Genomic DNA, 288358 nt, shown 5'->3' with positions numbered 1-288358 from the left:
CCTGTTCTCTGGTTACTAAACTCCCCTCTACTATCCCCTGGGTCACAGGACTCCAAAAGGGATGCAGTAGGAGCCAAAGATAGCAGAATTAAAGATTTCACTGTCTATTATTCAATGTGTCTTGAACTGTATGTTTCGGTAGAACCAGTAACAGTCATAAAAGTAGTAACAGCAACCCATGCTTATTGAGAACTTACCATGTGAATGGCATGACATTTAAAATATAATTCCAGACACTGATTGCTTCAGGATTACATTAAATATGTGTTTATTCTATGAGGGGTTGGGGAATGTGGGCTGGTTTGATATAATTCTAGACTGCATTTTGTAGTGGGACTTGGAAACCAAATTAAATTGTCCAGAGTTATTTTGAGGGCAATAGATAGTCACTGGGGAAATTTTGACAAGTAAGTGACTAGATAGAAGGTGATTATGTCATAACATTGTTTCTTCTCAAGGAAACATAGGCAGAGCTAGCTCTTACTCTGTGAAAAGTGTCACACTCGGGACTGTGATTTCAGAGGTAAATGTTAAACATCAGCCTTGAACCCAAGGGATCTTTCTAACTACTTGACACCCACTGCCCAAACTGAACAGGAAAGGGCACAACTCACATGGGGGATGGTCACTGGAGTGTGTCCCATAGCAAGATAGTGGAAAGTTCAGATCTCTCAAAACTGAAGCCAGCCCATTCTCATTTCTGGTATACCACACACAGTCTACTCTCTCAGCTCTAGCCAGTTGCTGCAGGAGAAACAGGCAGACAGTCTAGAAAACTTCCAAATCTGTCTCCTCTGGCAGAATAGTCATACAATGTCACAGCATGTATTCTGCTGTACCTGATGTAGCTGAGCTTTGCTAGCCAGTAGTAACAGAAGGGGGTCTATTGCTGACAAATGTGAAAGGTTGCCATGCCCTGAAACCTCCCCTGTCTGAGCTCTGGGATCCTGTCATGTCTTTGCTACTTAATTACTTTATAATTTGGAGCAAGTTACTGTATATCCCTAAACCTCCTGAAGGCTGAAGTCTCCTCACCTCTATAGTGGAATGATAACAATACTCGCTTCATTTGGATATTGAGGATATCAATGGAAATTTAGAGGTGCTGTTTGGAAGCTCCTATATAGTGCCTTGTACATAGGAAGAATCCAGATCCTATTAATTGTTTTCCTCTTCAACTACTATCTTGATTCTCTTCTTCCACTTCAAGTCTTCTCAGTCCCTATACCCGACCCACACCACCGATTCCTGACTTCTGATTACTTTTGCCTTCAACTAAAATGAAATAGATTAATTGACTGCAAATGTGTAAGATCCACTTTAAAACATAAATAATAATTTCAGTTTGTTTAAAGCTGTCAGAGCTAGCTCATTGACTACAGAATTTCTAGAACATGTGACCATATGAATACATTCAATCGAATCTAAAATTATGCCCCTCCCTCTTGGGATGAACAACATCATAATCCATTCCCACAGAAATTACTCAGAATTTATTTTAGAAATTCCATAGTTCAATGTTTCACCGCTCTTTTAAAAAAAATTTTAAAATATTTTGGCCAACCCAATATTTCCTTTTGGATTTTGTTGTTGTTGTTCAAGTATAGTTTTCTGCCTCCCCTCCTCCAATCCTCCCCACCACCCTAGCCCTCCCTACCACCCCAGGCCTCCCCACCTCCTTCCCCTGTTTCCACCCTCCCTTGTTATTGTCCATGTTTCCTTTATAATTGTTCCTGTAAGCCCTTCACCTCCCCCCCTATAATCCTCTTACCTCCCGCCTCTGGTCACTGTCAACCTGTTCTCAATATCAGTGTCTTTGGTTATATTTTGCTTGCTTGTTTATTCTGTTGATTAGGTTCCTGTTAAAGGTGAGACCATATGGTATTTGTTTTTCACCGCCTGGCTTATTTCACTTAGCATAATGCTCTCCAGTTCCATCCATGCTGTTGCAAAGGGTAGGAGCTTCTTTCTTTCTGCTGCATAGAATTCCATTGTGTAAATGTACCATAGTTTTGTGATCTATTCATTTACTGGTGGGCACCTAGGTTGCTTCCAACACTTGTCTATTGTAAACTGTGCTGCTATGAACATTGGGGTGCATAGGTTCTTTTGGATTGGTGTTTCAGCGTTCTTAATATTATTTATTTTATTTTTTATTATTGTTAAATTACAGTTGTTCTCCTTCCCCCCATTATTCTCCCCTGCCCTGCCCACCACCTTCCACATTCAATCTTTTAATGTATAAATATTTTTCTTCTACTTTTGACTTGATATTTTTTTTCTCCACCCCAGTCTGGAGGTTAACGATGGGATTCTACTGTAGTTACATGTTTGGAGACATTAGTGGGTGTAGGGTGGTGTCACTGTGAAAACTGGCTTTCTATTGCACTTTACATTTCACAAGCATTGAAATTATTGGGTGTTTAAGCAACAGCCTCATTGGACAAAGAGAGGAATCGTTCTGTCAATAAAGGAAGTTCAATAGGTATTTTGGGCTTGAAGTTCCATTAATTCTCTCAATTTTCCTATTCTTATTTTGTTATTCATTTGAGAGGAAGAGAAAGAGAGAGAGAGAGAGAGAGAGAGAGAGAGAGAGAGAGAGAGATTTGTTGTTCCACTTACTTATGCATTCATTGGTTGATTCTTGATTCTTGAATGTGTCCTGACTGGAGACTGAATCACAACTTTGGTGCATTGGGACAATGCTCCAACCAACTGACCTACTCAACCAGGCCCTCAATTTTCCCATTCTTAAGTTATCTCTTTTTTGTTTCAATGACTAACTTTGATAAAAGTGACCAGCTGATACTGGGAAATCAGTTAATTCTGAAATTTGGTAACTCACAGGATCAAGTCCTGAGTATACAGTGTCCAGCAGAAGTAAGGCTTGCTTGAGTGTGGTTCATAAGGTAATAATATGGGTATAATAATTTATGGTTTTAATTTGAACATTTCACCAAAAATGCCATATGGTGTGTTTGAGTGTGATATTGTTATGTTACAGAATTACATGCTTATGATTTTGTAAAAAAAAAAGGGGGGGGTGTTATTTGTGCCAGACCCTGCATATTTGGCTAATTTAGCCCTCTATTTGCATTAAATAAGAAATTCTATCTGCATGTTGACTCTCTTCAGTATATACTTTGAGCACATAAGCCAGGAATTTAGGGTTTTGGTCATGTCATTATTTCCCTTAACCATTCTTATGCCATCAGAAGCTTTCAACTCATGGCAAAAACTCTGAATTTTAACCATCAGATTTCTTTCTATGGCAGCAATGAGGTTCTCCAAAGCCATGCCTTCAAAGGCTTTATATTTTAAAGAACCACTTAGTTAGTTGTTTCATAATTTCATTTAATTTTATGGGTTTTGTTACCTCATTTCATATTCCCCTTCTAGAATATAATTTGGGTTTTCCATGACCTTTACCCCTAATATACTAGATAATCAACTTCAAAGTTTCATAATTTTCTTAAATTTTATTGCATGGAACCTAATTACTCATATCAATGTCTGTATGAAGCAGATTTCATAGCTCTAAACAAAAGTAACTGCCATTGGATATCCTTAACAAAAAACAATACATGTGTTGGTGGATATAACTCTACACATAATGGACAGGAATGCCAGAGAATATTCCTCATTTTGCACGGAAGGAGATGTGGAGACAGCGCTGTAAATCTACTCTTGTTCTGGGAAATTGTTTAATGATTTAAGTGAATGTCCACTGGAAGCAACACAATTGTAAAATAGGTAATAAAAATACACAAGGAGAAAATACATGTGTATACCTCTGTAAATAAGAATAAAGTATGGAGCTATTTGTGTTCCATGTGAATGTTCACCAAACAACAACATCATCAAAGTAAAAGTTTAACAATCAGTTGGATAAGATGATGCATTCTGTATATATCAGTGGGAATTCCCCAGAAAAAATACCCACCTTCCTTTAATGCAGACATATCAAAGTCATTTTCACCAGGGGCCACATCAGCTTCGTGGTTGCCTTCAAAGGGCTGAATGTAATTTTAAGACTGTATAAATGTAACTACTCCTTAGCTAGGGGCAAGGAGCTTGGCACTGCTGCCAGGTAGAAACAAGGTACTAGGCCAGATAAAACAAGGTAGAAGGCTGGATTTGGCCTGCAGGCCTTGTGTTTGCCACCTGTGATTTAATGTGTTCTTGAAAGAGTGTCCATGCCAGTTGGAATGGAGGTTACGCACAGACTCAGAGAAATGGACCTTTATTTAACATGCCTGATTTGACTACAGCTACATTGGACACCAACAAAATATGGAAATATGGCATCATTTCTCAGGAGTCTAGAGAGCTACCTGGTTTTAGCATCATTACTGTGGACTGCTTCTATAATGGAAGGCCCATTTTTTCTCACAGTAATGCACACAGACTTTAAATATAACTTCACCTTCCTTTCCTGAAATAATTTTGCTAAAACTACCATGCAATAACTTATAAACCATCATATCTATAACCAGACCATTCTACATAGCATCCTTTCTGATCAAAAAATTATCTCATACTAACATACAGCAATAGGCTGATATTCATGAAATTCATAGCTCTGGCCACTGACCATGTGTCCCACCATGATGAAGCAACTGGCCTAATGGAAAATTCAGTGGCTTCTAGATGACCCAGTTAAAGAGCCAGCTAGAAGACACCATCTAATGGGGCAGGACAATGACCTCTCTGATGTGATATGTTCTCTAAATTGGCATCCAAGATATGGTTGTTTCTCCAATAGCCTTGACTCACAGGTTCAGGAACCAAGAAGTAAAAGTGTGTGTGGATACTTTCATTATTCCCCTACTAATCCACCAGCACAATGCTTGCATCCTGTTCCAATGAACTTGGATCTCCTGTTTCAAATGACTTAATTTTCAAATGACTGAATGCTTCCACCATGGGAACTAACAATGGTTCCATTGAACTTGTAGTTGAGATTACCATTTAGCCATTTTGGGTTACTCATGCCATTTAATCAATAGGAAAAGAAGGAGATCAGAATATTAACTGACCTGGTAGATTCTGATTATCAAGAGAAAATTTCATTGCTGCACAAAATGGGGTTTGTAATGCAAGAGTTTCCTAGGGATACCTCGCAGTACACCCATGTCCTGTGGCTAAACTCAATGGAAAATGATAGAACTTGATACAAACAGGATTTGTAATGATCCAGAACTTCCAGGAATGAAGAATTGGGCCACTCCACCAAGCCAAGAATCTTGACCAGCTAAGTGGCTTGCTCAGGACAATGGGAATATGGAATGATTAGTGGAAGAAGATAGTTGTAGATACCAGTTATGACCACCAGACCAGTTGCGAAACATAGGACTGAAAGTCATCTGTATTTCTTCCTTATTTTTATATCAATATATATTAATTTATGTCAACCACTTTCACTTACCTCCCTTTCCCCCATTCCTTCCTATTTATATAAGGTGTGTTAATTATGTTTAACTTTAATTTCAGTGTACATGTTAAAGGATATGAAAGGGAACTCAGTAAAAATGAACATTACTTAAATAGATAAGGGACCATTGGTTTTCTTTTATGAAGAAGGTTAGCACATTTTCATTGTATATAAGATTGTTGAATTGCATAATGAAAAGTGGAAGTAAGACTTTGTTCTTTTCTTTACTTGGAAGTGTGTATGGGTGTCAAGTTGACAAGGGCTGGACTATGGAAGTTCTGTAACATGTCAACTTGGCTAATAAAAACTATTTTTCCCATAATCCTTTGCATGTTTCCAGTTAGAGTTGGCCTACATAAATTTTGCCTAAGGTTTGGGAAAGCAGAAATGAAACAGTAGCTTTGTTTTACTCTTGAAAAGATGATGCAGGTCAGAAGCCCTGTTGTGGATCACACATTTTTCTGTTCACCTGCTGTTTCCCCTTGTTGGCAGAGGCAGTACCCAGTCTCACAGCTCTAGGTACCAAGGTCATATTCTTCCAGCTTCTCTAATTTCTGGACTAGGTTCAAAAGTAACTTTGTAACAAGAATTCAACTTCTCTTACAAGTCATTCATGGCATCAAATTTTTAGACTTGATGATAAACAAAGTCCACAATGCATTCCAATGCAAAAAAGGAAAGCTACAGTTTTCATTTTCAAGTTGCCACTTTCCCCACATTTCCCCAGTTCATAGTCATTATTACTCCTGACCAAGTGTCCTATGATTTAACGATCAGCACCAGAAGCCAAAGGAACAGCTGAAGCAAGATTGTTTTTACCAGTTTCCGCAATAGTATAAAGTCAAATCTCTATTATAAACCCATTCTTCTGAGGAAAAAGACTCAAGGACCCTCTGAGAGTATAAGGACATTTTAAGCAGGCAAAGTGGAAACTGTCCTATCTAGACAGGGGTCATTTGAAACCCACCTTAAGTCACTCCTCCTTTCTTGAGAAAATCCCACTTATTTTGACCCTTACTGATTCTTTCAGCTACACAGTCTGTAGTCAATATATTACATGTAAAGAAAGATAATTTAGTTATAGATTAATTTCACATTCAGCCTGTTTCCCCCAGACAAACTTTTTGCTCCTTATTTCCTGGGACTGTAGCACCTCTTTCTCAGTCCCTGGCAATATTTTCATTTTGTGTTGTTTCCAGCTTTATTGGGCAATAATTGACAAATAAAATTATACATATTTAAGTTATACAAATATACAAGATGATTATTTTCTATAGGAATACCTTGTTTAATGATCATCACAATCAAGTTAATTAATATTTGGTTGATGGCTTTTAATAATGTAAAAATTCTTAGCACGATGATACAAGAAAATGATGTACTGGTACTTGAGCAACTGAAAGATGTAAAAATTAAATTTTCATGGGTTGAGTAACCAATGAGCTTCAACATTGAATTTATCTTTAAGTCAAATGAATACCTTTTGAACAAAGTTCTAATGAAAACATACTGCATGCTATCAGACTCCAATAATTCTGATCCCTCCTTCTCCAAAAGGCCAGAAATAATCAGCAGCATGGGATGAGAGATCTAGTGGAAAGAAGGGAACAATGTCACTGTGAAAACTAGCAGGCCTCAGAAGTGTGAGGTCTGTGAAAGTGGTGTATCAGCCACTAGGAAGGTGCCCAGCTATTCTTTCTTCACCTAATTCAATCTTCCTGCAGATACAGTGTTGGATGTTACCACTGATTATAAACTGGGCTATTTTTTTCCATGAAGTTCAGATCCAAAACTCTGTATTATTCTTCACTAATGAAGTGAGTGAATATAAGTGTGAAGAGTCTGCTGAACAGGTCCAAGAAGCTGTAGGTGAGGAGGAAAGCAATAATGAAGAACCAGAAGGTCCTGAAAAGGATCTGGACCCAACAGAGGGAAGCCTGGAAAACCCAGGTATTTGCATGTAGCTTTGAGTATCCTGACATACACCTGCTATGTTGTCCTTTATTTTTTTTGCCACAAACTAAATTATAAAAAATTGGTTAAAATCTAGTTGAAAACAACTTAATGTTGATAATACTTGTATGTCAGATAATATGGAATGCAGCATGTTGTGAAATATACTTCATTCATAGTTACAGGTCCCCTGAGCTATAGCTTTAAGTCTCACATTAAGTGGAAGATTCATCAGACCTGGTAGCAGAGACAATTATTTGCCTGAAACACAGTTATCAGGACAAGCTGCTAAAGACATGTGCCCTGAGAGAAGATGGCAGACAAATGGAAGCTGAGTCCACTTTCTCTTGCCCCCAACTGGGATACTCAAGTGCTGTCAACAAAGAAACTGAGCATTCAAAGGAATCTTAGCTCATATGAAGTTCGTAAGGCAAGGAAAACAGAAGATGCACTTCACAGTGGGTGGTAAGGATATTTTAAGGGTTGTAGGGGAAATATCCTGCATGTCGCACCTGCAACCACAGAGAGCCTAGTCAGAAATGGCAGCTTTGTGGCTCCCTCCACTCCCAGGGCAGAGAACACCCAGACCCAGGCCAGGAGTGACTTGGATATACAAAGTTGGGGAGATCCAGTCCACACACACACAGTGCAAGAAGCACACCATAACTGCAGCAGCAAACACCATCTGGGAGAGTGCCAGAGAGAAAGAGAGGAATTCCATCTGCACCTGGGACAGGTAGAAGCAGACCATGGCCAGCCATGAATTTGAGAAACATTTGGCTTTTTTGGAGAGGTAGTGTGTGTGTGAAAAAGTGGACAGTGACTCAGTACAGCAGTGGGTGTGCCCAGAGAGACTTTTTAAAAGGGGAGCTGAAGTATGCTGAGCAAGGACCATGTGCACAGCTGACCTGACATCAAAGGGAAAAGATTGAAAGTGCAGTTTGATCCCACCAACTACAGCTGGGCAGAGAGATCAGAAAGGTGCAGAGCAAGGGAATTTCTTGGCCCCATCCAGCACAGCTTGCAGACTGGAGACTGCAGAGTGTGAAGTGTGGGACTGCGTCTGCTGTGAGGGCAGTGGGCTGGGAATTAGATGGGCAAGAGTTGACCACCTGAGATTATTTACAGCCAGGCAGAGCTCCCTTCCTCAGCTGGCAGACATTAAACCTCCAGGAAAGAAAGGACGTACCCAGCCTCTACCTCCTGCAGGATTGCAAGCATCACCAATGGGAAAGCTCTGCAAAACAGTCAGGATAGGCTCAAGAATCCCCTGCAGGGTGCATACCTGCAAGAGAAAGACAGAAAGAGAAACACCAAAAAGACCCATTTTAAACTTCTCTCAGGGAGACAAAACGCACTGATTCTTAATACCCTACTCCAATGCCAGCAAGGCAGGGAGATCAGAAACTGGTGCAGCAACAGGGAATTAGTGACCAAGCCTCAGCTCACACACAGAGCTGTCATCAGCACTAAGCAGGAAGGAGCTGACCCTTTTATACAAACTGGTCCCTGCCTTAAAGTGGACAGTTAGATCATCAGAAACTATACATTATTGAAAATAAGCTGAGGCATACAAAGATGGGTGGTGCAGGGGCAGGGAGAATATAACCACAATTTTCCCAGATAACTGAACAGTGCCTCCCAGGGGAGAGCTAGGGGCCCCACACTCCTGCTTGCAATAGAAGCCTCATCTAGAGGCAGGTGAAGGTAGTACAGGTGGTCCAAAGCCAGAGGCAGTGACCAGAGGGAAAAGGGGAGGAAATTTCAGGGGAGAATGTGAAGGGTTTACAGGAACAAATATAAAGGACACATGGACAAAAACTAGGGGGGGTGGAAATGGCAGGGAAGTAGGGAGGGATGGGTGGGTGGGCTGGAATTGGGGTAAAGGACAGAAAAATGTACTTGAACAATGATTAAAATATTTTTTAAAAAAAGCCAGAGGCAAATCCAGAAAGAGAAAATATAAGGCAAACACCAAACTTTGATGAGACAAATTCCACCTTATTCTTCTTCAGAATTTGCATTATTTTTCTTTTTCTTTCTATTGCATAGCCTTTTAATATTTCTTCTTTTGCTCCAATTTTATTTCACTTAATTCACTATTCTCTGTCTTGTATTTTCTATTCTTTTTATTTATATTTTTATATATTTTAAAACTTATCTTTATTTCAAATCTCACATGGTACTCTTCCCTTGCCTTACTCCACTTTGCCTTCTTCCTATCCTTTCTTATTTTTATTGTAAATTTTATTTTCCCCATGTTACATCTTGTTACTATACCTTACTCTTATTATTCTTCCTCCCTCTGTCCTCTCAAAATCATTCTTCATTCCTTCAGTCAGCTCACATTCTTTTTCCTGTTCTTATAATATTTTTATTTTCTTGCCACTTTTATAAATTGTGCCTTGTTTGGTGTGGATATTGCAATTATTGCTGTTCTTCAATTGTATTCGTATTTGTTCACTATTTTTTTAATTTCAAATCTCATATGTCACTTTCCCCATATCTTACTCCATTTGCCTTCTTCTTGCCCTTGCTTTTTTTGAGTTTGGAATTATATTATCTCCCTTTCTTAGCCTCTATTCTATTCCTGACTCTTATTTCTCCTCCCTCAATTCTCTCAAAATAATTTTATTTCACTGTAGAGCAGGGGTGTCAATTTCATTTTCACTGAGGGCCACATCCACCTTGCAGTTGCCGTCAAAGTTCTGGATGTAATTTCAGAACAGTATAAATATAACTACTCCTTAACTAGGGGCAAGTGAGGGAAACTTCGGACAACAAATTTCCCCAGGCCTCCGCAGATGAGAAGAAAGAGTCATCCCAGACATAAACTTGTTGCTCCAGTGGGAAAAAGGGTGGTGGTTCCCTCTAGTAGAGATTGCCCTGAGCCCTTCTCTGGCATGGCTTTTATTAGGGTTGGGAAGGCGAGGGGGATACAGCACACATGCATAGCTTATCAATCAATGTCCAACAAGGCTATAGTCATAAAAAACCTAACACTATCTATAGATAACAATTGAAGAAACACAGAAATCTTTTCAGGTTGGGGTCTTCAAGAGATGCTGATGCCAGATGACTATAAAGGTGTATATCATGAAGTAGGGAGTTTCACTCTTTATGCCTTGAACTCAGACATCTGGGTTATAATGACAGAGCTTATCGCTGAGTGGAGCCAGCTTCAAAGAACAAAAATGTACATTTCAGGCCTGATTCCCAAGGAACCCTCAGTGTTAGAATCGAATCATGCCTGCCACCTGCTTTATGACCTGATTTTCCAGGGAGACTTACCAGCCCCTTGCAGAGCTTGCTCTTGCAGAGCTACAGTCTCTGAAACCACACAGGGTGGTCCCCAACAGGCAAGGGGCTTGGCACTACCAACAAGTAGAAATAAGGTGACAGGCCAGATAAAACAAGATGGAGGGCCAGATTCAGCCTGCGGGCCTTGTGTGTGCCACCTGTACTGTAGACATTTTATATTCTCTTTTCTCTTTAATATAAAATTCTTATTCTCTTTCCACCTTTATTAATCTATGCTGAGCTGTTGTTGTTATTAACCCTGTTGTGGTTTTTCTGCAATTTTGCTCCCTTTGGTTCACTATATTTTTAATTTTATTTCAAACCTTATATTATACTCTTCCCTTTACTTACTCCAGTTTACCATTGCCTCTCCCTATTTCACTTATGTTTCAAATTTTATTTTCTCCCTTTCTTCACCTTGTTTCTATTCTCTACATATTATTTTGTCATCCCCCTTCCTTCTCAAAATAATTTTCTCTCCTTTAGTCACCTCATATTTTTCCCTATCTTATAATATCCTTAATCTCTTTCCACCTTTTAAAATTTTTGCTCAATTTCTGTTGATGTTGATGAACTGCTAAGGAGGGATCTTTGCTATTGTCAGTTTGGTTTTTGAAGTAGTATTGCTTTCTTAACCAACCCCTGTATAAGAGCATACAAGACATGGCAAGGGTTGTGACTGCCAGTAAGCCAGCCAGAGGTGACAAATCACCAGTAAAGAAGCCATCAATAATTGAAGCCCAAGTACAACAAGAGAGACCACATACACTGAATAAAGGGCAACCTTAGAGACCCATATAAGAAGGTAAAATAGACAGCACCACTCTACCCAAAGAGCTCATACTACAGAAATCCACCCCATGAAGAGAAGTAGGCAAATCAGAGCAACCTGAGATACAGAAACAAATAAAAAGAGTCACCTAAATTGGGGAGACAATGAAATAACACCCAAATAAATAGGCAAATAAGGATCCTCAGAAAAAGAGCTAAATGAAATTGAGGCAAACAATCTACCAGAGACAGAGTTCAAAATAATGATTATAAGGGTGCTCAAGGAACTCAGGGAGAACACCAAGAAACTTTTTAGGAGCTAACAGGAACTTAGTGGGGACTACAGTGTCATGAAAAAGGACATAGAAACTTTGATTAAGAATCAGGAAGAAATGAAGAATACAATCTCTGAAATGAAAAATATAACATAAAGAATTAAAAGCAGGATTAAGACTTTACAAGGGGGGGGGAGATGGCGGCTTTACTCTAGGCAGCATTTTTCTCGGCTTAAGTGAAGAGGAGGGAAACTTGCGGATCGGTGGAGAAATAGAGCAGGTGAACTGGGTTGCCGGGTCGCTTCTGAAAGCAGGACATCAAAAATTATTGTGATCACGTAAGAACCAGACGAGTAGGGGGAAGCTGTGAACACCAGGATACACAAAGGAGATTGCACCACTGAATCTCACAAATATCCTAGCACAGAAAATCACACCATAATTACAAGGAATCAGAACAGATCAAATTAACAAATAAGAAGAAAAAAGAAGAAACCCACGAACAATGAGAAAACAAAGAAACAACCCCCAACTGAAAGGAAATGAGGAAGCCTCAGGAAAAATGCTAAATGAAGCAGAGGCAACTCAACTATCAGATAGTGAGTTCAAAACAATGATTACCAGGAATTTCAATGAACTCACATTGAGTTTTCAGAAATTAGAGGGAAACTACATCAATCTCACTGAAAACTATATAAACATGCAAAAGGAAATAGAAACTCTCAACAAAGGTCAAGAGGAAATGAAGAATACAATTTCTGAACTGAAGAACACAGTAGAAGGAATGAGAAGCAGGATTGATGAAGCAGAATATCGGATTAACGAGCTAGAGGACAAAGTAGAAAACAACATCCAAAAAGACCAAGAAAAGGAAAAGAGGCTCAGAAAGAATGAAGAGGGATTAAGAGAAATGCAAGACAATATGAAACGTAATAATATCCATATAATAGGGATACCAGAAGGAGAAGGAGAAGAGCAAGGGATCGAAAACCTAGTTGAACAAGTAATGAAGGAGAACTTCCCTAATTTGATGAGAGAAAAAGTCACACAAATCCAGGAAACACAGAGAGTCCCAATCAAGAGGAACCCAAAGAGACCCACTGAAGACACATCATAATTAAAATGGCAAAATTTCAAGACAAAGAGAGAATCTTAAAGGCAGCAAGGGAGAAAAAGGAAGTAACATACAATGGAGACCCAATAAGCCTAACAGCTGACTTCTCAATGGAAACATTTCAAGCCAAAAGAGAATGGCAAGAAATACTCCAGGTAATGAGAACCAGAGGTCTGCAACCAAGGCTGCTATATCCTGCAAGGCTCTCAATCAAGATAGGCCAAATAAGAAGCTTCCCAGACAAAAGAAGTCTAAAAGAATACACCTCGACCAAACCAGCTCTGCAAGAGATCCTAAAGGGACTGCTTTAAGGAAGGGAAGGAAGAGAGAGAGAGAGAGAGAGAGAGACGTACATAAAAGAAAATGAATAAGTACCTATCAATAATAACCTTAAATGTAAATGGATTAAATGCTCCAATCAAAAGACATATAATAGCTGAATTGATAAGAAAAAATGACCCACATATCTGCTGTCTACAACAGACCCACCTCAGGATAAAAGACCTGCACAGGCTGAAAATGAAGGGCTGGAAACAAATCTGCCAAGCAAATGGACAGGAAAAAAAAGCCGGGGTAGCAATACTCATATCAGACAAAATAGACTTCCAAAAAAGGTCCATAAAGAGAGACCCAGAAGGTCACTTCATAATACTCAAGGGAAGAATCCATCAAGAAGACATAAATATTGTAAATATATATGCACCCAACATAGGAGCACCCAAATACATAAAGAAAATCTTAGAGCACTTCAAGAAAGATATGGACAGCAACACAATTATTGTGGGGGATTTTAACACCCCACTATCAAAAATGGACAGATCTTCTAAACAAAATATCAACAAAGATATTGTGGCATTGAACAATACCCTTGAGGAAATGGACTTTACTGATATATACAGAGCCCTCCATCCAAAAGAAGCTAAATATACATTCTTTTCAAATGTACACGGAACATTCTCAAAGATAGACCACATGATAGGACACAAAACAAGCCTCAAGAATTTCCAGAAAATTGAAGTCATACCAAGCATTTTCTCAGACCACAAGGGACTGAAGCTAGAAACCAACCCTAAGGAAAAAAAACAAAAACACTCAAAATCATGGACATTAAATAGCATGCTATTAAACAATGAATGGGTCAAGAATGACATTAGGGAAGAAATCAACAGGTATCTGGAAACAAATGAAAACAAACTCACAACAACCCAAAACTTATGGGACACAGATAAGGCAGTCCCGAAACGGAAGTTCATAGCTATACAGGCCCACCTAAAAAGGTTAGAAACATTCCAAACAAACAACCTAACCCTACGTCTACAAGAACTTGAGGAACAACAACAAAGGCAGCCCAGAGCAAGCAGAAGGAAGGAAATAACCAAGATCAGAGCAGAATTAAATGACATAGAGACTAAAAGCACAATTCTAAGGATCAATGAATCCAAGAGCTGGTTCTTCGAAAAGATAAACAAAATCGACAAACCATTAAGCAGACTCATCAAGAAAAAAACAGAGAAGACCCAAATAAACACAATCAGAAATGAAAGAGGAGAGATTACAACAGATACCACAGAAATACAGAGGATTGTAAGAAATTACTACAAAGAACTGTATGCCAAGAAATTTGAAAACCTAGGTGAAATGGACAAATGTCTAGAAAAAAATATAATCTTCCAAAACTCAATGAAAAAGAAGCAGAAAGCCTGAACAGACCAATAACAGCTGATGAAATTGAAGCAGTAATCAAAAAACTCCCAACACACAAAAGCCCTGGACCAGATGGTTTCACAGGAGAATTCTACAAAGCATTTAAGGAAGAGCTAACCCCTACCCTTCACAGACTATTCCAAAAAATCTAAAAAGATGGGAGTCTCCCAAACTCTTTTTATGAGACCAATATTATCCTAATTCCAAAACCAGATAAAGACACAACAAAGAAAGAAAACTTCAGGCCAATATCACTGATGAACATAGACGCTAAAATCCTCAACAAAATACTGGTAAACCACATCCAACAATACATTAAAAAGATCATACACCATGACCAAGTGGGATTCATTCCAGGGATGCAAGGATGGTTCAATATTCGCAAGTCAGTTAATGTAATACATCACATAAACAAAAGCAAAGACAAAAACCACATGATTATATCAATTGATGCAGAAAAAGCATTTGACAAGGTACAACACCCATTCATGATGAAAACACTTGCCAAAATGGGAATAGAGGGAACATTCCTAAACATAATAAAGGCCATATACGAGAGACCTACAGCCAGCATCATACTCAATGGGCAAAAATTAAAATCTTTTCCACTAACATCAGGAACAAGGCAAGGCTGTCCACTTTCACCACTTCTGTTCAATATAGTACTGGAAGTTTTAGCCACAGCAATCAGAGAAGAAAAAGAAATAAAAGGCATCCAAATCGGAAAGGAGGAAACAAAACTGTCACTGTTGGCAGATGACATGATAGTGTACATAGAAAATCTTGTAGACTCTACCAAAAAAACTGCTTGACCTAATAAATGAATTTGCCAAAACAGCGGGATACAAAGTCAATATCCAGAAATCAAAGGCATTTCTGTACACCAACAATGAAACAGCAGAAGCAGAGATCAAGGAAAAAAATTCCATTTGAAATAGCAAAAAGAAAAATAAAATATCTAGGAATAAACCTAACCAAAGAGGTAAAAGACCTGTATTCAGAAAACTACATAACACTGAGGAAAGAGATCAAGGAAGACACAAACAAATGGAAACATATACCGTGTTCATGGATTGGAAGAATTAATATCATCAAAATGTCTATACTACCCAAAGCAATTTACACATTCAATGCAATTCCTATTAAAGTACCAATGGCATATTTCACAGACATAGAACAAACACTTCAAAAATTTATATGGAATCATAAACAACCCCGAATAGCTGCTGCAATTTTGAGAAAGAAGAGTAAAGTAGGAGGGATCACAATAACCGACACTAAACTATACTACAAGGCCACTGTAATCAAAACAGCCTGGTACTGGCATAAAAACAGGCACATAGACCAATGGAACAGAACAGAGAGCCCAGAAATAAGCCCAAGTCTCTATGATCAATTAATATTTGACAAAGGAGGCAGCAACATAAAATGTAGTAAAAATAGCCTCTTCAACAAATGGTGTTGGGGGAACTGGACAGCCACATGCAAAAAAAAATGAAACTTGAGCACCAACTTACACCATATAAAAAATAAATTCAAGGTGGATAAAAGACTTAATATAAATGGTGACACCATTAAAGTCCTAGAGGAGAACGTAGGTAGGAAAATCTCAGATATTTCACGAAGAAACTCTTTTAATGACTTGTCCCCTAGAGCAAGGGACATAAAGGAAAGAATAAACAAATGGGACCTCATCAAAATTAAAAGCTTCTGCACAGCCAAAGAAAACAGTACCAAAATTAAAAGAGAACCAACTGTATGGGAAAACATATTTGCCAATGATACCTCAGACAAGGTTTTAATCTCCAAAATATATAAAGAACTTACAAGACTGTACTCTAAGAAGACAAGGAATTCAATTAAAAAGTGGGCAAAGGACTTGAACAGACACTTCTCCAAGGAGGACATACAGAAAATCCAAAGACACATGAAACGATGTTCAATATCGCTAGCTATCAGAGAGATGCAAATTAAAACCACAATGAGATACCACTTCACACCAGACAGAATGGCCATCATAAACAAAGCAACAAACAACAAGTGTTGGAGAGGTTGTGGAGAAAAGGAAACCCTAGTGCACTGCTGGTGGGACTGCAGACTGGTACAACCACTATGGAAAGCAGTATGGAACTTCCTCAGAAAACTCAAAATGGATCTGCCTTTTGACCCTGCAATTCCACTGCTGGGACTCTATCCTAAGAATACTAAAACACCAATTCAAAAGAACCTATGCATCCCAGTGTTCATAGCAGCACAATTTACAATAGCTAGATGCTGGAAACAACCAAGATGCCCATCAGTAAATGAATGGATCAAAAAACTATGGTACATTTACACAATGGAATTCTATGCAGCAGAAAGAAAGAAGGAGCTCCTACCCTTTGCAACAGCATGGATGGAGCTGGAAAACATTATGCTAAGAGAAACAAGCCAGGCAGTGAAAGACAAATACCATATGATCTCACCTTTAACATGAACCTAAATAACAAAACAAAGAAACAAACAAAATGTAACCAAAGACACTGAAATAGAGGACAGGCTGACAGTGACCACAGGGGAGAGTAGAGGGAATTTAAGGGGACAGTGGGAAGGGTTCACAGGAACAAACTTAAAGGACACATGGTCATAAACTAAGGGGAGGGTGGTAATGGGAGGGAAGTGGGGAGGGGTGGGAAGGGGGAATGGATTGGGAGTAAAAAGGAGAAAACTGTATTTGAACAATGACTAAAAAAATTTTTAAAAATAAAGGAATGAATCAATATTCAAAAAAAAAAAAAAGAATTAAAAGCAGGCTACATGAAGCAAGGACCTAATCAATGAGCTACAAGACCAGGTAGAAATAAATATGCAGTCAAAGCAACAAAATGAAAAAAGAGTAAAAATGAATGAGGATATTTCGAGAGGGAGGGAAGATGGAGGAGGAGTGAATGGAAGTCACACTGACCTCCTCCCTGGGAAAATCTGTAATTACAACTCAATTGTGGAGAAGCTACCCAGAACAAACAACTGAGCAATAGCCAGAGAGAAGCAGCATAACTTCAGACAGACAGAAGGACCACATTTGGCACAACGTGTCTGGTTAGGAATACAGTAGAGACTCAAGAGGGCAGACTGGGTGCCCACAGGTGGCAGCACCACAGGAATAATTAAATGGCTGGTTGGGCCACCCTGAGAAGAGTGAGGTCTAAATTCTAAGCATGGAATCCCTGCCTAGAGCACTAGAGCCAAAAAAAGTACACAGATAACAACCAAGAGCAAAAAGCAGCAGGGTTATTCTCTACCAGAGATGGGTGGGTGGAGATGCAAAGAGCTGTTTAAAGGGCCAACACACAAATTTTTATTTGTAGACACTCACCCAGGCCTCTGACAAAGTCAGAGTGGCTGAAGATGCCTGAGGAGAGATGGGATGGAAGCTTTGAGGAGAGACCTGAGTGAGTAGACACTGGGATCCCAGTTTTGAGTTATCCCACAACTGTAGCAGCCTTTGTCTTCAGGCAGACCCATCCCCTCTCATCAGCAGTAGCCTGAGGGGAACAATAGCTAGGACTCCAGGAGGGTGACTGTCCTGGCCCTTTGGTGCTTAAATCTGACTGTTCAGTGTAGAATGACTAGATTAACAACTAAGAAGACAGCCAGAGACAGCAGATCCCTGGCGAAGGGTGGACTAGAGAGACTTGAGGAGAGACTGGAGATAGAGCCCTTAGGGAGAGAGCTCAGAGAGTAGCTTCTGGGATCCCAGTTCTGAGCCAACCCCTGGATGACAGCAGCCTTTGTCCTCAGACAGGCCACATCCCTGCAAGCAGCAGAAGCCTGAGGGGGAAAAAATAACCTCCATCCCAGGAGGGATACAAGCCAGCCCTACAGTGCTTAAACTCGAGTGTTGACTGCAGAGTTACCAGATTAAAAATTGAAGGGGGCAGCCATGGACAGATCCCTGGAAGTATCCAACAGGATGCCTAAGGTCAGACAGGGTCATCTGACATCACCAGAGGCAGATCCAGAAAGAAAAAAAAAGTGGTAAATATAAGAGGTTGTCAAGACAAAAGCCACTGTGGTCTTCTCCATGATCTGTGATATTTTCTTTCCTGCATAGCTTTTTCACATTCATTTCTTGTCCAGCAAGTTTGTATATATTAACACACTAGATTTTACACTATAGTGTATTTCATTCACATATTTTCCCCTCCCTCCTCTTAACCCATTTCACCTTCCTCTTTCCTCCCATTACTTTCATTTCAAATTTTGTTTTCTCTCTAGCTACAACTTGTTTCTATTCCACATTCTTACTATTTCTCCCCATCCAGACACACAAAACCAATTTTCTTTTCAAGGATCATTTCACATCCTTTTGCCCTGCTCTTAAAATCTGTGTTCTGTCTTCACTTTTAACAATCTTTGCTAGTTGGTTGTGGGTAGAATAGTTGTTGTTGTATTATTTTCTCAATTTTATCTCTACAGCTTCAGTAATTCTGTTTTTCATATATCAAATTTAACTGGTCCCCTCATATACACTTTTTTTGTCTCGAATTTTAATTTTGCCATCTTAGCCTGTTTTTTCTTTTCTTTTTTGTCTTTCTTCTATTTCTCTTTCATTCTGCCCTTTACTTTTTCTTTGTTCTACTTTTTTCTTTTCCCTTACATCCCAAATTTTATTTTTTTCCTCTCTTAGCCTGGTTTTTATTCCTCACTCTTAGTATTCCCTCACCCTTTATCATTTCAAAATCACTTCCCATTCCTCCAAGCATCTCTTAGACTTTTTTGTTTCTTTTTCCCTCTTATTCCCACGCCAACAAGGTCATTTTAGCTTGTTTGCTGTTGATAGTACTGTGGTGGATCTTTCTTTCCAATTTGCCTCCTATATTTTTATTAAGTATTTTCTATATTGCCTTCCTTTTTCTTTTTCTCTCTCACTTTATTTTATTTTATAATATTTAATTTCTATTTAAACCAAATATTATATACTTCCCTTCTTATACTCCATTCCACATTTTTCATTAACTTTTGTACTCATGAGGTAAATTTTACCTTCTCTCTTTCCATTCCTCCAACTCTCAGCCCCTTTTCATGTTCCTCCCTCTACCCTATCAAAATCATTTTCTTTCAGTAGGTTATCTCGTATCCACTCTCCTTTCTTATAATAGTCTTAATCTGATTACTCCTTTATTAACTGGTTCATTTGCTGTTGATAGTGGGATTATGGGGGGATTATTTTTGTGGATGTGTTTGTTTCCTGGGTTTTGTGACTTTGTTCTGGAAGCACCTACACAACAGCACATAAGATGTGGTGGGTGGAGTAAGCCTCAGTCAACCAGATGCAGGGAAATACCAAACAAAGAAAGACCCAACAAAACCCAAAACCCAATTACATCCAGAGAACCAGCATAAAAGGCAAGAAGGGCATCCCAAGAGCATCAAGTTCATGAGGTCAATGAGACTGCTCCATTGAATATCACAGATCCTGCTAACATAGAAGTTCACACCACAAAGTCAGGATGTCAAAACAGATCAATTTAAAAAGCAGAAGCAAGCAAGAAGAGTCCCACAAATAAAGGGAAGACAAAGAAACAATCTTCAATCAAAAGGAAAGGTGGAATTCTCAGAAAGAATGCTAAGTGAAATAGAGGCAAGTCAACTATCAGATATGAAGTTCAAATCAGTGGTTATAAGGAAGCTCAATTAGCTCAGTGCAAATTACCAAAAACTACAGAAAAACTATGAGTAACTTAATATAAACAAGAAAATGAAATGAGAAACTATCAACAAGGGTCGAGGGGAATGAAGGATAAAATTTTTGAATTGAAGAACATAATAGAAGGAATAAAAAGGAGCCTCAATGAAGCAAAGGATCAAATCAGTGAGCTAGAAGACAAAGTAGAAAACAATTCCCAGAAAGAACAGGAAAACAAAAACAAACTCAAAGAGAACAAAGAGAGATTAAGAGAAATTCACGACAACAGAAAATGTAGTAAAAACCATATAATGGGGGTACCAGAAGGAGAAGAGAAGCAAGAAATAGAAAACCTGTTTGAAAAAGTAATGAGGGAAAATTTCCATAATTTGATGAGAGAAAAAGCCACAGAAGTCCAGGAGGCAGAGAGGTTCTTAATCAAGAGGAACCCCAAAAGTCCTATGATTAAGACACATTATAATTAAAATGGAAAATTTTAATGACAAAGAGACAATCTTAAATCTTAATGGCAGCAAGGGAGAAACAGGAAGTAACATACAAGGGAGCCCTGATAAGGCCAGCAGTTGACTTCTTAACAGAAACATTACAAGCCAGAAAACAATGGCAAGAAATATTCCGAGTGATGAAAGGCAAAGGCATGCAACTGAGATTAATCTAACAAGTCTCTCAACTAAAATGGAAGGCAAAATAATGAGCTCCCCAGACAAAAGAAGATGAAAAGAATACAGCCGAACCAAACCAGCATTGCCAGATATGCTAAAATGACCACTTTAAGAAGAGAAAGAAAAACAGTGAGAAAGGAACAAAGGTACAAAGGGAGCAAAGTGGCAATGAATAAGTACCTATCAATAATAACCTTAAAAGTAAATGGATTAAATGCTCCAACCAAACTGCATTTAAAAAGGCAATGCATAAGAAAACATGACACACACATATGCTGCATACAAAAGACCCACCTTAGAACAAAAGACCTACACACACTAAAAGTGAAGGGCTAGAAACAAATATTCCAAGCAAATGGACAGGAAAAGAAACCTGAGGTAGCAATATTTATATCTGACAAAATAGTCTTCAAAACAAATGCCATAAAAAAGACCTAGAAGGACACTTTATAATACTCAAGGAAGAACACACTAAGAAGACATAAACATAATAAACTTATATGAACCCAACACAGGATCACCCAAACACATAAGGAAAATCTAGGAGGACTTCAAGAAAAATATAGACAGCAACACACTTATACTAGGGGATTGTAACACTCCACTGTTAACAATGGATAGGTTTTCCAAACAAAATATCATCAAGGATATCATGGAACTGAATAACATTTTAGATCAATGAGACTTAACTGATATATATGGAAACTTTCACCTCAAAGAAGCAAAATGCACATTCTTTTCAAATACACATGGAACAGTTTCAAGAATAGAACATCTGATAGGACACAATACAAAATTCAAGAAAATAAAAATTATATCAAGCATTCTCATGGCCCATAGGGGTGTGAAACCAAAAACCAACCTCAAGGAAAAAACTAAAAAATATTCAAGCTCATGGAGATTGAAGAGCATGCTATTAAACAATGAATGGGTTAAGAATGAAAACAAGGAAGAAATCAAAATGATACTTGAATTTGAATGAAAATTAACACAAAACAGTCCAAAACTTACAAAACACAACAAAGGCAGTCCAGAGAGGGAAATTTGTAGCAAGACGGGTTAACCTGAAAAAGATACAAATATTTGAAACAAACAACCTAACCTAACATCAACAAGAACTAGAGGAAAACAATAAACAAAGCCATGAGTGAGTAGCAGGAAAAAATAACCAAGGACAGAGGAGAAATAAATGACATAGACACTAAAAGGACAATTGAAAAGATGAATAAATCCAGGAGCTGGTTCCTTGAAAAGATAAGTAAAATCAATAAACCTTTAAGCAGATGCATTGACTAAAAAAAGAGGAATGCCCCAAATAAATAAAATCAGAAATGAAAGAGGAGAGATTACAACTGATACCACAGAAATACAAAGGATTATAAGAAATTACTACAAAGAATTATATGCCAAAAAATTTGAAAACCTGGGTGAAATGGACAAATTTCTAGAAAAATATAATCTTCCAAAACTGAATGAAGAAGCAGGAAGCCTGAAGAGACAAATAACAGCAAACAAAATTGAAGCAGTAATCAAAAACCCCTAACACACAAATCCCTGGACCAGATGGTTTCACAGGTGAATTTTACAAAACATTTAAGGAAGAGCTAACCCCTATCCTTCACACACTATTCCAAAAAATCCAAGAAGATGGAAGACTCACAGACTATTTTTATGAGGCCAGCCTCATCCTAATCCCAATACCAGATAAAGACACAACAAAGAAAGAAAACTTCAGGCCAATATTGCTGATGAATATTGATGCTAAAATCCTCAACAAAATATTAGCAAACCACATCCAGCAATACATTAAAAAGATCATATACCATGTTCAAGTGGGATTCATCCCAGGGATACAAGGATGGTACAATATTTGCAAATCAAAAAACATAATACATCACATAAACAACAGCAAAGACAAAAATCATATGATCATATCAATAGATGTGGAAAAAGTATTTGATAAGGTACAGCACCCATTTATGATAAAAACACTCAGCAAAGTGGGAAGAGAGGGAGCCTTCCTCAACATAATAAAGGCCATATAGGAGAGACCTACAGGCAACATCATACTCAATGAGCTAAAACTAAAAATGATTCCTCTAAGATCAGGAACAAGACAATGGTTTCCACTTTCACCACTTCTATTCAACATGGTATTGGAATTCCTAGCCACAACAATCAGAAAAGAAAAACAAACAAAATTCTCCAAATTGGGAAGGAAGAAGCAAAACTCTCACTGGATGCAGATGGCATGATAGTGTACATCAAAAAATGTTATAGATCCCACCCAAAAAACTATTTGACCTAATAAATGTGTTGGGAAAACAGCAGGATATGAAGTCAATATTCAGAAATCAAAGGCATTTTTGTACACCAACAATGAAACATCAGAAACAGAAATCAGGGAAAAAATCCCATTTGATACAGCAAAAAGAAAAATAAAGTACCTAGGAATAAACCTAACCAAGGAGTTAAAAGACATGTACTCAGAAGCCTATGCTACACTGAAGAAAGAAATTAAAGAAGGCACAGGTGCATAGAACCATATACTATGTTCATGGACTGGAAGAATTAACATCATCAAAAAGTCCATACTACCCAAAGCAATTTACAGCTTCATCACAATGCCCATTAAAATAGTAATGAATTACACAGATGTAGAACAAACATTATAAAAATTATATGGAATCATAAATGACTCCAAATAGCTTCAGCAAATTTGAGAAAGAAGAACAAAATAGGAAATATAACAATACCTGATATCAAACTATATTACAAGGCCATAATCAAAACAGTCTGGTACTGGTATAAAAACAGACACATAGATCATTGAAACAGAATAGAGAGCTCAGAAATAAACTCTAGTCTCTATGGTCAATCAATACTCAACAAAGTAGGCAGAAGCATACAATGCAGTAAAAATAGCCTCTTCAACAAATGTTGTTCAGAGATCTGGACAGCTACATGAAAAAAAAATTAAACTTGATCTTGCTTTTGATCAAGTACCTTTGTAATAGGTACTGGGCTACCTTCCTTTTTAGGGCAGTAGTTTAAAGTAGGAATTAGTTTAACATTTCATATATGAGAAAATAGAGGCTTAGAGAGAGGATACATGATTTCCAAAATGTTACAAAGGAAATAAGTCTAAGAACCAGAGTAGAAATTAATTTTAGGCTGCATTCATACTGCTTCAGCCTAGATAGTAAAGAATGAGCAAGATTTGCAGAAAGTGAAAAGGGAATGTTGTTGCTATTTTTCTTGCAACTCTAGATGACTCTGTTTTAGAGATTTTACTAAAAATAAAACAAATGATTCCTCAAGGATACAGGACTTCATCTAATTGAAAGCTGATGCTGCCACTTGTTCATTTAGGGATTCTCACTGATGAAGAAGCAAATCCTTGGGCTTTGAGCACAGTGAATCATATTATGGAGTTCTTGCCACACAATATAGGCTAGGATAAATGTGGGTGAAACTCAGGTGATCTCTTAGTACACTTTCTAATACCACAATGAGCAGTTTGAAAGTTAATTAAAAAAAAAAAAAGATGTTATAGCCCTGGCTGGTATAGCCAGGCTGTAAACCAAAGGGTTGCTGGTTCAATTCCCAGTCAGGGCACATGCCTGAGTTTTGGCCAGGTTCCCAGTGGGGGCCACATGAGAGGCAAACATACATTGATGTTTCTCTCCCTCTTTTTCTCCATCCCTCCTTCTCTCTCTAAAAATAAATAAATAAAATCTTTAAAAAAGGGTGTTACCCTAAGTGGCATATGGAGAACTGCAAGAATGTGTGCCTCCACTGAAGCAAACCTGAAGCATTCCAAACCTGTCAGAATAAAAAAAAAGTGTAACTCTTGATTCTAATAAAAAACTTAACATAGACAGGGGAGAGAAGATGGTGGTGAGGTAGGTAGGAGTAGAGCCCAGTTCTCCCTATGCCCACTGAAACACCTAGCCAATCTTCTGAGGAACAGAGTGAACAACCAATGGAATCCCAGCTTATATGAAATTTGGAGGCCAAAAATTGCAGATGACATTGAAAAACAGATGGTGAGGAGATTGCGCTGGGATGGTGAGGTCCCTGGGATCTGCACGGGGACCAGGGCTGCTGTGGCCCTGGGGTGGTGCCTGCCACAGGATATGGGGATGAGAGTTAAATCACCATTCCCTCCCCTACCACAGAAGGGAGGGCAGCCTAGCACAGGGAGAGCAGCCTGGCACCAGGAGGGACCTGGATGCTGGAAGTTGCTGAGGGAAATAGAGATGAAGTTGGAGACACACAGAGGTGGTATACATCCATTTGGACTGTGGATGCCAGCACCAGAGAAATTGGGGTACTGGACGACACCAGAAGAAGACAGGAGTTGGGCCTTGTCAGACTCTGACACGGATAGTCTCTGGACTGGTTGGAAATTTGGGCTGTGCAAAAAGCCATGCGCTTGTTAAGAACTGCAGGCAGCTGCTTTGTAAGGAACTCTCTGCAGCAGCCAGCATGCCTTAAGGGTGATTTCAGCCACACATACCGAAAGTGAGTGGCTGAACAGAACTGTGCACCCTGCTTGTCTCTCACTGTGTGCCCAGAGACAGAAGCTGAGAAGAACCATGAGTCCTGCTTGTCTTAGGCTCCATGGGAATATTTACTTGCACTGTGAGAAGGTGAGTGGCTGATTTGAGCCTGACAGCTCACAGAGGACCTGGGTTGGAGGCCAGGAAACTCTGAATATTGAGACCCAGACCTGGTCCTCATCCTCTCAAAACCATAGGAAGGGAGAAAAGTGAAGTCCAGCCCCCCTCTTCCTGTGGTAACCAGGAAGACCAGCACAACTTGTTTAACAGGTTTAAAGTCAGCAGGAGGCTTCTTAGAATTTTTTTCTTTTTGTATCCTCTCCCTTTTTCCCCACCTTTTTTTCCTACCCCCAAGTGAGACAATAAGACATGGACTTATGAAGTGTCCATCTCTGGACAAGTGGATGGACAAGTGGATGGACACTTCATTCAATCTAGAGATTGAGTGAGGGAGCACAAGGCTAACCCCCCAAAACTGAGAAACTGAGATAAATGTCACTTTGCTATCCCATAGAGGTGGCTTTTTATTGTTTATATGTATTATTATTATCTTTTCATTATTTTTACCACTTTTATTTTATTAGAATTTTTAAAAATTTTTCTTCTTTATGTCTAGCTTTTCTCATTTTATTTCTCTGTTTAATTGCATTGTTTGACTGGTTTTCCTCAATCTCTCTTTATTGTATTTTAATTTTCCTCCTTTCATTTCACCCATGTTCCAATAACACACAACTCTTTTTTTTTAAAGATTTTATTTATTTTTATTTTTAGAGAGGGAAGGGAGGAAGATAGAGAGAGAGAGAAACATCAATGTGCGGTTGCTGGGGGTTATGGCCTGCAACCCAGGAATGTACCCTGGCTGGGAATCGAACCTGGGACACTTTGGTTCCCAGCCCGCACTCAAAAATAACACACAACTCTTGATCAGGCACGTTCTATTTTGTTTATCCAAATGCTATGTTTTATGTCACATTATTGTTCCAGTACTATTGTAAATAATTGTTGTTCCATACAATTGTACATACTACACAGCAACCCTCCATGATCTTAACCCACTTCACTTCAATCCTGAGAAGTATTATTGTTGTGGTTAACTCTATTATTTGTCATACTACATCTACTTTCTATCCTTTATTCTCATTATATCTCATCATCTAACCTTACACAAGTGCTCTGTTTTCTGGATTCAGCTTACAATCAACCTCTGTGCTAACAAGCCTTATCTTATAAGACTCTTTTTTATAAAAAGTGGCTAGTTGGGGGAAATATCACAGTTAATGCTATACTTATACAAAGAATCTCCTATCTCTTCTCTACTTGCTGGTACTTTAAATCCCATAAAGTACTCTCCTGTTGTCTTAATCCATATTGCCTACCCCCTGCCACTGATCACATACAAGAATAGGTGGGAACTGCGAACATCAGTATAGTTGCTGGAGGAGAGAAGCCCTCAACAAAGGAACCACCAAAAGGTAAAAATTCAAGTACAACAAGAGAGCCCACATAAACAGAAGAAAGGGAAAGCCTAGAGCATCAAAACAAGAAGATCAAAGAGACCACACCACTGAACCCCATAGAATTCCTACCATTGGAGTTCACCCAACAAAGACAGCTAGTAGAGTGAAACATAAGGAAACACAGAAACAAACAAAAAGAGTCACCTAAAATGGGGAGACAAAAAAAGAACATGCAATCTAAGGGAATGGAAGACTCCCCATTAAAGAGCTAAACAAAATGGGGGTAACCAAATGATCAGATATAGAATTTAAAATAATGGTTATAAAGATGCTCAAGGAACCCACAGAAAACTACAAGGAACTGAGTGAGAACTACATCAGCATGAAAAAGGAAATACAAACTATAAACAAAAACCAGGAAGAAATGAACAATAAAACCACAGAAATAAAAAAAAAAAAACATTATAAGGAGCTACAAGCAGGCTGGATGAAGCAGAGAACCAAATCAGAAAGTTGGAGGATGAGGTAAAAAAAACATGCAGATGGAGAAAGAAAAGGAAAAGAGACTCAGAAAAAATAAAGAGATGGTAAGGGAGCTGCAAGACAACACAATAAGTAATAATATCTGTATAATAGGGATAGAAGAAGAAGAAGAAAGAAGAAAGAAGAAGAAGGAGGAGGAGGAGGAGGAGAGATAGAAAATCTGTTTGAAAAAAGTAATGATGGAAGTTGTCTTTCATTGCCTGGCTTATTTCACTTATGATCTCACCATTAATAGCAACCTAATCAACAAAATGAACAACCAAGCAAAGTATAGCCAAAGACATTGAAATTGAGAACAGGCTGACAGCGATCAGAGGGGAGAAGGGGGAGGATAATGGGAGAAAGGAGTGAAGGGTTTTCAGGAATAATTATAAAGGACATATGAACAAAAAAGGGAAGTGGAAACAGGAGCTAGGAGGGGAGGGCTGGCGTGTTGTGCTGGGGTAGCAGGAAAAGGCAGAAAAGTATACTTGAACAACAATAAAATTTTTTTAAAGGAATAATGGAAAATTTTCAAGTTTTATGAGAGAAAACATCACACAAATCCAGGAAACACAGAGAGTCCCAATCAAGAGGAACCCAAAGAGTTCCACTTCAAGACACATCATAATTAAAATGGCAAAATTCCAAGACCAAGTGAGAATCTTAAAGGCAGTAACAGAGAAACAGGAAATAACATACAAAGGAGCCCCACTAAGACTAGCAGCTGACTTCTCAATGGAAACGCTCCAAGCCAGAAGAGAATGACAAGAAATATTCCAAGTAATGAGAACCAGAAGGCTGCAACCAAGGCTACTTAACCAGCAGGGCTGCCAATTGAGATGGAAGGCCAAATAAGGAGCTTCCAGACAAAAGAAGTATAAAAGAATACATGTCCACCAAACCAACTCTGCAACAGATGCTAAAGGGACTACTTCAGGGAAAAGAAGGAAAAGAGTGAGAGAGAAAGGAAAACAGTTATGAAAAAAAGGCAAAGAATAAGTACCTATGAATAACAACATTAAATGTAAGTGGATTAAATGTCCCAATCAAAAGACAGAATAGCTGAATGGATAAGAAAGCATGATGCACACATATGCTGCCTACAAGAGACCCATCTCAAAACAAAAGACCTCCACAGAATGAAAGTGAAGGGCTAGAAAAAAAATTTTCCAAGCAAACGGACAGGAAAAAAGCCAGGGTAGCAATACTCACAGAAGGCAAAATAGATTTCAGAAACAGGGCCATAAAAAGAGACCCAGAAAGTCACTTCATAACAGTTAAGGGAAGAACCCATCAGGAAGACATAAACATTGTAAATATATATGCATCTGACATAGAAGCGCACACACACACACACACACACACACAAAGAAAAATTTAGAGGACTTAAAGAAAGATATTGACAGCAACACAATTATAATACGGAATTTCAGCACCTGCCTGTAAAAAAGGGATAGATCTTCCAAACAAAATATCAACAAAGATATTGTGACATTGAACAACATCCTAGATCAAATGAACTTAACTGATATATAGAGAGCCTTTAATCACAAAGAAGCAAAATACACATTCTTTTCAATTGCATATGGAACGTATTCAAAGATAGACCACATAGTAGGACACGAAACAAGTCTCAACAAATTCAAGAAAATTGAAATTATATCAAGCATTTTCTCTGACCACCAGGGACTGAAACTACAAGCCAACATCAAGGAAAAAAAAAACATAAACACTCAAACTTATGGAGATTGAACAACATGCTATTAAACAATGATTGGGTAAAGAATGAGATCAAGGAAGAAATGAAAAAATTTCTGGAAACAAGTGAAAATTAACTTGCAACAACACAAAACTTATGGGACACAGAAAAGGCAGTCATGAGATGGAAGTTCATAGTGATACAGACCTACTTAAAAAAATAGAAATATTTCAAATAAACAACCTAACTGTACATTTACAAGAATTCAAAGAACAACAACAAAGACAGCCCAGAGCAAGTAGATCAAAGAAAATAACCAAGATCAGAGCAGGATTAAACAACATAGAGATTAAAAGAACAATTCTAAGGGTCAATAAATTCATGAGCTGGTTCTTTGAAAAGATAAATAAAATCAACAAGCCTTTAAGCAGCCTCATCAAAAGAGAGAGGGCCCAAATAAACATAATCAGAAGTGAAAGAGGAGAGACTACAACTAACACCACAAAAATACAAAAGATTGTAAGAAATCACTATGAAAATCTATATTCCCAGAAACTTGTAAACCAAGGTGAAATGGGCAAATTTCTAGAAAAATATAGTCTTCCAAAACTCAATGAAGAAGAAGCAGAAAGCCTGAACAGAGCAATAACAGCAGACAAAATGAAAGCATTAATCAAAAACTCCCAACACTCAAAAGCTCTGGACTGGACAGTTTCACAGGAGAATTCTACAAAGCATTTAAGGAAGAACTAATCCCTATCCTTGACAGACTACTCCAAAAAATCCAAGAAGATAGAATAGTTCCAAACTCTTTTTATGAATCCAGCATCATCCTACTCCCAAAACCAGACAAAGACACAATAAAGAAAGAAAACTTCAGGCCAATATTCCTGATGAACATAGATGCTAAAATCTTCAACATAATATTGGCAAATTGCATTCAACAATGTGTTTACAAGATCATCCACCATGAAAAAGTGGGATTCATCCCAGGGACACAAGGATGGGACAATATTTACAAATCAATAAATGTAATACACCACATAAACAAAAGCAAGGATAAAAATCACATGATCATATCAATGGATATGGAAAGAAAAATAAGGAATTAATCTAACCAAGGATGTAAAAGACCTGTACTCAGAAAACTACACAATTATGAAGAAAGAAATTAAGGAAGACACAAATAAATAAAAACATATACTGTGTTCATGGATTGCAAGAACTAACATCATCAAAATGTCCATACTACCCAAAGTAATTTATACATCAACAGAATCCCTCTTAAGGTACCAATGACACATTTCACAGATATAGAGCAAACATTTCAAAAAATTATATGGAACCATAAACAACCCCAAATAGCTGCAGCAATTTTGTAAAAGAACAGGGTAAAGTAGGAGGGATCACAATACCTGATATCAAACTGTATTACAAGGCCACTGTAATCAAAATAGTCTGATACTGTCATAAGAACAGACACATAGACCAGTGAAAGTTAGAGATCCCAGAAATTAACCCAAGTCCCTATGGTCAATTAATATGCAACAAAGGGGGCAGCAATATAAAATGGAGTAAAAATAGCCACTTCAACAATTGGTGTTGGGAGGTCCGGACAGCTACACGCAAAAAAATGAAACACGATCACCAACTTACACCATACACAAAAATAAATTCAAAGTGGATAAAATACTTAAATATAAGTCGTGACACAATTAATGTCCTAGAGGAAAACATTGGCAGGAAAATCGCAGACATTCCATGCAGCAACATCTTCACAGATATGTCCTCTAGAGCAAGGGGCATAAAGGAAAGAATAAACAGATGGGATCTCATTCATATAAAAGGGTTCTGTATCACTAAAAAAACCCCAGCATTTTGAAAAATGAAAAGGGAATTAATCATATGGGAAAACATATTTGCCAATGATATCTTGGACAAGGGTTTGATTTCCAAAATACATCAAGAACTCACAGAACTCCACTCTAAGAAGACAAGCAACCCAATTAAAAATAGGCAAAGGACTTGAACAAACACTTCTTCAAGGACAAACATAGGGTCCAGAGACATGAAAAGATGCTCAGTATGGCTAGTCATCAGACAGATACAAATTAAAGCCACAATGAGACACCGCTTCACACCAGTGAGAATGGCTATCATAAACAGAGACAACAAGAGTTTGAGAGGTTGTGGAGAAAAGGGAACCCTAGTGCACTGCTGGTGGGAATGCAGACTGGTGCATCAACTGTGGAAAACAGTATGGAACGTCCTCAGAAAACTAAAAATGGAACTGTCTTTTAACTCAGGAATCCCACTGCTGGGATTATATCCTAACAACCCTGAAACACCAATCCAAAAGAACCTATGAAACCCAGTGTTCATAGCAGCACAATTTACAACAGCCAAGTGTTGGAAGCAACCTTAGTGCCCATCAGTAAATGAATGAATCAAAATACTCTGGTACATTTACACCAGAAAGAAAGAAGGAGCTCCTACCTTTTGTAACAGTATGGATGGAACTGGAGAGCATTATGCTAAGTGAAATAAGCCAGGCAGTGAAAGACAAATACCATATAGTCTCACCTTTAACAGGAACCTAATCAACAAAACAAACAAGCAAACAAAATATAACCAAAGACACTGATATTGAAAACAGGCTGACAGTGACCAGAGGGGAGTGGTGAGAGGATTATAGGGGGGAAAGGTGAAGGGCTTACAGGAACAATTATAAGGGAAACATGGACAATAACAAGGGGGGTGGACACAGGGGAGGGGGTGTAGGGTAGGCTGGGGAGGTACAGAGGGGTGGGGTGAAAAGGCAAAAACCTGTACTTGAACAACAAGAAAAACTATTTAAAAAAAATCTTCACATAACCATCTCTGGCTGGTGTGGCTGACTGGATTGAGTGCTGGCCTGAAAACCAAAGGTCTACTGGTTTGATTCCTTGTCAGGGCACATGCTTGGGTTGTGGGCCAGGTCCCCAGTAGGGGATGTGTGAGGTTCAAACATACATTGATGTTTCTTTCCCTGTGTTTCTCCCTCCCTTCCCCTCTCTCTAAAAACAAAAACAGCCAAGCAAGCAAATATAACCAGAGACACTGAAATAAACCACAAAGTGACAGTAACCAGAGGGGTGGGGTAGAGGGATAATGGGGAAAAATAAGGAAAGGTCTGTCAAGGAACTTGTATGAAGGACACATGGACAACGCCAAAGGGGGTAGGTTTGAGAGTTAGAGGTGGGGATGGGTGTGGCGGAGGAAATAGAGACAACTGTACTTGAACAACAATAAAAATTATAAAATAAAAAGAAATGAATAAATAAATATAAAATTTAAAAAGAAAAAATCAGTAAAAAATAAATAAATCTTTTAAAAAACTTAAAACAACTATAAAGTTGCCTAATATGGAAATTGGTTTTAAATTTTAGGAAGAGAATATTGTGTCATCCACGTTTCACAGCTTTCCTGTGTTCCTGGTGCAGCTTGCTTGTACCAGGGGGACATATGGACCTTTTACTCAAATAATACTACCTGTTCACTTTGACCTTTCTGGTAGTTACCTGAAATATCAACTCAGAGACTTGCCTTTTTTACCCCCTTGGGACTCTCTCAAGACTAGAGCAGCCTCCCTGACAGCATTAGCCAACAGCATTTAAGATCATTTACTGTGCAGTTACCTGAGGCAAGGGACTGTACACACAGTATTTTGTTGTTGCTGTTGTTTTTACTGAGTTGGATGAGTTCTTTATATGTTTTGGGAACTAACCCCTTACCCAATATATGGTTTGCAAATATTTTCTTCCATTCCATAGCAAGTCTTCTTATTTTCTTATGATCTCTTTTGCTATGCCAGTACCATACTCTTGATTATTATAGCTTGGCAGAATAGTATGAAATCAGAAAATATAATGGCTCCTGAATGTTCTATTTTTCTCAAAAAAGTTTTGGCTTTTGGGGGACTTTTCTGAATCCAAACAAAATTTATGAGTTGACCATTGGAATTTTTATAGAAATTGCATTGAATCTATACATGGCTTTGAATAGTGTGGATACTTTAATAATATTAATTCTTTTGATCCATGAACACAGGATATCTTTCCACTTACTTTTGTTTTCTTCAATTTGTTTCATTAATATCTTGTCGTTTTCTGTGACAGATCTTTCATTTTTTGCTTAAATTTATTCCTAAGTGTTTCATTGGTTATGCTACTATTCTGAATAAGACTTCTTTTTCAGATATTTTGTTGTTAGCATAAATAAAAGCAACTAATTTTTAAAGTGTATTTTATTATGTGATTAAAGTTGTCCCATTTTTTTCTTCCCTTTATTCCCCTCTACTCTGCACTCTCCCTCCCACCACGACTCCCTTCCCACTTAGTTCATGCCCACGGGTTGTACATATAAGTTATTTGGCTTCTACATTTTCCATACTATTCTTAACCTCCCCTATTTTGTGCCTACCACTTATATATGCTTCTTATTCCTTGTATATTTCCCCCATTCTTCCCCTCCCCCTCTCTGGTGATAACCCTCCATGCAATCTCCATTTCTGTGATTCTGTTACTGTTCTAGTTGTTTGCTTAGTGTGTTTTTGTTTTTTAGGTTTAGTTGATGATTTTGAGTTCATTGTCATTTTAATGTTCATAGTTTTTATCTTCTTTTTTCTTATATAAGTCCTTTAACATTCCATATAATAAGGGCTTGCTGATGATGAACTCCTTTAACTTGACCTTATCTGGGAAGCCCTTTATCTGCCCTCCCATTCTAAATGATAGCTTTGCTGGATAGAGCAATCTTGGATGTAGGTCCTTGCCTTTCATGACTTTGAATATTTATTTTCAGCCCCTTCTTGCCTGCAAGGTTTCTTTGGAGAAATCAGATGATAGTCTTGTGGGAACTCCTTTATAACTATCTCTTTTCCTCTTGCTGCCTTTAAGATTCTCTTCTTCTCTTTAGTCTTGGGTAATTCAATTATGATGTACCTTAGTGTGTGCCTCCTTGGGCCCCAATTCTTTGGAACTCTCTGAGCTTCCTGAACTTCCTGGAAGTCTATTTCCATTGCCAGATTGAGGAAGTTCCCCTTCATTATGTTTTCAAATAAGTTTTCAATTTCTTTCTCTTCCTCTTGTCCTTCCAGAACCCTTATGGTTTTGATGTTGGAATGTTTAAAGTTGTCCTAAAGGTTCCTAAGGTTCTATTTTTGGAGTTTTGATCTGCTCTTTGATTTAGGTCGTATTTCTTTAACTCAGCACACCTGTTATGTTGTAAGCACCGGAGCCTTAGGTATTTTCCAGGGCTCACTTTACTGCATTATAGTACTATATGTTGGGGAGGGTGCTAGAAGGAACAATGACAATTGCTCGGCTTTCAGTTGGCTTTCAGTCACTTCCCCTGCTACCCACAAGCCAGTTGGGCCACTCTGGTGCTGAGCCCCACGTGGGTGGGTTTGTGTACATTCTGGGACTCTGTGGGTCTCTCCAATGAACTCTCCTGTGATCCTGGGAGTTACTTCTGCCACCAAAACCACCACAGCTTTTTACAGCCAGAGATTTTGAGGCTTTATTTTCCCATGCTGGAACCCTGAGTTACATGGTCTATCTTGCTCCCCATTTGTTCCTCCCAGTTTATCTGCATGTAAATATTGGACTGCCCCATCTGCCAACCACCGCCTTGCCCACACAGTCCTCCAGCCACTGCCTTGCCATGTGTCCTCTCTGCCCCAGCTGCCCATCTCTGCCCCTTCTACCAATCTGAATGAACATTTCTTCTTTAACTACTTGTTTGTCAGACTGCAATACAGTTTTGTTTTCTGACAGTTCTGGTTATTTTTTGTTTTTAAACTTGTTGTCCTTCTTCTGGTTATGTGAGGAGGCAAAGCAACAGCTGATTTTTGTATGCTGATTTTATTATATCCTACAAGTTTACTGAAGTTATTGATTAGTTTTACTCTTTTATGTCAGAGTCTAGAATTTTCTGTATATAAAATCATATCATCTGCAAAGAATAATTTTACATATTTCTTTACTACTTGGATGCTTCTTATTTCTTTTTTGTTATTTATATTTTAGAGATAGGGGAAGGGAAGGAGAAAGAGAGAGATAGAAACATCAGTATGTGGTTGCCTCTCATGCACCCTGTTCTGGGGACCTGACAAGGAACCCAGGCATATGCCCTGACTGGGAATCGAAGCAGTAATGCTTTGGTTCACAGGCCAGCACTCAATCCACTGGGCCATAGCAGCCAGGGCTCTTTATCTTGCATGTTTTCTCTACCTAGGACTTCCAATAATATGCAGAATTAGTGTTATGAGAGTGGGGATCCTTGGCTTGTTGTGGAGAATGCTGCATGTGCACTTGATAAAAATATGTGCTGCTGCCACTTAATGGAATGTTCTATACCCTGTCTAGTAGGTCCATTATTCTAAAGTATAATTCAAGTCTAACATTCTTTGTTTATTTTCTGTCTGAATAATATATCAAATGTTGAAAATGTGTTACTAAAGTCCTGCTATTATTGTACTTTTGTCTATTTGTCCCTTCATATCTGTTACTATTTGCTTACTATATTTAGGTGCTGTGATGTCAGTGCATATTTATTTATTTATATTTATTTATTTTAAGATTTTATTTATTTATTTATTTATTTTTAGAGAAGGAAGGGAAGGAGGGAGGGAAGGAGGGGGGGAGAGAGAGAGAGAGAGAGAGAGACATCAATGTGCGGTTGCTGGGGGTCATGGCCTGAAACCCAGGCATGTACCCTGATGGGGAATCGAACCTGCAACACTTTGGTTCACAGCCCATGCGCAATCCACTGAGCTACACCAGCCAGGGGGTGCATATGTATTTATGACTGTTATAATTTTTGGCTGAGTTGACCCCTTCAACATTATGTAATTACCTACTTTATTTCTTGGTAACATTTTGGGCATAAAGTCTATTTTGTCTGATAATAGTATAGATACCCCTACATTTTTTGGTCTCCACTCACATGGGTTATCATTTTACATCTCTTCATTTTAAATCTATGTGTGCCCGTAAAGTTTAAGTGAGTTTCTTGCATGCATAACATAGTTGTATCTTGTTTATATTCATCCTGTCACTAAATAACTTTTCTGAAAAATTAAATCCACTTTCATTTAGAGTACTTCCTGATATGTAAGGACTTACTAATGTTGTATTATTGTTTTCTGGTTGTTTTTGTATTTCTATTCATGTTTTATTTCTGTCTTCCTGTTTAACATTGTAAATTGGTAGTTTTCCATGTTGGTATGCCCCGATTCCCTTCTGTGTAACTTTAGTGAAGCTATTAGAGGTTTTTGCTTTGTGGTTAACATAAGGCTTAAAAAAGACACCTTATATTTATAACAATCTATTTTAAGATGATAACAACTTCAATCACATAAATCTTCCTGGCTACAGCCTGGGTTTTATTTTTTTTTATTTTCTTTTTATATTTTTTATTTTGTTTTTTAAATTATTTTTTGTTGTTGTTCAATTATACTTTCTCAGCATTTTCTCCCAACTAATCCCCCAAACCCAGCCAAACCCACCTCCCTCCCTTGTTTCCACCCTCCCCCTTGGTTTTGTCCATGTGTCCTTTATAGTCTTCCTGAAAACCCTTCTCCCAACTCTCCCCTCCCCCTGCCCCTCTGGCTATTGTTACATTGTTCTTAATTTGAATGACTCTGGTTATATTTGTTGGCTTTTTTTCTTTTGTTGAATATGTTACAGTTAAAGGTGACATCATAAGATATTTGTACCTCACCACCTTGCTTATTTTACTCAGCATAATGCTTTCCAGTTCCATCCATGCTGTCGCAAAGTAAAGGAGCTCCTTCTTTTGCTCTGCTGGATAGTATTCCAATGTGTAAATGTATCATAGTTTTTTGATCCACTCATTTCCTGATGGGCACTTAGGTTGCCTCTAGCACTTGGCTGTTGTAAATTCTGCTTCTGTGAACACTGGGGTGCATAAGTTCTTTTCAGTTGGTGTTTCAGGGCCCTTATGGCATAATCCCAGCAGTGGAATTGCTGGGTCAAGAGGCAGTTCCATTTTGAGTTTTCTGAGGAAATTCCATACTGTTTCCACAGTCATTGCACCAGTCTGCATTCTCACTAACAGTGCACTAGGGTTCTCTTTTCTCCACATCCTCTCCAACACTTGTTTGTTGACTTGTTTATGATGACCATTCTCAATGGTGTGAAGTAATATCTCATTGTGGTTTTAATTTGCATCTCTCTGATGGCTAGTGATGCTGAGAATCTTTTCATATGTCTCTGGGACCTCTAAATGTCCTCCTTAGAGAAGTGTCTTTTCAAGTCCTTTGTCAATTTTTAATTGTTTTTTTTTTTTTTGTCTTCCTGGAGTGGAGTCATGTGAGTTCTTCATATATTTTGGAGATCAAACCCTTCTCTGAGGTATCACTGGTAAATATGTTTTCCCTTGCAGTTGGTTCTATTTTCATTTTAATGCTGTATTCTTTAGCAATGCAGAAGGTTTTTAATTTGATGAGATCCGATTTGTTTATTCTTTCTTTTATGTCTCTTGCTTTAGGGGACATATCAGAGAAGATGTTGCTGTGTGGAAAGTTTGAGATTTTCCTGTCTGTGTTTTCCTGTAGACTATTATGGTGTCACAACATTTCAGAAATTTATATGGAACCATAAACAAACCTGAATAGCTGCAGCAGTTTTGAGAAAAAAGAACAAAGCAAGAGGGATCACAATAGCTGATACAAAATGGTATTACAAGGCCAATGCAATCAAAACAGCCTGGTACTGGCATACAAACAGGCGCATAGTCCAATGGAACAGAATGGAGAACCCAGGAAGAAACCCAAGTCTCTATGGTCAATTAATATTTGACAAGAGGGGAGGAAGCATAAAATGGAGTAAAAATAGCCACTTCAAAAAATTGTGTTGGGAGATCTGGACAACTACATAGGAAAAAAATGAAACTCAGTAGTAGTTGGGGGGGGGCTAAGATGGTGTTGGTGTAGGAAGGAGCAGACTCGGCTTCCCTCTACTCAGGGGAGAATATCCTGACTGATCTATGGAGTAGAAAAGCAAGCAACCAACATACTTCAGCATTTGTGATAATAGGGGACCAAGGATTGTGACTGAACTGAAAAACTGGACCCTAACAAGAGTGTTGCAACAAGGTAGGGTCCCAGGGACCAGCGTGTGGTCCAGGGGCTGCAGCCCCAGGCCCAGGACCCACTACTGGGTTTGCCACAGAGTCCTTGGGAGAGAGGCAGGACAACTGCTCCCTCCCCAGCCAAACAATATCTGAGCTGCACTTGGAGGATTCCAGGTGCTAGCAAATACACAAGGGCTGTGAGCACCTTTGGAGGCTGTGGACACCAGAGGGGCTGGGTTGCGCAGCAGGCCCTGACCCCCACAGTCACCGGTCTGGCTGGAGAGTTGGGCTGCAGGAGAAGCCAGTCCATTGTGCAGAGAGGCAGGCTTGAACAGGAGGAATTTCTCAAGAGGAAGGAGTGAATAGACAGACACTGTTTGGGGAATTCTCCTAAAGTGATCAGTTGCTCCAGCCTCCCTGCCACCCAGCCCTGGGGGCACTGGCGCCTGGACACACATGCAGGGAGAGCATCCCTGCACCCCAGTCCACAGCAGTAACCCTGGGAAAGACCTGATTCCCACACCCAGGGTACAAGGCTGAGAAGCCTCCTTAGCTTCGCAGACAGTGAGGGAGCAAGTGCCAGCTCCACTGGCCAAGGAAGAAAAGCCATACCAATCACCCCTCAGCCTGCCACAGCCAGCAAGAGCAGAAAAACCGGTTTCGCCACTTTAAAACCAAGAGACTTTTTAATTTGATTTTTTTAACAATTTTTAATTTTGTAATTTTTATTGTTTTTATTCTCTTTGGATTTCTTTTTCCTCTCTTTCCTGATTTCTTGTTTTATTCCTTCCTCCTTCCTGTCCTCCAATTTTATCTCTCCTTCCATCCTTCGTCTGCCTTTTCTATTTTTACTTTTTAAATTTTTTTCTAAATGCCTACAGGTGACACAAAATCCTGGATCTGTGAAAAGACCAAAGTTGAACCCAAAGAAGGGGCATCACAACAGCAAGGACACTGAGACAAATTTCACTCTGCTATTACAGAGAACCTGCAAGTTATTGCATATTTGTATTATTATTATTTTTTCCACTATTCCTACATCTTTTTAAATAATATTTTTGTATCCCTCTTCTTTTTGTATACTCTGTTTTGCTGGGCTGGATATATTGTATGACCTGACAGCTTTCCCCTGATATCTCTTTCCATACTGTATTGCTAATCTACTGGCCTTTAACTCACATGTGTCCCATTAGCACACTACTTGAGGTTCTGTACTCCCTATTCTTGTTACCTAGATCTCATAGATTCTGTCATATGATTGTTGCCATAATATTATTGTAAATAACTGCTGTTCCATGCCATTGTAATTACTTCACAACACCCCCCGCCCCAGATCTTAGCCCATTTCAAAGTTTCCTGAACTCTATTACTGTAGTGGTTAACTCTATTCTCTCACACACTACACCTATTTACTATCCTTTACTCTCTCTCACCTTACCCTAGAATCTGACTTCCCACAACCTCCCTGTTTTATATATCCAACTCACAATCCTTCCTTCCCCAACAAGAGTCTTATCTTCTTTCCATCCTTTCTAAAACCAGCTAGCTGGGTGGAAGATCATGGTTAAAACTACACATAGTCAAAGGATCTCCTATCTCTTCCTTACTTGCTGCTACTGGAAATATCATCGAATTCTCTGTTGTTGTCTTAAACCATTTTGCCTTCCCCTCCAACTGATGACAAAAAAGAATAGGTGCAGGCGGTGAACACCAGGATACCCACTGGAAGAGGAAACCCAACAACAAAGGAGCCGCTAACAGATAACAACAGAAGAAGGTGAAGGAGGGAGTGGTAACCACACAAACCTCAATCCAGGACCTATCTGGAAATACAACTAAACAGCAGAGACAGTACCCTATACAAACAACTGAACAAGAACAAGAGAGAATTCTTCAAACATTATACACATGGAAGAACCTGCTTCAACACAACCTGCCCTCACCAGCACAACAAAATACAGGAGGTGGTGGACAGAATGACCGTCATTTAACCAGTTGGTGGGAAGGAACCACGAAAGAAAGACCCAACAACAATCAAAACTCAAAGGCAAACACAAAGCCAACTTAAATGACAGCCCAAGACCAGTGAGCGTGGGAGATCAAGGAAACTGCACCACTGAAACTCACTGCTATCCTACTAAAGAAGTTCACACGACAAACCCAGGGAGCCAGAACAGATCAATTTAAGAAGCTGAGGCTAACAAGAAGAGTCTCACAAACAATGGGAAGACAAAGAAACAATCCCCAAATGAAAAAAGGAGGAAGCCCCAGAAAAAATGCTAAATGAAATAGAGGCAATTCAACTATCAGATATTGAGTTCAAAGCAATGATTGTTAGGAAGCTCAAGGAGCTCACAATGAGTTACCAGAGACTACAGGGAAACTACAATGAACTCACTGAAAACTATATCACCATGAAAAAGGAAATAGAAACTCTTAACAAGGGCCAAGAGGAAATGAAGAATACAATTTCTGAAATGAAGAACACAGTAGAAAGAATGAAAAGCAGAATCGATGAAGCAGAAGATCAGATCAGCGAGCTAGAGGACACCATAGAAGAAAACACCCAGAAAGAGCAAAAAAGAAAAAGAGGCTCAGAAAGAATGAAGAGGGATTAAGAGAAATGCAAGACAATATGAAATGTAATAATATCCGTATAATAGGGATACCAGAAGGAAAAGAAGAACAGCAAGGGAAAGAAACCTATTTGAAAAAGTAATGATGGAAAACTTCCCTAATTTGATGAGAGAAAAAGTCACACAAATCCAGGAAACACAGAGAGTCCCAATGTAGAGGAACCCAAAGAGGCCCACCTCAAGGCACATCATAATTAAAATGGCAAAATTTCAAGACAAAGAGAGAATCTTAAAGACAGCAAGGGAGAAACAGGAAGTAAGATACAAGGGAGCCCCAATAAGGCTAACAGCTGACTTCTCAATGGAAACACTCAAAGCCACAAGAGAATGGTAAGAAATAATCCAAGTAATGAGAACCAACAGTCTGCATCCAAGGCTACTTTACCCAGCAAGGCTCTCAATCAAGATAGAAGGCCAAATAAGAAGCTTCTCAGAAAAAAGAAGTCTAAAAGAATACACCTCTACTAAACAAGCTCTGCAAGAGATGCTAAAGGGACTGCTTTAAGGAAAGAAAGGAAAACAGAGAGAGAGGAACACATGTACATAAAAGGCAATAAATAAGTACCTATCAATAATAACCTCCAATGCAAATGGATTAAATGTTCCAATCAAAACTCATAGAATAGCTGATTGGATAAGAAAACATGACCCACACATATGCTGCCTACTGGAGACCCACCTCAGGATAAAAGACCTGCATAGGCTAAAAGTGAAGTGCTGGAAACAAATTTTCCAAGCAAATGGACAGGAAAAAAATCCGGGGTAGCAATACTCATATCTGACAAAATACAATTCCAAAAAAGGCCCATAAAGAGAGACGGAGAAGGCCATTTCATAATAGTCAAGGGAAGAATCCACCAAGAAGAAATAAATATTGTAAATATATATGAACTCAATATAGGAGCTCCCAAATACATAAAGAACATCTTGGAAGACTTCAAGAAAGATATTGACAGCAACACAATTTGGGGGGGAAGATTTTAACACCCCACTATCAAAAATGGACAGATCTTCCAAACAAAATATCAACAAAGATATTGTGGCATTGAACAATACCCTAGATGAAATGGGCTTTACTGATATATACAGAACCCTCCATCCCAAAGAAGCTAAATATACATCCTTTTCAAATGTACATAAAACATTTTCAAAGCTAGACCACATGATAGGACACAAAACAAGCCTCAACAATTTCAAAAAAAATTGGAATCATACCAAGTATTTTCTCCGATCACAAGTGACTGAAGCTAGAAACCAACCCCAAGGAAAAAACCCTAAACACTCAAAATCATGGAGATTCAATAGCATGCTATTAAACAATGAATGGGTCAAGAATCATATTATGGAAGAAATCAAAAGGTTTCTGGAAACAAATGAAAACGAACTCACAACAACCCAAAACTTATGGGACACAGCAAAGGCAGTCCTGAGAGGGAAGTTCATAGCGATACAGGCCCACCTAAAAAAGTTAGAAACATCTCAGACAACGTCACCCTACATCTACAAGAACTATAGGAACAACAACAAAGACAGCCTAGAGCAAGCAGAAGGAAGGAAATAACCGAGATCAGAGCAGAATTCAACAACATAGAGACTAAAAGCACAATTCTAAGGGTCAGTGAATCCAAGTCCTGGTTCTTTGAAAAGATAAACCAAATCGACAAGCCTTTAAGCAGATTCATCAAGAAAAAAAGTGAGAAAACCCAAATAAACACAATCAGAATTGAAAGAGGAGGGATTACAACAGATACCACAGAAATACAAAGGATTGTAAGAAATTACGATGAAGAACTGTATGCCAAGAAATTGGAAAACCTAGATGAAATGGACAAATTTCTAGAAAAATATAATCTTCCAAAACTCAATAGAAAAGAAGCAGAAAGCTTGAACAAACCAATAACAGCAAAAGAAATTGAAGCAGTAATCAGAAAACTCCCAACACACAAAAGCCCTGGACCAGATGGTTTTATAGGAGAACTCTACAAAGCATTTAAGGAAGAGCTAACCCCTATCCTTCACAGACTATTTCAAAAAATCCCAAAACATGGAAGACTTCCAAACTCTCTTTATGAAGCCAACATCATCCTAATTCTAAAACCAGATAAAGACACAGCAAGGAAAGAAAACTTCAGGCCAATATCGCTGATGAACATTGACACTAAAATCCTCAACAAAATACTGGTAAACAGCATCCAACGGTACATTAAAAAGATCATACACCATGACAAAGTGGGGTTCATTCCAGGGATGCAAGGATGGTTCAATATTCGCAAATCAGTAAATGTAATACATCACATAAACAAAAGCAAAGACAAAAACCACATGATCATATCAATAGATGCAGAAAAAGCATTTGATAAAGCACAGCACCCATTCATGATAAAAACACTCAGCAAAGTGGGAATAGAGGGAGCATTCCTCAACATAATAAAGGCCATATATGAGAGACCTACAGCCAACATCATACTCAATGGGCAAAAATTAAAATCTTTTCCACTAAGATCAGGAACAAGACAAGGCTGTACACTTTCACCACTTCTATTCAATATCGTATTGGAAGTTTTAGCCACACCAATTAGACAAGAAAAAGAAATAACAGGCATCCAAATCGGAAAGGAACAAACAAAATTGTCACTCTTTGCAGATGACATGATAGTGTACATAGAAAATCCTATAGACTCCACCAAAAATATGCTTGACCTAATAAATGAATTTGGCAAAACAGCGGGATACAAAGTCAATATCCAGAAATCAAAGGCATTTCAGTACACCAACAATGAAACAGCAGAAGCAGAAATCCCGAAAAAAAAATCCCATTTGAAATACCAAAATAAATAAATAAATAAATAAAATACCTAGGAATAAACCTAACCAAATAGGTAAAAGACCTGTATTCAGAAAACTACATAACACTGAGGAAAGAAATCAAGGAAGACACAAACAAATGGAAACATATACCGTGTTCATGGATTGGAAGAATTAATGTCATCACAATGTCCATACTACCCAAAGCAATTTACACATTCAATGCCATTCCTACTAAAGTACCAATGGCTTATTTCACAGACATAGAACAAATACTTCAAAAATTTATATGGAATCGTAAATGACCCTGAATAGCTGCGGCAATTTTGAGAAAGAAGAGTAAAGTAGGAGGGATCACAATACCTGACACTAAACTATACTGCAAGGCCATTGTAATCAAAACAGCCTGTTACTGGCATAAAAACAGGCACACGGACCAATGGAACAGAACAGAGAGCCCAGAAATAATCCCAAGTCTCTACGGTCAATTAATATTTGACAAAGGAAGCAGCAACATAAAATGGAATAAAAATAGCCTCTTCAACAAACGGTATTGGGACAACTGGACAGCTACGTGCAAAAATATGAAACTTGAGCACCAACTTACACCTTATACAAAAATAAATTCAATGTGGATAAAAGACTTAAATATAAACTGTGACACCATTGAAGTCCTAGAAGAGAATGTAGGTAGGAAAATCTCAGATATTTCATGCAGAAACTTTTTTATTGACATGTCTCCCAGAGCAAGGGACATAAAGGAAAGAATAAACAAATGGGGCCTCTTCAAAATAAAAAGCTTTTGCACAGCTAAAGAAAACAGTATAACAATAAAAAGAGAACCAACTGTATGGGAAAACATATTTGCCAATGATACCTCACACAAGGGTTCAATCTCCAAAGTATATAAAGAACTTACATGACTCCACTCTAAGAAGTCAAGAAACCCAATTAAAAAATGGGCAAAGGACTTGAACAGACACTTCACAAGGAGGACATACAGAAGATCCAAAGACACATGAAATAATGTTCAATATGACTAGCTATCAGGGAGATGCAAATTAAAAACACATAGATACCACTTCACACCAGTGAGAATGGCCTTCATAAACAAAGCAACAAGCAAGTGTGGAGAGGTTGTGGAGAAAATGGGACCCTAGTGCATTGTTTGTGGGATTGCAGACTGGTACAACCACTATGGAAAGCAGTAGGGAACTTCTTCAGAAACCTAAAAATGTATCTGCCTTTTGACCCTGCAATTCCACTGCTGGGACTATATCCTAAGAACACTAAAACACCAATCCAAAAGAACCTTTGCACCCCAATGTTCATAGCAGCACAATTTACAATAGCCAAGTGCTGGAAGCAACCTAGGTGCCTATCAGTAAACGAATGAATCAAAAAACTATGGTACACTTACACAATGGAATTCTATGCAGCAGAAAGAAAGAAGGAGCTCCTACCCTTTGCAACAGCATCGGTGGTGCTGGAGAGCATTATGCTAAGTGAAAGAAGCCAAGCAGTGAAAGACAAATACCACATGATCTCACCTTTAACAGGAACCTAAATAACAAAACAAACAAACAACAAAATATAACCAAAGACAATGAAATGTAGGACAGACTGACAATGACCAGAGGGGTAAGAAGAGGGAGTTTTAGGGGAGAATGGGGTTTACAGGAACAAATTTAAAGTACACATGGACAAAAACTAGGGGAAGGGTGGTAATGAGAGGGAAGTGGGGAGGTTTGGGTGCATGGGCTTGAATGGGAGTAAAAGGGAGAAAACTGTACTTGAACAATTATTAAAATAAAATAAAATAAAAATTTTAAAAAAAGAAAAAAATTGAAACTCGATCACCAACTTACACCATACACAAAAATAAATTCAAAGTGGATAAAAGATTTAAATATTTATTTATTCATTCAGTTTTATTTTATAATTTTTAATTGTTTTTCAAGTACAGTTTTCTCCTTTTCCCCCACACCACACCAGCCCTCCCCACCTTTCTACCCCATTTCCATGCCCCTCTTGTTTTCCATACATCCTTTGTAATTGTTCCTGTAAACCCTTCACCGTTTTCCCCCTTTATCCCCTCCCCTCTCCCTTCTAATCACTGTCAGCCTGTTCTCAATTTCAATGCCTTTGCCGATACTTTGCTTGCTTGTTCATTTCTTGATTAGGTTCCTGTTATTGGTGAGATCATATGGTATTCACCTTTCATCACCTGGCTTATTTCACCTAGCATAATGCTCTCCAATTCCATCCATGCTATTGCAAAGGGTAGGATCTCCTTTTTTCTTTCTGCTGCATAGCATTCCATTGTGCAAATGGTTTCAGGGTTGGTAGAATATAATTCCAGCAGTGGAATTCCTTAGTCAAAAGTCAGTTCCATTTTTAGTTTTCTGAGGAAATTCCACACTGTTTTCCAGTCTCTGCACCAGTCTTTATTCCCACCAAGAGGGTACTATTGTTCCCTTTCCTCCATATCCTCCCCAACACTTGTTTGTTGATTTGTTTATAATGGCCTTTCTCATTGGTGTGAAGTCACATCTCATTGTGGTTTTAATTTGCATCTCTCTTATGGTTAGTGATGCTGAGCATATTTTCCTAAGTCTTTGGGCCCTATATATGTCCTCCTTGGAGAAGTGTCTGTTCAAGTCCTTTGCCCATTTTTTAATTTGGTTGTTTGTCTTCGTAGAGTGGAGTCATGTGAGTTCTTCATATATTTTGTAGATCAAACCATTTTCTGAGGTATCATTGGAAAATAGTTTTCCCATACAGTTGGTTTTCTTTTCATTTTAATGCTGTTTTCTTTAGCCATGCAGAAGCTTTTTAATTTGATGAGATACCACTTGTTAATTTTTCCCTTTATGTCCCTTCCTCTAGGGGACATATTAGTGAAAATAATGCTGTGTGGAATATCTGAGATTTTCCTGCCTATGTTCACCTGTAAGGCTTTTATGGTGCCATGGCTTACATTTACATCTTTTACACACCTTAAATTTATTTTGTGTACGGTGTAAGCTGGTAGTCTAATTTCATTTTTTGCATGTAGTTGTCCAGATGTCCCAACACCATTTGTCGAAGAGGCTATTTTTACTCAATTTTATGCTTCTGCTTCCATTGTCAAGTATTAATTACCATGGAGACTTGAGTTTATTTCTGGGCTCTCTATTTTGTTCCACTGGTCTATATGTCTCTTCTTAAAAAAAAAAACAACTAATTTTCAGATTCTGTGTTTTTAAGATTTTTAAAATTCATTTTCAGAGAGGGAAGGGAGGGAGAAAGAGAGAGAAACATCAATGTGCAGTTGCTGGAGGTCATGGCCTGCAACCCAGGCATGTACCCTGACTGGGAATCGAACCTGCAACACTTTGGTTCACAGCCCATGCTCAATCCACTGAGCTACACCAGCCAGGGATTATACGTCTCTTCTTATACCAGTACTAGGGTGTTTTGAATACAGTGGCCCTGTAATATAATTTGACATCAAGTATTGTGATCCTTCCTACAATGTTCTTCTTTCTCAAAACTGCTGCAGCTACTCAGGATCATTTATGGTCCCATATAAATTTTTGAAATGTTTGTTCTATATCTGTGAAATATGTTGTTGGTACTTTAATAGGGATTGCCTTGAATCTATGAGTTTCTTAGGTTAGTATGGACCTTTTAATAATGTCAATTCTCCAATCCATGAACATGGTATATGCTGCCATTTGTTTGTGTCTTCCTTAATTTCTTTCTTTAGTGTTGTGTAGTTTTCTGATTACAGGTCTTTTACCTTTTTGGTTAGGTTTATTGCTAGGTACTTTATTTTTCTTGTTGCTATATCAAATGGGATTTATTTTCCTGATTTCTGTTTGTGATATTTCTTTGTTGGTGTACAAAGTAGCTTTCAATTTTTGAATATTGACTTTGTACCCCACTGTGTTGCTAAATTCACTTATTAGGTCAGGTAGGTTTGGGGCGGAGTCTATAGCATGTTCTATGTATACTATCAGGTCATGTGCAAACAATGAGAATTTTGCTTCTTTCTTTCCAATTTTGATGCCTTTTATATCTTTTTCTTGTCTGATTGCTGTGGCCAGGACACCCAATACTTCGTTGAATAGAAGTGATGAAAGTGGACATTCTTGTCTTGTTCCTGATCATAGTGGGAAAGCTTTATTTTTTGCGCATTGATTATGATGTTGACTGTAGGTCTCTCATACATTCCCTATAGTATGTCGAGCTATGCTCCCTCTATTCCCACTTTGCTGAGTGTTTTTTATCGTAAATGGGTGCTGTAACTTATTAAATGCTTTTTTTGCATCTATTGATATGATCATGTGATTTTTTTGTCTTTCCTTTTGTGTATGTGATGTGTTGTGTTTATTGATTTGTGAATATTGGCCCTTCTTTGCATACCTGGGATGAATCCCACTTGATCATGGAGTATGATCTTTTTAGTGAATTCCTGGATGCAGTTTCCCAATATTTTGCTGAGGATTTTGACATCCATGTTCATCAGCTATATTGGCCTATAATATTCTTTCTTTATTGTGTCTTTATCTGGTTTGGGGATTAGGATGATGCTAGCTTCATAAAAAGAGTTTAGGAGTCTTCTATCTTCTGGGATTTTTTTTTTCAAATAGTCTGTGAAGAATAGGGGTTAGCTTTTTCTCAAATGTTTTGTAAAATTCTGTGAAATCATGTGGTCCAGGGATTTTCTGTTCTGGGAGTTTTTGATTACTGCTTCAATTTCATCAGCTGTTATTGGTCTGTTCAGCCTTTCTGCTTCTTCTTCACTGAGTTTTGGAAGATTATATCTTTCTAGAAATTTGTCCATTTCACGTAGGTTTTAAAATTTCTTGCCATAAAGTTCTTTGTAGAGGATTTGTCTTACAATCCTTTGTATTTCTGTGGTATCTGTTGTAATCTCTCTTCTTTCATTCTGATTGTGTTTATTTGGGACATCACCATTTTTTTTCTTGAAGAGTCTGCTTAAGGGGTTGTCAATTTTGTTTATCTTTTCAAAGAATCAGCCCCTGGATTTATTGATCCTTAGAATTGTGCTTTTAGTCTCTATGTCATTTAATTCTGCTTTGAGATGGTTATTTCCTTCCTTTTACTTGATGTGAGCTATCTTTGCTGTTCCTCCATTTCTTGCAGTTCTAAAATTAGGTTGTTTATTTGAAATGTTTCTATCTTTTTAGGTAGGCCTGTATTGCTATGAACTTCCCTCTCAGGACTGCCTTCACTATGTCCCATAAGTTTTGGATTGTTTTTTGTTCATTTTCATTTGTTTCCAAAAACTTTTTGTTTTCTTCCTTGATCCCATTCTTAAAACTTTCATTCTTTAATACCATGCTATTCAATCTCTCTTTTTGTTTTATATTTTATTTATTTTATTTCGTTTCTTTTAAGAGAGAAGAAGAGAGCCTGAAAGAGGAAAAAAAAATCAATCTGTGGTTCCCTCTTGTGCTCCCCCTACTAGAGACCTGTTCTGCAACCCAGGCATGTGCTCTGACTAGGATTCCATCTGGTGACCCTGTGTTTCCCATGCTGGTTCTCAATCCACTGAGGCACACCATCCTGGGCAGAAAGTATGACAGCAGTGGGATCTGATATTCACTCTCAATGAATTTGAGTGCTTTTGAGCTTTTTCGTTTAGGTTGGTTTTGTAGTTTCAGTCCCTGGTGGTCAGAGAAAATGCTTGATATGAAAAGAAGGTGGATTTTACGTCTTTGGCATGAAAGGTTCTACATACATCAGTGAAGTTCATTTGATCTAGGACATTTTTCAATGACACAATATCTTTGTTGATATTTTGTTTGGAAGATCTATCCATTTTTGACAAGTGGCATGTTACATCTTTCATGAAGTCCTCCAAGGTTTTCCTTATGTATTTGGATGCTCCTATGTTGGGTGCATATATGTTTATAATGTTTATGTCTTTTTTTTAAAGATTTTATTTATTTATTTTTAGGAGGGAAGGGAGGGGGAGAGAAAGAGAGAGAGAGAGAGAGAGAGAGATAGAGAGAGAGAGGGAGGGAGAGAGAGAGAGAGAGAAACATCAATGTGTGGTTGCTGGGGGTTATGGCCTGCAACCCAGGAATGTACCCTGGCTGGGAATCGAACCTGGGACACTTTGGTTCCCAGCCCACACTCAATCCACTGAGCTACGCCAGCCAGGTGTTTATGTCTTCTTGATGGATTCTTCCCTTGAGAGTTATGAAGTATCCTATGGGCCTCTTTTTCTGGCCCTTGTTTTGAAGTCTATTTTGTTCGTTATGAGTATTGCTACCCCAGCTTTTCTTTCCTGTCCCTTTGTTTAGATATTTTTTCCAAATCTTCATTTTCAGTCTGTGTAGATTTTTTCTCCTGAGGTGGGTCTATTGTAGGCAGCATATGTGTGGGTCATGTTTTCCTATCCATTCAGCTACTCTATGTCATTTTATTGGGGCATTTAATCCATTAACATTTAAGGTAATTGTTGATAGGTATTTATTCATTTACCCCCTTTGTGCCTCTGTTCCTTTCTCTCTCACTCTTTTCCTTTCTCTTCTTATAATAATGCCTCTATTATATCTTGCAGTGCTGGTTTGGTGGAGATGTATTCTTTCAGCTTCTTTTGTCTGGGGAAACTCCCTATTTTGCCTTCCACTGTAATTGAGAGCCTCACTGGGTAAAGTAATCAGGTTTCCAGGCCTATGTTTTTCATTACTTGGAATATCTCTTGCCATTCTCTCCTCTGTTGGGGTGTTCCTGTTGAGAAATCAGCTGCTAGACTTATCAGAGCCCCTTTGTATGTTACTTCTTGTTTCTCCCTTGCTGCTTTTAAAATTATCTCTTTGTCTTTAATACTTGGCATTTTAATCATGTGTCTTGGAGCAGGCCTCATTGGGTTCATCTTGACTGGAACCCTCTTTGCTTCCTGAACTTACATGGTTTTTCCCTCTCCAGGTTTGGAAAGTTTTCTGTCATTATTTTTCCAAACATGGTTTCTGTGCCTTGTTCTTTTTCTTCTCCTTCCGATATTCCTGTGATTCAATTTGTTGTGTTTCATGTTATCTTGGAGTTTCCTTAAGCCATCTTCATATTTTTTGGGTCTTTTTTCATGGAGGTTCTCTACCTGGGTATTTCTTCCCAACTTGTCTTTCAGCTCATGAATTTGGTCCCCTGCTTCATCCAGCCTGCTTGTAATTTCTTCTAGTGTCTTTTTTATTTCCAAAATTTTGTTTTTCATTTCTTCTTGTTTTTGTTTATAGTTTCTATTTCCTTTTTCATACTGTTGTAGTTCTCACTCAGTTCCTTGTAGTTGTCTGTGAGTTCCTTGAGCAACCTCATAACCATTCTTTTGAATTCTGTATCTTGTAGTTTGCTTACCTCTATTTCATTTAGCTCTTTTAGTGGGGATTCATCCATTTCTTGTGATTTCAGGCTTTTTCTTTCTCTCCCCATTTTAGGTGACTCTTTTTGTTTGTTTCTGTGATTCCGGGTGTTCCACTTTACTAGCTGTCTTTGTAGGGTGAACTTCTATGGTAGGAATTCTGTGGGGTTCAGTGGTGTGGTCTCTTTGATCTCCTTGTCTGGATGTTCTAGGTTTGCCCTTTCTTCTGTTTGTGTGGGCTCTTTTCATTGTACTTGGGTTTTTACTTGTTGGTGGTTCCTTTGTTGGTGGGTTCTCTCCTCCAGCAGCTATTCTGATGTTTGCAGCTCCCACCTATTCTTGTATGTGATTCATGGCAGGGGGTAGGCAAAATGAATTAAGACAGTGGGAGAGTATTCTATGGGATTTAAAGTATGAACAAGTAGAGAAGGAGATCCTTTGCATAAGTACAGCATTAACTATAATATTCCACCCAACTTCCCACTTCTTATAAAGGTGAAAAAGAGATAAGACTCTTGTGGAGGGGAGAAAAATTGTGAGCTGTATCCAGAAAACAGCTCTTGTGCAAGGTTAGATGAGGAAATACAGTGGGAGTGAAGTATAGAAGGTATGAATTGTGTGCAAGAGAATAGTTAACCACAGCAGTAATAAATCTCAGGAATATAGTGAATTGGTTTAAGATCAAGGAGGGACGCTGTGTAGTATTTACAATTATATGGAATATCAATTATTTACAATAGTACTGGAACAACAATAATATGACAAGAAATAATGTGATTTGGATAAGAAGAATAGAAAGTACATGATCAAGAGTATTGTGTTATTGGAACATGAGTGAAGTGAAAGAAGGAAAATTCAAACACAATATGAAAGAGAGAATAAGGAAAACTGTCCAAACAATGAAATTAAACAAAGAAATAGAATGAAAACTAGACAGAAAGAAGAGAAATTAAAATATGCTAATAAAATAAAATAAGTAAAAATAATGAAAATAATAATACATATAAACAATAAAATGCAAGTTCTATAGGATAGCAAAGTGAAATTTGTCTGTTTCTCAGTTGTTGGGGTTAGCCTTGTGCTCCCTCTTTGGACCTGTCTCTGGACCTTTCACAGGTCCACATCATATTGTCTCACTTGGGGGAGGCAAAAAAGAAAAAGAAAAGAGAAAAAGCCTCCTGTTGGCTTTAACTCAGCGAGTTCTACTGGTCCTTCTAGATACCACAGGATGAGGGGGGCTTGGCTTTGCTTTTCTCCCTTTATATGGTTTTGTGAGGATGGGGCCATGTCTGGGCTGCATATTCACAGTTGCCTAGCCTCCAGTCCAGGTCCTCCATGAGCTGCCGGACCTCCAGTTTCCATCTGCGCAAGGCCAGTGCCTTTAATCCACCAGTTGTGCTGAGATCCGTGCATTGTGCTCCTTGCTCTTTGCAAGCCCACCGTGGCCAGAGCCCACCACAGGGCAAGTGCCAGTCAGCTGGCAGGCAAGCAGTGCAAATTAGCTGCCGGGCTAGTGGGGTGAGACAGTCACTGTGCCAGAGTTCCTTAAACAGCAACTGAGAGATTTTTCTTTTAGTAAAATCCTCTTGTTTAAGCCTGCCATTATTAACAAGCTCCCAGGTTTTCTAACCAGACCAGAGACTCTCTGGGTCAGGGTCCCCTACAACCCAACTCTTCTCCCTTCTCTGGGTGTCACCTGGCTCCCCAATTTCCCTGGTAATGACCTACCCGGTGTCCGCAATCCAGCATGTGAACACAGACTCTGTGTGTCTCCCACTTCATCTTTATTCCCACCAGTGACTTCAAGCATCCAAGTCCCTCTTGGTGCCACCCTGTCCTCCATGCTTTTGAAGGGGAAGGAGCTGGTGATCTGACTCTCCTCTGAGTATCATGTGGCAGGCACCAGGCCGGACCGTGGCAGCCTTGGTCCCTGCACAGATCACAGGGACCTCCCCATCCCAACGCCATCTCCTTACCATCTGTTTTTCAATGTACTCTACAATGTTTGGCATCCAAACTTCATATAAGCTTAGATTCCATTGGCTGTTCACTCTTTTCCTCAGAAGATCAGCTACGTGTTCCAGCTGGGCACCAGGAGAAGTGGCCTTTGCTCCCACCTACCTCACTGCCATCTTCGTTATTTGCTTATTTTTAGAGAGAAGGAGGAGAAAGAGAGGGAGAGAAACATCAATGTGTGGTTGCCTCCCATGTGTCCTCTACTGGGGACCTGGCCTATAACCCAGGCATGTGCCCTGACTGGGAATCAAACCAATAACTCTTTGCTTCACACACCCACAGTCAATCCACTGAGCTACACCAGCCAGGGCCTTTTATGTTTTGCATTTCACAATTTACCTATTTTTATTTTTTATATTCATTAACAAATTATAATAGCTGTAGTTATTTTTATGCCCTTTCCTTTAAATTTTATACTATAGTTAAGTGCTTAACCCTCCATCATATTACAGAATTAGAGTTTTCTAAATCTGACTGTATATTACTTTTACCACTGTGTTATATATTTTCATGTTACTAATTAGTAAGTGGTTCCCTTTTTCATTTCAGCTTGTAGAACTTTTAGCATTCATTGAAAGGTAGATCTCATGGTGGTGAACTCCCTTATCTTTTCTTTGTTTGGGAAAGTCTTTATTCTTCTACATTTCTTAAAGGTTAACTTTGACAGATAGAGTATCATTGGTTACAAATATATTATATAGTTTTATTTCTACACTTTGAATATATCATTCCACTCTCTCCTAGCCTTTAAGGGTTTCCTAAAGATCTGTTGAATTCCTACTGGGTGTTTCCTTAAAGGTTACAACCTTTCTTACTAGTGTTGCTTTCAGTATTCTTCCTTTGCCTTTGATTTTTGACAGCTCCATTATAATGTATCTTCAAGGAGGTTGTTGTTTTGGATTAAAATAATATGGTGATATATTACCTTAATCAACTTGGACATCCAAGTCTCATCCCAGGTTTGAAAAGCTCTGAGTTATGATTTCATTTTTTTTATTGTTGCTCAGTTATAATTGCTCCACCTTTTCCCTATTGGTCACCCTTACTCCGACCCTCCACTCCCATAGTCATTCCTCCTCCCCTTGTCTGTGCCCATGAGTCCTCTAGTCATGTTCCTTTTCTTGACCCTCCCCCTTCTTTCCACCTTTATTCTCCCTCCCCCCTCCCTTCTGGTCACTGTCAGTTTATTCTTTTTTTCCAATTACTTGGTTGTATTGTGCCTGATTCTTTGTTTTGTTTATTAGTTTGCACTTATAGGTGAGATCATATGGTATTTGTCCCTCACTGCCTGGCTTATTTCACTTATCATAATGCTCTCCAGTTCCATCCATGCTGTCACAAAGGGTAGGAGCTCCTTCTTCCTCTATGCTGTATAGTATTCCATTGTGTAAATATACCATAGTTTTTTTATCTACTCATTTATTGATTATCACTTAGGCTATTTCCAGCACTTGGCTATTGTAAATAATGCTACTATGAATATTGGGGTGCATAGGTTCTTTTGAATTGGTGTTTCAGGATTCTTAGGGTATAGTCCCAGCAATAGGATCACTGGATCAAAAACCAGTTCCATCATTAGATTTTTTGAGGAAATTCCATACTGTTTCCCACAGTGGCTGCACCAGTCTGCATTCCCACCAACAGTATACAAAGTTTCCCTTTTCTCCACCACCTCACCAGCAGTTGTTGTTTATTGATTTGGTTATGATGGCCATTCTGACCAGTGTGATGTGGTGTCTAACTGTGGTTTTAATTTGCACCTCTCTAATGGCCAGTGATTCTGAGTATCTTTTCATATATCTCTGGGCCCTCTGTATGTCTTCCTTGGAAAAGTGTCTGTTCAGGTCCTTTGCCCATGTTTTAATTGGATTTCTTGCCTTCCAGGTGTGGAATCGTGTGAGTTCTATATATAATTTGGAGATCAAACCCTTGTCTGAGGTATCATTAGCAAATGTTTTTTTTATATATATGGTTGGCTCCCTTTTCTTTTTGCTGATGTTCTCTTTATCCATGCAGAAACTTTTTGGCTTGATGTAGTGCCATTTGTTTATTCTTTCCTATATATGCTTTGCCCTAGGGAATGTATCAGGGAAAATATTGCTGGGTGGAATATCTGAGATTTTGCTGCCTGTTTCCCTCTAGGACTTTTATGGTGTCATGACTTACATTTGAGTCTTTTATCCATCTTTAGTTCATTTTGGTGTAAGTTGTTTATTATTTCTTTTTTAAAGATTTTATTTATTTATTTTTAGAGGAAGGAGGAAGGAAGGAGAAAGAGACAGAGCAAAACATCAATGTGTGTTTGCTTCTCACATGCCCACAACCAGGGACCTTCCCTGCAACCTAGACATGTGCCCTTGACTGGTTATGGAACCAGTGACCCTTTGACTCACAGGCCAGCACTCAATCTATTGAGCCATGCCAGCCAGGTCTGGTTATGATTTCTTTAAATAGACTTTATTCTACAGTCTCTCTTTCTTCTCTATCTGGACCTCCAATCATTCTAATATAGTGTTCCAAAAATTACATAGGATCTCTTTACTCTTTCATTATTCTTCTTATTGTTGTTGTTGTTCTCCACTAACTGGATTATTTCAAACTTTCTATCCTATAACACGCTGGTTCTATATTCTGTTTGGTCTATTCTGCTATTGATGTTTCCTTCAGTGAACAACATGCGGGTTCCCCATGATACAGTGAAGCCACAATAAGTGAATCGTGACATAGCGAGGGATGACTGTATACTTCCCTGGTGAGTACCCATATAAAATTATATGTTGTTAAAATTACACAGGTTTAAAAGTGTGGAAAGTGTTTAAGAACATATTAAGTGTTTATAAGAGTATGGGGAAACATTAATAAGAGAGTGGGAAATGTTTATAGGAGTGTGGGAAGGGTTTATAAAGCCTTAATATATATAAATATATATAAATAAATATAACGGTGCTACTTCACAGATTTTCACCTATTGTGGGGGTCTCTGGAATGTAACTCCCATGACAGATGAGGGATCACTGTATTGCAGTTTTCATTAAATGCATTGAATTCTGCTCCAGAATTTGTTTTCTTCTTATTAATAATTTCTCTCTTTGTTAAATTTCTCACTTTGTTCATGTATTTTTCCTGATTTTATTTAATTGTCTTTCTGTGTTTTTTTATAGTCCATTGAGTCTCCTCAAAATAGATATTTTTAATTTTTATCTTATAATAGTAGATCTCCATGGCTTTGGGTTTTATTACTGGAAGACTAATATGATCTTTTAGTAATGTCATATTTCCTTAATTTTTCATATACTTTGGAGTTTTGTGTTTCTGGTTTCACATTTGAAGCAGCAGTCAACTCCTCTCATATTTATTAACTGTATTCAGCAGAGAAATACCTTTTTTTTCACTCCTTTTCTAGATTCTGAGGCTTTCTCATATCTTACATGCATATACTTACTTCATGCTTCTTGCTCCCTCTTGTGGAAGAATTCTTAAGTTTTAATGTTTTCTCAATTCTACAACACGTCAGACTGACTGCTGATAGCTTACCTTTTGTTTCCCATAAGTGGTGTTACAGTTCAAGTTTGTGGTTTTTGTCTTGGCTATAATCCATGGCTTCTTTTCTAAGCATAGTCCTTGTCTGCCAGAGCTTGTTCTTGTTATCACCTTGAGGACATGCATAACGATCTGACTTTAGAGTACTCATAGGCCAGGTGGGAGGATCCATCAATTAAGTTTGCCCGTGGCTCATGGGCAGGCTTCTTCCTGGAGTTCAGAATGCCCTCAAGAAAAAAAAAATGTCTTTTTAATGACCTTCAATATTTTTGCCTGCATCTTTTCTGATTTCCTCCCTCCCCTTAGTCATCTAGTTCCCACTTCAGTACTGTGGGTACTGAAGGAAAGAAATGAGTTTTCCCAGCATTGGTTGACAGGGAATGGAAGCTAGCACTCACCACTCTTTTACCCTCATGGGAAAGGCTGCCCCTGGCTAGTCCACCCCCACCTTGTGAGAAGAGCAATGTTGGCAAAGTTCCTCTTACCTTTTCCAATGCACTCAAACTGTTACTTTTGTGAGGATGGTTCTCCAACAGAGTGCTGAAACTTCTCTCTGGAAACCTGGGCTTCTATAAAGACTCCACTGGGATCTCCCCAAGTCAGTGGTCTCCAGGTGTTACCTGACAGTGTCCAAAAGAGGCTGAGGCCAATTCACAGGTTCCACTTTGTTCCAAAGCTCATTCTGTGGTCTGTCTTCATTATTATCCAGTGCACAAGAAGGCAATACTGTTCCTGGCTTCACTGGCATATGATGATAGATCCCACAGCTCCAGCAGAGGCATTTTTTAATTCAAGGTAGATGTCACATTATAGTTGTTAAAAGGGGGGACAAGAAAGAGACATGTGTTATGCCACTGTTGTTGTTGATATTATCTCCTCCCCATTCAACATTTTGTCCTAATTGGAAAGAAAAGAGTGAAACTATATCAATTTAAAGATAACATGCTATACAAGTTCTGGCATAAATAATGTACTTTTTATTACAAAATCTTTTATTACAAAATCATAAGCATGCAATTCTGTAACATAACACTATTGTACTCAAGTATAGCATATGACAACTTAGGTGAAATGTTCAAATTAAAACTATAAATTATTACACCCATATTATTACCCTACCAACCACACTCAAGCAGTTCTGCCAGACCCTGTATACAGAAAAACCTAAAGAAATTCTAAAATTTCTTAGAGTTAATAAACAAGTTTAGCAAACTTGTAGGATGGAAGATCAATATACAAAAATCACTTGCCTTTCTATACAGTAGCAATGAACAATCTGAAAATAACATTAAGAAAACAATTTCATGTGACTTTATAAAAAATAATATAATAATTAGGAATAATTTAAACCAAAGAAATATTGCACTATAAACTGAAAATTATAAAATATTGTTGAAAGAAATTAAAAAGTCTAAATAAATGGGAAGAGATACATGTTTACATATTGTAAAACTTAATACTGTTAAGATGCCAACACTCTCCAAATTGATCCATAGATTCAATGCAATTCCTATCAAAATTCCAACTGTTGTTTTTTGTTTTGCAGGAATGGGAAAGCTAATCCTAATATTCATATGGAATGGAAGAGATTCTAAACAGCCAAAACAATCTTGAAAAAGAAACACAAAATTGGAAAACTCAACGTTTTTTATTTTAAAACTTATGACAGTCCTGGCTGGTGTAGCTCAGTGAATTGAGCATGGGCTGCAAACCAAAGGGCTGCCGGTTCGATTCCCAGTCAGGGCACATACCTGAGTTGCAGGCCAGGTCCCTATTGGGGGCCATGTGAGAGGCAACCACACACTGATGTTTCTCTCCTCCTCTGTCTCCCTCCCGTCCCCTCTCTCTAAAAATAAATAAATAAATCTTTTTTAAAAAACTTACTACAAAGCTACAGTAATTAAGAGGGTATAGATAGTACTGACATAAAGTTAGACATATAGACTAATGGAATATAACTAACAGCTCAGCAATAAATCTGTACATTTATGGTCTATCCATTTTCAAATAGAGTTCCAAGAATATCAGTGATGTCACCGAGGGTGTCAATGAGGAAAGAATAATTGTTGAAATAAATGATGCTGTAACAATAAGTTAGCCCTGTGCAAAAGAACAAGTTTGGAGGCATACCTCATGCAATATATCAAAAGTAACTAAAAATGATAAAAAATCTAAATGCAAGAGCTAAAACTATAAAACTCTGAATCAAAGTAGGTGAATACCTTTATGACCTTGGGTTATGCAATGGATTTTTAGATATCATACCAAAAGCATAAGCAAGAAAAAATAGATCAATTAAAACTTCATCAAAATTAAAAATGATCATGCATCAAGAGACACTATTAAGAAAGCAAAAGACAACTCACAGAATGAGAGAAAACATGGGAAGACAATATATCTAATAAGTGTTAAGGGTAAAACTAACCTTATAAAATGAATAATCTCTTCTTTTCTACTGACTGAAAATATTGTATGAAATTTATGTCAATTGTTCTTTAACTATTTGTTAGAATTCTACAGTAAAACCACTGTGACTGGAAATTTCTTCTGAGACTTTCTAAAATTAAAAATTTAATTTATGTAATAATTATAGAGTTATTCAAATGAGAAATTTCATATTGATCAGCTGTGGTAGTTTGTGTTTTTCAAGGAAGTGTTCTATCTCATGTATGTCCCACATTTATGTGTGTAGTATTCTCTTATTATACTTTTAATACTTGAAGGATCTGTAGTTATATTTCCTATTTTATTGTGATATTATTAATTTGTTTCTTCTCTTCTTTTTCTTTGACAGTTTTGCTACAAGCTTGTAAGTTTTATCAATCTTTTCAAAGAACCAGATATTTGATGATTCATTTCATCTATTGTTTCTCTACTTTCAATTTCATTGATTCCAACTCTTTATTTTCTTTTTCCCTCTACTTAGGATTTGTTTTTCTTTTATATTTGCTTGTTACTTTAGTAGGAACTTAGATTATTGGTTTGATATTTTCCCTTTTATCATATATGCATTTTGTGTATAAATTTCCCTCTTCAGTGCTGTTTTGGCTGTGCCCAACAAGTTTTGACATGTAGTGATTACATTTCAATTTAGTTTTCTGAACTTTTATTTTTCTTAAAACTTGCTTCTCAACCCATTGGTTGTTTATTTATAAGTTCTATTTAGTTTCCAAGTATTTAAGATTTTCCTGTTATCATTTCTTTATTGATTTCTAGTTTGATTTTGTTGTGGTTGCAGGAAATTATTCTGTATGATTTCAATTCTTTTCATTTTGTTTAGGTTTATTTTATGGCCTAGAATACAGTCTGTCTTGATATATGTTCCATGGTCACTTGGAAACAATGGGTTTTCTACCATAATATTATTCAGTGGAGTGTTGTAATGTTTCCTTGATCTTATTATTGGGGGTGTTGTTGAGATTCTGCTGATTTTCTGTCTGGCTTTTTAATCAATTATTGAGAGATGGATATTGAAGTATTCAACCATAATAGTGGAGCTGTTTCTCCTGTTTTTGCTTTACATATTTCACAGTTTTATTGTTTAACATATATTCTTTTATGATTGCTATATCTTTTTCATGGATTTGCCCTTTTATTAGTATATAATGTTCCACTCTATGTCTGATAATTTATTTTTCTTCTAAAGTCTATTTTATATCACATCAATATAGCCACTTCTTTTTTCTTTTAATTCATTGTATTATTTTTTCCATCTTTTACATCTACCTGCCCATATCATATGTTAAGTAATTTCTTATACACAATATATATTTGAGTCATGTTTCTAATCCATTCATCCGATCTCTATTTTTAATTGGTGTACTTATATCATTTCTGGCCAGGAGAGATGAAAATTTTAGGCTCCTTACTTGGCCTTGTCTGACACCATTCCAGTGGGGGTGTTGAGATGTCTTGTTAATAACCTCAGAAGAGTGAAAGCCTAGGTGTTGTATTCTACTTTTTTCTAGCATGGGTGAGGGTAGGGCCACAATACTTTATGTGGCATTTGACTAAAGTAGAGAAGTTACTGTGTAATTCTTTTTCTTGCTAAGCTGCCACTTTCCTGGCGCTTTGGCCAGAAATAGCAGACTTTCATGGGAGCTTTTGTTTTTTGTTTGAACCTGTTGAAGTATTTGGATTTTTCACCATGCCTGGTGTATATAGGGTAAAAAAGAATACACCAATGTCATTCCTTGGGTCTTGAGGTCCCTGATTGATCTGCTTTTTCTCTACATTTCAGAGTCTTCTTATGTGTGTTTATATATAATTCCCAGGGTTTTCAGTTTACCTAGTGGAATGAATAGGAAAAATACATCTACTCTATCTTTCTAGAAGTTAACAGATAATCGAACACTCAGAAAGCAGCTGAATATATGAACCAGAAGTTCAAGGCAGAGTTTGGACAGGAGATATTAATGTGGGAGTCACCATAAGATATATGACACATACAGCATAATATTAGATGAGACCATTATATAGGGAGTTACCGTAAGTAGCAAACAGAAGACATCCACAGACTGAGCCCCGAGGTACTCTAATGTTTAAAAGTTGGGGATATGAAAAAGATCCAGCAACAGAGACTGAGAAAGATAATCAGAAATATAGGAGAAAACCTAAGAGACTATGGTTTCTAAGAAGTAGGTGAAGATAGCATTTCAGGAAGTAGAGTGTGGTCAATTGTGTCCATTGCTGTTAAAAATCAAGTCACCAGAATAATGAGAATGGAATATGGATTGTAGAAACAGATACAATTATATGAATGCCTGAGTGAATTATCAACTTAATTATTTTTATCAGGTATACATCCTCAAGATTATTATTAGTTACAATAATATAAAAAGCTATCCATCCAATCACTCTCTTGTATTTAAAGGATCTCTGACAAGAGTTTGTCCAGTCTTTACTTAAGCAACTAACAGTGGCAATTAGCTCACAACTTTATAAAGAAGTCATTTTCATTTCCAGAGAGGCTCTAATAACTCTTTGTACTATATACCCTTATACTTTAAATTCCTACTCATCATTCCTGTTCTTTTAAAAAATTTTTACTATTGTTCAATTACAGTTGTCCTCATTTTCCCCCATTACTCTCCCCTGCCATACCCACCCCACCTCTCATGTTCAATCCTCCCTGCCCCCATTGTCTTTGTCCATGGGTCCTTTATACATGTTCCTTGACTTGACCCTTCCCCTTCTTTCCCCCATTATCTCCCTTTCCCTTACCCCCTAGTTACTGTGAGTTTGTTCTTTATTTCCATGTCTCTGGTTCTATATTGCTCGCTTGTTTGTTGATCAGGTTCCAGTTATAGGTGAGATCGTATGGTATTTGTCTTTCACCATCTGGCCTATTTCACTTAGCATAATTCTCTCCAGTTCCATCCATGCTGTTGCAAAGGGCAGGAGCTCCTTCTTTCTTTCTGCTGCATAGTGTTCTGTGATGTAAATGTACCATAGTTTTTTTTAGAGATTTTATTTATTTATTTTTAGACAGAGGGAAAGGAGAGAGAAAGATAGGAGAGAAATATCAATGTGTTGTTGCCTCTTGTGTGCCCCCCACCAGGGACTGGGCCTGCAACCAAGGTATGTGCCCTGACTGGGAACATCAAACCAGTGACCCTTTGGTTCACAGGTCAGTGCTGAATCCACTGAGCCACACCAACAAGGGCTGTATCACAGTGTTTTGATCCACTTATTTACTGATGGGCATTTATGCTGTTTCCAGCACCTAGCTATTGTTAATTATGCTACTGTGTACATTGGAGTGCATAGGTTCTTTTGAATTTGTGTTTCAGGATTCTTAGAGTATAATGCAAGGAGTGGAACTGCTGGGTCAAAAGGCAATTACATTTTTAGTTTTCTGAGGAAATTCCATACTGTATATTTCTGTTTCTGTGGTCACACAATATAAAGAAATGCTGCTAAGTATTCAGAAGATACTTTTGATATTTGGAGGAAAACTTGCATTGCTTAACTTCTGCCCTTTTGGAGCCTTCCCAAAGGTGGCAGCTGCAAGGATGACATCCCCACAGGCAGACAGTACACAGTTTCAGGAGTACCATGCTTTGGTCCCCTCTCACCATTTCATCCCCAATTATACTCAGTAAAAAAAAAAAAAAAAAAAAAAAAGCCCTTCTAAGTTCAGGTGGTCACTGAGCAATGTTTCCCATTCCCACTTCTAAATAAATATATCTCTTCTCCTCTATGCCAGTTTTATCATTGGCTATCATTCATCTTCCCTATGCTTCATTTATCACCAAGCAGTTAGAAGTCACTACTCTGAACCTATTAGAGGCCTGATGTTTACAATTTCTTGTTTAGTTTACTTAGTCTACAAGTCCTTACCTCAAGTGCACAGTTGGAACAACCTATCCACTACTCAGGTGCCCAACCCCTAAATCTGATGGTGTCTCAAATACCATTGCATATTCTAACACCAGCTCATCATAATACCCTAACCAACTCACCTTGGGACGTAACAGCAGAAAAAGTAGCCAGCCCACTTAAAATAATGTTGCTACAAGGTCATTCATTCTAGTGGGCATGAGAATCATTTCATCCCAGTTACTAAGCCTTCCTTCCATACATGGAGGAGAGAATAGTCCAGAAACAAGTATAACAGGTACAGAGGTAAGGTCAAGACAACATAAATGGATAAAAGTCACTGGCTGGCTGATTTCCCACACATTCAGGGAAACTTTTCCAGAGGAATTATCAAAGTCACCCCTCTACCAATAAACCTTGAATGAGAAACAACTCACTTTGATTTCATTGAAGAGTCGACAACAATTTCTGTGATTGTATTTTGTTGCAGCATGATTGGAATGTTTTGTTATGTGGCATTTTTGTTGTTTGCATAACTAGTTCTAGGATATGGGAACAGCCAATAACATCTCAAGTAGTTCCACGCAGAGGGAAGAAATGTCCATATGCAATCAACGCCTTGCTCCTACTTTACCAGTCTTCTCCCATTATTAACGTTAAAAAATAAAGCCTTTCAACAACACATTATCAATTATGTACACTTTCCTGCTTTCCTGTGCCAGGAAACATTTACTTTTCAGTGTGTATTATTAATTTCTCAACTATATTTTAAATTCATGTACTTTTTCAGTTAGAATTCATATCTCAACAGTTAGAATTCATGTTCTACCTTCTATTTCAATCCCCATTTCTAGACCTGGTGGTCACTCATCTACCTCCAGCCCTATATGTTATTAAGCAGTTGTAATCCATAGCTCTCAGCCTATTAGGACAACTTGAAAAACAAATTGGCTACCTTATTTTTGTTTTACCAGGCAGCAGCCCCACCAAAACAGTGTAAACCTCAGAGCAGGACCTACATACACATTATCTTCACATTTCAGCTTTCCCAAAGCACTCAACATTCCTTTTTCCCTTACATTTCTGCTGCATGATCATATCCTAACATCAAATACATTTTTAGAGAATTTAGATTTTTTGGTAGCCAGTTTCTATATCATCAGACTTTGTGCTTCAAACACGGCCTTAGCACAGTTAGAGTTATCACTACTGTTATCATTGTATTTTTTGTTATAGCTAGCTATAGTTAAAATTATAGTTATGATTATGCTAGTTATAGTTATCTATAATTAGCTGAACTTAATATAGCTTGTAACTATAACTACAAGTTGTAGTTACAAACTTGTAGTGCATTCTAGCTATAGTTAATTCTAGTTATATGTAGTTACCATTGCTAACTATATACTTGTAAATACTTATGGCTACTAATTAGCTATGGACACCATTCATAAACACTAACTAGTAATGCTTATCAGACATAGCTACTAACAAGTTTTTTTGTTTTTTTTTTTACTGATTATGGCCCAAATTAGTTGCTGTTATTTATTGTGGCTACTAACTAGTTGTGACTACTGGATATGAATGGTGGTAGTTGTGTTTCCAGGTGATGACTGATTTAAGTTGTGGTTATTTGTAGTTTTTATAAGTATTTTTAAAAGGCATATTTGGTTATAGTTATATATAGAATATTAAAATTATAGTTATTTCACCTAGAATGTAATAAACTCACAGATTTATCTTCAGATCTTCCAAACCTTTAATGATCAATGCATACTGGACAATACTATTTTATTCAATCACAAACAGACAACTTTATTATTTGAAAAAAACCTACTGTCGAATGTCAACACAAAGTCAAATATTTTGGTATAGTGGAATATGGTTATTATTCTTAGGTATTTGTGATTATAGGTTGTGCCTACTAAGTCATGGTCACTTAAGACCACAACTAGCTGTGCTTATGGCTTCTAACTACGTGTGTTTGCTATGTATGGTTAGTTGTAATCATGATTAGTTATAATGATGAATGCTTATGGTTGTGGTTGATTAACTAGTTCAGATTGCTAATCATTGCCACCAAATAGTTGTAGCTATTGATTATGACTACTAACTTGTTCTGTGACTGTTTATGCCTACTAACTTGTTGTCATTGATAGTTGTGGGTGGTGAGAGTTTTGGATATTATTGATTTTTAGTTGTTATTTGGAATAGCTGTGGTTCTTTATTTTGTGCTTGATTATTATTCTTCATTAGTTTTGGCTACTAGTTTGACAACTAACTACTCACAGATGTTAGTTATAGTGACTACTAAATGTGTGTGGTTGTTATGTGGCTACTAACTAATTGTAGTTACTCAGTATGGTTAGTTTGTGATTCTGTATTGTTATAGTTTGTTGTGCTTGTGTTTGGTTATGATTCCTGACTATCTGTGGTTACAAATTATAACTATTAACCACTGTGGTTAGTAGTTGTGCCTGCTACTCAGTTGCAATTACAATCATAAATACTAACTATAGGCATACCTCATTTTATTGTAATTCATTTTATTGCACTTCATTTTATTGCACTTCCCACATATTGCATAGGATATGCATTTCTTCCTTTTTTTTTTTTTTACAAATTGAAGGTTTGTGGCAACCCTGAATTTAGCATATCTATCAGCGTCATTTTCACAAAAGCATTTACTCACTTTGTGTCTGTTTCACAATTTGGTAATTCTCACAATATTTCACTTTTTCATTATTGTATTGGTCATAGTGATCTGTGATATTACTGTTGTAATTGTTTGGAATCACCATGAACCACGCCCACATAAGATGGTAAACAATCAATAAACATTCGGTGTGTTCTGATTGCTCCACTGACTGGCCATTTCTCCATCTCTCTCCCTCTCCTTATGCTTCCCTGAGACACAACAATATTGAAATAAGTCCAACTAATAACTCTACAATGGCTTCTAAGTGTTCAGGTGAAAGGAAGAGTCACATGTCTCTCACTTTATATCAAAAGGCAGAAATTATTAAATACAGTGATGAAGGCATATTGAAAGCTGAGATAGGCTAAAAGCTAGGACTCCTGCGCCAATTAGCCAAACTATGAATGCAAAGGAGATGATCTTGATAGAAACTAAAAGTGCTACTCCAGTGAACACATGAATGATGAAAAAGCAAAACAGCTTTGTTGTGGATGTGGAGAAAGTATAAATGGTCTGATAAAAGATCACATTAGCTACAACATTCCCTTAAACCAAAGCCTAATCCAGAGCAAAGCCCTAACTCTTTTCAATTTTTTGAAGTTTGAGAAAGTTGAGGAAGCTACAGAACAAAAGTCTGAAGATATCAGAGGTTAGTTCATGAGGTTTAAGGAAAAAAGCTTTCTCCACAACATAAAAGTGCAATGTAAAGGAACAAGTGCTAAGGTAGAAGCTACAGCAAAGCAAGTTATCCAGAGATCTAGCTAATACAATTAACGAAAGTGGCTACACTAAACAACAAATTTCCATTGTATATAAAACAGCCTTAGACTGGAAAAAGATGCCATCTACAACTTTCATACCCAGAGAGAAGTCAATGCCTGGTTTCAAAGTTTCCAAAGACAAGCTGACTCTCTTGTTAGGGAGAAATGCACCTGGGGGCTGTAAATTGAAGCCAATGCTCACTTACCATCCTAAAAATCCTAGAGCCCTTAAGAATGATACTAAATCTACTCCGCCTCTGCTCTATAAATAGAAAAACACAGCCTGGATGATAGCATATCTGTTTACAACATGATTTACTGAATATTTAAGCCCACTGTTGAGACCTACTCTCAGACAAAATATTTCTTTCAAAACAGTATAGTTCAAGCATGTAGTAATCCAAGAGCTCTGATGGATATGTAAAATGAGATTGCTATTTTTATGCCTGTTAACACAACAGCCATTCTGTACCCCATGGGTCCAGAAGTAATTTCAACTTAACTTAAGAAACACATTTTAGTATTTGTCTTTCACCGACTGGCTTATTTCACTTAGTATAAAACTGGGGTGGGGGGCAGTGATGTGAGGAAAATGGAGACAACTGTACTTGAACAACAACTAAAACATACAATATAATACAATACAATAAAAAACTCTCCAAGCTAAAAAAGAAGAAACACATTTTGTAAAGCTATATCTGCCATATATGGTGATTCACCTGATGGATCTCCAAAAAATCAATTTAAAAACTTCTAAAAATTATTCACCATTCTAGATTCCATTAAGAACACTAGCCATCAGAGAGATGCAAATTAAAACCACAATGAGATATCACTTCACACCAGTGAGAATGGCCATCATAAACACTTCACACCAGTGAGAATGGCCATCATAAACAAATCAACAAACAAGTGCTGGTAAGGATGTGTAGAAAAGAGGACCCCAGTACACTGTTGGTACAGATGCAGACTGATACAGATACTGTGGACAACAGTATAGGATTTCCTCAGACAACTAAAAATGGACCTGCCTTTTGACCCAGCAATTCCACTACTGGGGTTATATCCTAAGAATCCTGAAACACCAATCCATAAGAGCCTATGCACCCCAATGTTTATAGCAGCACAATTTACAACAGCCAAGTGCTGGAAGCAACCTAAGTGCTCATCAGTAAATGAGTGGATCAAAAATCTATGGTCCATCTACACAATAAAATACTATGCAGCAGAAAGGAAAAAGGAGCTCGTAGAGCAGCAGCACAGATGGATCCAGAGAGCATTATGATAAGTGAAATAAGCCAAGTGGTGAAAGATAAATACCATATGATTTCACCTATAAGTGGAACCTAATCAACAAAACAAAGAAGCAAGCAAAATATAACCAGACACATTAAAATAAAGAACAAATTGACAGTAACCAGAAGGGATGGGGAAGGGGAATAATAGGGGAAAGAATGAGAAGGGTCATCAAGGAACATGTATAAAGGACCCATGGACAAAGCCAAAGAGCAGAAGGATTGAAGGTGGGAGGTGGGGGTGAGTGGGAGAGGAGAAAGTGGTGGTGGGAAAATGGAGACAACTGTACTTAAACAACAATAAAAAAAAAACTGATGCTGTGTTCTCAAAAAAAATAGAATATGCTATTTTGTTAGTATTCTTATATCAGCATTCTTAACCATGAACACTCACATATTTGTTCAGTTTTTTATATAAAAGTGATATAAATTAAGAGAACTAAACTTAGCCATTTGAACAGATTTCCTTTATTTTCATTGTTACAAAATAAAGATCTAGTAAATATCAGATATAGCAAATGAATTTATAGTTTTAATCATGCTCTAGAATATATTTATTCTCAAATGTTACTACAATATTACAAGTATTTACATGTATTTCTTCATTTCCTAATTTGTAAGACCACAACTATTTTACCATGTAATTAGATAAATTTTTTAAAAATTGAGTTAATAAAATTCCCCCCCCCAAAAAAAACTGATAGAGTTAAAAACAATTGATAGTTCTTGAAAATAGTTGAAGTCTTAAGACATTATAATCTTATTTTCAGGGATTCTTTTTAGTCTATAAGTTGGTTAGCAAGGTGAACAAAGAATATGCTATCTAAGCCCTATCATTGAGGCTTAAAGTCTACTCACGATTAACACATGTAAAATACTTGCATAAGCAAATTCAAACTAATACTCTACAGCTCTCTCTGGTGGAAGGAGTCAGAGTAATTCAGGGATCAATGTTAAAATGAGTTGATCAGTGATTGTGAAAAGCGTCATGGGGAAACAAAGCCTTTTTTTCTCTGTAAGAAATAACTGTTCACATTCTGTTTGTGTCCCATCAGAGAGACTCCTGCCATTTTCAACTGTGCAACAGTAGTGACTTCAGTTATGTGCAGCCCATTGTACTCTCTAAGGGAAAGATAAGTGTTAGATCCTTTATCTAAAGGAAAAGGTGTTACATCCTTGTTGCTCCAAGTGTGGTTAAGGGACTGGCAGCACTAGTATCATCTAGATGCTTAAGAGGGGAGGGTTGGGTGGGTGGGCTGGGATGGGAGCAAGTGGGAGAAAACTGTACTTGAAAAATGATTAAAATAAAATTAAAAAAAAGAAATTAACTGAATCTTAATTTGCATTTTAACAATTGTTCCAAGTGGTTCATATTTATTAAAGTTTGAGAAGCACTGTGTTAGATCCTCATCTTGGTATGTCCTCTCTGAAATGCACAAGTAATTTTGTGTTTTCATTTCCTCTTCTTTGAATAATATAGTTATAGTTTATTTATTTATTTTTACTGTTGTTCAAGTAAAATTGTCTTCATTTTCACCCCAGCACACCCATCCTCACCTCCCACCCTCAAACCTACCTCCTTTGGCTTTGCCCATGTGTCCTTATACATGTTCTTTGATGGCCTTTCCCTATTTTCCCCAATTATTCTTCTCCCACTCCCTTCTGGTTACTGTCAGTTTGTTCTTAATTTCAATGTCTCTCATTATATTTTGCTTGCTTGTTTTGTGGTTGTTGTTGTTGTTGATGATTAGGCTCTACTTATGGATTAGGATTACTATTACATGAGATCATAGGGTACTTGTCTTTCACTGCCTGGCTTATACTACAGTGACATATTTCTTGTGTACACAGTGAGAAGTTGTCAGAAATAACACTCAGGCACCTAAACTGCTTTACCGCACCACCACAAGTGAGAGTCGAGTGTTTATTACTGGTGAGCAATTTCTTTGTATATACTTTGGAAATGTAGTATATTTCTCCTTCATTAAAATTAACTTTCACATTACAACATTCAACCACAAGATAACTCTATTTTGACCTTCATTATCACTAAAAGAATGTTTTAACAGAAAATATTTAGCCTGTGAAATATATTGCTCTTAGATTATTTACTATTGAAGCAATGATTTTGTGATTCACTAAAGAATTAATTGTATTTATATCCTTTGACTAACTTTAATTCCTGCTTGCTGTAAGGTAGGTAATCATAAATTGGTTGATAGATTGAAGACTGTTAGGCCCCATATCATAATAGGGATTCAATTACAATATCTTTAAATACTAAGTAAAACAAAAATGTGCATCTAAATTTGGCCCTGGGATCCCACATTTTACCTATGTAGCAGGAAGAGTTTCACTGCTTGTCTACTATTTACACATTATTTTTCTCTATTCCTTTTGAAAATGGGGTAAAAACAATGAAGATAGTAGTTTCCTGATGAATGAGGGAGGAGGCAAGAATGGTGTGATTACTGGAATGTCACCATATTGGTTATTAGGAAATTTGTCAAAAGAAGAATCCTAGGAAGAGTGTAACATGTATCTATGTCAATAACTCATTTTATAAATACTAATAACATCAGACATAAACAGAACTTTTTTATATTGGAAAAATTTTACTTTTACAAATCTTTATAGGTCATTGTTTAATGTCTCTACTTGTTATTGGAGATTTTAACCTTTCATTGATAGTTACTGTGCATTAGATCCATGACATTAGGCTACATGATTTTATTTTCAGAGCTCTAGTGCAGTGCTTTGAACAACTCTTAAACAGATGCCATAGTAAAGCCTGCATATATTTCATTTAATATTAATTTATTTTCCTTACAAGCCACTTCACACACAATCTATTGAGGAAGCTAAAATAACTTTTGGTCCATTTTCTTAAAATGTCCCCACTTTTTTTAAGTTTATAATAATTTAGGTCATCTGAAGGTGAATGGCTTTTACTTTTTTTTTAGTCAAATCTCAGTTATAGAGTTCAATTTATTATTTATTTAATTTATATTTTTATTGTTGTTCAAGTACAGTTTTCTGCCTTTTCCTCCCAACCCTTAACACCACTCCAGTTCTCCCCACCTCCTTCCTCTGTTTCCACCCAATCTCGTTATTGTCCATGCATCCTTTATAATTGTTCCTGTAAACTCTTTGCCTTTTTCCCCCATTATCCCCTCCCCTCTCCCCCCTGGTCACTGTCAGACTGTTCTCAATTTCAGTGTCTTTGGCTACACTTTGCTTGCTTGTTCATTTTGTTGATTATGTTCTTGTTAAAGGTGAGATCATATGGTATTTGTCTTTCACTGCCTGGCTTATTTCACTTACCATAATGCTCTCCAGTTCCATCCATGCTGTTGCAATGAGTGGGAGCTCCTTCTTTCTTTCTGCTACATAGAAATACATTGTGTAAATGCACCATAGTTTTTTGATCCATTCATTTACTGATGGACACTCAGGTTGCTTCTAGCACTTGGCTGTTGTAAATTATGCTGCTATAAACATTGGGGTGCATAGGTTCCTTTCAGTTGGTGTTTCAGGGTTCTTAGTATATAATCATAACAATGGAATTGCTGGGTCAAAAGGCAGTTCCATTTTCAGATTTCTGAGGAAATTCCATACTGTTTTCCATAGTGGTTGGACCAGTCTGCAATCCCACCAACAGTGAAAGAGTGTTCCCTTTTCTCTACAACCTCTCCAACACTTGTTGTTTGTTGATTTGTTTATGAAGGCCATTCTCACCAGTGTGAAGTGATAGCTCACACATTGTGGTTTTAATTTGCACTGCTCTGATAGCTAGCGATACTGAGCATCTTTTCATATGTCTCAGGACCCTCTGTATGTCCTACTTGGAGAAGTGTCTATTCAAGTCCTTTGCTCATTTTTTAATTGGGTTACTTATCTTCTTACAGTGGAGTTGTGTGAGTTCTTGATGTATTTTGGAGAATAAACCCTTGTCTGAGTTATCATTGGCAAGTATGTTTTCCCATACAGTTCATTCTCTTTCCATTTTAATGATGTCTTCCTTAGCCATGCAGGAGCTTTTAAATTTCATGAGATCTCATTTGTTCATTCTTTCCTTTATGTCTTTTGCTCTAGGGGACGTATCAGTGAAAATATTGCTGGGTGGAATTTCTGAGATTTTCCTACTTATGTTCTCCTCTAGGGCTTTAATTTTTTCTCGACTTATATTTAAGTCTTTTATCCACCTTGAATTTACTTTTGTTTATGGTGTAAGGTGTATTGTGTATTGTGTAAGGGGGTGATCAAATTTAACTTTTTTGCATGTAGCTGTCCAGATCTCCATTTGGTGGTGAGGCTATTTTTGTTCCCTTTTATGGTTCTGCCACCTTTATTAAATATTAATTGACCTTAGAGACTTGGGTTTATTTCCAGGCTCTCTTTTCTTTTCCCTTGGTCCATTTGTCTGCTCTTATGCCATTACCAGGCTTTTTTTTTTTATCACAGTGTGCTTGTAATACAAGGTATCAGGTATGGTGATCCTACCTACTTTGTTTTTCTTTCTCAAAATTGCTGCAGCTGCCCCAGGCACATCACCCACCGGGTCTGCCACAGGATTCTTGGGAAAGAGCCAGTTCAAAGGCTTGCTCCCCTCCCAAACAAGGTTTGAGCAGCACCAGGAGGGATCTGGAAGTTTGAAGTCACTGGGGGCAGGGATATGAATGAAGTGACAAACACACAGGGGTGGTGTGCACCCAGCAAGAATGTGGAAACTGGTTGGGAAGAGTTGGGCAGTGATGGACCCTGACCTAGTCAGTCCCCAGTATGGTTGAAAAGTTGGGCTGTGCTCAAGGCCAAGTGCTTGTTTGGAGTGGCAGACTTGAATAAGAAAAAATTTTCAAAAAGAAACAGAGAAAAAAGAGGCAATCGGTGGCTCTTTGGGGAATTCTCCTGCAGCAGCCACCCCCACCTCCTTTGCCCATACCCCACCTCCTGCGCCCCTACCCCCACCCAGCCACAGTGGCTGTGCTCCTGCTGTGGTGGCAGAGGCCCCACACTCACACCCAAAGCCTTGGGGAAGGTATGTACTCAAACCTATGGCCCAGTGGCTGCCCATCATACCCCAGAACAGAACAGGCCTGACCCCACCACCCAGAGGCACCTTGCAACTGGCCTCTGCACCCTGGGCACTGTAGGGCCAAGTGGCTCTCTAAAATGAAGACAGAGACACCCCCAAAGAGAAGAGCTGCAGACCTCAGGGAGTCAGCAATCTCCAGAAAGACTTAACTCAGTGGTAGGGGGGTGGACAGAACTATCCTGAAAGGACTCTGGGAGTCCCTAGCATCTAGGACAGCAAAGAGCGAGAAGGTGGTGTGTGAGTTTCCCCTAACTGGTGCACCTCAATGACAGTGCAACTGGTGGACTGAAGGCATAAGCTGGGTGCAGAAAGGCACAGGGGGCCCAGCAGCAAACTGAGGAACTGGGCTAGAGGCTGGGCAACAGGAAAGAGTGTGGCTCAGGAAGGGAGAAAAGTGAAACCAATTCCCCCTCAGCCTGCTGTAGCCAGGAGGACCAGGAGAACTGGATTGGCTGATTTGAAGCCAGCAAGAGGCTCTTTTTCATTTATTTTTTAAATTTTCTTTTTCTTTTAATTCTCTTTCTTTCTTTCTTTCTTTCTTTCTTTCTTTCTTTCTTTCCTTCTTTTGTTTTTTATTCTTTCTTCCTTTCATCCTTTCCTTCCTTTTTAATTCCTTCTTCCTTCCTTCTTTTTTTTTCCTTTTTTTAAAATTCCCACAAGTGAGACAATGAAACCTGGAGCTGTGAAAGGACCCAAAGAGCAGTCATCCCAACAACTGAGACATTGAGATAAATTCCACTTTGCTACTCCTGAGAACTTGCAAGGTATTGTATATTAGTATTATTATTTTTTCATTATTCTTACACCTTTTATTTTACTAGTGTTTTTATATTTCTCTTCTTTCTGTTTAGTCTTTTTCACTTGCTGTGTTAAATTGCATTACTTGACTGGTTTCCCTTATTCTCTCTTTCATAGTGTATTTTTAATTTTCTGCCTTTCATTTCACTTGTGCTCCATCAGCACACTACTCTAGTTCCCATACTACCTATTCTTGTTATTCAGATCACATAGATTCTGTCATACGATTGTTGCTCCTGCACTATTGTAAATAATTGCTGTTCCATACAATTATAAATACTACACAACACCCCTCCTGGATCTTAGCTCACTTCACTGTTTCCTAAATTTTATTACTGTTGTGGTTAACTCTATTCTCTCACACACTACACCTATTTTCTATATTTTACTCTCACTTTACCTCATAACCTGACCTCTGACAAGCTCACTGTTTTCTAGATCAAACTCACAGTTCATCCCAGCCCCCAAAAGAGTCTTGTCTCCTTTCCACCCTTTCTAAAAAGTGGCTAGTTCAGTGAAATATCACACTTAACACTATACATATCCAGAGGATCACCTATGTGTTCTCCACAAATTGGTACTTTAAATACCATAGAATACATTCCCACTGTCTTAAACCATTTTGCCTTCCCCCTTCAACTGATCACAAAAAAGAGTAGGTGGGAGCTGTGAACACCAGCATACCTGCTGGAAGAGGAAACCCACCAACAAAGAAAACCACAACAGATAACAATGGAAGAAGGTAAAGGAGGGAGTGGAAACCACACTAACTTCAGTCCAGGACTGATTTGGAAATAGAATTAAATGGTGGAGAAATGACCCACAACAAACAACTGAACAAAAGTGAGAGAGAAGCCTCAAAACCTTGTAAACACAGAAGAATCAGCTTCAACACAACCTGTCTACACCTGTACAACAGAATACAAGACATGCTGGACAGAGTGACCCTCAGTTAACCAGCTGGAGGGAAGGACCCACCAAAGAAAGACCCAACAACAATAAAAACACAAAGACATACAGAGAGACAACACAAACAACAGCCCAACACCAGCAAGCTCAGGACATCAAGGAGACTGAACCGCTGAATCTCACACACCTTCTACCATAGAAGTTCACACCAGAAACCCAGGGAGACAGACAGATCAATTTAACAAGCAGAGGCTAACAAGAAGAGTCTCACAAGCAATGGGAAGATAAAGACACAATCCACAAATTAAAGTAAAAGAGGAGGCCTCAGAAAGAATGCTAAATGAAATAGAGGCAAGTGAACTATCAGATATTGAGTTCAAAGCTATGGTTATCAGGAAGTTCAATGAGCTCACAGAGAATTATCAGAAACTACAGGGTAACTACAATGAACTCACTGCAAACTATATCAACAAAGAAAAGGAAGTAGAAACTATCAACAAGGGCCAAGAGGAAATGAAGAATACAATATCTAAACTGAAGAACACAGTAGAAGGAATCAAAAGCAGGTTCAATGAAGCAGAGGATGAGACCAGTCAGCTAGAGGACAGGGTAGAAAAAAAAAACCCAGAAAGAGCAAGAAAAGGAAAACAGGCTCAAAAAGAATAAAGAGGGATTAAGATAAATGCAGGACAACATGAAACATAATAATATCCATATAATAGGGATACCAGAAGAAGGAGAAGAAGAGCAAGAAATAGAAAATCTGTTTTAAAAGTAATGATAGAAAATTTCCTTAATTTGATAAGAGAAAAAGTAACACAAATCCAGGACACACAGAGAATCCCTATCAAGAGAAACCCAAAGAGGCCCACTTCAAGATACATCATAATTAAAATGTCAAAATGCCAAGACAAAGGGAGAAACTTGAAGGAAGCAAGGGAAAACAGGAAGCAACATACAAAGGAGCCCCGATAAGGCTAGCAGCTGACTTCTCAACAGAAAAATTACAAGCTAGAAGGGATTAGCAAGAAATATTCCAAGTAATGAAAAAGAAGGGATTGCAACCGAGACTATTCTATCCAGTAAGGGTCTCAATTAAAATGGGAGACCAAATAAAGAAATTCCCAGACAAAAGAAGCCTCAAAGAATACACCTCCTCCAAACCAGCTCTGCAAGAGATGATAAAGGGTCTTGCAGAACAGAAAGAAAAACTCAGAGAGGAACATGAGTAGAAAAACATGGCATTAAATAAGTACCAATCATTAATAACCTTAAATGTAAGTGTATTAAATGCCCCAACCATAAGACATAGAACAGCTGAATGGGTAAGAATGCATGACCCACACATATGCTGCCTACAAAAGACCCACCTCAGAACAAATGATCTACACAGATTGAAAGTGATGTGCTGGAAATAAATATTCCAAGCAAATGGACAGGGGGGAAAGCTGGGGTAGCAACTCTCATATCACACAAAATAGACTTAAAAAAATGAGCGATAAAAAGAGACCCAGAAGGTCACCTCATAACAATCAAAGGAAGAATCCATCAAAAATACATAACATGGTAAATATATATGCACCCAACATAGGAGCATCCAAATACATAAAAAAAATATATATATCTTGGAGGACTTCATGAAAGATATTGACATCAATACAATCAAGGTAGGGGATTTTGACATGCCACTGTCAAAAATAGACAGCTCTTCCAAACAAAATATCAACAAAGATATTGTGGCATTGAGCAATGCCCTACATGAAATGAACTTAACTGATATATATTGAGCCTTTCATCCCACACAAGCAAAACACATATTCTTTTCAAATGCACATGGAACATTTTCAAAGATAGACCACCTGATAGGACACAAAACAAGCCTCAACAAATTCAAGAAAAATGAAATCATATCAAGCATTTTCTTTGACCACGAGGGACTGAAGCTAGAAAGCAACCACAAGGATAAAACCTGAAAACACTCAAACTCATGGAGATTCAATAGCATGCTATTAAACAATGAGTTGGTCAAGAATAAGATCAAGGAGGAAATCCAAAAATTTCTAGAAAAAAATTTAAATGAACTTACAACAATCCAAAACTTATGGGACACAGATAAGGCAGTCCTGAAAGGGAAGTTCATAGTGACACAGGCCTACCTAAAAAAATAGAAACATTTCAAATAAATAACCTAACCATACATTTACAAGAACTCATGAAACAACAACAAAGACAGCCCAGAGCAAGTAGAACAAAGGAAATAACCAAGATTAGAGCAGGTTTAAATGACATAGAAACTAAAAGCACAATTGTAAGGATCAATAAATCCAGGAGCTGATTCTTTGAAAAGATAAATAAAATCCACAGGACTTTAATCAGACTTATCAAGAAAAAAGAGAGAGGACCCAAGTAAACACAAACAGAAATGAAAGAAGAGAGATTACAACTGACACCACAGAAATGCAAAAGATCATAAGAAATTACTGTGAAGTTCTATATGCCAAGAAACTTGTAAACCAAGGTGAAATGGACAAATTTCTAGAAAAAATATATAATATTCCAAAACTCAATGATGAAGAAGCAGAAAGCCTGAACAGACCAGTAACAGCAGACAAAATTGATGCATTAATCAAAAAACTTCCAACACACAAAAGCACTGGACTGAATGGTTTACAGGAGATTTTGAAAAGCATTTAAGGAAGAGCTAACTCCATCCTTCAGAGATTATTCCAAAAAATTCAAGGAGAAGGAAGACTCCCAAACTCTTTTTATGAAGCCAGCATCATCATAATCCACAAACCACATAAAGACACAAAAAAAGAAAGAAAACTTCAGGCCGATATCGCTGATGAACATAGATGCTAAAATTCTCAACAAAATATTGGCAAACTGCATCCAACAATATATTAAAAAGATCATACACCACCACCAAGTGAGGTTCATCACAAGGATGCGAGGATAGTACAATATTTGCATATCAATAAGTATAATACATCACATGAAAAGAAGCAAATACAAAAATCACATGATCATATCAATAGATGCAGAAAAAGCATTTGATAATGAATGGCACCCATTTATTGTAAAAACACTCAGCAAAGTTGGAATAGAGGATGCATACCTCAATATAATAAAGGCCACATACAAGAGACCTACAGCTGACATCATACTCAATGGGCCAATCTAAAAGCTTTCCCAATAAAATCAGGAACAAGACAAGAATGTCTGCTTTGACCACTTCTATTCTACATAGTACTGGAAGTCCTAGACACAGCAATCAGACAAGAAGAAGAAATTAAAGGCATTCAAATTGGAAAGGAGGAAGCAACACTCTCATTGTTTGCAGATGACAGGGTAGTGTACATAGAAAACCTTATAGACTCCACCAAAAAAATTATTCAATCTAATACGTGGATTTGGCAAAATTGCAGGATACAAAGTCCATTTTCAAAAATCAAAGGGTATTTTTGTACACCAACAATGAAATATCAGAAACAGAAATAACGAATAAAATCCTGCTTACTATAGCAACAAGAAAAATAAATACCTAGAAATAAACCTAACCAAGGATGTAAAAGACCTGTACTCAGAAATCTACACAATACTGAAGAAAGAAATTAAGTAAGTAACAAATAAATGTAAGCACATACCATGTGCATGGGTTGGAAGAATTAACATCATCTAAATGTCTATACTATCCAAAGCAATTTATAGATTCAACAAAATCCCTATTAAAACACCAATGACATACTTCACAGGTATAGAACAAACACTTCAAAAATTTATAAGGAACCATAAACCATCCCAAATAGTTGCAGCAATTTTAAGAAAGAAGAACAAAGTAGGTGGGATCACCATACCTGACATGAAACTATATTACAAGACCATGGTATTCAAAACAGTCTGTTACTGGCATAAGAACAGACACATAGACCAATGGAACAGAACAGAGAGCACAGAAATAAACCCAAGTCTCTATGACCAATTAATATTCAACAAAGGGGATAGAAACATGAAATGGAATTAAAATAGCCTCTTCAACAAATGGTGTTGGGAGGTCTGGACACTTACATGCAAAAAATGAAACTCAACCATCAACTTACACTATACACAAAAATAAATTCAAGTTGGATAAAAGACTTAAATATAAATTGTGATGCCATAAAAGTCCTAGAGGAGAAGATAGGCAGAAAAATCTCAGATATTCTACACAGCAATATTTTTACCTATATGTCCCCTAGAGCAAGGGACATAAAGGAAAGAATAAACAAATGATATCTCATCAAAATAAAAAGCTCCTGCATGACTAAAGTAAACATTAGCAAAATGAAAAGGGAACAAACTGTATTGGAAAACATATTTGCCCAGGATATCTTGGACAAGGGTTTGATGTCCAAAATATATGAAGAACTCACATGACTCCACACCAAGACAAAAAATCCAATTAAAAAATGGGCAAAGGACCTGAACAGGCACTTCTCCAAGGAAGACATACAGAGGGCCCCGAGACATATGAAAAGATGCTCAGCATCACTACCCATCAGAGAGATGCAAATTAAAACCACAATGAGATACCACATCACACCAGTGAGAATGGCCATCATAATCAAATCAACAAACAATATGTGCTGGCAAGGTTGTGGAGAAAAAGGAACCCTAGTGGACTGTTGGTGGGAATGCGAATTGGTGCAGCCTCTGTGGAAAACAATATGGAATTTCCTCAAGAAACTAAAAATGTAATTGCATTTTGACCCAGCAATTCCACTGCTGTTTTTTTTCCCTAAAAATCCTGAAACACTAATTCAAAAGAACCTATGCACCCCAATGTTCATAGCAGCACAATTTACAAGTGTTGCAAGCGGCCTAGGTGCCCATGGGTAAATCAGTACATCAATAAACTATGGTACATTTATACAATGGAATACTACACAGCAAAAAGAAAGAAGGACGTCCTACCCTTGGTAACAACATGGATGGAAATGGAAAGTATTATGCTAAGTGAAGTAAGCCAAGCGGTGAAAGACAAATACTATATGATCTCACCTGTAAGTGGAACCTAATTAACAAAAGAAACTGGTGAGCAAAATATAGCCAGAGACATTAAAATGGACAACAAAGTGACAGTAACCAGAGGGGAAGGGAGAGGGAAATAATGTGGGAAAGAATGGAAAGGGACGTAAGTGAACATGAATGAGGAACCCATGGATGGAGAAGCCAAGAGGAGGTGAGATTGAGGGTGGGATGTGGGCATGGGTAGGCTGGGGGGAAGTTGCAGTGGAAAAATGGAGACAACTGTATTTGAACATCAATAAAAAATGGGGCAAAATCAAAAAGAAGTTAGCACTGAGAAATAAAATACAATAAATGAGATATTATAATTTCTTCATTTCATTCTATTGATAATATTTACTCCATAAAAAGAGAAGGTGAACAATACCATGGTTAGATAAATTTTTTAAAATCATTTTCAGTGTCTCCTAAGAAAAGCAGAAAGCACCATAAGAAAGATTTTTAAGTAATGGTTGTTGCCTGATAAGCATTTACTAATTAGAATTAATGACAAAAATATTGTGCATTTTTTATCATCATAAATTATTTCTAATTTGCTTATATTAGCAACTTCTCAAAATTATGTTCTTGTTCTTTTTTATAGTGTCTTCTGCTTTTCTCTATTGAAGGCACTGAAAATCATTCTTTCAGTTAACTTATAGAGCATTTCAATATATAATGTGAGATTACTTACATTGCCTTATTTGATTCTCAACATCCCTGTAAGGGAAATACAAGATATATATCTCAATTTTTAGAAGAGGAATCTGAGATTAAAAAAGGACAAAATATACAATTTATGCATGTGTATATGTATAATAAGTATTTTAAGTTTCTTTGCATGAAAGATCTTTTTAAGACAATAACATTAATTATAATTCTGTTATATTGATATGGGAGCGACATATAATAGAATCTATATGAATTATCTAAGCTCAATAAGTTAGTGAACAGGGCAAGGTTACAGCACAACTATAGCCTCTGACATAATTTGTATAATATTTTGTCACTACACATCATCTGTATCTTTATTTTCTCTCATTTTAGCCCTCTTAATCCTCTCTGTCCTCAGTTATCCTGCCATGCTTCCTTTTTCCTTTTTTTATTGTTGTTATGTACAGTTGTCTCCATTTTCCCCTACAATTCTTATCTTTTCATTTTTATCTCTTTTTCCAAGTTCCTCAGTTGATACATATAGACATTTTATACTCCACTTGTCATTTAGCAATTTTAAGATATTTAAGTCACACAAACAAGTGATTACATATTCCAGTAAAAATCTCCTAAGCCACATTACAAAATTCTGTACAATATAATGGTGCTATTAGAGCTAAGAGAGCTTTCTTCTAATTTATTTCAGATGAAAATACTTTTAATACCATGTATATAGAGAGCAGGCTGTCGGCTGTCCTGGCAATTTGGAGGACTGAGTGAGGGGTAGAGGGATTGAGCAAAAAAAAAGAAAAAATTCATGGACATGGAAATCAATGTGGTGATTTCTGAGGAAGAGAATATGAGTGGAGGTGGAGGAGGATGTAGGAGTAATAAATGGTGATGGCAGGAGACTTCACTTGGGGTGGTGAACACATAGTACAATATATGGGTGATGTACTATAAAATTGTGCACCTGAAACCTATATAATTTTGTTAACTAGTGTCAGCCCAATAAATTCAATAAAAAAGAAAAATTAAAATTAAAAACTATATACATGGTGTTTGATTAAAAATATATCTAATTAAGATTTTAGTTATTTACATTTCTCTCAGAATTAATGTTTTTAGTTTACTAATTTATAGAAATAATGTTTTCAAAAATTGAAAAATTAAAATTACAAATATAATTTTTATTTACAATAATCAAGTGCTAGAAGTAGTCTAGTTGCCTATCAGTAAATGAGTGGAGAAAAAAACTGTGGTACATCTACACAGTGGAATACTATGCAGCAGAAAGAAAGAACTCCTACCCTTTGCAACAGCATGGAAGGAAATGGAAAGTATTAAAGCTAAGTGAAATAAGCCAGGTGGTGAAAGACAATACCATATGATCTCACCTATAAGTGAAACCTAATGAACAAAACAAACACAAAAGCAAAATAGAACCAGATAAATGGAAATAAAGAACAAACTGACAGCGACCAGAGGAGACAGGGGAAGGGGGGAGGAGGGAATGAAGGTCTAGTCAAGTAACATGTATAAAGAACCCATGGTAATAAACAACAAGGTGAGGATTGACTTCAAAATCAGCCTTCAGTTCAGCCTTCTTTTTTCTTTCTATTTGGCCTCTCAACATTCTCAATATCCCCTACACCAACATTCCACATCCCTCCTTCCCCCCACCCCAGGTTAACCTATGCAGACAGTGTGGTTTGCATTCTTCCATATTGTAATGTCAGTACTTCAAAATTACAATTTTTTCCAAATATTTAAAATCAATTTACTATTCTACTAATGATGTATTAAAATGATCATTTCACTGGATATAATATTTTATTGTTATTACATATTTAATTGTTATTCTATTACAGGTGTCCCAGTTTTTCCCCTTTTGCCCTCCTCCACCCAGTCCAACCCCACTCCCACAGTCAATCCCCATCCTGTTGTACATGTCTATGGGTCATTCATACATGTTCATAGCCTAGTCCCTTCCCCTTCTTCCTACCCTTATCCCTTCTCTCCTCCCCTCTGGTCTCTGTCATTCTGTTCCATGTTTCTGTGCCTGTGGTTCTATTTTATTCATTAATTTATTTTGTTCATTAGGTTCCTCTTATAGGTAAGATCATATATTTGTCTTTCACTGACTGCCTTATTTCACTTAGCATAATACTCTCCAGTTCCATCCATGCTGTTGCAAAGGGTAGGGGCTCCTTCTTTCTTTCTGCTGCATAAGTATTCCATTGTGTAAATGTACCAGTTTGTGATCCACTCATTTACTGATGGGCACTTAGGCTGTTTCCAGCACTTGGCTATTTTAAATAAAGCAGCTATGAACATATAAGGGTGCATAAGTTCTTTTGAATCGGTGTTTCAGAATTCTCAGGGTATAATCCCAGCAGTGGAATTGCTGAGTCAAAAGGCAGTTCCATATTTAGTTTTCTGAGGAAATTCCAAACTGTTTCTACAGTGGCTGCAGCAGTCTGCATTCCCACCAGCAGTGCTCTAGGGTTCCCTTTTCTTTACATCCTCTCCAGCACTTCTTGCTCATTGATTTATTATTGATGGCCATTCTGACCAGTGTGAGGTGAAAACAATTTCTTTTTAGTTCATTAATAACTTGCTACTATAAAAGAACAATATCATGTGGCATTCTACAACATGAAATTTCTGTATTTTATGCTTTTAGTTTTGGAAATGCAATAGATAAATCTCATCACATAAATATGCCAAAAGCCCATACAATAGAAATCTTTCCTTATAAAAGCAGGCTTCACTTCAGCTGCAAAATAAAATGTTTCCCTTTCCCTCCATTCAGCACAGTTCAATAAATAGTTAGTGAGCAGATAATATGTATAGATATAAAAATGAATAAAATGAAGTCTATAGTTTTATTGAGCTTATAGCAGAATCAGGTGGAAAAGACAGACTCATAAACCTGTAAATTCAATACAGTGTGATGAATACCATGGTAGAAGTTTATTCATGGTGCTGTGAGAGCACACACAAGGAGCAGTAAGTCTTGACTAGCAATCAAGGATGTCTTCTTATAGCAAATAATGCCTGAGTTAAATTTTGAAGGATGATAGAAAGTTAACCAAGTAAAACAAAGTGGGTATAAGGTTGTTCCTGGCTGAAAGAAAAGCATGAAGGCTCGAAGAAGTATGAAGCTTATAAAAGCTGTGGAATGAGATTAGAGAGTTAAGACAGATAGTTTTCCAGAATATTTGAACAAAACAACCATGAAAATAGGCCACTGAAATAATTTTTAAAGTCCTATCATAGAAAATGAAATATATGTGTGTGTGTGTGTGTGTGTGTGCATGCGCGTGCCACATGTGTCTGTGTGTGTATATATATCTTAGTTGTTATTTAATAAAGTTGAATACTTCCTTTTGTGGAATACTTCTTAAAAGAATATCTATATCTATAGCACTATTTGAGTAGTTATATATGAATATTTGTTCATAAGTTGAGTGTATTTTCCTTACATTTAAAAATATATTTTATTGACTATGCTATTATAGTTGTCCTAGTTTTCCTCCTTGTCTCCCTCCATCTGGTACACCCCTCCAGCAATGTTAATACATGAACATTAGTTCATGTCCATGTGTCATGAATATAAGTTCTCTGACTTCTCCACTTTCTATATTATTCTTAGCATACACCTGTCTATTTTTTACCTACCAATTATGCTTCTTTTTATAAAATATTTTTTAAAAACGATTTTATTTATTTATTTTTAGAGAGAGGAAATAGATGAAGAAAGAGAAGGACAGAAACTTCAATGTGTAGTTGCCTTTCCATCACCCCCCAATGGGGACCTGGCCCACAACCCAGGCATGTGCCCTGACTGGAAATCGAACCAGCAACCCTTTGGTTCACAGGTCAACACTCAGTCCACTAAGCCACACCAGCCAGGGCCAATATACCTCTTAATCCATGCACCTTGTTCCCTATTCTTCTCCTCCCCTTTTCTGCCTCATAACCCTCCAAATGATCTCCATTTCTATGATTCTCTTCAAGTTCTGGTTGTTTGCTTAGTTTGTTATTTTTTTAGATTAAGTTGTTGATAGGTGTGAATGTGTTGCCATTTTAATGTTCATAATGTGAACTTCATTTTCTTAAATAAGTCCCAAACATTTCATGTAATAAGGGCTTGGTGATAATGAACGCTTTTAGTTTTACCTTGTCTGGGAAGCACATTATCTGCCCTTGCATTCTAAATGATAACTTTCCTGGATAGAGTAATCTAGATTGTAGGTCTTTGTTTTTCAACACTTTGAGTGCTTCTTGCCGATCCATTTCTGCCTGCAAAGTTTATTTATTTTTAGTGGTTTTCTTTTTAAAAATTTTCTTTTTTATTATTTTTTATTTTAATTGTTGTTCAAGTACAGTTTTCTGCCTTTTACCCCATCCCACCCCACCCCCTCAACCCTCCCCAAATCCCTCCCATTTCTGTCCCCCCTTGTTATTATCCCTGTATCCTTTATACTTGTTCCTGCAAACCCTTCCCATTTTTCCCTGAAATTCCTTCCCCTCTCCCCTCTGGTCACTGTCAGACTGTTCTCAATTTCAGTGCCTCGGGTTATATTTTGCTTGTTTGTTTGTTTTATTGATTAGGTTCCCATTAAAGGTGACATCATATGGTATTTGTCTTTCACGTCCTGGCTTATTTCACTTAGCATAATGCTTTCCAGTTCCATCCATGCTGTTGCAAAAGGTAGGAGCTCCTTCTTTCTTTCTGTTGCATAGAATTCTATTGTGTAAATATATCATAGTTTTTTGATCCACTCATTTACTAATGGGCAACTAGGTTGCTTCTGGCACTTGGTTATTGTAGATTGTGCTGCTATGAACATTCAGGTGCATAGATTCTGATCTCACCTTTAACAGGAACCCAATCAACAAAACAAACAAGCAAGCAAAATATAACCAAATACACTGAAGTTGAGAACAGGCTGATGGTGACCATAGGGGAAAGGGGAGGGGATTATGGGGAAAAAGGGTGAAGGGTTTGCAGGAACAATTATAAAGGACACATGGAAAATAACAAGAGGGATGAAAACAGAGGAGGGAGGTGGGGAGTGCTGGGGTGGTTGGGGAGTAGGGGGTAAAGGCAGAAAACTGTACTTGAACGACAATTACAAATGTTAGATAGATAAATAAATTCAAATCAAACTAAAAAAAAAGCAGGAGAGGCTTAGGAACCTCCAGGACAACTTGAAATGTTCCAACATCAAATCATAGATGTGTCAGAAGGAGAAGAGGAAATGCAAAACATTGAAAACTTATTTGAAAACATAATGAATGAAAGTTTCCCCAATCTGGCAAAGGAAATAGATTTCTAGGAAGTCCAGGAAGCTCAAAGACTCCCAAAGACATTGGACCCAAGGATGCACACATCAAGGCACATCATAATTACATTACCCAAGATTAAAGATAAGGAGAGAATCTTTTTTTAAAATTTTTATGAAATGGTTTGTTATTTTTTTTTATTTATTTATCTTTAGAGGGGAAGGAAAGGAGAGAGAGAAATATCAATGTATGCTTGCCTCTCATGCATCCACCACTGGGAACTGGCCCACAACCCAGGCATGTGCCCTGACTGGGAATTGAACCACAATCCTTTGGTTTGCAGGTCCTCACTCAATCCACTGAGCTACACCAGCCAGGGCAAGGAGAGAATCTTAAAAGCACCAAGAGGAAAGAAAACTGTTACCTACAAAGGAGATCCCATAAGACTAACAGCTGATTTCTCCAAAGAAAATTTGCAGGCCAGAAGGGGCTGGGAAGAAGTATTCAAAGTCATGAAAGGCAAGGACCTATATCCAAGATTACTCTATCCAGCAAAGCTATCATTTAGAATGGGAGGGCAGATAAAGTGCTTCCCAGAAAAGGCCAAGTCAAAGGAGGTCATCACTACAAAACCTTTATTATATGAAATGTTAAAGGTACTTATCTAAGAAAAAGAAGATAAAAAAAATGTGAACAGTAAAATGACAACAAACTCACAAGTATCAACAACCAAACCTAAAAAACAAAAGCAAAAACAAAACAAAACTAAGCAAACAACTAGAAGAGGAACAGATTCAAAGATTCACAGATTCACAGAAATAGAGATCACATGGAGGGTTATCAGTGGAGAGGGGGAGGGGGCACAATGGGGGACAGTGCCCTAACAACTCTCCATGTGATCTCTATTTCTGTGATTCTGTTCCTGTTCTAGCTGTTTGCTTAGCTTGTTTTTGTTTTTGTCTTTTTTTTTCTTTAGGTTTGGTTGTTGAACCTAAAATGACTCAACAACTGGGGAAAAGGTACAGGGAATTGGAAGCATAAATGGTAGGTACAAAATAGGCAGGGGAGGTTAAGAATAGTATGGGAAATATAGAAGCCAAAGAACTTACATGTATGATCCTTGGACATAAACTATGGTTGGGGAATGATGGCAGAGGGGTACAGGGCAGAAGGGAATAAAAGGGAGAAAAAATGGGACAGCTGTAATAGCATAATCAATAAAATATATTTAAAAATAGTAAAAGAAAAGACTTCCAAAAATAATATGTACAGTAAAATGACAACAAGATCTCAACTATCAACAACTGAACCTGGAAAAAGAAAAACAACAAAAACAAACTAAGCAAACAACTAGAACAGGAACAGAATCACAGAAATAGAGATCACATGGAGAGTTAGTAGCAGGGAGTGGGAGGAGGGTAATTGGGGAAAAGGTACAGGGAATAAGAAGCATAAATGGTAGGTACAAAATAGACAGGGGGAATTTAAGAATTGTACAGGAAATGGAGAAGTGGAAGAACTAATAGGTACGACTCATGGACATGACGTAAGTTAGGATAATGCTGGTAGGAGAGGGTGTGCAGGGTGGAGGTGAATAAAGAGGAGAAAAATGGGACATCTGCAATAGCATAATCAATAAAATATATTTGAACAAAATAATGTTCTCTTATAGTACAATTCTGAATGTAAGTGTTCATTGGACCTAAGCGGTATTCACATGGATCAGTGCAAATTCTCCTCTTCTCTCCTTTTAACTCAGGCAAGACAATTTGTCCTTTCACCTTTTAATTGTCTGACATTTTAATACCTCCACAGTATAGCACAGTAGCATTGTTTTTTCTTATGAATGCTGAGTTATTCAAGCGTTATGCAATGAAATCCTTGAGGAATGCTACAAGTATGTGTAATCCCAATAGTGAAACCATTCAACCAACTATTATTTAAGTTACTACATAATATAACAAACTTATTTATATATTACCAAAATTATTTACATATACCTATATAATGATGTGCCCATAATTACCTTTTTCACTTTCTGTTGTCATGTCCCTTTCCTAAGCATGTGGTAAAGTTTCTACCAGTTTTTTTTTAGCATATAAGGATATTACATTTAAAAGAGCATTTAACAAATGAGATATCATCAAAATAAAAAGCTTCTGCAAGGCTAAAGAAATCAGCATTAAAATGATAAAAGAACCAACTATATGGAAAAATGTAATTGCCAATGACACCTTGGACAAGGGTTTGATCTCCAAAATATATAAAGAACTCACACATCTTCATTCCAGGAAGACAAACAACACAATTAAAAAATGGGCAAAGAAAAAGAAGATAAAAAAAACATGTACAGTAAAATGATAGCAAACCCACAATTATTAACAACCATACCTAAAACAAAAACAGAAACAAACCAAGCAAACAGCTACAACAGGAATAGAACCACAGAAATGGAGATCACATGGAGGGTTAGCAACAAGGGAGTGGGAGAGGGAGAGAGGGGGAAAAATACAGAGAATAAGTAGCATAGATGGTAGGTAGAAAATAGACAGGGGGAGGGTAAGTATAGTATGGGAAATGTAGAAGCCAAAGAACTTGTAAATACGACACATGGACATGAACTGAAGGGGAGGAATGTGTGTGAGAGGGGGTGTGCAGGGTGGAGGGGAGTGAAGGCGGGAAAATGGGACAACTGTAATAGCATAATCCATAAAATATTTTAAAAAATAGACAAAGGGCTTGAACAGACACTTCTCCAAGGAGAGCATAGAGAGGACCCAGAGACATATTAAAAGATGTTCAGCATCACTAGCCATCAGAGAGATGCAAATTAAAATCTCACAATGAGATACCACTTTACACCAGTCAGAATGGCCATCATAAACAAACCAACAAACGAGTGTTGGGGGTGTGGAGAAAAGGGATCCCTGGTGCACTGTTGGTGGGAATGCAGACTGGTGCAGCCACTTTGGAAAATAGTTCGGAATTTCCTCAGAAAACTAAAAGTGGTTCTCACCTATACGTGGAACCTGATTAGCAAAACAAACAAGCAAGCAAAATATAACCAGAGACATTGAAATTAAGAACAAACTGACAGTAATCAGAGGGGAAGTGGGAGTGGATAATGGGGAGAAAAGGGGGGAAGGGTTTTCATGAACATCTATAAAGGACACATGGACAAAAACAAAGGGGGGGGTAGGATTGAGGGTGGGAGGTGGAGATGGCTGGGGTAGGGGTGTAGTGGAGGGGAAATGGAGACAACTGTACTTGAACAACAATAAAAAATATTTTTAAATAAATAAGAGCATTTAAGAAAGACTATTATCAGGGAATTTTTTGGTGAGTCTTTTTGTGCTGATGAAACTTGAGTGTCTGTTGTTTTTAAACAAGTTTTATCCTCCGTGCATGGGGGGGGGGCAGTAAATGCAGACAAGTGCACTTGAAAAACAATAAAATAATTATAAAGAAATAAATAAACAAATAAGCAAGTCTTATTAGCTGTGCCTGATGATTAGTAAATTTTGGCATTAATGTTTACTGCAAACTGAATTTGAATAGCCAGTTTTATGAGATGAGGTGTTTTATTTTCCCCTAGTCTATTTTAGAAATGATTATTAGTAAACTTACAGTATTATTTCCTACACTGCATCTCCTTAGACTTCCAGAAATATCAGATTCCTTAATTAGTGGCCTAATATGTACTTACATATTTGTGCTCTCATGTTATTGCTTTATACACTATCCATTCCATCATACTTCTGCTATATGTATATGTTATTATTGAAATAAAATATCAAGGCAAAATTCTCAGCTGCCTACTAGTTGCTAGTGCCAGTATTCTTCCAACTGTCACTAACATGGTCACATGAAAATATTTGGTACCACTCTGCCAAATTAGTTAATATTTGTGAGGAGGACAAAAATTGCTAGAAGGGAAAACTGATGTGATAATTAGAAGCAAGGTGATTTATTTTGTGTTTTTCATGACATAACATAATTAATAATATAGTGTCCATTTAGCTCTGTGCCAAGAACTTTGCCTGAACATTTTTATAAGTTATAGTTAACCCCAATAAGGTGAACATTATTATCCCCTATTTAAGTATGATTACACTGAAAGTCAGATTTACCAGAGCATGGGTAGCAGCTGGGATATGAAAACAGATCTTTTTTTTAAAAGACCTTTTATTTTTTTAATTTTTTAATTTTCTTTTTATTTTTTATTGTTATTCAAGTACCGTTGTCTCCATTTTCACCCCACCATGGCCCCCGCCCCTCCCATCCCCACCTCCCACCCCTGAAACCACCCAGCATGGCTTTGTCCAGATCTGATTTAAATTTTTTCATTCCTCCCATGATTCCAACATAAGATAAAAAAAGGTACAGAATAATGTAATGCAGTGACTTATAGTATATCATTGGTGTCATTTTTTAAACATTTTATGAACTAGTTTATTTTTATTGCCTTGAAAATATGGAGACTTACTTTGCTCCACTACAAAAATTAAAAATCAAATATAACTAAATATGGTTTTGAAGTGCCAGCCCATATCTTGATGTTATTGGTAGTATCTGCTTCATGTATTCACTGTTATCTGAAGAATTTACTATAGCATAATTTTGATGAATGTGTGAGATGCATTAGAAGGAAGAGAGAGAATATGAAGGACAGTGCTAATATTATAAGAAAAATCAGCCTATGTGATATTAAATGCAAGTAAATATTTAACTATTTTACAATACTTACCAACTGCTTTTTACTTTCAGGTGATCAGTAACTGAAGTGGATAGACTGTGTGTCATCTGTATCTTGGATATCTGTAATTTGGGTAACAACAAAGTAGAAGACTATTTGCATAAAATTTATAGACCAGATAATACTTCTTAAAAATTGACAAATGGAATTATTACAGTTTATTAAAGAAGGCATTGATTTAAAGATAATCTATCATTTTACTGGTAATGCCAATAACTGTTTTTCTGCAAGGATATTACATAAGCTCTAAAGTTATTAAGTGGTCTAATGTTTGTCTTACATTTGGAGCTAGCACACTGCAATTTAACTCATTACTGAACTAGTTATCAGAAAAAGTTTTTCACCTGGCTGGTGTGGCTCAGTAGGTTGGGTGCCGGCCTGCAAACCAAAGGGTCACCGGTTTGATTACCAGTCAGGGCACATGCCTGAGGCCCCCAGTGTGGGGTGCATGAGAGGCAACCACACACTGATGTTTCTCTTTCTCCCTTCATTCTCCTCTCTCTGAAAATAAATAAACAAAATCTTTAAAAAAGAAACATTTTTGCATATCAAGAATATTTACTCTATTTTGATATAACTATTATCTTGACTTGTAATAATTTATATTCACTGGCTTATTTGTGAAGTGTGTGTTTGTTCTAAAGCATCAGTACAAGGCATCTTGACTTAGAAGAGTAACTTTTCATGGACATTTAACATCCTGCCACTTCTATTCACCTATAATGGGATCTTACAAATTGCTAATTTGAAGATTAAATGTTTCCAAAATGGTCAGCCTGCATTTTCTAAAACCGAGGTGGTTTCTATCATTTTCAAAAGCACACAGTAATTGTTATGGTCTAGTTGCCCCAATCTTTAGTTTGGTCAGCTGTATAGTATGCATACCAAATTAAATTGTCTTAAGGTTTTTTTGTTCTACATTTAATATCTTTATCATTCTTTATTAATGTTTGAATACAGTTCTCTCCATTTTCCCACCACCATTTTCCCCAGTCCCACCTCCCACCCTCAATCCTATCCCACTTTGGCTTTGTCCATGGGTCCTTCATACATGTTCACTTACAACCCTTTCCCTTCTTTCTCATGTTATTTCCCTCCCCTCTTCCCTCTGGTTACTGTCAGTTTGTTCTTTATTTCAATGTCTCTGGATATATTTTGCTTGCTTGTTTGTTTTGTTAATTAGGTTCCACTTATAGGTGAGATCATATGGTATTTGTCTTTCACTGCCTGCTTTTCCACTCCCTACTGTGACTTCATATCCTTTGATTTCTAAATGTTTTACCCAGTCTGTGATCTTAAAACCGGAGGCTACAATATGTCTAGATTCTTGCTGTATTCATTTGTAATTAATTTTGGTACATGTAATGTGAGTTTTAAAACTGACTTTTTATCTCATGTTAACACTTTAAGTGTTCAAATTGAAAATATAAAACAGTAACTATAGGAATTTATTTTATTCTGGTTGTCTATTATACTTCATTTTAATTGTAAGTAGCCTTCCACATTTGCAAGGCCTTATGGTTGACATCTATGTGGTTAACATATATGTGCATCTATGACCATCACATGAGTTAAAAATTATTCTGTATCACGATGAATCTGATTATAGTTAAGCTACTAATTTGGGGGGTTTCCTTCTAGCCCTATGGTTCTGTGATTATGTAACAGGGTACAGCCAAGAGGGGAGCCTCAAATAGGGATCTGTAATAAGATCCAGAAGAGCCTGGAGATAATTGGCTCCACACCACAGGGCCACACCTGCCCAGAATCTGGCAGCTGTAGCCAATTGTGAGAGGAACTGGAAATGGGGCTTCAGAGGAAGATTGGCGCTGGGATTTAAACCCGGACGCAGCAGCCATTGGGGGCGAGAGTCATGCGCAGCCCTGCAAGAGAGAACCCCACCACTTTGGCAGAGTGAAGACTCCCTTGGCCCTGAGAGGAGAAGGAGAAGCACGCGGACTTGACGGAGTGTAGACTCCTGCAGCCCTGAGGAGAAAACCACGCGGCAGCCCTGAGGAGAGAACCACGCGGCCTGGCAGAGTGGGGCCCCCACAGCTTTAGAAGGGGGAACCACCACCTGGTTTTAGCAGAGATCCCGGTGACTCAGCCGAGGGTGCCGGGAACCCAGGGAGGTCTCCCAGTCGAGAGGGAGTACTAACTGAGAAGAACCAGAGGACTACCTAAGCCATGGACTTCTATTTCCTTCCCTGAGATACGGTACTCTGGACTGGGCAAAGGGGGAAGGAAGGAAGGACTGTGTGTTTGTGGGTGTTTTAAGGGACTTTGGGATTTTGGTGAAGACACTAGGTCACTCCTTTAAGTTTGTATATAGCATGAAATAAACGTTTCCTTTCCTTTTCACAAATCTCTGGCATTGAGAGACGTCTTTCCTCTGGCGGCGGACATAACGGACCTGGGCGCTTCTTTCAGTAATAGTATATCGTCCCGGGCCCCGCTTGTTTGTTCTGTAACAATTTCACATGAAATATATTTAAAATGTGTTGGCAGCTCATCAGCCTAAACATGGATGCTGCAGTTTGGTCCTAAATGTGTTAAGACTTTTCTTCTTTATAACTGTGTTTAAATGTTAATTAGAATTGTGAATCCATCTTGTTAAAATTTGAGTGTATTGTTAAAAAAAAATTAAACTGCAATAACTTTTTTGGTCACCTGTGTCCTTTTGAATGGATTTTATATCTTTCTTCCATATTTTTGGTCTATGAGAGACCTACATGTACTTGCTGAATGAACCAGTGTGATTCTTCAGTATGGGTGGAAAACTGTTTTGTCAAATAAAATGTAGGTTTTTGTATTTAGCTATGATAAACTTCATAAGGCAATTCAATTTTAGGGCCACATAAATGTTGGGTAAAGAAATAATACTTAAGTAGCTATTGACTAAAACCTCAGGCTGAGATTTCAAAACTACACATTTTTAAATTATATTTTATTGATTATGCTATTACAGCTGTCCTGATTTTTCCCCTTTGCCCCCTCTGCCCAGCATCCCCCACTCCCTCAAGCAACCCCCCACCATTGTTCATGCCCATGGGTCATGTGTATAATTTCTTTGGCTATTCTATTTCCTATACTGTACTATACATCCCCATGACTATTCTGAAACTACCTATTTGTACTTCTTAATCCCCTTACCTCTTCACCCATTCTCCCCTTCTCCCCTCCCATCTGGTAACCTTCTGGTAACTAACTTCTTTTCTCTTGCTTTTGAGAGTCTTTCTTTATCTTTAACCTTTGTCCTTTCACTAATGATGTGTCTTTTAGTGGGCCTCTTCATATCCATCATAATTGGAACTCTCTGTGCTTCCTGGACTTGCATGTCTATTTCCTTCACCTAATTAGGGAAGTTTCTTTCACTATTTTTTCAGATACATTTCCAATTTCTTGCTCTTTCTTTTCTCCTTCTGGCACACCTATGAGGTGAATGTTGGACCTCTTAAAGTTGCCCCAGAGGCTGTTTATACCATCCTCATTTCTTTGGATTGTTTGGATGAAACGGAGAATCAATTCAATGATTTGGAGCATAAGGAACCCAAAAAACAACCATGCATAACAAGAAGAAAAAACAATCCAAATCATTGAATTGATTCTCAATTTCATCCATTCTACTGTTGTTTCCCAGTAAATTATTTATTTCAATTAGTGTATCCTTCGTTTCTGACTGGGTCTTTTTCAAGCTGCTGATGTCCTCACTAAGTTCCCTAAGCATCCATATAAACAGTGTTTTGAATTTTGCATCTGATAGATTACTTAATTCCATTTTGTTTAGCTCTTTTTCTGGAGTTTTGATCTCTTCTTTCATTTGGGCCATGTTTCTTTATCTACTCATTTTGGCAGCCTCCCTGTGTTTGTTTCTGTGTATTAGGCAGAGCTGCTTTGACTCTCTGTCTTGGTAGTGTGGCCTAATGTAGTAGGTGTCCTGTAGAGTCCAGTAGCACAGCCTCCCCTATCACCCAAGCTGGGTAGTTGAGGTACACCCTTTGTGTGGGCTGAGTACATCCTCTTCTTATGGTTGAGCCTTGGTTGCTGTTGGCAGATCAATGGAAGGGATTTACGTAGGCCAGTCAGCTGTGACCACTTACCACCAACCTCCTCCCTCTATGAAGGATCAGCTGTGCTGGGACAGGGTGGTGGTGCTCTGACTTGGTCTGTAGCTATCTACTGGGTGCATTGGCCCTGGGGTTTCCCAGGTAGTATAGGCCAAGTTCAGTCCCCACCTGTATTTTGCCTGAGGCACTATGCCTGGGCTGTAAAACAATCTGAGATAGCTGCTACTTGTGCTGGGCTTGGAGATTCCCAGGTAAAGCCAAGCTGTGACTCTAATATGGCTGCTACTAGGGCTCACTATAGCCAGCTGTTGCTTGTTTGATAGGATTTAGGAGCCAAGACCAGCCATTCTTATGGAAAAGCTATTTGGGTGGGCCCATAAGTTGGGTCAGGTAGATTCTCCGGCGATCTCCAAGGTAGGTCACACATTGTTAGCCATGTTGATGGAGTCTCAGATATGGCATCAGCCTATGAGCTCTGTGGGGAGACGGCTCAGCAAAGAGACAATAGCTGTTGCTCACCCTGATGCCAGACACTTCAGTCTCCCCCTGCATACCACTGGTGCACTTCGAGCTGCCATCCTGGTGCTGGAGCTCAGAGGGAGTGAGTCTGAGTAGGTTAGTCTGTGTATGGGTTCCCCAAGAGGAACTGCTTGGGGCTCCAGCAGCCTCCTTCACATTCTCAATCCCACCTGTTTTCGCAGCCAGAAGTTATGGGAACTCATCTTCTTGGCCTGGAACCCTGGGCTTGGGGGACTGGTGTGGGGCTGGACCTCCTCACTCCCAAGATATCCCTCCTGAATTTTTATCCACATGGGTGTGTGGCCAGCCTGTTCCACATCCGCACCCCTCCAAGTCTGGATGTATGTGGTTTCTTTAATTCAGTAGTTGTCAGACTTCTATTCAACTTGATTTCTCACATTCCTGAGTGATGGTTATTCTGTATTTTAGTTGTAATTTTGATGTGGCTTTGTGAAGGGGTGAGCCATGTCTGCATACATTGCCATCTTGAGCAGAAGTTCCCAAAACTACACATTTTAATAGGTGTAATTTTCATTTTCATATTGAATGAGATATCTGAACATTTTTTAATTTAGAATTTTTAACAAAAATTACCTGACATTTTATTTTACATTTATAGTAATGTTTCTATGCAAATTTTGAGTTAAACATCTGTGTCCTTAGTTTGGGATGCTTCTAGATCACTACTGCAGCAGTACCAAACTACCCTCAGAAGACCTTAACTTCAAGTGACGATATGTGTTCATTAATTCCATAGCCAACACAAATTTATTACTGTGATGTCACCTTCATATAAACAAATCAATTAGTAAACTATGAAATATATAGTCTACCAGAAGACGACAGACTCTCACTGAAGTTTCTAATTTTAGATGGTACATAGATAAACACATTGAAATCCTTTGGTAAGCTATTAAAAGAAGAATCTTAGCACATGTTCGCTACACTATTTTTACTTCTTTGTTGGAAATACGGCTCATTCATTTTATTCACAATAAGAAGTGGGTTTTAAAAAAAATTTGAAATCCTTATTTGGTTACACTAATAATATTTGATGTTTTTAGTTAGAAACTATATGGTAACATAAACTATAGATTATAATCAATTCTATTATTCATAAGTTATTTACATGGTTTATAATTGAGTTGGTTTCTATCTCACTTTTCAGTTACATTTTTTTCTTCCTTTTTTTCTTTTTCAAGCATTGCTACCCAAGAATTTGCAGGTAAATTGATGAGGTTAAATATGTATTACTTGGTCCTGCTTTTTTCAGTAGCCAACTGATTTCAGTAAAGGAACTTAAGAAAAAGTGTTAAATTAATAAAACAGCATTTAGAAACTATCTTATGATTCTAGTTATCTAAAATTGCATTTGAATAAAGTCATATTATATTATATTTGTGCTAAGTATCCAAAAGATAATCATTAAATATAAACTTATTTCTTGGTCCAGGTCATGCTATTCACTGTATTCTCCATCATTTTTACATTGTTATGTTGATACCATTCTAGCTCTAAGGTTTTGTTTTCCTTTATACTTAAGAAATAAAAAGTAGATTTTCAAAAAGAAAAATACATAAAGCTAGCCTCAAATCTATCTCTAAATACTTGTGGAACTTTAAAAACAGCCACTTGAATTGCTTGGCCTTAATATCCTTATCTGTAAAATTTGCAAAATTATACTCCTACCCAGTTGCTATATAGCAGCAATTCTCACACATGGCTTCATATTAGTGTTACCTGTGTGGCAGGATGCTCTGTAACTGTAACATTTGCAAAATTTCACACAGGACTGTAGAAGCTGACCAGTCGTAACCAAAGCAACAGCCAGTTGCTCAAGGTCGTACACAGACTCCCATGATAAGCTCCTGTGCTCTGTAACTTCTGCAAATTCCTCCTGCGTTTTCTCTTTGTCTCCCATATAAGGTAGCTGGACCTAACTTCTGCATTCAGCTTCTGTAACCTTGCTTCACCACGTAGGTAGGAAGCCCGGGACTATTTAAACCCTGGGAGAGTGAGGATCGGTGCTCAGAGGATTTGGATGTTAACCACCCACTCTGGGCCCCCCGGGGAAATAAAGTTTGTGCTTCGTTATCTCCCCACGTGTGGGTGGATTTTCCACAACACCTGGAGAGATTTATTTTATTTTCATTTTTATTTTTTGTTATATATTTTTTCCTTTTTTAAATTACTTTACTGTTCTTCAAATAAAGTTGTCTGCATTTACCCCCCACCACAGCCATCTCTACCTCCTGCCTCAGCTTCCACCCCTGCCTTGGTTTTTTCCATGTGTCTTTTCTACTTGTTCCTGAGAACCCTTCCCCACTTTTCCCCATTATCCCCTCCCAACTCCCCTCTGGTTACTGTCAGAAGTGTTGTTTTTTTTAATTTTTAAAATTGTTGTTCAAGTACAGTTTTCTGCCTTTTCCCCCACCCCAGCAAAGGACCCCAACCCTCCCCAAGTACCTCCCCTGTTTCCACCCCCCCTGTTATTGCACATGTGAAATTTATAACTGTTTGTGCAACCCCATCACCCTTTTCCCCTGAAACTCCCTCCCCTCTCCCCTCTGGTCTCTGTCAGCCTGTTCTCAATTCCAGTGTCTTTGGTTATATTTTGCTTGTTTGTTTGTTTTATTTATTAGGTTCCTGTTAAAGGTGAGACCATATGGTATTTGTCTTTCATGTCCTGGCTTATGTTCTTAGAATAATGCTTTCCAGTCTCATCCATGCTGTTGCAAAGGGTAGGAGATCCTTCTTTCTTTCTGCTGCATACAATTCCATTGTGTACATGAACCATACTTTTTGATCCATTCATTTACTCATGGGCACTTAGGTTGCTTCCAGCACTTGGCTATTGTAAATTGTGCTGCTATGAACACTGGACTGCATAGCTCCTTTTGGATTGGTGTTTCAGGGTTCTTAGGATGTAATTCTAGCAGTGGAATTGCCAGATCAAAAGGCAGTTCCATTTTTAATTTTCTGAGGAAATTTCATACTGTTTTCCATAGTGATTGCACCAGTCTGCAATTCCACCAACAGTGCACTAAGGTTTCCTTTTCTCTACAACCTCTCCAACACTTGTTGTTTGTTGTTTTGTATATGATGGCCATTCTGACAGGTGTGAGGTGCTATCTCATTGTGGTTTTAATTTGCATCTCTCTGATAGCTAGTGATACTCAGCATCTTTTCATATGTCTCAGGACCCTCTGTATGTCCTACTTGGAGAAGTGTCTATTCAAGTCCTTTGCTCATTTTTTAATTGGGTTGCTTGTCTTCTTAGAGTGGAGTCATGTAAGTTCTTTATATATTTTGGAAATTAAACCCTTGTCTGAGGTATCATTGGCAAGTATGTTTTCCCATATAGGTGGTTCTCTTTTGGTTTTAATGCTGTTTTCTTTAGCCATGCAGAAGCTTTTTATTTTGATGAGATCCCATTTGTTTCTTCTTTCCTTTATGCCCCCTGCTCTATGGGACATATCAGCAAAATTATTGCTGCATAAAATATCTGAGATTTTCCTGCCTATGTTCTCCTCTAGGACTTTAATGGTGTCACAACTTATATTTAAGTCTTTTATCCAGGTTGAATTTATTTTTGTGTGTGGTGTAAGTTGGTGCTCGAGTTTCTTTTTTTTCTTTTTTTTTTTTTTTTTTGCATGTAGCTGTATAGCTCTCCCAACATCATTTGTTGCAGGGGCTATTTTTACTCAATTTTATGGTTCTGCCCGCTTTGTCTAAAATTAGTTGACCATAGATATGGCATTTTCTCTGGGCTCTTTGTTCTGTTCTACTGGTCTATCTATCTGTTATTATGCCAGTACCAGGCTATTTTGATTACAGTGGCCTTGGAATACATTTGGTATCAGGTATTGTGATCCCTCCTAATTTGCTCATCTTTCTCAAAATTGCTGCAGCTATTCTGGGTCATTTATGATTCCATATAAATTTTGAAGTTTTTTTTCTATATCTGTGAAATATGCCATTGGTACTTTAATAGGCATTGCGTTGAATCTATAAATTGCTTTGGGTAGTATGGACATTTTGATGACCTTAATTCTTCTGATGCATGAACACAGTGTGTGTTTCCATTTGTTTATGTTTTCCTTGATTTCTTTCTTCACTGTTGTGTACTTTTCTGAGTAGAGGACTTTTACCTCCTTGGTTAGGTTTATTCCTAGATATTTTGTTTTTCTTGTTGCTATATCAACAATGGGATTTCCCCCCGATTTCTGCTTCTCATGTTTTATTGTTGGTATACAAAAATGCCTTTAATTTCTGGATATTGACTTTGTATCCTGCTGTTTTGCCAAATTCATTTATTAGATCAAGCAGTTTTTTGGAGGAGTCTATAGGATTTTCTATGTACACTATCATGTCATCTGCAAACAATGGCAGTTTGCTTTCCTCATTTCCAATTTTGATGCCTTTTATTTCCTTTTCTTTTCTGATTGCTGTGGCTGTAACTTCCAATACTATGTTGAATAGAAGTGGTAAAAGTGGATAACCTTGTCTTGTTCCTGACCTTAATGAGAAAGATTTTAGTTTTTGCCCATTGAGTATGATGTTGGCTGTAGGTTGCTCATATATGGCCTTATTATGTTGAGGAAGGCTCCCTCTATTCCTTCCTACTCTGCTGAGTGTTTTTATCATAAATGGGTGTTGTACCTTATCAAATGTTTTTTTCTGCATCTATTGATATGATCATGTAATTTTTGTCTTTGCTTTTGTTTATGTGATGTATTATGTTTATTGATTCATGAATATTCTTCCATCCTTGCATCCCTGGGATGAATCCTACTTGGTCATAGTGTAGAATTTTTTAATGTATTGCTGGATGCAGTTTGCCAACATTTTGTTGAGGATTTTAGCATTTATGTTCATCAGTGATTTTTTCATCTGTAGTTTTCTTTCTTTGTTGTGTCTTTATGTGGTTGGGGGATTATGATGATGCTGGCTTCGTAAAAAGAGTTTGGAGTCCTCCATTATTTTGGATTTTTTGGAATACTCTGTGAAGTATAGGGCTTAGTTTTTCCTTAAATGCTTTGTAGAATTCCCCTTTGAAACCATCTGGTCCAGGGCTTTTGAGTGTCAGGAGTTTATTGAATACTGCTTCAATTTTGTCTGCTGTTATTAGTCTGTTCAGGCTTTGTGTTTCTTCTTCATTCAGTTTTGGAAATTTATATTTTTCTAGACATTTGTACATTTCACCTTGGTTTTTAAATTCCTTGGCATATAGTTCTTAGTAGTAATTTCTTACAATCCTTTGTATTTCTGTGGTGTCAGCTGTAATCTCTCCTCTTTCATTTCTGATTGTTGTGGAGGATACTTGCCAGCAGTATCCATCCCTGCTGCAGATGCTCATCAAAACATGAGAAAAACATACACAAGGACAACCGAGCCTTGTGGGGAAATAGGGACGAAACAGCCACTCTCTCTAGTGGAGAACGCCCTGGCCACCCTCTCTAAGGGAGAGCACCTTGTTCTCCTGCCCAAGCAGGCTTTTAGTAAACATATCAATACAGTTTGTGAATTACAAGTAGTTAGCTTTGAAAGGTGCTGGCAGAGCTCCTGCTGGGATCCTAAGCCAGAGATTTGGGGGTTTTATCATTTAAAAAGACTACAGGACTTAAAATTAGTTTCATTTCCTGCCTGTGCCTTCATATTCTAATTAAAGAGCATCCTCCAGCAAGCAGATCTCACAGGATTTTGCATATTGTATCTTTCAGGCCTGATTACCCCAGGGGTCCGCAGACTCTGGTCTGGACAGCACTACCCCTGCTATTTCCGCAGGCCTGAGTCAGGCAGAGGAGACAAAGGCAGCCAGGAGACTTGGATTTCTCAAGGACTCAGGCTTTGAAAAAGCCAAGGTGGTAAGGGTCAGTGTCGATCACCCCTTCATTTCCACAGACCCCTGAATTCTTCCCTTAGGGCATTCCCATGTGATCACATCTGTCATAGATTCATTCTCTTTCCTAGAGAATTGTTACCTGTCACTTACTGCCGATCATGCAAAGGGAGCCAGGCATGAGAAGAGGCAGTGTTCATGCCAGGGAAATAAGTTTTTGTCTCCTTGGTGTCTCCTGGTCCAGAGGTCTTTCACTCAGCCTAAGTCACGGGGGGTTACAGCTTCCTGAGACCAGGCAGGGCAGACCTCAACAGATTGTGTTGATTCGGGCCACCTCTCTCTTTTTCTTGATGAGTCTTCTTAAAGCTTTGTCAATTTTCTTTATCTTTTCAAAGAACCAGCTCCTGGATTCACTGATCCTTAGAATTGTGCCTTTAGTCTCTATGTCATTTTTTTCTGCTCCAATCTTGGTTATTTCCTTCCTTCTACTTGCTCTGGGTTGTTTTTGTTGTTTTTCTTCAAGTTCATGTAGGCATAAGGTTAGGTTTTTTTATTTGAAATGCTTCTATGTTTTTTAGGTAGGCCTGTATCGCTATGAACTTCCCCCTCAAGACTGCCTTCTCTGTGTCCCGTATTTTAGGTTGTTGTAAGTTCATTTTTGTTCATTTCCAGAAACCTTTTGATTTCTTCCCTAATCTCATTCTTGATCCATTCATTGTTTAATAGCTTGCTATTGAATCTCCATGAGTTTGAATGTTTTGTTATTGTTTTTTTCCTTGAGGTTGGTGTCTAGTTTGATTCCCTTGTGGTCAGAGAAAATGCTTGATATAATTTCATTTTTCTTCAATTTGTTGAGGCTTGTTCTGTGTCCCACCATTTGGTATATCTTTGAAAATGTTCCATGTACATTTAAAAAGAATGTGTATTTTGCTTATTTGTGATGAAAGTCTATATATATCAGTTAAGTCCATTTCATCTAGGGCATTGTTCAATACCACAATATCCTTATTGATAGTTTGGAAGTTCTGTCCATTTTTGACAGTAGCATGTTAAAATCCCCTACTATAATTGTGTTTCTGTCAATATCTTTCTTGAAGTCCTCCAAGATTTTCTTTATATATTTGGGTGCTCCTATGTTGGGTGCATATATATTTACAATGTTGATGTCTTCTTGATGGATTCTTCCCTTAAGTATTATGGAGTGACCTTCTGTGTCTCTCTGTATGACCCTTTTTTTGAAGTCTGTTTTGTCTGATATGAGTATTGCTACCCTGGCTTCTTTTTCCTATCCATTTGCTTGGAAAAATTTTTTCCAGCCTTTCACTTTCAGTTTGTATAGGTCTTTACTTCTGAGGTGGGTCTCTTGTAAGAAGCATGTCTCGGGCACTCTTTCTTATCCATTCAACTATTCTATGTATTTTGATTGGAGCATTCAATCCATTTACATTTAAAGTTATTACTGATAGGTACTTATTCATTGCCATATTTCATACCTGTGTTCCTCTCTCTATATATTTTCCTTCTTTTTCTTAAAGCAGTCTCTTTAGCATGTCTTGCAGAGCTGGTTTGGTGGAGGTGTATTCTTTTAGACTTCTTTTGTCTGGGAAGCTCTTATTTGGCCTTCCATCTTGATTGAGAGGCTTTCTGTGTACAGTAGCCTTGGTTGCAGGCCTCTGGTTCTCATTACTTGGAATATTTCTTGCCATTCTCTTCTGGCTTGTAATGTTTCCATTGAGAAGTCAACTGCTGAACTTATTGGGTCTCCCTTGTGTGTTACTTCCTGTTTCTCCCTTGCTGTCTTTAGGATTCTCTCTTTGTCTTGGCATTTTGCCATTTTAATTATGATGTGTCTTGAAGTGGGCCTCTTTGGGTTCCTCTTGATTGGGACTCTCTGTGTTTCCTGGATTTGTGTGACTTTTTCTCTCATCAAATTAGGGAAGTTTTCCATCATTACTTTTTCAAACAAATTTTTCTATCCCTTGCTCTTTTTCTTCTCTTTCAGGTATCCCTATTACATGGATATTATTATGTTTCATGTTGTCCTGCATTTCCCTTAATCCCTCTTTATTCTTTATGAGCCTCTTTTCCTTTTCTTCATCTTTCCGGGTGTTTTTTCTACCTTGTCCTCCAGCTCGCTGATCTGATCCTCTGCTTCATGAATCCAGCTTTTGATTCCTTCTACTGTGTTCTTTAGTTCAGTTATTGTATTCTTCATTTCCTCTTGGCCCTTGTTGATAGTTTCTACTTCCTTTTTCTTGTTGATATAGTTTTCAGTGAGTTCATTGTAGTTTCCCTGTAGTTTTTGGTGATTCACAATGATCCCATTGAGCTTCCTTATAACCATTGTTTTGAACTCAATATCTGATAGTTGACTTGCCTCCATTTCATTTAGCATTCTGAGGCCTCCTCTTTTCCTTTCTTTTGGGGATTGTTTCTTTGTCTTCCCATTGTTTGTGAGACTCTTCTTGTTAGCTTCTGCTTGTTAAATTGATCTGTTCTGACTCCCTGGGTTTCTTGTGTGTACTTCTATGATAGAATGCATATGAGATTCAGCAGTGCAGTCTCCTTGATGTCCTGAGCTTGCTGGTGTTGGGCTGTCATTTAGGTTGGCTCTCTGTTTGTCTTTGTGTTTTGATTGTTGTTGGGTCTTTCTTTGGTGGGTCCTTCCCTGCAGCTGGGCAATTGAAGATCACTCCATACACCACAACTTATATTCTGTTGTGCAGGTATGGACTGGTTGTGTTGAAGCTGGTTCTTCTGTGTGTACAAGGTTTTGAGGCTTCCCTCTCACTCTTGTTCAGTTGTTTGTTGTGGGTCATTTCTCCACCATTTACTTATATTTCCAAATCAGTCCTGGATTGAGGTTAGTGTGACTTCCACTCCCTGTCACCTTCTTCCATTGTTATCTGTTGGTGGACCTTTTTTGGTGGGTTTTGTCTTCTATCAGGTGCACTGGTGTTCACAGCTCCCACCTTGCAAGTTCTCTGGAGTAGCAAATTGAAATTTGTCTCACTGTCTCAGATATTGGGATGACCCCTCTTTGGGTCTAACTCTCGTCTTTTCACATCTCCAGGTTTTACTGTCTCACCTGTGGGAAAAGAAGAAAGGAAGGAAGGAAGGAAGGAAGGAAGGAAGGAAGGAAGGAAGGAAGGAAGGAAGGAAGGAAGGAGAAGTAAAAAAAGGGAGAGAAGGCGAGAAAGGAGGAAGGAATTTAAAAAGAAGAAGGAAGGAAGAAGGAATAAAAAGGAAAGGAAGGAATGAAGGAAGGAAGGATGGAAGGAAGGAATAAAAACAAAGAAGGAAAGAAGGAAGGAGGAATTTTTAGAAAAAGAAAATGAAAAAAAAAAAAGCCGTCTGCTGGCTTTAAACTGGTTAAGCATGTTCTGCTGGTCTTCCTGGCTGCATGAGGCTGAGGAGGGACTGGTTTCACTTTTCTCCCTTCCTCAGCTGTACTATTTTCTGTTGCCCAGCCTCTAGACGAGTTTCTCAGTTTGCTTTCAGGCCCTCAGTGGCCTTCTTCACCCAGACTACACCTTTGGTCCACTAGTTGCTCTGTCTTTGAGGGGCACCAATTGGTGAAAACTCACATACCACCTTCTTGCTCTTTGCTGTCCTAGATGCTAGGGACTCTCAGCGCCCCTTCAGGGTAGTTCAGCACCCTCACTGAGTCAAGTCTTTCCTGGGACTGCTGACTCCCTGAGCCCTGCAGCTCCCCTCTGCAGGACATTTCCACCTTCTTCCTAGAGAGCCATTTGGTTCTGCAGGGCTCTGGGTGCAGGGGCCATATGGGAGGTACTTTGTCCCAAGTGCTTGGTGCTTCAGGTGTGAGTGCCCTAGGGCAGTCACTAGTGCCCAAGGGCAGTCACTAGACTGTGGACTGGGTACGCACTGACTTGATGCTTTGGGTGTGAGTGCCTGTGGCAGCCAGGCTACTGGTCAGGTATGTGCCATCTGGGGGCCACAGGGGTAGTGGTGCAGGAGGTGGGTGGCTGCTGCAGAGAATTCCTCAAACAGCCACTGAGTGCCTCTTTTTTCTTTTTTTGTTTTTGAAGAATTCCCCCTGTTCAAGCCCCATGATCCAATCAAGAACCTGGCCTCTCACACAACCCAGCATGGCTCTCTCCCAAGAATCTTGCAGCAGACCTGGTGGGCACTGGGCCTATGGCTATAGCCACTCTGGTCCCCTCGCTGGTCCCAGGGACCTTGTTCTTAAGCACTCTCCTTACTGACAGACCTAGGTAGGCCTAGGAGGAATGGAAAATCACCAGGCAAGAAAAACTGTACCATGGAAAACTGTAGCCTAGGAAAATACCTGCCTGGGAAACTGCCTTCCAACCCTACCCAGGACAAACAGATGCCCAACTAAGATTAGGGTCTGGGGTTGGCCTATCCATCATAACAGGACGCAGCTTTAACTTGAGCCTGACAAGATATATCAAGAACAATGGTCAGCAAAAATGGCACCCAACAACCAGCTGTGGCCAATCAGACTCTGACATCCCAACCAGTCACCCTTGGAGGGTTTTTGCACTTAAAAACCCTGCCCTAAGAACAACTGAGTGAGTCTTAACCTCCCTTGGTTGGCTCCCAAACCTCCTTTGCTTGGCTCCACTTTCCCTCTTATTTCCTGCTAATAAACCCTGCTCCTTAGCTCACTGCCTCCATCTGGTTTCTTGAGCGACTCCAGCCTAACACTTACCATCTGATTTTTCAATGTCCTCTACAATTTTTGGTCTCCAATCTTCATATATGCTGGGATAATGCTGGCTGTTCACTCTGTTCCTCAGAAGACTGGCTAGGTGTTCCACCCATGCACAAGGGGAAGTGGACTCCACTCCAACCTATCTCAGCACCATCTTCCCTCCCTCCTCCAGATTGTTCTTAATTTCAATGTCACTGGTTATATTTTGCTTGCTTATTTGTTTTGTTGATGGGTTTCCACTTAAAGGTGAAATCACATGGTATTTGACCCTCACCACCAGCTTATTTCACTTAGCATGATGCTCTTGTTACCTAGAAAGCTTTAAAAATTACTATATACCTAGCATTATTCACAGTGGCTAAGACATGGAAAGAACCTAAGTGTCTCTCCATAGATGATCATATAAAGATGTGGTACATATATACACATCTATCTTAGATTCATTCTCTATCCAAGAAAATTGTTACCCGTCATTGACTGCCACTCAAGCATGAAAAGGAATGAGGCATATGAACAGGCAGCATTCATACCAGGAAAATAAATTTTGTCTCCTTCAGTGGCTCCTGGTCCAGAGGTCTTTCACTCAGTCTAAGTCATGAGGGGGTTACAGCTTCCGGAGACCAGGCAGGGCAGCCCACAACAAGATGTTTCCCCAAGTTTCTGATTTGGGGATGTGGCCTGGGCATCAAGATTGTTAACAGCTCCCCAAGTGAATCTAAAGTACAGACATGTTTTAAAAACACTGGTATATAATAACATTTCAAGCACTTGTTAAAATTTATTAAGACTGAACCTTTGCCCAATACTTTGAACTTACCTCTTTTAGTTTCATCTCCTCTCAGTGTAGCTTTATCATGAATTGTGCTTATGGGAAGGAAATAATAAAAATTTGTAGTTTCTAAACATTCAGATCTAGAAAATACCTGATAAATAAATTCTAATCCAACCTCTTTTTTTTGTGAAATAAAGAAAAATGAAAAAGTCCCACTGAGGTTTTTGTTTCCTGAGAATATAGTACTAACTGTTGTAGAATCAGCAATTGTACGAACTTTTGGTTTTTATGATACTTCAGAAATGTGCAGAATACCACCTAAATTACAAATAAACATAAAACATTTACAGATTGTAAGTTGAACAACAAAGAGGTTGAAATAAAATTACAGCAGCTAATCTGTCAAAATTAGAAGTAGAGCCCATACTATTCATAATGTATAATTTATCTGATCTAAAGTTTTTCAATTATAAACTACATAAGAATTACCTGAAGAGCTCATTTAAAATGAGAATTCCTAGATATTTCCCTCAGATTCTGATTCAGGATGACTGGGCATGGGACCCAGGAATTTTAACTTTCAATGCACTCCTAAGTGAATCTAATGTAGGTTCCACAGACAAAATTTAACAATGTTGAATAAGCACTAGACCACTCATTCTCCAGCAACTTGCCTTAAGAGTTAACAGAGAAGTTGTATTGATGGGTATGTATTGTTTCAGGGCCAATTTTACTAAACTGTAAATTATTTTTAAAATATAGAAAATTATTTTTTAATTATGATTCTCTTTCTCTCTCTGAAAGTCACTAAAGAAAACATAAAAGCACTTATATACAAGGTATATAATGCTGATTATCATATAAAGTCTTGCACTTCAAACTTCACAACAATTTAAAATTGTTTAATAGTCCTGGCTGGTGTGGCTCAGTGGATTGAGTGCCAGTCCGCAAACCTAAGGGTCACCCATTCAATTCCCAGTCTAGGGCACATGCCTAGGTTGAGTGCCAGGTTCCCAGTAGGGGGCACGAGAGGCAGCCTCACATTGATGTTTCTCTCCCTCTCTTTCACCTTCCCTTCCCCTCTATAAAAATAAATCTTTAAAAACTAAAATCTGCCTGGCTGGTATAGCTCAGTGGATTGAGTGCGGGCTGCGAACCAAAGTGTCGCAGGTTCGATTCCCAGTCAGGCCACATACCTGGGTTGCAGGCCACAGCCCCCAGCAACTGCACATTGATGTTTCTCTCTCTCTCTCTCTCTGTCTCCCTCCCTTCCCTCTCTAAAAAATAAATAAATAAATAAATAAATAAATAAAATCTTTAAAAAAAATCTATACTAAACTAAAAACTGTAAAAACTAATAACTATAAATCTTTAAAAACTTTAAAATGTATAAAATCTTTAAAAACTAAAATAAAATAGTTTAATAAAGTTTTTGTTAATACACAAGCATTGCCACAAAGTGTTATGGGAAAGTCATCATTTTTAAGGCACATAATGATTTAACTTATGTAAAAAATATAATGTGAAGATTTGAATGTTAATATTATTTAACAAAACTTCTAATGGATTTAGCAAACTCCTCTCTAATCAGTTTTTAAATTATTTCAGGAAGAGTTTCCTTTAGAAACAAATTAATAACTGATAGAAAGAGGTTAAATCAAATTTCTAGGACTTTGCATTTGAATACTGATGTTGAATTTATTACAGATGTCTATTAGCAATCATCAAACTAGAGATTTTCACAATAACGCTTCCATTTTCAGTTTGATAGTTTTTTGTCTAGTGCATACAGGCATTATTATGAGTTTTAACATTGATATGATAGTACTGATACCAAAATAATAAACTATTTGCATTTGCTCTTAAATTGACCATAAGCCAATACACAAGAGCTTTATACTTTTCAATTCAAGTCCATGAATAATTATTAAGTGATTACTATGTGTAAAGTGCCATTAATATCAAGCACTGTACTGGAGAGGATACACAGATGCATAATTGACAGCTATAATATGATAGAAAGGTTTATATTTACATTATGCTTCTGTTGGGGTTTATTCATCAGGTTCAAATGTACATTCTCTGAACTCCTTACCTCTACTGAGTGGTGTTAACTGCTGGTTCTCACCAGCAGGGTCCAGTGCAAAGTTAATATCTCAGATGCCTAAGAACATACAAGAAGTAGGAGGAAGAAATAGCCTCATTGATCACCTTCAACAGTATCTCATATTTTTCTATTTTTTGTTGTTCTGTCCCCTTGACTCTAGTAGTCTTCCTGATTCCAGACGGCCTTCCTTGCACTTCAGATTACCATTGTGCCCGCCCACTCTTTGACCTGGTGGTGTCTTTCTGCTTCTGTGACAGCATAATGTGTGTTTGTCTAGTTTGCTGACTCTTGACTCAATCAGACTCCTGATATCTTTGTTTGTCCTCTTCTCCATTTATATATTCCTTCACCAGCCCTTAGCACACACTAAAATCTCCCTATCCCAGTAACTTGCCCAGAGCAGTTGCCCCCATAGCAATGACCAAGCACTGTTAGTGTCCAGTGCACTCCTGGTTAAAAACAGAGCTTACAACAAAGGAAGCATTGAAATAAATAAATATATCTATACATTTGAAATAATGAGAATGTAAAATTCTAAATGTTAAAAATTAAATCTTGAACAATTTTGTTAGAGTATAACACATAGGACATAAATATTAATGGAATGCAGCAACTCCTAAGTATCGGTCAATGAACAAATATTTGAGTGCCTACCATGGGCAAGGCACTGTACTTGAAAGGATCTCTAGGCACTGAAATATGTTTACTTTTCAATGAATAAACAAGGTGCCACAAGATATTGCTTGGGGAGCCTCTTAATAACAATTAAAAATAAATAAATCAAAAATATGTAAAATCAATTCTACTAATGTCATAGCAATTAAAATTATGGATCTTAACTTACTCTTGCCTAAATTGGTTGATAGCATATTTCAACAGGGCTTGGAAATCCTGTTTGGTGTTTTAGATATTCTGAGAGAGGTAACTTTCAGACTTGTCATGTATATTGCCAAGAATTCAGTTCCTTGTTCCAATCCACTCCATATTTATGAAAGTGCATTAGCTGGGACAGTAGGGAAAAAGTGTCCGCACAGAAAGTCATCCAACCCTAATATGCAGACATGTATAAGGTTGATGGTATTGTTTATTACTAAGTTAGGTCTGGTTAAGGGTTACATGTGTGTATAGTTGGAGGAGGGGAAGGCCAAAGGGAATGTAGATAACTAAAGTGAAATAGAGCTGATGTATTCAGAGCTTGTGTTGCTTGAGGTGAGATCAGTTACCTGCTTGCAACTGAAATTTCAAACTTCTGCTTAGCAGGGACCTGAGTGGACAAATGGTGACTGACAGTTGGAAATATCAGCAGACATCTTAAATTATATGTGCAAATGAACAAGCAATGAACCAGGAGAATAAGTCCAGTTGTTTTCAGTTGCTTATATTTTTTACCTTTTTATTTAGAATCACAACATCTTTTCCAATGAACGCCTATGTAATTGTGAATTACTACAATGAAACCAGCAACTACACTACAACAGAGACATGTGAATGTGGTGTTTATGGATTAGCCTCACCAGTGGCTAATGCTATGGGGGTGGTGGGCATCCCTAAGAACAATAACCACCAAGCTTGTGACTACAACACTGAGTTTACTAATACTAAGAAGCCCTGGATTGCACTGATAGAAAGAGGTAATTGTACATTTTCAGAAAAAATTCAAACAGCAAGCAGAAGAAATGCTGATGCTGTTGTAATTTACAACAGTCCAGAGACTGGCAACCAGACGATACAGATGGCAAACTTTGGTAAGTAACAATACATAGATTTCCTCAAAAGAGTTAATGTCTTTGTTTATCTTAAAATGGTATTTCCATTTAAAATTACTCTAGGATCAGGCAATGAGGGTGTAAAACAATTTTACTTTAAATTTTATTGCCTGGCACTACTTGAAATTAATTTACTATCATTTGATATTTATAATCAATTTTGTTCAAGGACAAAAGAAATTTATGAAGTGTTTCCTGTTTTCTTTAATGATTTTCTTAGCTTATTAGTTTTCTTGTTGTGTCTTATATAATTTTGTTTTAATAATATGGGCTTTTACCTCTAAACATTAAAGAAAATACATATTTTTACTTCATTGTTAATCTGTACTTTTCATTTTGATTCATTTTCTCATGCAGAGGGGCTGTTTGTATTCATGTATTACTATAGTTGCATAATGAACTCATTATTATGATTAAACAATAGCATATTGTAAGTGTGTGACATGTTTACATAAATGAGAATTCAACTGTCTGCTGTATGCAGGTGAGACTTGAATCTATTTGTGGAAATAATACATATGAAAATACTATGTAAGAAACATTATACATTGCAAAGGATATGGCAGAAATAAAATAACATGTATAATTAACATCAAAAGTAAAGTATTCCCTTAGAAACACTTACTTATGACTTCTTAAGTAAATGTAATCATAAATTTATTAACTTTATAAGGGGATTTACTTCTCAGAATTACTATTTTTATTTTATTTTATTAAAAAAAGCCGCATTTCAAACACATGATTTTTTTTTTTTTTTACCACTGAACAAAAGTACACTTCTGACCCAAGTTTTCTATACTTCAGGTGGGTATGGGTATTTTTCCCCCATACTTGGTGCCTCTCCATAATGGTAATAATAACAAACAAGGTAAGAGTTGACAGAACACATCAGGATAATTGGTGTTACTACTGTCAAGTTTGGCCTTTGAAAAAAATAATGTACATTAAATTAAACAGGTGTCAGCATTATGAAAGAGAAAGTTAAATTTGCATTAAGAATAGTAGAGTAATTGGAACATTAAAGGTTGTACACATATAATAATGATAATTTAGTACTAATGTTTGAAAAACAAGCTGTTGTTTTCCTGGATATTGAAAAACCAGGTGAGTGAATCTTTCAGCAGTACAAAATTATTATAAATGTACAAAACTCTACTTGCTATCTTTTGTAGCATATCCTAGAAATTGCCAGAATTCAGACATTCAGACTTCATTTTTAAGAGCACTTCATAAGTATTCCCTATGTATTCTTATATTTTTATAAGAGTCTTTTATTTTTTATACTTTTTTTCAATTTTATTTATCTTTGGAGAGAGGGGAAGGGAGGGAGAAAGAAAGGGACAGAAACATCAATGTATGGTTGCCTCTCATGTGGCCCTCATGGGGGACCTAGCCTTCAACCCAGGCATGTGACCTGACTGGGAATCAAACCAGTGAACCTTTGGTTCACAGTCTGTGCTCAATCCACTGAGCTACACGAGCCAGGGCTATTTTTGTAGAAATAAATGAGGCAGTTTTGTGAAATGAAGCAGTTTTCTAATGAAAATGAGAAATTAATCTTGTTCTAAGGAAACTACTTGCTCTATGTTTCAATTTCTAGGTTCTGAATACTCTAGGTTCCCTTTTACATAGACAATCACATTCTACTTCTTCATTCCCTGGATATTTTTTAAAGTACAAAAAGTACAAAACTAAATGGTAGTCCTGTATTCTTTTTTTAAGTATATTTTATTGGTTACTCTATTACAGTTGTACCATTTTTTCTCCCTCTTATCACCCTCCACCCAGCACCCCCCTCTTTTCAGCATTCCCCCCTCTTTAGTTCATGTCCATGGGTTGTATATAAAAGTTATTTGGCACTCCATTTACCAAATATTGTTAACTTTCCCCTGTCTATTTTGTGCCTACCAATTATGCTTCCTATTCCTTGTATAGGGAATTCTCCTCCCACTACATCCCTGCTGATAACCCTCCATGTGATCTCCATTTCTGTGATTCTGTTCCTGTTCTAGTTGTTTGCTTAGTTTATTTTTGGTTCTGTTTTTGTTTTTTAGATTCAGTTGATGGTAGTTGTGAGTTTGTTGTCATTTTACTTTCACAAATTTAATCATCTTCTATTTCTTAGATAAGTCCCTTTAAAATTTCATATAATAAGGACTTGGTGGTGATGAACTCCTTTAACTTGACCTTATCTGGGTAGCACTGTATCCGCTCTTCCATTCTAAATGATAACTTTCCTGGATAGAGTAATCTTGGATGTAGATCATTATCTTTCATGACTTTGAATACTTCTTCCCAGCCCCTTCTTGCCTGCAAGGTTTCTTTTGAGAAATCAGCTGCTAGTCTTATGGGAACTCCTTTGCAGGTAACTGTCTCCTTTTCTCTTGATGCTTTTAACATTATCTCCTTATCTTTAATCTTGGGTAATTTAATTATGGTGTGTCTTCGTGTGTTCCTCCTTGGGTCCAATTTCTTTGGGACTCTCTGGGCTTCCTGGACTTGTATGTCTATTTCCCTTGCCAAATTGGGGAAGATTTCCTTCATTGTTTTTGCAAATAAATTTTCAATTTTTTGCTCTTCCTCTTCTCCTCTGGCACCCCTATGATTTGTATGTTGGAATGTTTAAAGTTGTACCAGAGGTTCCTACATCTCTCCTCAATTTTTTGAATTCTAGTTTCTTCATTATGTTCCAGTTGAATGTTTATTTCTTCCATTTGTTCCATATCATTGATTTGAGTCTTGGTTTCCTTCTCTTCCCTGTTGGTTCCCTACATATTTTCTCTGTATTTCACTTTGTATAGGTTTCACTTCTTCCTTCATTTTGCAACCATACTCAATCATTTCTGTAAGAATCCTGATTACCAGTGTTTTGAACTCTGTAGCTGATAGGTTGGCTATCTCTTTGTTGCTCACTTCTTTTCCTGGAATTTCGATCTGTTTTATTTGGGGGGCATGGGGGCTATATTTCTTTGTCTCAGCACACCTATTACATTTTAAGGGGCAGAGCCTTAAGTGTTCACCAGGGTGGGGCAACCCACTTTACTGCATTGTGGTGCTGCTTTTGTAGAGGGGTCAGAGAGGGAACAATGACTCTTGCCTGGCTCTCAACCTGCTTTCAGTCACGTCCCTCACTTCTCACAAGTGGATTGTGCCCTTTTGGGTGCTAATTCCAAAGTGGGTGGGTTTATGTATGTTCTAATATTTGATGGGTTTCTCTAATGGACTCTCCTGTGAGATTGGGAGTTTTTCCCACTGCCACAACTCCCACAGAATTTTACAGCCAGAGGTTTTGAGGCTTTAGTTTCCCGCACTGGAACCCTGATTTGCAGTCTGTCTTGCTCCTCAGTTGTTCCTCCTAGCTTATACACATGTGAATATGGATTATCCAGTTGCCAGCTGCTTCCTCGCCTACCTGGTCTGCCAGCCTCTACCTTGCAGTGCATCCTGTCTTCCCCAGTTACCCATCTCTTCCCCTACTATAAGTCTGGATAAATGTTTCATCTTTAACTTTTTGGTTGTAGAACTTGTATAGTTTGATTTTCTGGCAGTTCTGGTTGTTTTTTGTTTTTAAATTGGTTGTTATCCTTTTGGTTGTGTGAGGAAGCAAAGCACATCTACCTATTCCTCCATCTAGGCCAGAAGGCCTGTTTTAAAAACTTGCTTTGCAACATGCAGTAGGAGCCAACATCTAGTATAATGTAGGTACTCAGCCACTGAATTTAAAAGATTTACCAAAGGTCACTTACAAGTAAATCTTACCAAGAGGTGTACACACAGTCATTTGAATATACAGCTCTGAGTCATATTCTCTCTCATCTATATCTGAAAAGCTGGGTTCATTACCTGTTGCAGAAAAGAGAGAATGTATACCAAGGAAATTATAGGATATCTCAATAAGAGGGTGATATAAAGGATTTACAAGATTTAGGCTTGCTTTTCATGATTTTAAGGAAGCAGGCTATTTAACAGCCATCCCATTTTGTCCAAGACTGAGGGCTGGAATATGGGACTTTTAGTGCTAAAACTAGGAAATCCCTGAGAAAAGCAGACTGAATTGGTCACTCTAGCAGGCTTTGTTCTGGACTGGGATGCTGTCAGGACATGGGGATAATTCGGTGGTTGGATTTTTAAATAAACCTGATTTTAAGTGGGAAAGACTCACCCAAAGCTACAGCTATAATTGATAAAGAAGCAAAAGTCACTCATGTTAGCCAGGATTGCAGATATTTGGTAATTTTTGTGGCTTTGACACTGTTCATATTTTGACTGAGTTCAAACATAATGATGGAGTGGTCTTTTTTTTTTTTCCTCAGTCTATTTATTACAATTACAAAATGACCTTTTCTCATGTGGATGTTCTATGAGATTGTTTATGTTCAACAAGAAAACAGCAAGGCTGGATTGATAGTGATAAGCCAGGCCCCAGATGCCAGGGGCTGCATGTCTCTTTCTCACTGACAATGCATTAGCTGTACACCAGTGCCCTTACTGTTGTACAAATATATTCTCTCCCCCTACTTTATATTTCTGTGCTTTTCCCATCCCCTATATGCTGCTTTCAAAATCTCATAAAAGCCTAAGGAGTGCTTCTGCACCCCTTGCCTCTCATGGTTTCATGCTGTGGAGGCAGAATGTCCTTCCTCCAGTGCCCAGTCTATTTATAGCCTCCATATTAGCAGGATTGTTTTTGCTGAAGGGGAGAACTTACTGAGAAAAGCTCCCACTGAAAGGGAATGGTCTATAGCCTAGTACTTAGAGGTAAACCTTTAAATCAAAGTTTCCTAAATTGCAGTGTGTCTTGACTTGGCATTTGATGGGATTGGAAATAAAAGGATATGCTTATGGTATCCTTAAGTGATCATGTAACTTCACAATCCTTTCCAAATGATTCAGAAACTCCCATCCAGTTCTGTTCCAGATGTGCAAGAAAAGTTAGGACTCAGTTATTAAAACAGAAAATTCAGAACAAGTTTAGTACTTGCTTGCTCAGCAAACAGATTTTGAAAGTTAAATACTCTGTAAAATAGGTAAATTGCCTAAGAAATGCTTAACTTTGAATGTAGTTCATTTCAGCAAAATCAGTATTTTGGGAGAATGGTTCTTATGTTTTCACCATTTTAACTGTGTCCAGCAAAGTGAGATTTGTAGCATTTCAGAATCCCCAAAACTCAACAATTCCAGAGCAATTAAGTGCATGGAAAGGAAGGGTTTAATCAGGGGAGCAAACTTATGTATTTTAGAAAAAAATATTTTCCAGAAATGACAGGAGAAATTTAAAAGTAATATAAATAAAGTGAAAAGATAATAACTTCAATAAGGTTTAGACTCATATACATCTAAAGAACAGCTAAATTTAAAACACTGATCAATTATAATTCAAGTGGATCTCAAATATGTCTGGATTTACTCATCTCCAAGACTTCATCCTCAGACCTCTGGAAGAACTTCCTAACTGATCTTTCTGATTCTCTTGTCTTCTTCCAATATCACTCCCAACAGTGAAACCAAAGTGGCTTTTTACAAAAAAATAAGTCACACTCTGTTTAAAATACTGCAGTGGCTTCCCATGGCACTTAGAGTAAATGAAAATTATTTTCCATGTCTTTACCCCATCACGAATCACCTAGCTCCTGCCTACCACTTTGAACTCAGCTCCTTTCATCTACCCACACACTTACTGAGCACTAGCAATACTGGGTTCATTAAGTCCCTCAATTCCTCTAAACTCTTCCTACCCTTGACCTTGCAAGTACTTGATACTTTCCTCTTCTTCACTCCCACATATCATTAAACATAAAGTCCTGTTGGCTCCACCTCCTCTATTACTTTCATTGAAGCCCAGGTCAATATTGTCTCTCACCTGGATTACTGTAATAGCCTCCCAATGGGTGTCCCTTCTACTATTGCCAGTCTACAGTTTAGTCTACATAGCAGCTAGAGTGATCCCATGAAAAAAGTAATTTGATCCCCACTGGAATAAAATCCAGGCTTCATGCCATGTCCTACAAAGCCCTATATGAACAGACCTTATTCCATGCCCCTCTCATATTATTATGATTCAGTCCCCCTAGTCTTCTGTTTCTAAACCAATAGAGAAATATGAACAAGCTTCTGCACCTGCTCTTTCTTCTACCTAATTCACTCATTTCTTCTTCATATTTTCACCTAATGCTGCCTCCAAAAATATAATCATGTGCATTATGACCAATCTAGTTCAGGCTACTATCATCTCTTACAACAACTACTGCAAATGTCCAACCAGCACTTCCAGCCAAGATGGAAGCATAGGTGGACACACTGTGCCTATTCACACAACCAAAATTAAGGACAACAAAAATTTAGAAACAAAAAATCAACCAGAACAAACAGAAAACTGAACTTTACAGAAGTCCGACAATCATTCATCCAGACTGGTGAGAGGGGTGGGGTCAGCAGCTGTCAGAGAGGGGTCAAGGCAGGAAAAACTGGTGTCTGGCAGACCCCAGGTGCACAGGTAGCAGCTAGCAGACCCCGGAAGTGGGGAGGTAATGAGCAGACCCAGTGAGGCGTGCAAGGCTGCTGGCTGACTGCAGACATACATTCACACGCAGATAAACCAGGTGAAAACTGGGAGCAAGATAGACCACGCAACCCAGGGACCCAGTGCTGGGAAATAAAGCCTAAAAGCAATGATTGAAAACACCTGTGGGGGTTGAACTGCTGTGCTGGGAGAGACTGCCAGCCTCACAGGAGAGTTAGTTGGAGAGACCCACAGGATCCTAGAATATACAAAAGCCCACCCACCTGGGTACCAGCACCAGAAGGGCCCAATTTGCTTGTGGGAAGTGGCAGAGGGGACTGAAATCTGACAGAGAGTGGAGCAAGCGCCATTGTTCCCTCTCTGACCTCGCCCCCACATACAACATCAAAACCCAGCAACTGGGGTGCCCCGCCCTGGTGAACACCTAAGGCTCTGCCCCTCATACATAACAGGCATGACCAGAACAAAGAAAAAAAAGATGGCTCAAGTGGAAGAACAAATGAAAGCCTCAGAGTCAATACTTTTAAGTAACTGAGAGATAGCCAACCTATCAGATGCACAATTCAAAACACTGGTGATCAGGATGCTCATAGAATTGGTTTGTTTTGATCACAAATTAGATGAAAAAATGAAGGCTACAATAAGTGAAATGAAGAAAAATGCACAGGGAAAAAATAGTGATGCAAAGAAAACTGTGTCTCACATCAGTGGAGTGGACCAGAAGGAAGAAAAAAACATACAATCAGAAAAGAATGAAGAAATAAGAATTCAAAAAAATTAGGAGAGACTTAGTAACCTCCAGGACATCTTTAAACATTCCAACATCCAAATTTTAGGGGTACCAGAAGGGGAAGAGGAAGAGCAACAAGTGGAAAACTTATTTGAACAAACAATAGAGAACTTCCCCAATCTGGCAAAGGAAATAGACTTCCAGGAAGTCCAGGAAGCTCACAGAGTCCCAAAGAAGTTGGGCCCAAGGACAAACACACCAAGACACATCATAATTACATTACCCAAGATTAAAATGAAGGAGAGATCCTAGAAGCAGCAAGAGATAAGGAGACAGTAACCTACAAAGGAGTTCCCATCAGACTGTCAGCTGATTTCTCTATAGAGACCTTGAAGTCAAGAAGGGGCTGGAAAGAAGTATTCCAAGTCAGGAAAGGCAAGGACCTACATCCCAGATTGCTCTATCCAGCAAAGCTTTCATTTAGAATGGAAGGGCAGATAAAGTGCTTCCCAGATAAGGTCAAGTTAAAGGAGTTCCTCATCACTAAGCCCTTATTATATGAAATGTTAAAGGGACTTATCTAAGGAAAAGAAGATAAAAAATATGAACAGTAAAAAGACAGCAAACTCACAGTTATTAACAACCACATCTAAAACAAAAGCAAACTAAGCAAACAAATAGAACAGAAGTGGAACCGCAGAAACAGAGATCACATGGAGGGTTAGCAACAGGGGAGTGAGAGGAGGAGAGAGGGGGAAAAGGTACAGAGAACAATTAGCATAGACAGTAAGGAGAAAATGGACAGAGGGAGGGCAAGAATAGTATGGGAAATATAGAAACTAAAGAACTTATGACACATGGACATGAACTAAAGGGCAGGAATGTGGGTGGGAGGGGGTATGTAAGGTAGAGGGGAATGAAGGGGGAAATGGGACATCTGTAATAGCATAATCAATAAAATATATATTTTTTTTAAAAAAGTCCTCTAATTTTACCTCCTGCTTTCGCTTTTGATGCCTATCCAATATTTTCTCTTCATGGCAGCCAGAGTGGTGTTCTAAAAATATAGGTTATATCACATGATTCACCTACTCAAATCCCCCTGTGACTTTCTATTGTTCTTCAAATGAAATCTAAATTTTACCATGCCTTAAAGGGTTTATATGATATGGCCTCTGCTGGCCTTTGTAACCTAACAACACCAATCTCCCTCACCCTCATTATGCTTTGAACTTCAGATATTTTCTCCAACACCTGAAGCTTTTTCTTTCTGAGACCCCTTTTCCTTGCTTTTGTCCCCATTACCACTATCACACACAAATCCTCCAAATCACATTTTAAATGTCTCCTAAGTCTCCATCAACCACATTATTTCCTGTCAAAACCCCACATTATTTAAACTGCTCATTTCTGTTTAAATGTCTTATAAGGTATAATTATTTTGTTATTTTCTCATAATATGTCTCTCCCACTTTAGTGTAAATTCCAGGAGGGCAAACACTATCTCTGCATGCTTGCCATTGTATCCATTATATTGAGCATAGTGCATGATCTTCAGTAGTTGCTGAATAATGAAAAGTTTAAAAAACTAGAAAGCAATTTCTTCTTATATATGAAAAATTGGACAAGTTTAAATTAAGTAATTAGGTGAACACAGCAAACTATTGCATTTAAAATTGTTTTTATAATACTCTCTCCTTTAAAAACTCTAAAGATATAAAGTCCCCTTGTCTGCTCTTTTGCAGATAATACTTCAATGAACATAATTATGGCTGATAATTAAGGAAGCTATTGATATTAACCTTGCATCACTATTGATGTTGCTCTTGCATCTGACCAACCTGTTGAACTCCTACTAATTTTAATAGTTTGTCCATTGATTCTCTTGAATTTTCAAGATAAATGATCATTACTTTACATAGTTTTGCCTCTTTTTTTCATATTAATTGTGCCTCTTAATTCTTTCCAGTGATTTTATTCCATTGCCTTGGAATCCAGTAGTGGTAATAGTGTACATTATTGGGAATAGTGTACATCCTGATTTTACTAAAAAAAATGTTCCCACTGTTCTACATTAAGTGTGTTGTTTGATAGAAGTTTCTGAGAGGTAGTCCTTATCAAGTTTCAGGACTTCAGGAAGGCTTTTGAATCTTGTAACTATTACTTGTAAAGCTAGAATATAAATATATATGTATATATGTATATAAGCATGTTTGTAGATCAACATACAGGGTGTGACACAAATAACACCCCTTTTATTAAACAATCTTTTATTATAAAAATGATAAGCATGTAATTCTGTAACAATATCACACTCAAGTACACCATATGACATTTTAGATTAAATGTTCAAATTAAAACTATAAATTATTCCACCCATATTATTACCCTACCAACCACATTCAAGCAGGCATCACTTTTGCCAGACCCTGTATAAATACAGATACAGTCACCTGCAGCTTAACAGCAGGGATACTGTACATTCTGAGAAATGCAACCTTAGGAAATGTCATCATTGTGCAAATATCATAGAGTGTATTTATACAAACTTAGCTGTAGTAGTATATCCTACTACATACCTAGGCTATATAGTATAGACTGTTGTTATAAATGCAGTCATAGTTGACAGATATGTTATTATGTCCCACATGACTGTATATGCATAATTGTACCGTATGACGCAAATGGAAAAGCCAATGGTTTATTGTCAGGTTAGGAGAAATAATACAGTGAAATACAGAAACAATAATTTAAAAGAACAGTTTCCTTATCCTTTTTCAAATATAGTTTTATTGTTGCCCTGAACAAAAGAAGTAAATATATGTTCATTGCTTATACATATAACTTCAAGTTGAGTGCCAAGTTGTAAGATATAAACAAAATTTAAAAGCATCTTAAAAATTAGAAATATCAGTTATTAAAAAAGGTGAAGTGTCAGAATAAACAGTAAAGAATAATAAATGCAGAAAAAGATAAAAATAGAAAAACATGGGCAAAAAGACTTATAGGCAAAATATTTTTAATTTTATTTTTCAATTACAGTCTATATTCAATATTATTTTGTATTAGTTTCAGGTATACAGCATAGTTGTTAGAAAATCATATACTTTACAAAGCGTTCCCCCTGATATTTCCAGTACCCACATGGCACCATAACATAGTTATTACAATATTATCTATACACCCTATGTTATACTTTATATCCCTATAACTATCCATTTGTATTCCTTAATCCTTTTGCCTTTTTACTCAGTTCCCCAATCCCTCCTACCCTCTGGCAACCATCAATCAGTTCTCTGTGTCCATGAGTCTAATTCTGATTTGTTTGCTTAATTATATTGTTCTTTAGATTCCACATAAGTGAAATCATATACTATTTGTTTTTCACTGACTGACTTATTTCACTTAACATAATACAGGCCATGCCCATCTATGATATCACAAATGATAAGATTTCATTCTTTTTTTAAGCCAAGTAATATTCCATCATATATATGTACACCTTTTTTTAGTCACACATCTATTGATGGGCACTTGGATTGCTTCCACATCTTGCCTATTGTAAATAAAGCTGCAATTAGTATAGTGGTGCTTATATTCTTTTGAATTCATGTTTTTGATATTTTCAGAAAAATTGCCAAAAGTGAAATCACTGGGTCATAAAGCAGTTCCATTTTTAATTTTTTAAGGAATCTGCATACTATTTTCCATTAGACTGCACCAATCTGTATTCACACCAACAGTGCATGAGGGTTCCCTTCTTTTCTATTCTTCACCAACACTTGTTGCTGATTCTTTTAAGTACAGCCATCTTTATGTACTCTTTGGAGAAGTGTCTATACAGGTCTTCTGCCCATTTTTTAATTGGATTATTTGGGGGATTAGTGTTGAGTTGTATGAGTTCTTTATAAATTCTGGATATTAACACCTTATTGGACATATAATTGGTGAATATGCTCTCCCATTCAGTAGGTTGTCTTTCATTTTGTGGATTTTTTTTTTACTGTACACTTCTTTTTTAGTTTCATGTAGTCCCATTTGTTTAAATTTTCTGTTTCCCTTGCCTATCTTCCCTTGAGGAGATAAATTAGGAAAAATATTTATAAGCAAAATATTTGACAATCACATCATACCATGAGGTAAATAAAAAACAACACAGTCATTTAAAACACTGGTATGCTCATGAGATGTACTAACAATAACAGAACACATTAGGTCTGGAAAACACATTGGCTATACTCGAAATTTATGAAATTTTACAAACATCACAAGTTTTAATACAATGTGTCTTGCAATAATAGGATTTTGATAGTTCTCTCTCAAACTCTGACATAAATTTTCAAGTTCTCTTCTTGTCTCTTTCTCTTTACATTCAGGCACATACATAATTATATAAGCATATGTTTTTTATTAAAAAGTCAAAGATACAGTATCTCTGAATACTGGTCTCCAGAAAAAAAAATAGCACATTTACTTTGAACTTTGTAAAGTACATTTCATTGCCTTTTCTCTATCTTAAAATAAAGTAATGTTTTATAAGCATCAAAACACATGCTTTTTGTTCATTAACATGTTCTTTGCTTAACTTTTGGCCTCTTCCTCCCAAAATTTTACTGTTTTATATATTATTTTGTGATTTGCTGCCAGGACATTGATTTTCCCCAAAATTGCTGACAATTATTTATCAGGAAAGAATTATGCACATGTGTGTATGCATAAATACAGAAAAGTGTCTGAACAGGATTGTACAAAATAGATTTATTTCTCTTAAATACTCTCTCCCTTTCTTTATATAAAATATTGGTTTCAAGATCCTGTTATCTCAGCTAGCTCTCTTCCATCATGCAAGCCTATCTTCCCTAGGCAACAAGGAATTTAGGTAAATAAATTATATCCTTTTGCATCTATACTTTCAAGTCTCGCATCCTGCTCATTTAGGGAATTGTTAGCTATGCAGGGGCTATTTTGATAATGTATCTCAAGGTAGGTACTTTACTTGTTGCAACTGGAAACAACATGACTTAAGCAAACAAACCCAAATTCTAACAAGTGATACTATCAGGACCTTTGCCAGAAATATGGAATGATAAATTTAGAAAAATGGTATTTTAGAACATCCCTCATCACATCATACAAGTGATAGCCTATGCCACCTATGCTCAGAACCTGCCATGATCACATAAACATTTAGCAATATAATAATATTAGTTAAAACTTTTTAGGTTTCTAGAAGTATATCATATTTAATCCAAACTTTAATCATATGCATTCTCACTGTGACTTTCTAATGATGTCATCATGCAATGATAGTGGGCAAAAAAATAGTCTCTGACAATAATCAACACATTGACATCTCCTCAGTGGAAAGTACAGATAGAACAAAATGAAAACTTGTTTGCTAATTCACTTGCTTTCAATTTCTATTTTAAAATGACTGTCTCTTTGTTTCATTGTTCCTAATCATCAAAGCTCTCTTTTAAATTTTATTTTTCAGTTACACTTTGCTTTCATATTTTTTTGTATTAGATGTACAAATACATCTAATACAGCATAGTGCAAGGGTGTTAAACTCATTTTCACAGGGGGCAACATCAGCCTTGTGGTTACCTTCAAAGGGCCAAATGTAATTTCAGGACTGTATAAATGTAAGTACTCCTTAACAGTTAAGTGAGAGCTCAGCACTGCCACTGGGTAGAAACAAGGTGCCAAACCAGATAAAACAAGGTGTAAGGCTGGATTCAGCCCACGGACCTTTTGTTTGTCACCTGTTGCATAGTGGTTAGAGTAGACAATCACATACTTTACAAAATGATCCACCTTATATTTCTAGTACCCACCTGGCACTGTACACAGTTATTACAGTCTTGTTAACCCTATTCCCAGTGCTTTACTTTACATTTCCATGACTATATTGAAATTACCAATCTGTAATTCTTAATCCCTTCACTATTTTTACCCAGTATCCCCAACCCCTCTTCCCTTTGGTAAATATCAGTCTAATCAGAGGTCTTTATTTTCATTAAAATATATTTTCTTTATACTTTATGAAAGCAGTTGTTAGTAAGTAGTCTATTAGCTGTGTGCCAAGCATTCTTCTACATGTAATCATTTCAATAACTCCATGAGGTACATAATGTTAATATCCATACTTTATATATAAGGGAAATTAGGCATAGAAAAGTTGATTAACATCCCCATGGACATACAGTTAGTAGGCTGTGAAGCTAGAGCTTAAACCCTAATAACCTGACTCAAGAGTTCATGCTCTTAATCAGTACAAGATACTACCTCTATAGTGAGCATATACAATGCAAGGCACTGTCCAGAAATGGTTAGAAAAACATGATCATTGTCCTCAAGGAGGAAAATGTCATAGGGAAAACCAATATTTATAGAACTACTAGAAGACAGAATATGAAAAGCACTATCATGGAAGTGTTAAGGCTATTGAAGCTGAACAGATTTAAGAAATTCCAAGGTGTTGAAACAGTCATTGACATGAATGTAAAGTTATAAAATATGATAGCATAGAAGTAAATGCTCAACAATGGAAGTATAAAAGGGATATTCACAAGGTAGGCAGTCAGAAACTGGAGTATTAGAGATCCAAGATAGCAGCAGAATAGGTGGAACCTATGCTGAACTCCTAGCAGGACAAAATTGAAATTACAAATAAATTATAGAACAATAATTTAACCATCCCTGGCTGATATGGCTCAGTGGATTGCATGCTGGCCTGTAAACCAAAGGGTCACTAGTTCGATTCCTACTTAGGGCACATGCCTGGTTTATGGGCCAGGACCCCAATAAGGAATGCATGAGAGGCAACCACACATTGACCTCTCTCTCTCTCTCTCTCTCTCTCTCTCTCTCTCTCTCTCTCTCTCTCTCTCTTCCTTCTCCTTTCTCTAAAAATAAATAAAATCATTTTTAAAAATCCTGATTAACCAACTAAAGACTAGCTGAAGAGATGTCTTATAACAAAGGATTTAAAGGAGAAGCCACATCAGGACAGCTCCAAAAAGATTACTGAGGGTCAGTCACAGACAGCATCTTATACCAGCCCGCACCAGAGTCCCTCCCATGAGACCCAGAACCAACACAGCCGGTGTCCATCTTCAGACAATATCAGAGCAGGCTCCAATAAGCTTCCCATGAAGCATATATATAGGGAGATCTCAGCAGGTGCCAAATCATGCTGAAGTGAATTCTGCTTCATATGGTCAGCACCTGCATAGCAAACTCACATGTCATGGTTGGGGTTGAGCCACACAGTCAGCCAGACTAAGGGTGGCTCCCATGCATAAATGGGCCAATAAAAGTCAAGATGCAATTATAACAGGAGGGGCCACTGAATGCCCACAAGGAACATTCCTAGGATACTCAGCTATGATGATCAAGGAGACTCCATATGACACCTATTACACAAGGCCACCCCATGAATCCTGGGAGACATAACATATCTATCTAATACATAGAAACAAACACAAAGAGGCAGACAAAATGAGGAGACAAAGAAATACACCCCAGATGAAAGAAGGAGAAATTTCCAGAAATTTCACTTCCTCACACAACCAAAAGAAGGATAACAATGAATTTAAAAACAAAAACAACCAGAACTGCTAGAAAATTGGACTGTATGGAAGTGCAAAAACCAATGAGTTAAAGAAGAAACATTCATATAAACTAGTAGGAGGGGCAGAGACAGGCAGCCCCTCCTGTCTCTGCCCCTCAGAGATGATGTGAAGCCAATGGACTGGGCAGTCCCACATTTGCATGTGGATAAACTGGAAAGAACAACTGGGGAACGAGACAGACCATGAAACCCAGGGATCCAGTGCCAGCTACAGCCTCAGAAACTTTGGATGTAAAAACTGGTGGGGGGTTGCAGTGGTGGGAGAAACCCCCAATCTCACAGGAGAGACCACTGGAGAGGCCCATAGGATGCTAAAATGTACACAAATCCACTCATCCAGGAATCAGCACCACAAAGGCACAATTCACTTGTGGGTAGCAGGAAAAGTGACTGAAAGCAAGGTAAGAGCTGAGCAAGTGGCACTGTACCCTCTGTGACCCCTCCCCCACATACAGCATCACAATGCACCAAAATGCCTAAAACTCTGCCCCTTACAACCTAATAGGTGCACCGAGGCAAAGAAATATGGCTCAAATGAAAGAACAGAACAAAACTCCAGGAAAAGAACTAAGTGACAGGGAGATAGCTAATTTATCAGATGCAGAGTTCAAAACACTGGTAATCAGGATGCTCACAGAAATGAATGAGTACGGCCACAAAATAAAGAAGTGAAAGCTATAGAGAGTGAAATAAACAAAAATATACAGGAAACCAACAAGGAAAGTAAGGAAACTGGCACTTAAATCAACAATTCGGAACAGAAGAAAGAAATAAACATTCAACCAGAACAGAATGAACAAACAAAAATTCAAAACATAAGGAAAGGCACAGGAACCTCTGAGACAACTTTAAACATTCCATTATCCAAATCATAGGGGTGCTAGAAGGAGAAGAGGAAAAATAACAAATTGAAAAATTTGAACAAATAATGAAAGAAAACTTCCCCAATCTGGCAAAGCAAATAGACTTTCAGGAAGTCCAGGAAGCTCAGAGAGTCCCAAAAAAGTTGGAACCAAGGAGGAACTCACCAAGGCACATCATAATTATATTACCCAAGATTAAAGATAAGGAGAGAATGTTAAAAGCAGCAAGAGAAAAGGAGACACCTACAAAGGAGTTCCCATAAGACTATCAGATGATTTCTCAAAAGAAACCGTGCAGGCAAGAAGGGGCTGGGAAGAAGTATTCCAAGTCATGAAAGGCAAGGATCTACATCCAAGATTACTCTATCCAGGAAAGTTATCATTTAAAATGGAAGGGTAGATAAAGTACTTCCCAGATAAGGTCAAGTTAAAGGAGTGCATCACCACCAAGCCCTTATTATATGAAGTGTTAAAGGGACTTGCCTAAGAAATAGAAGATGATCAAATCTATGAAAGTAAAATGACAACAAACTCACAACTATCAACAACTGAATCTAAAAAAACAGAACAAAAAACAAACTAAGCAAATGACTAGAAGAAGAATATAATCACAGAAATAGAGATTACATGGAGGGTTATGAGCAGGGAGGTGGAAGGGGGAGAATGGGGGAAAAGTTACAGGGAATAAGAAGCATAAATGGCAGGTTCAAAATAGATAGGGGGAGTTTAAGAGTAGTATAAGAAATGGAGAGGCCAAACAACTTATATACATGACCCATGGACATGAACTAAGGGAGTGGGGAATGCTGGAGGGAGGTGGGGTGCAGGCCAGAAGGGGATGAAGGAGAGAAAAAAAATGAGACAACTATAATAGCATAATCAATAAAATATACTTTAAAAAGAAGCCATCATCAAAATGAAAAGACAATCCACTAAATGGGAGAATGTATCTACTGATACATCTGATTATGGGTTAATATAAAAAATTTATAAAGAACTTATAAAACTTAACACCAAAAAAACTAGCAATCCTATTAAAAATGCACAAAGGACCTGAATAGACACCTCCAAAGAGGACATACATATGGCCAGTAAACATATGAAAAATGCCCAATTTCACTAATAATCAGAGAAATACAAATTAAAATGACAACGAAGTGTTACCTTACACCTGTCAGAATGGCTATCATTAATAAATCAATAACATAAGTGTTGGCACACATGTGGAAAAAAGTGCACGGTTGGTGGCAATGCAGACTGGTGTAGCCACTATGGAAAGCAGTATGGAATTACCTCAACAAAATTAAAATGGAACTGCCTTATGATCATGCAACTACACTTCTGGGATATTATCCACAGAAACCCAAAACACTAGTTGTAAAGAATATATGCACCCCTATGTTCATTGTATTATTTGCTATAGCAAACAATTGGAAGTAACCCAAGTGTCCATCAGTAGATGAGTGGATAAGAAAGCTGTGGTACATTTACAAAATGGAACACTACTCAGCCATATAAAAAGATGGAACATTTACCGTTTGTGACAGCATGGAGAACACTATGCTAAGCAAAATAAGCCAGTAAGAGAAAGACAAATATCATATGATTTCATTCATGTTTGGAATCTAATGAACAAACTGAACTAACTAGCAAAATAGAGATGGACTCCTAGATACAGAGCAGGCTGACAGCTGTTGAAGGAGGTTGGGCAGGGTGTGGGGGTGGAAGAATTGAGCAAAAAGGAAAAAAAAGTGGAGTATTTTTGTTAACATTTCAGAAGTTGAGCAGATCAGGATGATGATAATCCAGAGTATGACCATCATAGTTAGGTGCCTAAAATGAAGTGGAGGCAAAAGATCCCTGAAGTTAAATCACATTGAGATCAGACTGTTGGATGATTAAAAAAAAAAACTTAGGTTGGGGAGGATGACTGTGATCAGAGGAAGTTGTGACAAAGTCTTCATATATGTGGAGGAATGACTAGGTGGTTGTCCATGATCAAACAGAGAGGAAAGGAATGCAGGGTGGTAAAAGCTATTGCCATGAGTCTCTTGACAACCATTAATCTCTAAGAAGCAAGAATATTTTATCACAAGGTTGAGGAAAAGCAGTCTTGAAACAACTATGTGGGTCCCCTTATAAATTTAAAATATGTGGGGTACAGAAAGTTTTCCTGCTTCTATTGAAAATAAATGAAGGATAAGTGGTGTCCTCAGAGGTAAGACAGGTCAGGAATGGAAAAGAAATATCATAACCCTTAGTATAACACTCAGTGAAGAGTAAATGATGGGATTTTACCAGTTAAGCATTATGTCATGTAACAGAAAGCTTTTTTTTTTCTTCCAGAAAGCTAGAAGACAGTGGAAAACATTTTTTTTTCTTCCAGAAAGCTAGAAGACAGTGGAAACTTTTGTGAATAGAGCAGTGGAAGAAGAAAGTAATAAGCAGTATGGAGAGGGGAACACAGAGGTGAATATTAACCAAATTAGCTTTCCTTTAGGGACATAACTGAAGATTGCATTTATGTGAGACCATGGAACAGTAATGTCAATGTTTCAAACTAAATTCTGGAATAAAATCGTCTCAGACAAATACTGAACTTCATTTATCAGTGTAGAAGCCTGGCAGTGTATTCAAAATATAAGGGGATTATTCACAAAATACTTTTTAAAACGATTTATTTATTTATTTATTTATTTATTTATTTATTTATTTATTTATTTTTAGGCAGAAGGGAAGGTAGGGAGAAAAAGGAGAGAAACGTCAGTGTGTGGTTGTCTCTCACGTGCCCCCTACTGGGGACCTGGCCCACAACCCAGGCATGTGCCTTGACTGAGAACTGAACCACCAACCCCTTGGATCATAGGTTGACGCTCAATCCACTGAACAACTCCAGTCAAGGCAAAAGATTCTTTTTTTAATCCTCACCCAAGGGCATGTTTTTATTGATTTTAGAGAGAGAAAGGGAGAGGGAGAGAGCGAGAGAGAGAGAGCGAGAAACATCGATGTGAGAGAGAAACATTGATCAGTTGCCTCCCATATGTGCCCCAACTTGAGATCAAATCTGCAACCTAGGTATTTGCCCTGACCTGGGACTGAATCTATAACTTTTTGGCATATGGGATGATGCTCCAATCATCTGAGCCACCCAGTCAGGGCAAGAGCAGGCAACCTTGAAGGAGCTGAGAAGGGCGAGTTGAATAGGGTAGTGATAAATATAGGAAAGAACTTAGATCAGAAGGGTCCGTGAGCTGTGATTGTAGATTACAAGGGTGAAGGAGGAGCATATAATCTTTGGGCAGGGAGGAGGAGTACAGGGGAGGATATTGGTGCTGAATTACCTCAATGTAAAATTAACTGGCCCCGAAGTTACATATACAACTGCTTTAAATTCCTAAATCAGGCAGAAGTCAAGGCTTGAGTTGAGTGTTACCTGTGTATCTGGTGGATGTTGCATAAAAATATGAAATTATAAACAAAGGTATATAACAAAAGTATTTTGGGCCATTTTAATAAAGTAAGTCTTATGAAAAATTATTAATTATGAGTAATGCTAAATACCTATGTGTGCATTAAGAAGATTCAGATTTTATTAAAAACTGGTAGAAACTTAGTCAAGGGCTTAGGATGTTAAAATTGAATACATTAGTCTAGTCAAGATGGAGGTGTAGGTAAACACAGCTCACTTCCTTGCACAACCATAACAAAAATTATAACTAAACTTCAAAATAACTATTACCCAGAATCATCAGAAAATCAAGCTGTATGGAAGTCTAACAGCCAAGGAATTAAATAAGTCACATTCATTCAGACAGGTAAGAGGGGTAGAGATGTGGAGACATGTAGACACAGAAACACAGAATGTGGGAAGGACAGTCCCACATCCACATGTGGTGGATAAAAATCATGAAGGATATCTCAAAAGTGAGGGATCCCAGCTGCACAGCAGACCACCCAGCCCAGGGTTCCAGTGCCAGAAAGATAAGCCCCCATAACTTATAGCTGTAAAACCAGTGGGGGTTGGGCTGGCAGAAGAAAACAGGATTCTCAGGCATCTCCTCTTAAAGAGCCCAGAACAGTCTGAAGACTTATGCATACTCACTCTGTCTTGGCTCCAGCAATGGGACAGAAGCTTGAAGGGCACCAGTAGCATAAAAGGAGAAAGTGAAGTGTCTGACATTGGGGTGAGTGTTGGGGGACAGCTTCCTCTTAGACAAAACTCCAGAGGCTAGATAGCCACCATTGTCCCTTTTCTGAGTCCTCTCTCACACAGAACCACAGACAAGCTACACCATCTCTGAGACTATATCAACCTACTTCATAGGGTTGCTCTGCCCTGACAATTACCTAAGCCTCCACCTCATCCAAATTATGAGTGTACTTTTCTACATTAGGCCACATTACTAAGACAGGAATCCAAGCAGCTCCACTTAATACATAGAAACAAACAATGGGAGGCTGCCAAAATCAGGAGACAAAGAAATATATCCAAAATGAAAGAACAGAACCAAACTCCAGAAAAAGAACTAAAGAAAATGGAGAGAAACACTCTTTCAGATGCAGAGTTCAAAACACTGGTTATTAGGATGCTCAAGGAATTCATTTGGGTACTTAACAGAATAAAACAGACCCAGGTGGAAATAAAGATTACACCAAGTGAAATAAAGAAAAATTTACAAGGAATTAAAAGTAGAGTGGATGAAACTGAGAATCAAATCAATGATATGGAACACAAGGAAGACAAAAATGTAATGAGAATAGCAAGAAGAAGAAAAAATCCAAAAAAATAAGGATAGGGTAAAGAGCCTCTGGGACAACTTCTAACGTCCCAACATTCAATTCATAGGGGTGCCAGAAGAAGAAGAGAAAGAGTGAGTAATTGAAAACTTATTTGAAAAAATAACGAAAGGAAACTTCCCTAATTTGGTGAAGGAAACAAACATACAAGTCCAGGAATCACAGAAAGTCCCAAGCAAGATGGACCCAAAGAGGACCACACCAAGACATATCATAATTAAAATGCCAAATCTTAAAGATAAAGGAAAGCATTATGCTAAGTGAAATAAACCAGACAGTGAAGGAGAAATACCATATGATCTCACCTATAAGTGGAACCTAATTGGCAAAACAGACAAGCAAGAAAAATACAACCACAGATATTGAAATAAAGAACAAACTGAGAGTAACCAGAGAGGAGTGGGGAGAGGAATAATAAGGAAAGGGCCATCAAGAAACATGTATAAAGGACACATGGACAAAGTCAAAGGGGGTAGGTTCGAAGGTAGGAGGCAGGGATGGGTGGGGTGGGAGTCTGGTGGGGTGAAAATGGTAACAACTGTACTTGAACAACAATAAAAAATAAAATATAAAGAGAGAATCTTAAAAGCAGCAAGAGAAAGAGAGTTACCTATAAAGGAGTTCCCATAAGACTGTCAGCTGATTTCTCAAAAGAAACTTTACAGGCAAGAAGGGGCTGACAAGAAATATTCAAATTGATAAAAAGCAAGGACCTACACCCAAGATTACTCTATCCAGCAAAGCTATGATTTAGAATTGGAGGGCAGATAAAGTACTTCCCAGACAAGGTAAAGCTAAAGGAGTTCATCATCACTAAGCCATTATTATATGAAATATTAAAAGGACTTATTTAAGAAAAAGATCAAAACTATGAACATTAAAATGGCAATGAATTCACAACAATTAACAATTGAATCTAAAAACCAAGCTAAGCAAATAAGAACAGAAACAGAATCATAGATGTGGAGGTCATTTAAATGGCTACCATTTGGGAGGGAGCAGGGGAAGGGGCAGATTGGAGGAAAGACGCAGAGATTAAGTACAAATTTGTAGTTACAGAATAGGCAGGGGGATATTAAGAACAGTATAAGCTATGGAGTAGCCAAAGAACTTATATGCACAACCCATGGACATGAACTGAGGGTGATTGCTGGAGGAAAGGGGGTACTGGGTGGAGGGGGGCAAAGGAGGAAAATTGGCACAACTTTAATAGAATAATCAATGAAATATATTTTTAAAAATTGCAATCATTAAATGCCTGGATGCCCTGCATTACAGAATTGAATTAAATCCAAATTCTATTTATTTGTATATATATTTAGCTTTTAAATGAAAATGTAAGTTGATTTCTTTTCCTCAAAACAGTCTTTTCAGCAGAGAAGGGGTTGGAGAAATGTAGGGTCAATTCAAATAGGATGTTTGAGATTATGTTAGCACTAAAAATGTCTACATGGACAAAATAACCATTTTTCAAAATAATTTAATTCCACTGATTATTTTTAGTAGTCTCATATAGGATATAACCAGCATCTAAATGCACAGTAACTTAGGTACAGTAAGACTAGTTACAGTTGGAGGCCACAGTGGTAAATTGTGAGAAATTTAGTACCATTTCAAACATACAGGCAAATGCTCCTAGAAAATTTATCAAAGAGCCATATTTACTAAGGGCTTTGTGGAGAATTCTTGAAACAGAACTCAGATGGAGAGAGGGATAATTTGGATTTTGGGTAAAGGAAGACATGTAATTTCTTTGACCATTTCACATGCATACTTTCTCTCCTGAAAACTGCAGCCCTTTGTCTCAACAAGGGAAGATTAAACAAGGTCCGAATAGAAACACTAGGGCTCTAACGTGTTGCATATTACCACATCCTACCTCACTCACCTGGGGTACAAGAGGTGAGTTAAACCCTAGAGGATAAAGCCCTGGAGTGCTATTCATTCTTGTTTACATATCTGTAGCCTGGGCTAAGAGAAGCTGTGCAGAAGCTGTGCAGAAGCTGGCTAGAAGATAAGCTCTTGGGAAGAGCAAGCTCTGGCTGACTATTGGGTTTTCTAACATGGGAACAAAAAAGGACATAAAAATGTGTTTTTTTTTTCATCTAAAAAGCAGGGTTTACTAATTCATTCAATAAATATTTACTGGTGGGGAGGGCTGGGGGTGGGCTGGGATGGGAGTAAAAGACAGAAAACTGCACTTGAACAACAATTAAAATTAAATTAAATTAAATTAAAAAAAATAAAAATGGTTAAGATGGTTAGATTTTTTAAAAAATAAAGAAATATTATGCCCTGGCTGGTGTAGCTCAGTGGATTGAGCGTGGGCTGGGAACCAAAGTGTCCCAGGTTCGATTCCCAGCCAGGGGGTACATGCCTGGGTTGCAGGCCATAAACCCTAGCAACCGCACATTGATGTTTCTCTCTCTCTCTCTCTCTCTCCCCCTCTCCCCCTCCCTCTCGCTCCCTCCCTCTCGCTCTCTCTCTCTCCCTCTCTCTCCCCCCCTTCCCTCTCTAAAAATAAATAAATAAAATATTTTAAAAAATAAATAAATAATTACTGATGGCCAACTATTTGTCCTCTCTTCCCAAGTTTTACATCTCATAGTTTTCTGAGACTTCAGGCATACAACATGGATTCTATGAAAAGTAGTGGTATTGTTACAGAATAAAGGGGGGCCTGTGGTGATACACTATTACTCAAAAGGAACTCCCCAGGTTTGCTTATGTCCACCACCGGAAGAAAGACATCTCTCAATTCCAGAGATTCCTGAAAAGGAAAGGAAATGTTTATTTAATGCTATCCAGACTTAAAGTAGTGACCTAATGTCTTCATCAAAATCCCAAAGTCCCTTAAAACACCCACAAACACACACAGTCCTTCCTTCCCCCTTTTCCCAGTCTGGGGTGCTGTATGTCAGGAAAAGAAATAGAAGTCCATGGCTCAGGCAGTCCCTGGTTCTTCCCAGTAACCCGTCTCAGCTGGTAGGCCTCCCTCGGTTCCCAGCACCATCAGCTGTGTCACGAGGATCTCTGCTAAAGCCGGGTGGTTGTTCCCCCTTCTAAAGCTGCGGGGGTCCCCACTCTGCCCTAGCCACATGGTTCTCTCTTACATGGCTGCAGCCAAGTGGCTCTCCTTTCTCCACTGCCCCAGCCACGTGGTTCCTCTCTGCACAATGGCCGAGGGAGTCCCCACTCTGGCAAAGCTGTGTGGTTCTCCCTGCCAGGGCCGCATGATCCTCTCCCCTCGATGGCTGCCGAGTCTGGGTTTTAAATCCCCATGCCAATCTTCCTCTGCAGCCCCATTTCCGACTCTGCCCACAATCAGTTACACCTGCCAGCACTCTCACATCCTTCCAGCTTTACTAGACTGCCATCCTGAGTCTGGGCAGGCATGGCCCCATGTCAGGGAGCCAAACTTCTCCAAGCTCCCACACAGGCACTGTAACTCAGGGGACCTGCCCCCCAGTTACTTCTTAGGGGGGAAGTCACTCCCATCACCCTGGCTCAGAGCATGGCCACAGCTATTTAACATATCTATGCAACCAGTTAAAGGTTATAGATATGTTAAATGACCATGCCAGAGGTTAGCTGAAAAGCTGTTGCTATGCAAAACAGCACTCAATGGCCCTGCTCCATTTGTCCCTTCCCCCAACCCACACCTGTGGTGGGAGGGTGAGGACATCGTAATATTTCCTGGACACCCTGAGTTCTGGGTCCCATTCCAAATCCCTATTTGGGGTTCCCCTCTTGGCTGCACCCTGTTACAGTATGTAGTAGTGATTTAGGTCATGGGCTTTGTGGGAAGATACACCTGGATTTGAATATCAGATTTACTATTTGTTTTCTAGCTATGTGATCTCGGGGACAAGTTATTTAACCTTTACAAATTCCAGTCTTCTCATCTCAGTCATCTCATCCATAAAGTGAGAATACTCCAGTAATAGTTTATACGGTGCTTATTGTAGCATCCAGCACACGGGAGAACCAATATCGGAGACTTTCAGGGATTCAAAGGTGTTATTTTATTGGCCAAGTTTAACCTGTGCAGGGGTGAACTCTCAAAGTGTCCAGCGACACAGTGCCCACAAGGAGCTGCAAACAAGAGCTGCCGCGAGCGCGTACAACTACATTCTTATATAGGGGCAGGCAAGCAAGCGTTATACAGAAGCAGACGTGGCAGTTAGCAATTCGCTTACAGAGACTGCACACGGGAATTTCAAACCAAGCATTTTTGCATAAGGCGGGAAGGCAGGCTGTTTGTTCATTAACCTAGTAATCTCCTGGCTCTAGCTAGCTAGTTTTCTATTTTCTCATTAAAAACTACAAAGCATTGCTTATCTAGCCTACTCAGGGGAGAGCATCTGCTAGACACAGGATGTTTGCTTAACTGTACTTTGTCTCTTTTATCATTTCCTTTTAGCTACAATGTGGTTCTTACCTATTAGAGGAAATTTAGTTCTTAATTTCCTTATTCCCAACACTTATAAGGATTAAATGAGATAACATGTAACAATACACTTAGCATGCTGCCTATTGTATAGTAGACACTCAAAAAATGGTAATAGGAAAAAGATGCTGATGAGGTCATCACCCTTCTTGGTTTATCCTTCCCCTTCTTCACCTGTCCATGTCTGTTTCTCACTTTTAAATCTTGGACATTTATTTCCTGTTACAAGTCTTTCTTGACTAATTGTTTACCCTGCTATCTCCTTTACTTGGACCTATTCAACAGTTATAAACATAGTTTAGGTTGTGTTAATTTGTGTGGGGTTTTTTTGCCTATTTTTTTGTATTTTTATGTATACATTTGTGTATTTTCTGGATTCCTGATTATCACTAATAGATTCATAGACTAAAGATTAAAAAAATATAAACCTTCCATGTACTTCAGGAATCCCTTCAAATAAAACCCTGTCTGATGACCATCCATTTACTACTTGTACACTTTCAGTGACAGAGAACTCATCACCTCACAAGGCAGTTCACTTCATTGCTGCACAGCTTCATTTTAGAAGGTTGTTTTTCAGACTACACCAAAATGTGCAAAACTTTCTTTCATTCATTGCTCCTAGTTGTGCTCTCTTAAACAATATAGGGCATCAGTTCACTACATGAAGTTGTCTTCTATTTAACTTAATACTATCCATTCAATTTTCAATCAGTGTTAACTTTTTTGCTTTTTACTAAAGGTAGAATTTGAATTTCAATGTTTCTTACCACTGAAATCTATGGGGGTTTTTCTATTAATCAGGAGAGGTCATTTCTTTTGCTTCTTTTTATTTATTTGTTTGTTTGTTTGTTTTTTAATTGTTGTTCAGTTGCAGTTGTGATGCAGACACCAGCCCACAGTGTCCGAGTCATTATGGATGAAATGAGACATTCACATGGATTACCAAGTCTGGTGGAGGAAAAGGGACAGCATGATTTTTCTCTCAAGGGGAGCAAAAGCCATGGCCTCTGCTATGACAGGCCTTTATTTCTCTTTTCTGCCCATTACATGAATGGTCCTTATTTACTATGCACAGGTTCACTTTAGGTGGTTGGTTACCTTTTACAGAAAACAAAGGAGCCAATGCTGCTAATCATATCACAGAAGAGGGATATTTGCAAATGAAAAGGCAAAAGTGGTTGAACTTGTTACACTCATCCTTGGAAGGTTTAGCAAGGATTTTAGGAAGTTACTTTGCAGTGAATGTCCTCAATTCAGGGTGAGGGAGTTGTTTAATAAGAGCAAGACTCAAAGCAGTCTAGGCACATTGCAGGCCTGATTCCCCATGGGAGAACCTATCCATGGGCATGGATCCTGTGCATCTCCCATTGGTAGCTGGGCCCATGCCTCCCAGAACAGTCTCCTACACAGCTGTCCCTATCTTGGGGAAGGATTGGGGAGCCAGTCACCTGTGTGATGTTATATGCTGGGTCCCAGGAATTTTCTGGCCCAACAATGTCCTCATGCTTATGATATATTATCTGAAATTTCATTCATCTTTAAAGCAGCATGGATTTGGGTTTTAAAAGCTATAGGGTCATTGAGCCTCTGTTTAAAAGGCACATGGTCCTAGTAAAGGTAGCATCTTAACTTTAACAACTGACACTATAACAGGATCTAATTTGTGATAGTGAGTTGAGTGCAAAATAGCAGATAGGATGAGGTGTGACCGGAAGCAGTACTTAACTGCTGGAGATTCAGGGACCTTGTTCCATTCCTCTCATTATACACAGCAAAGTGACTGACTAACACCAGGCTCTCATGGGTGAACAAATAAATTAATGTGTTTGAAGAGGAGAGAATATTCTCTCCCAAACAAATATTATCTACTTCACAATTTTGTCTATATCCATTAGAGTGTGGTAACACCAGAAATATTGGGGTCCCTCAGCTTAGTGACAGCCTTGCTGGCTATTAACAATGTTGTGTTGTTTTTAATCTCCATTTCCTCTCCCTAAAGCTATTTGGTGTCTCACCTTCAGCTGGCACTAGGGGACATGACTTCTTTGTTAGGCTGCTTCTATGTAAAGCTCTGGCAATAGGAATTGCCTGGATTGCCAGCTGTGATTGACACACTTACACAAAGTACTTACACCCACACAGGGTCATGGAGTGAAGGAACCAAACTCTAGCTCATATCTTGTTTCCCTGGACAATATTGTGAAATTAACATTGTTCTTCCACTTATTTATATAAACTGTTATAGATTTAGTGGTCTGTATCATATTGTATGATGTCAAGTAAAGTATAATTTAAAAAACCTCTTTAATTCTCACCAGTGTTTAATCTATGTTAAAAATGTGGGGTTGGACCTGGCTGGCATAGCTCAGTGGATTGAGCACGGGCTGTGAACCAAAGTGTTGCAGGTTTGATTCCCAGTCAGGGCACATGCCTGGGTTACAGGCCACGGCCCCCAGCAACTGCACATTGATGTTTTTCTCTCTCGCTCTAAAAAAATAAATAAATGAATGAATAAGTAAAAAATAAATAAAAAAAATGTAGGGTTGGCACTTAGAGGAGTGGAGGGATGATTAACTGCCTTCAGAGAACAGAAACTCTTTAAGCAGTACGCAACAGCAAATATTTTCCTGCAAACAATCTTTGCCTATTCATTAAAGGGTAACCAACAGTGCTTCTCTTTGGTGTGATTTTAGTAGCAAATAAATTTGTATTTTGTATTTTGTTAAGACTTTAAGAGGAAAGCCTATGTGACAGGAAATCTCTGAAATATGGAAAGGTAATTTAAAAAGTAATTGTTCAGATATATACGGTAATATAATTGAAGTTAATTAAACATAGAAATCTGTTTAAAAAACATTGTAAATGATTTTAGTTAATAGTCCAATTTCTTTTATGTAAATGAATATCTCCTAAGGGACTAGAAAAAAATGGTTTTCTTGTACAAGGTAACTGATCCCAGTGCAGAGCTTATATATACCACAAATTTCTTTTCTCATAGAATAAGTCCTGGCTTTTCTCTAAAATAATGAAATATTACAACATTCTACAATTCCAATTATAGAACTGACAAACTTCAAGTGAGTGGATTTAGTAAAGTTTTACTCCATTTGCAAAATAATTTCATAATGAAAGTAGAGTTCTATTTTCTTTATTCTGTATGTTTGGACTATACTTGTGACAATGAAAGATATCAAATCTCAAGGGATATCCACATTGTTCATTTGTGAAAAATTGTTTACCTGACTGGTGTGGCTCAGTGGACTAAGTGCAGGCTGTGAACCAAAGAGTCACCAGTTCAATTCCCAGTCAGGGCACATGCCTGGGTTGCGGGCCAGGTCTCCAGTAGGGGTCTTGTGAAAGGCAAATACACACTGGTGTTTCTCTTCCTCTCTTTCTCCCTCCCTTCCCCTCTCTCTAAAAATAAATAAATAAAATCTTTTAAAAAATTGTTTAAACCTTTGTCTCTCCTATTGATACCCCTCTGAAAACATGAAAAAAAAAAAAAAAAAAACAGATGTCCCAACCCATTAAATCCTCATTCTATGAATACTTAAAATGTTAGTAAAGCAGTAAATACTGATGAAACATGTCACCTTCAAGCAGCAATACTTTAGAAATCTTACATTTTAGGCTTTCATTTAACTGACCTGTACCCTTAACCTATAACTACATATTTTTTTTGCATTTTTGTTTCCCTTATTTTTTTATTTTAATCCTTGTTCAAGTACAGTTTTCTGTCCTTTACTCCCATCCCAGCCCACCCACCCTTCCCTCCCCACCTTGCTACCATATCCACCCCCCCCAGTTTTTGTCCATGTGTCCTTTATACTTGTTCCTGTAAACCCTTTTCATTCACCCCTGAAATTCTCCAACATTTTAAAAACATGAAGTCATGGTGTTTTGTGAGGTTTTATTTAATATTCACTGAGAATATTTTATGCTATAACTTGTTATGGAAATATTTTCATTTCATAAAACTAAGATCTTGGGAATAGTGATATATATATATATATATATATATATATATATATATATATATCTTCTCAAATCACATGCCCTATTTCCACTTCTTTAATAAATTATTTTATGACTATTCAATTACAGTTGTCTACATTTTCTCCCCACCACTCCCCCCACCCTAGCCAAACCCACCTCCCTACCTTTCTTCCACCCTCCCCCTTGGTTTTTCCCACGTGTCCTTTATAGTAGTTCCTGAAAACCCTTCCACCCACTATCCCCCCCTTCTCTGGCTATTGTTAAACCATTCTTAATTTCAATGTCTCTGGTTATATTTTGTTTGCATTTTTCTTTTGTTGATTATGTTCCAGTTAAAGGTGAGATCATATGGTATTTGCTTCTCATCGCCTGGCATATTTCACTTAGCATAATGCTCTCCAGTTCCATCCATGCTGTCACAAAGGGTAGAAGCTCCATCTTTCTCTCTTCTGCGTAGAATTCCACTGTGTAAATGTACCATAGATTTTTGACCCACTCATTTGCTGTTGGGTACTTTTAGGTTGCTTCCAGCACTTGGCTATTGTAAATTGTGCTGCTATGAACATTGGGGTGCATAATATTTTTTTGGATTGGAGTTTCAGGGCTCTTAGGGTATAATCCCAGCAGTGGAATTGCTGGGTCAAAAGGCAATTTCATTTGTAGTTTTCTGAGGAAATTCCATACTGTTTTCCACAGTGACTGCACCAGTCTGCATTCCCACCAACAGTGCACTAGGGTTCCCCTTTCTCCGCAACCTCTCCAACACTTGTTTGTTGATTTGTTTATGATGGTCATTCTCACCTGTGTGAGTTGGTATCTCATTGTGGTTTTATTTTACATCTGTCTGATGTCCAGTGATGCTGTGCAACTTTTCATATGTCTCTGGGCCCTCTGTATGTCCTCCTTGGAGAAGTATTGGTTCAAGACTTTTGCCCATTTTTTAATTGGGTTGCTTGTCTTCTTAGAGTGGAGTCACGTGGGTTCTTTATATATTTTGGAGATCAAACCTTTGTTCGAGGGATAAATGGAAAATATGTTTTCCCATATAGTTGGCTCTCTTTTCATTTTAATGCTGTTTTCTTTAGCCATGCAGAAGCTTTTTAATTTCATGAAGTTCCATTTGTTTATTCTTTCCTTTATATCCCTTGTTTTAGGGGACATATCAGTGGAGATGTTGCTGCATGGAATGTCTGAGGTTTTCCTGCCAATGTTTTCCTCTAGGACTTCTATGGTATCACAAGTTATATTTAAGTCTTTTATCCACCTTGAATTTATTTTTTTGTGTATGGTGTAAGTTGATGATCAAGTTTCATTTTTTGCACATGTGCTGTCCAGATCTCCCAACACCATTTTTTGAAGAGGCTATTTATGCTCCATTTTATGGTTCTGCTCCCTTTGTCAAATATGAATTGGCCGCAGAGACTTGGGTTTATTCTTGGGCTCTCTATTCTGTTCCATTGGTCTATGTGCCTGTCTGTATGACAGTACCAGGCTGTTTTGATTACAGTGGACTTGTAATACAGTTTCCTATCAGGTATTGTGATCTCTACTACTTTGTTCTTCTTTCTCAAAATTGCTGAGACTATTCAGGGTCATTTATGGTTTCATATAAATTTCTGAAATGTTTGTTCTGTATCTGTGAAATATGTCATTGGTACTTTAATAGGGATTGCATTGAATCTATAAATCACTTTGGATAGGATGGACATTTTGATGATGTTATTTCTTCCAATCCATGAGCATGGTATGTGCTTCCATTTATTTGTGTCTTCCTTAATTTCTTTCTTCAGTGTTGCATAGTTTTCTGAGTACAGGTGTTTTAACTCCTTCCTTAGGATTGTTCCTAGGTACTTTATTTTTCTTGTTGCTATATCAAATGGGATTTGTTTTTCTGACATCTGTTTCTGGCATTTCATTGTTGGTATACAAAAATGCCTTTGACTTCTGAGTATTGAGTTTGTATCCTGCTGTGTAGCCAAATTCATTTATTAGGTAGTTTTTTTGGTGGAGTCTATAGGATTTTCTATGTACACTATCATGTCATCTACAAACAATGACAGTTTTACTTCTTCCTTTCCAATTGGGATGGCACTTATTTCTTTTTCTTGTGTGATTGCTGTGGGTAGGACTTCCAGTACTATGTTGAATAGGAGTGGTGACAGTGGGCATCCTTGTCTTATTCCTGATCTTAGTGGAAAAGCTCTTAAGTTTTTGTCCATTGACTATGATGTTGGCTGTAAGTCTCTCATACATTCCCTATAGTATGTTGAGGTATGCTCCGTCTATTCACACTTGATTGAGTGTTTTTATTATAAATGGGTGCTGTTGCTCATCAAATGCTTTTTCCACATCTATTGATATGATCATGTGATTTTTGTCTTTCATTTTGTTTATGTGGTATACTGTGTTTATTGATTTGTGAATATTGTACCATCCTTGCATGCCTGAGAAGAATCCCACTTGATCACAGTGTATGATCTTTTTAACATATTGCTGAATGCAGTATGCCAATATTTTGTTGAGGATTTTAGCATCTATGTTCATCAGCGATATTGGTCTGAAGTTTTTTTTCTGTTATGTCTTTATCTGGTTTTAGGATCAGGATGATCCTGGCTTCATAAAAAGAGTTTGGAAGGCTTCCATCTTCTTGAATTTTTTGAATAATCTGTGGAGTATGAGAGTTAGCTCTCCCTTAAATGCTTTGTAAAATTCTCCTGCAAAACTGTCTGGTCCAGGACTTTTGCATGTTGGAAGCTTTTTGATTACTGTTTCTATTTCATTGGCTGTCATTTGTCTCTTCAGGATTCCTGCTTCTTCTTCATTGAGTTTTGGAAGATTATATTTTTCTAGAAATTTTTCCATTTCACCTAGGTTTTCAAATTTCTTGGCATATAGCTCTTCTTAGTAATTTCTTACAATCTTTGTATTTCTGTGGTGTCAGTTGTAATCTCTCCTCTTTCATTTCTGATTGTGTTTACTTGGGTCCTCTCTTTTTCATGATGAACCTACTTAAAGACTTGTTGATTTTGTTTATCTTTTCAAGGAACCAGCTCCTGGATTCATTGATCCTTAGAATTGTGCTTTTAGTCTCTATATCATTTAATTATGCTCTGATCTCAGTTATTTCCTTCCTGCTACTTGTTCTGGGCTATCTTTGTTGTTGTTCCATGAGTTCTTGTAGGCATAGGGTTAAGTTGTTTATTTGAAATGTTTCTGTCTTTTTTAGGTAGGCCTGTATCGCTATAAACTTCCCTTTCAAGACTGCCTTGTCTTTGTCCCATAAGTTTTGTATAGTTGTGAGTTCATTTTCATTTTTTTCTAGAAACTTTTGGATTTCCTCCTTGATCTCATCCTTGACCAACTCATTGTTTATTAGCATGCTATTAAATCTCCATGAGTTTGAGTGTTTTCAGGTTTTTATCCTGTGGTTGCTTTCTAGCTTCAATCCCTTCTGGTCACAGAAAATGCTTGATATGATTTCAATTTTCTTTAATTTGTTGAAGTTTGTTTTGTGTCTTATCAGGTGGTCTATCTTTGAAAATGTTCCATGTACATTTGAAAAGAATGTGCATTGTGCTTCTTTGGGATGAAAGGCTCTCTCTCTCTCTCTCTCTCTCTCTCTCTCTCTCTCTCTATATATATATATATATATATATATATATATATCCATATATATATCCAGTTAAATCCATTTCATCTATGGCATTGTTCAATACCACAATATCTTTGCTGATATTTTGTTTGAAAGATCTGTCCATTTTTGACAGTGGCATGTTAAAATCTCCTGCTATAATTGTGTTGCTGTCAATATCTTTCTTGAAGTCCTTCAATATTCTCTTTATGTATTTGGATGCTCCTATGTTTGGTGCATATATATTTACAATGTTTATATCTTGACAGATTCTTCCCTTGAGTATTATGTAGTGAACCTCTGCTTCTCTTTTTGTAGCTCTTTTTTTGAAGTCTATTTTGTCTGATATGAGTATTGCTACCCCGGCTTTTTTTTCCTGTCCATTTGCTTGGAATATTTGTTTTTTGCCCATCCCTTTCAGTCTGTGTAGGTCTTTCGTCCTGAGGTGAGTCTCTTGTAGGCAGCATATGTGTGGGTCATGCTTTCTTATCCACTCAGCTATTCTATGTCTTTTGATTGGAGCATTTAATCTATTTATGTTTAAGGTTATTATTCATAGGTACTTATTTATTGCCATTTTTGTACTTGTATTCCTCTCTCTTTCACTGTTTTTCTTTGTCTTCTTTAAGCAAACCCTTTAGCATCTCTTGAAGAGCTAGTTTGGAAGAGGTATATTCTTTGGGTCTTCTTTTGTCCAGGAAGCTCCTTACTTGGCCTTCCATTTTAATTGAGAACCTTGTTGGATAAAGCAGTCTTGGTTGCAGGCCTCTGGTTCTCATTACTTGGAGTATTTCTTGCCATTCCCTTCTGGCTTGGAGCATTTACATCGAGATGTCAGCTGCTAGTGTAATTGGGGCTCCTTTGTACATTACTTCCTGTTTTTCCCTTGCAGCCTTTACAATTCTCTCTTTATCTTGGAATTTTTCCATTTTAATTATGATGTATCTTGAAGTGGGCCTCTTTGGGTTCCTCTTGATTGGGACTCTCTCTGTTTCCTGGATTTCTATGACTTTCTCTCATCACATTAGGGAAGTTTTCCATCATTACTTTTCCTATTTCCACTTTAAAGAAAGAATATATTACTTAGATTATAGGGGTAATTCAAGACTTCTTTGTCTTCAGCCAAACAAAATGAGAAAAACAAAACAAAACAAAAAAAACACTTTCCTAAATTTTTTCAGATAAATGTAATCACTGTGTAGATTGTATTCTGATTTCTGAGAAGCTAAACAGAAAAGTACCACATTCTACTGAAATATAAAAAATAGATAATCCCAAATCCATTAGTAATGTGTTTGTTTACCTGTGCTTGAGTCAGGTTCACCCTTGGCTTTGACATACCACTAACATCCATAGAAAAGGAAAACAGTGAAGATTAATATACACTAAAGGCAAATGTATAATGCTCCAAGTGCTATTTTTGCACCTGTTAGGATCTATTTTGTTAGTAGTATAAGCAGTTAAGGACAACATTTAAGAAAACTCAGAAAACAATGATTTAATTTATGACATTGACTTAAATGAATCCAGAAGAATTTCAGTTTGATAAAATTAAAATCTTTTTTTTACTCCCAGGGTATGAAAAGCTGATCTTGGTGCCTTAGGAACAAATTTATAAAGAAAATAGCTAGCTATATTTTGGCTAGTTCTAGCTCTGAGTGCCATTTGGAGCTGTGCAGAATAGAAACAGTAGGCTCTCTAGATTCTTTCTAGTTTCATAATTTGCTTCTTCTGAAGCTATAAGAAAGAATATATGCTCAAATAAAATGTGGTTATGTGTGCAATTAGTACAAGTGAATTGTGTACAACCTCCTTTGTGAAAAAAGTTGTTGGGAAGACAATTACTGGCTGTTTTTAATTCATCACACAGGATGCTGAAAAATATTTTCAGCCAAGAAAAATATGTAAGTAATTTTGCTAAAGAAAACACTGAATCTAATTATCCATTCTTTTCCATAAGCAAAAATTATAGTAATATGTGCTGTAATATGTGCTGATTTATAGAGTTAGACCTCAGATAAAACCCTTGGGTTAGAAGCAGGGTCTGGAAATACATCTTTGCAGACCCTGCAAAAATCTTGAATTAAAATCCACCTGTGACATGGCTGGTTCAGCTGAGTGGATTGAGCACTGGCCTGCTAACCAAAGTGTTGCTGGTTTGATTCCCAGTCAGGGCACATTACTAGATTGGGGGAACAGGTCCTCAGTAGGGGGTGCCTGAGAGGCAACCACACATTTATGTTTCTCTCTCTTTCTACCTCCCTCCCGCTCTGTCTAAAAATAAATAAATAAAATCTTTTTAAAAAATCCACCTCTTCACACATATTTTCTTGTGGCAGAATTATTTAGTTGGCTTACATAATAATGTAATAATTTTATAATAATGGTAGAATAATTTAGTTGGTTTACACATTTATAGAGAGATTACCTGCCAATAATAGAATAAAATAATCTTATTCCATAAAATACAGGGGAGTTCCTAAGCACATAACAAGGTTTTAGTTTTGGGGGTCAAAATAGCATTTTAAATCTTCCTTTTAGTTTTGAAGCTAGCTAAATGAGATGGACTTATCCATGTCATAAAGACTTGTGAATTTGTATTTAGGGTTTATTCAACACATGTGATAGTTACAGGGGGATTTCTTTTCTCAACCCACTGTACAACTGGATAACACAGCATTTTTCTGTTCCAACCATATAAAATAAAGATCCAGCAGAGAGCATGTTGAGCAATTTCATGGCTAGTCAAAACATGTACTTCTCTCAGGCCTATTTAAAGAGTAACATACCATATTGGCATCTGAGGTAAAATATCCAGTGTCTTATGACACCATAAGGCAATCCTTTCAATTAAGAGAACACCAAGATACTCAGTTAGTCAAGGTCAGCCAAATAGATAAAAAAAAAAATCAATCTAATTGACTACTTTAAAACCAAGCACCTTGAAAATGTGAATACATTCCCAGAATGAATAAGACCAGTGAGTCTATAGATTCTTTTTAGTGTTTACATGTTCATGGGAATAATGTGATATACAGAATAGAAATATATTGCTATGCCATTAACTTAATTATCTGCACAAAGCCAGTTCACAGCAGTGTTTAAATATCAGGCTAACTTTCTTTGATCATTCACGATACTTCAGAGCCACAGCTTATGGGTCTTAAGAGAACACTAATTATAAAACATAAGATGAAAATGGGCTGAAAATGAATTTCAAAGCCCTAAAGCCAACCCAAAGTGTTTTTTGTATTATCTATGTCACTACATCCTATCTACTAGTATCTATGATGAGATAGATACTCAGACCCAATGCTTTTTTATGGAACAAATATACAATGACTGAGAAAACTAGACCTTCAATATAATAAGGTGTACCTAACCTTAAGTGTAAAATGAAATTCAATTCAAAAAAGAAAAAGGTTGATTTTGATATTTGAAGGAGAAAGCCAGGAATGCAACATTATTGTTTATATCTTAAGAAGGTAATTCTAATAAGAGAAACATCATCAGAGCTTTGGTAAATGACTATCACTTTAAGCATGAATACCTTCTATTCCTAAATACTTGACAAACTACAATCTTGGACTAGAAAGCAATTTGTTGTAAGACACAAGTTCCCTTACTTTTTCTTCACTTTTTTTCAGCCTCCATATCTAAAACTTTACTCAATTCAACTATTTACTTTTCCTTCACAGCACTTAAAATCTTATTCTTTCCTCCATTCATTTTACTAGTACTTTGCCCCAGTTACTATCATATGTGTTTATATGGCACTAAAATAAATAAAAGATACAACTGGAGCAAAGCAACTGAATACATCACTTTTAAACAACTGTTTTAGTATTATGTAGATAAGCCTGACTCTTGGCTATCTCCTAATACTATTCATCTATTTCTGTTATCCTCCAAAAATACTTAATGCACTTGAAACAATTTTTCATATTTACAAGTACCAGCCCTGCAATATATAATAATGAAAATCATAAAAATTTAGGATCTATAGCCTACATATTTAAAAGGGGATTCAAAGTATTCCCTTGGTTAAACCCAATAAAAATAAAACATTTATGGATAATAGATAATACATCTCAGGAGGGGGTTTTTACACTGGGGTACTTGGAGGCACACAGATGAGCCACACAGTATCTTTATGCAGATGAAATAGTCATGAAGTTATATGTGCATTAAACTGATTTTTTTTAAATAAAGTAAATCTCCTTTTTCACTCAGCCCCTAACAACCCTCCCCTCTGGTAATCCCCAGTTTGTTCTCTGTATCTGAGTCTGTTTCTGTTTTGTTTTGTTTTGTTTATTCATTTATTTTGTTCTGTAGTTCTACATATAAGTAAAATCATATGGTATTTGTCTTTCTTTGTCTATTTCACCTAGCATAATACCTTCTAAGTCCACCCATGCTGTCACAAATGGCAAGATTTTGTTCTCTTTATGACCAACTAATATTCCATTGTATATGTACATGTCTCATGTTCTTTATTCTCATGTATCAATGGATATCTATGTTGCTTCCATATTTAGTTATTGTAAATAATGCTGTAATGAACATAAAGGTGCTTATATCTTTTCAAATTAGTGTTGTTTTCTTTGGATAAATATCCAGAAGTACAATTGCTGAGTCTTACTGTAGTTCCTTCCTTTTTAAATTTTTTGAGGAAACTCTATACTGTTTTCCATAGTTGCTGTACCAACTTACAATTCCACCAACAGTGCATAAAGGTTCCCTTTACTCCAAATCCTCACCAACGTTTGTTATTTGTTAACTTTTTTAAAAAGATTTTATTTATTTATTTATTAATATATTTTATTGATTATGCTAATACAGTTGTCCCATTTTCCCCCCTTCATTCCCCTGCACCCTGCACACCCTCTCCCACCCACATTCCCACCCTTTAGTCCATGTCCATGTGTCATAAGTTCTTTAGCTTCTACACTTCCCATACTATTCTTGCCCTCCCCTGTCTATTTTATACCTACCATCTATGCTACTTATTCTGTGTACCTTTTCCCTCTCTCTCCTCCTCCCATTCCCCTGTTGCTAACCCTCCATGTGATCTCCATTTCTGTGGTTCTATTCCTCTTCTAGTTGTTTGCTTAGTTTGTTTTTGTTTTAGGTGTGGTTGTTAACTGTGAGTTTGCTGTCATTTTACTATACATATTTTTTTATCTTCTTTTCCTTAGATAAGTCCCTTTAACATTTCATATAATAAGGGCTTGGTGATGAGGAACTCCTTTAGCTTGACCTTATCTGGGAAGCACTTTATTTGCCCTTCCATTCTAAAGAAAAGTTTTGCTGGATAGAGCAATCTTGGATGTAGGTCCTTGCCTTTCCTGACTTGGAATACTTCTTTCCAGCCCCTTCTTGCCTGCAAGGTCTCTATGGAGAAATCAGCTGACAGTCTGATGGAAACCCCTCTGTAGGTAACTGTCACCTTATCTCTTGCTGCTTCTAGGATCTCTCCTTCATTTTAATCTTGGGTAATGTAATTATGATGTGTCTTGGTGTGTTTGTCCTTGGGCCCAACTTCTTTGGGACTCTGGGAGCATCCTGGACTTCCTGGAAGTCTATTTCCTTTGCCAGAATGGGGAAGTTCTCCTTTATTATTTGTTCAAATAAGTTTTCCACTTGTTGCTCTTCCTCTTCTCCTTCTGGTACTCCTATAATTCAGATGTTGGAATGTTTAAAGATGTCCTGGAGGTTCCTAAGCCTCTCCTCATTTTTTTGAATTCTTATTTCTTCATTCTTTTCTGATTGTATGTTTTTTCCTCCTTCTGGTCCACTCCACTGATATGAGACCCAGCTTTCATTCTATCACTATTGGTTCCCTATGCATTTTTTTTCATTTCACTTACTGTAGTCTTCATTTTTTCATCTAATTTGTGACCAAAATCAATCAATTCTGTGAGCATCCTGATCACCAGTGTTTTGAACTGTGCATCTGATAGATTGGCTATCTCTCGGTTACTTAAAAGTACTGATTCTGAGGCTTCCATTTGTTCTTCTGTTTGCCCCATCTTTTTTTTTTTATTTGGTCTGCTCATGTGTGTTAAGTATGAGGGGCGGAGCCTTAGGTGTTCACCACGGCAGGGCACCCCAGTTGCTAGGTTGTGACACTGTATGTCGGGGCAGGGTCAGAGAGGTAACAATGGTGCTTGTTCTGCCTTCCATGGGCCTCAGTCCCTTCCGTTGCTTCCCCCAGGTAAACTGGACCCCTCCGGTGTCAGTTCCTGTGTGGATGGGCTTGTGCACCCTGTGGGACTTTCCAACAACCTCTCCTGTGAGGTTGGGAGTCTCTCCCTGCACCTCAACCCCTACAGGTGTTTTCAGTCAGTTCCCAAAGGCTCTGTTTCCCAGTGCTGAGATCCTGGGTTGCATGCAGTGCCTTGCTTCACAATCGTGGCCTCACTGGGTCTGTTGGTTGCCACCCCTTGGCCAGGGTCTGCCAGCTGCCACTTGCATGCTCAGGGTCCACCCACTGTGGTCTTGTGTGCCCTGGATGCCGTACGCACCTGGTCCCAACACTCTCTGCTCTCTGCACCACCACCCAAGCCTGGTTGCCTGACTCTGTCCCTCCTACTGGTCTGGGTGAACTTGTCTATTTTGACTTCTTGGTTGTCTGACTTCCTTGCAGTTCAATTTTCTGTCAGTTCTGGTTGTTATTCTGCTTCTAAATTGTTGTCCCTATCTTGGTTGTGCGAGAAGGCACAGTATATCTACCCATGCCTCCATCTTGGCCAGAAGTCCTATTTATTTATTTTTTAGAGAGAGGGGGAGGGAAGGAGAAAGAGAGGGAGAGAAACATCAATGTGTGGTTGCCTCTTGCATGCCCCCTACTGGGGACCTTGCCCTCAACCAAGGCATGTGCCCTGACTGAGAATCAAACCAGCATACCTTTGGTTCACAGGCCTATGCTCAATCCACTGAGCTACACCAGCCAGGGCTATTTGTTGACTTTTTGATTATAGCTATTCTGACTGATGTGAAGCAATATCTCATGGTTCTGATTTGCATTTTCCTGATCATTAGCAATGTTGAGCATATTTTTACTTCTGTTGGCCAATTGTATGTATCCTTTGGAGAAATGTCTATTCACATCCTCTGCCCACTTGTTAAGCAGATTGTTGTTTTTTGATGTTGAGATGTATGAGTTCCGTATATATTTTGGACATTAACCCTTTATTGGATATATCATTTGCAAATTTCTTCTCCCATTCAGTAGGCTGTCTCTTTATTTTGTTGATTGTTTCCTTCACTGTGCAGAAGATTTTTAACTCAATTATAAAATAAATAAGCCATAGGGATGTAGTATACAGCACAGGGATATAGTCAATAATTTCTCAATGACTTTGCATAGTGACAGACAGTAACTAGAGTTATCATGATGATGCCATTGTGAGGTATATAAATGTCAAATCACTATGTTATACACCTGAATATAATATTGTATGCAAACTATACTTTAATAACTAAAGTGAGAATGGTGAAATAAATAGGATACAACAAAAATACATATGCACATACATACATACTTACATATAATGTACATCTGAATGGTAATACTGCAACTTTAGCCTTTCATTTTTCTCCTTTCAGTGTGGCACAACTAACTTTGATTAGAATATTAAAATTCCAGGAGTTCTACAATTACAAAATATATTAAGAAAACCTCATAATAACAAAGATGTGGGTAAAATATATCACCATGACACAGGATATTTCAAGATTATAATTATCTTCCTTTTTCTTTTGTGTGAATAAAAAACTTTTCCACTCAAGAATCTTTAAATTGCATTTATAATATTTTGGTATTCTTGAAATATCCTACTTTATATAGGGTGCAATGATTACAAGTCAAAACCATCAAATAGAATCATACATCCAGAAAATAATTTTCTGGCTAACTTATTTTGTATGTTTTGTATTAGAATATGTAAAAATCATCATTCCCTAATCAGTACTGCTTCAGGAAAAGTTTAAGAAAGATCTTTCATATTATGCTGATGAAGAAACCATTGGAATGTGGAAGAAATATTTATTTTTTTTACTTCTTTTTTAACTTTATTGAATGTATTGGGTGACACTGAGTAATAAAATTACACAAGTCTCAGGTGTACAATTCTATAATACATCATCCATACATTGCATAGTGTGTTCACCAGCCCAAGTTAAGCCTCTTTAATTATCATTTATCACCCCATTACCCTCAAACACTTCCCCTGACCCTTTTCCTTTATAGTAATCACCATACATTTTATTTATCTATGAGTTCTTCTTTCTTAATACCTTCATCTTTTTCACCCAGACCCCCAAACCCCCTCCCTTCTGACAGCTGTCAGTCAGTTCTCTGTAACTATAAGTCTATTTTGCTTGTTTATTTGTTCATTAGATTACACATGTGAGTGAAATCATATGGTACTTGTCTTTCTCTGACTGGCTTATTTCTCTTAGCATAATGCTCTCCAGGCCCATATATGCTGTCACAAAAGGTAAGATTTCCCTTTTTATGCCTGAATAATATTCCATTGTGTAAATGTACCACAGTTTTTTATCCATTCATCTACTGCTGGACACTTGGGTTGCTTCCAAATCTTGGGTATTGTACATAACCTTGCAACAAACATAGGGTTGCATATATTCTTTTGAATTAGTGATATGGGTTTCTTCAGATAAATTCCCGGTAGGGGGATTGCTGAGTCATAAGGCAGTTTCATTTTTAATTTTTGGAGGTATCACCATACTGGTTTCCGTACTGGCTGCACCAATCTGCATTCCCACCAATAGTGAACTAGGCTTCCCTTTTCTCCACATCCTCACCAACACTTGTTGTTTGTTGATTTATTCATGATAAAAATCTAGGAAAGTCTTTCATACCATGACTGATTAGAAACCATTGGAATGCAAAGAAAGAATTAAATAATACAATCTCTAGAATGCCAATAAATAAAGTAAATCTTATCCTAAATGTTCTAGAGCAATACTATCCAAGACAACAGTGTGGAGTAATACAAACTTCTATATCTGTGCTGTCAAATACATAGCAGCAAGTCACCTGTGGCTATTGAGCACTTGAAATGTGGCTAATGTGCCTAAAGAACTAAAGTTTTAATTGTATTTAATTTTAAATGGCCATATCAGGCTATTGGCTACCATACTGAATAGCATAGCAGTGAATAAATATTAATATCTGGTCACTGGATAAGCTTTGTAAGGTCCATACAACTCCTTGAAATTGTGCACAAAATTATGTGTTAATTCTGTACATAGTTGTCCTCAAATTTGCAGAAGTAATTCTTATTCCCAAAAAGTTATGAAGTAGTTGCCCCTGTTTGGGCTCCAAGTTTCCTGACAGCATGATTAAAACTAGAAACATGGCAATTTTTTTTTAGTTTTATGCCAAAAGAAAATATCCAAATTTTTCAGCAAAACAAACAAATACAGGGAGATCTAAGATGGCAGAGGAGTGAGTGGAAGTTACACTAACCTCCTGGGACAAATCTAGAATTACAATTAAATTGTGTAGAAATCACCTGGAACAAACAACTGAACAATAGCAAGAGAGAGATGTCTTATAAACAGGGACAGACAGAAGAATCAGCTTTAGTACAACCTGACTGGTAGGGAATGCAACAGAGATGCAAAAGGGCTGGCTGGGCACCCACAGACAGCAGCACCGGAGGGGTAATTAAGCAACTGGCTGCATCCCACTGAGAAGTGTGGGGTCTAAACCCTAAGCTGGGACCCCCCCACACACACAGCACCAGAGCCCAAAAAGTACACAGATAACATCAAACAGTGAAAAGGAGCAGGATTTCTCTCTGCCAGATATGAACAGCTAGAGACACAAGGAGCTGTTTAAAGGGCCAGCAATAAATTTTCAGTTGCAGACACTTACCCTGGCCTCAGGAAAAGGGAGGGGCAGAGTAGGCTAGAGATGCTTGAAGAGAGACTGGGGACTGAGGCTTTGGAGAGAGACCTGAGAGAGTGGCTGCCAGATCCCGATGCTGAGTCATCCCCCATAATGCAGCAGCCATCCTGCTCAGGCAGACAACTCTGCTCTGAGCATCAGCAGCCTGAGAGGAAACAATAGTCCTGAGCCCCAGGAGGGATTCTGCCATGCCCTGTGGTGCTTAAACCTGACTGCTGAGTGCAGAGTGACTAGATTAACAACTGACTGAGACAGCCACAGACAATAGATGCCTGGCAGTCTCGAACAGACTGCGTAAGGTCAGATAGGGCCACTGACATCACCAAAGATGGATGACATCACCAGAAAGAAAAATCAGTGCTAAATATTAGCTTCTACTGAGACAAAATCTACTCTGGTGTTCTCCATTATTTGTAATATGTTCTTTCCTGCATAGCTTTTTAACATTCATTTCTTGTCCTTCAAGTTTGTGCATATTAAGACACTAGATTTTTTACTATAGTTTATTTCTCTTCTTTCTCATATTAGTTTTAACCTCTTTACACTCTTATTAATACTAGTTCATTTGCTGTTGCTAGTGGAATTGAGGGGTGGGTGATATTTTTGAGGATGTGGGTTTGTTCCTAGGCTCTGTGGTTTTGTTCTGGCAGCCCCTGCACAACATCATATAAGATGTTCTGGGCAGAGTGACCCTCAGTCAATAGGATACAGGGGAGGACTCACCAAAGAAATACCCAACAACAATCAAAACTCAATTACATCCAGAGAGCCAACATAAAGGGCATAAAGGATATTCCAAAAGAATCAAGTTCAGGAGATTAAGGAGAGTGCACCACTGAATCTCACAGGTCTCTTACTATAGAAGTTCACACCACAAACTCAGGGAGTCAAAACAGATCAATTTAAGAAGCAAAGGCAAACAAGAAGAGCCTCACAAATAATGGGAAGACAAAGAAATAACCCCCAAACAAAAGGAAAAGAGGAATCCTCAGAAAGAATGCTAAATGAATACAGGCAAGTCAATAATTAGATGTTGACATCAAAACAATGGTTATTAGAAAGCTCAAAAAGCTCACTGAGAATTACCAAAACCTAGAGGGAAACTCCAAGGAATATACTGAGAATTTCATCAGCATGAAAAAGGACATAGAAAGTATCAGCAAGAACCAAGAAGAAATGAAGAATACAATTTGTGAATTGAAGAACACAGTAGCAGGAATCAAAACCAAGCTAGATGAAGCAAGTGAGTGGATTGAATCAGTGAGTAGGAGGACAAGGCAGAAAAAAAAAAAAACTCCCAGAAAAAACAATAAAAGGAAAAAAGACTCAAAAAGAACAAAGAAGGGTTAATGGAAATACAGGACAACATGAAACACAACAATATCTATAAAATACAGAAGCCAGAAGAAAAAGTGGAACAAGGGATAGAAGACCTGTTTGAAAAAGTAATGATGGGAAACTTCCTTAATGTGATGAGAGAAAAAGGCACCCCAGTCCATGAAGCACAGAGGACCCCAATGAAGAGGAACCCAAAAAGGCACATCATAATAAAAATGACAAAATTTGAAGATAAAGAGAGAATCTTAAAGACAGCAGGGGAGAAACAGGAAGTAACATACAAGGGAGCTCCGATAAGGCTAGCAGCTGACTTCTCAACAGAAATATTACAAGCCAGATGGGAATGGCAAAAAATATCCCAAGTAATGAAAAGCTAATGCCTGCAACCAAGATTACTCTACCCAGCAAGTCTCTCAATTAAAATGGAAGGCAAACTAAGGAGCTTCCTTGACAAAAGACAGCTAAAAGAATACTGCTTCCACCAAACCAGCATTGCAAGATATGCTAAAGAGACTACTTTAAGAAGATTAAAAAAAAGAGTGAGAGAGAGAGAAAGATACGCACAAATGGGTAAAATGGCAATGAATAGGTACCTATCAGTAATCCCTTTAAATGTAAATGGATTAAATGTTCCAATTAAAAACATAGGGTAGCTGTATGGATAAGAAAACATGACCCACAAATATGTTGCCTACAAGAGACCCAACTCAGAACAAAGGACCTACATAGACTGAAAATAAAGTGTTGGAAAAAGTATTCCAAGCAAAGGGACAGGAAAAACGAGCCAGGGAGCAATACTCATATCAGACAAAATAGAGTTCAAAACAAAGGCCATCAAAAGAAACCAAGAAGTAAGCCCTGGCTGGTGTAGCTCAGTGGATTGAGCGCAGGCTGGGAACCAAAGTGTCCCAGGTTCGATTCCCAGCCAGGGTACATTCCTGGGTTGCAGGCCATAACCCCCAGCAACAACATATTGATGTTTCTCTCTCTCTCTATCTCCCTCCCTTCCCTCTCTAAAAATAAATAAATAAAATATTAAAAAAAAGAAACCAAAAAGTACAATTCATAATACTCAAGGGGAGATTCCATCAGGAAGATGTAAACATTATAAACATATATGCACCCAACACAAGAGCATCCAAACATATAAGGAAAATCTTGGAGGATTTCAAGAAAGATAGAGATAGCAACACACCAATGGTAGGAGATTTTAATAATCCACTGGCAACAATGGATAAATCATCCAAAGGAAATATCAGCAAAGATAATCTAGCATTGAACAGCGCCATAGATCAAATTGATTGAACTGGCATATTAATAACCTTTCATCACAAAGACGCAAAATACACATTCTTACCAAATGCACAGAGAACATTTTCAAACATAGATCACATGATAGGACACAAAAGAAGCCTCAACAAAGTCTAGAAAATTGAAATCATATCAAACATTTTCTTGTACCAAAAGGGCTTCAAACAAGAAGCCAACCTCAAGGAAAAAAACTCAAAAACACTCAAATTCATGGAGACTGAATATCATGCTATTAAACAATGAATAGGTTAAGAATGAGATCAAGGAAGAAATAAAAAAATTCTGGAAAGAAATGAAAATGAACACACAACAGTCGAAAATGTATGGGACACAGGGAAGGGAGTCTTGAGAGAGAAGTTCATAGCAATACAAGCCTACTTAAAAAAGATAGAAATGCTTCAAAAATGCAACCTAACACCACATCTACAAGAACTGGAGGAACAACAACAAACAAAGCCCAGAGAAAGTAGTAGGAAGGAAATAATCAAGATCAGAGAAAAAGTTAATGGCATAGACACTAAAAAACAATTCAAAGGATCAATAAATCCAGGAGCCCATTCTTTCAAAACATAAACAAAACTAACAAGCTTTTCACCACACTCAAGAAAAAAAGGGAGAGGACCCAAATAAATAACCAGAAATTAAAGAGGCGAAATTACAACTGATACCACAGAAATACAAAGAAATTAAGAAATGTCTTTGTATTTCTTTGTAATTTCATGTAAGAAATTACTATGAACAAATACATGCTAAGAAAGTTAAAAACCTGGATGGAATGGACAAATTTGTAGAAACATATAATCCTCAAAAACTGAATCAATAAGAAGCAGAAAGAGTGAACAGACAGATAACAGCTAATGCAATAGAAATCATAATCAAAAGACTCCTGGCAAACAAAAGCCCGGGACCAGAAAGTTTCACAGGAGAATTTTATGAAACATTTAAGGAAGTGCTAAGCCATATCTTTCTCAAACTATTCCAAAAAATCCAAGAAGAGGGAAAACTCCCAAACTCTTTTTTATGAGGCCAGCATCATCCTAATCCCAAAAACAGATAAAGACACAACAAAGAAAGAAAACAACAGGTCAATATCACTGATGAACAAAGATGCTAAAATCCTCAACAAAATATTGGCAAACCACATTCAACAATACATTAAAAAGATCATACACCATAACCAACTGGGATTCATCCCAGGGATGCAAGGATGGTACAATATGTTCAAATTAATAAATGTAACACATCACATAAGCAAAAAGAAAGCAAAAATCACATGGTCATATCAGTAGATGAAGAAAAGGCATTTGATAAGAGACAGCACCCATTTATGATAAAAACACTCAGCAAAATGCAAGCAGAGGGAGCATACCTCACATAATAAAGGCCATATAGGAGAAACCTACAGCCACATTATACTCAATGGGAAAAAACTAATAGCTTTCCCACTACAATCAGGAACAAAACAAGGAGTTCTGCTTTCACCGCTTCAACATAGTATTGGAAGTCCTGGCCACAATGATCAGACAAGAAAAAAATAATAAAATCAGCCAAATTGAAAAGGAGTAAGCAAAACTGTCATTATTTGCAGATGATATAATAGTGTGCATAGAAAATTCTATGGACTTCACCAAAAAACTACTTGACCTAATAAGTGAATCTGGCAAAACAAAGGGATTCACAGTCAACATTCTGAAATTGAAGGCATTTTTGTACACCAACAATGAAATATGTGAAACAGAACTCAGGAAAAAAGCCCCATTTCTTATAGCAACAAGAACAATACAGGATCTAGGAATAAACCTGACCAAGCAATTAAAAAACCTGTACTCAGAAAACTATAAGACTGAAGAAAAAAATTAAGGAAGATAAAAATAATTGGAAGTATATATCGCATACATGGATTGGAAGAATTAACATCATCAAAATGTCTATATTACCCAAAGCAATTTATAGATTCAATACAATATCTATTAAAATACCAATGACATATTTCACAGATATAGAACAAACATTTCAAAAATTAATTGGAACCATAAATGATCCCAAATAGCTGCAGCAATTTTGAGAAAGAAGAACAAAGGAGGGATCACAATACCTGATATCAAACTGTATTACAAGGCCACTGTAATCAAAACAGCCTGGTACTGGCATAAGAACAGACACATAAAACAATGGAACAGAATAGAGAGCCCAGGAATAAACTCAAGTCTCTATGGTCAATTAATATTTGATAAAGAGGACAGCAGCATAGAATGGAATAAAAATAGTCTCTTCAACCAATGGTGTTGGGAGATCTTGACAGCGACATGCAAAAAAAATGAAACTCAATTACCAACTTACACCATACAGAAAATAAATTCAAGGTGAATAAAAGACTTAAATATAAGTTGTGACATCATAAAAGTCCTAGAGGAAAACATCAGCAGGAAAATCTCAGACACTCCACACAGCAATATCTTCACTGATATGTCCCCTAAAGCAAGGGGCATAAAGGAAGGAATAAACAAATGGGACCCCATCAAACTAAAAAGCTTCTGCATGGCTAAAGAAAACAGTATTAAAATAAAAAAAGAGAACCAACTATATGGGAAAACACATTTGCCAATGATAGCTCAGACAAGGTTTTGATCTACAAATTATATAAAGAACCCACATGTCTCCACACCGAGAAGACAAACAATCCAATTGAAAAGTGGGCAAAGGGCCCTGGCTGGTGTAGCTCAGTGGATTGAGCGTGGGCTGAGAACCAAAATGTCACCAGTTCGATTCCCAATCAGTGCACAACCCTGGCCCTGGCTTGTGTGCCAGGTCCCTAGTCAGGGGCACATGAGAGGGAACAACACATTGATGTTTCTATCCCTCTCCTTTTCTCTTTCCCTTACCATCTCTCTAAAAATATATAAATAAAGTATTTTTAAAAAATGGGAAAAGGACTTTAACAGACAGTTCTCCAAAGGAGGTCATACAGAGAGCCCAGAGACATGTGAAAAGATGCTCAGCATCACTAGCCATCACGCAGATGCAAATTAAAACCACTATGAGATACAAGTTCACACTGTTCAGAATCACTGTCATAACCAAATCAACAAACAAGTGCTGATGAGTCTGTGGAGAAAAGGGAACCCTAGGGCACTGTTGGTGGGAATGCAGACTGGTGCAGCTAATATAGAAAACTGTATGGAATTTCCACACACACAAAAAAAAGCCTAAAAATTTAACTGCCTTTTGACCCAGCAATTCCACTGCTCAGATTATACTCTGAGAATCTTGAAACACCCATTCAAAAGAACCTGTGTTCTCCAATGTTCATAGCAGCATTATTTAGAGTAGTCAAGTGCTAGAAACAGCCTAAGTACCCATCAGTAAATGAGTGGATCAAAAAACTATGGTACATTTACACAATGAAATTCTATGCAGCAGAAAGAAAGAAGGAGCTCCTGCCCTTTGCAACAGCATGGATGGAACTGGAGAGCATTATGCTAAGTGAAATAAGCCAGATGGTGAAAGACAAATACCATATGATCTCACCTTTAACAGGAATCTAATCAACAGAACAAACAAACAAGCAAAATAAAACTAAAGACACTGAAATTGAGAACAGGCTGACAGTGATCAGAGGAGAGAGGGCAGGGAGTTTCAGGGGGAAAGGGAAAGGGTTTGGAGGAACAAGCATAAAGGACACATGGAAAAAGAAAACAAGGGAGGGGGATGGAAATACAAGGGAGGTGGACAGGGCTGTGGCAGTGGGCTGGGATGGAAGTAGAAGGCAGAAAACTCTGCTTGAACAACAATTAAAATAAAAATTTTAAAAACTGTGGTACATTTACACAGTAGAATACTATGAAGCAGAAAGAAAGAAGGAGCTACTACCCTTTGCGACAGAATGGATGGAACTGGAAAGCATTATGCTAAGTGAAATAAGGCAGGAGGTAAAAGATGAATACCATATGATCTTACCTATAAGTGTAACCTAGTCAACAAAGAAACAAATGAGCAAAATAGAAATAGAAACATGGAAATAAGGAACAAACTGATAGTGACCAGAGAGGAAGGAGGAGAGGGTTAACAGGTGAAAGAATGGGTAGGGTCATGTCAAGGAACATGTATAAAGAACCCATGTACAAAGACAACAGGGGTGAGGATTGAATGCCTGAAGTGGGGGTGGGTAGGGCAGTGGAGAGTAGTGGGGGGGAAAATGGGTACATTGGTAATAGAACAACAATAAAATAATTAAAAATTTGAATCACACAGGTTAATTTCAAAAATAATTCATGCATGTGAATGTAATCTAGTTTCTCCATATTGTCACCATAATTTAATGCACTTTTTCTTTTTATCTTTCTTTTATTTTAGATTTTTAAAAAATTATTTCCTAAAGTTAAATTCAAGTAATGTATTATACATTTCTACAACCAACACATAGTCCCCTTTTTAAAGAAATTAATTTAAGATTTAAGTAGATTGATATACAATTGTAAGAAATAGAGATCCTATGTATCATCCACCCAGTTTCCCCCAATGGAATCAGCTTACATAAGTATAGTACAATATCACAACCAGGAGATTGACATAGATACAACCCACCCACCTTATTTAGATTTTATTAGTTTTACAAATTGCATATTCTGTGCAATTTTATCATATGTGTAGGTTCATGTGGTATCACCACAATCAAGATTCAGAAAAGTTCCATCACAACAGGTCTCCCTCACGTTGCCCATTTTTAGCAACACACATAATCCACCCCATACCCTCTCCTTAACCCTGGGAACCATTAATCTGTTATCCTTAACTCCTTAACCATTAGTATGTTCTCCATTACTATAATGTTTTCATTTCAAACTTGTTATATAAGTGGAATCATATTGTATATAACCTTTTGAACTGACTTCTTTTCTTTATTTAAAAAGAATTTTTTTTATTTTTGTTCCATTACAGTTGTCTCCATTTTCCCCCATTACTCTCCCCTTCCCTGCCCACCCCCCCACACTCCATCCTCCTCCTGCCCCCTTGTCCTTGTCCATGGGTCCTTTATACATGGAATGGCTTTTTCACTCAGCATAATTATCTGAATATTTATCCATATTTTGCATATATTAATAGTTTATTCTTTTTTATTTTTGAGTAGTATTCTGTGGTATAGAGATATTGGTTTGGCCAAAAAGTCCATTTAGTTTTTTCCATAAAATAAAAGATACATTTTTCATTATCACCAATAACTTTATTGATTTGGATATTTTTAATATGTAGTATAACATTGATTGTTCTCAATTTTTCGATTTGATCACTATCAACTTCAACTACACTACCCAACCATAGATCATCATCCACAGAGACAACTCCAGCATGCAACTTCACAAACCACTTTTGACACATTCATTCAGTCACTGCTCCTTCTCCATATGCTGCACAAATCTTTTTCTTTTGTGTTTCAACCTTTCTTGAGATAAGAAAGCATAATATGCTGAAAATATTACTTACTTTCTTCCATCTTCAATATTACAATGGCTGCACAAAAATTCACCAATTTTGATAAGTTTTTTAAATGCACATTGGTATGACACCTGTCACAATGTAATCTAACAAAATTGTTTCAAATGAAGTTAAAGACAACTAGGCACTCCTAGAGCCATGTTATTGGGGAAAAATGAATGAATAAACTTTTTGGCCAACCTAATATAACAGTTTGTTCAACCATTCACCTATTTAGGTTATGTCCAGTTTGGGCAATTATGAATGAAGCTGCTATGAACATTCATATACAAGTTTGAGTCAACATAAGTTTTCATTTATATGAGATAAAGGGCCATAACTGAAATTGATGACTCGTGTGGTAGTTGTGTGTTTAGTTTTATAAGAAACTGTCACTTATAGGTGAGATCATATGGTATTTGTCTTTTGCCACCTGGCTTATTTCACTTAGCATAATGCTCTCCAGTTCTGACAGTAACCAGAGGAGTGGTTGGAGGGGATAACGAGGAAAAGAAGGGAAAGGGTCTGGTCAAGGAACATGTATAAAGGACTCATGAACATGGACAACAGGGTGGAGATTGACTGTGGGATCAGGGTGGGGGTAAAAGGGGCAGTGGAGAGCAATGGGGAAAAATTGGTACTGGGACAATTGTAATTGAAAATCAATCAATCAATCAATCAATCAATCAATAAAACTGTCAGACTGATTTCCAGATTGGCTGTTCCATTTTACATTCCCATGAACAATATATGTGTATGTGTGATCTAGTTTCTTCACATTCTTGGCATAATTTGGCCTTATTTATCTCTTTCCTTTTTTCTTTTTCTTTTTTTAGCCATTCTGGTAGGTATGAAGTGATAGCACATTGCAGTTTTAATCTGCACTTCCTTAATGGTTAATAATGTTGAAGATCTTTTCATTTGCTTATTTTCCATCTGTATATCCTCTTTGGTGAAATATCTGTTTTTGTTCCAGAAAAAAAGGTGTTAAAAATAGGAATGTGTTACTTTTACATAGGAATTTGCATAGTATCAGTGGATAATTTGGTTTTAAGAAAAGAAAAAAAATGCTGTTCAAGTGGAATTTGTATTTCCTATTTGCTAAGACAGAAGCCCTGATATTAATTCTAATGCCAGTGAAGATATTTCTGTAGACAACTAGGAAAATAGGAATCAGGAACAATAGCTGACATTTTCATACCTTGACCATAGAGAAAATCATGAGAATACAAATGAATGGAGAAAAAAAGAGCCTTTGGTGGGTATTGGATTCAGGCATTTAATGAATACATTTTCTAGCAAGTACCAATAGTGCAGATATTTTATATCTTAAGTAAGATTTTGATATATGTAGATGGATGTCATTTGTTGCTTTGTTTGGGGGTAAATAACATTTGTATACTCACCCAGACAAAGAGCTCAGGCAGCTCCTTTCAGCTCAGGCAGGGTGGCAAAAATACCTACAGGCAGAACTATTATTCTACTTGTAAAGAGCTTGAATCAAAAACCTGCAATGGATGTCCACTGTCTAACAAATCAAGACCAAGTTCCTAAATATGTTATTTGAGGTCAAGAAAGCCCTAGTCTACCTTTGCTGTCCTGTATCCTATTATACCTCCTCTTGTGCTATAGCCAAACAATGTTCTCCAAATCTGCTCTTCTCTTTTCTGACTCAGAGCTTTTTTTCCTGCTATATGTCCTTTACTAAAATATCCTCCCTCACCATGTGAACTTATAAAAGCCCCACCTATTTCTCAAGGCCCTGCTCAAATGTTATTTTCTCCTTGAAATTTCACCTAATTCCTTGAGTTAGAGCAAACAGTCCTGCCTGTATTTTCATACTGGGCCTACCTTTCTGACCATTCTTTTGTTTAAATATCACACCAACGTATTAACATCGATGAAGCTCAAATGCATTGTGCTAAGGGAAAGAAGTCAGACACAAATAAATACACACTGAATGATTTCATTTGTATGACATTCTAGAAAAGGTAAAATCATAGGGACAAAGGACAGACAAGAGGTTGCCAGGGGTTAAGCATCAGGGGAAGGGTTTGCCTATAAAGGCACAGCACAAAGAATTTGAGGGTGGTAAAACTATTCTATATCTTGACTGTGGTAGTTGACTAGATGATGGTATATGTTTGTCAAAACTTATAGAACTGTACACTGAAAAGGATGAATTTTACTCTAGGGAAATTATACATTAAAAACAGTGAAAAATCCATACCCCTAGCCAGCAAATTATTCAGTCTGTCCTCCAGTTCTTGTCATCAATTTACTTGCTCATCAGACATACTCTAATCTGCCAAGCTAACAGCTCGGCCACAAAAAAACAAAAATACATGGTCCCTCTTCTCAAGGAATGCAGTCTCTGATAAAGCAGAAAGGTAAGTAAATAAATGCAACATAGTATGGAGATGCTATATATAACACAGGTATGTGTCAGATACAATGGAAGTGAAAAGGGAGCAGTGGTCAGATAAGCCTAGATAGTTGAAGGCCTAGCTTTCCAAATTTAGAAATTTATATTTAATTCAATAAGTAATTAAAAGTGACAATCATACCTATGCTTTAGAAAGTATAATATGACCATAATATGAAGAATAATTTGGAGCAGGGGAGAGGTTAAAAGCAAGGAAAATTATTAGAAGGCTATTTACAATAGTCTAAGAAAAACATTAATGTTACTTCTTTAGTAGAAGACAATTGAGATTACACTATGCTTTCAATTAAAGCTTGTATTGCTGATAATCTAAATGCATGTAGGCAGAAATAAAGAGATGGCCCACAAAATTTGTCCTGATACAAATTTCCCCAACAGTCTTAAATACTTAATGGAGGGACCTTGTTTTATTCATCTTTTTATCTTTCTCTATCATAGGACTGTATAGACATTAGATGTTCTAATAATGTTTATTATTCTAATGAGTAAATTAGATAATGGGTAAATTTTTAAAAATGAAAGAAATTTCAAAAGAAAAAAATACTATTCCTGTAGGCCCAATTATGCTTGTCACTTACAGTTTTATATGACAGACAACCCAGAGGGTCAAGGTTAGTAAAAATGTTTATTCCTAAATTTGTATACTGACCACACTCATCAGGTAGGATTAGTCTACCACATTTTCCCCCAGAAGGTCTGCTAGTTCTTTGCTTGTTCACTGCTACCTAACAACTTGCAGTGACAGGGAGTAAGATTTTATTTAAAAGAAAGGTGGATATCAGCAGTCATTATAAATCCACTTTCCAGTATATTACTTTTAAGGAATTAACAATTATCTCTGTCTTGGAACTTGAAAATGCTTAATATGAAGCATAACTGAAAGCACTAATATAAGATAGCTTTCTTCATGGAATGTGCGTGTTGAAAAGTTTTCATCCTTCCTTGAATCTAACAAAATAGAAGGTCCTAAAACCATCAGGGCACTGTGCCCTAAAAACTATGTAGGGCCCAAAACATATGGTCTCATCAGGGTTCTAAACACCTCAAACATCACCACTTATAAGAAAAATGAAGACATTTAATGAACTGCTGGGATAACTGAAGGTAAACTTCACAAGCATCTTCTTCAGACAAACAAGAGCTTCAGGATTTTAATTTCTGCCTTTTTTCCTCCTAAAAAGCAAACATTGCTGAGCCACCTCATTGCCTCTGGTGAAAGTCTTTGTGACTCCAGAGTTGACAGCCTCCAGAATATTAAACAGACATTAACTTCTGCTCTTGAATTAGTTTTCTTTTTTTATTGTTGTTCAATTATAGTTGTCCCAATTCCCCCCCTTACTCTCCCCTGCCATACCCACCTCCCCCACCTCCACCCTCAATCCCCCACCACATTGTCTTTGTCCATGGGTCCTTTATACATGTTCCTTGACTTGACCCTTCCCCTTCTTTCCCTCCATTATCCCCTCCCCCTTCCCTCTGGTTCCTGTCAGTTTGTTCCTTATTTCCATGTCTCTGGTTCTATTGTGCTCACTTGTTTGTTTTATTGATTAGGTTCCACCTACATGTGAGATCATATGGTATTTGTCTTTCACTGCCTGGCTGTTGAGGCTTGTTTTGTGTCCTATCATGTAGTCTATCTTTGAAAATGTTCCATGTGCATTTGAAAAGAATGTGTAGTTTGCTTCTTTGGAATGAAAGTCTCTCTACATATATCAGTTAAGTCCATCAGTTAAGTCCATTTATCTTGTGCAATGTCCTGAAATAGTTTTCTATGAAGAACATGAAATATACTGATGCTATCTCTACCCAAAATAACACAGAGAGAACTTAGGAATAAATGTGTACTTTCTGCCTGCTAACTGGAAGATAGTAGCCAAAGAAGAGTGATTTTATGGATTCCAGAGTGTACTGTAGTTCAAGGAACCTGAGCATTTTTCCTTTTGATGTTCCCATTAGTATTTTTCCTCATTAAAGTTCCTGTACTGCATGATTTGTAGTGAAATCAAACCAAATTATGGTAGCCATAAAATACCCTTTTGTTGAAGACCTGTTTGTCCGTTACCTGTTTCCTATGACCAGTATAAAGCAAAACAGTTACCAAATTCTTAATTACTGTGCTAATCATGAGTGGTAAGCTGGATGATTTTAGTTGTTTCAACTATGTGCTAGCACCTTGTCACTTACTGCCAGATGCTTATTTACTCCTAGTTATTGATCAATTTTGAGCTGTGACCAGCTGCAGCTAATCTTAATGCATATAGTTGGCAGCTGTGAATTTGTGACTTTGCCCCTTGGAATACAAAGGCTGCTTTTACTCACACTCAGGCAGACTTTAGCTTCTAAAGGACAAGCCTTGGCCTCAGTAGGTGATTGTGATTATGCACTACATTATAAGTAAGAATATTCTTAAATTGTTTTTCAGAAGCCCAAGTTTTGCTGGGAATTATCAAATTTGGTCCCTATTAAGAAAGAATCCCATTCTGTCTGTATGTTAAAATAAACTCACTGTTCATGTGCATTTTAAGAACTTAAGTCCTCCCTAATTTGGTAAACTGATCATATCCATGCCTGCCAGGCCCACTTTCTTCTTTAGCTCACTTGGCCTCGGCAGTGGCAAGATCATAGATATTTATTTTACATATACTGTTTCATTTGTTAAGCTTTAATCTGAGGATTAAGTGGTTCAAAATATATCTATATAATTTTTCATTACTATTATCTCTATATTGTAGTTGAGAAAGAAGAAAGAGAAATTTCCTCAGTGTCACATGACCAGTCAACAGCATATTTAAAAATAACAGAGACTGGAATGGGGGAGTTGTGTGGCTCTAGTCTACTGAGTAGTATGAATGGATTGGAAGTAAACCTCAGACATGCTCTTATCTGTAGGACACAATTCATAAAAACATTTTTCTCTTCTAGTTTCCCCAAGTTTTTAAAATAACATGCACATAAATTTATTGTGGTCAAAGATTTTATTGTTTTGAAATCATCTTACTAGAAACCTGAAAAGGAAGGAGAGGAGATAGCATGAGACCAGATGAGTTTCCCCAGTAGATTGCTCTGATAATGCAATGCAGGGTAAAAACCACTCATGTCCATTGTTCCCTGCAGCAGCTCCCCTGCCTAATTTTTCCCTGAAGACATTCCTGCCCCCATGCCCTGGGCCCTTGCCCACACTTATTCCCCAAACTCAAGAAAGCTGACTTGATCCCCTAGTACCAGTCAAGTCAACACAATTTAGCTCAAAATTTCTGTATTGTCCTCAATCAATACAAGTTCATTCTGTACCAGTTTTCATCAGTGGACATAAAATGTCCTTTCTGCACATAACACAGGTTTAGGCATTCCTCTCCACACTCTCATGTGAGCAAGTGTGTACAGCTGAAGATGCAGACACATATACATGATGATGAAGCATTGTACTAAAGAGTATACTCCCATAATCTTTGTTACCTACAGTTTCTGGGGCTGCTCAGCAGAAAGCAGAGCCCTTTAGTGAGGCGTTTATTAGTGTGTTAAAATGTGTTACTAGATGTGGCTGAAAAGCACCCATTCTTTCCACCTTGTAAGAAAGGTAGTACAACAAAGGGAAAATGACAGAATTTGGAGTCAAACATACTCCCATGTGAATTCCACCTCTGCCACTTACTAGCTGTGTGAACTTTGGCAAGATACTATACCTGTCTCTGCCTCATTTTCCTCATCTGAAAAATGGGAATTATTTTATAGTAGAATTGTATTACCCATTGTAAGAGTCAGATTATATAATTAATGCATGTGAAATGCTTGAATATGTTTCCTTCCTACCTCTGCTTTTGAAAGTAGTGTTGTGTTGAGTGGAAAGTTCTATAATGAGAAGAGTATAGTTTTGTACTAAGACATGGGGGTCAAATTCTAATTGTCATTTGGTTGCCTTGGGTTATCTCAGCAAGTTGCTTAATCTGAACCTCAGTTTCTTCTTCACTAAGATGTAGCATAATAATGTTTATGTCATAGGTATAAGGTACCTGGCCCAGAGTAGACTCTCAGTGTTATCTGTTAGTGTTATGGGTATGAAAAGATTCTTCTCAGTTTCATATATAGCACATCCACTGTTGTAAAGCTCCTCTCTGAAATTCTGCCTTTTGAGTGCATGAAAGCTTTTAAAAAAAATCCCCCTGTTTTCTAAGGGTTGTATACCTACTTGTGCAGACTGAGGCTTATTTGCATTTACAAGTGATATTATATTATTTGAAAGTATGCTACAGCATCACATTTGGATTTTCATTTTGTTTTCTTTGGCTGCTTTCTTTCTGTACACCCCCATAATTTTCTTCTTGGTGTTTGTAGAGCAGCTGCCTAGAGAGGACATTTATTGTCATCCCTTCTCCACACATTCTCTATACCTATTTTGTCGAGCTGTGTAGCCACAGCATTGCTCAGATGCCAGGACACTAGTTGTCCCAGATGGTGCTTTGCCATTTACTTAATTGTAGGAAGCTGGATGTGATGCCTCATTTCTAGCAGATATATTAAAGGCTGAACAGTATAGTCCATATCTGCACCTCTGCAGAAACTCAGTGTGACTGGAAACTTAATCGGCCACAATGGTGCCCTGCTGTTGCTTCTGCAGAATGCTGCTTTGTTTATTAGTTCATCATTGCTCAGGACAGCTTTCTGTTCAGTATTGCTGATACAAACATTTGTAAGGGCTAGCATTTTTTATAAGGTTTGAGGAATTCAAAAAGGCTCCTGTCTCAGCCCTGGCTGGCATAGCTCAGTGGATTGAGCGCGGGCTGGGAACCAAAGTGTCCCAGGTTCGATTCCCAGCCAGGGTACATTCCTGGGTTGCGGGCCATAACCCCCAGCAACCGCACATTGATGTTCCTCTCTCTCTCTCTCTCTCTCTCTCTCTCTCTCTCTCTCTCTCTCTCTCTCTCTCTCCCTCCCTCCCTCCCTCTCTCTCTCTCTCTCTCTCTCTCTCTCTCCCTCCCTCCCCTCTCTAAAAATAAATAAATAAAATCTTAAAAAAAAAAGGCTCCTGTCTCAAATACATCCCCCTCGCTGGTCACAGTGCCTGAAATGCATACAAGAAACATTTCACTTGAACTAACTTTTTTTGATATAAGGCAATGTTGAAGTACAAATGCCACTCTCCAAAGGGAAGATACTGAGTCACCATTCAGGTATTAATACTTACAATCAGAACTGCATTGAAATCCTCATTCTGTCACTAGCTATATGATCTTAGGTAACTTGTTAATTCTCTCTGGGCCAGTGTCCTCTTCTGAAAATTGGCATAATGATTGATGATTGTGAGAATCAAATGAGATGATGCATGTATAGCCCATAATTAATACTCAATGAGCAGTTCTTAGCCTTAAAGACAGAAGGACCCTGAGGGGATACATATAGTAAATTTAATTTGAGGTCCAGGAATCAGGTGAGGTCTGGTACAAGGAAACTGCTCAAGGAAAAGGCCCTGGTGGCTATAGCCAACAAATAGCACAGAAACATGGGTTGGAAGAGTCAGGCAGGAGGAAGAGGAAGGGCTGAAACAAAGTCAGACAATGCTTGTAAGAATTTTGCTACAAGAAAAGTGTAATACTACTCAAGATGTGATGCTTTGTGAGGTAGTAATCTCTGACACTGAATGTGTTCAAGCAGAGGTTGGGTGCTGGCTACATATCAGGAATATTATAGTCTACCCCAGGACTTCTCAAACTTATATATGTGTACAAATCACCTGGGAATCTTGTTAAAATGCAGATTCTGATTCAGCAGGTCTGATGAGGGACCCAAGATTCTTCTCTTTTTATAAGTTCCCTGAAGATGCTGCTGCTGTTTCCCATTAACAGACCTCATTCCTAGCCAGGCTCTGCAGCAGTTTGAAAAGAAATCACACCAAGACAGGTATATGGTTGGGGAAAGACAATTACCCAGACAAGTCTTCATAGAGTGGAAAGACTTTGATGCAGTCATGTTCTTAGCTTTGTAAGCTTTGAGATTTGATTTGTAGTACAACCAGAGGCAGGGTTCCTGAGGATTGACTCACACTTAAGTAAATTCACAGGACACCAACATATAAGCCAGAATGCTAATTGATTAATTTATAATGAGAAGTATAACTTTCAAGTTGACTAGATACTAGTGTTTACCCATCAGTGCATTATCTCCCCCTAGGCATATTTACATGAGGAGCTAAATGATAATAAGAAGATTGCTTGATGTGGATGGATTTGTAGCAAGGGGAATTCAAGGGATGATTTTAATGGTTCATGTCATCAAGCTATGATAGTCTGACACCTCCACCACCATGATTGAGCCAGACCTCCAGAATAGTCCTTGGAATGTTAGCTTTCTCATTAGTCTCTCTGTGTCCTGTTTGTCCTCATATAATTCAGAGGATCTATTTAGTGCTAGGTCTGATTATATTCATTTGTTCCACATACTTTAATATAAATCCACAATTTTAAAATCATTTCAAAGAAGTTTAAGATATAGAGAAAAATTGAAAAAATAGTACATTGAGCACTTACATACCCACCACCTGGATTTAATAATTATTATTTTGCCATATTTACTTTATGTATATGTGTGTGAATGTGAATGAATATGTATTGTGGCCACAATCATTAACATATTGTAGTTTTCTAAACTCTTCATGTTCTGGCACAACCTACTTGACCAGTGTTAGTTTCCTTGGCTCTCCTTTTGCAACTTATATCTCCACCATACTTGACTACTGAATGTGACATTTTCATGTAATTTACTATTTCCTATGTCTGCATATCCTTACTCTCTTTGCTTGATTAACTCTATTTGTCCTTAAAGACTCAGCCACACCTGTATAGCCATAGAATCCTATGCTTTTCTCAGTCATGACATTTACTACACTGTACCATTATTATCTGTTTACCTCTCTGATTTTCCTATTAAACTGTGAACGCATTGAGGGCAGGGACTGTTTGTCTCTGTATACTCATGCCTCTCCAGTGAACACTTGGTAGGTGTTCAGTAACCATAAAATCCAACTGCCTACCAAAGAGTTCTACCTAGCTACGTCATAGGTACCTAAAAATCAACATTTCAACATTAAAGTCATCTCTCCCTCCTACCTACTCTATACACTTATAAACTTCTTCCTGATCAACCGAGTGTCAACCAGTCTTCCAGGCCAAAAACCTCAGAGAAATCCTAACTCTTCTCTCTCTTTCATTCTCCAAACAAATTCTTTTGATTCTACTTCCAAAATACATTTCCAATTTGTCTATTTATCTTCATTCCCACTACCTGTCTAGTTCAAGCCACCTTCATCTCTCATCTGGAGCACTGCCAACAACTTTCTATCTTCTTCTCTTGTCCCCTGCAATCTGTTATCCACAGAGAAGCCATAATGATGTCCAAATTTCAAATCTGATTATATATTACTCCACTATTAAACCTTGATTCTATTATTGCTTGCTTCTGGATAAAGTCCAAATTCCCTAGCTTTTCCCAAAGGACTCTCAAGAAGTGCCCCCTGTGGACCTCTAGAACTTTATCTCTTGTGCTCTGGGTAGCATCCAACCATGCTGTGTTTATAGAGCCCATAGTGCTTGTTTTCCAGCATTTTCAGTTTCATGCCTTAACACTTTTCCTTGCACTTCTCTATGCCTAAAAAGGCTAACCTCTCAAACTTGGAACAGGCATAAACTCTGTAAAGCTTTTCCTTATTTCCCAAAGGCTAATCCTTTCAAGCTCAGCACAGATGTAATGTCTGTAAAGCTTTTCCTTATTTCCCAGCCCGGGTTGGATTCCTCTTCTCTACACCCACTACTGTCCTATGCATACCTCTATCAGAGCATTTATACTATATACATATAGCACTCTATACTGCAATCATCAGTTTGCTTGTTTGTTTCATCAAAGTTACTCTTGAGCTTTTGGAGAGCAGAGTTGATGTCTTACTTGATTTTTTTACTCCAATGCTTAGCCCATCGCTGGTATACAGATGTGCAATAAATATTTGAGAAAAGAATGAATGAAGTTAACAAATATCTCTCCAGATATAATTCTTGTAGATACTTTATAAAAGATCTCTTTTCTTTTGAACACATTGCTTCTCCATAGTACAATATGGTTGATTGTCATGCAGGTAACACTGAATTTTGAAAGCTCTTCATAACAAATTCAAACAATTTTTGGAATTGTACCATTTCTGAGAGGTGGTTGATCCTACCATTTTCTTTTCCCATAGCTAATTTTTATCTTAGAGGTTTAAATCATCAGTAGTTAGGAGTTCCATATTATTGGTCCCATACACCTGTCCCCTTGAGCTCTAAAGTCCCTTTCAATATCTAGGGTTCATGTTCCACAGAATTGCCCATTTATTTGAAATCTAGGTGCTTTTTGGTTATGATGTTAACTTTCCACTAGGTTTCTTTCAAGCTATAAAAGTATCAAGTGCAGAATTGTCCCATGTTTACTCTTTGGGAATAATATTGATTAAGTAAATGTCAGGCCAGGACTTAGGGGAGTGATTGGCTGATCAGGAATTTAACAAATGTTTGGCTGGATAAAGTAATTTATGTTTCTTTGAACTGAAAAAGTATCTAAAGCTGAATATTCTGAACATCATTGTCTCTGATTATTACCTCAAAGTAACAACTTGATTATTTCAAAAGTATCAGGCCCTGAACCTGCTTAATAATAGTATTTAAAGATAGAATTTTTACATTCTGCTTAACACTATTTTAAGTACTTCACATGTGTAACTCATTTAATCATTTGAAAAACTCTAAGAGGTAGGTAAGATGGGTACATTTTACAGATGATAAAGAAAGTGAGGCACAGAGAAGTGATTTCCCCAAGGTAAAAAATTATCTGACACCAGGTATATTAATTCATTTAATCCAATGTGTATTTATTGAGCACCTACTAAATGTAATAACCAACAGAGTGCATAAAAGTTGACGACTTAAAGTAAGGAGAAATCATAATGCAATGTGAGGGTGTGCCCCCCCCAAAACTGGAATAATTTCTGGAGGGCAGGTCCCTTGTAGTACAGACTTCCCACACTAGGTAAATGTTCTAGGAACCCATCTGTATCAGTGTAATAGATGGTGTTGTGAGAGGCTGTGTTCAGCTTTAGTGAATTTTTTTTGAATATTTACAGGAGTACCAGCCCACGTGGTGTTCAACATTCAGCAGTTTTTGACCAAAAAACAGCATGAGCTCTGTGCCTCACCATTTGTATACACCCCATCTTGCCCGAAATGATTTTTATTTTGTTTCCCTGGATGAAAAAAGTCCTCAAAGGGAAACATTTTGCTAATGTAAAAGAGTCGAAAGAAAAAACAGCAGAAGCACTAAAAGGCATCAAAACCAAGTTCAAAAGCTTTTTTGAGCAGTGAGAGAAAAACGTCTCAATAAGTGTACTCCATCAAATGGAGAGTACTTTGAAGGTGACTGAAGATTAAACATGTAAGACTAAATACACAATTTTTATAAATAAATTCTGGTGTTTTAAAGATTTTATTTATTTATTTTTAGAGAGAGGGGAAGGGAAGAAGAAAGAGGGAAAAAACATCAATGTGTGATCGTCTCCCACATGATCCCCACTGGGGACCTGGCCCACAACCCAGATATGTGCCCAGACTTGGAACAGAACAAGCAACCCCTTGGTTCACAGGCCGGCACTCAATCCACTGAGCCACACCAGCCAGGGCTAAATTCTGGTTTTGTGGGTGTCCTCCATCATAGTGCCATGAATAAATTGCCAAGATGAGTCACGCTTCTTTTAGATAGTGAGAAATGGCAAAAAGATGATAGTACCTAAGGTCATGAATTGTGCAGACATATCCGTTTGGATAAACTTAGTTCATAGAAGACAAAGAAAAAAGGCTTAAAGAAAATGTGCGAAAATGCAATTCTTTTGACATGTGCGAAAATGTAATTCTTTTTTGAGGACTAAGATTACTTTTTGAGGTGGACTCTGATGCAGTATATTTAGCATGGGGTAAGGGTAAGAAAGAAATACACGGGTATGACGCTTGTTTGGAGGAGGAAAGGAGAAGGGTTCATTTATTAAAAACAAAAAGTAAGTTGCTCTTCCTGCCCTGCCCCTCCCCGACTCAGAGACTCCATAAAGAGCTTGCCCCTAGCACCACCCACCTACTCAAATTCTTTTGACTACAACACAGACCCTCCGGATCTGTGCTTTTTAGTATTTACTTTCACTTTCTGGCACCGTAAGCCTGCAACGCACTTTAGGCAAATGTTAAGATACAAAAAATGTTTTTGAAATTCAAAACGGACTCTAATGTTACCAACGAACGAACTTTTTTTATGTTCACAGATTCTATAGTTCCTCACCTGTGCATTTTCCCTAAAACCACTGCACACACCTGGCCACAGCCTCAGATCCTACTCTAATGCCTGTCCATTCTGTTACCCTTTTAAGAGGCGGATCCCTTAGTTTCCTTCCCTCCTTCCCAGCCACCTCTACCCCCAGTTGGTTGGGCGGAGCTTCATGCCAAAGCTCCAGAGCCCGAAGCTGCCGCAGCCTCAGTGAAGGGTACTGGAGCAGCGAAGAGCTGCATCTGCGGGCAACGTTTTGTACCAAAGCTACGTGCTTCGGGGCTTGAACCTAGCTCGCTGCTGGCGCCAATCTCACCCCGCCTCCTCCCCACCTGGCGAGCCCCTAGTCCAGGCCGAGGTCTTGACTCGAGGAAGGAAGGCGCGTGTCATCGGCCTTAGAGAACCTCAGAGCGTGCGCCATGGGGCCACCGCCCTGGGCTGGGGTCTCCGATGGTTGTGGCTTTTCCCGATTGCTGATGTGGTGCTTCCTGCTGGCCCTGAGTCCTTGTACCCCCGGCTCCCGAGTAGCAGAAGCTGTGTGGACAGCATACCTCAACGTGTCCTGGCGGGCTCCGCACACCGGGGTGAACCGCACCGTGTGGGAGCTGAGCGAGGAGGGCGTGTACGGCCAGGATTCGCCGCTCCAGCCTGTGGCCGGGGTTTTGGTACCGCCCGACGGGCCGGGGGCGCTCAATGCTTGTAACCCGCAAACGAATTTCACGGTGCCCACGATCCCAGGGGACTGGGGAAGCACAGTGCAAGTCTCTTGGCTGGCCCTCATCCAGCGCGGAGGGGGCTGCACCTTCGCAGACAAGATCCATCTGGCTTATGAGAGAGGGGCATCTGGAGCCGTCATCTTTAACTTCCCTGGGACCCGCAATGAGGTCATCCCAATGTCTCACCCGGGTGAGTGCAGCTACTAAATTGTCCCCTTCCAAACCCCTTTCAAGGCCAGTTTCTCTTATTTTCCTCAGTGCTCTCCTCCTTCTATCCCCTTGTTCCAAAAGAAAATGAGTGCCCTTTCTGTTCCCACCAAGTGAAGCAGGATCTTTTCCTCCTGGAGATTAACCCTGAGCGTGGGGGAGGTTTGGGGGTTGGATGGAAAAATCCTTTAGAATTTGCCTCTGTGGTAAAAAAGTGTGGAGGCTGGCAACTCGAAAAAGAGTGTTGGGGAGCTTTGCGTCGCCTTTTCCTGATGTTTCACAAGGGTGGCTTGCATTTGATTAACTGGTGGTGGGCACTGGCTTTGGAATGACTTGGTAGAAGACTGTGTGGAAATCCTTTCCTCACTCTTTTCTGTTTAACAGCCTCAGGCCTGCAGCAGATTTTCCCCTCTGCTCTCCCTGTTATTCTCTCCATGTTTCCTAGCATCAGGTACAAGATTGTGTTACTGTGCCCTGTTAACTTCATTGCAGTTTATGTGGAAAATTCACTTAGCCCTTGGGCTCTTCTCCACCCAGGGATCTCAGGTTCCAAGTGATTGTTGGTATCTGTGCCTTCCTTTGCCTTTGAAAAATCTGATTTAGTGTTATTGCATGACAAAAGAAGTGATTAATGTTATTGGAAAAAAGAAGTTTGTGCATGAGGATATCAAAGGCCTAGACCTAGGAAACAGTAGGCCAAGTGGGTCTTAAATTTGTGGAGATGATGTGGGTTACTATTTTCCCCTCTGCAGTTATCCTTCCAGAAACCTTTCCCCTAATTGTGATTAGGTATACAGACTATATGTATAGTAATCCTAAACCCCAGAGAACAAAGAATAAAATCCTGAACGAAAAGGAAGCAACATAATAGCAGTATATTGTAATTGTTGAGAGCTGGGCCTTAAGTCATGCCTTGGAATTCCAGATTCATTGCTTTCTAGTCCTGTGACCTTGGGCAACTTATCTGAAGCCTTTGAGTCTGGGTTCCCTCATCAATCAAATGGGAAAGAACTAAGAACTACTGGCATAGGTTTGCCTTGAGGATAAAATGAAATAATGCCTATGAAGAATTTAACACATCATCTTCCTCAGTCAAGTTTAGCTAATAGGATTAGCCATTTAGGAGTCACTGGAGAGATGAATCTACTTATTTAAGTACTTAGAGGGTTTTTTTTCCCCTAAAGCAGTGTGTTTAGTACTGCCTAGAGAGCACTTGCATTGAGTACCTGGGTGGCACAATGGAAAGAAGACTGAATTGGAAATTGGGAGACTTAGCCTCTTCTTTGTATCTATTAGCTTTGTGACCTTGTACTTAGTTACTCACTAGTCAAATGATACTACAGAAGTAGGAGTTGGAGACCGAGTTGGCAGAGTGTAGAGACAAAAGTGATCTAGATGAACTCTAATATCCCTTCCAGCTCTAAAATTCTATGATTCAATATGATTTTATATTGATTAAAGGAAAAACTATCCCCTTGTTCCTCCTCTTGGTTGTTAATTCACTGATTAGAATGAAATTACTTTTTCATTTAAAAAAATATTGGCTTTATTGGGGTGACATTGGTTAATAAAATTATGTAGGTTTCAGGTGTGCAATTTTATAGTACATCATCTGTATAGTGTATTGTGTGTTCACCATGCTGAGCAAGTCTGCTTCTGTCACCATTTATTTCCCCATACCTTCTCTTACCCCCCCCCTTTCTTTCTGGTAATTACCATAAAGTTTGTTGTCTTTGTCTATAAGGGTTTTTTTCTGCTTACTTCTTTTTCAAAGTCTAATAAAAATGAAGAATAAGGACTTGGTAAATTTAAAAGTCCTTACATTTGAGTTGGATACCTAAATGCAAAGGTTTGACTTTGTCTCCTCCAAATAAGATTCACCTGCATAAATGATTTGGAATTAAAGAATTCCCTTTAATTCGAGAGTCTCTATTTAGTCTGTTTTCATCCTACTTCTATTAAGGATATATGTTTAATATTTATCCGATAGTTTTAGGGGATAATAAAATTAATTTTTGTTGTGCTCTTGCTATGTACCAGGCACTCTGTATACATTTTACTTATACTACATTGAAATACAGTATGGTGTGCTAGGAAAAGCACAGGCATTGTAGTCAATGGGAATCAAATTCTGTATTTAGCATACAGCAACTTTGTTTCCTTAGTCAGATTATTTAACTTTTACTGAGTCTCAGTTTCCCCATCCATAAGATGGAAATAATATTTACATTGCTGTGATTGTTAAGGATCACATGTGGAAACTACTTAGCAGATAATAAACACTCAATTAAAGTTAGTTATGCTTACTAAGCTTTCCTTAAAGATGTAATGTATTAAAAATTTATATGCTCAAAGAAGTAAAGTTAATTATGATAATAGGTTGAGGTTAACAAGATGCAGAAATTTAACATACAAATATATAATTATGCAACTGTCATTTTGAAGACATGAATACATTGAGAATCTAATCATGGCTGTTTTACTTTAGGATACTATGTAGAAATAAAGCCCTAAATATTGATCAATTAATTAAACTATATTCCAAAAGGTATTTTGGTACTTTAAAAATTTATCATTATCTAAGATGATGACTATAGCAAAATTTACCATTAAACTAACTAGCTAAAAAAGCTGCCTAGTTATTGAGGTATAGAATCACATTTCTCCCTTAAACTCCTGGAGAAACTACTTTTCAACATGGGGAAAATCACTTTGCATTTCATTCATGTGTGTTGTTGAACTTTTTTTTTTGGAAAGGGCTGTTTTCTTTGTTTTGCTCATTCCTGAGATAAATCCTAGGGTTCATTGTAATCTCTGGTCAAAAATTACCTCTCTTGGATCTTAGCTGCAGAGAGGTAGGACTGAAGTGTAAGTGTTGATTATCTCAATATATATTGCTATGAATTGCACAAGGGACACCAAATGTGGAAAAGCTAATGCTGTCTTCTTTGTTCAGAAAATATCTTGTCACCCACTCCCTCAGGGGACTGTGCTTGAATTGTTTGGCCTTTCAGTTTGTGCTGAGCATCCATCCACACTATTACAGTACTTGACATATTACAGTACCTATTATAGTCCTATGACCATGAAGACCCATCTTTTCCACCTTAACAGAACTAACTGGTTTAGTTCTGGTTTGGAACTGTTTTAGAACAGTTACTTTAAAACTGTTGTTTATTAGAGAGAAATTCCACTGTATTAGAGCAACTGATTAGGAAAAATGAGGCTGTTTTTATGTATGGTGACATTTTACAAAAGGTAGTTAGTTGTAGTCTTGCATCAACCTATACAGTTTATTTCTGTATAGTATTATTTCCTTGCAATGTATCCAGTGAATTTTGTTTCACTGTAAGTGATAATTGTAAATGGTATATGTTTATTAACAGCTTGTCTTACAATCACTGAATATTTTTCAGTCAAGTTGATCCAGAAACCTGGAGGAAATTAAGAGATCATTTTGGTTTCAAAGTTTAATTACTATTCATATGTCTACTATGAAAATCAGATAAGAAGCAGCAAAAACAGACTAAGCACTAAAGCCATCTAAAATGTAGGATTGTCACAATGAGACAAGGTACACATGCATTTGTTACTGTTCTGCTTTTACCACATAGATGGTTCTGAACTTTCCATGCTATCTAATTGAGCATAGCCCACAGGTTCAAGTGATGTAGATGCTTTCTTGTACAATTTTCCTTGAATCAACATGTGCAGCCATGAATTTATTGAAAGACCCGTGGAGAGCTACAGCTGTCATAATCCATGACACAGTTACAAGAACTTGAAACATATTCAAAGTTGACAGGAGAAGCATTATTGCTTAGGCCTTTAAGAAAGTGAATGAACTAAGTAGGTTAAGTTAATGATTGGGTAGAAAACAGTTGTTTCAATGCATTGTTGGAAGGCAGTAAGAGCATATTAAAAGGCTGGGCTCTGTCACTATTTTTAAAATCTTAGCCCAGGTATTTTACTTCCCTAAGTCTCAGTTTTCTCCTGTGTAAGATGGGCATAATAATAAACTTGCCTTGTAAGGTTGCTGGAATTAAATGAGATAATACAGATAAAGTGTTGCAGACAGTGCCTAGCATAGATGAAACTACTATAATTTTTGCATCACAGTTAAGATAGTTAAATATATTTAGAAAATGCAAATTAAATCTTATGTTTGTAGTATACAACCTGAAAATTAATAGCCTAGAGTACTTCGAAGTCCACATTATGTGAAATCCTAAATTTAACTCTTTAGGAAGAGGGTGAATAGATTGCATTCCTTACAAGAAATTGATCTTTTGACACATTTGTGTTTGTCATTCTTTTCTCAAATAAATGCTTCTCCTTCAATCTCCTATTAATCTTTCTTCTATTCATAAAGGACTTGGGGGAGTATTTTACTCTGATGTATCACCACCCAGTCCCTTCTCAGCCACTTGATATTTAGTTTTTATTCTGTTTTTTATTCCCCTAGGATGCTGACTTTGAAAATAACCTTTTTCAATAGTGTAAGAAGTTCAAAAGAGGATGAGAAGAGATTGGATGTGATGATTTACCATAGTAAAATACCAGTCCTAAATCTGTTTCCAGATACATCCTCTTTGGTATCTCTGCAGCACTATATTTGCTACTGTAGACCAATCCTTCAAAACCCTCTCCCAAGCAGTCTCTTGCTTTCCTTGCCTGTCTTCTGTTTTATTTTTATTATTTTATTAATTCATTCATTCACCTAACACATCTTCTTAACTGCATTCAAACCTAGGCCCTCAACATCACCCCTCCAATAAATAACTGCCACATCCAGTTGATTCTATCACTTTAAATCTTCTAACATACCGTACGTTTGCCTTTCCCTTGCACCTGTTATTATACTGCTTTCAATTCCTGTCTTCTCATAGGAACAAATGCTTAGCCTCCTAATTGGTCTCCCTACCTCCAGTGGTTACTTTCCTCTAGTTCTTCTTCCACAGTGCCACTGGAATACAGCTCTCATCACATACATGCCATTGCTCAAAAGCCTATTAGTTATAAATTTTAGATGACATTTCCCAAAAGACTCTTAATCTACCCCCAACCTACTTTTGAAGCTTTATATGCCTCTTCTCTCATGTTGATCCCTAAACTTTCTCTCGCCTTCCCCATTATCATTGATTTGCCTGTACTTCTACTTTTGCTTACATACCCTTTTCTTCTCAGCTCTGCTGGTCAAAACATACCCATCCTTCAAAACCCAACACAACTTCCTCCTTATCTTTGAAGTAGTTCTCAATTCCTTGTCCCTTTCCCACCATAGCCCACACAAAACACCAAAATAATACCTTTTCTTTGCTCCTTTAGCATTCTATCTCTTATACTACTTTCTGCATTTTGATGGTAGTTATTTGTTTATATATTTTATCTTCCTACTAGATCATGATCATTTTAATGCTTATTAATTTTCATATTCCCCACGGGAATCTTTGTTCTGTGTGTGCTCTGGAAATGCTTATGGAGTTGCCTTAAATACCCAAGAATGACAGAGGATCTTAAGATTCACTAGAAAAGTATCTAATAGAAAGATTTAAATTCAATTCATTGAGGATTTATCAAGGGTCTATGGTATGCTATGTACTGTGCTTCTTATATGAATATACAAAATAAGTAAGGAAAAGTAGGAGAAATAAGAGTGTACAAATACTTCAAGGTTGCAAGTTTCCTAATTTTTATGGCAATCACCATCATGGGCCAGTTTATGGGTTTCTAATGATAAAATGACTGAGATAACAAAGAAATGATGACAATGAGTTTTTACATTCAACTTTTCCATTTTTGAGTATTTTAAAAATTTGATTTATACCAGCATTCAATTTATGTCTCCAACTACAATGCTTCCATTGAACATGTTGGTGAATGTGTGATTCCATAACATAGAAACAGGATGGAAGGAAGGAAGGGAGGGAGGGAGGGAGAGAGGGAGGAAGGGAGGGAGGGAGGGAAGGAAGGAAGGAAGGAAGGAAGGAAGGAAGGAAGGAAGGAAGGAAGGAAGGAAGGAAAGAAGGAAGGAAGGAAGGAAAGGAGGGAGGGAGGAAGGAAGAAAACATAGCTTGACCATAGCTTAAAAATTGTTTTTCTAAGCACATAAAAAACCTTTCTGCCCCAGTCAATGGAATATATCTGTTATCTTATATAGAATGCTATATTTAATCTCTGTTTCCAGGCTTATGGTGGAAATAGAGGAAAGTACCAAAGACATTTTCTAAGTTATTTTCTATTATAAAATTAAGTATGCTTTTTGCAGTAATCTTAGAAAATACAAAAAAGTTTAAAAATAAAAATAAAAACTGCATAATTTCACAAAGGTAGTACCATTGATATTCCTTCCTAGCTCTTTTTCCATGGATAAGTATAGCTTTGTAGCCTGCTTTTATCATAAATATTATTTTTTCATGAGTATTAATGTAATATTAAAAATACTTACAATTAAAAGAAAGACATTAAAATGCATAGACATAACCATTTTATCATTCGGGATTGTTTTTGTTGTCATTTTCTTCTTTTGTTATACATATATATATAATTTAAAGAATTATATAATGTATGTACAATTTTGAATTCTCATTATTATAAGCATTTCCCCATAATAATTAAAATAGAAGGAGGGTTATCTTATAAGTTGAAGGTGGTGGTCTTTGGGGACAGATTGAGTGTCTCTTTTCTTCCTTCAAGTCAGAGAAAGAAAGTGCAAAAATGTTGACAAACAGTGGTGTGAATTGGAACATTTAAAACAAAAATATGCACTACAGAGCTTTATATAAAATTATACTTACCATAAATTTGATCTGATCTAACTTAAGGCCCCTATTGTGGCCTTGGTCTTTTGAAAGGTTTGATCACCATTTGTACTTCAGTTTATTTTCTCCCATAAAATCCTAGAGGTGGTATCTTTGTCACAAATAAGGTTTGCACCCAGTTTTTGTGTTGCTTTGTTAATTAACATCTCATTGACTAAAATCGCTTTTCTTTTTCATGATGGCCACTAAACTGTAAATTATTGTTGGGGTTTTCCCCAAAGTTTACTTGATAGGGTACCACAGGTATTGCCTAGGTATACATGCTTTTTTGTACATGTAAATTTAATTGAAGAATAAATACATACCAGGAAAGTACAGAAATCATTAGTGGATAGTTCAGTAAATTATCACAAAGTGAACATACCTGTTTAATCAGCACTTAGATGAAGAAACAGAACAGCACCAGAACCCCACAAGACTACCTCATACCCCAAGATGAAGAGTTTTTGAAGCAGCACAATTGTCTACTTTACCACTTGAGGGAATGATGTCTTGCAGCATGTGGTAGGAGCCTAGTCACCCATGGAAACAGTGTCCTTCACTGCACTGAAGCTAGTTAACTATAGTGATCATCAGTTACATACTGCATGCACTTTCAATGTGGTTACTAAGCCAGTACAGATTTGCCACATTTTGCTGTTAATACCCACTTTGGAGCCCTTTGAGCAAAGCAGGGGACAAGGGTTCTTTGTTGTTATTCCACTTCCTGATCCGTTTTTTTCTTTATTGGTACTGTGTATATCTTTGTATATATGGTGGCATATAGTTAGTTACTGCTTGAATTTATCCATAAACTTGCTACAATATTGATTTCTTTCAAAAAGAAAGTTTGACGATTCATGCCTAACTTGATGGAGGCTATTAGGTTCACAACCTAGTCAAGATTTACTTGGTTTTAATGCTTGAATGCTCAAGTTAGATATAAATCAGTGATTTTCAAAACCCCATCTAACCTTATTTATTTTGACCCTTTTTTAAAGATAATGGTACTAGAACTTACTTGTTGGTGTGTGTGTGTATGGTCTCAAGATGTTAATCATTATCATTTTGTATAAAATGTTGAAGGAGCTTAGTTAAATGCTGCCTTCAACTAAAAAGTCTCAACTTTTAAAAAGAAAATACACCAAAATGTTACTCTTGGTTATTTCCAATTGGTGGAATTATGGGTGATTATTTTTCTGTATTTTCTGACTTTCTATAATGAGTATCCTTTATACTTATAGTCAGAAAAATAAGTTATTAAAAATAGTATAGTATCCTATAGTATTGAAAAATCCTAAAGAAAGCAATAATAATGTGACTTTACCAGCAATAGGAACAAAGCATATTTGATAATAGAAATAATTTGCAGACTACTATGAGAATTTAAAGAATTGGTTTGGCCTTTTGAATATATCTAACACATATGATTGTAGCATGGCCCTTTTCTTATTAACACTATTTTCTTAGTATGTAAAATGAAACTTGAACACTGAAGAACTGATCTTTCCTATTTTAACATGCAGCGTTTCTCTTTGCTTTACCCTTTGTATCAATATTTGTGTTTTTTTCCTTTTACACACATACCTCTCCCTCCTTAATATTTTTGTTTCTTTCCCATAAGAAACTTTCTTCCTCTCACCAGTGCTCTTCAATATTTATTCTTTTCTATACATTTAATATTAGTGCTGAGTTTACAACTTAGTATGAAGAAACCATTATATTGGCAGTTTTCACCCATGATACACTGGGTTCACCTGATGACAACAGTTTTTTTGTCATTCTAGAAAACAGGATGAAATTTTAGAATAAGGGCAGACAGGAATCATGATGTTTTTACTTTATACTTTATTAATGATATGCAGAACATACAAGGTCAACCAAAATTGCAATCAAGACATCATTAAAATTGAATTACTTGCTTTTTAAAATTTTTACTGAATTTACTGAAGTGACATTGGTTAATAAAACTGTATAGATTAGAAGTTTACTTGTTTTTAAAATTAACATTTCCCTTGAAATGATATTCTGCTATACAGAACTTCACCATTTGATGGTTCACATACACAAAAAAACTGTCTAATTCAATGGTAGCTTCTGTACAACTTTTCCTCTTGGGACATATTTTGTGACCCACTTTTCTGTCTCCTTCCTCTGACTTTCATAGCTTGATTCATTCTACTTTAGATAATCTCACATACACAAATACACACACACATTCTTGGAGCCCCATCTTCCTTTTCAAAAAATTTGAGCTTCCTTTTAAGTGATTCTTCCTCTTTTGAACTGAAATTAAACATTATAACAAATCAGTGCTCTCAGTATCTAAGGACCCTAAGTATGTCCATAACTCACTCAGTCTCCTCAAAAACCTTCCATCAACCATGTAATCCTCTTGATTAAATTAAATGTATTTTTCTTATGTCCTTGTATTTACAATTAATTATAAATGCTTTTGTTTGTTTTGCTTTAGGTATTTCAGTGATACTGTTTTCTGAAAAGTTTTATTACAAATATAGATTAAATAATAATTTATAATTGCTTTGCAGTTTTTAGCCCTCAAAGCATTTCACATGCAATAATCTGTGGACTCATTTGGGAATGCAAACACCATTTAGCAGCATTACAATGGGAAAATGTATTGTTTCTAATTGCAAACAGCAATCCATTAGTGTTTCTGTTGTGGTTATTATTAATGATGATAGCCCCATTAAATATAGGTTAACACAGTTGACTGTTGAACAGCATGGGTTTGAACAGTGTGGATTCCACTTATATACAGATTTTCTTCAATCAACACAATAGGCCTTCCATAGCCATGGGTTTCATATCAACCATGGATGGAAAACAATATTTTGTATTCGCAGCTGGAATCTGTGGATGCTGAGGACCAACTTTTTACATTGTTCTATGTCATTTTATATAAGGGACTTAAGCATACTCATTTTATATAAGGGATGTCCTAAAACAACTTCCCAGCAGATACCAAGGGACACGTGTAACTCAGTTTTGGGGAAATCAAAATAACAAGGGACAAATGTAGTTAAGTTTGGTGGGGGGGGGGGGTCAAAATTGTAAGTGGATTTTCAAGTGTGCTGGGAGGGGCAGGGTGTCAGCACCCTTAACCCACTTTGTTGAAGAGTCAACTGTATATTCTCCCCAGTCAGGCTTCTTTAGAGAGTTTTCTTTAGTTATTCATTTTCTTTGTAATGTTGATCAAAACTCTACCTTACCTTTTCCATATGTTACTCCTTAAGGACTCTGCATTTTGTTTTCCTAACCTGTAATGAACTAAAAAGAAGTTGGCTTATTTTAATAGTATGTCTAATGTTCCTAAAAGTTTTTTAAACTTTTTTATTGTTGTTCAAGTACAATTGTCTCCATTTTCCCCCACCACTCCTCCCACCCCCAGCAATCCCCACTTCCCACCCTTGATCCTACCCCCATTTGGTTTTCTCCATGTGTCCTTTATAGATGTTTCTGAAAACCCTCCCCTCTTTTTCCCCCCATTATCCCCTCTGCTCCTCTCTGGTTACTGTCAGTTTGTTCTTAATTTCAATGTCTCTGGTTCTATTTTGCTTACTAGTTTGTTTTGTTGATTAGGTTACAGTTATAGGTGAGATCGTATGGTATTTGTCTTTCAATGCTTGGTTTATTTCACTTAACATAATGCTGTCTAGTTCCATCCATGCTGTCCCAAAGGGTAAGGGCTCCTTCTTTCTTTCTGATGCATACTATTCCATTGTGTAAATGTACCATAGTTTTTTGATCCATTCATTTACTGGTGGGTACTTAGGTTACCTCTAGCACTTGGCTACTGGAAATTGTACTGCTGTGAACATTGGGGTGCATAAGTTGTTTTCCATTGGTGTTTATTAAAAGTTTTAAGAACACAACTTTTATTTGTGTCTTGGTTAGCCATTAATAGATTTCCAAGTCTGCATATTTTTTCTCATTAGAAGATTTCAACAGTTATTTAAATTAAGGCTAGAAAAGTATGGGTATATTGAGTAAAATTTTCATTTATAGATCTGCAAACAACCTATATTTAACACATTTCCAAAATACTTTCATTTGTAGGGCATTCACATTCCTGTTTTTTAATATATTTTATTGATTATGCTATTACAGCTGTCCCATTTTTTCCTTCCCTTCATCCCCCTCTACCCTGTACCCCGCTCCCACCACTATTCTCCAACCTTAGTTCATGTCCATGGGTCATACATATAAGTTCTTTGGCTTCTCCATTTCCCATACTATTCTTAACCTCCCCCTGTCTATTTTATACCTACTATTTATGCTACTTATTCACTGTACCTTGCCCCCTATTCTCCTTCCTTCCCTTTCACACTAATAAGCCTCCATGTAATCTCTATTTCTATGATTCTGTTCCTGTTCTAGTTGTTTGCTTAGTTTGTTTTTGTTTTTAGGTTTAGTTGTTGATAGCCATGAGTTTGTTGTCATTTTACTGTTCACACTTTTGATCTTCTTCTTCTTCTTAGATAAGTCCCCTTTACATTCCATATAATAAGGGCTTGGTGATGATGAACTCCTTTAACTCGACCTTATCTGGCAAGCACTTTATCTGCCTTTGCATTCTAAATGATAGCTTTGCTGGATAGAGTAATCTTGGATATAGGTCCTTGCCTTTCATGATTTGGAATGTGTCTTTCCAGCCCTTTCTTGCCTGCAAGCTTTCTTTGGAGAAATCAGCTGGTAGGTTTATGAGAACTCCTTTGTAGGTAACTGTCTTCTTTTCTCTTACTACTGTGAAGATTCCTTCTTTTTAATCTTGGGTAATGTAATTATGATGTGCCTTGGTGTCTACTTCATTGGATCTGCTTCTTTGGGACTCTCTGAGCTTCCTGGGCTTCCTAGAAGTCTATTTCCTTTGCCAGATTAGGGAAGTCCTTCATTATGTTTTCAGATAAGTTTTCAATGCCTTGCTCTTCATCTTCTCCTTCTGGTACCCCTATGATTTGGATGTTGGAACATTTAAAGTTGTCCCAGAGGCCCTGGTGAGTGTGGCTCAGTGGATTGAGTGCCAGCCTGCGAACCAAAGCATCACCAGTTAGATTTCCAGTCAGGGCACATGCCTGGGTTGCAGGCCACGTCCCCAGTAGGGGGCACACGAGAGGCAACCACACACTGATGTTTTTCTCCCTTTCTCCCTTCCTTCCCCTCTGTCTAAAATAAATAAATAAAATCTTTGAAAAAATACAAAAAACAAAAAAGTTGTCCCTTGTTTCTTCATTCTGTTCCAGTTGAATGTCTATTTCTTCCTCTGCTCCAAATAGTTGATTTGACTCCTGGTTTCCTTCCCATCATTATTGGTTCCCAGTACATTTTCCCTTATTTCACTGTTCATAGCCTTCACTTTTTCCTCTATTTTGTGACTGTACTCAACCATTTCTGGGAACATCCTGATTACCAGTGTTTTGAACTCTACATCTGATAGGTTGGCTACCTCTTCATCATTTAGTTCAGTTTTTGGAGCTTTGATTTGTTCATTCATTTGAGCCATATTTTTTTATTTTGCTGCACCTGTTACATAATAAGGGTGGAGCCTTAGGTATTCACCAAGGCGGGCAACCCACATCACTGTGTTGTGGTGCTATATTTTGGGGAAGGGTCAGAGAGGGAATAAATGCTGCTTTCTCAGCCCTTGCCCTACTTTCAGTCACTTCCCTTGGTATCCACAAGCAAATTGGGGCCTTCTGTTGCTGATTCCGAAGTGTGTGGGCTTATGTACATTCTAGGACCCTGTAAGTCTCTCAACCAAACTCTCCTTTGAGGTTGGGAGTTTCTCCTGCTGCCTCAACCCACGCAGTTTTGTTTTGTTTTTTTTTCAGTCAGAGGTTTCAAGGCTTTATTTACCCACACTGGAACCCTGGGTTGTGTGGTCTGTCTCACTCCCTGCTTTTTCCTCCCAGTTTATCTGCATACAAATATGGGACTGCCTGGTCTGCCAGCCACCTCACCAGGTCTACCAGCCATGCATCCTCTCCACCCCAGGTCCTCTCTCCCACACTTCCCATCTGCACCCCTCTACCAGTCTGGGTGAATGTTTCTTCTTGAACACCTTGGTTGTCATATGTACATACAGTTAAATTTTCTGGCACTTCTCTGTTTTTTTTTTTTAATTTGTTGTTCTCTGTCTTTTGGTTTTGTGAGGAGGCAAAGTGTATCTACCTATATTTCCCTCTTAGCTGAAAGTCCTGCATTCATGTGCTTCTTTTCCAGCAACATCATTTCATTTTGGCAAGTAAACAGAATGTGTAAGAGAGACAGAAACTGGCCAGTGGAGAAGCACCAGTCACCTCCATTGCATTAGGCTGCTCCGCTGCCCCACCACACTTTTTGCTACTTGTATCTAGCTGATGTCTTTTGGTTAAACTGGCAAACAAGACAAAGAAATTGACTTACTTGAGTAATGTAATTAAAGTCTAACAAATTATCCTTTGATGGTAAGGAAAGCTACATGATTGCTCTATTTTTTATTTCAATCTGTTGTACCAAAGATGAATGTGTTCCATTTTAAATTGGAAGACCAATTTACAATGGTCTTTGTATTACAGTGGGAGGATGGGTGTCCTTCAGTCACACTGCTTGGCTTGAATTCTAGCCCTACCAATTAATAAATATGTGATACTGGACAAGTTGTTAATCTGGACTTTATTTATCTTGTTCATAAAAAGTATAATTCCCATGTTCTGTGATACTGTAAATAAAACCTTTGACACAAAATGGACATTTTGTAAATGTTTTCTTAAACATTTTGCTAACAATTTTTACTACTAAAGGAGAATAATATTTCCCCTTTGGTAATTATAACTGTTCACTGCCACATTTTAAAATCTGTAATTGTTTTATATGTAGAAGTAGAAAAAAATTCTGATATCCAAATTGCTGTTTTTCTGGGTAGTTTCCAAGAAATTCAGAGAGAAATCACATAATCAAAAAACTGAAACAGCTATTTTGCCCTACTTTACTGTGTATCACCATTTTAAGCAGCAGCAAGACCTTAAAACAAAGATATTAAGCTCTAACAATACAAATGGCTATGGAACTTTTGATGGCGCAGTGGTTAAGAGAGGGGACTTAGGAATGAGATGGATTCTGACTTGAACTCAAAGCTGTCATGTAATAGCTCTGTAACCTTAGAAAAATTAACCTCTTTATTACTCAGTTTTTTAATCTGTAGAATAGGAAATGATAATTGTACTTACCTCATAGGGTTATTGCGAGGAATAAATTAGATAGTATATAAAGCACTTGGTATATAGCCTGATTCATTAAAGGATAGCTCAACCACCTCCTCACCATCATCTATAGTTCTGTATTGGAGATTGGCAAAGCGTGTCACAGCAGGGCTTCTCAGAGCCTTTGATATGCTAAAGAAACACTGTTTAACTTTGTTCAGTGCATTATTTTCTAAACTCATTGATCTATATAACCCCTTTTCTTTCAAAATACTTAATACATGAAGTATAATTTAGAAAATGCTGATTTTCATGTGCTTAATAACTCCTCTCTCTGTCTGTCTTTATCTCTCATTTTATTGCACTGCACTCTTATGTTAACCATATCAAATTTTGTCAATGTCAAAGAGTGACCAAACCAGTTATCTCACTATGATAAGGACAGAATGTTTTCAGTGTAATGGCAAACACTATATTGATATGGTACTTTTTGTATCAGGTTAATGTGACTTCAAAGTGTAGCTTCACAGGATAGATATATTCTACCTATTGACTTTCAGAAACAACTTACTATGAAAGGATAAAAACACATGAGGCAGATTTGTGTTTGTTTTTATAATTACTATATGGGCATTAGTGCAGAGGTTAGCTTTTATAATACATCACACAGGAGGAAATTTAATATTTTCAGTTGGTAGAATGTTCTTATTTATGAATTTTTATACTAAATGATACCAGAATTTCTTCAGAGGCATAGTAAGTTCTATTTTTCTCTAATTCAGATACCTAATAGAATACTAATTGGATTTCTGTGACTGTTGTACCCTTAGGTTCTTGTGGCCAGGTCAAAATAAATACCCTATCTCTAAACATAATACTCTGTTTAATTTTAACTTTAATGTGATCTCCAACCTAATTCCCCTATTGTAAAGCATACCTGAAGAAAATTCAAACAAAAAGAGATTTCAATTTCAACAAAAGTTTGAATACCCCTTTCTGACCAGCACTGTGTTGGATGTGGTAGGAGGAAAAGAGTGAGCAGGGAATAGCTCAGGATAAACAATGAAGTGGTTTTTGCCTTCCAGGGAGCTGATATTTTCAGGATCTACACCATTTTTTGACTAATAGTGATATTTTATCCTGGCACTCAAATATCAATTTAGGTAGGGCTTTTAGATGTACACAAAAATGGCCCTCTCTAGAGTTTGTCAGTATTTAAGGTACAGAGTGAATATCTATCCCTTCCATTCATTCTCATACTGGTTTTACCAGGTCTAAAAGGTGGGAGGGTAAAGTGGCAAGTGGTGGAGGCCACATCTTAATTTCATTGTAAGTGTAGGCTATGGCTTGGTTTTGTGCTCATATTTTTCCCCTTTATGTAGTAACAATTTATTCAGTGGAATTCTCTTTTCCAAGATTTCACATTATTGGAAAACAGAACCAATTTATACAAGGAAAAATGGTACCTGGCCTTGGCCTGGCAGGCCCAAGAGCCTGGCAGGCTCTTGGGAGGCCCCAGAGCCTGCACATCCAGTGGACAGCTATAAGCACAGAGCACCACCTCCACAAATGACACAATCAAGGGGTGGACTCAGCAGGCACCAGAGCTCTGCTGAAATATGTCCTGCTTGTGGAGTGGGCCCCTGAACAGCTAGCTGATCCTACCTGGTGGGCAAAGATTGGTGGTCAGGGGTCAGTCAGTCCTTACAGCTGATCTGCCTGGGTAAATCCCTCCCATTGACTGGCCAAGAGCAATCAAGGCTCAACTACAAGGGGAGAGTGTACACAGCCCATGTAGTGGGCACACCTAGAATACTTGGCTTGGGTGATAGTGGAAGCTCTGTCAATGGACCCTACAGGACACCTACTATGTTAAGCCACTATACCAAACCAGGGAGACATGGCTCTACCTAATACATAGAAACAAACACAGGGTGGCTACCAAAAATAAGGATACAAAGAAACATGGTCCAAATGAAAGAACAGAACAAAACTCCAGGGAAAGAACTAAAGAAAATGGAGACATGCAATCTACTAGATGCAGAGTTCAAAAGAGTGGTTATAAGGATGCTCAGTGAACTTAGGGGAAGAGTAGATGAACTCAGCGAGAACTTCAACAGCATAAAAGAGGACATAGAAACCATAAAAAAGAACCAGTCATAAATGAAAGATACATGAACTAAAATGAAGAACAATTTACAGGGAATCAATGGTACAGCAAATAAAGCCAAGAATCAAACCACTGATTTGGAGTATAAGAAGCAAAAACACTCAATCAGAACAGCAAAAAGAAAAAGAATCCAAAAGAATGAGGATAGTATAAGGAACCTCTGCGAAAACTTCAAGAATACCAGCATTCAAATCATTGGGGTGCCAGAAGTAGAAGAGAGAGAACAAGAAATTGAAAACCTATTTGAAAAGATGACAGAAAACTTCTCTAACTTGGTGAAGGAAATAGACATACAAGTCCAGTAATTACAGAGAGTCCCAAAAAAGGTAATCCCAAAGAGGCCAACACCAAGACACATTATAATTAAAATGCAAAACATTAAAGACAATGAAAATCTTAAAAACAGCAAGAGAAAAGCAGCTAGTTGCCTACAAGGGAGCTCCCATCAGACTTGTCAGCTGATTTTTTTTTTTAAAGAAACTTTGCAGGTTAGAAGGGATTGGCAAGAAATATTCAGTGATATAAATCAAGGACCTACAATCTAGATTAGTCTATCCAGCAAAGCTATAATTTAGAGAAACAACCCCCAACCTTTTTGGTACCAGCAACTGGTTTTCTGGAAGGCAATGTTTCCATGGACCAGGGTGGGGAGAATGGTTTTGGGATGGTTTAAGCACTACATTTATTTTTCACTTTATTTCTATTATTATACCCAAACTGGGACTGAGACGAGTGTGAAGTGTGGGAAAGATGCACAGAAGGAAGTGGTAAATAAAATAATGGGTGGGCCACGTGTGGACTAAGATAAATGTAGGATTCTGACTTAAAGCCTGCCACCAGATGCACCTGTACAATTGAAGTACATTCACTCATTTACCACTATAAAGCCTGCCACAGATGCTGCTTGTCACTTGCCACTCACTGATGGGGCTTTGATAGGAGTCTGCAAGCAATTGATTTATTAAGGTCTCTGTGCAGTCAAACCTCTCTGCTAATGATGATCTGTATTTGCAGCCGCTCCCCAGCACTAGCATCACTGCCTCAGCTCCACCTGAGATCATCAGGCATTAGATTTTAATAAGGTATGTGTAGCCTCTATCCTTTATGCACAATTTACAGTAGGCTTCATGCTCCTAGGAGGATGTAATTCTGCCACATATCTGACAGGAGACAGAGCTCAGGTGGTAATGCAAGCAATGGGGAGAAGCTGTAAATACTTATGAAGCTTCACTTGCTCACCCACTGCTTACCACCTGCTGTGCAGCCTAGTTCCTAATGGGCCATGAACAGGTACTGGTCTGTAGTCCCAGGGGTTGGGGAATCCTTATTTAGAATCAAAGGACAACTAAAGAGCTTCCCAAATAAGGAAAAGCTAAAGGAGTTCATTTTAAAACCAATGGTATATGAAATGTTAAAGAGTCTTTATGAAGAAAAGAAAATTGAATTGGGTGCAGGATGGCAGAGGAGTGAGTGGAAGCTGCACTAATCTCCTCCCAGGCCCAATCTGGGATTACAACAAAATTGTGGAAAAATGACCTGGAGCAAACAACTGAACAATAGTGAGAGAGAAGCCTCATAACCTCAGACAGACAGAAGAATCAGCTTCAGCACAACCTGACAATTAAAGAGTGTGGTGGAGACTCAAGAGGGCTGTCTGGGTGCCCACAGGTGGCAGTGCCAGAGGGGTAATTAAGGAACTCACTGGATTCCTCTGAGAAGTGTTTGGTCTAAACCCTAAGTTGGGATTCACAGTCTAGAACACTAGAGCCCAAAAAGTACACAAAATATCCAGCATCAAAATGCAGCATGGTTGCTCTCTGACAGAGACAGACAGCTAGAGATGCAAACAGCCACTTAAAGGGCCAATGCATACATTTTCAGTTGCAGTCACTTACCCTGCACTCTGGGAGAGGCAGGGGCAGAGTGGACTAGAGATGCCTGAAGAGAAACTGCGGATGGAAACTTTGGGGAACTGAGAGAGTAGATGCCAGGATCCCGATGCTAAGTCATTCCCCCTACTGCAGCAGCCATCCTTCTCAGGCAGATGACTCACCTCTGAGCATCAGCCGCCTGAGAGGAAACAATAGCCCTAAGCCTCAGGAGGGGATCTGCTCCACCCTGTGGTGCTTAAGTCTGACTGCTGAGTGCAGAGTGACTAGATTAACAATAGAAGGAGACAGCCACAGACAGTAGATCCCTGGAAGTCTCAAACAGGCTGCATAAGATCAGACAGGGTCACCATCTGACATCACCAGAGGTGGATCCAGAAAGAAAAAACAGTGCTAAATACTAGAGGCTACCGAGACAAAATCCACTGTCATCGTCTTCATGATTTGCAATAGTTTCTTTCCTGCATTACTTTTAAACGTTCATTTCTTGTTCATGAAGTTTGTACGTATTAAGTCACTGGATTTTATACTGTACTTTACTTCAATTCACATATTTGCCCCTCCCTTCTCTTACTGCATTTTACCTTCTTCTTCTCATTATTTTCATTTCAAACTTTGATTTTTCTCTTGCTACAACTTGTTTCCATTCCTCACTCTTAGTATTTCTTCCCTGTCTAGCCTCTCAAAACCAATTTTCTTGCCAATGGTCATCTCACATTCTTTTTCCCACTCTTAAAATACCTGCAGTATCTTTCCACCTTCAGCAGTATTTGCCCATTGGTTGTGGATAGGGTAGTTGTCCTTGCATTTTTTCAGTTTTATCTCTAGATCTTCACTAATTTTATATTTCAAATCTCAAATTTTACCAGTCCCCTTGTGTACTCTTTTGTCATCTCAAATTTTTATATTTGTCCTGTTTTTTTTCTTTTTTTCTTTCATCCTTCCCTTTTATTTTTCTTTATTCTCCTTTTTTTGTTTTATCTTTTTCTTTTCATCTCCAATTTTTATTTTTTTCTGTCTTAGCCTGGTTTTTATTCCTCACCTTTAATATTTGCTCTCCCTCTATGATTTCAAAATCACTTCCTATTCTTCTAGACATCTCTCAAGTCTTTCTTTCTTTATTTTTCCCCTCTTATTCCCATCCCAACTATATAAATTTTAGCTCATTTCTTGTTGATAGTGCTGTGGTGCATCTTTCTGTCCAATTTGGCTCCATATTTTTATTTATTTACTTTTTCCCTTCATGTTTCTTTCTCTCTCTCACTTTATTTTTTATTATTTTTTAAATTTCTGTTTAAACCTAACACTATATGCTTCCCTTTTCATACCTCATTCCATCTTCTTCATTCCCTTTTTATTTATGATGTAAATTTCACTTTATCTCTTCACTTTGCTCCAACTCCTAACTTTTATTAGTGTTCCTCTACCCTCTCAAAATCATATTTCTTTCAGGAGGTCATCTCATATTCACTCCTTTGTCTTATAATAGTTGTAATATCTTTACATCTATATTAATACTGGTTTGTTTGCTGTTGATAGCGGGATTGTGGGAGAGAGTTATTTTTTCAGTTGTGGGTTTGTTTGCTGGGCTTGGTGATTTTGTTCTGGCAGGACCTGTAAAACAGCATACAAGATGTGGTGGATGGAATGACCTTCAGTCAAGTAGCTGGAGGGATGGACCCACCAAAGAATGACCCAACAACAATCAAAACCCAATTACATCCAGAAAGCCAACATAAATGGCAAAAATGGCATCCCAAGATCATCAAGTTCAGGAGATCAAGGAGACTGCACCACTGAATCTCATAGGACTCCTACCATGGATGTTCACACTACAAAGTCAGAGGGTCAAAACAGATCAACTGAAGAGGCAGAAACAAACAAGAAGAGTCTCCCAAATAATGTGAACACAAAGAAACAATCCCCAATCAAAAGGAAAGGAGGGATACTCAAAAGGAGTGCTAAATGAAATAGTGGTAAGCCAACTATAAGCTACTGAGTTCAAAACAATGGTTCAAAGCAAACTCAATGAGCTCAGTGAGAATTACCAAAAACTACAGGAATGCTATGAGGAATTTACTTCAAAGTATATCAGCATGAAAAAAGATGTAGAAACTATCAACAAGAGCTGAGAGTAAATGAAGAATACAATTTCTGAATTGAAGAACACAGTAGAAGGAATTCAAAAGCAGGCTATGTGTACCATGGCAGATGTGTGTGAGTGGATAGAGCACTGTTGTGCAAACAAAGGGATCACCAGTTTGGTTATAAGTGAATTGTGGGCCAGGTCCCCAGTAGGTGGCACTCTAGAGGCAACCACACATTAATATTTCTCTGCCTGTCCTTCTCCCTCTCTTCCCTTCATCTAGAAATAAATAAAATATTTTAAGAAAAAGCAGGCTAGATGAAGCAGAGGATGGAATCAGCAAGCTGGAGGACAAGGTAGAAAAAAATTCCCAGAAGATCAAGAAAAGGAAAAAAGACTCAAAAAAAATGAAGAAGGGTTAAGGTAACTTCAAGATAATATGAAACCTAATAATATTCATATGATAGGGATACCAGAAGGAGTAGAGGAGCACAGAATAGAAAACCTGTTTGAAAAAGTAATGATGGAAAACTTCCCTAATCTGATGAGAGAAAAAGTCACACAAATCCAGGAAGTACAGAGGGTCACAATCAAGATGAACACAAAGAGGCCCGCTCCAAGACACATCATAATAAAAATGGCAAAATTCAAATATAAAGAGAGCATCTTAAGGTAACAAGGGAGGAAAAGGGAGTAGCATACAAGGGACCTCTGATAAGGCTAGCAGCTGTCTTCTCAACAGAAATACTACAAGCCACATGGGAATGGAAACAGATATTCCAAATAATAAAAAGCAAAGGCCTGCAACCAAGACTACTCTACCCAGCAAGGCTCTCATTTAAAATGGAAGGTGAATAAGGACTTGCCCAGACAAAAAAAAAAAAAAAGGGGGCTGAAAGAATACACCTCCACCAAACCAGCACTGCAAGAGAGGCTAAAGAAACTGCTTTAAGAAGATGAAGAAAAGAGTGAGAGAATGAAGAACACAGGCACAAAGTGGGGAAATGGCAATGAATAAGTACCTATCAATAATAACCTTAAATGTAAATGGATTAAATGTCCCAATTAAAAGACACAGGGTAGCTGAATGGATAAGTCAGGCAGTGAAAGACAAATACCTTATGATCTCACTTTTAACAGGAACTTAATCAACAAAATAAACAAACAAGCAAAATATAACCAAAGAAACTGAAATAGAGAATAGGCTGACAGTGACCAGAGAGGAAAGGGGAGGGAATTTCAGGGAAAAAGGGGAAGGATTTACAGGAACAAGTATAAAGGACACATGGACAAAAACAAGGGGGGTGGAAACGGGAGGTTGGGAGGGCTGGGGGGATGGGTTGGACTGGGAGTAAAAGACACATATGCTGCCTACAAGAGACCCACCTCAGAGCAAAATACCTACACAGTCTGAAAGAGAAGGGTTGGAAAAAGTCATTCCAAGCAAATGGAGAAGAAAAATAAGCTATGGTAGCAATACCTGTATCAGACAAAATAGACTTCAAAAGAAAGGCTATGAAAAGAGACCCAGAAGGACACTTCGTAGTACTCAAGGGAAGAATCCATGAAGAAGACATAATATTGTAAACATACATTCACCCAACATAGGAGCACCCAAATATATAAAGAAAATCTTGGAGGACTTCAATAAAGATATAGGCAGCAAACACTTATAGTAGGGGATTTTAACAGTCCACTGTCAACAGTGGATACACCTTCCAAACAGAATATCAGCAAGTATATTGTGGAACTGAACAACGCATTAGATCAAATGGACTTATAATTTTGTAAACACACACATATATATTTAATCACACACACACACACACACACACACACATATATATATATATATATATATATATATATATATATACACACAGATGTATATATCTGAAAGCAGATATACATATATATCTCCTTTTATCCCAGAGAAGCAAAATACACATTCTTTTCAAATGTACATGGAACATTTTCAAAGATAGACCACATGATAGGACACAAAACAAGCCTCAACAAAATCAAGAAATTTGAAATTATATCATTCATTTTCTTGGACCACAGGGACCTGAGACTAGAAACCAACCTCAAGTAAAAAACCCAAAAACATTCAAATTCATGGACACTGAATAGCATGAATGAGTTAAGAATGAGATCAAGGAAGAAATCAAAAAGTTTCTGGAAAGAAATGAAAATGAACACAAAACAGCCCAAAAAGTATAGGAGACAGTGAAGGCAGTCCTGAGAGGGAAGTTCATAGCAATACAGGCCTACCTAAAAAAGACAGAAACTTTTTAGACAAACAACATACCTAACACTACATCTACAGGAACTGGAGGAACAACAACAAACAAAGCTCAGAGAAATTAGAAGGAAGGAATAATCAAGATCAGAGCAGAATGAAATGACATAGAAACTAAAAGAACAATTCAAAGGATCAATAAATCTAGGAGCTGGCGCTTCAAAAAGAGAAACTAAATTAACCAGCTTTAAACTAGAGTCATCAAGAAAAAAGGGAGAGGACCCAAATAAATTCAGAAATGAAAGAGGGGAAATTATAACAGATACCACAGAAATACAAAGGGTTATAAGAAATTACTGGGAACAACTATATGCCAAGAAATTTGAAGACCTGTGTGAAATGAAACAAACTTCTAGAAAAATATAAACTTCCAAAACTGAATGATGAAGAAGTAGGAACACTGAACAGAGTGATTACAGCTGGTGAAATTGAAGCAGTAATCAGAAAACTCCCAAGACACAAAAGCCCTGAACTGTATGGTTTCACAGGAGAATTTTAGAAAATGTTTAATGAAGAGCTAACCCCAATCCTTCTCAAGCTATTCCAAAAAATCAAGACGAGACAAGACTCCAAAACTATTATTATGAAGCCAGTATCATCCTAATCCTAATAGCAGATAAAAACACAGCAAAGAAAGAAAACTGCTGGCCAGTATCACTGATGAACATAGACGCTAAATCCTCAACAAAATATTGACAAGCCAAATCCAGCAATACATTAAAAAGATCATACACCATGACCAAGTGGGATTCATCCCAGGTATACAAAGATGGTACAGTATTTGCAAATCAATAAATGTAATACATTACATAAATAACAGAAAAGACAAAGATTACTTGATCATATCAATAGATGCAGAAAAAAAACATTTGATAAGGTACACCACCCATTTATGATAAAAGAAAAAACACTCAGCAAAGTGGGAATAAATGGAGTATACCTCAACATAATAAAGGCCATATAGGAGAAACCTACAGCCAACATCATATTTGATGGGCAAAAGCTAAACCTTTCCCACTAAGAATAGGAACAAGACAAGTGTGTCTGCTTTCATCACTTCTATTCAAAACTGTGTTGCTCATTCTAGCCACAGTGATCAAACAAGAAAGAGAAAAGGCATCCAAGTTGGAAAGGATGTACATGGCATTATAGTGTACATTGACAACCCTATCAACTAAATCAAAAACTACTCAACCTAATAAGGGAATTTGGCAAAAACAGTGAGATAAAAGGTCAATATTCAGAAATTGAATGCATTTTGTCCACCAACAATGAAATATCTGAGGCAGAAATCAGGAACAAAATCCCATTTGATATAGCAACAAGAAAAATAAAGTACCTAGGAATAAACCTAACCACAGACATAAAAGACCTATACTCAAAAAATTATACAACACTGCCCTGGCTGGTGTGGCTCAATGGATTGAGTGGTGGCCTGCAAACCAAAGCGCTGCTGGTTTGATTCCCAGTGAGGGCACATACCTGGTTTGTGGACCAAGTTCCCACTGGTGGGTCCTTGAGAGGGTCCTCTTTCTTCCTCCTTTCCCCTCTCCAAAAATAAGTGAATACACTTTTTATTTTAAAAAGAATGAAAACTACACACCTTTGAAGAAAAAAAATGAGGAAGATACAAATAAATGAAAAGATATATCATGTTCATGGATTGGAAGAATTAATATCATCAAAATGTCCATACTACCCAATGTATCTAAAGCAATGTATAGATTCAACGCAATCCCTGTTAACTTACCAATGGCATATTTCACAGATATCAACCAAACACTTCAAAAATTATATAGAACCATAAATGACCCCAAATACCTGCAGCAATTTTGAGAAATAACAACATAGTATGGGTGGCAATACTTGATATCAAATTGTATTACAAGGCCACTGTCTTTGAAAGAGTCTGGTATTGGCGTAAGAACAGACACATAGATCAATGGAACAGAACAGAGAACCCAAAAATAAACCCAAGTCTCTATGGTCAATAATATTTGACAAAGGTAGCAGCAGTATAAAATAGAGAAAAATAGTCTCTTCAACAAATAGTGTTGGGAGATCTGGACAGCTTCATGCAAAAAAGTGACACTCAATCACCAACTGACACCATACACAAAAAATAAATTCAAGATAGATAAAAGACGTAAATATAAGTCATGCCACCATAAAAGTCTTAGAGGAGAACATAGGCAGGAAAATCTCAGATATTCCATGCAGCAATATTTTCACCAATGTGTCCCCTAGAGCAAGGGGCATAAAGGAAAGAATGAACAAATGGGATCTCGTCAAAATAAAAAACTTCTGCACAGCTAAAGAAAACAGCATTAGCCCTGGCTGGCGTAGCTCAGTGGATTGAGCACAGGCTGGGAACCAAAGTGTCCCAGGTTCGATTCCCAGCCAGGGTACATTCCTGGGTTGCAGGCCATAACCCCCAGCAACCGCACATTGATGTTTCTCTCTCTCTCTCTCTCTCTCTCCCACTCCCCCCATCTCTCTCTCTCTCTCTCTCTCTCTCTCTCTCAAAAATAAATAAATAAAATATTTAAAAAAAAAAGAAAACAGCATTAAAATGAAAAGGGAACCAACCATATAGGAAACCATATTTGCCAATGATACCTCGGACAAGGGTTTGATCTCCAAAATATATAAAGAACTCACACAAGTCTACTCCAGGAACACCAACAACCCAATTAAAAAATGGGCAAAGGACTTGAACAGACACTTCTCCAAGGAGGACATACAGAGGGCACAGAGACATATGAAAGGTGCTCAGCATCACTAGCCATCAGTGAGATGCAAATTAAAACCACAGTGAGATAGCACTTCACATAGGTCAGAATGGCCATTATAAACAAATCAACAAACAAGTGTTGGAGAGGTTTTGGAGAAAAGGGAACCCTAGTGCACTGTTGGTGGGAATCCAGACTGGTGTAACCACTATGGAAAACAGTATGGAATTTCCTCAGAAAACTAGAAATGGAACTGCATTTTGACCCAACAGTTCCACGGCTGGAATTATACCCTAAGAGCACTGAAACACCAATCCAAAAGAACCTATGCACCCCAATGTTCATAGCAGTGCAGTTTACAATAGCCAAGTGATGGAAGCAACCTAAGTGCCCATCAGTAAATGAATGGATAAAAAAAAAAACATGGTTCATTTACACAATGGAATAGTACTCAGCAGAAAGAAAGAAGGAGCTCCTACCCTTTGCAACAGCATGGATGGAACTGGACAGCATTATGCTAAGTGAAATAAACCAAGCATTGAAAGACAGATACCATATGATCTCACATTTAAGTGGAACCTAAACAACAAAACAAAGAAGCAAGCAAAATATAACCAGAGATATTGAAATTAAGAACAAACTGACAGCAATTAGAGGGGAGGTGGCAGGGGACACTGAGGGGGGAGGAAGGGTGTTCAGGAAAATGTACAAAAGAAACATGGACACAACCAAAGGGGGGTAGTATCAATGGTACTACCTATTGAATTATAATCAAATGGGGGTGGCTGGGGTGTGGGGGGCGGTGGTAGGGGGAAAATGGAGACCACTGTACTTGAATAATGATAAAAAAGTAAAAAAAAAAAAAGAATGATTGGCCCAATAAGCTTCCATATCCATCTTTGAAATACCTTGACCTTCCCTAGTTGCTCAAAGAGTTTGGTCTATAGCGGGAGAAGGGAGCTATGAAAGCTCCTGTGGACTAAATGAATATGAGAAGTCCATTTAAATTGATTTCAGATTTTCTAATGGAGAAAATGTTAGAGAACTATGTTGGAATTGTTCACACTTACATCTTGTTCATTCTAGATAAGAGTGAATTCAGTACTGACCCAATCGATTTATTAGGGTATTGGACAGTATTGAATATGAACTTAGTTTTAAAAGAGCTACTTTGGCCTTTAATTGTCTTTCCTATTTGTAAATCAATGATTGTGAATACTTTATTTTCTAATGCTAAAACTGGAATACTGGCTGAAAGAGATACTGAACAGTTTTCCTCACTTCCTTGTATCATGTGCCTGAATACAAAGGTGCTATAAGTATGCCAATATTATGCTTAGAATATTTCATATGTTGTAAAACATTTTAGAATTTATTTTACATTTTGATCTGTTAATATTTAAATGAGAAGGGGAAGTCCAGAAACATAGAACTTACCACATAGTTTGTTTGCGCTTCATAAATATTTGTTCAATGAAGATGTCTCTGGTCACAAAGAAATATAACCATAATTTCAATTACAGTTTATATTCAATATTATTTTATGTTAGTTTCAGGCGTATAGCATATTGGTTAGGCAATCATGCTTTACAAGGTATTCCCCATGGTATTTCCAGTACCCATCTGACACCATACGTAGTTAAAATATTACAGTATTATCAACTGTATTCCCTATGCTGTATTTGACATCCTGGTGACTGTTTCATAACTACCATCTTATACTTCTTAATCCCTTCACTTTTTTCACCCAGCTCCCGAGCCCACAGCCCTCTTCCCATTTGGCAACCATCAGTCTGTTCTCTGTGTCTATGAGTCTGTTTCATTTTTGTTTGTTCATTTATTTTGTTCTTTATATCCCACTTGTAGATGAAATTATATGGTATTTATCTTCTTCTAACTGACTTATTTCACTTATACCATTAGTTTTTGAAAGACCTGAAAGGGATTGATCACCAGCAAAATCGTAGATCAAATTTCTATATATTATGAATAATAACTAGAAAGTGGTTTTGTTTTGTTTTGTTTTGTTTTGCCAGTAAGGCTGAGAAGAGACACCCTTTATATTAATATTTTAATTGAATGATATTCAGTAACAGTAGTAAGAGTTGCTGCACTCTATTTTATACCTTTGTTCTCAAGACAGGCATATGCAAAAACATTGATTTATTGTTAAACATTTGAAATGGGATTCTGTATTTCTTTTGCTACTTAATTGTTATTTATTCCTAATCTGTACTTTCTCCCAAAATACTTTATTTATTCACTTATTTTTAAGGGTTTTATTTATTTACTTTTACAGCGGGGAAGAGAGGGAGAAAGAGAGGGAGAGAAACATCAATGTGTGGTTACCTCTCATGCACCATCTACTGGGGACCTGGCCTGCAATCCAGGCACATGCCCTGACTAGGAATCCAACCAGGGACCCTTTGGTTAGCAGGCTGGTGCTCAATCCACTGAGCCACACCAGCCAGGGCTTCCCAAAATACTTTGGATTGCAGAATGAAAATATGAAAAACTTGAGCCGCATTAGGTTATTAGTGATTCTTAAACAGGAATACACAATACAATATACAAATCATGTATTATGGAATTGTACAGTTGAAATCTGTATAACTTTATTAACTAATAAAACTTCAATAAATTCAGTAAAATTAAATAAATCAATAATAAAGAATTAAGTGACTGCTATATTTGTAAAATCAAGGTAAGTGTGGTTTGCCCTGGCCAGCATGGCTTAGTGGGTTGGGCATCAAGCTGCAAGGTGGAGGGTACTGGTTTTATTCTCAGTCAGCACACATGCCTGAGTTGTAGGCCAGGTACCTGGTTGGGTGCATGGTAGAGGCAACCAATTGATGTTTTTCTTGCACATCAATCTTTCACGCCCCCTCTTTCTCCCATCCTTCCCCTCTAAAAATAAATTTTCAAAATCTTTTTAAAAAGTGTGATTTAAGTTATACTGGACTCAGGAACTGGTGTTTAAGCCATTAAAGCCTCAGGTTAGTTATATTTGACCATTAAATTATCAAATATAAAATGGTATTAATACACTAGAATTGTGAAAATGGCAGCTTTTTCTGATATTCAACTTTGAAAATTTAGTTTTCAGATATAATGCATTAAATTGTATGAATAAATCCTTGATTTATATCTACAAGTCAGTTAGGCATTTAACTAATACATTTAATAGTTTGTCTTAATGATTTTGCTTAACAGTTCATGAAGGAAAAGGGTGTGAATGGGATAACAATCAAATTTGAAACAAAGTGCAGATTGAGAGAGCTTCAAATCCTGAAATGACAGCTGCCTTATGATGAGAGTTTAGGCTGTAGAAGTTTGTTGTCCAATGAATGGTTAGTTTTCATTATCAGACACTTTTAGCACAGTTTCCTTATCATTGATGGGGGGAGGGTGCTCTATTTTTTGAAAAGCAGAATTAAATTCATAGTTGATTTGTAAATTCCAGGAGAATAGAAGAAGAAATGTGGTCATATCTTTTGCCAGACTTTAGAAATTTAGTACAGCCCTACTTTCTTTAGGCAAAAACTGCAATCCAGTGTTCTGATTCCCACTCCAGTGTTATTTTTGCTGCATTATGCTTCTCCCCTGGATAAAACTCTAGTTTTATTTCTGGTTACCAATTTTTAAATAAAGAGCACTATTGAATTCAGAAATATCACAACGAAAACAATTTGTTATTTTACAAATTATTGGACACTGAGGGAAAATAAGGTTTTTTTGGAAAAAAGTATACTAAAGTATTAATGACTGTTAAAGTGGTAGGGCTATGTGTAATTTTCCCCTTTTTTCTATTTCATTTTTTAAATTTTTTATTGTTGTTCAATTACAGTTGTCCTCATTTTCCCCCATTACTCCCCCCTGCCCTACCCACCCCCACATCCCACATTCAATCCTTCCCCACTCCCTGTTGACTTTGTCCATGGGTCCATTATACATGTTTCTTGAGCACCCTTCCCCTTCTTTCCCCTGGTATCCCCTGCCCCCTCCCTTCTGGTCACTGTCAGTTTGTTCTTTATTTCCATGTCTCTGGTTCTATTGTGCTCGCCTGTTTGTTTTTGTGATTAGGTACCATTTATAGGTGAGATCATACAGTATTCGTCTTTCACCGCCTGGCTTATTTCACTGAGCATAATACTCTCCGGTTCCACCCATGCTGTTGAGAAAGATAGGAGTTCTTTCTTTTGGCTGCGTAGTATTCCATTGTATAAATGCACCATAGTTTTTTGATCCATTCATTTACTGATGAACACTCAGGTTGCCTCCAGCACTTGGCTGTTGTAAATTGTGCTGCTATAAACATTGGGATGCATAGGTTCCTTTCAGTTGGTGTTTCAGGGTTCTTAGGATATAATCATAGCAATGGAATTGCCAGGTCAAAAGATAGTTCCACTTTTAGTTTTCTGAGGAAATTCCATACTGTTTTCCACAGTGGTTGCACCAGTATGCATCCCCACCAACAGTGTACTAGTGTTCCTTTTTATGCACAACCTTGCCAGCACTTGTTTGTTGATTTGGTTATGATGGTCATTTTGACTTGTGTGAAGGGGTATCTCATTGTGGCTTTAATTTGCATCTCTCTGATGTCTAGTGATGCTGAGCATCCTTTCATATGTCTCTAGGCCCTCTCTATATCCTCCTTGGAGAAGTGTCTGTTCAGGTCCTTTGCCCATTTTTTAATTGGGTTGTTTGTCTTTCTAGAGTGGAGTTATGTGAATTCTTTATATATTTTGGAGATCAAACCCTTGTCTAAGGTATCACTGGAAAATATATTTTCCTTTTTATTTTATATAGGAAGAAATTCTGCTAACCAAGAATCAGTTCACAGTGTGATTTGGAATTTTTTTTTCCTACTACTGGAGGTGATAATAAATGTGCACCATTTGTTTTACTGGTTTAGTTCATATTCTTCATAGTAGTGAATGGCTCACGTATAAGAGACATTTGCAAGTGCCTAGAGGGAAGGGGATATATTTTGTTCCTTTCTGAAATGCCAAGACCCAGCACAATGTCTGTATCTATACACAATGGCGTGTGCATGGATAATAAAAGAATGAAATGAAAGTTACTGTCTTTTATATAATTGGTTTACAAGAGAGTTAATTGAACCATACCTTAATCTTATTAGCACTATGTTTTAATCAGGTGATCTGTGCAACCCATATTTGGTTTCTTAAGCCTGGTGCTTTCTAAAGAAGATAGTTAGCATAATGAAATTTTGGATAGAAAAGTGGAAAGCTTGGCAACTTGTACAAGAGTCTATGTATTAGCATACCAGTTTTGGTTTTAAAGGTTAATTGTAATGTTTTGATGAAATATGAATAATTTTAAAGATTGTATTATAACTGTTTCCACTTAATATGTTGTTGTACTACTATAAGTGAAATAAGCCAAATTCTGCAGCACGAAGCACATATATTCATTCAAGTATATAGGTTGGTTATCTGTTAATTGAACCTTTCTTAAAAGTCTGAACTCCTACCTTTAAGGAAATTCAATTCTCACAAATACTTGAAGAAGTGCTTTGAGTTTCTCTAGGAAGAGAATATCATTACTATATCTTTCCATATAGGCAAAAGATTATGTTTTAATCATCCCTTTGAAAAAATGTCATTCTTCACATTTTCTAAAACATGTTTAAGATGAGAAAAGCTTCTAGCCTTTGTGTGTGTGTTTTCAATGTCCACTCTCTATTCCTCAACACACCAGAAATTATAGAGATTAAACATTTAGAATAAGTTTTGAATAAGACCACATATAGTGCTTATCTTATAATAAATGACTAACTTTACATACAGAATATGTTTTGTGATGCTTTTTTAAAGTTACTTACAAAGTCACTAATTTTAATGTGAGACATTTGGAATTAGCTAAACCGTATTAACAGCCCCCTGAGTCTCCAATTTTTTAAGGGTATAGAAAGCTTAAGGGAGAAAAGGGCTCAGCAAAGCCTGCTTTAGCAACACACACACACCAATCAGAAGAAAAATTTGTTTTTCTTATTCCACAAGAAGTCTGACTGCTCTTCTTTGGAATTTAATGTTACATGTTTTATGGTTTTCAACAGAATATCAACTAGAGAAACAAGTTTAACTTGGGATTGTACATGAACTTTGTTTTTTCAAAATAGGTATGAATAATTGAAATAAATAAGCAAAGTAACTCTGTTATGTTTTTAACTTTATGCTGCTTGTATTTAGTTTTAACTCTGTATCCAGTGCTTGGTAGAATGCTAGAATTGTCTGGCTTAGCCAGTTGTACCCATGTTTTCCCAACTGTACATTCATATGGCCATGGGGGTAGTATTTAAACTAAGGAAATTGGGAAAAACTAAAAATCAAGGATTCTTCCTTCTTCCATCCCACTACAAGAGCCAGTTTTTAAACATTTACCATTACTGCCCTCAGAATATAGTTATTAATTTTCATTTTTTATAGTCAAATAATAGCTTTAGGTCTCATTAAAGAGAGAAATAATGAAGAGTGGTGGTGAAGAGCAGATACCATTTGTGCACTTAGCTTGTGTTATTCTAGGCAAATTAGTCAATTTTATCTTTAATGGGATAACAGCAATGCCTACCCTATAGAGTTGATGCGAAGAGGAAATATTTTAATGCATGTAAAGCACTGAGAACAGGGTCTAGTTTATAGCTAAATCTTATCCAGCAACCTCAATTATCCAGAGTATAGCCAGGATTCGGAATGTAAACAAAAATGTCACTGAGCAAGCAGTATAAATATCAGAAGGTACTTGTACTGAAGCCCTCAAGCTCTGTCTCTGGAAGCCTGTTTTACTCTTTCTTCAAACCCAAGCTTGGTTGAATTTTTAGAGTTAACAGTAGAAGGCCTCTATTATATAGGCAGCAGGAGTGGAAAGAAGGACCTGATAATGAGAGATGCCAAGGAAGTAGAATCTACATGACCTAGTAGGTTAGCATTGAGTATTCAAACGTGGTTCTGTGGTTTCTAAAACAGTTGAACAGAGATTTGTCATGCCATTAATTGTCACTGGGAACACTGGAGGAGGAGTAATTTTTAAACAATTGCAGGAGTGTGGGGAAGAGGTGATATATAATAATGCTTATAAATAGGTCCTTTATATGATTAGAAAGCTATTCAGTAGATAGTTGGACTATATATAGCATGTATGAATATGAACTAAGGAAATTGAAGCACAGCATTGTTCATTATGTATAGACAATGTATTTCTTGACTATCAGTATTTTTAATCTCCATGTGAAAACAATGGCCAGTATGTTCCTGAACACCCACCTCTGCCACCCACCACATATCTTCTAAAAGAATGGAAACATTTCTATTAGTCAAAAAAAGTTTAGAAGGACACATCTGTGATTAAAAAGGAATCTTTAAATTTATAATATATTCTCAAACCTGACTTTTACAAGTATCCATGCCCTTTTTTAAAATATATTTTATTGATTCTGCTGTTACAGTTGTCCCATCTTTTTCTCCCCTTTATCCCCCCTCCACCCTGTACTCCCCATCCCATCATCATTCCCCCACCTTAGTTCATGTCCATGGGTCATACATACCAGTTCTTTGGCTTTTCCATTACCCATACTGTTCTTAATTTTCCCTAACTATTTTGTATCTACCATTTATGCTTCTTATTCCCTGTACCTTTTCCCACATTCTCCCTCCAAACCCTCCCCACTGATAACCCTCCATGTGATTGCTATTTCTGTGAATCTGTTCTTATTCTGTTTGTTTCCTTAGTTTGTTTTTGTTTTGTTTTATTTTGTTTTGTTTTGTTTTAGGTTCGGTTGTTAATAGTTGTGAGTTTGTTGCCATTTTACTGTTTGTAATTTTGATGTTCTTCTTTTTCTTAGACAAGTCCCTTTAACATGTCATATAATAAGGGCTTGGGATGAACTCCTTTAACTTGGCCATACCTGGGAAGCCCTTTATCTCCCCTTCCATTCTAAATGATAGCTTTGCTGGATAGAGTAATCTTGGATGTAGGTCCTTGCCTTTTATGACTTTGAATGTTTCTTTCCAGCCCCTTCATGCCTATAAGGTTTCTTTGGAGAAATCAGCTAATAATTTTATGGGAACTCCTTTGTAGGTAACCATCTCCTTTTCTCTTGCTGCTTTTAAGATTCTCTCCTTATCTTTAATCTTGGGTAATGTAATTACGATGTGTCTTGTTGTGTTCCTCCTTGGGTCCATCTTTTTTTGGAACTTTCTGAGCTTCCTGGATTTCCTGGAAGTCTATTTCGTTTGCCAGATTAGGAAAGTTTTCCTTCATTACGTTTTCAAATAAGTTTCCGATTTCTTTGTCTTCTTCTTGTCCTTCTGGCACCCCTGTGAATCAGATGTTGGAATGTTTCAAGTTGTCCCAGATGTTCCTAAGCCCTTCCTCATTTTTTTAATTCTTTCTTCATTCTGTTCTGGATAAACATTTATTTCTTCCTTCTGCTCCAAATCATTGATTTGAGTCACGATTTCCTCCCCATCACTCTTGGTTCCCTGTACATTTACCTTTATTTCACTTTTCATAGCCTTCACTTTTTCCTTTATTTTGCAACCGTACTCAACAATTTCTGTGAACATCCTAATTACCACTGTTTTGAACTCTGGATCTGATAGGTTGTCTGTCTCTTCATCATTTAGTTCTATTTTTAAAAGATTTTATTAATTTATTTTTAGAGAGAAGGGAAAGGAGAGAAAAGGAGAGGGAGAAAAACATCAATGTGTGGTTGCTTCTCACACATGCCCCACCCCCTGCCACTGCGGACCTGACCTGCAACCCAGGCATGTGCCCTGACTGGGAATCAAACTTGTGATGCCTTGGTTCTCAGGCCAGCACTCAATCCACTGAGCCACACCAGCCAGGGCCATTTAGTTCTATTTTTGAAGTTTTGATCTGTTCTTTCATTTAGGCCATATTTTTTTTCTTGCCATGCCTGTTATGTAGTAAGGTGTGGAGCCTTAGATATTCACCAGGGTAGGGCAACCCGTGCCCTGCTATAGCACTGTATGTGGGGATGGGGTCCAAGAGGAAACTGCCACTTGCTCAGCTCTTAGCTGACTTTCAGTCACCTCCCCAGCCATCCACAAGCAAATTGGGCCCTTCTGGTGCTGATTCCTGGGTGGGTGTTTTTTTGCATATTCTAGGACTCTGTGGGTCTCTCCAACAAACTCATTTTTGAGGCTTGGAGTTCCTCCAGCTGCCCCAACCTCCACAGGTTTTGTCAGTTGGAGATTTTGAGACTCTATTTCCCCGCATTGGAACCTTGAGTTGTGTGGTTTGTCTCGCTCCCCAGTTGTTCCTCCTGGTTTATCTGCACACAAATATGGGACTGCATGCTCCACCAGCTGCCACCTTGCACTCCCTGATCCTCTAGCCACCACCTTGCCATGAGTCCTCTATGCCCTGGCTGCCCATCTCTGACCCTCCTACTGGCCTGAATGAATGTTTCTTCTTTAACTCCTTGGTTGTCGGACTTCCATACCATTCGATTTTCTGACAGTTCTGGTTATTTTTTGTTTTTAAATTTGCTGTTCTCCTTTTGGTTGTGTGAGGCAGTAAAGTGTATCTATCTATACCTCTGTCTTGGTTGGAAGTCCCAACTATCCATGCATTTCATAGGTTATACAGGTTACAACACCATAAATGAATGCTATGTTATGTAATTAATTTATGTAATGAATCAAACTTTATAACAATAAATCTTCATGACATAGGTTTGGTAGAGAAAAGACAAAGTCTTTGCTTTTAGTGCCAAAACTAGAAATGCGAAGCCCCCAAATAAATAGAAAAATGTGTCACTCTTCTCGTAAAATAACCAAATCTCTAAACAAGTGTCCTCAACTTCCAGGCTTCTGACAGGTACCAATCTGTGGCCTGTTAGGAATGGGGAAGCACAGCAGGAGATGAGCAGAGGGCATGCAAGATGCCTGGGTTCTGCCTCCTTTCCCTGCTGCCCACCCCGACATCCATGGAAAAAATGTCTTTCACGTGGTCCCTGGTGTCAAAAGGGTTGGAGATTGCTACTCTAGACCCATAAAAGATATTGTATCATGTACTGGTAGAGGATAAATATGCAACAGAACTTATTTTAGACCCCTTCATTTCCCATTGCTTTTGAGATTTTCCCCATGTAAATGAGAAATTATCAGTGTCTGATTGCAAATGAGTTAGTGAAGTTATAAAATGTTTTAACTAAATGGTTATAATATGGAAAAGTAGTGTCTTTTAGAACTTTAAAAATCTGTAATAATACCTTATGAATATATTATTTTTAAATTGGTAACTTCAAGTGAGGAGATGATCTTTTGAAGACTTTAGTCACTGGGGATCATAAATTTAAAGGATTACTTGAGTAAAAACTCTGCTATGTATTTGCCAGTTAAGGCTTGTACTCTTAAACTAACTATGGAAAGTGTGAATAAGTACTATTTTCATATTGAAGGGCCTTTTAGAGTGTGTGTATGCTTGCATGTGTGGTTTTGCTTATTCCAGATTTCAGTTTGATCATTAACTAAGATAGTATCCTAACCTAATAACAGTAGGAGGTTTCTCTGGTTGGTAATCACTTAACATTGAAAGAACTTTATTCTTTTGCTTCATATTATTGGTCTTAGGTCATATCAACTAAAAGGAATTTAGTTGATTTGTCATTTAAACCATGATAAACATTGAAATAGCATGAGTAATTTGACATCCTCATAACATTGGAAAAGAATGTTTGTCCCTTATTTTTTCATAAAATTTATGTAGTTGAGAGATAGGGAGGACAAAGATTAATTGAGGGTGGGGTAGAGAGAGAGGTGTTACAGAAATTAACAGACCTTTAAACTGTCAACTGATGGTCACTGGCACCAATCCAACACCAACAGGAACCCCAAATTTGCACTGTTGTAAAAGGGAAGACTTTATTCAATGCAAACAGCTCAATTCTAATCTAGCACAGTTGTCGAACAGCACAGGTGTGGAATAGTACAATCATTATACAACTCGACTGGAGAACAGCACAGCTATAAGACAACTCAATATTGTTACAGCTCAATTGTGGAATAGCATGGTTTTGAGGTTGCCCAGGGAACAAGGCAGCCCAGGTGTTACACCTGGCCCTTCTCCAGCAAAATAGCTGAACTTCATTCTAGCCTGCCTAGACATCTCTGCCTTGGTCCAGTTCAGCCCAACCAAACAGGGCAGCTTCATTCTTCTCCTGCAGGACAGCTTGTGTGGTACAGCTCCACCTAGAGAAATGCAATCTTCTGTGGAAAGGGAAAGTATGCTCCAAGAGTCCTAGGGGAACTTACTTGTATAGAGAGAAGCTCCCACCCCTTGTTTCTGATTGGTTAGTTCTCATGAAAATGAGGACTCCAAATCTTCACAGTTTGGTTGACTCAAAAAGCACTGTCCTGATTGATTGGAATGGAGCCATGCACTCTGATTGATCAGTGAAGAGGCTGATGAGGATATAGCTGTGCATCTTCAATTGGATGGGGAAAGTCTCAGTCCTATAGGCTGCAATACAATTCCAGGAACTCTTTTATAGTGGTTGGCTCAGATGGCAGAAACATGATGCAGGAAAGCAGTTCAGTGCAGAGGTCATAGGCAGTTTAATTCAGGCTTCTCCCTGAAGCGAGGCTTCAATGAGAGGCACCTGTTCAGCAATGGCTGCTAGGCTCTGTACATAAATTTAAGCCCAATCAGCCACCAGTAGCCCTTCTTAGTAGGCACCTTCATTCTCAGAGTCAACAAAACTAAGACTTAGACTATTAGACTAAGTAATAAATTTAGTCAAATTTAAGACTCAACTTTGGTTGGTGTTGAGTAGTAACATACATTTCAATATGTTGTACATTTGTACTTGTAAGTATTTTTTGTCTCAGATTATTAATCTAGATACGTAAATTCTTATACTTTTTAGTAATGAGCTCATAAGATAGTCTATCACCTAATAAATTGGGAAATGTATAGTTAAATATTTCTCTTTCCCAAGTCTCAGATTCCCTAGGATGTAAGCCATATTTTGTACCAACCAAGGGACTATTAGTCTTTCAGAAAGCCTTCATTTAAGAGGCAAATTGGGCCCCAGACTCAATACTGTTGAATTATAAGTGGTTAACCTGAGGAGAGGGAAGATATTTGTTATATATGACAGCTTCCTTACTACACTGAGCTCCTTAAGATCAGTGTTCAAGTCTTGGCACATTTGTATCCCCTATAACTTATATATGTATAGTAGATGCCCCCAAAATGGTATTTGAATGAATGAGTATCTTTCCTTTGTCTCATTAGGAATCATTTAAAAGCACTTTAGCACTTGGATTTTTGCACTAAGAAAGCTTTACCAAACTAAAACTAAGTTCCTTTTCTTTTATAGGTGCAGGAGACATTGTTGCAATCATGATTGGCAATTTGAAAGGCACAAAAATTCTACAATCAATTCAAAGAGGCATACAAGTAACAATGGTCATCGAAGTAGGGAAAAAACATGGCCCTTGGGTGAATCACTATTCAATTTTCCTTGTTTCTGTGTCCTTTTTTATTATTACGGCAGCAACTGTGGGCTATTTTATCTTTTATTCTGCTCGAAGATTACGGAATGCAAGAGCTCAAAACAGAAAGCAGGTTTGTCATGGTCCCTTTTCCAATTTAAAAATATTTTACTGTTTTAATTGCAGTTTTGGTGTCATGCATTTCAGCACATTTCACTTGCTAGACAATGACCCATATATATGTTTTATGAAAAACATAGTTTTTAAAAGTATGTCAGCTTTCATCCTCTCAAATCTTTTATTTTCTTAAAATTGTCTGTGGCCTTAATCCTGCCCAATTAAGTCTTCTAACATCTCATTATGGAGCACAGCCACCATTTAATTATATATGGATGTAAATACATATATTCTTTTAAATATTTTTCTAAATTACAAAAGCATTTTATACTCAATATAGAAAATTTAGAAATTAGAAAATACAAAGGAAAAAATCTTCACCCCAAACCCCGCATAACAAAAAACTAATCACCACACAAAGGTAACTACTGTTATTTCATACATATGTGTATGTCTGAGCATGTATGTATTTGCATGTGTACAAATACATAACTTCTGTACAAATAGTAAAGAATAGGATTAAAACTTCTCACCTTTTAGAGAAAGTTTTTGAGAGGGCATCTCTCACTATTTAGTAGGCTATATCTGTTTATCCCTCAGTGACTAAAGGATTAATGTGCGACTAAAGGATTGATGTATGACTAAAAATCCCTTTGCTTATAAATACTTGCAAGTGCTAGAATGTCATTTACATGTTATTTCATTTTACCAAGTTCCTATTTATTTTTGAAAGGTAGAGAGCTTGATGTATATGATGGCTATAACTATCATTAAATATTTAACTGCATTATCCCCATTTTACCAGTATAAATGGTAATGAAACTGAGTTACAGAAACTTACCTTTATTAGAATATTAGGACTTCATTACAATATTCAGGAATTTCTTCCCTATGAATCATTATGTTGTATAATGTATAATGTCAGGCAAACTGATGGATGTATAACCATACATTTTGATGACCAAAATGCCCAAATATAATGGATAGCACAAAGTGGCCACATACCTGACATGTCATAGTATAATGTGTAAGGACATATATCATTCCTTTTTCTATGGATGAAAAGTGGGTTTTGAATGAAAATAACATACTAGGCATTACATGTTGGATTCATGTCCCCACTGGGAACAACCCTAATCTGAGACAAAGAAGATTATGGAAACCTTATGGCATGCTCAGACTAAACTGAATTTTGGAGTAATTGCTATACTCTTGCCTCTGGCATAGGAAAACTAGCATTTGGAGGTACAGTGTATGTACCCTAACTATATCCAGGCAATTAATAGTCAATGGCAACAAGGCATGTGTTAGACTTCACATTGACCAGTGAAATAAAAGTGGGCTCTAGGTGAAATAGAAACTGGCCAAGGTATAATGGAACAAGCTGAATTTACTTTAATGAAGAGTGATTTTTAGAAGAAAATAATTTACTCTCTAAAATAGATGGATTAAAAGGAATCATCTCCCAAGAAGAGGGAAAAGAATGAGAATCCATTTGGAAAGGTGATAAAGCCTTGATAATATACTCATGCAAACCTAATGCATAATGCTAGAGAATGCTAGCTCTCAAGACTGGAAAACAGTATATATTCTGACACAAAAGGGTCTATTACCTATTTTACTGCAAATGGAAGCCCAAGTAGCCCTGGGGTAATGGCTTTCCATTTTTAGCTATGAAGCTTAGAGAAAGCATCTGAGACACATACAGATCCCCAAATTTACAAAAATTTTCCAGGTGAAATTATAATTTACATCATAGATCTCTGACTGATCTTGACCAAAATGTGGAACAAAATAAAACTAGCTTTTATGAATAGGAATAAAACTGAATGATACTCATGTATTCCCCAGGCAAAAGATATGTATGTATGGACTTGCTGAGCAACAGTCAATGTGAACTTATATAATATGAGTTGAGACAAATTATTGGCTTTGTCTTCAGCTAACATGGAACCTAGAAATGATGAAATCATTGCTACTGGCAATAAAATTTGAACATAATAATATATAGTATATAGGCAAAGATCAATTCTTCTAGGAAGGTTTAATAAATACTCTTTGATACTTCTTTGTTTATTTTATAACAAAACCAACCTGTATCCTAACTATGTTGTAATATGGTATGTTACTAGTGTTGTTGATAAGATTCAACTATTCTACATAAATAAATCATATGATAATCAAATTACTGGGAAATTAAAACCTCCCCAGGGTATGATAATAATGGAGAGTGATTGGTCTGAAGAAGAACTAGATTTAGTTCATTACTATATTAAATAGCTGTGTAAAGTTTATCACAAAGTTCAAGTTGCCATAGATCAAAGGAGAAAACAGATGTTAAATTGGTACATCAGTATAAATATATTTTAAATGGTCTTATGGACTGGAAGAATTGTTTCTATGAGCCTATTTTCACCCTTTGTTGGTTTCTAAAGTATTATATGTGCTTATCTTGTTCTTACTGTAACATATATAAATGCTGTAGTAACTGTAAAAGCCCAAATAACTATGACTACTATGTTGTTTAAAAGACCTTGACCTAGAACATGAGGATGGATTGTGAAGAGAGATAACACAGTAGATGTAATTGCCTACTCCTTGCAAATTGCCAGCAAATGGATGATTGGCCCTTGGCCAACCCCAGAAATGTGACACTCAAAGTGTTCATTATGTTGGTGACTGATGATTTTGTTATAGACACCTAGAGCAATGGACCGTGTTGTAACAGCTTATCAAGGTTGCTTGACACAATCAAGATTGATGGCATGCATCTGGTTTCATTGTTGGAGTCATTTTCAGTAGCATGGCCAGCAACTAGCAGAATTACCTAGTGACCAGACACCCTCAGACTCTGAGCCTCAGATACGCTCCCTGAGCAGAGATATACCACACATGGCCTTGTAGTTCACTGCCAAAGAATGAGCACTTCTGTGTGGTCTCAGACAAGAAAAAACTAAGCTACATTGTCTTAAAATTTGTCCTTGAACTTGAAGCATGACCAAAAATATCTGCAGTATTTCTGGTTACATTAAGTTTTCTCTGCTGGTATGTGAAATTAGTTCGAAGATTTATCAGCTGTCTGCATACACTATCAATATACTATACACATTCATGTTGGGTGTGTTTGTATGCATGTACTTGTTTCTGTCTATATTTCAGAATTAATTAGTGACTTTTACAAAACCATTATTTTGGCTCTTATATAAGAAGAGCAGATTAAACAAATTTTTGTCTGAGTAGGATCTAGTTTTATAGTCTTTCTCTGACTTTCTTTTGGAAGCTACTATGGGTCTCAGGATTTTTATATATTTATTTTAATTTTATATTTATATTATAAAGGTTTTGCTAGTCTTTCTTTGACAAATGCTATAATCTGAACCATATCCTGTCCACTGGGTTGAAATCCCCTTTTTCTCCCTGCCTTTCCTGATAGTGCATTTCCTCACACTGTTCACAGTGATTACCTGCATGTGAATGGTCTGCACTCCTGTTTACCCCCATCTTGGGAGTTCTATAAACTTATGGGAAGCTATTTTATACCCTGTACCTCCTCTTTCCTTTAGGAATACTTTCATTCAAATATTATGCGTAACTTTTTATTGGAAAAATTGATCTCTTTCAGTTCTTACAGATCTAAATAGCCACATGATTTATACATTGATTTTGTTCACTGAAATATATATGAGGGACACAATCTCCTTACTATAAGTTTTCATTGTAAGTATTGCTTTATAAATTCTGAGCCAAATTTTTAGTGAAAATTTTTGTTTTAAAAATTGGTGGCTTAAGTGCAGGAAAATCTAGTTTGCTTATATTCACCCTCCTTTCTTGCTCTTTCAGACTGTGCCTCCTATCAAGTAATTAGGTTTAACTACATCCCTATTGTTGTTCTTGTGGGTTTCATATAAGCTAAAAGCCAAACACCTTGGAACCAAAAACAGGCTGGCAAATCACCAGACTGAAACATTTATTTTACTTCATTGGATATAAATACACAAATGAACTAGGCAGAATATCATTTGCATCCCAAATAAAGTCCCACTCAGAACCAAAAATACCACATAGCTGAGATTCTTCAGTAACTAGAGCAATCACAGCTTTTGAATAGCTAAAATAATGACATTAAGCTTCAATTTTAAAAAAATTGGCCAACAACCAAGTTTCTTTCAATCAATCTTTAACTCTACTGCCAAATATTCTTATACCAGGTATCTCTCAGGATGGGGGAGGAGAGGAGAAGTCTGTTGGTATGATATACTTTTTTAAAAGAGTTCCCCAAATCTCAGTGAGTAGCAAATATAGGAAGGATTTGAACATTGGTTAATAGCTGACTTTCATATTTTTTCTCATTTCTCATATTTATTCTCTTCATAAAGAATGTGAAGCCTTTTAAAAGCTTCTGTGCTGTTGCACAGTGGAAGCAGTGTACTATAGTGAAGAGATCATGGATTTTAAAGCCTGTTAGAACCTGGGGTTGAATTGAATCACACTTCTGCAACTAACCAGTTGCCTGGACTTTAGTCAAGCTTGTGAACCTTTTCTTGTCTATAAAACTTGGATATTAAAGTGCCTGTTCCATAAGGTTGTTAATGATTAGACAGACGACACTAAGTTTTCCCTAGTTGAATAGTTCAGTTGGTTAAAGCAACCTCCCAGTATGCCAAGGTTGCAGATTCAATCCCTGGTCAGAACACATACAAAAATCAACCAATTAATGCATAAATAAGTGGAACAACAAATCTCTCTCCCTCCCTCCCTCCCTCTGCACCTCCCTCCCCTTCCTCTCTCTAAACTCAATAAATAAATTTTTTAAAAGATGATGCCAAGCTTAGTATTGAACCTGACACATGGTGGGAGCCCAAAACATGTTCTCTAAACCTACCCCCCCAAATTTAGTGGAGTAGAGGCATATAATAAGTAAAACTGACTTAAATGAAAAAATCACAAAAAATCTGTTTTAATTTTCTGCATTCAGAAGCTAGCCTTTGAACAATGACTAGACACTATGGGGATTTTAAAAAATGATTAAGGCCCATTCCTCACAATCTAGTATACAGGTGGCAAACACAAGGCCCACGGGCTGAATCCGACCCTCCGCATTGTTTTATCCAGCCTGGCACCTTGTTTCTACCCAGTGGTAGCACTGAGCTCTCACTTAACTGTTCAGGAGTACTTACATTTATACAGTCCTAAAATTATATTTGGCCCTTTGAAGGCAACTGTGAAGCTGATGTGGACCCTGGTGAAAATGAGTTTGACACCTCTGATCTAGTAGAAGAGAAAGACATGAATAATATAATTACAGACTATGATAAGAGATAGTAATAATGTCCTATGGGAATTTATAGGGTAGGAGAAAATTCTGATATGATGGAGAGGCATTGAAAAAGCATCCAATGTAAGTTCTGTAACAAAGTAGATATATTATTGAAGTTCTTTTTAAGGAATAATATATAAATTACAGTTTGTTTTGGGGCATATGGTATTTAAATGTTGAGGCATATTTGAGCACCCAGAGTTTGACCTAATATCATCCAAACAATATATGTAATATAGACTACTTGGTCTTAATATTCTTCTCATATATGTTTTTTGTATGTTTTCTTATTGTTGACACTATTACAGATATACCTACTTCCCCCCTCCTTTGTCCCCTTCCACCCAGTCCCCACCCCCCAACCTTCACCACATTGTTGTCTGGGTCCATGGGCTATGCATATATGTATATATATTCTTTGGCTAATCTCTTTTAGTCACCCCAACCCCTCCCATCTGATATCTATCAGTCTGTTCCATGTATCCATGTCACTGATTATTTCATTCATTAGTTTACTTTGTTCATTAAATTCCACATATGAGTGAAGTTATATGGTATTTGTCTTTCTCTGACTGGCTTTTTTTGCTTAGCATAATAATCTCCAGGTCCATCCATGCTGCCACAAAGGGCAAGAGTTCCTTCTTCTCTAAAGCCACATTGTGTTCTATTGTGAAAATGTACCACAGTTCTTTTATTCAGTCATCTACTGATGGGCACTTAGGGTATTTCTAGATCTTGGCTAGCTTTGATGGAGCTGGAAAGCATTATGCTAAGCGAAATAAGCCAGGCAGTGAAAAACAAATACCATATGATCTCACCTTTAACAGGACCCTAATCAACAAAACAAAGAAACAAACAAAATATAACCAAAGACACTGAAATAGAGGACAGGCAAACAGTGACCAGAGGAGAGAGAAGAGGGAATTTCAGGGGAGAATGGGAAGAGTTTACAGAAACAAATTTAAAGGACACATGGACAAGAACTAAGGGAAGGGTGGTAATGGGAGGGAAGTGGGGAGGGTTGGGTGGGTGGGCTGGAATGGGAGTAAAAGGGAGGAAACTGTACTTGAACAATGATTAAATTTTAAAAAAAAGATAACACCGCTATAAACATAAGCGTGCATATATTCTTTCTGATTGGCGTTTTGGGATGCCTAGGACATATTCCCAGAAGTGGAACTGCTGGGTCAAAAGGCAGTTCTATTTTTAGTTTTTTGAGGAAAGTCCATACTGTTTTCCACAGTGTCTGCACCAGTCTGCATTCCTGCCAGCAGTGCACTAGGATTTCCTTTTTCCCACATCCTTACCACACTTGTTTGTTGATTTATTGATGGCAGCCAGTCCAGCACATAGGAGGTGATACCTCAATGTGATTTTTAATTTTCATCTCTCTGATGATCAGTGGCATTGAGCGTTTTTTTTCATACGTCTATTGGCCATTTGTATATCCTCTTTGGGGAAGTGTCTATCCAGGTCCTTTGCTCATTATTTTTAATTGACTTGTTTGTCTTCCTGGTGTTGAGTTGTATAAGTTATTTATATATTTTGGAAATTAACTGTTTATCAGATATATCATTAGAGAATATGTTCTCCCATATGGTGGGCTCCCTTTCCATTTTGATGATGGTTTCTTTTGCTGTGCAGAAGCTTTTTAGTTTGATGTAATCCCATTTGTTTATTTTTCCCTGTGTTTTCCTTGCCCTAGGAGAAATTTTAACCAAAATATTGCTACAAGAGATATCTGAGATTTTACTGCCTATATTTTCTTCTAGGATTTTTGTGGTCCCCCAACTTACATTTAAGTCCTGTGTTGATTTTGAGTTAATTGTTTTGTATGGTGTAAGTTGTGGTTTAGTTGAATTTTTTGTATAAGCCTGTCCAATTTTACCAACATCATTTATTGAAGAGAGTGTCTTTATTCCATTGTATGCTCTTGCCTCTTCTATCAAATATTAATTGACCATAAAAGCATGGGTTGATTTCTGAACTCTCTATTCTATTCCATTGACCTATCTGCATGTTCCTTTGACAGTACCAGGCTGTTTTGATTACAGTTACTTTTTAGTATAGTTTAGCTGAATATAGTTTTAGTATACTATAGTATCTGGTATTGTGAACCTTCCAACTTTGTTCTTCTTTCTCAAAATTGCTGAAACTATTTAAAATCTTTTTTGGTTCCATATTAATTTTGGGGATATTTGTTCTAGATCTGTGAAATTTTTCAGGAATTTCTTTGAATATATCATTTGGTAGTATGAACATTTGAATGATGTTAATTATTCCAGTCCATGAACACAGTATATGCTTCTACTTGTTTATGTTCTCTTCTATTTCTTTTCTCAGTGTCCTATAGTTTTTTGAGTACAGGTCTTTTACCCCCTGGTTAAGTTTATTCCTTGGTTCCTTATCTTTTTTTCTTTTTGTTGTAATGGTAAATTGGGATTGTTTCCTTAGTTTCAGTCTCTGGGAGTTCATTATTAGTGTATAAAAGTGCCACCCACTTGTGGATATTAATTTTGTATCCTGCTACTTTGCTGAATTTATTTATAAAATTAAGTAGTTTTTTTGGTGGAGCCTTAGAGTTTCTGTGTATATCATGTCATCTGTGGATAATGACAAGTTTACTTCTTCTTTCCCAATTTATATGCCTTTTATTTTTTCTTCTTATCTGATTTTTGTTGCTAAGACTTCTAGAATTATGTTTAATAAGAATGGTGAAATCAGACATCCATGTCTTATTCCTACCTTACAGGTTATATTTCACTTTTTATAAAAATAAGTGTATCTTGGAATCTCTTGCTATTAGTGCAGTGGTGAAATATTTAAAGCACTAACGGCAGTTTTGCAAATAAATTCCATTCAAGCTCCAAAAATACAGTCTGTGCTTCTTAACTAAATCACATGGCTCACATCTATATGTAAAGAAAAGGACTTTTTTTGTGAAAGCTCAGGAGTAGTTAACTGGAAATATCCAAGTTTTCTTTTAAAGGATTTTTTTATTCTAGGGCTGTTTTGTTAAACATTGATTTCTAGTGTGCTGGATGCGAATCTTTTATAAATTCTTTATAATCAAGTCCCCTGCTTGGAATCTTTTGGCATCTTGGTGTTTGCCCTGTATTTTTGCATCCCCTACTTTATATTAGCATTTATATTAATGTAAGTTCTCTTATCATTGGGATACACTTGGACATTACATTTAAAGCTTGCTTTCAATCCCATCCCTCAAACGACTTTCAATTAGTCTTGGATATAATATATATTTAACATTCATTCTTAATAAATTGATAAGCACTTATGCTAGAGATTCAGGCATTTCTATTGTGTTGAACTGAATATTTTGGAATAAGAAATCACACTATATAGACTTAACCAAGTAAATACACTAAAGTGTATCATTTCCTTGTCAGTGCATTTCTCCAATTATGTTGTACAGCTTCTTCATTAAGTCTAAATCAGAAGTGCTCTAAAGACAAAGTGTAAGATTATTGTCAAAGGCTCATCAACTACATGTTTTTCTTTTCCCATTTTCTCTTGCTTTATTTATCATCAACATTCTTCTAGTTTTGGCGTCTAAATATTTAAGTTCATGAACTATATGAAAAGAAAATAGTGACATTTGGAATTCTAGGCCAGGGTCCTATGGGCATACTGGTTGTTCACTTTAAGAACTTGCAACAATTTGACAAACCATAGAATTCAGGAGTTGGAAAAACTTCAAAAGATATTTGAGTTCTTGTAATAGGATCTTAGAATATGAAGAGTTCCTTATTGGAACTCTTCTTATTGGGACAGCTTTATCATTTAGAGGCTGCATGTTCTTTTGGACAAATTTTTTTGGTTGTTTTGTTTTGTTTTGTTTTGTTTTTTCCAAGCTACCATTTTCTCATCTTTAAAATGAGAGTATTATCTCTTTCAGGAGGTTGCTGTGAGGGTTAAAGGAGGTAACAGATATAAAAATATTTTTAAATCATAGAATAACTATATAAATATAAGGAAGTGATACTAGCTTCCTGCTCCAAGCTGCAGTGAAAAAAGATGGCTACCTTGATGTTGGAAAGAAAGACTTAACTTTGGTCTTCAGTGGGACTGACACTAACAACTCAGAGATTTTGAGCATGGCATTCCTCCTCTTTTGGCTTCAGTTTTGTTATGTCAGATTAGTTATCAGGCTAGGTGACCTCTAAGAATTCTAGTTCTCAAGATCCTAAATGTAGTTCCTTTTACTGTCACTCTATTATTTACTTATGATTCAAGCAACAAAATAGAAGGGAAAATATTTGTGCTTAAGATAAAGTGCCATCATAGAATTCTCCTTGTGAGTTGTGGGGTAACTTAGGACATGGCCCCTCCACAACCTCAGAGAACAGGTGGATGCATGGCCAGCATCCATAAGGACAAGGAAAACAGTCTGTATCTGGATGTTGCAGCCCTCTCAAGGCCCCTGTGCCTCAAAACTCCTGTGTTTATCATAAAGTGTAGAATTTTCACATGCAACTGCTGCTCCCTCCTCCCTCCCTAACCCTATAAATAGCACCAATGCTGGAGGCAGGGTGCATTCCATCTTGCACCAATTCACCACCATTGGTGCACTCCATGTAGAGTGAGTAACAAACGGCATGTCCATATCTGCTGGCTTCCAGGTGTTTCTTGTTGTTGTTTTTTTTTTCAAAATATCATGAACATAAGTGTAATCTCCTGGTTTGGAGTTCCTGTGTTACATGAGTTAACTCACAATTAAGTCCCAAAGTGAGAATAAGGGAGCCTCAATTAGTACTTCTTTCCTTCTGAGAACTAGGCCTTCCTATTAACTGTTTCTATTAAGTAACAATCAGAATTTTCTGCTGTTCCTGTGACAGCAAAGAAATAGTTTGACTAGTAATCTTTTTGAATTAAGACAAATACCTTTCACAAAATGATATCTGATATAGGAGGTAGGTTTGGGCAGTAATGAATTTGCTCACACACCTACATTCATGGATTATCCCATTCTGAAATATATTTGCTACAGATATATAAAAATGTGTTACAGGAACCTGTTACACATATTTTTGAGTAGTACTTTATATTTTCATTTAATAAACATTTTATTGCTCTGGGTGGTGTGGCTCAATGGATTGAGTGCTGGTCTGTGAACCAAAGGGTCACTGATTCAATTTCCAGTCAGAGCACATGCCTGGTTGCAGGCCAGGTCCCAAGTTAGGGGGCGCCTGAGAGGCAACCACACATTGATGTTTCTCTCCCTCTCTTTCTCCTTCCCTTCCCCTGTTTAAAAACAAATAAATAAAATCTTTAAAAATACTTTTTATTAAGTGTCTACTGTATGCAAGATGTTATACTACAGACTATTTAAATTATTTCTAATTTTCATATAACCTACTGCACACACTATCTCTATTCCACACAGCATCTATCCAGCTGTGACACCTGGCCTCTTCCTTGATTTACACATATATTTACTTGAGATATTCGTGTATAAAGTAGATTTTAATGAGACAGAAGATATTTTTACAGCATCACAAATAACTTCAGAGTAGCAATGACTGTCTCATACCACCTGGGACTTTTTTCTTTTGTCCAGTCCATTGTTTACTTTCTTCTTATCTTTCCCGCATCTCTCAGATTTTCCCTATACCCCCACTTTAGTTCTGATTTAATTATGTAAGACATTTTAGTCCGTATTCCCTATGTGAGCCTGGGGCTCACCTTTGCATGCCCAGACTCATGTAGGTACATGCTCAGTGGGAACAAAACAGTTCAACCACTCTCAGAAGCCACCCTCCTTATAAGGTGGTAGTGATTATAAACAGTAATTTTTCCAAAATACCAAATAACACTGTAAAGATTGGTATTATCCTCATTTTATAGATATGTAAACAATCTCAAAGAATTAATGACTTCTCCAGGATTATTTATTTAATAAGTAACAAAATCACATTTTGAATCTAGGTTCAATTGAATTTTAATTGTGTGTACTTTCTTCCAAGTGAGAAATGATTTTTAAAAGTGGAAAAGATACACTTTTAGGTTCTCTGAGCTTGAAAATAGGAAAACTGTCTTGAAAATTCATAGCATCTGAATCCATTTGGAATAGGGACATGTAGCTTTACCATCATAGCCCAAAGATGCTGTTTAAGAAGGTAGGGAAAAAGTTAAAAGTTTCAGTAATTTGAGAAATCCAGCCTGATAAATAGGACATTTATTATGGTTACCATATTTTTTGGACTATAAGATACACCTAGGTTTTAGAGGAGGAAAATAGGGGAAAAATTTTTGAAGCAAAAAATGTGGTAAAATATTTAATAATATAAATATAATAATATTTCACCAATGTAAATGTAAACAGAACTCAACAGCAGCATTAACAACCATTATTCCTCCCAAATTTGGGGCAGGGGAGGGGGTGCATCTTATAGTCTAAAAAATAAGGAAGAGGGAATTTCAGGGGAGAATGGGAAGGGTTTACAGAAACAAATTTAAAGGACACATGGACAAAAACTAGGGGGAGGGTGGTAATGGGAGGGAAGTGGGGAGGGTTGGGTGGGTGGGTTGGATTGGGAGTAAAAGGAAGAAAACTGTACTTGAACAATGATTAAAATAAAAAAATATAAATAAAAAACTACTGCAAATGTACATGAAAAACCTTTTAAAATGTATTTAACTGAATAAATATTTATTAATCTCTAACTTTACCATTATATTTTCTTAAAAATATTTTTTCTAATATCTATTTTTCATTACAGAGACAATTAAAGGCAGATGCTAAAAAAGCTATTGGAAGGCTTCAACTGCGCACACTGAAACAAGGAGACAAGGTATATTCATGACTTGAAAATGTTTTGTGTTTTAAAGCAACACTTAGCTGGTCATTGTGAAAGCTAAGTGTTCTTCCAAAGCAGTCTTTTCATTGGAATTTATAAATCTTACTGACTTTTAAAAATGTATTCAACGTTGGGGGTATGCTAAAAGTGGCCCCAAAGTTATCTAGGTCCTAATCCCTGGAACCTGTGAATGTTACTTTATATGGAAAAAAAGACTTTGAAGATGTGAATAAATTAAGGATCTTGAGATGGGGAGATTATTCTGGATTATCTAGGTGGGTCATAAATATAATCAATATCATGTTAGAGTGAGGAAGGGGGAGATTTGTCTATAGTACAGTAGGAAGCATGACAATGGAAGCAAAAGTTTAGGGTGATACCAGAAAGGTGCCATGAGCCAAGGAATGCACACACATCTAGAATCTGGAAAAAGGGGGGGGAAGGGATTCTCCCTTGAATCTTTCAGAAGGAGCATAGCACTGTCAACACTTTGATTTTTAAAATTATGATTTCCATGACAATGAGAGAATAAATTTGTGTTATTTTAAACCACTAAGTAAGAGTAATTTGTTTTAGAAACAACAGGAAGCTAATAGAGTGCTTTGATATAACTTTACTTGAAAAGTTAGGTTCAGATTTAGGACAGTTGAAAAATACCATCAATGTGTAAAACATATATCAAAGCTATCTATAGAACTTATTGAAATAAAAAATACCATTTATAATAGCATCAAAACCATTAGTTATAAATTTTATAAAATAGGTACAAGATCTATATGCTGAAAACTGCAAAACATGGAAAAAAGAAATCAAAGAGGACCTAAATAAATGGAGATATATACATGTGCATGACTCAGAAGACTCACTGTTGTCAAAATGTCAATCCCCCTGTCAAACAAATCTATAGATTCAATGCAGTTTCAATCAAAATCCTATTGGATCTTTTGTAGAAATTGACAAGTTGATTCTAAGCTTATGAGGAAAACAACTACAATAATCAAAACAATTTTTAACTTTCTCTTTATTGCTGACACTATTATAGATGTCCCTATACCTCCCCTTTGCCCACCTCCACCCAGCACCTGCTCCCCCTTCCCACTGGCTATCCCCTCACTGTGGTCTGTGTCTATGTGTCATGCATATATGCTCTTTGACTAATTCCTTCACCTCTGACAGCTCTCAGTCTATTCCATGTAGCCATACCTCTGTTTCTATTGTTTGTTAGTTTACAAGAGGGGACCCCAAAACCCAGAATTTATTTATAAAAAATTGTGTATTTATTCTTACATGTTTAAACTTCAGTCACCTTCAAAGTACTCTCCATTCCATTCAATACAGTAATCAAGGCTTTTTTCCACAGCTTAAAACAATTTTTGAATTTGTCGATTTTTGTGCCTTTTAGTGTTTCTGCTATTTTTTGTTCCACCCCTTCCATGTTGGCAAAACATCTCCCTTTGAGGACTTTTTTTTTTAATCTGAGGAAACAAACAAACAAAAAAGTTGCTCAGGGCAAGATTGGGCGAATAGAGGGGATGAGGCACAGGGGTTATGCTGGCTTTGGTCAAAAACTGCTGAACACTCAGCACTGCTGAGTGGGCAGTGGGCAGGTGTGCTCCTAAATCACCCATCATGAAATGGGTGGATATGTTGAGAGTCTTCAAAAAAATTTCACTGAAACCAAATGCAGCCTCTCACAACAATGCCAAATGGTACACTGATACAGATGGGTTTCTAGAACACTCACCTAGCAGGGGAAGCTTTTAGTAAAAGGGGCCTGCCCTCCAGAAGAGAATTCAAGGTTTTTCTTGGGTCCCACCTCATATTTTATTAGATTCCACACATAAGTGAGATCAACTTGTCTTTATCTTTCTCTGATTGGCATATTTCACTTAGCATAATAATCTGCAGGTCCATCCATTCTCACAAAAGGTAAGATTTTCTTCTTTTTACAGCCACATAGTATTCCATTGTGTAAGTATACCACAACTTTTTTATCCATTCATCTACTGATGGATACTTTGGCTGTTTGCAATTTTTATAAAGAAGAACCAACTGGATGACTAACATTACCTGATTTGCAGGGTTATTTTAAAGCTACAGTAGTCAAGATATTGTTGTATTGATATGATCTCATCTATAAGTGGAACCTAGTCAACAAAACAAACGAGCAACATAGAACCAGAGACATGGAAATAAAGAACAAACTGACAATGACCAGAGGGAGAGGGGCAGGATGAGGGGGACAACGGGGGAAAGAAGGGAAAGGGTTAAGTCAAAGAACATGTGTAAAGGACCCATGGACAAAGACAACAGGGGGCAGCAAGGATTGAGTGTGAGAGGGGAATGGGTAGGGCAGGGTAGAGTAATGGGGGGAAAATGGGGACAACTGTAATTGAACAACAATAAAAAATGTTTAAAAAGATATTGTGGTATTGGAGAAAAGAGAGATCTTTATTTAAATCAATGGTACAGAAGAGAGAGTCCAGAAATAGACCTACACATATATGATTCATTGATTTTGACAAATGTACCAATGCGATTTGATAAAGAAAGGATAGCCAATTGTTGGCTCTCCATATACAATGATTGAATATCCATATGTGAAAAGTGCACCTCAATCCATACTTTATGCACTTTGTAAAAATTAACTCAAAATGTATCACATGCCTAAATATAAAATATAGAACTATGAATTTTTATAAGAAAACTTCAGAGAAAAATATCTTCATTACTTGGGTTAGGCAAAGATTACTTTTTTATGTGATACCAAAAACATGTCCATTAAAAAAATGAGAAATTTGGCCCTAGCTGGTGTGGTTCAGTGACTTTGTCCTTGGGTTGTGGGCTAGGTCCTCAGTAGGGGGCACGTGAGAGGCAGCCACACAATGATGTTTCTCTCCCTCTCTTTCCCCCTCCCTTCCCCTCTGTTTAAAAATAAATAAATATATGTATATATATATTTTAATGCAAAATTTAACCATCAAAATTAAGAGTTTTTGCTCTTTAAAGCCAGTGTTAACAGAATGAAAAGACAAGCAACAGACTAGGAGAAAATATTTGCAAATCCCATACCTGATAAAAAGCTGTATCCAGAATATACAAAGGACTGTCAATACTCAACATGAAAAAAATCCAGTGAAAAGTGGGCAAAACAGACATTTTACCGAAGAATACCGAAGATGCTCAATATCATTAGTCATTAGGGAAATACAAATAAAACCACAGTTAGATACCACAGCACATTCATTAGAATGGCTAAAACCAATATAACTGACAACACCAAAAGCTTGGCCAAGATGTAGAAAAATTATAACTCTCAAAAATTTCCTGGTGAGATTGCAATGTATAGCCAGTTTGGAAACAGCTTGGCAAATTTTTATGAAACCAAATATACACTTTCCGAACAACCCAGAAATCTCACTAATAATATTTACCCTAGAGGAAAAATATGTTCACATAAAAACTTGTACACAATTGTTTGGCTTTATTAATAATTACCAAAAAATGGAAAAGAACCCAAATGTCCTTCAAATGGTGAATGTAAAAACAACTGTGGTACATTCATATCCCGGAATACTATTTAGCAATTTAAAGGGAAGGGACCCCATCAATACACATAATATGGATGAATCTCAAATGCATTAAGTGAAAGAAGCCAGAATCAAATGCAGGAGTCCATTTATATAATATTCTGGAAAAGCCAATAGTATAGGAACTGAAAACAGATCAGTGGTTGCCAGAGGGTGGGGATGAAAGGAGAGGATAACTACAAACAGATACAGGGGAATTTGTTGAGGTAATAAAACTATCTTGATTGTGGTGGCAATTAAGTGACTGTATACTGGTATGAATTTGCAAAACTGTATAGTAAAAAGTGAACTTTAGTGTATGTGAATTATATTTTAATTTTCTTTACATTTTCAGCAGTGGTTTTATTTTATTTTATTTTTAATCATATTTTATTGATTATACTATTACAGTTGCCCCAATTTTTCCCATTTTCCCCCATCCACCCAGCACCCTCCACTCTCTCATGTATCCCCACACCATTGTCCATGTCCTTGGGTCATGCATATAAGTTCTTTGGCTACTCCATTTCCTATACTGTACTTTACATCCCCATGGCTATTCTGTAACCACCTATTTGTACTTCTTAATCCCCTCACATTTTCACCCATTCCACCATGCCCCCTCCCATCCAGCAACCATCAAAATGCTCTCCATATCCATGATTCTGTCTCTGTTCTTGCTCGCTTAGTTTGTTTTTTAGATTCAATTGTTGATAGATGTGTATTTATTGCCATTTTATTGTTCATAGTTTTGATCTTTTTCTTTCTTAATAAGCTCCTTTAACATTTCATATAATAATGGTTTGGTGATGATGAACTCCTTTAGTTTTTTTCTTGTCTTGGAAGCTCTTTATCTGCCCTTAGATTGTAAATTATATCTTTGCTGGGTAAAGCAATCTTGGCTGTAGATTTCTGCTGTTGATGACTTTGAATATTTCTTGCCAATCCCATCTAGCCTGCAAAGTTTCTTTTGAGAAGTCAGCTCACAGTCTTATGGAAAGTCCCCTATAGGTAACTAACTGCTTTTCTCTTGCTGCCTTTAAGATTCTCTCTTTATGTTTAACCTTTTTCATTTTAATTATGATGTGTCTTGGAGCAGGCCTCTTTGCATCCATCTTGTTTGGGACTCTCTGTGCTACCTAGACTTCCATGTCTGTTTCCTTCACCAAATTAGGAAAGATTTCCTTCATTATTTTTTCAAATAGAATTCCAATTTCTTGCTCTTTCTCTTCTCCTTCTGGCACCCCTATGATGCAAATGTTGGAGCACCTGAAGTTGTCCCAGAGTCTGATTATAGTATCTTTGTTTTTTTTTAAAGTTGTTTTTCTTCTTGTTCTGATTGGTTGTGTTTTGCTTATGTTCCAAATCATTGGTTTGATTCTTGGCTTCATCTACTCTACTATTTCTCTACAAATTTTCTTTATTTCGATTAGTGTATCCTTTGTTTCTGACCGGGTCTTTTTTATGCTGCTGCAGCCTTCACTAAGTTCCTTGGCCATCCTTATAACCAGTGCTTTGAACTCTGCATCTGATAGATTGCTTATCCCCATTTTATTTAGTTCTTTTTCTGGAGTTTTGATTTTTTTTTTTTTAATTTGGGCCATGTTTCTTTGTGTCCTCATTTTGGCAGCCTCCCTGTTTGTTTCTATGTATTAGGTAGCACTGCTTTGACTCCCTGTCTTGGCAGTGTGGCCTAATAGAGTAGGTGTCCTGTAGCACAGCTTCCCCTATCACCCAAGCTGCGTACTTGAGGTATGCCCTTCATGTGGGCTGAGTACACCCTCCTCTTGTAGCTGATCCTTGGTTGCTGTTGGCAGGTCAATAGGAGGGATTTACCCAGTCCAGTCAGCTGCAAATATAGGTTGTGTTCACTGACCACCAACCTCTGCCCTCTGTGGAGGATCAGCTGTGCAGGGGCAGGGTGGTGGTGCTCTGACAGGATCTGTAGCTATCCACTAGGTGCACAGGCCATCGAGTTTCCCAGGTAGTGTAGGACAAGGCCAGTCCCCACCTGTGTTTTGTCAGGGGCCACCCTGCTTAAGCTGTAAAGCAATCTGAGATGGTTGCTGTTGGTGCCATGCCTTGGGCCACTTAGCAAGACGTACAGGGGCTGGTGGCTCCCTGAGCCTGGCTGTTGCTTGTTTGAAAGGATTTAGGAACTTGTGAAGCATGAACCAAGACTACCAATTCCTATGGAAAAGCCACTGTTAACAGCTGTAAGTTGGGTGGAATGGAGCCTCACAGGATCTCCAGGGTGAGTCAAACAGTGTTACCCAGGTTGGTGGAGTCTCAGATATGGCATCCACCTGCCAGCTCTGTGGATCTGTGGGAGGAGGGTTCAGAAAAGGGACAATGGCCTCTGCCTACCTTTCTGCCTGGGAAAAAGCTATCCCCCAGCTCTCAGCCTGATGCCAGACATTTCAGTTCCTCACGTATACCACTGGTGCCTTTCAAGGTGCTGCCCTGGTGCTGGAGCTCAGAGGGAGTGAGTCTGAGTAAGTTTGTGTGTGGGTTTTTTTAAGAGGAACTACTTGGGACTTGAGAAGTTTCTTCCACTGATTCAATCCCTGCTAGTTTTTGCAGCCGGAAGTTATGGGCACTTACTTCCTGGCAGTGGAATGCTGGGCTGGGGAGCCTGGTGTGGGGCTGGTACTCTGCTCCCAAGATATCCCTCCCAAATTTTTATCCACCACACATGGATGTGGGTCCAGCCCATTCCACATCTCAACCCCTCCTATCAGTCTAGATGGATGTGGTTTCTTTAGTTCCATTATTGTCAGACTTCCATTCAACTCAATTTCTGATGGTTCTGAGTGATGGTTGTTCTATAATTTAGTTGTAATTTTGATGTGGTTTTATGAGGAGGCAAGAAGTGTTTACTTATGCCACAATCTTGACCAGAAGTCTTAATTTTCTTTACATGGTACAACATAGCTAAAGAATTGTACAAATTGCATTTTGTAAATTCTAAAACTAGAAAAATGTTTAAATTAGTGCTACACATTTCTGTTTGGGCTATTCCCATTTTGGTTGACTTTATATTTTACTCTTTTTACTTGTTATTGAATTTATTGGGGTGACACTGGCTAACAAAATTATACATGTTTCAAGTGCACAATTCTATAACACATCATCTATACACTGTATCGTGTGGTTCACCACCCCAAGTCAAGTCTCCTTTCATCACCATTTATTCTCCCTATACCCTCCTCCACTGGCTTCCACCAGTCCCCCTTATAGTCACCACACTGTTGTCCATGTCCATCAGTTCTCTTTGTTTCATTTTTACATTTTAAGTCTAAATACTTTTTATTTTAAATTTCAATTATATAATGTATCAACTATAGTCACCATGTTTTACATTAAATCCTCAGACCTTATAACTGAATGTTTATACCCTTATACCAACTTCTCTGCATTTCTTCCACTCCCAGCACCTAGCAACCACTTTTCTACTCTGTTTCTAAAGTTTCACTTTTCTTCAGATTCCAATTAAGACAAAATAATTTTAAATTGCTTATTTAAAATAGTCATTAGTGATATGATATTCCTCCTTCTATAGGACTTAATACAATTTAAATACATGTATTTATGATGTTGCTTTGTAGTTTAATGTATTGTTTTTATCTAGCAGAGTAATAATAACTATTTGCTCATAGGAAATTGGCCCTGATGGAGATAGTTGTGCTGTGTGTATTGAACTATATAAACCAAATGATTTAGTGCGCATCTTAACCTGCAAGTAAGTTTGATTTCCATTTATATTATCAATAAGAATAGCTGATTTACAGAATTGATTGTAATGAGGGAAACTATTTTGAATATTTCCAAATTGATGTATTTAATTTAAATTGTTTTTATTTAAATATAGGAGAATGCTTAATTTTTAAATATCATTGAAATTACTGTAAGGCTAATTGTATAAAGTTTCCATAACCCAGTACATTTAGGAAAATTGTTCCATGTAAATTGAGAACCTAGTCAGCACCATAATTTATTTGTATATACACACACATACTGGATTATTTACATTCATTCTAAAAATCCTATTAAGGAAAAAAAACATAAAACCAACTTATTATCACCTATTTGGAAGTCTTTATTCTTTTTTTTACCCCTTTTTGAAAGTTTTCTTAACCCTCTTTCTTTTAGGTATTAAATAGTGGTTCTCTTGGAATGCATTACATTGCCTAAAGTATCAGCACTGTGTTGTACTCAGTACAATATTGTACTATATTATTGGGAATGACTGAACATACCATGTTACAGTTAGGGAATGACAAGATAATTAAGATATGAAATACTGAACAGTCTTAGATCAGCAGCATCTTAGTCATTTTTCAAGTAATAAATACTGCAACTATTTCTTTTTAACTAGAGCAATGAGGCTTTTATATTTAAAAATACTGTATTATGCAATTTCCAAATTTTTCTTCTGTGGCTCTTTCTTAGTATTTATGCTGTAATGTAGCAATTTTGAACCAGTGTGCTTCAAGAATTTTTAAAACATGCAAAACCTGACTGTTTAGTCACGGGCATTGACCTCTTCCCATAGATTGTCAAATAAAAGCTGACAATAGCCAACATAACCACAGCTATCTAGTGTGAATGAATCAAAATTATACCTATTTTTTGTCAGGCAAAAAATATGTTTTAGTGTGCTGCAGAATTTTAGTAATTAGTTTATACATGCCATGAGATGAAAAAGACTGAAAACCACTACTGTAATAGTGTGTTTAAAAGAAAAAAAAAGCATCTGTTAAAATATGAACTAAAATTATAGGGTAACCTGTAGTATATTAGGCAAAGTGTTGTTGCTATTTCACAACTGATAAATAAGTTATGTGTTTTTTTCCTTCATTAGCCATATTTTCCATAAGACATGTGTTGACCCATGGCTGTTAGAACACAGGACTTGTCCTATGTGCAAATGTGACATACTCAAAGCTTTGGGAATTGAGGTAAACATTACTAAACTATTTATATGAGGAAACTTAAGCAATGCATTATTTATGTACCTGAACCTTCAGGAGAATAACATGCTTATTTTAGCTTTGTAATGTGTTATACTTACAGTTTATATCCAAAGTTGGACCTGCTTATGTCATGTCCATTTTTATTCCCGACCCCTTTTCTCAAATGTACTTGGTTTTTGGTCAGAATTTGAAGTAATAACCTTATAAACTACCAGCTGGCTTCTGATACCCCTTTCTCATTGTTTTACTGTCTTACTATTCCATAGCAACCAAACTTGTAGCTTAATGGGCTTGTATAGTTCCAGAAAGTATAATAAATATTAAATTTTATTTGGTAAATGAAAAATAAAAAGTACCTCTTCCACAGTACAAACAACAGAGAATCAAGCTAAAAAAAAAAAAAAAAAAAAACTCTTCCTGATTGTAGGAGATATATAGAATAACATGATTCTCAGTTCCCTATGGAACAGCATGAGGTTTTCTTTTTAATTGTCTACCTTGTACCAGGCATTATATTATGAAGTGCTAGGATCACTCAGATGAATATGTCAGGTGTGATGAAAATCTGTTTGTAACACCTTTTGACCCATTGGTGGACCCATTTACTCCAACTACTCTGGCTGGGACCAGCAAGAGATTTTTGTGATTATTAAAAGGGATTTTAGTTTTAAAAGGTTAAAAGCATTGCTGTAATAAGTCACCTATGAATAAACATTGTATGGTATGTTAAAGAAAAGCATATAGTCTGACAGTCTTTTAATTTGTTCAAATGCCTTTCAAAGGTAGATGTTGAAGATGGATCAGTGTCTCTACAAGTCCCTGTATCCAATGAAATATCCAATAGTGTCTCTCCTCCTGAAGAGGATAATCGCAGTGAGACTGCATCATCTGGATATGCTTCAGTTCAGGGAGCAGATGAACCACCTTTGGAGGAACATGTGCTGTCAGCAAGTAAGCACCATGCTGAGGATCAAAGTGCCCTACAAATAATCCATTGTGGATCTTAGCATTTGTTCCACTCATCCATCAATACACTTTAGATTTTTTCTATGAACAATGCAATGCAGTATGTACCCCCACATTAACTTAATATACATATTCAAATGTACCTGAAACATGAAATATTGAACACATTAGGAATGTGATTATTCACAGAAGAAAAGGTTTTATTGGAAAGCTTCTCTGATTCATTTAAGCACTGTCTTGTTAATTTACAGAGGGTAAGGAGAAACTTCAAACTTCAGAAGCCATTGTTTATTGCACACCAATCAGAAATTAGGAAAGGAGTTCTGAAATGATGAAATTGAATTCAATTTCCAAAAGCTTGATTTATATATAACTTCTCAGGAACCCATCTTTTGCACAAATTGAAATTTTAAGAATAGTATGTGCTGCCACCTGTTGATTATTTATCATGAAATGAACAAATCTTGGAAACTAAAACTGAATACAGTAGTATCCCCTCATCCATGGTTTCGCTTTCCATGGTTTCAGTTGCCCACAGTCAACCACAGTCTGAAAATATTAAATGGACAATTCCAGAAATAAGCAGTTCATAATTTTTAAACTGTGCACTGTTCTCACTACTGTGGTGAAATCTCACACTGTATAAGCTCCTTGCCCATTAGTCACTTAGTACCCATATTGGTTATAAGATCGACTGTCATACTGCAGTGCTTGTGTTCAAGTAACCCTTATAATAGCCTAATGCTATGTCATAATACCTATGTCATTCAACTCACTCAATCTGATCACATAGGCATTGTATCATCTCACATTGTAAGAAGAAGGGTGAGTGCAATACAATAAGATAAGTGAGAGCATATTCACATGACTTTTATTACAGTATAGTTATAATTGTTCTATTGTATTAATTGTTGTTGATCTTTTACTTGTGCCTAATTTATAAATTAAACTTTATCATATGTATGTACACAGAAAAAAAAACTTAGTTTATATAGAATTCAGTGCTATCTGCAGTTTCAGGCATCTACTAGGGGAGCTTAGAACATATGCCCTGCAGATTAGAGGGGACTACTGTACATTATTTTTAAATTCATATCAATCAGAATTGCAACTTAGTAATATCATAGCAATAAAGAAATTTTAGGGAATTCTGTTAATTTTTTCTTAGAAAACCTCTGTAAAATTTTTCCATCTTAAGCTTTTACCTTTCTTATGGCTTGGATTTTTTTCTTAATCCTCATTTTGAGATAAATTTTGGCATAAAGTTGAAGAAAAACTAAATGCCAAGATGACTTGTGATATGTCAAATGTTAGCTTCTTATGACATAAACCTTTGTCCTCTGTAGGCTTATCAGTGCCATAGGTACCATTTCTGAAAATGTCCCTAAGAATAATATACAAATACAAACCATTTATTTTGTGTAATCTAATCTTCAGACATATCCTAGAGTATAAAATCATCATAAGAATCTTAATAATCTCTGGATTATTCTTCCTATAATAGGAAATCATTGTCTATTTGCCCCAGATGAGATTTTGTACCCCTAACTGTGTGGTAATAGAATTCAGTGAAGATAAAGGAGAGTGTACAAGATAATTCAGTTTATTGCTAGGCTTGTTTTAAAAAGTTCCAACCTATATCTTTTGGTACTCTGTTCTTCCTGTGGGGGCAGGTGGTAAGCAGAACAGTTTTTGCAGAGAATTTGAGAAATAAATGAAATGATGATCCATGTTTCACTTCCTATATTCTTCACAAGGATGAATGATAGTAACACCTACCCAAGTGCCTCAAACCTGAAACAAGGGAGGTACTATCACTTTGTCCTTGATTCTTCTCTCTTCTTTTTTCTATTGAATCAATATCCTTTTTCTCTAATTCATTTCCTAACTCCAAATCTTTATTCCACAGTCATAGTTTGAGCCACTATCTTTTCTCTGTCCATTCTTTCCAGCCTTCCTCCTCCAAGAATTGGGGAAGACTAGTCTAACTCCTGTTCCTCTAAAACTTGCCACTCTTTGAGAAGGCTCACTTGACTTGCATATGTGACCCTACTGTCTGCTTCTGTAGAAGTTCTATCATTGCACTTACTGCACTGAATTATATTAAAACTTTTTAAAGTTACTTTGGGTAGGGACAGCATCTTATTATTCACTGTTTTATATCTGCACCTAGCACAGTCTGCCACATAATAGATACTCAAATGAGTGTTGAATGAATGACCACCTAGAATAGATTTAATTTTAAATGTGATTATGTATCACTACTTCAGGTACCTTGCCTATTAACCACTGATTATTATGATGATAGTTGATTTAAATAACTTTGTAAACACATAATTGATTTGTTTATGTCTATGTGTCCTATCATTGTGCTAAATTCTATTAAGAGCACTAGTTTTCAAACTTAAGCATGCATCAAATCACCTGGAGGGTTTGCTAAAACAGGGGTGCTACCACCAGTTTCTGACTCTGTAGATTTGGGTTGGGACGTGAGAATTTTCATTTCTAATAAGTTCTCAGGTAATACTGATGCTGCTGGTCCAGGGACACTTTGAGGACCACTAAATAGAGGTCTTAGTTCTTAAACTTGGCTGTAGATTAGAATTACCCAAAGAAACTCTAAACATTGCTGATGCTTGGGCTGTACCCCAGTATGGTTAGATCAGATCCATGAGGCATAGGAACCAAGAACAGTTTAACAAATTTTTATTAATTTTAATTTGAAATAGTTTCAGGTTAACAGAAAAGCTTCAAGAATAGTACAAAAATGCCCATATACCCATCACATGACTTTTCCAAATGTTAAGATTTTATATAACCATATGCAATGATCAAATCCAGGAAATTAACTGATAAGATACTAACTAAATGACAAATGTTACTCAAATTTCATCAGTTGACCCACTAATGTTCTTTTTATGTCCCAGGATCCCACATTACATGTCCTTTTCCCCCAGATTTATTGAGATATACATACTTGATAGATAACATAGTTTCAGGTGTACAACATGCTGATGTGATACACATATATATTGCAGAATAATCATAAAACTTTTACATGTGAAAACATTTAAGATCTACTCTCTTAGCAACTTTGAAGTATATAATACAGTATTGTTAACTATAGTCACCATTTGGTACAATAAATCCCCAGAACTTATTAATCTTATAACTGGAAGTTTGTACTCTTTGATGAACATTTCCCCATTTCCATTAATTCCCAGTCCCTGGCAACCACCTCATACTCTCTGTTTCTATGAGTTTGGCTTTTTATAGACTCCATATATAAGTGAGATCATATAGTTTTGTCTTTCTCTGTTTGATTTGTTTCACTTAGCACAAAGCCCTCTAGGTCTATCTATGCCACTGCAGATGGTGTGGTTTCCTTATTCCTCACTTCTGAACAATACCCTGTATATAATTTTCTTTATCTCTTCATCTGTCAGTGAACACTTAGATTGTTTTCACATCTTGGCTATTGTGAATAACACTGCAGTGAACATGGAGATACAGATATCTCTTCAAGATAGTGATATGATTTCCTTCAGATCAATATCCAGAAGTGGGATTGCTGGGTAATATGGTAGTTCTATTTTTAATATTTTGAGGAACCTCCATACTGTTTTCCATAGTGCACCAATTTACATTCTCACCAACACATCGTCACCAACACATACCTTCTGTCCTTTTGATAATAGCTATTCTAATATCTTACTCAAATAACAATATATCATTTTGGTTTGGCTTTGTATTCCCCTGATGGTTAGTGATATTGAACATCTCTTCATGTAATTGTTGGCCATTCATATGTATTCTTTGAAAAAGTATGTATTCAGTTCCTCTGTCCATGTTTTAATTGGATTATTTGGTATTTTGCTATTGAGTTGTATGAGTTCCTTATATATTTTGGATGTTAATATCTTATGTAATATGTGATTTGCAAACATCTTCTCCCATTCTGTAAGTTGCCTCTTCATTTTGTTGATTGTTTATTTTGCTGTGCAAAAGCTTTTTATTTTTCTGTAGTCTCACTTGTTGATTTTTGCTTTTGTTCCTTGTGTTTTGGTGTCATGGCCAAAAAATTGTTTTGAGACCAATGTCTAAGAGCTTTTTCTCTATGTATTCTTCTAGGAGTTTTATGGTTTCAGCTCTTATGTTTAAGTCCTTAATCCATTTTAGTTCATTTTTGTGAGTAGGGGTCCAGTTTCATTCTACTGCATGTGAATATAGTTTACAGAATACCATTTATTGATAAGACTCTGTTTTCCACATTGGGTGTTCTTGGTTCCTGTGTCAAAAATAAGTTGACTGAATATACATGGGTTTATTTCTGGGCTCTCACTTCCCTTCCATTGATCTATGTGTCTGTTTTTATGCCGGTATCATATATTTTAATTATTATAGCTTTGTAGTATAGTTTGAAATCAGGAAGTGTGAAGCCTCCCATTTTGTTCTTCTTAGGATTGCTTTTTCTATACAGGCTTTTCTATGGCTATATATTAATTTTAAGATTTGTTAATATATCTGTCAAAATGCCATTGGAATTTTGATAGGGATTCCACTGAATCTATAGATGGCTTTGAGTAGTATGAAAATTTCAACAATATTAATTGTTATGCTCCATGAACATTGGATCTTTTCATTTATCTATGCCTTCTTCATGTTGTTCACCAGTGTTTTATAATTTTCATTTACAAGGTGTTTTTTTTTTTTTACTTCTTTGGTTAAATTTATTCATAAGTATTTTGTTGTTTTTGATGCTATTGCAAAAGGAATTTTCTTTATTTCTATTTCAGATGTTTCATTGTGTATAGAAATGCACTAATGATTTTTGTATTTTGATTTTTTATCCTGCAACTTTACTGAACTCATTAGTTCTAACTGTCCTTTAGTGTAATCTTTAGTGTTTTCTCTATATAAGGTCATGTCATCTGGAAACAGATAATTTTACTTCTTCCTTTTTGATTTTGAGGGCTTGTTTCACTTTCTTGACAAATTTCTCTAGCTAGGATTTACAATACTATGTTGTATAGGAGTGGTAAGAGTGGGCACCCCTGTATTTGTTGTCCGTGGAACAGCACCAGAATGTTCCCATAGAGTGGACCTCATTTCAGCAACCTGGGTACTTGAGTTCTAGCTAAGAAAAATGTCAGAGCCAAGACTTAAACTATAAGACAAAGTTTATTTAGTAAGTTACAGAGATAGAAGAGAGCTGTAGAAGAAAGAGGCTCAGGAAACAAATTACAGAGGCAAAAGAAGGGCCCTTCAAGCCTTGGGGGAAGAAGAGGAGGAGAAGAAAGGCACAGTGGTGGGGGTGGGAGGTGGGGGTAGAGGATGAGCATGTTCACAAGAGAGAGAGGGAGGGAAAGCCACGTTGGGTCTTCCTCATAAGTGCTTTTAAAAATGTGGATTTTAGTGGAGGTCCCAGCAGAGTATCTCAATAGAATGTTCATCAGCTTTCTAGGTGTCTCCTTTCAGAGGTGTGGTCTCTAATGATTGGTTGGTGCCAGGGGCAGGGGTTCATTAGTCAATACATCTGGTCCTGGTGTCAGCTGTGGCATCTCTCCATCTGGTTTTGCTGCTTTTCTGGACCTGGAGCTGAAACACAACTGAGGCTTAGATGTATTTGCTGTAGATCAGGAACTCATTGTCCTTGGACCTTAAAGCTGAAGAGCTATTCTCCAGCCACCTTGGTAGTTCATCCTCTAAAGGGGTCTAACCACATGACTAGCAATATACCAGGGAAGGAAAGATCAGGGGAGGGTCTGAACCACATGGCCAGAGCTATGAAAGATCAGGGGGTCTAAACCACATGGCCATCAATATGCTAAAGGTGTAAAAGTTACGCTGGGGGTGAGGCTCTTATTTTCCCAGGTTTTCCCCTTGCTATGGCACTTGGACTTTCTGCCCTGGTGATCTTCTGTAGCTAGCCTATCGTCCTTGCTCTGCTCATGTCTGTGTAACTGCCTACCACAGTCTTATTCCTGGTTTTAGAAGAAAAGCTTGCAGCTTTTCATCTTTGAGTAAGGTATTATCTGTTGGTTTGTCATATATGGCTTTTATTATATTTAGGTATGTTCCTTCTATACCTAATTTGTTGAAAGGTCCACATTGTATTTAATTATAATGTCTTCTTAGTTTCTAAGCCATGATTATTCCTTAGTCTTTGTCTTTCATTACTTTGACACTTTTGAAGACTATAGGTCAGGTATTTCATAGAATATCAAACTACTGTGTTCCAATGTTACTAAGTTAGTTCGTTTCTTTCCCACTATCTTCAGGATGGTTATTTTTTCATCATTAATATAATTATGTTCATTTGTTACCATTTGCATTTCATTTTGGCAATCTCCCCAACATCATGGTTGTTGTTTTGTTTTGTTTTGTCTATCTGTGCATTTGAGAAAGAACAGGTAATTTTTTTCAAGTGCCCAGGTGATTGAAATATGAACCTAGGTTTAAGAACTGTTATATTTAGGATAGAAAAACAGAAGAAAATGTAACTTTTGCTCTTAATGGGGCTATAATCTAGTAAAAGTAAGCACACATGTGAATCAAAAATCAGTAGTTATAGCCCTGGCTGCTGTGGCTCAGTGGATTGAGCACCAGCCTGCAAACCAAGGGGCTACTGGTTCAGTTCCCAGTCAGGGCACATGCCTGGGTTGTGGGCTGGGCCCCCAGCTGGGGTCATGCAAGAGGCAACCACACATTGATGTTTCTCTCCCTTTCTATCTCCCACCTTTTATCTAAAAATAAATAAAATCCTAAAAAAAGAATGTTAAAAATGAGTAATTGTAAATATTATAATAATGCCATAGGTGCTTCTATGTAAGACATGGTATAAATCATATAATTATTAAAGGAACGGGGAATAAATATATAATCAGAGTATTATGGAATTAGAAAAGAAAGACTTATTACACATGAATGTTGAATTCTGTCTGAAAGAAGAGAAGGGTAGAATCATTATAAAATTGTTATTTCTTTCTAAAGATGAAAATCTACAGTTGGTAAACCATGAAGCATGTTCCATGACAGTGGATGTTGTTCCTCATGTTGACAACCCAACCTTTGAAGAAGATGAAACTCCTGATCAAGAGACAGTTGTTCGAGAAATTAAATCATAAAATCTGTGTCAATAGAAATCTTGAGCCTTTAGTAATAACAGATCTGCCAATTAGGGCCTAGTTTCTTATTAATGAACCTGATAGATTTAATAAAGTAAGAATGCAATGGAAAGTGCTGAGATGACTAATATTATGGTATACTTTAATGGCTTTAAATATTTAACCTGTTAACTTTTTTCACAAACTCAATATATTATTTTTCATAGTTTCCTCTCAATAATAATAGCAAGATTTTTAAACATTCAAAACTCTCTTCAAATATAAGTCATGTTTTTCATTTATAACAATTTTCTTATAAAAATATGTTGTTTTTAAAATGTGAAATAGCTGTGATCATTTTGTTTTATGATAGTACCTTAGTTAAAAAATACTACTATTTTAGCTTGGGCTGTATGTGTCAGGTTTTTCTCCAGGTGCTTATGTTGATCTGGAATTGTATTATAAAAAGCGATGCAAACTTAAGCTAAGACTTCATGAAATGTCTATTTAAGCTACATTGAGTTGATAGAACAAAATAAAAGCAAAATAATCATTTTAATTCTTATTTTTATATTAGGTTAAATGTACTTCATGTTAAGTGTTGAGCATAGTTTATCAGAGAATATGGACTGGACTGGATCAGTTGGTATATTAGTGCACTAATGTGACACAAAATTACAGACAAAAAGTTTCCTTACAAAACTGTAACAATTTCAAAAGTAGAGTTATCATACTATTTGAAAAGGATAAGCTGAGTGTACATTTTACCTAAATGGGCTAAAATCACAGTAGCTAAACTAAAATTCTGTCCATGTAGCTATAAATTTTGTGAATGCATTTTCTTGGTGTTTGAAAAAGAATTGGGGGAGGGGGAAGAATTCCAGGTGCCTTAATAAAAAGTTAGAAGCTCCATCCACCAAAGTTAAATAGAGCTATTTAAAAATGAACTTTATTTGTATTCTGTATGGCTTATCTTTTTAGTTTTGTTTCCAGTGCAAATTCCAGCAGAATTTAAGCAAAGGCAGAACAGACATGTATTTTTGTTTCCTAAATGTAGAACAGATGAAACCATTGCATTCTTGTACACTGATTTGAAATGCTGTAAATATGTCCTGATTTGTATTGATTATCTTTAAATATAAAGTGTAAATAAAATATTATAATAAAATATTGTATCTGGTGTTTAGTTAAACAGTCCTGAACTAACATTTGATATATAAGGTCTGTCTAGAAAAACTCCAACCATTGTTAATATGAGAACAGTATGTATGACATCAACATTACCTGGCAGCCAAGGAGAGTGGACTGGAATGCACATGTATGAACAATGATAGTTTCACTGTACTAGTCAGTGGGGGCAGTAGACTTTGAGTAGGCATGTATACTGTGTGGCTGTAGCATTCCAAATGACTGAGCCAGTAGAGCAACAAACCTGCATCAGATTTCACATTAAGCTTCAACATTCCTTCACAGAAACTATTTGATGATTCAGAAGGCTTCAACTATGGGCAACTGGTGATTGGCTACTTCATCATGACAATATGCCCACTCATGCATCATGTCTCGTGTAGAGTTTTTTGGTAAAACATCAAATTATGAAGGTGACTCAGATCCCCTACAGCCCAGATTTGGTGCCCCAAAACTTCTGGATTTTCTCAAAACTAAAATCACCTTTGAAAGGGAAGAGATTTCATACTGCCAATGAAAGTCAGGAAAATATGAGAGGGCAGCTGATGAAGATTGGGAGAACTGTGTGAGGTCCCAGGTGCCTACTTTGAAGGTGGACAAAGGCATCATTATTCTATGTACAATGTTTCTTGTATCTTGTATCTTTTTCAATAAAGGTCTCTATTTTTCATATTATATGGCTGGATACCTTCTGGACAGACCTCATATGCTTGAATTTGGGAGGAAAGATTGTAAATGTTATATTTCATGAATAAAAACTAAACTTAGTATAATATAAATTTACATATTTCACTACATAGAATCTGGTGCAATATAACTGACTCTACCATGAATTATTCTAAAATGTCAGCATGGTATGGAACTGAAGGTATTATGCTGAGTGAAATAAGCTAGGCAGTGAAAGAAAAATACTACATGATCTCACCTATAAGTGGAACCTAATCGACAAAACAAACAAGCGAGGAAAAAAGAACCAGAGACACGGAAATGAAGAACAAACTGACAGTAACCAGAGGGGTGGGAGGGAGGGTGATAACAGGAGAAAGAAGGGGAACAGACAAATCAAGAAACATGTATAAAGGACCCATGGACAAAGACATGATGGAATTGAAATTGGAAGGTGAGAGAGTGAGTAGGGCAGGAGAGAGTAATAGGGAAAAAATGGGGACCACTGTAATTGAACAAAAAAATTTTAAGTTAATCTAAAAAAATGTTATATTAACCTTATAATAATATAGGGTTAGAGAAAGACCTTGATGCCAGTCCACCTTTATACCACCTAAGACTTAAGACCATTTTAATGCTTTAAAGTTTTCTTTTGCTTTGGCCTTCTCTTTGGTGATATAACACTTAGGATGCTGTTAATGAGTCAAGTGCATCCCTTTCTTTTCTGAAATATGTTAAGGATAAATAGATGCCTGGAACACCTCAGAACCAAGATTTTCTTTTTTATATATATTTATCATTTATTTTATTCTTGTTCATGTACACTTGTCTCCATTTTCGCCCCACCTTGGCCCCCCACCCTACCAATCCCTGCCTCCCATCCTCGAATTTACCTGCTTCAGCTTTGACCTTTATGCATGTTCCTTTATGGACCTTCCCCTATTTTCCCCCATTATCCCTTCCCTACCACCCATCTGGTTACTATCAGTTTTTTCTTTAATTCAATGTTTCTGGTTATATTTTGCATGCTTTTTTCTTGGTTGATTAGATTCCAATTATAGGTGAGATTATATGGCATTTGTCTTTCACTGCCTGGTTTATTTCACTCAGCATAATGCTCTCCTGATCCATCCATGCTGTTCCAAAGGGTAGAAGCTCCTTCTTTCTTTCTGCTGGGTAGTATTCCATTCTGTAAATGCACCACAGTTTCTTGACCCACTCATTTACTGATGGGCATTTGGGTTGCTTCCAGCACTCAGCTATTGTAAATTATGCTGCTATGAAAATTAGGGTGCATAGGTTCTTTTGAATTGGTGTTTCAGAATTCTTAGTGTATAACCCCAGTAGTGGAATTGTTAGGTCAAAAGGCAGTTCCAGTTTTAGTTTTCTGAGGAAATTCCAAACTGTTTTCCAAAGTGGATGCACCAGTCTGCATTCCCACCAAGAGTGTACTAGGGTTCCCTTTTCTCCACAACCTCGCCAGCACTTGTTTTTTGATTTGTTATTGATGGCCATTCTGACCCGTGTGTAGTGGTATCTCATTGTAGTTTTCATTTGCATCTCTCTGATGGCTAGTGATGCTGAGCATCCTTCATATGTCCTTGGGCCCTCTGTAATGTCTTCCTTGGGGAAGTATCTGTCAGTTCCTTTGCCCATTTCTTAATTGGATTGTTTATATTCCTAGAGTGGAATCATGTGAGTTCTTTATATATTTTTGGAGATCAAACCCTTGTCTGAGGTGTCAGTGGCAAATATATTTTTCCTTACAGTTGGTTCCCTTTTCATTTTACTGCTGTTTTCTTTAGGTGTGCAGAAGCTTTTTTAATTTGATGTAGTCCCATTTGTTTATTCTTTCCTTTATTTCCCTTGTTCTAGGGGACATATCAGTGAAAATATTGATGTATGGAATATCTGAGATTTCCCTGCCTCTGTTCTCCTCTAGGACTTTTATGGTGTCATGACTTTATATTTAAGTCTTTTATCCATCTTGAGTTTATTTTTGTGTATGGTGTAAGTTGGTGATCGAGTTTCATTTTTTGCATGTAGCTGTCCAGATCTCCCAACATCATTTCTTGAAGAGGCTATGTTTACTCCATTTAATGCTTCTTCCCCTTTTGTCAAATATTAATTTACCATAGATACTTGGGTTTATTTCTGGGCTCTCTATTCTGTTCCATTGGTCCATGTGTCTGTTCTTATGCCAGTAGCAGACTCTTTTGATGTTTGCTATCAGGTATTGTGATCCCTCCTACTTTGTTCTTTCTCAAAATTGCTGTGGCTATTCAGAGTCATTTATGGTTCCATATAAAGTTTTGAAATGTTTGTTTTATATCAGTGAAATATGTTATTGGTATTTTAGTAGGCATTGCTTTGAATTACAGATGACATGATAGTGTACATAGAAAATCCTATAAGCTCCACCAAAAAGCTACTTGACCTAATAATTGAATTTGGCAAAACAGCAGGATACAAAGTCAACATTCAGATATCAAAGACATTTTTTGTATACCAACAACAAAATATCAGAAACAGAAATCAGTAAAAAAAAAATCCCATTTGCTACAGCAACAAAATAATGTTCTTAAGAATAAACCTAACCAACAAGGTAAAAGATCTGTACTCAGAAAACTACACAATAATGAAGAAAGGAATTAAGGAACACACAAACATATACCATGTTCATGGATTGGAAGAATTAACATTATCAAAATGTCCATACTACCCAAAGCAATTTATAGAACCATGATTTTCAAACAGTACACATATGTCTTATGTGGCAATGTTCCAGGTATATATGTGTGATACCATACAATAAACTTGGCTATATCCTTGAAAGTTAAGGGGGAGGTGATTTATAATTTTTTGAATTTCAACAGCTGTATAATTTACATACTCAAAATTCACCATTTTAAATGTGCAGTTCAGTGATGTTTAGCAAACATATATAGCTGTGTAACTTTCACCACAATGCATTTTTAAACATTTCTTTTCACTCTCCAAAGTTTCCTCATATCCACTTGTAGTCAATTTCTGCCCCCATTCCCAGCCCAAGGCAGCCAATACTCTGCTTTCTGCCTCTATATATTTGCCAGTACTGAGACATTTCATATAAACAGAATCATACAATATGTGGTGATTGTGACTGACTTCTACCACTGGACATAATACTTTCAAAGTTCATCCATGTTGAAGTATGCATCAATACTTCATTCCTATTCACTGCTAAGTCATATATCCCATTGTACTGATATTCCTCATTGGTTATCCATTCATCAGTTAATGAACACTTGGGTTGTTCCCACATTTTGTCCATTATGGACAATGGTCCTTGAACATTGATGTAGACACCGGCCCACAGTGTCTGCTGCATTATAGGTGAGACAAGATAAATTCCCATGGACTATCGAGTCCTGTGGAGAAAAAGGGATGGCAGGGCCACTCTCTCAAGGGAAGAGTGCCCCAGCCCTTGTCTTGACAGGCTTTTATTGGTTTTCTAATAGCATACATAAAAGAAGGTTTTCATTCATTATGCTTAGGTTTGCTTTAGGTAATTTTAAAGATAGCAACAGAAGGGATGTTACTGATTAGTTCTTACAGATTAACAAGAAGAATATTGCAAATGCAAGGGAATGATAAGAGTGACTGGTCTGGTTACACTTTAGTCTTTGGGAGAATTAGCACAGACTTCAGGAAGTTACTTTGGAGATATGCAATAAGCATTTGCTGCCTCAACTCAGGATGAGAGAGTTTTAGCAAGAGCAAGTCATAAAGCAGCCTAGGTATAATGCAGGCCTGATTCCCCATGGGAGAACCGATCCATGGGTTTGGCTCCTGCAGGCCACCACACACCTATGGGCTTTCCCATAGGGCTAAGCTACAATTGCCATTGCCAGGCAGATTGGTTCCCTACAGAACATTCATTCAGCAGCCTTTTTGTATGTTTTTTTTTTAATTTTCTTACGTATATACAAAGGACAGGAGTTCCATGTTAGTTTTACTTTTTTTTACAGCTGTTATCTTTTGATAATAAAAAATACAATTAGAGCAACAGATTTTATTACTCCCACATATTAATCAAAATATAAGCTGATTCCTTTAACTGGCAGTATATATACTTGTCCATACAGGGAGTCTCTAACTTAAGAAAGAGGGATTTTCTGAGAATTCATTTAGAAGTCAGGCTGTATTATCCTGTAAATAAGAATATACATAGTCCCACATATAAATAAGTAAAAATATTGTTAACAACAGAATTGGACCTGGCGGGTGTGGCTCAGTGGGTTGAGTGCCAGCCTGAGAACTGAAAGGTCACTGGTTCAATTCCCAGTCAGGGCACATGCCGGGGTTGCAGGCTGGGTCCCCAGTTGGGAGCACTCAAGAGGCAACTGATCAGTGTTTCTCTCTCACATGGATGTTTCTTTCCCTTTCTTCCTCCCTTCCCCTCTCTAAAAATAAATAAATAAAATCTTTAAAAAGGATATAATTGGAATGATGAAAATATTCCTTCTTCCCCCCCTATATCTAGTTTTGGATCATTTACTAATTATTTTAATTCAGTTCTATAACATCTGGAAAAATTTTACTACCTTATGCTATAACAAATTTTGAGTTATTTACCTCACTCATCACCTATTCTGTTTGGAGTGGATTTTTAAAATATTTTAAAACATACAAATATAAGATTTAGGTTTACATACTACATGAGAATTGAAATTCATGATTCATTCTGGCCAAGATGGAGGCATAGGTAGAAACCCTTTGCTTCCTTGCACAACCAAAAGGAGGATAACAACCAATCTAAAATCGATAGACAGCCAGAACTGCCAGAAAATCAAACTGCATGCTCTGACAACCAAGGAATTAAAGAAAGAGTCAACCGGGCCAACCAGACTGGTAAGACAGGTGGACAGAGAGAACCTGCAGCAAGGCAGCGGACCATGCAGGCAGGGCTGGCTGAACAGGAAACTGAGACTCAGAGCTGACTGTGGACTATGACAGGGGTTGCCACAGTGGCAGAAACGACCAGTCTCACACAAGAGTTCATTGGAAAGTAGGGCTAGAGCCCAGCAAGCGAGCTGCATCACTCACACTCTGACCACTACCCCACAGACAGTGCCACAACAAGCAAAGAGGGTTGCCCCACCCCCTCACAACATAACAGGTGTGCTGAGACAAAGAAAATAAGGCTCAAATGAAAGAACAGAGCAAAACTCCAGAGAAACTGCTAGGCAATGAGATAGCCAACCTATCTGATGGAGAGTTCAAAGCCCTGGCAATCAAGATGCTCTCAGAACTGACTGAGCTTGGTCAAAAAATGAAAGAACAAGTGAGGACTATCCAAAGTGAAATAAAGCAAAATATTCAAGGAACCAACGGTGACAGGAAGGAAACCAGGATTCAAATCAATGATTTGGAACAAAAGGAAGAAATAAACATCCAACTGGAACAGAATGAAGAAACAGGAATTCAAAAAAAATCAAGAGAGGCTTAGGAAACTCTGGGACAACCTTAAACATTCCAATATCTGAATTATAGGGGTGCCAGAAGGAGAAGAACAAGAGCAAGAAATGGAAAACTTATTTAAAAAAACAATGAAGAAATACTTCCCCAATCTGGTGAAGGAAATAGATTTAAATAGATTTCCAGGAAGTCCACAAAGCCCAGAGTCCCAAAGAAGTTGGACCCAAAGAAGAACATACCAAGGCATATCATCATTAAGTTACCTAAAATTAAAGATAAAGAGAGAATTTTAAAAGCAGCAAAAGGAAAGGAGAGAGTTACCTACAAAGGAGTTCGTATAATACTATTAGCTGATTTCTCCAAAGAAATTGTATGGGCAAAAAGGGGCTGGAAAGAAGTATTCAAAGTCATAAAGCCAAGGACCTGTATCCAAGATTACTCTATCCAGCAAAGCTATCATTTGGAATGGAAGGGCAGGTAAAGTGCTTTCTAGATAACGTCAATTTAAAGTAGTTCATCATCACCAAGACCTTGTTATATGAAATGTTACAGGGACTTATCTAAGAAATTGAAGAAGATAAAAAACTATGAACAGTAAAATGACAACAAACACAACTATCAACAACTGAACCTAAAAACAAAAACAAAAATAAACTAAGCAAACAACTAGAACAGGAACAGAATCAGAGAAATGAACGTCACATGGAGGGTTTTCAGTAGGGAGGAGAATAAGATTGGGGGAAAAGGTACAGGGAAAAAGAAGCATAATTGGTAGGCACAAAACAGATGGGAAGAGGTCAAGAATGATACAGGAAACAGAGAAGTCAAAGAACTTATATGTACAACCCATGGACATGAACTAAGGGAGGGAAATGCTAGAGGGTTGGGGGTGCAGGGCAGAGTGGGGCTAAAGGAGGAAAATTGGGAACATTAATAGCATAATCAATAATATATACTCAAAAAAAAGAAATTCATGATTGTGGCAGGTATTTTGACCTCCAAAGATGTTTACTGTCTTCTGCCTTAGAGCTAATTCAGTAAAAAAGTTTTGAAAAACCATACCCACTAGTTTTTAACTTTTTTTTTTCTACAGAAACGTATGATCTCATGAGTGTGGGACACTTTTGGACATACCTAGATTTTAATGGTCAAGTAGTAATATAAATAGGGTTTAGCATAAATAGTGAAAAGTTCTCCTCCAACTGATATCTCAGTTCTCAACCACTGCCTTCGAAAATTTTAATGGGCATGTCCTCATAGAAACTTTTTTTTTCAAAAAGCAATTTAGTCAGCTAAAATTCATTAACAGAGGTTATTATTTAACAGACACCTATGTATGTCTTAATGGAAGCATAATTAATCACCTCCTGTTTGTTGTAGAGTTTTGTTACAGAAACAAAAGGGGACCAAAGGCAATACACTATTACCAAAGGGAACCCCCCAAGTTCATTACATCTTCCGCCTTATAGGAAAGACATCTCTCAATGCCAGAGATTCCTGAAAAGGAAAGGAAATGTTTATTTAATGCTATACAAACTTAAAATAGTGACCTAGTGTCCTCATCAAAATCTCAAAGTCCTTTAAAACACCCACAAACACACACAGTCCTTCCTCCCCCCCTTTGCCCAGTCTGGGGTACCATATCTCAGGAAAAGAAATAGAAGTCCAGGGCTTAGGCAGTCCCTGGTTCTTCTCAGTAATCCTTCTTGGCTGGTAGGCCTCCCTCGGTTCCCGGAGGGAGACACTATCAGCTGTGTCGCCAGGATCTCTGCTAGTCAGTTGGTGGTTCCCCCTTCTAAAGCCACAGGGGTCCCCACTCTGGCAAAGCTGTGAGGCTCTCCTTTCTATTGCCACAGCCACATGGTTCTCTGCAGTGCCACAGCCAAGTGGTCCTCTCTCTACACTGCGACAGCCACTTGTTCCTCTCTACACAATGATTACGGGAAGTTTCCATGCTGCCAAAACCACACGGTTCTCCCTCCAATGGCCGCCGCGTGTCCGTTTAAATCCCCGCACCAATCTTCCTCTGCAGCCCCATTTCTGGCTCCTCCCACAGTTGGCTACACTTGTCAGCACTCTTGCATCCTTCAGCTTTACTGGGCTACCATAGTGAGTCTGGGAAGGCATGGCACTATGTCATGGAGCCAATCATCTCCAAGCTCTCACGCAGGCGCTGTAATTAGGAGGAGTTGCCTCCCAGTTATGTCTTGGGGGGAAGTTACTTCCATTCCCCTGGCTCAGAGCGTGGCCACAGCTATTTAACATATCTATGTAACCAGTTAAAGGTTATAGATATGTTAAATGACCACACCAGAGGTAAGCTGAAAAGCTGTTGCTATGCAAAACAGCTCTCAATGGCCCTGCTCCATTTGTCCCTTCCCCCAACCCACACCTGTGGTGGTGGGGTGAGGAAATCCTAATATTTCCTGAACACCTTGAGTCCTGGACCTCATTTCAAATCCCTATTTGGGCCCCCCCTCTTGGCTGCACCCTGTAACAGTTTGATTTTCAAATATCTAAATTGCTTTAAATTAGTGCATCTAAATCTTTAATATACCCACATATTACATGGGGGTCTTGTTAAAATGCACACTCTGATTTAACAAGTCTAGAATGGGGTCTGAGATTCTGAATTTCTACCACACTCCTGGGTGATACAGGTGTTGCTGTTCCAGGATCCCCATTTTGAGTAGCGAAGCCATACATGGTGTGCATGTGTATGTGACAGTGGGGGTGGCAAGAGTAAGAAGTTTAAGATTATTCCTATGTCCTTAGCTTAAGAATCTTGGTAAACAGTGGTGCTCTCAACTATGAGAGCCTTGGGCAAGGAGGAGAAACAACCTTGGGCAAGGAGGATATTGGGGAATTAAGTTTTGCTTTGGACATGTTGTATTTGAGGTATTTATAAGCCATTTGGATAGGTAGTCTACTGTCATGATTTGCATCAACAAATCTAGGTTCTAATCCCGGATCTGCTATTTATTTTTTTAATTTAATTAATTTATTTTTAGAGAGAGGAAGGGAGGGAGAAAGAGAGGGAAAGGAACAGAACATCAATATGTGGTTGCCTCTAAATTGCCCCCACTGGGGACTTAGCCCACAACCCAGGCATATGCCCCAAATGGGAATCAAACCAGAGACCCTTTGGTTTGCAGTATGGTGCTCAATCCACTGAGCCACACCAGCCAGGCCTCTGTTAATTATTTAGCTATGTGATCTAGCCAAGTGACTTAAGTTCCCTGAGCTTCCTGTTCTTTATTAGTAAAGTAAGGATGTAAAAATGTGTATTTATTAATGAGGAGTAAATCTCGATCTCAATCTCTCTCTCTCTCTCTCTCTCTCTCTCTCTCTCTCTCTCTCTATATATATATATATATATATATATATATTTCTAGTGTGGTACCAGCATTGATATCTACAGCAGTCTGTAATTCCAGTCCTTCCCTAAAAACAAATTACATTAATGTACACAATTGAATATTGAATAGAGTGACATGCTCTGTTTTTTAAGGCACCTTCAGAAAAATACTCTTATTTGCAAAGGCTTGAAATATAGTTTATGATCAAGCCAAAATTTATATCATAGGAATAGATTAATTTTAAAAAACATTTTTACATAATCAGTGAAATATTTACTAAAGCAGGAGCTGTTAGACAGCTGCTGCTGCTCTGCTGAGCTAAATGCCCCTGCTGAATTAAAAGTGGGGAGCATGTGAGTATACCTAGATGGAGTTGCAGAATAAAGAGGCATATGAACCACTGAGTTCTGGACAGAACTTGCCACAACTTTAATCTTTCAGGGTATTGGAAAAGAATGTGATTTGATAAATAAGAATATAAAAAGGGAAGGAAAAGGGAGAAAAAAGACACCTCACATTTTTTTACATTGGCGGCATTTACTGATCTTTCACCAGGAAAAAAAATTATCTTCCTTAGTACACATCCAAATTAGGAAGCCTTTTTCCCCAGGGACATATTGCAGTTTGGGAAAATTGCCCCTTTCTATCCTCTCCAGAAAGCTGTCACAGGACTATTCACTGACTTTTAATAGAAGAGAATTGTAAATTGACCCTTTACTCACCCCCAAGAAAAATCTCTGCTTCTAGCACATGTCTGCCTCCCTTGAGCTTGCCCACATCTTGCAAAATTTAAACCAGACACGCTGCTCCAAGGCAAAATTCTTTGGCTCCACAACTTGGCTTTGGATGTACCTCATCCCATTTTCTTAGCCAAATGGCCTTAAGGCTTTATTCTCAATACAGCTTACCAAAAGCCCCATGTTTTTTGTACATTGTCCCCAACTCCTTCCTTCTTATAAATCCATCCTCACTTTTAGCGCACTCTTTAATTTGGGTGGGCCTAATTATCACAATAAATAAAAAGGTCCCTCAAATAATTCCCCACTGCAATGTCATGCAAATCACTGCACTCATTCGCCTTCAGCAGCCATGCATTATTGCCAAAGTACAAAGAGGTGAAAGCTTCCCTAAAAGGGATTTTTTTTCTTAAAGAGGCTAAGAAAGAAAAATATATACTACTCATAAATTGTTTAGATCCTGAAGAGGAAAATATGATGACATTTTGTGGGTAATTACAGTAAATAACAAGATTGCAGTGGCGGTGGGGGAAGAGAAGGGAGCATGTTGTGAAGAAAACTGGGCGGCTTCTGGAAATTTTATATTCTTCCTGTAAAGGTACAAAGAGGTTAATCGAAATAAGATTTTGAATTAGACAAGAAATCGTGTGACTCCACTTCCTGTGTGACCTTGGATAAGTCAACTCATCCACCTGTGCACTTGTTTACGTGCAAAATGGGGAATAAAATCTTCGCAAGATTTTTATAAAGATTACATGAGTGTGTAACAGGGTGCTGCCAAGAGGGGGGCCCCAAATAGGGATTTATAATGGGGTCCAGCACTCAAGGTGTCCAGGAAATATTAGAAAGATATGTAGGATGTCCTCACCACCACCCCCTACACAAGGCTGAGCTGGGGGCATAGGACACATGGAGCAAGGCCATTGGGAGCTGGGTTGTATAGCAACAGCTTTGCAGATAACCTCTGGCATGGTCATTTAACATATCTATAACCTTTAACTGGTTTCATAGATATGTTAAATAGCTGTGGCCATGCTTTGAGCCATGGGGATGGAAGTGACTTCCACCCAAGATGTAACTGGGAGACAGCTCCACCTGGTTACAGAGTCTGCATGAGAGCTTGGAGAAGATTGGCTCCATGCCATGGGGCCAAACCTGCCCAGACTTACAGTGGCAGCCCAGTAAAGCTGGAAGAATACGGAGATGCTGGCAAGTGTAACTGATTGTAGGAGGAGCCGGAAATGGGGCTACAGATGAAGATTGGTGAGGAGATTTAAACCCAGGTGTGGCAGCCATATGGGGAGAGAATCACGTGGCTTTGGCAAAGTGGGGGCCCCGAGGCTTTGGGGTGCTCCCTTTTGCCACGTGGCTTAAGAAGCAGGAGAAACTTTGCCTGGAAGAAAAGGGGTTAAAGGACTCTTGCTGGTGGGCCATGAGAAGGTGCCACATGGCTTTGGAATAACAGGAGATCAAGGCAGCCACACAGCTAATGGTGCTGGAAGCCCAGATCACGGGCTTCTACTTCTTTTTCTGAGATATGGTATCCCGGACTGGGCAAAGGGGAGAAGGAAGGACTGTGTGTGTTTGTGGGTATTCTAAAGGACTTTAGTATTTTAATGAAGATATGTAGCCACTACTCTAAGTCTGTATAGTCTTTAAATAAATATTTCCTTTTCAGAAATCTCTGGCATTAAAAGACATCTTTCCTCTGGTAGCATGCATAGGGAACCTAGAGGGGGGTCCTTTTGTTAGCAGTATATCATACCCCCCCTTAGCCATTTTCTATAACAAGTAGGTGAAATCACTTTAGTACATAATAAGGGCTCATTACGTTAGTTGATGCTACTGTGACTTCCCAGAATGGGCCATTCTTATTCCAAAATTCCAGAAACTTTTTCTGCAGTCTAGTACCCTCAGCTGTAAAATGATGAGAAGAAACACCTTTATACCTGAGGGTCACTTATTTTGACAACAAAAAAAAAACTGCTTTAAACTTTAGATAGGCAAAATACACTTAAACTGGTGGCGAGACCTACTTTGAAAGCACTCTCACCCAGTTTTCACGCCGGTGGATGGTGGGAAGTGTAGTTCTGTGCTCCAGAGGTATGAATACAGAAAAGCGTGTAAGAAACTACAATTCAAAGAAATAAAGAAGTGGACTATTTCCCAGTCCAGCTGAAGCACAGTGGGTGGGAATTGGTGATCTCTCCACATAAGTGGGAGAGAAGGGAGGGTTGGGGGAAATGTGGAAAACCTGAACCTGAACTGCTGCCTACAGTGGAAGAGTGGGAGGAAAAGTAGGAAGGAAAAGACAGGTGGAGAGTGAGGTGAAGAGGGGATCTAGGTTGTTGCCCACTGGCAGCACAAAGTCCTTGGCAATGTGGCTAAAGTCTGAGAGGAGGTGCTTCTGGAAAATGCGCTGAACCTGTGACTGATAGAAAGATCCAAGTACTACCTCAAGCTGCAACTGCATCAGGGCTTTGTGGAGGAAGGCAGAGGGAGCTCACAGGTAAGTTGTGACCACCACCACTCGTCTTGGGGCCATGGTCAGTGGTATTTAAAAGGTGGCAAGGACAACAGTTAACTCCACCTGCCACCAGATCCAAAGTTTTGGGTATTTGGGGTGGTTCTCTACCTACCACTTTTGCATTGCCCTCCCCTAGTCCTGAGAATGCATCCCTGGGTCAGCAGTTGCTCTTTAGGTTGGACTGGGAAAGGGAGGAGCGGTTCTTTCTGAGGTAAAGTACCTCCCCCATCCCTTCTCAAGGGGGAGGAGGTTGATAACGAGTATTAGACTCCCACAGATCACATTTAGGCTGATTACTGGGGGCCACTTCACAGTTGTGTTTTTCACAAAACTCCCTATTGATAATCAACACCTTGAGTGTGTGTGGGGGAGGATGGTGAGAAAGAAAGAAGTCCCATCACATCCTGAAGGACTGACTTAAAATAAGAAAGTAGGGAGTGGGTGGAAGCCTAGGGAAAGGTCTCTCAAATTGCTTGACCTCTTGGAATTTAGCATTTTTTTACTTTGTATCCAGGGTTTCAACCCTTAGGCTCCTCTCTCAAAGTAAGTGTCTCAGTTAACGTCTGCCTTGAGTGTTTGACACTGCTCTCATCTTTCAAGACAGTATGATATAGCATAAAGAAGGAAGAGTTGGAAACCCTGCTTTTTAGTCCCATTTTCATCTCTTGTTAAATGGTATTTGACAGATTCTTTCATTTGTTCAATCTTAAATGCCTACTATGTGCCACATGGAATGCTAAGGTACAAAGACAATTAAGATTCGGTTCCCTGCCTTGAAGTGCTCGTAATCCTCGTAAGTGGGGGAGGGTCAGGTTAGGGGGAAGTAACCAGTAAACCAGGAAAATTATAATTATAACCAGTAACTAGTAAACTGGCTAAATTATATTTAGAACCAAATAACTGAAGAACTGGATAGATTTATGAAGTACATGACATTACCTTTCCTCATCTGTAGAGTGGGGTTTACTTCACAGAGCTGAGATGACAAAGTGAAAGATAATAGATGCCAAATTATTGTGTATTGTTAAGATCTGTGATGTTATTTCCTTTTTTTAAGCCACTCTCAGAATGGAGAGAATTTTAAGGTTCTACAGGACATTTTTAAAAATCTTTCAAGACCTATCTTACCCAGCTTTTGACTCTCTTGTAAATATGTCAATGACAATTGCCTCATTAAAATTGGCATTTTTTTCATTTTCTGGATTTTACAAAGTTGTGTTTTCTCATTTCTTAGAGGAATCTTTTCATTTAGTAGGTGCATACATCTTCCAGATTAAGATTTGAGACTCCAGTGTTCATAATTACCCAGTGATGTAATTTATCCTCTTAGTCCATTGAGAACAGATCAGAATATGTTTAAATAGATCCTTATAGCCCTATATCACAGCATAATATTTTGGTTCTCCATAATTTTATTCGACCAGAATTTTTTAGTGTTCTTGCCCACATTTACCCACTTTTGCTCACATTAAGAAGTGTATTTTGCTTTGTATAACCATGTCCCCAAAAAATAATAGGCAAGGCATTCTTGAAAATTAAATCACTGTAATGTATTAAATGGTTCTTTACTTGTTGCACATTTCCTTTAAATAATCACTCCTTGTTTTCTGTTTGATTTTTCCATTTGGCATGGGCCAATTACACCAGTTTCTTACTTCTATCCCACCCACTCCCACTTAATCTTCCCCATATCTGTAGAATAAGAGATTTGTCTGAAGAAGTGAACCAAGATTTCTACCACACATGTTTGTTGAGAATAGTCATAGCCCCATTTTTGTTGTTAATTTATATCTCTGTGTGATTGTTTTACCTGTGGTATTGTAAAAATGCTTGAAATTACCACTTGAGAGTTGACACTATGTTTCATGTAAATTAAACAATGGGTAAGAAAGGAGCAAAGAGATTTTTGTTTATTTGGTCCAGAGCTAAAGTGTGTGCTGATTTTCATGGCTGCCCAATTACCAAATTTTACTAAAATTGTGAAGCCAATTTGCTGTTGTTTACCACAAACCCACATGTGGCTTAGCTCCCACAGGAGTTTTACTGTGTGCCAGCATAAGCTCACTTTTGTCCATTTGTCTAGCCTTTGTTTGCTAAAATTCTGTGTTATGTACTATTCCTTTAAAATATTTGTTTATACATTTTGTTTCATGAAGAAAAGATAACGACCATCTAAAAATGTTAACAGTTGTATTTTCTTTAAGATTTCACTTCTCTGTTTTCTAATAATTGGAAATAACCACCAGCAATGTAATGACTTTTGCTGTGGAGATGGTGACTTTATTTTTTTATAATAATGGAATTGGAGCAATAGAGAACCTTAGTATGGTTACAGTAGGAGACTAGTTTGGAAGTTAGATTTCTGAGATCCTTTTTTAAATTTTGAAACATTTTTGGTGGATATCTGGTAGATTATTTACCATTTGCTTGACATTATCTTATTTAATTGTCCTGGTTCACAGCAGAGTGGAATATGTTGTGGATACTCTTGTTATGCATAGCATTATTTTACAGATTAAGTTACTTTCTTTCATTTAAAGAAGTAATTCACCATTCTGGATTCTTTTTTAAATATATTTTATTGATTATGCTATTACAGTTGTCCCATTTCCCCCATCTCTCCCCTCCCCCCTGTACCCCCCTCCCACCCACATTTCCCCCCTTTAGTTCATGTCCATGTGTCATACTTATGAGTTCTTTAGCTTCTACATTTCCCATACTATTCTTGCCCTCCCCCTATCTATTTTCAACCTACATTCTATGCTACTTATTCTCTATACCTTTTCCCCCTCTCTCCTCCTCCCACCCCCCTGCTGCTAACCCTCCATGTACCCTCCATTTCTGTGGTTCTGTTCCTGTTCTAATTGTTTACTTAGTTTCTTTTGGTTTTGCTTTAGGAGTGGTTGTTAATAATTGTGAGTTTGCTGTCCTTTTACTATACATGTCTTTTCTTTATCTTCTTTTCTTAGATAAGTCCCTTTAGCATTTCATAAAATAAGGGCTTGGTGATGATGAACTCCTTTAACTTGACCTTATCTGAAAAGCACTTTATCTTCCCTTCCATTCTAAATGAGAGCTTTGCTGGATAGAGCAATCTGGGATGTAGGTCCTTGTCTTTCATGACTTGGAATACTTCTTTCCAGCCCCTTCTTGCCTGTAAGGCCTCTTTGGAGAAATCAGCTGACAGTCTGATGGGAACTCCTTTGTAGGTGACTGTCCCCTTATCTCTTGCTGCTTCTAGGATTCTCTCCTTTGTTTTTACCTTGGCTAATGTAATTATGATGTGCCTTAGTGTGTTTCTTCTTGGGTCCAACTTCTTTGGGGCTCTCTGAGCTTCTTGGATTTCTTGGAAGACTGTTCCCTTTGCCAGATTGGGAAAGTTCTCCTTTATTATTTGTTCAAATATGTGCTCAATCTGTTGCTTTTCTCCCTCCCATTCTGGTACCCCTATAATTCGGATGTTGGAACATTTAAAGGTGTCCTGGATGCTCTTATGCTTTTCCTCGATTTTTTGAATTCTTATTTCATCATGCTTTCCTGCTTGGTTGATTCTATCTTCCTTCTGGTCCACTGTATTGTTTTGAGACTCAGATTCCTTCCTTTCACCATTGGCTCTCCTCTGCGTATCTTCCTGTATCTCTTTTATGGTAACCTGCATCCTTTCATCTAAATTGTGCTCCAAATCAACCAATTCCGTGAGCTTTCTGATCACCAGTGTTTTGAACTGCGCATCTGATAGATTGGCTATTTCTTGGTCGCTCAAAAGGATGAGTCCTGGGGGACTGATCTGCTCTGCTGGAAACATATTTTTCCCCTGTCTCTCCTTTTTATTTTTTCCAGTCTGGTTGCTCTTGTTACGGTGGGGGGCGGAGCCTTAGTTGTTCACCGGGGCTGGGCACCCCAGTCGCTAGATTGTGATGTTGTATGTGGGGGCGGGGCGGGAGCGGGAGTGGGGACAGGAGAAAACAATGGCGATAGTTCTGTTCTCCTGGACTCAGACCCTTCTCTGGGCTTCCAGGCTGCGAGTTCTGCCCTGGTCCACAATTGCTACCCCTCTGGGTCTGCCAGCCGCAGCTTGCGTACTCAGGGATCACCGCTGCATTCTTGCGGCCCCGATGGCTGTCACGCCGATTTCACACCAAACTTTCCCCGACCTCCGCGCGCCGCCGACTGGAGCCAGCCCCACGCCCGCCCAGCTCGTCTTCTCCTACCAGTCCAGATGAACGCGTCTACTTCAACTTCTTGGCTGTCCGACTTCCATTCAGATAAATCCTCTGCCGGATCTGGGTGTTATTCTGACTGTAAATTATTGTTGTAAATTATTGTTGTTCTAATCTTGGTTGTGCAAGGAGGTACGGTGCTTCCACCTATTCCTCCATCTTGCTGGAAGTCCCATTCTGAATTTTTGCAGTTACCTTAGATTATCCCTTATTCCTTCTGCCTGATTAAGGGTAATATCTTTTCTATGGCATCTAAATTTGGCACCTGGTTTTGTGTAATTAAAATAATTTATGCATATTTGCCTTATTAAGCACAAATTAATTTGCTCTACTTGGCAGGTGGGAGCTACTACAGGAATGGAATTATGGTGCTATATTCTATAAAGTACGTCAATGTATGGGATTTAGGAAGATCTGACAATCAGGAACATAGCATGCTTTGCCCTCCCCAGGGGTTACCCTACAGGATTTTCTTTTTAATAAGTTAATTATAAGCCAACATCCACAAATATATGAATACACCACTGAGTCTGGCAATTCCACTTACAGCATTAACCCTGCTTCCTTTGTCTTTCCAGATTCTTTAGTATGTTTTATGCTTCTATTCAGCTGTAATTGTTCTATAAGTATTTTTTTTTCTCATCTGTAAAATGGGAACACAATTATCTTCCCTAGGTCGCCATATTGTTAAGTGAGTCAAGTGAGTTTTGAAAGCTGTGAGCAACTGTATAAATATTTGATGTTCTTTTATCTATTAAAGAAGGAGTAAGATTCCCCAGCTGGTGTGGCTCAGTGGATTGAGTGCTGGCCTGTGAACCAAAGGGTTGCTGGTTTGATTCCCAGCCTAGAGCATATGCCTGGGTTGTGGGCCAAGTCCCCAATAAGGGGTGTGTGAGAGGCAACCACACATTGGGGTTGCCTCCCCAATGAGAAACATGAAAGATGTTTCTCTCCCCCTCTGTTTCCCCCCTCCCCTCCCTAAAAATAAATAAATAAAATCTTTTTAAAAAGGAGTAAGATGTTGAGTGCTATTTTCCCCCATAATTACTTTTCCCATGTTGTATATAGAAATTGATTTGGAGTAGCAATACTGAGTATATCCAATATGCAATGATATCACTGTAAAAACAGATACACTGGTAGTTCATTTAAGAATTTTGAGCCCTGGCTGGCATAGCTCAGTGGATTTAATGTGGGCTGCGAACCAAAGTGTCGCAGGTTTGATTCTCAGGCAGGGTACATGCCTGGGTTGCAGGCCATAACCCCCAGCAACCGCACATTGATGTTTCTCTCTCTCTCTATCTCCCTCCCTTCCCTCTCTAAAAATAAATAAATAAAATCTAAAAAAAAAGAATGTTGGTAGGATGATGATTGTGCATTTATGGTTTATAATTAGGATAATGTAAACAATTAGAATAAAGTATCACAACAGCATCACCGATACTTTTTGATCTACAGTTGCGCAAAACCTAAAAGTTCTCAGAGCTTCTACAGATATAAGTATCACTTGTCTTACTGAGTGATATTAAAGACTACATATAATTTTAGTTATCATAGTATATTTTTAAAAACATAATACTTAAATAAATAATGATTCAGGTGGTAAAAGCCCATGCTTCTGTTGGACAGTTGTAGAAGGACTATGGATATAAAGTATGCTAAAGTTAATAACAAAATAAAGGGGACTGTAGTGTTCACCATGTTGTGTACACCTATGACATGAATTTTATACTACCTTTATGTTAGAAAATTTGTCCAGTTTTCCACCTTTTCCTGCTTGCTTTATAAGCACAAAAGGAAACATGATGGTACAAGATATACTCAGTCAACAGATAATTACAGATGCTTTCTAAAAACCAAACACTGTTTTAGGCGCTGGTGAAAACAGCCACGAGGAAAACAAAATCCCTGTTCTAATGGGGCTAACATTTTAGTTGAGGAAGGCAAATAAACCAATAATGTGTTGTGTGGCTGGTGATGATAAGCAATATGAAAAAAAATAAAGGTATAAGGATATAGAGGGGAGGGGCTTGGTATGTAAACTAAATTTGTTCTGAGAAGACCTCTTTAAGGTAACCTATGAGCAGATGCCAGAGGGACTAGGGTGATATAAGCCAAGAAGATATTTGGGGGCAGAGTGAACATACATAATTCTTTCTAGGAATTTTGCTGTGAAGGGAAGCTGAGAATGGTTTGGTAGCTATCTACTGTGCTGGATGTTGGGTATACAGTGGTGAATAAAACAGAAATAGTTCTTACCCTCACAGAGTATAATCTGATGGGACAGACAGATAATAAGTAAGCAAATATATAAGTACTAGGGTCAATAACATCAGCCTTGTTTTGGTGGCTCCTAAATAGTCACTAATAAGGGGTACTTGAAACCCCTAAAGTAATTTTCCAAGACCAGCTATGGTGTAAAGTATGCTGATAACATGTTCCAGCAGGGGTGTCCAACCTGTGGCCTGCATGGGGCCCAGGAAGGCTATGAATGCAGCCTAACACAAAATCATAAATTTACATAAAACCTTTTTTTTTGCTCATCAGTTTTCATTAGTGTTTGTGTATGTAATGTGTGGCCCAGGACAACTCTTCTTCCAGTGTGGCCCACAGACACCAAAAGGTTGGACACCCCTGCAAATGATACAAACATTTCCTAAAAACTGGTTAATAACAACAGGTGGTATTCTGCTGGCAGAATTCCAGTGTGACATCTGTGGTGCAACTTGCCAAAAACAAGCTTGGATTGTTTTTGGAATTAAATCAGCCATCTATAAGCACTAATAGTATCTGGGATGGGGTCAGGAGGTCATTCTAAGTGGGAGGAATAATATGATAGTGCAAAAGCCAAAAAAGGCAGTTGTTGGGGACCTAGCAAGTATTTATTTTTTTAATGGATTTTTTTAAGATTTTATTCATCCATTTTTAGGGAGGGAAGGGGGGAGAGAGAGGGAGAGAGAGAGAGAGAGAGAGAGAGGGAGAGAAACATCAATGTGCAGTTGCTGGGGGTTATGGCCTGCAACCCAGGCATGTACCCTGGCTGGGAATCGAACCTGGGACACTTTAGTTCCCAGCCCGTGCTCAATCCACTGAGCTATGCCAGCCAGGGCACAAGTATTTCAGATTCATTTATTTGTGAATGAAAATATGAGAATCAAGAGGTAGTGTCCTTAGCAATTAGAAAAGGTTGAAAAACAATTACCTCATCTATGAAAGATAAAAACCTGAGATAATTAAAGGGACCTGAGAATTAAACCTTTGTTACTTTTGTCTCCATGGCTCTTTCATCTCCAGCCTAGATGTTCTTATTTTCCTCCCTTACTCCATTAAAAATAAGTGAATTTTTTAAATAATGGATAATGATATTTGTTAACTTTTATCACTATAATTGTTGTCCTCTTGTTTTAAACTAACCAAAATAATGGTCAGCTTTAGTTTCTAAATAATGTTTTTAAGCTACTGTACGATATAGGAGGGTGGGACCCCTCAAAAAATGGAATTATCTTCTGGAGGGCATGCCCCTGATATTACAGGTGTCCCTCATTAGGTGAGTGTTCTAGGAGCCCATATGTATCAGTGTACCAACTGGCATATTGTGAGAGGCTACATTTGGTCTCAGTGAATTTTTTTAATACTCTTTCAACATGTTTGCCCATTTCATGATTGGTGATCTATGATCACACCTGCCCACACTGTGCTGAGTATTTAGTAGTCTTTGACCAAAAATGACATGATCCCCCATGCTCCACCCTCCCTATTCACCCAATCTCACCCTGAGTGACTTGTTTTCTTTTTCCCCTGATGAAAAAAAGCCCACAAAGGGAAATGTTTTGCCAAAGAGGTGAAACAAAAACCAGCAGAAGCAGTAAAAGTCATCAAAATCAATGATTTCAAAAACTGTTTTAAGCAGTGGGAAAAACATCTTGATAGGTGCATGCATCAAATGGAGAGTACTTTGAAGGTGACTAAAGTTAAAATATATAAGAATAAATACACAAATTTTCAAAATAAATTACAGGTTTTTGGTGGGGCTCCCCTTATAAGAGTTTACTCATTTGCTGCCACATTGCTTGTTGCTTTTTACCAAGGGATTCAGATGTTGTATTTGGTTTTCTGTGGGGATACTCTTCTGTGTACATTGATGCATATGTTTTAAAATATAAGAATGTGCTGTAAATAAAGATGGTAACAATTCTTATATTTCCCTGTTTTAACCTTTAGAAATATAGCTGGGTTTGACTGATAACTCATGTATTCTTTTTCCCACATGCCATTGTAACCTTCCCTAATTTTTTGTGTAAATCCTTTAATGAACAAAAGTTTCAATTAAGGAAGAAAATTAGTGCTTACATATTTCCAGTTTTCAAGTAAATCTTTAAAAGAATGCAGGGGAGAGGGGAAAACAGGACAGAAGGATTATTATTAACTGTTTTCCCATCCCTTTAGGTTGGCAGCTTTCAAATTACCAACTGTGGCTATTAGATTATTCTAAAATAAATGTATGTCTCTATGGTCAATCAATATTTGACAAAGGAAGCAGGATCATAAAATGGAGTAAAAATAGCCTCTTCAACAAATGGTGTTGGGGAGAGATGCAAATTAAAATGACAATTAGATACCACTTCACACCAGTCAGAATGGCCATCATAAACAGACAAAAAAAAAGCAAACAAGTGTTGGAGAGTTTGTGGAGAAAAGAGAGTCCTAGTACATTGTCGGTGGGAATGCAGACTGGTGCAGCCACTGTGGAAAGCAGTATGGAATTTCCTCAGAAAACTAAAAATGAAATTGCCTTTTGATCCAGTGATCCAACTTCTGGGATTACAGCCTGAGAATCCTGAAACACCAATTCAAAAGAACCTATGCACGTTAATGTACATAGCAGCAGAATTTGCAATAACCAAGTGCTGAAAGCAACCTAAGTGCCCATCAGTAAATGAGTGGATAAAAAAAAAAAACAACTGTGGTACACTTATACAATGGAATACTACCCAGCAGAAAGCAAGATGTCCCTACCCTTCACAATAGCATGGATAGATGTGGAGAGAATCATGCTAAGTAAAATAAGCCAGGCTTATTTGTGAAAGACAAATACCATATCTCATATGAATGCGCTGGTAGTTGGACTACTTTACCCATTAGGATATGTTTCATCTGTAAAGTCAGTGATACTATATCTGTATCCAGACAAAAAGAAATGGTTTGGGAACAGTAATCAGCATCTGCAAACTGCCTGATTTTTAAAATCATGGAACCTTGTTTTTTTTGTTATCTTGCTATACCATTTAATAAAAAGTATTTCACATCAATTGTAGTAGTGAATTTCCTTTAGAAGTTTGGTGTTATGCTGTCACAGAATCTGCCAGTGCTGTTCTGGAGTAGCTGTGGTATTTGATTGCCTGCCACCAAGTAGCATGACTCCCAGTGGAAGAGGTTGGTGAAAAAAGAAAGGGATTGTTAATTTCAAGGTTATACAGATTTAAAATAATGGTGAATTTTAGCCATTAGGTCCTACTCCCATTAAAACACCCAAAAACACATAGTCCTGCGTCCCTTTGCCAAACCAGGGCAGTTTCCGAATATCCTAGTCAGAGTTACCATCTTTCAGAAAAGCAGAAATCTGTGGCTCAGCATTCCATCATAGGTTAGTTCAGCTCCAAGCATCTCTCACAAATCCAGGTGGTCCCTGCACAACTCCATCAGCTCTGTCACCATTTTCTCCAGGTGGGTTTCCTGCTCTTTCTTTTTTTAAAGATTTGTTTATTTATTTATTTATTTTTAGAGAGAGGGGAAGGGGTGGAGAAAGAGGGAGAGTGAAATGTCAATGTGTGGTTGCCTCTAGCACACCCCATACTGGGGACATGGCCTGCAACCCAGGCATGTGCCCAGACTGGGAATCAAACCGACAGTGCTTTGGTTTGCAGGCCCACAATGCACTGAGCTACACCAGCCAGGGAAGTTCTGCTCTTCTTAATCCAGCTCTTATTCCAAACCATGTGGCAACTCCTACTCCAAACTTCATGGCAATTTCTTATACACCAGACCTCATGGCAGAGCAGGACCCCTTTTCTACACCCTTTCAAATGATGTGACTTCTCTTTCAGCCCACCCTTATTTTAAATACTCAGCCCAGAATGTACTATGTGACCTCATAACCAGCCCCTCCTATGATGTGATACTTAGGCCAGTTCCCCTGTGTTTTTTAACTTTGTTCAGCTGCCATCTTTTCTCTTATTGTTGTTCAACTAAAGTTGTCCCCATTTCCCCCCACCATTCTCCCCTGCCCCAACCACCCAACCTTCCACACTGAATTCCATGCCCCTGTTGACTTTGTACATGGGTCCTTCATACATGTTCCTTGATGACCCTCCCCCTTCTTTCCTCCATTATTCCCCCTCCCCTCACTCTGGTTACCATCAGTTCGTTCATTGTTTTAAGGTCTCTGGTTATATTTTGCTTGCTTTTTTATTAGGTTCTACTTCTGGTGAGATCATATGGTATTTTTCTTTTGATTTCTGGCTTATTTTACTTAGCACAATACTCTCCAGTTCCATCTATGCTGTCCCAAACAGTAGGTGCTCCTTCTTGCTTTCTGCTGCATAGTATTCCATTGTATACATGTACCACAGTTTTTTGATCCACTCATTTACTGATGGGCAGGCACTTAGGTTGCTTCCAGCACTTGACTATTGTAAATTCTGCTGCTATGTACATTAAGGTGCATTGGTTCTTTTGAATTGGTATTTCAGGATTCTTAGGGTATTATCCCAGCAGTGGAATTGCTGGTTCAAAAGGCAATTTCATTTTTAGTTTGCCGAGGAAATTCCATACTGTTTTCCACAGTGACTGCACAAGTCTGCATTCTCCCCAGCAGTGTACTAGGGTTCCCTTTTCTCAACAATCTTGCCAGCACTTGTTGCTTGTTGATTTGTTTATGATGGTCATTCTGACTGGTGTGAGGTGGTATCTAATTGTCATTTTAATTTGAATCTCTCTCATGGCTAGTGATGCTGAACATACGTTCATATGTCTCTGGGACTTCTGTATCTCCTCATTAGAGAAGTGTCTATTTAGGTCATTTGCCCATTTTTTTATTGGATTGATTGTCTTCCTGGTGTGCAATTGTGTGAGTTCCTTATATAATTTGGAGATCAAACCTTTGTCTGAGGTACCATTGGCAAATATATTTTCTCATATGGTTGGTTCCCTTTTCATTTTGCTGATGTTTTCTTTAGCCGTACAGAAGCTTTTTATTTTGATGAGATCCCATTTGTTTATTCTTTCCTTTATATCCCTTGTTCTAGGGACATATCAATGAAAATATTGTTGATTGAAATATCTGAGATTTTCCTGCCTGTGTTCTCCTCTAATACTTTTATAAGACTTTTATATTATGGTGACTTATATTTCAGTCTTTTATCCACCTTGAGTTTATTTTTGCATATGGTGTAAGGAGGTGGTCAAGTTTCATTTTTTTTTTTTTTGCACATACCTGTCCAGATATCCCAATGCCATTTGTTGAAGAGGATATTTTTATTCTATTTTATGCTTCTGACCCCTTTGTTGAATATTAATTGACCATAAAGACTTGGTTTTATTTCTGGGCTCTCTATTTTGTTCCATTGATCTAGGTGTCTGTACTTACCACAACACTAGATTGTTTTGATTACTGTGGCCTTGCAACAAAATTTTATTTCAGGTATTGTGATCCCTCCTACTTTGTTCTTCTTTCTCAAAACTGCTGAGGCTCTCTGCAGTTGTTTATGGTTCCATATAAATTTTTAAATATATTTTATTGATTATGCTGTTACAGTTGTCCTGTTTTCCCTCCTTATTCCCCTCTACCCTCCACACCCCCTCCCACCCACATTCTCCCCCCCGCCTTTGGTTCATGTCCATGGGTCATACATATAAGTTCTTTGGCTTCTACATTTCCTATACTATACTTAACCTCCCCCTGTCTATTTTCTACCTACCATTGATGCTACTTATTCTCTGTACCTTTCCCCCTCTCTTTCCCTCCCAGTCCCCTGTTTATAACCCTCTGTGTGATCTCCATTTCTGTGGTTCTGTTTGATGTGGACCCTGGCTCATGGGGTCCACAAAATTGTGGATGAGACACTACAAATTCACATGAACTACTGAGTCCTGTGGAGGAAAAGGGACAGTGCAGCTTCTCTCTCAAGTGGAGAAAAAGCCTTGGCCCTTGCCCTGGTAGGCTTTTATGGCTCTTTGGGGCACATTACATGATGGTCCTCATTTACTATGCACAGGTTTGCTTTAGGTGGTTACCTTTTACAGAAAACAAAGGAGAGGATGCTGCTAATCACATCACAGAAGGAGGATATTTGCAAATGGAAGGATAAAAGTCGTTGAACTGGTTATACTCCATACTGGGGAGGTTTAGCACAGACTTTAGGAAGTTACAGTAAGCACTTGCTGTCTCAATTCAGGGTGAGGGAGTTTTAGCAAAAGCAGTCTAGGTACTATGCAGGCCTGATTCCCCATAGGAGAACCTATCTGTGGTCTTGGGTCCTGTGCATCTTCAAGTGTAAGCTGGGCCCATGCCACACAGAATGGTGTCCAATACTGTTCCTGTTCTAGTTGTTTGCTTAGTTTGCTTTTGTTTTTGTTTTAGGTGTGGTTGTTAATAACTGTGAGTTTGCTGTTGTTTTACTGTTCATATTTTTTATCTTCTTTTTCTTAGATGAATCCCTTTAACATTCCATATAAGGACTTGGTGATGATGAACTCCTTTAGTTTGACCTTAAAGTTCTTCCTCCCCCTGTCTATTTTCTACCTACCATTGATGCTACTTATTCTCTTAGGGAAGAACTTTATCTGCCCTTCCATTCTAAAGGAAAGATTTGCTGGATAGAGTAATCTTGGATGTAGGTCCTTGCCTTTCATGTCTTCAAATGTTTCTTTCCAGCCCCTTCTTGCCTGCAAGGTCTCTTTTGAAAAATCAGCTGACAGTCTTATGGGATCTTTCTTGTAGGTAACTGTCCTCTTTTCTCTTGCTGCTTCTATGATTCTCTCCTTATTGTTAATCTTGGCTAATGTAATTATGATGTGCCTTGGTGTGTTCCTCCTTGGGTCCAACTTCTTTGTGACTCTGAGCTTTCTGGACTTCCTGGAAGTCTTTTTCCTTTGCCACATTGGGGAAGTTCTCCTCCATTATTTGTTCAAATAAGTTTTTAATTTGTTGCTCTTCCTGTTTTCCTTCTGGCACCCCTATAATTCAGATGTTGAAACATTTAAAGATGTCCTAGAGGTTCCTAAGCCTCTCCTCATTTTTTGGAATTCTTGTTTCTTCATTCTGTTCTGGTTGAATGCTTCTTTCTTCCTTCTGGTCTACACCATTGATTAGAGTCCCAGTTTCCTTCCCATCACTATTAGTTCCCTGTATATTTTCCTTTAATTCACTTAGCATTGCCTTCATTTTTTCATCTAATTTGTGACCAAATTCAACCAATCCTGTGAGCATACTGATTACCAGTGTTTTGAACTGTGCATCTGATAGGTTGGCTATCTCTTCATCACTTAGTTGTATTTTTTGTGGAGCTTTGATCTGTTCTTTCATTTGGGCCATTACTTTTTGTCTTGGCATGCCTACTACATATAAGGGGTGGAGCTTTAGGTGTTTACCCAGGTAGGGGAACCCATGTTACTGCTTTGTGATACTATATGTAGAGAAGGGGTTGAGAGGGAACAATCGTGCTTGCTTCACTCTCTGCTGGATATCAATCACTTCCCTTCTGCTGCTGATTCCCGGGTGGGTTGGCTTGTGTACATTCTAGGACCCTGTAGGTCTTTCCAATGAACTCTCCTGTGAGGCTGGGAGTTTCTCTCACTGCTGCCTCAACCCCCACTGGTGTTTTAATCAGTGGTTTGAAGCTTTATTTCCCTGAGCTGGGACCCAGGGTTGTGAGGCCTGTCTCACTCCCTAGGTGTTCCTCCCGGTTTATCCACATGTCAATGTGGGACCACCCACTCTACCAGCTGTACACTTGCCCGCCTCACTCCACTATCTGCTGCCTTGCTGGGTCTGCCAGCCACTGTCTTGCCCGTGCCAGTCCTCCACTGCCACTTTACAATGAGTTCTCTCCACCCGGCTGCCCGTCTCCACTCCTCCTACCAGTCTGGATGGATGTTTCTTATTTAACCCCTTGGTTGTCGGACTTCCATACAGTTCAATTTTCTGTCAGTTCTGGTTGTTTTTGGTTTTTAAATTGTCATTGTCCTTCTTTTGGTTGTGAGAGGAGGCACAGTGTGTCTACCTAGGCCTCCATCTTGGCCGAAAGTCTCCATATAAATTGTTGAAACATTTGTTCTATATCTGTGAAATACGTCATTAGTATTTTAATAGGGATCGCATTGAATCTATAAATTGCTTTGGGGAGTATGGACATTTTCATGATGTCAGTGCTTCCAAACCATGAACATGGTATATGCTTTCATTTATTTGTGGCTTCCTTAATTTCTTTCTTCAATTTTGTGTAGTTTTCTCTGTACAGGTCTTTTACCTCTTTGTGATATTATTCCTAGGTACATTTTTTCTTGTTGCTGTGTCAAATGGGATTTTCTTTTCCTGATTTCTTTCTGATTTTCATTGTTAGTATACAAAAATGCCTTTGGTATCTGATTTTGTATCCTGCTGTTTTGCCAAATTCACTTACTAGGTTGAATGGGTTTTGTGTGTGTGTGTGTGTGTGTGTGTGTGTGTGTGTGTGTGTGTGTGTTTGTGTAGTCTATAAGATTTTCTATGTACACTATGGTGCCATGGGCAAACAATGACAGTTTTGCTTCCTCCTTTCAATTTGGATGACTATTATTTCTTCTTGTCTGATCACTGTGGCTAAGACTTCCAATACTGTATTAAATAGAAGCAGTGAAAGCAGATACCATTTTCTTGTTCCTGATCTTAGTGGGAAAGCTTTTAGATTTTCCTATTGAGTATGATGTTGGCTATAGGTTTCTCATATATGGCCTTTATTATGTTGAGGAATGCTCCCTCTACTCCCACTTTGCTGAGTGCTTTTCTCATAAATGGGTACTGTACTTTATCAAATGCTTTTTGCACATTGATATGATCATGTGATTTTTGTCTTTGCTTTTGTTTATGTGATGTATTGTGTTAATTGATTTGTGAATATTGTTCCATCCTTGCATCCATGGGCTGAATCTGACTTGATCACAGAGTATGATCTTTTTATTATATTGCTGGATGAGTTTGCCAATATTTTGCTGAGGATTTTAGCATCTATGTTCATCAGTGATATTGGTCTGAAGTTTTCTTTCTTTGTTGTGTCTTTATCTGGTTTTGGGATTAGGATGATGCTGGCTTCATAAAAAGAGTTTGGGTGTCTTCCATCTTGGAATTTTTGGAATAGTCTGTGAAGGATAGGGGTTAGCTCTTCCTTAAATGTTTTGTAGAATTCTCCTGTTAATCTGTCTGGTCCAGGGCTTTTGTATGGAGGAAATTTTTGGATTCCTGGTTCAATTTCACAAGCTTTTATTAGTCTTTTCAGGCTTTCTGCTTCTTCGTTCAGTTTCTAAGAAAATGTTTTGGTAGAAATTTATCTATTTCACCCAGGATTTCAAATCTGTTAGCATACATTTTTATTCATAGTAATTTTTTACGATCCTTTGTGTTTTTGTGGTAGCAGTTGTAATTTCCCCTCTTTCATTTCTGCTTCATTTATTTGGGTCCTGTCTCCTTTTTTCTTGATTAGTCTGGTGTAAGATTTGTTGATTTTGTTTATTTTTTCAAAGAACCAGCTCCTAGATTTATTGATCTGTTGAATTGTTCTTTTAGTCTCTATGTCATTTAGCAGTGCTCTGATCTTGGTTAATTCCTTCCTTCTACTTTCTCTGCACTTTATTTGTTGTTGTTCCTCCTGTTCTTGTAGATGTAGGGTTAGGTTGTTTATTTGAAATGTTTCTATCTTTTTTAGGTAGGCCTGTATCACTATGAACTTCTCTTTCAGGGCTGCCTATACTCTCTCCCATAGGTTTTAGGTGTTGTGTATTCTTTTTCATTTATTTCCAGGAACTTTTTGATTTCTTTCTTCATTTCATTATTAACCCATTCATTGTTTAATAGCATTCAATCTCCATGGATTTGAGGTTTTTTTTTTCTTTTTTTAGTTGTTTTCCTTGAGTTGGTTTCTAGTTTCAGACTCCTATGGTCTGAGAAAATACTTGATAGAATTTCAGTTATCTTGAATTTATTGAGGCTTGTTTTGTGTCCTATCATGTGGTCTGTGTTTAAAAATTTTCCATGTGCATTTGAAAAGAATGTGTACTTTGCTTCTTTGGGATGAAAGATTCTATATATATGTGTTAAGTCCATTTGGTCTAGGGCATTGTTCAATGCCACAATATCCTTTTTGCTAGTTTTCATCTTCCATCTTTAGTAGGGGCAAGAGTTCCTCCTGACAAAGAGGCATCAGTGCCCCCTGGCTATGTCATGAGTCACTAGATGCTATTAAATTCAAGTACACCTTTTGTTCAGTGCTGCAGCACAACAGTTACCTTGCCATAGTTATGCAATGTATGTTAACTGCCTTATAGCCTACTTCCTCCTTCCTGCAGTACAGATTTGTGGGGGATATGCTGTTTTGGGGGATACCCACTGTGCACCCTGTTACAGTATGGCAGGATGCTATAGAAACCTCATAGACCTTTACCCGGGTCTAAGACATTGGTATCTTACTCAGTTATAGACATTCATAGGATGGTTTGAATTTATTGATATTTCTTGTTATTTTTAAATCTCTTGTCATGAAGCTGAGAGGTAGTAACTATTCTCTTCCCAATTTGCTATGGCCATAGAACTTCCTATGTGTAGGTTATTCAACCTTGGATATTGAGACTGTCAGATGATAAACTTTTGTGTATATGGAAAAGCAACCCAAAGTTGTCAGCTTGTTTTCTTATACTTTTAGAACCCAGAATTTGGCACATATTGATTCCTGAATGACTTTCAGACACTTGAAGATTATAGCTTAATGAGCTGAAAGATTTCCTCAAGTGACTAGAAATGTATTTTAGAACTTGCTTCTACGTTATCTCTTGCATAGTTTTATACTGACTGCCTGAATTAATGCACTTACAAAAATTGAACTGTTTTCTTCTATATACAGCAAGGCACCCTATCTTGCAAACATTTCTGCTGCAGAAAGAAATGACCTTTCTTGCCAGTGATTTTGACCAATTTGTCCCCAGTCTTAAAACATTCTATCAGAGAAGTACTTGTTATGATGTTAGTGAGGAAATGATTATCTGGCCTCCCCTTTCTTCTCTGCCTTTTCACACATCCATATTCCCACTGTTATCTTTAGCTGTGTCAAACTTTTCTTTACCCCTTTGTTCTTTCTCCCTTTCTCCTAATACTACTTTTTTCTAGTGTTTGCACTTGCTGTTGTTATTTTTTTTAGGTTCAGTTGTTGATATTGTGAGTTTGTTGTCATTCTACTGTTCATAGTTTTTGATCTTCTTCAATTTCTTAGATAAGTCCCTTTAACATTTCATATAATAAGGGCTTGGTGATAATGAAGTCCTTTAACTTGACCTTATCTGGGAAGCACTTTATCTGCCCTTCCATTCTAAATGGTAGCTTTGCTGGATAGAGTAATCTTGGATGTAGGTCCTTGCTTGTAGGTCCTTGGATGTAGGTTCATGACTTCAAATACTTCTTTCCAGTTCCTTCTTGCCTGAAAGGTTTCTTTTGATAAATAAGCTGATAGCCTTATAGGCACTCCTTTGTAGGTAAGTCTCTCCTCTCTTGCTGCATTTTAAGATTCTCTCTGTATCTTTAATCTTGGGTAATTTAATGATGATGTGCCTTGGTGTGTTCCTCTTTGGGCCCAACTTCTTTGGGACTCTGGGTTTCCTGAACTTCCTGGAAGTCTGTTTCCTTTGCTAGATTGGGGAAGTGTTCCTTCATTATTTGTTCAAATAAGTTTTCCATTCTTGCTTTTGTTCTCCATCTTGCACCCCTATAATTAAGATATTGGAATGTTTAAGGTTGTCCCAGTTTCCTAAGCCTCTCTTCATTTTTTTTAATTCTTATTTCTTCATTCTGTTCCAGTTGGATATTTATTTCTTCCTTTTGTTCCAAATCATTGATTTGAATCCTGGTTTCCTTCCTGTCACTATTGGTTCCCTGAATATTTTGCTTTATTTCACTTTGCATAGTCCTCACTTGTTCTTTCATTTTTCAATCAAGCTCAGTCAGTTCTGTGAGCATCTTGATTAATAATGTTTTGAATTCCACATTAGATATGTTGGCTATCTCCTCATTGCTTAGCAGTTTGTCTGGAGTTTTTCTCTGTTCTTTCATTTGGGCCATGTTTCTTTGTCCCAGTGCACCTATTAAGTTGTAAGGGAGCAGTGCCTTAAGTATTCACCAGGGAAGGGCAAACCTCTTTGTTGCGTTGTGGCAATGTCTGTGGGGTAGGGGTCAGAGAGGGAATAATGCAGTTCGCTTGCTGGACTCTAGCCCCAGTTTCCACCCAAGTCTTGTGTGAGAGTGGGAGTTTCTCGCACTGGGACAACCCCCACAGTAGTCCACAGTCAGCTCTGAGTCTCAGTTTCCTGTTCAGCCAGCCCTGCCCACATGGTCTGCCACCTTGCCTCAGGTCCTTTCAGCTAGCTCCACCTTCATGGTCTGCTGCCTTGTCCCGGGTTCTCTCTGTCCATCTGTCTGCCCGTCTCCCTCCTACCAGTGTAGTTGACTGTTTCTTTAATTCCTTGGTTGTCAGAGTTCCATGCAGTTTGATTTTCTGGCAGTTCTGGTTGTTTATTGATTTTAGATTGGTTGTTGTCCTCCTTTTGGTTGTACAAGGAAGTGCAGGATTTCTACCTATACCTCCATCTTGGCAGGAACTCCTTTTCTATCATTTGTAAATAGGGAAATCAGATTTGAGCTAGTTTTATTGAAAATGTGTAAATATAAAATACCAGATTTTCCTTGCAAATTTGAAAATACTTTTTTGAAAACTGTTTTAGAATTTAAAATTCTTGGGAGGCAAATATAGCAGTTAAAACAGGGTTGTGTTTAACATATGACTCTTTGTAGTTAAAATTCCATTATTTTGACAATTTTGCCAAGTGATTATATGTATATTTATGTACACAGGCAGTCATACATTTGATTCGGTTTTCAACCCAAAGAATGTTATGTCATTTGGTTGTCTTTTACTAGTACTCTTTAATGTTCCTTTAGAGTATTTTTACTTTGTCTTCAAACTGAGAACACTTTTCTTTTTTCCATTTCCTCAATAATTGCTTTCACTTCTGAGGAAGTTATTTGCATATGTTAAGCTCCCACTTTTCTATCTTTACCCACTTTTCTTTGATCAACTCACACTGTACTTTTTTCATTCTTGATCTCATAGCCAAATATTCAATTTCTCATAGTGACTTCTTCATGTTAGAATTGATAAAATTATTTTCCTTTTATCTCCAGACCTCCCAGTGATTCCGTATGTTTCTCCTCATTCCCATTCTCCCTTCCTCCACATCCCCTCTTCCATAATATTTGTCTGGATTTTCTTATTACTGCTTATTAAACAATCTTAATATGGTAATGTTTTTCATATCAGATAACTTTTTTAAAAGATTTCATTTATTTATTTATTTTTAGAGAGGGGAAGGGAGGGAGAAAGAAAAGAGAAACATCAATGTGTGATTGCTTCTCTCATGCCCCCTTCTGGGGACCTGGCCCACAACCCAGACATGTGCCCTGACTGGAAATCTAACCTGCGACCCTTTGGTTCCCAGGCCATCAGTCCACTGAGCTATACCAGCCAGGGCTCAGATAACTTTTAGCTATTCTGTAATCTACACATGTTGCTATTGCCAAAATCTTTTCTCTGGACACTTTATTTCCACTATCAAAACCCTCTGTCAGGTTGCTGGTTGATATGCTGCTTCTGTGACCCCTATTTTTATTTTTCACCAATTCCTACATCCACCCTCCCACCCTTTCAGCTAAGCCAAATTTCTCTTTATCTCTTTGTTGTATCTCCTACTATTCTATTTTACCTCCCTCTAAACTTATAATAACTTTCTACCTCATGTCTGCCAACCTACTCATATTCTCATCTAAAGCTTGCTTGAATTTCTGACTTCTTTTCAGTGGGTTAAGGTAGGAAAATAGTCAGAAGCCTGATTAATAATTGATTTAATGTTTTTCTCAAAAATCTGTAACCTAAAGAGAAATGCCTCATAAATCAAAACCAACACTCAACAAATCAAAACTTCCTGAAAATTAAGGTGGATTTCCATCCCACTCATGGAATTAAGTAAACAATTTAGCTCCTATTGTGCCTAGAATTATGTTGAAAGTTAAAGATACAAACTCAGAGGTAGAAGATGTGGTTATTATCTTATGAGAACTAATAATAAAGATTAAGAGAAAAGATTAATATACTTGAAGCACTTGCTGTAGTTATAATAACTAGCCTAATAATCAAAGTGATAGGTTGTGTTGTTTAGACTTTGAGTGGTATTAAATAATTAGAGGAAAAGGAAGCCATTATTATTTGGGGTTGCTAGTGAATATTTAATGGCATAAATGGGTCATGAAGAAAATGTAGAGTTTGGATTAGCTGGGCTGGGCTAGAAGACTTGTGTTAAAGTTTATAGGTAAAAAGAGGATTGCTTAGCAAAGATCCTAAGCTAGAAACTAAATGGTAGCTTAAGAAAACAGCAAACTTTTAGAAAAAAAGTAGCCAACTTTGTTCTAAGGAAGACTAGGGAATATAATCACGTCATTAAACTGAACTAATTGATCAAAAGACTTAAATTCCAAATGAAAAATTAAGAATTGTTTTAAAAAATCCTTTTCCGTAAGCTTTTTAATTAATCAAGGTTTTATCTTATTTAAAAAGCTAACATTTTTGCCCTTGCTGGTGTGGCCAGTGGACTGAGTTCTGGCCTGGGAATAAAAGGGTCCTTGGTTTGATTTCCGTTCTAGAGCTCATGCCTGGGTTGCTAACCAGGTTCTCAGTAGGGGGCACACAAGAGGCAACCACACATTAATGTTTATGTCCCTTTCAGTCTCCCTTCCTTCTCTTTTCTCTAAAAATAAATAAAATGAAATATTTTTAAAGCTAAAATCTTTACTTTTTTATTTTATTGTTGTTCAAATACAGTTGTCTGCCTCCCCCTCACACTCCCGCCCACCCTATCCATCCCCACCTCCCTCCCCTGATTCCACCCCCACTTGGTTTTGTCCATGTGTCTTTTATAGTTGTTCCTGAATACCCTTCCTCCTTTTTCCCCCATTATCCACCCACACCTTCCCTCTTGTTACTGTCAGTTTGTTCTTCATTTCAGTGTCTGTGGTTATATTTTACTTCTTTGTTTACTTTATTGATTAGGTTCCAGTTAAAGGTGAGATCATATGGTATTTGTCCCTCATTTCCTGGCTTGTTTCACTTAGCATAGTGCTCTCCAGTTCCATCCATGCTATTGCAAAGGTAGGAGCTCCTTCTTTCTTTCTGCTGTGTAGTATCCCACCATGCAAATGTATAATAATTTTTTCATCCATTCATTTATTGATGGGCTCTCAGGTTGCTGCCAGCTCTTTCCTATTGTAAATTGTGCTGCTAAGAACACTGGAGTACATAGGTTCTTTTTGATTGATGTTTCAGGGTTCTTAGGAAAAAATGCCAGTAGTGGAATTGCTGGTTGAAAAGGCAGTTCCAATAGGGAGAAGATGGTGGCGAGATAGGATGGAGTGGATTCCACTTTCCACTACACACAGGAGAAAAACCTAGCTGATCTATGGATAAACAGAGCAAACAATCAACAGTACCCCATCATGTATGAAAATAGAAGACCAAAAATTCTAGAGGACATTGAAAAGCCAGATGGTAAGGAGAGTGCTTCAGGACAATAAGATCCCTGGGACCAGTGTGGGGACCAGGGCGGCAGCAGCCTTAGGTCCGGTGCTGGCTGGGTCTGCCACAGGGTTCTTGGGAGAGAACCGGGTCAACGGCTCCCTCCCCTGCCAAATAAGGATTGAACAGCTCCAGGAGAGACATGGTTGCTTGAAGTCACAGAGAGGGGAATAAGGACTAAGTGGCAAACACATAAGGTCTGTGAACACCCATGGAGTCTGTGGATGCTGACTAGGGACAGTTGAAAGTTGGGTCATGACAGGCCCTGACCCTGATCGACAGTCCCCAGTCTGGGCTGTATGAGAGGCCAGGCCTCTGTAAGGAGCAGCAGGCTTGAGTAGGAGAAATTTCTCAAAAAGAAAAAGTGTAAAAAGAGACACTGTTTGGGTTATTCTTCTGCATTAGCCACTCTGGCCCCCTCCCCACCCAGCCAGGCAGCACTCCTGAGGTGGCACAGAAGGCCCTGCATACCCCATATTCCTGGAAAGGGTGCACACCCAGACCTGAGGGACTGGAGGCAGCCTGGCAAAGTGTGCACAGCCACAATGTGGGGAGAGTGCAATCTGTGAAAGGCCCTGAGCCCACACCCCTAACCCCGGGGAGAGTGCACTCTGAAAAACATCTAGACCCCACACCCAAAGCTCTGGGGAGAGGCACCTGGCTATCCCTGGGAATAGTGCGCAACTGAACTGTGGATCCTCAGGGACCAGAGGGTGCTGGAGAGCTAGGTTGGAGAGGTAGGCTGGAGACTGACTGTGGATCAGGAAAGGAAAAATAGGGAAATGAATTGCCCCTCATCCTGCTGCAGCCAGGAAGACCAGCAAAACCAGTTTGGCCAGATGAAGCCTTTTTTTAAGTAATTATTATTTTTTAAATTTTTATTATTCTTTTTATCTTTCAACACCTTTTTCCTCTCCTTTCTTCTTTTATTCCTTCTTCCTTTCTTTCCCATTTTATTTCTTCTTCCTTCCTCCTCCTCCTTCTTCTCCTTCTTCTTCTTTTTTAATTCCCACAAGTGAGACAAAAAACGGTGAAACTGAAAAGACCAGAGTTGGACCCAAAGAGGGGTCATCCTAACAGCTGAGACAGTGAGACAAATTATACTTTTCTACTACAGAGAACCTGCAAGTTATTGTATATTTGTATTATTATTTTTTCATTATTCCTACATCTTTTATTTTACTAGTATTTTTGTATTCCTTTTCTTTCTGTTTAGTCTTCTTTGTGTGTCTGGTTAAATTGTATTGTTTGACAGGTTTCCCTTCTTCTCTCTTCCATAGTGTATGGTTAATTTACTGCCCTTCACTTCACTTGTGTGCCATTAACACACTAATCAAGATCCTATACTTCCTATTCTTGTTGTCCAGATCACATAGATTGTCATATGATTGTTGCTCCATTATTATTGTTAATAATAGCTGTTCCATACAATTGTAAATACTACACAACACCCCTTCCAGATCTTAGCCCACATCACGGTTTCCTGAACTCTATTACTGTTGTGGTTGACTCTATTTTCTCACATACTACACCTATTTCCTATCTTTTACTCTCATCTTACCTCAGAATCTGACCTTCCACAAGCTCACAGCTTTCTAGATCCAACTCACCACCAAGAGACTTATCTTTTTGTAATCATTCCCTCCACAATAAGAATCTTATCTTCTTCCCACCCTTTCTAAAAAGTGGCTAGTTGAGTAGAATATCATGGTTAACACTATACATAGCCAAAGGATCTCCCATCTCTTCTCTAACAGCTGCTACTGTAAATATCATAGAACACACTCTTCTGTCTTAAACCATTCTTCCTTCCACCTCCAACTGATGAGAAAAAAGAGTATGTGGAACCTGTGAACACCAGGATACCTGTTGGAAGAGGAAACCCAACAACAAAGGAACCACCAATGGATAACAACAGAAGAAGGTGAAGAAGGGAGTGGAAGCTGCACTAACCTCAATCCAGGACCTATCTGGAAATACAACTAAATAGTGGAGAAATTACCCAGAAAAAAGCAACTGAACAAGAGCAAGAGAGAATCCTCAAAATCTTGTACACACAGAAGAACCAGCTTCAACGCAAACTGCCTGAACCAGCACAACAAAATACAAGAGGTGGTGGACAGAGTGACCTCCAGTTAAGCAGCTGGTGGGAAGGGCCCACCAAAGAAAGACCCAACAACAATAAAAACACAAAGACAAACACAGAGTCAACATCAAAGACAGCCCAAGATCAGTGAGCTCAGGAGATCAAGAGGACTGCACCACTGAATCATATAGATATTTTACCACAGAAGTTCACACCATAAACCCAGGGAGGCAGAACAGATAAACATAAGAAGCTGAGGCTAACAAGAAGAGTCTCACAAACAATGGGAAGACACAGTAACAATCCCCAAATGAAAGGAAAGGAGGAAGCCTCAGAAATAATTCTAAATGAAATGGAGGCAACTCAACTATCAGATATTGAGTTCAAAGCAATAGTTATCAGGTAGTTCAATGAGGCCACAGAAAATTACCAGAAACTACAGGGAAACTACAATGAACTCACTGAAAACTATATCAACATGAAAAAGGAAGTACAAACTATCAACAAGGGCCAAGAGGAAATGAAAAACCAATTTCTGAACTGAAGAAAACAGTAGAAGGTATCAAAAGCAGGATTGATGAAGCAGAAGATAGGATCAGTGAGCTGAAGAACAAAGTAGAAAAAAATACCCACAAAAGAGCAAGAAAAGGAAAAGAGGCTCAGAGAGAATGAAGAAGGATTAAGGGAAATCCAGGGCAACATGAAACGTAATGGTATCTGTATAATAGTGATACCAAAAGGAAAAGAAGAAGACCAAGGGTTAGAAAACTTGTTTGAAAAAGTAATGATGGGAGGACTTCCAGCAAGATAGAGGAATAGGTGGATGCACCACACCTCCTCACACAACCAAGATTAGAACAACAATAATTTACAACAATAATTTACAGACAGAATAACACCCAGAAACGACAGAGAATTTATCTGAATGGAAGTTGGACAGCCAAGAAGTTGAAGTAGACCCGTACATCCAGACTGGTAGGAGAAGACCAGCCGGGCGGGCGCAGGGCTGGTGCGGGTCAGTGGTGTGCGGAGGTCGGGGAAAGTTTGGTGCAAAATCAGCGTGACAGCCATCCGGGGCACAAGAATGCAGCGATGATCCCTGAGTACGCAAGCTGCGGCTGGCGGACCCAGTGGGGCAGTGACTGTGGACCAGGGCAGAACTTGCGGCCCAGGATCCCAGAGAAGGGTCTGGGCCCAGGAGAACGGAACTGCCACCATTGTTCCCTCCCATCCCCACTCCCGCTCCCACCTCCGCTCCCGCCCCCGTCCCCACATACAATGTCACAATCTAGCGACTGGGGTGCCCATCCCCGGTGAACAACTAAGGCTCCGACCCCCACCATAACTAGAGCGACCAGACCGGGGGGGCGGGGGAAGGAGAGATAGGGAAAGATATGTTTCCAACATAGCAGATCAGTCCCCCAGGACTCATCCTTTTGAGCGACCAAGAAATAGCCAATCTATCAGATGCGCAGTTCAAAACACTGGTGATCAGAAAGCTCACGGAATTGGTTGATTTGGAGCACAATTTAGATGAAAGGATGCAGGTTACCATAAAAGAGATACAGGAAGATACGCGGAGGAGAGCCAATGGTGAAAGGAAGGAATCTGAGTCTCAAAACAATACAGTGGACCAGAAGGAAGATAGAATCAACCAAGCAGGAAAGCATGATGAAATAAGAATTCAAAAAATTGAGGAAAAGCTTAAGAGCATCCAGGACACCTTTAAACGTTCCAACATCCGAATTTTAGGGGTACCAGGATGGGAAGAAGAAAAGCATCAAATTGAGCACGTATTTGAACAAATAATAAAGGAGAACTTTCCCAATCTGGCAAAGGGAACAGTCTTCCAAGAAATCCAAGAAGCTCAGAGAGCCCCAAAGAAGTTGGACCCAAGAAGAAGCACACCAAGGCACATCATAATTACATTAGCCAAGGTAAAAATGAAGGAGAGAATCCTAGAAGCAGCAAGAGATAAGGGGACAGTCACCTACAAAGGAGTTCCCATCAGACTGTCAGCTGATTTCTCCAAAGAGACCTTACAGGCAAGAAGGGGCTGGAAAGAAATATTCCAAGTCATGAAAGACAAGGACCTACATCCCAGATTGCTCTATCCAGCAAACCTCTCATTTAGAATGGAAGGGCAGATAAGTGCTTCTCAGATAAGGTCAAGTTAAAGGAGTTCATCATCACCAAGCCCTTATTTTATGAAATGCTAAAGGGACTTATCTAAGAAAAGAAGATAAAGAAAAGACATGTATAGTAAAAGGACAGCAAACTCACAATTATTAACAACCACTCCTAAAGCAAAACCAAAAGAAACTAAGTAAACAATTAGAACAGGAACAAAACCACAGAAATGGAGGGCACATGGAGGGTTAGCAGCAGGGGGGTGGGAGGAGGAGAGAGGGGGAAAAGGTATAGAGAATAAGTAGCATAGAATGTAGGTTGAAAATAGATAGGGGGAGGGCAAGAATAGTACGGGAAATGTAGAAGCTAAAGAACTCATAAGTATGACACATGGACATGAACTAAAGGGGGGGAAACGTGGGTGGGAGAAGGGGTACAGGGGGGAGGGGAGAGAAGGGGGGAAATGGGACAACTGTAACAGCATAATCAATAAAATATATATTAAAAAAAGTAATTATGGAAAACTTCCCTAATTTGATGAGAGAAAAAGTAACAAAAATCCAGGAAACAAAGAGAGTCCCAATCAAGAGAAACCCAAAGAGTACCTCTTCAACACACATCATAATTAAAATGAAAAAATTCTAACACAAAGAGAATCTTAAAGGCAGCAAGGGAGAAACAGGAAGTAACATACAAGGGAGCCCCAATAAGTCTAACAGCTGACTTCTCAATGGAAACACTCCAAGCCAGAAGTGAATGGCAAGAAATATTCCAAGTAATGAGAACCAGAGGCCTGCAACCAAGGCTACTTTACCCAGCAAGGACCTCAATCAAGATAGAAGGCCAAATGAGCTTCCCAGACAAAAGAAGTCTACAAGAATACACATCCACTAAACCAGCTCTGCAAGAGATGCTAAAGGGACTACTTAAAGGAAAGGGAGGAAGAGAGAGAGAGAGAGAGAGAGAGAGAGAGAGAGAGAGAGAGAGAGAGGGAGAGGGAGAGAGAGAGAGAGAGAGAGAGAGAGAGAGAGAGAGAGAAACACAGGTACAAAAATGTCAATGAATGAGTACCTATCAATAATAGCCTTAAACATAAATGGATGAACTGCTCCAATCAAAAGACATATAATAGCAGAATGGATAAAAAAGCATGACCTACACATATGCTGCCTACAAGAGACACACATCAGGAAAAAAGACCTACACAGACTGAAAGTGAAGGGCTGGAAACAAATTTTCCAAGCAAACAGGGAAAAAAAGCCGTGGTAGAAATACTCATATCAGACAAAACAGAGTTCAAAAAAAGGGCCATAAAGAGAGACCCAGAAGGTCACTTCATAATACTCAAGGGAAGAATCCACCAGGAAGACATAAACAGTGTAAATATATATGCACCCAATATAGGAGCACCCAGATACATCATGATAATCTTGGAGGATTTCAAGAAAGGTACCGACAGTAACACAATTGTAGTAGGGGATTTTAACAACCCACTGTCAACAATGGGTAGATCTTCCAAACCAAATATCACAAAGAATATTGCAGCATTGAACAATGTCCTAGATGAAATAGACTTAACTAATATATATAGAGCCTTTCATCACAAAGAAGCAAGATACACATTCTTTTCAAATGCATGTGGAAGATTTTGAAAGATAGACCACACAATAGGAAACAAAACAAGCCTCAACAAATTCAAGAAAATGGAAATCATATCAAGCATTTTCTCTGACCACAAGGGAGTGAAACTAGAAACCAACCCCAAGGGAAAAAAAAAAAAACACTCAAAATTATGGAGATTGAATAGCATGCTATTAAACAACGAATGGGTCCAGAGTGAAATTAGGGAAGAAATAAAAAAGTTTCTGCAAACAAATGCAAATAAACTGACAACAACCCAAAACTTATGGGACACAGTGAAAGCAGTCCTAAGACAGAAGTTCATAGCATTACAGGCCTACCTAAAAAAGATAGAGGCATTTCAAACAAGCAACCTAATCCTACACCTACAAAAACTCAAGAAACAACAATTAAGACAGCCTAGAGCAAGTAGAAGGAAGGAAATAACCAAGATCAGAGCAGAAATATATGACATAGAGACTAAAAGCAAAATTCTAAGGATGAATGAATCCAGATGTTGGTTCGTTGAAAAGATAAACAAAATCAACAACCCTTGAAGCAGGCTCATCAAGGAAAGAGAGGACCCAAATACACACAATCAGAAATGAAAGAGGAAAGATTACAAGTGATGCCACAGAAATACAAAGGATTGTAAGAAATTATTACGAAGAACTGTTTGCCAAAAAAGGTCAAATCCTAGGTGAAATTATCAAATTTCTTGAAAAATATAATCTTCCAAAATTCAATGAAGAAGAAGCAAAAAGCCCAAACAGCCAATAACAGCAGATGTAATTGAAGCAGTAATCAAAAAACTCCTGACAGAAAAGTGTTGGATGAGATGGTTTCACAGGAGAATTCTATGAAGCATTCAAGGAAGAGCTAACCCCTATCCTTAAAGTTATCCTTAACTAATTAACTTATTAATTAGTTAACTTGAAATTGTCTGTGACCTTCACAGACTATTTCAAAAAATCCAAGAAGGAAGACTCCCAAACTCTTTTTATTAAGCCAGCATCATCCTAATCCCCAAACCACATAAAAGCACAGCAGAGAAAGAAAACCTCAGGCAATATCACTGATGAACATAGACGCTAAAATCCTCAACACAATACTGGCAAACTGCATCCAAGGATACATTAAAAAGATCATATAGCATGACCAAGTGGTATTCATCCCAGGGCTGTAAGGATGGTGCAATATTCACAAATCAATAAATGTAATACCTCACATAAAAAGCAAAGACAAAACCACATGATCATATCAATAGAAGCGGAAAAGGCATTTGATAAGGTACAGCACCCATTTATGATAAAAACATTCAGCAAAGTGGGAATGGAGGGAGCATTCCTCAATATATTAAAGGCCATACATGAGAGAGGTACATTAGGCCAACATCATACTCAATGGGCAAAAACTAAAATCTTTTCTAATATCAGGAACAAGACAAGTTTGTCCAATTTCACCACTTCTATTCAACATAGTATTGAAAGTTTTTCCAGAGTGATCAGAAAAGGAAATAAAATGCATCCAAATCAAAAAGGAGGAAACAAAATTGTCATTGTTTGCAGATGACATGATAGTGTTCATATAAAATCCTATAGACTCTGCCAAAAAACTGCTGGAACTAATAAATGAATTTAGCAAAACAGCGGAATGCAAAGTCAATATCCAGAAATCAAAAGCATTTTTGTACACCAGCAATGGAACATCAGAAGCAGAAATCAGGAAAAGAATCTCATCTGATATAGCAAAAAGATAAATAAAATGCCTAAGAATAAACCTAACCAAGGAGGTAAAAGACCTGTACTCAGAAAACTACGCAACACTGAAGAAAGAAATCAAGGGAGATACAAACAAATACCATGTTCATGGATCAGAAGAATTAACATCCTCAAAATATTACCCAAAGTGATTTATAGATTCAACCCAATACTTATTAAAGTACCAATGGCATATTTCACAGACATAGAACAAACACTTTAAAAATTTATATGGAATGATAAACAACTCCTAACAGCTGCTACAATTCTGAGTAAGGAGAGCAAAGTAGGAGGGATCATGATGCCTGATACCAAACTATATTACAAGTCTACTGTAATCAAAACAGCCTGGTACTGGCATAAAAACAGGCACATAGATCAGTGGAACAGAATAGAGAGCCCAGAAATAAACCCAAGTCTCTACAATCAGTTAATATTTGACAAAGTGGGCAGCAACATAAAACACAGTAAAAATAACCTCTTCAACAAATGGTGTTGGGAGAGCTGGACAGCTACATGCAAAAAAGTGAAACTCGAGCAACAACTTACACCATATACAAAAATAAATTCAAGATGGATAAAAGATTTAAATATAAGTCATGATACCATTGAAGTCCTAGAGGAGAACATAGGCAGGAAAATCTCAGATATTCCTTGCAGCAATATTTGCACTGATATGTCCCCTAGAGCAAGGGGCATAAAGGAAAGAATAAACAAATGGGATCTCATCAAAATAAAAAGCTTGTGCATGGCTAAAGAAAACGGTATTAAAACAAAAGGAGAACCAACTGTATGGGAAAACATATTTGCCAATGATACCTCAGACAAGGGTTTGATCTCCAAAAAATATAAAGAACTCACATGACTCCACTCTAAGAAGACAAGCAACATGATTAAAAAATTGGCAAATGACTTGAACAGACACTTCTCCAAAGAGGACATAAAGAGGATACAGAGACACATGAAAAGATGCTTAGTATCATTATCTATGAAAGAAATGGACTTCCGGCAAGATGGAGGAATAGGTGGATGCACCGTACCTCCTCGCACAACCAAGATTAGAAAACCAATAATTTACAACAATAATTTACTATCAGAATAACACCCAGATCCGGCAGAGGATTTATCTGAATGGAAGTCGGGCAGCCAAGAAGTTGAAGTAGATGCGTTCATCCGGACTGGTAGGAAAAGACGAGCCTGGCAGGCGCGGGGCTGGCTCGGGTCGGCGGCGCGCGGAGGTCGGGGGAAGGTTTGGCGCGAAATCGGCGCAAAAGCCATCCGGCGCGCAAGAAGGCAGCAGTGATCCCTGAGTACGCAAGCTGCGGCTGGCAGACCCAGAGGGGTACTGATTGTGGACCAGGGCTGAGCTCGCGGCCCAGAAGCCCAGACAAGGGTCTGAGCCCAGAGGAACGGAACTACCGCCATTGTTTTCTCCCGCCCCGCCCCGCCCCGCCCCGCCCCCACATATAACGTCACAATCTAGTGACTGGGGTGCCCAGCCCCAGTGAGCACCTAAGGCTCCGCCCCCCACCGTAACTAGAGCAACCAGACCGGAAAAAAAAAGGAGAGACAAGGGGGAAAAAAAAATATGTTTTCAACAGAGCAGATCAGTCCCCCAGGACTCATCCTTTTGAGCGACCAAGAATTAGCCAGTCTATCAGATGCGCAGTTCAAAACACTGGTGATCAGAAAGCTCACGGAATTGGTTGATTTTGGTCGAAATTTAGATGAAAGAATGCAGATTACCATAAAACAGATGCAGGAAGACACGCGGAGGAGAGCCAATAGTGAAAGGAAGGAATATGAGTCTCAAAACAATACAGTGGACCAGAAGGAAGATAGAATCAACCAAGCAGGAAAGCATGATGAAATAAGAATTCAAAAAATTGAGGAAAAGATTAAGAGCATCCAAGACACCTTTAAACGTTCCAATATCCGAATTATAGGGGTACCAGAATTGGAAGGGGAAAAGCAACAGATTGAGCACATATTTGAACAAATAATAAAGGAGAACTTCCCCAAGCTGGCAAAGGGAACAGTCTTCCAAGAAATCCAAGAAGCTTAGAGAGCCCCAAAGAAGTTGGACCCAAGAAGAAACACACCAAGGCACATCATAATTACATTAGCCAAGGTAAAAACGAAGGAGAGAATCCTAGAAGCAGCAAGAGGTAAGGGGACAGTCACCTACAAAGGAGTTCCCATCAGACTGTCAGCTGATTTCTCCAAAGAGACCTTACAGGCAAGAAGGGGCTGGAAAGAAATATTCCAAGTCATGAAAGACAAGGACCTACATCCCAGATTGCTCTATCCAGCAAACCTCTCATTTAGAATGGAAGGGCAGATAAAGTGCTTCTCAGATAAGGTCAAGTTAAAGGAGTTCATCATCACCAAGCCCTTATTTTATGAAATGCTAAAGGGACTTATCTAAGAAAAGAAGATAAAGAAAAGACATGTATAGTAAAAGGACAGCAAACTCACAAATATTAACAACCACACCTAAAGCAAAACCAAAAGAAACTAAGTAAACAATTAGAACAGGAACAGAACCACAGAAATGGAGGGCACATGGAGGGTTAGCAGCAGGGGGGTGGGAGGAGGAGAGAGGGGGAAAAGGTATAGAGAATAAGTAGCATAGAATGTAGGTTGAAAATAGATAGGGGGAGGGCAAGAATAGTACGGGAAATGTAGAAACTAAAGAACTCATAAGTATGACACATGGACATGAACTAAAGGGGGAAATGTGGGTGGGAGGGGGGTACAGGGGGGAGGGGAGAGAAGGGGGGAAATGGGACAAATGTAATAGCATAATCAATAAAATATATTTAAAAAAAAAGAAAGAAATGCAAATTAAAACCACAATGAGATACCACTTCACACTGGTCAGAATGGGCATCATAAACAAAGCAACAAACAACAAGTGTTGGAGAGGTTGTGGGGAGAAGGGGACCCTAGTGAACTGTTGGTGGGACTGCAGACTGGTACAACCACTATGGAAAACAGCATTAATTTTCTCAGAAAACTAAAAATGGATCTGCCTCTTGACCCAGCAATTCCACTGCTAGGATTATATCCTAAGAACCCTAAAACACCAATCCAAAAGAACCTATGCACCCCAATGTTCATAGCAGTGCAGTTTACAATAGCCAAGTGATGGAATCAACCTAAGTGCCCATCAGTAAATGAATGGATCAAAAAAACATGGTTCATTTACATAATGGAATAGTACTCAGCAGAAAGAAAGGAGCTCCTACCCTTTGGGACAGCATGGATGGAAGTGGAAAATAATATGCTAAGTGAAATGAGCCAGGTGGTGAAAGACAAATACCATATGATATCACCTTTAACTGGAATATAATCAACAAAACAAACAAGCAAGCAAAATATAACCAAACACCCTGAAATGGAGAACAGTCTGAGAGTGACCAGGGGTGAGGGAATTTCAGGGGAAACAGGGAAGGGTTAGAAGTAACTAGTATAAAGGGTGTATGGACAATAATAGGGGGGTGGAGATGGGAGGGAGGTGGCGAGCTCTGAGGGGTGGTCTGGGATGGGGTTAAAGGGCAGAAAACTGTACTTGAACAACAATTAAAATGAAAATGAAACAAAAAAGCAAAAGGCAGTTAGTTCTATTTTTAGTTTCTGAGAAAATTCCATACCATTTTCCACAGCGACTGCAGCAGTCTGCATCCCCATCAATATTGCACTAGGGTTC

The 288358-nt window shown here is 37.7% G+C and overlaps 1 protein-coding gene across 2 annotated transcripts; it reads left to right on the top strand.

Annotated features, from left to right (window-relative positions):
- The first annotated feature begins 109597 nt into the window (after positions 1–109597).
- On the top strand, positions 109598–242148 carry RNF128 (ring finger protein 128). Of its 2 annotated transcripts, none has more exons than XM_028523222.2 (7): positions 109598–110037; positions 211995–212242; positions 224284–224355; positions 231590–231672; positions 232795–232891; positions 233689–233857; positions 240866–242148. In XM_028523222.2, exons 1-7 carry the CDS (start codon positions 109632–109634, stop codon positions 240997–240999), a joined length of 1209 nt encoding a protein of 402 aa, XP_028379023.1. In that variant the 5' UTR covers positions 109598–109631; the 3' UTR covers positions 241000–242148. The 2 variants fall into 2 exon arrangements, with proteins under 2 accessions (XP_028379023.1, XP_028379022.1); XM_028523221.2 differs by lacking the exon at positions 109598–110037 and adding an exon at positions 173689–174423.
- Positions 242149–288358: the final 46210 nt, after the last annotated feature.

The sequence above is a fragment of the Phyllostomus discolor genome, chromosome X, assembly GCF_004126475.2.
Source record: "Phyllostomus discolor isolate MPI-MPIP mPhyDis1 chromosome X, mPhyDis1.pri.v3, whole genome shotgun sequence".
Lineage (NCBI taxonomy): Eukaryota > Metazoa > Chordata > Mammalia > Chiroptera > Phyllostomidae > Phyllostomus > Phyllostomus discolor.
The sequence above is the reverse complement of the archived record's forward strand: the minus strand, read 5'-3'. Positions and strand labels throughout refer to the sequence as shown.

What these genes read in the sequence shown, in the direction of transcription:
- RNF128 (XM_028523221.2), top strand. Translation starts at nt 173,937, where the DNA reads ATGGGGCCACCGCCCTGGGCTGGGGTCTCCGATGGTTGTGGCTTTTCC. An exon ending in CATCCCAATGTCTCACCCGG is followed by an intron (nt 174,424 to 211,994) that starts GTGAGTGCAGCT and finishes TTTCTTTTATAG; the next exon opens with GTGCAGGAGACATTGTTGCA. An exon ending in GTGCGCATCTTAACCTGCAA is followed by an intron (nt 231,673 to 232,794) that starts GTAAGTTTGATT and finishes TTCCTTCATTAG; the next exon opens with CCATATTTTCCATAAGACAT.